At 46.0% G+C, this 243,793-nt stretch overlaps 5 protein-coding genes and 1 non-coding gene across 11 annotated transcripts; 1 reads left to right on the top strand and 5 right to left on the bottom strand.

Moving 5' to 3' along the window:
* Positions 1-205: 205 nt before the first annotated feature.
* CKLF (chemokine like factor) lies at positions 206-6,657 on the bottom strand. The gene is made up of 4 exons (XM_053271023.1): positions 6,264-6,657; positions 3,854-4,012; positions 2,204-2,299; positions 206-726 (listed from the first exon to the last, which is right to left on the bottom strand). The coding sequence occupies exons 1-4, from the start codon at positions 6,327-6,329 to the stop codon at positions 634-636; spliced, it is 414 nt and encodes a 137-aa protein (XP_053126998.1). The 5' UTR covers positions 6,330-6,657; the 3' UTR covers positions 206-633.
* A 1,443-nt stretch (positions 6,658-8,100) lies between these two features.
* TK2 (thymidine kinase 2) lies at positions 8,101-24,930 on the top strand. Its single transcript, XM_053271022.1, has 10 exons — positions 8,101-8,769; positions 11,552-11,589; positions 12,688-12,762; positions 13,825-13,878; positions 14,555-14,644; positions 16,504-16,577; positions 19,225-19,313; positions 19,950-20,029; positions 21,630-21,710; positions 22,941-24,930. Exons 1-10 carry the CDS (start codon positions 8,595-8,597, stop codon positions 23,037-23,039), a joined length of 855 nt encoding a protein of 284 aa, XP_053126997.1. The 5' UTR covers positions 8,101-8,594; the 3' UTR covers positions 23,040-24,930.
* A 1,257-nt stretch (positions 24,931-26,187) lies between these two features.
* Positions 26,188-31,895, bottom strand: LOC128334329 (uncharacterized). Its single transcript, XM_053271021.1, has 2 exons — positions 31,281-31,895; positions 26,188-27,970 (listed from the first exon to the last, which is right to left on the bottom strand). The coding sequence occupies exons 1-2, from the start codon at positions 31,614-31,616 to the stop codon at positions 26,561-26,563; spliced, it is 1,746 nt and encodes a 581-aa protein (XP_053126996.1). The 5' UTR covers positions 31,617-31,895; the 3' UTR covers positions 26,188-26,560.
* A 10,958-nt stretch (positions 31,896-42,853) lies between these two features.
* Positions 42,854-132,886, bottom strand: BEAN1 (brain expressed associated with NEDD4 1). Of its 6 annotated transcripts, XM_053270477.1 has the most exons (7): positions 132,751-132,808; positions 130,539-130,613; positions 110,944-111,014; positions 101,123-101,257; positions 68,500-68,709; positions 68,083-68,224; positions 42,854-44,279 (listed from the first exon to the last, which is right to left on the bottom strand). In XM_053270477.1, exons 3-7 carry the CDS (start codon positions 110,948-110,950, stop codon positions 43,889-43,891), a joined length of 885 nt encoding a protein of 294 aa, XP_053126452.1. In that variant the 5' UTR covers positions 110,951-111,014; positions 130,539-130,613; positions 132,751-132,808; the 3' UTR covers positions 42,854-43,888. The 6 variants fall into 6 exon arrangements, with proteins under 6 accessions (XP_053126452.1, XP_053126450.1, XP_053126454.1 ...); XM_053270475.1 differs by lacking the exon at positions 110,944-111,014 and having other exon boundaries at positions 132,751-132,886; XM_053270479.1 differs by lacking the exons at positions 130,539-130,613; positions 132,751-132,808 and adding an exon at positions 115,683-115,701.
* TRNAA-UGC (transfer RNA alanine (anticodon UGC)) lies at positions 112,112-112,183 on the bottom strand. The gene has a single exon. It is a non-coding gene; the product is annotated as a tRNA-Ala (tRNA).
* A 14,883-nt stretch (positions 132,887-147,769) lies between the features above and the next one.
* On the bottom strand, positions 147,770-196,581 carry CDH5 (cadherin 5). The gene is made up of 12 exons (XM_053271589.1): positions 196,468-196,581; positions 171,270-171,487; positions 166,872-167,160; positions 166,332-166,448; positions 165,450-165,617; positions 163,583-163,770; positions 161,787-162,040; positions 160,785-160,915; positions 157,942-158,069; positions 155,015-155,123; positions 153,427-153,672; positions 147,770-151,670 (listed from the first exon to the last, which is right to left on the bottom strand). Exons 2-12 carry the CDS (start codon positions 171,453-171,455, stop codon positions 151,162-151,164), a joined length of 2,325 nt encoding a protein of 774 aa, XP_053127564.1. The 5' UTR covers positions 171,456-171,487; positions 196,468-196,581; the 3' UTR covers positions 147,770-151,161.
* Positions 196,582-243,793: the final 47,212 nt, after the last annotated feature.

Below are 243,793 nucleotides of genomic sequence, written 5' to 3'. Positions count from 1 at the left end.
GGAAATAGCCTGTTGCTCTCTGAGCATCCAATCGGGTTTTGTTGCCTGATGTAGCTATATACATACACAGAATAAATTCCAGAATGTATAAATAAAACACAATATAAAACACACATAACTCTTCAGAGCTCTCCCACTGAACCTTTCAGTGCCACCTTTGTACTTTGCACCACTTGGGAAAGAAGGAAGTGCACTTAACACCACACACCTTTGAGTCAGTTTTATTCTAGGTAAAACATTTTAATTAGAACATTACAACCACATAAGGTGGTTAAGACAGCTAGACCTGCCAATAATTTAAAAAGTAACATTGGCCAGAACAGATATTTTCTAACAAACACAGGGCCATTTCTATTTAAATACATAATACTTATGTTGGTAAACAAGTGAATGTTTAGAAAAGCACAAAAGAAAATATTTAAGTTAGTCGTAGACTTTTTTTTTTTTTTAAAGGACACAATCTGGCCACATATTGAAATGCCTCCCATTTAAATTAATGGGACTCAAAAGCATTTGACTGGCAGCTGCACTAAGTTTTTAGAAAAATATACAAGGAAATTGTGCCACAAACAGCCCTGAGTCCAACAGCCTTTCCAAGCAGATTATAAATTAGATTTTGGTTAGCTGATCATTCTAAGTCCTTGGTGCTGGATTATTCCACGACACGTTCTTCAGGATTAAAGCAGCATCTATCACACAAAGGACAAACAACAACAGACAAAACACCTGCAAATGAAAAGAGACTGGTTCAATTCCACCACCACACAGCATGCTTTCTTTATGAATCAATACAATGATTTGTGCTTGATTTTCAGCAACTGCTGCAGCTAGAGAACTTGGTTCTGGCTTGTGAATGCTTCCATTTAAAATTGGTGATTAATGTTACATTAAATTGTTTCCCTTTCCTATTCCATAAAAAGTTTTCATCTTTCTCTCTGCAGTCATCTTCACTTTGATCTTAGGGAACTTCCAGCTGTGTTCTTTGTCACACCACCCTGTTCCTGCTTTTCTGCCAAGAGGAACTGCAGTGCTGCTTTCATACCATCAGGCTTGTGTCTGTTTTCATAGCACTATGTTCCAATCACATTAGTGGATGACCCAAAGTGTTAAAATGGTGTGTGACTGACCCTCCTCCAATTTCCCCTCTCATTTATATTGCATCTTCTGGCATACACAGAGGCAGAAGCAGCAGATATTCCTGTGGGTATCTACACACACACACACACACACACACACACACACACACACACACACACAGTTGGCACTATGTCAACCTATTGACCTGCAACTGCTTTCGTGTTTCCCCACCCAAATAATGTTAAGCTAGGCACTAATGTTAAGGTAAGTGGAAATACACTATTAAGCTAATAATACTGTATTAGTGTTAAGTTGAAACACCATTGCAAAACAATTTGGTTTTTTAAAAACTGGAACAATGGTGTAGGTGCACTCTGGCACTGAGTGCCAGGTGAGGCGATTTGGCTCAGCCCTGCTCACTATATACATCAAGAAATACCTACCCAGAAAGGAATGATAGCATTAACAACAGTCTACATGTGGAACTGTTATGCAGCTGTATTGGTGTTCTCAAAAATCAGATTTTTCTCCGTTAATAAATGTGGCAATATAAATGTGGGGAAAGAGGAGAAGAGAAATGGATGTTGACAACACTGTGTGAACTCCCTATTGAGAGAAAGCGAGGTACAATAATCCCAGACTAACACCCTGGCTAACATTTTGACTAACAAAGTGCTTGCATAATGAGCAAAGTTGCACATGGTTGCACAGGCTTTTGCGCAAAAGTCCCCATACAAAAAACAAGGCATGCTGCAGGTTGCACAACTGTTCTGCAAGTACAAGCATGCTTGTGATAGCGAAACACTAGTCTGGAATGCAAGCTCCAGACAGTGCAAGTAGCTAGTGCAACTGCTTTGCACTCGCACAATGTCCTTCTCCATCGCTGCATTAGTCAGGATGCCAGTTGTGGTCTGGAAGTACCCTTCATTCAGTCATATGACAGTAGCAATTTCCAAGGTCCCTCTCTGAGCTCAGCTGCAGCAGCAGAAACAAACACATTGTTTAGCTGAGTTTGCAATAAAGCAGCAGTGTTAAAGAAAAGACTCTCCAGAGAAGTCAAACTGCAGATCCAGTGTGTATCACTGCACTTCCATGGATTGCTATTGCGACAGATTTTCTTACTTACTCCTCCGACTAAGGTTTCAAGTATGGTCTTCATTATCGTTGCACATAGGCCCACAATGAGGAGGAAAAGTGCTGCCACCAGGGAGTTGAAAGCATCCTGAAAAACACAGCAAGTGATATACGTTAATCTTAGCTCTATGACCACCAAGGTACTAAAATATCTATATTTGGATCTCAGTTCTGCACCCTGTATAAAAGATGCTTACATAATTATGGAAGAGAATCCGAATGGCAGCTATACTTAAAGGATACACGTTTACTGGAAATAATCTTATTAAGGGCAGCAGTCAGACTTTTACTGCAAAACTCAGTTTTAATTCTCTTTTTTTACACCATATGAACAGATTAGTATCCAAATCCTTGGAGAGTGGTACCAAGTGACCTGACCACTGTAAAGGCCACTCTTCTAAACATCCTCTATTGAGCGGAGCTGTAAATTAAAGAAACAAAATAGAGATGGCAAGGCAGGCAGTTTTTGCCATTATCAACCTTACATTATATTCTCAGCAGCATCTTGATTTTTAGGTACTTAAATACAAGACTATGTTATTTTCAGAATTACCTATATAACATCTAGAATTAACTTAGTTCTGTTCCTCTGTTGACGGGCACAGGCTTAGCGACCACAGCATCCCGATCCTCCTTCCTTTTACTGAATGAAAATATGAACTAGTCATCTCCAGATGGAATTGAAATATACTAGGAGTAATCTTAGCATGGAGGGAATCACGTCAACTGTCAATTACTTAAGGGATGTGGAGGCAAATACAAACACAGCCTCTGGTTAATTCTGGTGGCCCACATATTGTGCAGCCTAATGTGGGTGGTGCCGATTCACTGCTGTTGAAGGCTCATAGGGAACCCAATGAGATCCTGCCATCGTTGTGCTGTTAGGTTCTGGAAACAGGTTATTAAACTGAAAATGTGGCTGGGAGAAGAGAGGACAGTAAAGGGCAGAACATTACATCATATATGACACTGTACACAAGTTACATCATCAGCGCCCCCTCCGCAAGATGAAGAATTATTAATTGATGAATACAAGATTCACAAACAATGCAATCCTAGATTTTGATTTCACACACGCTTGTTTAGTGACTGCAGCAGTGATTTCTTGCATTTGTGAAATGGCAATCGCAATTCAAACCCACAAAGGTTGCACGTCACATGACCTCAGATTACAATCATACTCAATAAAGGCAATTTATATTTAAATAAAATTGTTGCTATTGTTTAAAGTGTTTTATTATGTTGTTTTATTGTAGGTATTATTCTAAACCACCCAAAACAGCAGTGTGCTGAAAGGGCAGGATAAATAATAAATACATATTTGAAAGACAAGGGCCATTTCACACATTACATGGTAAGAGTGTGTTCAGCTGGAAGCCACTGCCATCCCTGGCAATACTTGTATTTGAGAAGCCATATTTGCAGCATTCATCCTTAACATTTTTAGGTGTAATAATGTATCAAGTGACTGAGTTGTGTGTGTGTCATCTATATCTGGAGACATAACTATGTATTAAAGACAAGTCTATTTACCCATTTTTAAATAATGTAGTTATGTACATCCCCTAGATACACTAAGTATAGGCCCAATGTCTGCCTTTGTGCCAACTATGTACTAATAAATTTGCAAATTAATACCTACAGCCAATGGCCAAAAGAAGAATGTCATCTTTTTATTCAAACTGAGCAGATAGAGTACAAAAAATAAAAAACTGATGACCAATTCCATGATCGCGAGAGTCAAAAATGCTTCATGAGATCTTCTAACTGCAAAACTGATTAGTGCACATAAAGCGAAGGCCTGCAAGAAAAATAGACAGAATATTTACATGGCATCACAATGGCATCATGGCTGCTATTTGCCAAGGGCAGGGTGGGGTGAGAAGCCCCCACAGGAGCAGATAAGAGGGTTTTTTTTACCAGTGCAAAGACCTGCAGTGGTAAGAGGCACCTTGCTTTCTCCAAAGTTGGGAACTATCACTTTTAGCTTGACTGAAAAGCACAGGGGACACAGAAAGCTTGCATACATTTATGCCAACGGAAGTTGCTTCAACAAAATAATTTCACCATACATAGTTTGCATCTCACACCCTGAGCTCAGCAGGGTTCCAGCTATTTAGACAGTCAAAAGAACTGTCACATCACAATCCATTTAGTGGAACAAAAGGCACTCAGTACTTTTGCTTCCCTCAAGGCCTTTCCACTCAAAGGGGTATTAAAAGGACCCGCCCTTCTTCAAAGTGGACATTTTTGTAATACACAGTAGAGAGCACTAGACTTTGGCTGTCCATCTAAGCTGCAGGTATCAATACAATTATACTCCCATGACCACAATTAATCTGGAATAACTAATATGGATTCTTTACTCACTAAAACTGATTAGAATCCTCATTCTTTTCATACCCATCCAAAAGTGGAAACCTGTCCTGTACACTCCACCCATGCTGACTGCTGTATGAGAGGGTTAAATCCACATTAAGTGATCTTCAGTCAGCATCATCAAAGGGAAGGACTAAATTCCTCATGCTTTCAGGTACTGAGGTGTTTGTGGGTGCTAGTGAATGGAAAATCCATTATGTTTTGAACCCAACTCAAGAATCAGGAGGTCTCTTAACCTGTAGTGCTAAGTACTACAAGCAGAACCCTGGTATCCATGGGGTAGTCCAGATAGGCTGTGGAAAATCTTTGCTGCACTCAATTTTTTGCTTCTTGGTAAGACAGAATAAAATTATGTATTTATTTATTTTTCTACATTTATATCCCGCTGTTCCTCCAAGGAGCCCAAAGCGGTGCACTACATACTTGAGTTTATCCTCACAACAACCCTGTGAGGTAGGTTAGGCTGAGAGAGAAGCGACAGGCCCAGAGTCACCCAGCAAGAATCATGGCTGAAAAGGGATTTGAACTCGGGTCTCCCCAGTCCTAGTCCAGCACTCTAACCACTACACCACGCTGGCTCAATTACTTAATTTCTCTCTCATTTTTACTGGAGACTTATGAAAATTACATTATGTAAATGGGGTACAGGGTCCATAGATAACCCTCAAAGATCTTGTGGAGAGTCCATCGGTATAAAAAGGCTAAGAATCCCTGCTGTACTGCATGGCACTATAGCCCCATTTACATGTAATGTCCAACATCCATACACATGTACAGCGTATACAGGTACAGATCTCTACACAGGTACAGCCATTCACAAGGTTATTACAGCAGTGCCCTTTCTGTCTGTATCACGCATTTGAGGGGCCAGTACCCAGGCTGACTTAAAAAAAATGAACCCAGGTACAGCCCTCCACACAAAAACATGTCCACGTGTACAGATCATCTGCACTAGCAGTGTCCAAGACGGGTCTGCAAGTCCCGTCACTCACACCCGGCAGGGTGCCGCCCATGAGCCCCCTTCAGATGTTAGGACCACCCGGGGAACTCATGGACACAGTGGGCAAAAGCAGGGAGGAAATCCCACTGACTTTAAAAAATGACTTTAAAAAATGAACCCAGGTACAGCCCTTCACACAAAAACATGTCCACGTGTACAGATTATCTGTACTAGTCGTGTCCAAGATGGGTCTGCAAGTCCCTTCACTCACACTCACACTTCACTCACACCCGGCAGTGTGCCGCTCATAGGCCCCCTTCAGATGTTAGGACCACCCCGGGAACTCACGGAGACAGTGGGCCAAAGCAGGTAGGAAATCCCACTGACTTTAAAAAACGACTTTAAAAAATGAACCCAGGTACAGCCCTTCACACAAAAACATGTCCACGTGTACAGATTATCTGTACTAGTCGTATCCAAGATGGGTCTGCAAGTCCCTTCACTCACACTCACACTCACACTTCACTCACACCCGGCAGTGTGCCGCTCATAGGCCCCCTTCAGATGTTAGGACCACCCGGGGAACTCACGGAGACAGTGGGCCAAAGCAGGGAGGAAACCCCACTGCTTGTCAACCCCCGCCAATCATCATGGCGATGGTGCCGTCCTTCTGAGGGGGGTGGCACCCACCCAGGGCTGTGGGGGGGGGGGGTCCCTCGCCCGCCCCACCTACCATGCGCCCCATCTTCAGGCCCCCGTTGGGGCTCCGGAGGTACCCGCGGTCCACCTCCAGCGGCATCGTCGTCTCCGCAGCAGCCGAGCAGGCAGCGAGAGGGAAGGAGGAGGGAGAGAGGCAGGCGGTGCCGGAAGGCGGGACGGACGCCCGTTGGCCCAGCGGCGGCTTCTCTCCGTCCCGCGAGCCCCAGGAGGCCGCCCTTGCCTCCTCCTCCTCCTCCTCGGCGCCTCAGTTTCCCCTTTCCCCTCCCAGGGGCTGTTGGGGTTCCCGGGGTACGACCCTGTGTCACTCGTGGGGCCCCAGGGACAGCCAGCCACTGGGCCGGGTTTGGTCCCGATACAGCTCAAAGGGTGTGCAGAGGGATGCCTGGAGGGCACACACAGACCGACAAACGGACACGCACTTCCATTTTCCCCTTCGAAAAGCCCGCCTTTCCCTCGTCCCGAGCGCCTTCCAAAGAGAAGAGAAACAAAACAAAACAAAAGTGACTATAAAAGCCCCGTCCACACGTTCTGCTCAGGCACGCACCCCTCGCTGCCCTGTTCCCACGTGCAGCTTCTGTGTAGTGGTTAGAGTGCTGGAAAAGGACCGGGGAGACCCGAGTTCAAACCCCCATTCAGCCATGAGACTTGCTGGGCGACTCTGGGCCAGTCACTTCTCTCTCTCAGCCTCGCCTACCTCACAGGGTTGTTGTGAAAGAGAAACTCAAGTATGCAGTGCCGCGCTCTGGGCTCCTTGGAGGAAGAGCGGGATAGAAATGTAATCATCATCATCAACTCCAGCACTGATCGGAGCACGCAGCGCCAAGGACAGAAATGGCCAAGAAGAAAGGGACCCCGTGGCAGGCTTTTCATATTTTGCACAGCTTCAACATGCATTTTTCACAATTCACAATTCAGTCTTTTCATGTTCACAATTAGCTTGGGTGTTTCGCGAGGCATAGAGTTAGTAACAGCCAAATTGTTTGTATACTGGCTAGTGGTCTAGAGAAACTGACGAGGTTATGAAGTGGGAGGGCTTTTGGAATGGGAGGAAAATAAACACCCAGTTTGTTGAATATTTGTAGATTAAACATGACGCTTCAATAGCAAACCCAGAACTGAAATGTTGGGGTTGACAGAAACTACCTTTGGCTTAATGCCAGGGCTATTTGGAAACACCATTTGTATTTCCACGCCATTTGGAAGTAATGTAATGTAATTTAAAACTTTATTTCGGTCGTAGACCAGCAATCATTTGGAAGTAAATCATAGGAACATAGGAAGCTGCCAGCTCAGCATAGTCTCTACACAGACTGGCAGCGGCTTCTCCAAGGCTGCAGGCAGGAATCTCTCTCAGCCCTACGGAGTGCTCAAACACGTAGTCTCCCATCCAAATGCAAACCAGGGTGTACCCTGCTTAGCAAAGGGGATAATTCAATGTTGAGGCAAGCAACAACACAGTATTCCTAGGGTATTATGCGAGGCAGAACTTAGCCCCTCATCATGTGGTTTCAGTGCTTGGATTGAAGCCCAACCAAGCTGGATTGGACAACTCAATCCTGTGCACGCTTACTCAGAAGTAACTGGGACCACTAGTTCAATGGCTCTTAGAAACAGGCGCGCACAGGATTGTAGCCAGAATAGTTCACAAGAAGGCATTTTCACGCCCGTGGCACTCGTTTGCTCGCATGGATGTTTTTACACTTTTACAACTGAATTTTTACATCCATTCATTCTTGTGCCGCTATCCCTCATGAAGGCGTTCAGGGCGGCTTGCAACAAAATCCTTTACAAAACCACACCGCCGCAAGAAACCACACGTGCCTCTAAAACAACAGCATCGCACAATAACATTCAGATCAACAAGATCGGCACGGATCAGAACGGACTTCGCAAAAGGGGTTTCATTCTGCAACTGCGAGACTAAAGAGGCTCGCGGGAGCTCGTACCTTTCGCTAGCTACCGTTACTCGGAAGTAAACGCTATGGCATCCAATGAGGCTTACTCCCAGGAAATTCTGCCTAGACTCTGCAACCCTGTCCGAGTTGCATCGCAGAGGGCAGGAAATCACCTTATTTGGAAGGTTGCACGGAGCGATCGGAAACAATTTTGAGAAACCACCCGGGGCTCCGGGTCGCCTGTACGGCTCCTGCGCCTTTAAGGCTCCCGCTGCAAAGCCGTCGCTCGCCGTGGTGTGGCAGGCGTCTGCTGCCCGGTTTGCATACAGGAAGGAAGCACCACGTGAACCAGCGGCAAGAGCGACCGAAGGCTCCGCGAGCTGTTGGAGCTTGCATGCTGCACCGTCCACTGTGCGGGTTCTTGCAGGAGCCGTAGCCGGATATGGGCGATGCGTCTGTGGCTGCCGCTTTGTCTCCGGCCCGTTTTGCGCGCCCGGTGCATCCCAGAGACTCAGCCTGCCTTCGCGTTCTGTAGCTGGAAAGCCAGGCCAGAAAAGCCTCGGCCTCTTCTGCAGAGAGATCAGCGCTGCTGCCACCGCATGACCGGTTTCCCCCAGGACGCCTGTACGTTTGGTACTCCTTTGGCCCCCTACATCATATCTTTTTAGACTTGAAGACTGCATTCCTGATATCGCATCCCTCCCCACCCAGCTGCAAATTGTAATGGCCCACCGGCTGTAACTCTTCTTCCTCGCATTTATTTACCATCTTAGGTGTGGTGTCCTTTTCACACGTGCGTGTTGATTGACACCAAGATCTTGGCTATTCACCTATTCTCTATGTGTGTGGCTTATATATATTCCCAAGTATGTTCTCCGTCATTTATGCCCAAGTATGTAGCCGTAGCTGGTGATCCAGCCATATGTCAACCCTAAGTGTGCCTAAAGTATCCTGAGATTTTCATGTCCTGGCTTTTGAGTTTCTGCTTTTATTTTACATAACTGCATGTGATGAGGTTTGTGAAAGAGTCATCAAATCAAATGAGGAAGTTTCTCTTTTTAAAACCCAGTTCATAGCTTCTAACTAAAACCTGCTATTTCCACTGAAATTACTATTTGGGGAACTCCAAATTTATTTTTTGCTAAAGGGGGTGTGTGTTTAATGCATGTTTAAAAAAGTATTCTGACACTCTTGCTTTATGAACAACTTTACAGGCACAGTTTGAAAATCAGGCCAGTCCAAGAAGATTAAGTAGCTACACCTCTTTAAAGTTCTTATGCCAGTTTTTGTTAAAAATCAGGTTGTCTTTTTTTTTTTTTTTGATGAACACTTTTCTATTCCTTAGTGGTAACTGCATCGAAAAGAGAGAACCTCTCAAGTTCTCTGGACAGGTCTCTGATTTATATGGCTTAATTTTAAGATCTTATAAAGAATGGCTTTATATTTACAGTTCTAAAAACTAACAATAAACACTCTTTTTTCAGAGGAAGGATATAAAAAACAAAACTGACCAGCTTCTCTCTGCTGCTTTGTCTTAAAGGCACGTGTGGTTCTTCTGCTGACACCTGACACCATTGTTGTCATGGGTACAACAATGTGTGGGATTGTGTCTTTATTCAGAGAGGACAACTCTTCTCCAACATCTGCATGGGCAGAAAATAAGGGCCAAAAAGAGAATCTGTGTAGATACAGAGGCCTGCACTAATGTGCTGTCCAATCAATGCACATTATTCATCACAGAGCCAAATTAAAAGACTGGTTCCTGCCTGCCTCCGATCAGCTAATAGTCTAAAACTGTGGTTCCCAACCTGGGGGCCTCCAGATGTTGCTGAACTACAACTCCCATCAACCCCAGCTGGCATCATCTGGAGACCCCCCTCCCAGGTTGGGAAAAACTGGTCTAAACATTCATGCCAGCATTGTCCTTAAGACTTGCACATGTGAGGTTTGCACAAAACTATAAATAAATAAACAAACTTGGGACAAATAAATAAACAAACTTGGGAATTGACTTTTGTAAGTGTATTGAGATTGCCCTGGTGAAGATTTGCTAGTCCTTTGCAGAACTGCATTTAGGAACATAGGAAGCTGCCTTCTACTGAGTCTCAGACCATTAGTCCATCTAGCTCAGTATGGTGCGGTCTACACTTACTGTAAGCGTCACTCCAGGGTTTCAGGCAGAATCTTTCCCAGCAGCACCTGGAGATGCCAGGCAGTGAACCTGGGACCTTCTGTGTGCAAGCAGATGCTCTTCCCCTGAGCTACGGCCCCATCCTCAAAGGGAGATATTTTACAGCAGTGCTCACGTGTAGTCTCCCCTCTAAATGCAATCCAGGGCAGATCTTGTTTAGCAAAAGGGGCAATTCATGCTTGCTGCGGCAAGACCAACTCTCCTCCCCAGTTCCATGGTGGGACGCAGTGTTCCCTCTAACGGATTCCCAGATGTTGTTGACTACAACTCCCAGAATCCCCAAGCAAAAGCCAACAACATCTGGGAATCCCTGTTAAGAGGGGACAGTGGTGGGACATCATGACTGCTACATGGGTATGAAATTGGTTTCCATTTCTAGTGTAGATCTGTGCAGGACAGTCCTTTTGTGGGCCTATACCACTTCAGAATACACGTGGAGAATTGCGAGTTTGAAAGAATCCTCACTTTAAAATCTTTCTGCTTGTGGAAATGTGACCCACAAAGAATGGGGTGCAGTACCAGTGGAGGGCAGTCCCATGGGCCTTTATGTTAGCCTCACATCCTGTTTGAGAACTTGTGGTCTGTCAGACTGTGAACTTTGATCCTTGGTGTTAGACCTGTTGACGTTTTGTAGTTGCAGCTGGTGGCATAACTGGTACAAGGGGGGTTCTTGGTCTTGTAGAAGTTGATCGCTTTGCAGCTCTGCGTCTCCCACATCCTGTCTCTGCCATAACCCGTTGGCCCACTTCCGACTCACGAGGAGGCTTGTGCTGTGCTGCAGCTGAACTTGCAGTGCCTAAACAGGTGCAGCTGGTGCTGGATTGTGGCTTGCAATACTGCACAGGTAGAACAACTCCTGCACCTGACCTGGCCTCCTTTTTGCCCTGCACAATAGGACCCCTATGATCAGGCCTTTGAACTATCAGCAAGGCTTTGTGAGTAACATCACTGAGATGTTTTGTGAACAAGTCATGCAATGTCCATTACTTATATGACGTGTTGTAAGGTTAGAAATAAAGTGAGCAAAGTAGAACAGGACGCTGTAATTCAATATCAGTGTATTATTTAAACATATTGCTTGCATAAATTAATTCCTTACATTTTAGCTTATTGCTAATATTTAAACTTAATGCTAACACATTAATTTCTGTTGAAGCAGAGAAGGCCAATAATGTGAGTGGTTTCCTAATTATTATTATTCCTTTTTTTAAAAAGGTAAACATGTGGTCAATGGAGGAGAGAAAAAGACAGTTGTAAGTATGAGACACCCCCCCCCCTCCCATCAGTGAAGGCAAGATTTGGAACATAGGAAGCTGCTGTATACTGAGTCAGACCACGGGTCTATCTAGCTCAGTATTGTCTTCACGGACTGGCAGTGGCTTCTCCAAGGTTGCAGGCAGGAATCTCTCTCAGCCCTATGTTGGAGAAGCCAGGGAGGGAACTTGGAACCTTCTGCTCTTCCCAGAGTGCAGCTCTATGCCCTGAGGGGAATACCTTACTGTGTACTCACATTTCTAGTCTCCCATTCATCTGCAACCAGGGTGGACCCTGCTTAGCTAAGGGGACAAGTCATGTTTGCTACCAAAGCCACCTAATGGCGCAGCGAGGAAATGACTTGATTAGCAAGCCAGAGGTTGCCGGTTCGAATCCCTGCTGGTATGTTTCCCAGACTATGGGAAACACCTATATTGGGCAGCAGCAATATAGGAAGATGCTGAAAGGTGTCGACTCCTGCCGACCACAGATCCCTGTGGTTGTCTTTGGTAGAATACAGGAGGGGTTTACCATTGTCATCTCCCGCACAGTATGAGATGATGCCTTTCAGCACCTTCCTATATGGCTGCTGCCCGATATAGGAGTTTCCCATAGTCTGGGAAACATACCAGCAGGGATTCCAACTGGCAACCTCTGGCTTGCTAATCAGGTCATTTCCCCGCTGCGCCATTATGTGGCTGTGGAAGTATCTGTAGCAACAGGCTATACCATGAGTATTATTGATCTTCTGGAAGAATCCCCCTCTTTCCATGACTTTGGAGAGAATTAGTTTGAAATGACTTGCCTTTGCCTCTGAGGAAGAGTCTATCGGCTCAAAACGTGCCAGGCATGCATTCTTTCTGTGGAGCATTTTTCATAAATATTTTTCATAAACATTTTAATAAATATTCATAAATATTTTTCATGAATGAATGAATGAATGTGGAGTTTTCCTCTCTCTTTTCCTTTATGGAGGAATACATTTCTCACCCCCCCCCCCCGCGAGTTCACTAAATGTCAGTATTGGGTTGTCTAAAAAGTCTTTAATCTGCTGACATTTGCTCCTTGCATTTACTACTGATTTTTTCTTTTACCAGATCTGCATTGAGGGCAACATTGCAAGTGGGAAAACAACGTGCCTGGATTATTTTGCCAAGAATACTAGCATTGAGGTGAATTGAGACTCTTTTATAGAATTGAGACTCCTTTATGTTCTCTTAGGTTCTTGAAGAGTTTTGCATTTACTTTTGATCTGTCTTGGTCTACGTCTCTCTGAGGAGGTGAATCTGTATCGAGGCTATACCACTTCATAGGGGGGCTGACATAATGGAATTCCTCCATACACAAACATTCTCCACACATGAAGAACTAGATGTTAAGAGAGCCTAGCCTTATCTCCAGGCAGAAAATTTGTATTTAAAGATGTTTTCTTTTGGTAAGGAGGAGCATACAATCATATGGGCCCCCATCTGCTGTCTGAAGTGGTACAGTCCAGACACAGGTTTACTATCTCAGTAAGAGCTAGGCTCAGTCAGGCTGCAGTCCTACTTGGCTGAGGATGGTTGAGTTTTACACATGCTTGGGAGTGAGTTGTAAGGTGTTCAATGGAACCCTCGCAGTGTTCTTTCTCCTAAATTCCTTTCCGTCCCTCATGATGGTGAATGGCCCCTGGCCAGCAGTTGGTTTTCGTATACAGCAGAGGTCCTCAAACATGGGTCTCCAAATGTTGTTGAATTACAGCTCTCATCATCCCCAGCCACAATGACCAAAGGGGTGATGGGTTTTCATCATCATCTGGAGACCCAAGATTGGGAACAGTGTTCTCTGTAAAAATGATTCCCCGAAGTTGACTCCCAGCATCTCCAGCTGCAGTGGCCTTCAGCTGGGACTTTGGGAGTTGCAGTCACAACATCTGGAAATCCCTCTTTATTGAGCAGGGGGAGAGCAATTAGCCCTATCCGTCCCCAGCACAGCATCCCTCCAGTGGCTGTTGCTGACGTTGATCTTATGTTTCTTTTTAGACTGTGAGTCTTTGGGGTCATGGTTCCATCTTTATTTGTTGTTTACTTCTCTTTGTAAACTGTTTTGGGAACTTTTGTTGAAAAGCGGTCTATACATATTCACCGTCCATTCAGATAATTGAGGCTTTGCTATATATTAGTCATTGAAAACTGTACTGAAGAAGAATTGTCTGTCTGAATGACACGCTTTTGACATTTTTATTTTCAACTCAGGTGTTGACTGAACCAGTGTCTAAATGGAGGAATGTTCGTGGTCATAACCCTCTGGTAAGTTAAGAAGACTGAAGCCCCCAACTCTTGTTCTGTTGGTACTCATGTTTAATTGCTTTTAGTTAGTTAGTTAGTTGAACTTTCTTGTTTACCAGTAGCAGAAGCTTGGCAAAACAGGTAGGTCTTACAAAGGGCCTTAAAAGCCACTAAGGAGGGGGCTGAACAAATCTGGGGGAGAAGAGTGTTCCACAGAAGAAGGGTGGCCCCATAGAAGGCCCTCCTACAGGTTCAGGCACCACACCAAGGCTGGGATACTAAGGAGGGCCAGCTGAAAAGACTTGACAGCTCAGGATACAGCCGGCTGAGAGAGGCGATCCCGGAGATATACAGGTGCTAATCCCATAAAGGTTTTGTAGGTGAGAACCAGTACGTTGAATTGGACCTGGAAGTGAACAGGCAGCCAGTGCAGCAAGCATAAAAGAGGTGTGACACTATTGAATCGATGGCCACCCATAAGGAGGCGGGCTGCTGCATTCGGGACTAGTTGAAGCTTCCGAATTATATGGATTGCGGTGGTGATTTACGAGATGAGTCTTTTCCTTTTCATCTCCCACTGCCTTAATGCTATGGCCCTAGCTTCTTGGTGTAGGGATGAAAATGTATAAAATGCAAGTATCCTAGCTTAATTATTGCTCTAATTAAACAAAGCCACCACTTCTTTGCTTTACTCTAGGGCTTGATGTACCAAGATTCAACACGGTGGGGGATAACATTACAGACTTACGTGCAGCTTACTATGTTGGACCAACATACGAGGCCAATGGTATGTTTTCTGAAGTTTTCTTGATTCCTTTTCATGCTGAAGTTCTCATCCCCGGCTGAAATGTAGCCGAAGTGGTTGTAATTGCATTTGCTCACATCCAGCTCTTACTGTACTTCCCTTTCCCTTGCCTCTCTTCTCCCGTGACTTCCTCCATTCCTGACATTCAAATGGTAAGCTCCTTGCACTTTGGAAATATGCCAGAACTGAGGTTCGCGCACATGTGGGACAAGCCCCGCTGCAGCAGGAAGCTGCATGTGGCAGCAGAGAGCAGGTACGCACCTGCTCTCCTTTTTATTTTTATTTTTAAATGTTCCCGCTCCCCTCCCCACGGCACCAAACTGGTTCGGCCCTCATCCGAACCTACTGCACTTGCCTTTTTTGCTTAGGTTACGCCATAAAGCACCATACATGGGAGTGGTGCTCCCAGCATAGCGTAGGAGAGCCAGCATAGCATAGTGGTTAGAGTGTTGGACCAGGACTGGGAAGACGTGAGTCCAGATCCCCATTCAACCATGAAACTCACTGGGTGACTCTGGGCCAGTCATGTATCTCTCAGCCTAACCTACCTCGCAGGGTTGTTGTGAGGATGAAAATAAAAATAACTATGTACACTGCTGTGAAGTCTGTAATGTTATCCCCTTCATGAGCTCCTCGGAGGAAGAGTGGGATATAAGTGTGAATAAAATAAAATATAAACACAAATAGTAGTTAAGTGTATAGGTGCTGTTGGATAAGGGTGGGATGGAGGACAAAGGTCCCTGGGCCACTGGGGTCAGGGGGCCCACCACAGCACCCCTCCTGGACAAAGGAAGGCCTTGGCAACTGGGAGCATGAGGCATGGCCCCTTTCCCTAGCCTTCTGGATCGACTAGGATGGGAAGGAGGGGAGAAGGGCTGTGTGGCCCCCCCCCCCAGGTGCTGGCCACGCCTCCTGGGCTGGCATGCATATGATGTCAACGTAGGGGTGTGGCCAGTGTGCACACCTGGGCAGCTGTGGGCGAAGGGGCCTCCAGCAACTGCCTGTCCCCAGGCCCCTGGCATGCTCCCTACACTCTTGGTGAAGTGTTTGCATGAGAAGTATAACTCTGCACCAAAAAGGTTTGAGACTGGGAATCTTTGAAACTGCTAAACTTCATTTCACATGGCATCCCTGAAGCTTACAGAAAGTTGTATGTGAAATGAACACACAAGTCGGAGATTGTGGGAGGGAGTTGTTCTGGTTGCTTGCTTTCTGCTTTTCATGCCATCTCTATGGCTGAGGTATTATTATAATTAATAATAATAATAATAATAATAAATACTGGGAACAGCCTATATTCTGCGACGATATCTATAACAACTGACAATAAAATTCTGGCATCCCAGGTCCTTGGGAAGGACTCGATGTCTGGATAAAACAAACCAGTCAATAACACCTGTCTGACTGTGTATACAAGAAATAATAATAAAAAAATATTTATATTATATATTGCTTTCCAGTAAAATAGTTCTCAAAGTACTTTCATTCAGCAGTAAAGATTCCAGTTAACTTCTTCTCCAGTCTTAAGACCAGGCCATGTAACACTGATTTTCAGACAGAACCTTCCTTTCCTTTTTTTTTATTTTTTGCAAATTAAATTTTTCTTGATTTTGACAATATTCTTATTAACATTCAGAACAAATAAACAAATGTGGACTTCCCGCTCACACCTCTTCGTGAATCATCAGCTATAAAATTTACCTTTGCTATAATAATAATTCAAAACATAGATTTAAACCCTACAAACACGATTTTAATCTACCCAACCTGCTATTACAGAACCTTCCCTTCCAGTGGATCTGGGGAACAAATGTTAAAGGGCTCTTAACTTTAACTTACAGATTTCTCCCATACGGATGATGGAGAGGTCAATTCACAGTGCAAAGCACATTTTCGTAGAAAACCTCTATCGAAGGTACAGTACCCAGTTTATTGTTGGCTTGGTTCACTTTTACATTTTGAAATTTTAGCACTGTGATCTCATTGTACATTTTACTCACATTATTTAGAGAGCCAGTATGTGGCACAGTGGCTGAGAGATTTGAGCTGTGAATCACGACTTCCCTGGTTTGCATCTTGCTTCTGCTGTGAACTCATTAAGTGGCCAAATGTCTTCTCAGCCTCCTCTCTGCAGCTGCAGCAGAGTGACAACAATACTTAGTTACCTTACTGTAGGGTTGTCACACTTGGGTCCCCAGATGAGGTTGGACTGCAGCTCCCATCCTCTGGGAACCCCCGTTTCAGAACCGCTGCCTTTCAAGCTGCTTTGGAAAGATTCCAGGAGAACCTCGTTATTCACGGAACCGCTATTTGCTGTTCCGCAAATCCATGGGTGTCTAATAGATACCAGTTTCCAGTATCTGCAGTTTAAATGGGTTTAAATGGGTTTAAATCCACGTATCCGCACTTCCTAGAGGGCTGGCAGTGACCATGGAGGTCACTTCCAGTTGCCATTTTGTCTTGAGGAGAGAGGAGGATACAGGAGGTGCCATTTTGTGGCTTACTTCTTGGAAATAAACTGATTTGTTTGTTTTTGTTTGGGAGGGACATGCCTTTGGGGGCATGCTGTCCATATCCTTTGGAGGACATGCCTGGGCACGTGGGGGACCCATGTAGCATACCACAATAAAGCAGTTTGGGGGCTTTCCTCGACTTTTCCCTCCACCCTGGAACCTAACTCCCCTTTCCCCATAGCCCTAATGCCTCGTTACTCGTGGTAGTAGGGGAGGAACGGAACCCCCGCAATTAATGAGGTTCTCCTGTATATCGAGATGATAAATGGTAAACTCTTTGCACACTCAGAGTACTATATGTATGCTAAGTATTATTTTCAGTCTGTTCTGTTTATATTGTTTCTGAAAAATGGCTGCCCTATATTAGCCAAGTTAATCCAGGATGTTGTGATTTGACTTCAATAATGTCAGGTAGGGAAAATACTTAAAATGTTGGTGTGGATAGCAAGTGCCCTTGAGTCTAGGTTTTAAGTCTTATGATACTTAAGCCCATCCCTAGTCTCAGGGCTTCCCACACAGTGGTACTCCAGATGTTGCTGAACTACAACTCCCATCATCCCCTGCTACAGTTTATTGTGGCTGGGGATGAGGGTCGTTGTAGCTCAGCAACATCTCGAGGACCGAAGGTTGGGAACCCCCCTACCTAATCTTATTTTCAAGGAGCAGATATAAAATTATTCTCATGTGGCATTAACATATTCTGAATAAAAATAAAATACCTCCTAGCAAGAACCAAGTGTTGCTCAGTTGTTGTTTGATATCCCCCACATTCATGCAAATAGCATGCAGATTTGTCTGTTAGTTTAACCCAAATGTGCCGACTAGCTGCTGCTGCTGGTCTCACAGTACATCTTCTCTGTTGCTTTCTGTGCTGAATACGATTCCCCCCCCCAACCTGCTCAAATATCTATATATTCTGTTCTCTAAGGCATGCCCATGGCTATTCCCATGTGTGGCAGTTCTTGCGAGAATTCGCGAGCAGCTGCCAGATAGCCACGGGTATGCCGCCGCCAATGGGAAGCCGACTGGGAGGGGGAGAACGGACTGGGGCTGAAGGGAGGGAGGAAGGGAGTAGTTGTGGGGGGGGGGGTTAGGTTACTGAAAGGTGCCCATTTGAGTGTGCACAAATGTATCTTAAGAAAGTTGATGTTGGTTTGATTCTGTATGGAAAGCAGATCTGATTATCTTTCTATTCAGTTCCTTGTTTAGATTTTAAGCCATTGGTTTGCTGTTCTTTTTTGTATGGGATGGAACTCAAGAGTACTGAAAATCTTGTGTAGTGGTGGAAACTGTACATTATTGTTGAGTTAATAGGCTTGGGGAAACTGCTGCTTTTATTTTGTGTTTAATGGTAGGGATGTGTTTATTTACATGATATTGACTGTCTAAAGATACATATATCAGGTAGTATATAAATATGAGCAATTAAATAAATTTGCATTCAGTGCCAAAAACTGCCAAGCAATTTGTGTCCTTGGTTGCATATCAACAAAATAATATTTGAGATAGAAAAGGTAGCAGACAGTGGCTAACATAGTCAGGATGTTGGCAAGTTTAAATTTGATGATCATGAACAAGTCTTAACTGGTCTATGACCATAATAAACTCTCTCTCAATCTCTCTCTCTGCATCTTATGAACAAGTTGAAATTGATCCAGGTGCCAGAGTAGAATTTTTCTTCTGGTGAATTTCCTGATGCAGATCACATGTAATTGGAGATCATACTGAAAACAAGATTATTTTACGAACACATCTAACAACTGCTACATAACTTTGTAGAAATTCATTGAAATCACTAGGAAGTTCTAATTATGCATTTAAGACTTATGCGGTGTTCAGCTTTTATAGAAATATTTTGGCGTCATTGGCTGTTAGATGAGAGAGAAGTCAAAACTGGTCTACACTGATAGTTTTCAAATGGACAGGTATAAAATGTGTGCATGGCTATAGGGTGATACTATATGCTGTAAAACAGGCAAAGTTCTGTTTAAAATACTTGTGTATATTTTAGTTAGTACCCTAAATATGTTTTCCCCCCATTTGTTGCAGTGGGAGAATGCCGGAAGTAGATTACGTAGTACTGACAGAATGGTTTGAGTGGATCATAAAAAACATGGATGTTTCAGTTGATCTGATAGGTAAAAGGCATATTTTAAATGTTCTTTTCCGTAGCCGTATCAGTAGCTCTTCTGTGAAGCCATAGAGTCACTGACAGTGTTTTTCTTTCCTTCAGGGACTAACTGCATGCGTATGTAGGCACGTTTAATAGAGTTGTTCTCATGCTCTCTCTGTGTGTGTAAATAAGCAGCTTGTGAGGTTTTAACCAATCCCTTCTCCACTCCCAAAATCCCTCTTCCATGCAGATTTTCCCTTTGTGGGGTTCAAAATGTATGCTTGTGTATGGCGTGGGTGGGTAGTGAGGGGAAGTTGTGTCTGGAGCAATTTAGAGCAGAAGAGCAGTGGGTAGAGAACATGGTTCCGTCTAAGGGTATGCACATGTGTGCATGCGCACACATGTTCTTTTAAAAAAGTCTGCTCAGTTAATTTTAGATCCCGCTCAGGTTGAATCAGGAAGGCCCCACCCACTCTGAATGCATGTGTGCGCACACGGAATCGGGCCCCCACTGTGCACATTTCCATAATGCATGCTTAGTCCCTAAAGGGGAAACTTTCTCTTGATAGGCACATTTTTCTAAATAGTGGCCTATAAATATACTTCCCCTTCAAGAACAGGATGGAAAACAAATCATGCTAAGTCTGTATTTTTATGACAGTTTATCTACAGACCTCTCCTGAGACGTGTTACGAGAGACTAAAAAAGAGATGCAGAGAGGAGGAGAAGATCATTCCTGTGGTAAGGAGAAACCCTTCTGGCTTACTGGGATGAATTCTCCTGATGGGCCTTAAAGGATGATGATATTAGAACTTGGTCAGCTCGCAAGAGAGAGGAGAAGATAGAAAGCTACGCTAGCAAGGAGTAGCATCCTGTGGCCGGATGCCAGGCTACATTCGCCGCAGGGGAAGGATTATAGCTGCTCAGTGGAAGAGCATCTGATTTGCATGCAGAAAGTCCCAAGTTCAACCCCCAAGTTGCTCTGGGAAATTCCCATCGAAAACGCTAAAGAGGAGAGGAGGGAGAGGAGAGCTAGTCTTGTGGTAGCAAACATGACTTGTCCCCTAAGCTAAGCAGGGTCTGCCCTGGATGCATATGAATGGGAGACTTGATGTGTGAGCACTGTAAGATATTCCCTTAGGGGATGGAGCCGCTCTGGGAAGAGCAGAAGGTTCCAAGTTCCCTCCCTGGCAGCATCTCCAAGGTAGGGCTGAGAGAGATTCCTGTCTGCAACCTTGGAGAAGCCGCTGCCAGTCTGTGTAGACAGTACTGAGCTAGATGGACCTATGGTCTGACTCAGTATATGGCAGTTTCCTATGTTCCTAAAGGATTGCTGCCAGTTAACATGGGCAATACTGAACTAGATGGGCCAATGGTCTGACTCGGAATAAGGCAATTTCCTGTGTAAGCCACTGTAACTGCCTCTTCACCTTTTTTATTTCATCTCTCTCTGCCTAAAGAGGTGGAATGTCCCCAGATGACCATCCTTGGTGAGAAAGCCTCCTCTGGAGCAAAAAAAAAATCTAATAGTAGGGGTGTCCACACGACCGAAAACTGGATAGGATAAGTGTCCTACCCAGATCTAGGAGCTGTGTGTGCTCCCTATTTTTCAATGTGGTGCGAGCAAACAACTAGTTAGGAGGAGGGTGGGGTGATTGTGTGTGAGAGAGGAGCTAGGTGGGACTATGCCATCCTACCCAGCATTTTAACAAGGCAGGAGGAAAAGCTGTCCTACCCAACTCCTTTCTCACACATGTTCACCGCCTGCCCCACCCCCAGCTACTTGGTCATACACGATCCAAAATCAGGAGCGCACAAGTCCCGAAGCTGGGTAGAATGCTTGTCCTATCCCGTTTTTTGATCATGTGAATAGCCCTATTGTGTCTCTCACCTGTAGAAAGCAACAGTTACTGGAGATTGGCCTCTGAGGACTTGGCGGGGGAGTCAAGAAATGAAAATCACAGTGATTGTATGAAATATGCAATACATGACTTCATCCTTGGAATGTTGCATGCCACTTGGCTCTCGCTTAGGTAGGGTCCAGTGTACGGTCATCTCTAATTGACACCAGCATCACAACATTCTGTAACGTGAGTTGTTAGCTAAAGGAAGTATTTATGCAACTTAAGTATCTCACATTTTTGAAGCTGCTATCCAGAAACAGCTAACCAAATCAGATGGCATACATTCCAAGTGTTCTGCATTGCACCCTGAGAGGACAGTTCAGTATGCGGTGAATTTTTGGAACGCATGTTGTTTATGCTAGATCGAAGTCCTAGAGTTTCGTGTCCACAAATCAAAAATCAAAATCAAATTATCTTCTTCCTCCTTTCTTGGCTAGGACTATCTGGAAGCTATTCATCAGCTCTATGAGGAGTGGCTCATTAAGCAAACACTGTCTCAAGTTCCTTCTCCGGTACTTGTAAGTACACATTTATGATTTATTTAACTCATTTTGGTAAGGGCACACAAATCCATACATTGTCATTGGCAAAATAAAGTTATGGATATTTGTAGAAATTTGCTCTTTGCTGTCTCCTTTTTGGGTTCCTTTCCAGTCCCCTTAAAACCCAGTTGCACTGCTTCTCAAGTTTCAGTGAATCTCTAGAAAGAAAGAGGAAGCTTCCATGATGTCACAGTAGGGAGGAGCTTTGGCTGAAGCAAGATGTCCATCTCTGCACTTGAGAAGTTGGCATTCCAAGAGATGGCAATAAAAGACAACCTTGGCAAACCACCATGTGACGAGAGAGCCCCAGAAGACCAAGTTTTTATGTTACAGCTGCAATCATAACTTGAATAAAGGTTGTCTGGATCTGTCTTGGTTGGGCGAGCCAGCTTCTGAGCTGTCTGTTTCTTCCCACCCCTTGCTGAAAAGGAAGGGGACGAGCCATAACTGAGTGGAGCTTGTGGGTTGCTTGTCGCATTTCTTCAGAAAACCTGATTTCTCCAGTTAGAGGGTCTCGGGTTGCCAGGCTGGGAAACAGTGCTGTCAGAATTGCTGCCAATTGGGATGGACCTTTTTCTGTTGGACTCAATTTAAAGCAGCCCCTTCAATCCCTGCATTCATTTGAAATAATATTGATAAAATTATAGCTGTGGTGTTTTGAGCTAGATAAGGCAGTCAGTACCATTTGGGGGGGACCAATGCTCACTGTGGTTTTTGACAAGGTCTACACTTCTCGAGGATGGGAAATAGGTGATAGCAATTCCAATACTTTTGAGTGTGTTATGCTTTTATTGTCCTGACCATCAAGCCTGTAATGGCCAAATTTGCAATTATGTTTCAAGAGCTTTTAAAAATTTTTGAGAACACACAAACTACTATACAATTTTATCACCGTCAGAGAAATAGAAATGAAAATTGGCAGGAATGTCCTCCAAAGATTACTCCATGAGATTACAACAATTTATTCATTGTTACCCTAACCCTTTCCTTTGTGCAAAAATGGCTTACACTAATTGTTTGGGGATAGAGCGAAAGGGGCGGTAACAGAGAAAAGCTGTAAGTGCAACAATGCTATCACTTATTTTCCATCTCTAGTGGGTGAGATGTTGCCGGAAATCACGATGAGCACCGTTTCCCAAGGTGGTGCTGATGGCCAGCATTTCTGGGCCTGGGACCTTGTTTTAACAATTGACTTCTTGTTTCAAGGTGCTTCAGGCTGACCATGACATGCAGCATATGACTGAAAAATACAAAGAACACCAGGACCGAATCTTAACCTCCTGCAATTTGCAACGCTGTCTGTAGAAACCTATTGTCTTTTTGGAAACCGGTTCTGAGGCTGCTGCAGTTCAGAGGGTGAATTGTGTGACGGAGTCTTGAGTGCCTTAGGGCTTCTCACCCTGCATGCCCCTCAGGTCCTTATCAGAAGAAACACCTCAAGTCCCCTGGAACTGTCCCGAGCATGGGCTTGTTTTCCGTTATCCCTACCCCATTCTGATTTCTACTTCAAACACGTATTCTCTCACTTTCCAAACTATATTGTGAAATTTGGGCATTTGAAAGAATAGGGAGATTCATACAGTGGTCACCTTCTGTGGTGGGGGCTGGAACCCTTTGTGGGGGGGAATGTGTGATGTGTGGGTTCACTTGTGTTGGTTTATGAATGACTGTTTTTCAGGCTGCAGTTCTTAACACAAACCTTTTTCATTTGCAGAATACCCTGATGTTAAAATCAGAAATGAGATGTAAATGAACCAAAACAAAGCCCACCTTTTATCCTTACCTTTTTGTAGTTACCTATTGGTGGTTTCTGGTATCCTAAAATAGTTATTAGTTTAGCTGTTTTGTAAACTGCTTCCTAAAAAGGCTGTTCTGGAAAGTACATATAGTATGTGCAAAGCTTATTCCCATTGACTTGAAAAACAAATTGGTTTTAAAAGGAGACTTCTGAAAACCAACCGCTGTAGTATCAACAGTGGTTTTGTAGTTAGTTTTTAAATTTGAAGAGTCTGCTTGCAAATGACACAAAGCAGGAAGAACAAGCAAGCTACTTCAGCTTTTGTGAAGAGTTAAGTTCAAGGACTGCCATACTGTGCAATACTTCATCTGCCTCTTAATGGAATGTGTGTGCAAAACACAAGAATTACACAAATGCAGTTGCACAAGAGATGGTTATTGGCGGGGGGGGGGGAGATGGAACATTGTGGTGTGTCAGTCAAAGATTTCTGCTTCAAATGAACTTTGACAGCATTTGCAATACAGACAGTTTCTTTGCAGAAGCCTGCTGAATTAGGAGTAGTGCCTCTGCAGTGTTCCATAAAGCAGCTACATGGAAATAGGTCTGAGTGCTTAGGGTGCAGTTTTTAACCCCACTATGAGATGATCTGTTTGGACAGATTCTTAGTGCCCAAGTTCAAAACATATGTTCAGTTTAAAACTGGCAGATTGGATCAGTGGGGAAAGGGCAGATACTGCCTGAAGCCCATTTGTAAGATGTAGCCCTGTGTACATCTGATGATTATCTTGGGGCATGGATGTTCTTAAAAAGCTCTGCTTTTTATTGGTCGGGGTCGGCTAGAACACAAAACCATGGTTTAATGTCTAAACACCAGACTGCCCGCCCACTAAACATGATTTGTTTGGAGCTGACAAGAGAATCACAAACCATTGTTTGCTGTTCTGTCTGGATCCATAGACAACTGACAAACCACAGTTAGCACCATTGCTCCATTTCAGTGTGGGTGATCTTTTTCCTCTGGTTAGTGCAAGACATGGTTTTATGTCGCACCTGGGCCCAACCATTGATGCACCAGCCCTGGCTGAAATAGCCTCCTGACACCAGTTGTGAATGTGGTGCAGTTTAAAATAATCCTACAGGTTTCTACTTTATGAGAGCAGAAACCTTTCCCCCCATTTTTAAAATTCTTTATTTAAAGCAGAGAATAATTCTGGTAGACATTGCTTATTTTTTTAATGCATTCTTGTAGAGGCTCATTAAGTAATTGTGTGAAACTTGTTTAGAGCATTTGTGGGAAGTAACTTTAATGAGACTATAGTTCATCAAAATGAAGAAAAAGGCTATAAACAGGTCAAAGACAACTTAACATTCCTTTTGTTACATTTCTGGTGCTGTTTAATGACACCTTGTGGTTCACTTTGAGTACTATCATCAGATTAAACTGTGGTTTAAAAACTACTCGTACTTAATTTATTCTCATTGGAATGGTGTGACTGTTCAGAGATAACACACACTTCTAGCTACATGGGCTAGTTTAAAAGTCACTTTAAAAAACCAACCAGTTTACAGAGCAGTTTAGTTCCATGATTCAACCCTAACCTGCCCTCAGGGGGGATAGGGTAATCCTCCAAAGAGATCTAGTTTAGCAGTATTGCCAAATGGCCCAGAAAAATTGGTCAATGCTCACTTTAAAAAAGATGCAAGTGTGCAACATCTGCAAGTGAGCAACATGATCATGCATCTTTCCTACAGGATTGAACATGTTCTCTACCTGCAGTTGCATAGAAACAGTGTGATGGGTCTAAGGATGTGTTTGATTCACTTCATTGAAAACCACTGAGCAGCATCCGGACTAGTTACTCAGGATTAAGCATCATTGAAATCAATGCAACAAGTTACTCATGACTAACTCAAGTCCTATTACTTTTAAGTAATTATGTGACTTCATGACCTTGAGATCATTTACACAATCAAAAACCTCTGCTCTACCTACGTTTGGGAGCTGTGTGTGTGTGCGTGCCCCTAATTTTCGGTTGTGTGGTAGCAAGGTAGGAGGAAAAACCAAGACTTTCCTTCTAGCTTGTTTCTACACAACCAGAAACTTGGAGCACACACAACTCCCAAACCAGGGTAGAGCACAGGTTTTGACTGTGTGAACGACCCAAGTTTGCCTGCTGCCCAGTAGTGGGAAGTACATTTCTATTAGCATCCAAGCTGTTTCCAGGCGACATGTAATCAGCTGTACCTGCAACAGCCAGCATCCACCTGCAGCTCTGTGCTGCTAGATCAGGGCAGATCGCCGGCTGAAATGCATGAAATATTCCATCTGTAGTATTTGATATTGCAATGATAAAGTTATGAGCGTGTACACATGTAAAGCAACTTCTTAACTTGAAGTATTTAAGGCACTTGAAGTGTACTTCCCAGCTGTTTCACTTTAATTGGATTACAGATTAAACATTTTTAGCAACTTTGGTACTGTATGTTGAGTCTTCACAAGCTTTCTCCTACTTCTGGATTTTTTTCTCTTTACACATTGAGTATATTAAACAGTGATTTAATGTGTGTGTGTGTGTGTGTGAGAAGATAAGTGACTTACAAAAAAAGGCACAAACTAAGCTAAAAATAAGCATACTCTCTCAATCCCATATAAGTTTTACAATTCAGAGCTTCATTTTGCTTTGTTTAAGTGAGGCCAAGAGAGGAGAAAAGACATTAAACAAATCAAAGCACTTTATTCACATCTCTTACTAGGCTAGATCCCCATTTACCCTGAAGCTGGCTTTGGTGCACTTGCATAGCACAAAGATCTACAACAGGAAGTTATACCTGTATTATCTCTTTTCTGTAGCCCCTTTGCTGACATGTCCTTTCTGGTATCCCACCCTGTGAGCAACCTCTGCACAGAGAGGACAGCCAGGAGAAAGAGAAGCTGGACAGATGGAAGGCACCCCAGTAATTGCACCCCAGTTTCCCTTTAACCAATGAGGCTATGGAGAAGTAGACGATGGGTAGAGCTGTTTAGCATTAGCCTCCTTTACCATGCACCATGCTCCTGAGAAACTCTTGGCATTTGGAAGGCACTTGCTTAGTCTTTGCTTATAATGACGTAACCCTCCGGGTTACTTTCATTCATTTTTACGGTGCAAGTGTCAAGGCTGACTTTGTCTGTGAACGAAGAATGGAGGAGAGATCCTTGGGGTTCCCTGCTGCATGGAATGTTTGCCAGGGTCCCACCACCATATTGAACATGAGCGGGGATAATGCAAGTTGAACTAGGTGTGTGTCCAACATTCCTCAAATGCTCTCCAGCTCCATGGGGACTAGCGAGAAGAGGACTGTAACCCAAATCAGTGGCAGGACACTCACAACAGAACAGATCCGAGCAGGGGTGGACACCTAAACCCTTTTTCTCTCCACAAAGACCTGCAAGTTTCACCCTAGAGGGAATGTACTCTGGGATGCCTCTTCTGTTCATGATCGATTCTGGCTGTGCCGTTTCCTCTACAGGATACATTAACTCCTCTACGCCATCTTCCTTGATCTTATTAGAAGCAGAACACATGCCAGGGGTTTCCTCACAAACCAAGAGGAGTTCATGGCTACGCTGCATGGCATCTCCTTTCCAGTCTTTGGGCTCGTCTCTTAGCTCTGTTCTATAAGCACTCGGGCAATTCATGGCCTCGTTGATTTTTGCCTCAATCAAAACTTGGGCCCTGCAGTCATAAGAGGCTCCGCTTTCCAAGGTGGCATTATTAAGTATGGATAAGGCTTGTGGGCCACTTGCATCGGGAGACAGAGGAGTGAGCAGTCGAGCATTTGTTGGTGGGCCCAATGCGGTCTCTGAGAGTCCCACAGTCCGAGTCCGATCTTCAGAGGCTTTGGGGGAGAGCTCAGTAAAGTGGAGAGGCTTTTGCCCAATGACAATGTCACTATATTTAGTCAAGAAATCCTCACTATCAGAGCTTTTGACGCAGGAGTTGGCTGAGGCACCACTGTGGCTTTGGTTTATGGTTTGATCACTAGTGAACTGGGAAGAAGCTAACTGGGGCTCCTCTGTAGTCAATTTGAGACCAAGTTCCCCATTTTCAGCTTCTTCAAAGGACAATCTACTGTCTGTGACAGCCTCCTGAGGATGACCAAAATATCCTTGTGTCTCATTGCTTTCCCCAACCATCATATATCCCTCTCTCTGGGAAGACGGATGCTTTCTCTCCGGATTCTCTTTAGGATACCAACGCTTTTGGGCTCTCTTCTGCAGGATATCCCCCCAGTCGCTCTCTCTTACATCCTTGGTGGTCTCAAGGAAGTCTTCACACTCGATCCTTGCAAGGAAGAGTTCAAATGCAGCTTGTTCTGCCTCCTCCTCCTCGAGCTTCCTGACCAACGAGAACTCTGTGGCGGTGGTCGCTACATAACCGATTCCTTTCAGCAGCCTTTCTGCCACGCCTTCTGGGAGGACCGACTGCACGTGGTAAACAAAGTGTCCTGTGAAAGTCTGAGTAGGAAGAAAAGGGACATTAGGCAAGGGGAGGGCGGACAACACCCACCACCGTGTAGGGATATGCAAACAGGTTCGACATCCCAGGCCACGCAGAGGCCCGGTATTGCATGCGTGGCGGCCTCTAAAATGGCTGCCACAAGGGAGAAAGGCCCAGAAAGGGCCAAAGAATGCCAGAACCGGGTGACTCTTGCTACGAGGAAGGCCAGTGGGGGGAAGGGGAACCTCAGTGGACCCCCCCAGACTTGGAGAAGCCCCATGGAGTGTACTAATTTCCTTTAATTGACTCACAAACCCCCCAAACTGGTGGGGGGTTGATAGGGGGGCAAAACCAAACTGGCCCAGTCCTGTTTGGGTCCGGTTCGGACTTGAACTGAATTGCGACAGCTGGTTTTGTGCACACCCCCACCATTGTGCCCCCTCAGGGAAGTCATGGGCCAGGTCAGGCCAGGCTCTAAAACTGGGTGGGGCTCCGAGTCATTTGTCCCATGACCCTCACCCCATAGCTCTTCGTGGTTGACATGGTGTGCAACCACCCTGGGAACCCAAAGGGAGCCCAGAGGAAAATGGCATGGCACTCCGATCTTCAGGGTGCTTTCCAGATTACACACTGTTCAGCAGTAAAATGCTTCGTTGGCAGGATCGTTTTGGAAACAAATAGCTTGTGCAACCCTCCTACAATGGGAAAATACAGCTTTTTTTTAATGCGACCCACATGCAACGTAGGACTAAAACGCAATGATAAACTCTGAAAGAAGGCATCGGAAATGTAAACGGCACCATGCTGACAGCACAGGGGCTGCGATGTCGAAACACAGGCAATACAGAAGCACACTTAGTGGACGGTAATGACAGTGTTGTAGCATGTAATCTGGAAAGTGCCCAGCCCTGGCTGGCAGGAAAGGGAGGGATGAGCTACTTCAGATAAGCCTGGGAGCTCACCTGGCCCACCCTGGTTTGCATTTTAATGGGAGGCTGCATTAACAGATTTTATCCTTGCATTTTAGTCCTACAACATTGCATGTGCGTCACACAGTTCTGTATTAACTGCTAAGTGAACTTTCCTGTCCATAAGCGATAAACAACAGAAACGGACATACAGAGCAAGGATGCACTGGAGCAGGGAGAGAGCAGCCTAGCAGAACTTTTTGCTAGGCAATTGTTGACCCCTTCCCCAGGAAGCCCACTGTGCCACCCCCATTTTTTTTTTATTTTTACAATTATATCCCCTCTTCCTCCAAGGAGCCCAGAGCAGTGAACATGGTTATGTTTATCCTCACAACAATCCTGTGAGGTAGGTTAGGCTGGGAGAGAAGTGACTGGCCCAGAGTCATCTCACCCAGTGAGCTTCACGGCTGAATGGGGATTTGAACTCAGGTCTCCCCAGGTCTAGTCCAACACTCTAATCACTACACCACACTAGGTCGAAAACAAGCCTGCTCAACTTGTGCTCCCTCAGCTGTTTTTTAACTCCCATAACCCCCAGTGGCTAATAACAAGGTATTATGGGACTTGTAAGCCATCATCATCATACATTTATATCCTGCTCTTCTTCCAAGGAGCCCAGAGTGGTGTACTACAGACTTAAGTTTCTCCTCACAACAACCCTGTGAAGTAGGTTAGGCTGAGCACATCTGCAGGAAGGCTGAATGTGAGCAGCCCTGGTCTAGAAGTATGTCCCCAAAGGTTGTGCAGCCCTTGGGGACTTATTTTCAGGTGACACAGAGGGCTTCCTGGAGAAGGCATCCAAAATGGTCACTTCCCCACTGCACTTAGCTAGGAAGTTCTGTTATTTATTTCAAACATTTATACCCTGCTCCTCTAATACACTACTGCTCGGAGCGGCTGTTAGGCTGCTCTCTCCCTGCACCAGCGCATCCTTGCCCTGTATGTCAACCACTGTGACGGTTTTAATTGTTAAAGGACCCTGCATTTTAAAATGTGATTTTCATTACTGGATCACATATGTTAAAAGAGAGCCCTAGAGATGGACTTGTTTGGCTTGGCCTTCCAAGGTTTTTATGGGTATTATGACAGGTTTCAAGAGCAAGACCTGCCTGCCAACCTGTCCCTCTTCCCCTTCCTGCCGACCTATTTGCCTCCCTCTCTTGGAGAAGCCGCTGCCAGTCTGTGAAGACAATACTGAGCTAGATAGACCAATGGTCTGATTCAGTATATGGCAGTTTCCTATGTTCCGATGTTCTCTTCCCTTATTTACTTACCTCACCTGACTTCCTCCTCTCCTCTGCCTACTAACTTGACAAGAGCCAGTGTTCTAAGCTCCTACCTGCCCAAAGGATCATGGTGGGGAGTTCGAACTACTTCTCTGAGTATTTACATAGAAGTGTTCAAAGTGGTCTGTGTAGAATGAATGAATACACACACACACACACACACACAGGTTCCCTGTTCCCAAAGGGCTCACAATAAAAAAAAACAAACGTAAGGCAGACACCAGCAATTGCCACAGGAGGGATGCTGGTTGGGGATGGATAGCGCCAGTTGCTCTTCCCCAGCGAAAAATGGAGAACCACCACTTCAAAAAGGAGATTCTTTGCTCATTTAGCAGGAGTAACTCAAAAGGAGTCTCAATTCTGGGCTCAAGAGGAGGTTTTGAGAGCAAGGTGTCCTACATTTCCTACCCGCCTGTCTCTCTCCCTCTACTTACCTGCCACCTATATAAATGTAAAGTTGTGCCGTCAAGTTGGTGTCCACTCCTGGTGACCACAGAGCCCTGTGGTTGTCTTTTGGTAGACTACAAGAGGGATTTACCATTGCCTGCTCCCGCGCAGTATGAGATGATGCCTTTCAGCATCTTCCTATATCGCAGCTGCCCCATATAAGTGTTTCCCATAGTCTGAGGAACACACCAGCAGGGATTCGAACTGACAGCCTCTTGCTCCCTAGGCAAGTTACTTCCCCGTATACCTGACCAGAAACATACCTGACCAGAACTTCCAAGCTCCTACCTGTCCATTATTACCTGCTCAAAACAACACGGGGGTGGGGTGGGGGGAGGAGAACAAGTGCAAGGAGCCCCAGTTCTGGGCCCAACGAGAGCTTCCAAGAGGCAAGCGCCCAGCATCTCTCTGGCGCACTTACCTGCCTGCTGTGTGAAAGGGCTGAACCTGCTTCCCGGGTCCAATCCCTGGAGACATCTACAGGTAGGGCCAAGAACAACTCCCTCTTGCCCGAAGCTCAGGAGTACAGCCGCTGCCAGCCAGAGCCGGCAACACTGCGCTAGGCAGTCCAAGGGTCCGACTCAGCAGGCGGCAGCTAAGCTTCCTTCTTTCCTTCCCGGACTCACCTTCAGCGACTTGATTTCTTTCCTCCAGGGAGAGAGGAAGAGGTTGACGCAGAGCAGCTCCAGGAACTCGAAGGCTCTGGCCAGCTTTCGGAAGACGCCCTTCCCCTCCTCCGGGCCCTTCGTCTGCAGGCACTGCTGGGCGATGCTGTAGACGTCCAACTTCCCGCAGCCCTCCCGGGAGGAGGAGGAGGAGGAGGAGGAGGGCTCGCCCGCCAGGAAGCGCCTCGCCCGGGCTTTGACAGCCGCCTCGTCGCAGACCAGAAGTTTCCCTTCCGCCCAGTTGCTGCGGTAGAAGGCCAGGTAGTCGCGCAGGGCCGCCCCGGGGGGCTGCCTCATCGCGCCCCTCCCCACGCCCCACTTTGCACGCGCAAAAGGGGGCCCAAGCGAGCCCTTTAAGGGCTTGCAGCAGCAGCACGCGGAACTGGCGGCCACTCGGCTCTGCCTTCGGCTGGGCGGCACCCCCCGCTTTCGCCTCTCATTGGCCTGCCGATGGTCCTGCCCGGAGTTTCAGTGGCCACCCGAGCCGTCACTCCAGGCCCCAGTTTCGGAGGGGTGGCCCCGCCTCTGGAACCAGGAAGTGGGGATCGGGCTCGGCAAAGCGAAAGTGGATGTTGTGGGTGAGCGAGCGGAGGCAGCTGCTGGATCCCGAGTCCGACCTTTCGCTGTTCTGGCTCAGTGTGGACTGTGCGCCGACTGGCAGCGGCTCTCCAAAGTTTTGGGCAGGAGCCGGAGTCTTTCCCAGTTCGACCTGGACATGCTAGGGTTTGAACTGAAACTTTCTACAGGCAAAATAGATGTTCTTTACACATCTAAAAGCCTAATATGCGCGCACACACACCAGCTTCCAGAAAAACATTTATGCAGTTCAAAAGAAGACACCCCCAACTGCCACAATTGGGGCTGGCAACCTAACCACCACACCACACTCCTCTTACTAACAGTATATATATGCCTGTACTTCAGATAAATATACTGTTTAAAATGAAACTAACTAAAAAACAAACAAACAACTTGAGAGGCAGGCTTCAGAAGTTCTGCTTCTTGCATGTCTAGTTATCCTAGAACAGACGCTGTACTTCTGGTCTTTAAGTAGATTCTTAGACTCTTGGGAAGTTTTTCCAAGAGCCGGTATCTGAGGTGAGTATTGGGTGCTCAGACAGAAAATACAGTTTACTGGACTCCCACTCAGAGTGGGTCCACATCAACCCTTTCTGAACAAGTGAACCTCAGCTGCAAAATGAAGTGCATCAGATCCATGTCACTGCTTCATGCATGCCCAGGGGCATATCTAGGGTGGGGCAGGCAGGGCACGTGCCCCAGGCGCCACTTGAAGGGGGCACCATTTCTTAAAATTATTTTTTTTTTTAAAAAAAAGCCTGCCAAAAACAAAATGGCCACCGCGCATGCTCAAATGGCCTCTGTGAGGCCCTAGGCCACACCAGGCCTCACAGAGGCCACTTGAGCATGCATGGTGGCCATTTTGTTTTCAGCTGCCATTTCTTTTAAAAAATAAATAATTTAAAAAATGGCCACTGCACATGCTCAAATGGTCCCTGTGAGGCCCTAGAGGCCAGCAGGGGGGAGGGAGGACCTTTGCAGACCCCCAGCCATGGCCTTTAGGAAGCCCCCCAAAGGGGCTACAGGTAATTTTAATAACAATAACAATAACAATAATAATAATAACAATAATAATAATAATAATAATAATAATATAAGTCACTGTACACATATTCAGATATGTGACTTGTATGTGACCTTCAGACTTGTATTTTTCAGCTGATATTATGGTAAAGTTATCTGAAAGATGGGTGTCAGATGTTTGGACAGGGGGCACAATTTCAATGCTTGCCCTAGGCACTATTTTCCCTAGATACGCCTCTGTGCATGCCGTAACAGCACGTTGCAAATGCAGTGATGCACAGCCAAGTAATGGGACTGTACTGTTATGGCATATCTCTTCTAGCATTTGGAAATCCAATTCATGTTTTTGTTGCAGTTATAACTAGTTTATGTATGAGGTGAATCTGGGCCAGGTTCCGCAAGAGATCCAGGGAGGAAAATGTGGGCTCTGTAGCCTGGCTTTGTGGGAGTCTGAATAAAGCTCCCTGCCACCCAAATTATTCTTAGTGCTTTCTTCAGACACCAGGGGAACGCTTGATATCCCACTCTTCTGTGGTTGTTTCTCGGCCCAGCCTCTGTACAATGACTTCTGAAGCAGAACTTCAGAAGTGGGAAGAATGGTCTTGTGGCAGCAAGCATAACTTGTCCCCTTGTTGCATATGAATGGGAGACTAGAATTGTGAGCACTGTCAGACATTCCCCTTGGGGATGGAGCAGGGGCGTATCTAGGGTAGGGCAGGCAGGGCACATGCCCCGGGCGCCACTTGAAGGGGGGCGCAAATTCTTAAATTTTTTTTTTTTAAAAAAATGGCCACCAAAAACAAAATGGCCACTGCACATGCTCAAATGGCCTCTGTGAGGCCCCAGGCCATGCCAGGCCTCACAGAGGCCATTTGAGCATGCGCGGTGGCCATTTTGTTTTCAGCAGCCATTAAAAAAACAAACAAACAATTATTTTAAAAAATGGCCACAGCACATGCTCAAATGGTCTCTGCGAGGCCCTAGAGGCCAGCAGTGGGAGGGGTAACCTTTGCAGATGCCCCCCCCATGGCCTATAGGTAGCGCCCCAAAGGGGCTACAGGTAAAAAAATAATAATTTAATATATTATAAGTCACTGTACATATATTAATTTGTGTTAGAGTCAGATACCTCATCCAAGATTTGGATTTTCTTTGCTAATGAATTCTTGAGCGAGTCTGCTTTAATCTTAATACTGCTTAATTCTGATATTTTGATAGTCAGTTGGATGTTCTGTCTGAATACTCGGGATTGGTGGTTGAAAGTTCTAATTAGAATACGGGTGGTTAGGAGGAAATGTTGACACGATTGAGAGTTGTTTTCTGGTTTGATGTACAAAACATATATGAGGTGTTATCTACTATATTCTTTTACTTTTCTTTTCCTGTATTCTGTGCTCTGTATTTTTTTTCCATATTAATTAGAAAAAAATCAAAAATAAAGGTCAGATTCCTGCGGGATAGAACTAGGCTCTTCAGATTAGATGCAGGAGAAGGCTCCTTTAATAGTTGCAGAACAGGAAGAATTCTTCCAGGTGCCGCTTCTCCTGCCATTCTGCACTCCCTTCTGTGCTTCCAACATTTCTTGGGTCAAACTAAACTGAGCATGACAATAATCACGTCATTGGCCTTTGCATCCCCCGCCCGCCCACAAATACTGTGTTTATCCGAATACAAGATGCCTCTGAATTTCAGATGAGCCCCTTAAAAAAAATAGATATTAAAATGGGTTATACCTATGTCTGAACATAGAGTAGTGTGTGTGATCACACACACGCACACACCCTATCAAGTCCTGAATGGCTTGGGCCCAGGGTATTGAAGAAAGTGCCTGCTTCTTCATGAACCCAGCCACTTATTTAGAACATCAGGGGAGGTCCGCTTGTGGTTACCACCAGCTTGTTTTGTGGCGATCCAAAACCGGGCCTTTCCTAGGGTTGCCCCAGGGTTCTGGAACGCTCTCCCAAAATGAAATCAGAACCTCCCCATCTCTGGCTGTTTTAAAGTGGCTCTTAAAAACAGACCTATTTTATAAGGCTTTTAGTTTATGATGTTTTAAAGTTTCATTGCTGGTTATTTTCATTTGTTTTATGTGATTTAAGGTTTTAATGTGTTTCAATTTGTAAAGCGTCCAGAGATTTTATTTGGGCAGTATAAAAATGTGATAAATAAACAAACCCTCCCTGGGTTTTTATGGGGTGGGGGCGGTGAAGGAAACACTCCATGGCTGGTGAAGCAAGGAAGCCTATATTTAGCTTGGCCCTCAGTGTAGTGCATCAGGCAACTATGGGAAAGGCATAAAGCTTAGAGTTCACTACCTGCCAAATCCTATTCCACATCAAGCTTACAAGCTGTATTTACCTTCATCATCTAATTACACAACAGTATAAGGGGCTACCATGAACAACCTATGATTACTTCAAGCTGGAATAAACAATACTACAGTTTTCTAGAGCAGAAATACTGTGTGATTGCTTTGCTCTAATGTAAACCATTATCAAATGAATCTTTTGAACATAAATGAAAATAGCCATCTTTATGAGAATTCGAAGGGAGTCTGATAATTTGGATGTGGCTTTCAGCAGTGACAAATTATTTACTATAATTATTTCCTTAAGACATAATTACACACTTGTCCTTCAGATGAGAGTTTAAACTGGGCCTTTTCCATACACATCTGGCAACTCTCTGCAAACTGAAGGCTGTTTTATAAACATTTCAGAGATAAATTATTAACGAAAACGGGTAAGATCCAAAGTCCCTGAGCAGACAGAAGCCAGTGGGAAAGATAGACAGTAGGTGTTCACCACATGAGAAGATGCTTTCACATCGGGAGACTGTTGGTGGTTGTCCAGTTGCAACAAATTTATCCAGGGTTGATGCTTGGATTCCTTTGTTGACTCTTTCCACACAGGCTTTTCTGCCAGCACTCCTGCTCAAGACCTTCTGTGCACCCCAAAGGATCCTGGGGGATGTTACAGAGGGCACCCTCAGTTCATGTAGGGTACAGTCAGACCTATTGTCAGTTAGTCCCCTGTGAACTGAGCAAAGAGGCACTTTTAAAAAGTCGCGATTTTCTATGGAGCATGGGGAGAAGCTTGCAGGAGAGAGAAGAGGAGAGACAACACCTGCTCCCAGGTAGACCCCAGGGTGTGAGACTGGGTGCCTGCCTGTTTGCTTGTCCTGCTGCCCCACTGTCTGTTATCTGCCCCCCAGGACTGGTTGCTGTGCTGAGGTGAGGCCTTGCAGGATTGGGGCCGGGGAGGAGGGTGACTTGGCAGTTTCCTGCATTCCAGCTGCCTAGAGCTCCCTGCTCAGGGCTATATAGGCTTCTGCCAGTGGTGGCGGGCCTGCCACCAGTGGGGTCACCACCGAAGGGGCGACACCAAAGAGGGTCGCCCCTTTGGGGGACGGCGAGGGCCAGGTCTCTTGGCCTAGGTATTTGTATGGGGGGGGGCATTTAATAGTGGAGCTTCTGTTTTAATTTGTCCTGGGTGAGACAATCTTAGAATGTGTCTGGGCTTAACTGGAGATGGGGAGACAGGGGGCATGTCTACTGACTGTGGGGTGGCCATTCCGGTCGTGGTGGGGAACAGAAGAAGGAACGTTGGCAGGTCAGGGGACTGTTACAGGGGAAGGGGACTTGGAAATCTAGTAGCTGTTTCCCCTTCCAGCTGTCCTGCCAGCTCTTTGACCTTGGGGAGCAGTGCCGATCATCCTTGGAACCTCACCTTGCTCCTCTGTAATGCCAGGTCAGTGCAGAACAAATCAGAAACCATCCATGATCTGATTCTGGATGAAGGTGCCGACCTGATATGTATTACAGAGACCTGGCTGGGGGAGTCTGGGGGCCCAGTGTGGTCCCAGATTCTTCCTCTAGGCTACTTTGTTGAGGAGCGGGTGAGGGACCGTGGGCAGGGAGGTGGAGTGGCTGTGGTCTATAAGAATAACCTTTCCCTTACCAGGATCCCTGTTAGATTGTCGGACCATATTGAATGTGTGTACTTTCGCCCCACTGCTCAACAGGGTCCCTAACTGAGCTGACAGACTTGGTCTCAGACTTGGTGTTGGAGTTCCCCAGGCTTGTGGTGCTGGGGGACTTCAATGTTCACTTTGGGACCAATTTGTCCGGGGCAGCTCAGGAGTTCATAGTGGCCATGACGATTATCGGCCTATCCCAAGTGGTCTCGGGGCCGACACACATTGCTGGTCACACGCTTGATTTGGTCTTTCACTCTGATCAGGTTGGTGTTCCGTGGGTGGGGAATCCTATGATTTCCCCATTGTCATGGACGGACCACCATCTGGTTATGGTTGGACTCACAGTCACTTCCCACCTTCACAGGGGTGAGGGACCTATTAGGATGATCCGCCCGCGAAGGTTATTGGATCCAATAGGATTTCAAGAAGCCTTGGAGAGATTTAGTGTTGGCTCTGCTAGTGATTCTGTTGATGCCCTGGTGGAGAATTGGAACAGCAAACTCACTGGGGCAGTAGACATGATTGCTCCTAAGCATCCTCTCTGACCTGCTTCAAAATTGGCCCCTTGGTATACGGAAGAACTATGGGGGCTGAAGCAGCGAGGTAGACGACTGGAGCGCAAATGGAGAAAGACTCGGCTTGAATCCGACAGATTGCAACATAGAGCTCATTTGAAGACCTATGCTCAGGCCATACGTGCGGCAAAGAAGCAATTCTTTTCTGCCCGTATTGCATCTGCAAGTTCACGTCCGGCGGAGTTGTTCAGGGTTGTGAGAGGGCTAGTGAGTGTCCCTCCTCCCTTGAATCAGAACCTGGAACCATTGATTACCCGCTGTGATGTGTTTAATGAATTCTTTGTGGAAAAAAATCTCTTGTATTCGGGCCAATTTAGACTCCGTCTCCACAATTACCTCAGTGTCTGATGTGGAGGTGTCCAGCGACTCCTCTTGTGTGATTAAGTTGGATCAGTTCCAGTTTGTGACTCCTGAGGATGTGGACAAGCTGACTGGAATGGTGAGGCCTACCACCTGTTCTCTTGACCCTTGTCGGACATGGCTTATATTTTCTGGCAGAGGGATTGTTGTAGAAGGCCTGGTAGAGATTATAAATGTGTCTCTGAGGGAAGGTAGGATGTCTCCTTGTCTTAAGGAGGCAATTATTAGACCGCTTCTGAAGAAGCCTACCCTGGATCCCTCAGACTTGAACAACTACTGGCCTGTCTCCAACCATCCGTGGCTGGGCAAGGTAATTGAGAGGGTGGTGGCCTCACAGCTCCAGACAGTCTTGGATGAAATTGATTATCTTGACCCATTTCAAACTGGCTTTCGGGCTGGCTATGGGGTGGAGACTGCTTTGGTCGGCCTGATGGATGATCTCCAATTGGCAATTGACAGAGGAAGTGTGACTCTGTTGGTCCTTCTGAACCTCTTGGCGGCTTTCGATACTATCGACTATAGTATCCTTCTGGAGTGTCTGAGGGGGTTGGGAGTTGGAGGCACTGCTTTGCAGTGGTTCGCTCCTACCTCTCGGTCAGGTTCCAGATGGTGCCCCTTGGAGACTGCTGTTCTTCAAAATCTGAACTTTTGTATGGTGTTCCCCAGGGCTCCATATTGTCTTCAATGTTGTTTAATATCTACATGAACCTGCTGGGAGAGATCATCAGGAGATTTGGTGCAGGGTGCTACCAGTATGCTGATGACACCCAAATCTATTTCTCCATGTCAGCATCATCGGGAGAGGGCATAACCTCCCTAAATGCCTGCCTGGAGGTGGTGATGGGCTGGATGAGGGATAACAAACTGAGACTGAATCCGGCTAAGACGGAGGTACTCATTGTCCGGGGCAGGAACTCGAGAGATTATTTTGATCTGCCTGTTCTGGATGGGGTCACACTTCTCCAGAAGGAACAGGTACGCAGTCTAGGGGTGCTTCTGGATCCGAGCCTCTATCTGGTGTCCCAGGTTGAGGCGATGGCCAGAAGTGCCTTCTGCCAGCTTCGGCTGATACGCCAGCTGCATCCGTTTCTTGAGGTGAATGACCTCAAAACAGTGGTACAGCTGCTGTTAACCTCCAGACTGGATTACTGTAATGCGCTCTATGTGGGGCTGCCCTTGTACGTAGTCCGGAAACTACAGCTGGTCCAGAATGTGGCAGCCAGACTGGTCTCTGGGTCATCTCGGAGAGACCATATAACTCCTGTATTGAAGGAGCTACACTGGCTGCCAATATGTTTTCGGGCAAAATACAAGGTGCTGGTTATAACCTATTAAGCCCTAAACAGTTTGGGCCCTGGGTATTTAAGTGAACGCCTTCTTCAGCATGAACTCCACCGCCCACTGAGATCTGCTGGAGAGGTCTGTCTGCAGCTGCCACTGGCTCGTCTGGTGGCCACTCAGGGACGGGCCTTCTCTGCTGCTGCCCCGAGGCTTTGGAATGCGCCCCCTAGTGAAATAAGAGCCTCCCCATCTCTGACAGCTTTAAAAAAGTCTTTAAAAACACATTTCTTCACTCAGGCTTTTAATTAATGTTGTTTTAATGGTTTTAATGCTGTTTTAATGTATTATTTCAAAATTTCAAAATTGTTGTAATGTGTGTGTTCTTCCCCGCCCCCATTTTTGTCTTAACAAATGTTTTACTTTGTTTTTATTCTGTCGTAAACCGCCCAGAGATGTAAGTTTTGGGCGGTATAAAAACGTTTTAATAAACAAACTGGCCCTATCCATCCTCAGCACATTCCCTCCAGTGACTGTTGCTGGTGTCTATCTAATGTTTCTTTTTTAAGACTGTGAGCCCTTTGGGGACAGAGAGCCCTAGATATAAAATATCTATGTAAACTGTTTTGGGAACTGTTTTTGAAAAGCGGTATATAAATATTCAATACAATATGTTGTATTGTATTGTGCACGGCTTTGCCATCACCAGCTAGCCTGTCTCTCTGTTCTTCAGCAAACGTTTATGCTTTGTCTCCACTTAGGGAGCTGACAACACTCAGAAGTTAGCTGCTGGAGTGAAGAGAATGAGGAAGAATGGTCGCTTGAATGCTTGCTGTCTGCCTCTGGCTGGCGTGTCACTATTTGCTGTAGCAGCCACCTGCCACTCAGGATCGTTGGTGGACCTTCCTTTGGCTGTCCCGGCTGGCTGGCTCTCTCATATGCACATTCTTCTTTCCAGGGCATGTGTATTCAAGAGAGAGCCAGTCAGCTGGCACAACCAAAGAGACCACTGCTGCCAGTCACTGCTGCACCCGGTCTTCCTAGCAGCATGCGTGCCACTCAGGATAATTTTGCATGCTGTGCAATAATTTTGCCACTCAGAATAATTTTGCCATGCAATCTTGCCACCCATACCATAGGTTGCTGACCCCGGGATTAGCAGTTTCCTACATCCAGCTCTCTAGATAGTGCCCCACAGTGTCTTTATTTCCTTCCTTCCTTATTTATTTATTATATTTGTCCGCTGCCCAGTCTCTGGGCAGTTTACAGCAACATAAAACACATTAAAACAGAAATGAAAACCTCAAAACGATTTAAAACCACAAGTCTAGTAAAAAAGCTTGGGTGAAAAAAAATGTGTCTTTAGAGACTTGTTAAAAGTTGTCAGAGATGGGGAGGCTCTTATTTCAGCAGGAGGCGCTTTCCAGAGTCTCAGGGCAGCAGCAGAGAAGGCCCGTCCCTGAGTAGCCACCAGACAAGCTGGTGGCAAATGCAGAGAAGCTCTCCGGATGATCTCAGTGGCCGATAAGGAAGAAGATCTTTTCTTAAATACCCTGGGCCTAAGCTGTTTAGGGCTTTATAGGTTATAACCAGCACCTTGTATTTTGCCTGGAAACTTATTGGTAGCCAGTTTAGTTCTTTTAATAGAGGAGGAATATGGTCTCTCTGAGATGACCCAGAGACCAACTTGGCTGCCACATTCTGGACCAACTGCAGTTTCCAGACTATGTACAAAGGCAGCCCCACATAGAGTGTGTTACAGCAGTCATGTCTGGAGGTTACCAGTATATGTACTACTGTTCTGAAGTCATTTATCTCAAGAAACGGATGCAGCTGGCGTTATCAGCTGAAGCTGATAGGAAACACCTCTGGCCACCACCACAACCTGAGACACCAGGGAGAGGTTTGGATCCAGAAGCACTCCTAGACTGCATACCTGCTCCTTCTGGGGAAGTGTGACCCCACCTAGAACCGGCAGATCAAAATTAACTCCTGAGTTCCGACCCTGCACAATAAGTATCTCCGTCTTATCTGGATTCCGTCTCAGCCCATCACTGCCTCCAGGCAGGCATTTAGGGAGGTTATGCCCTCTCCTGATGATGCTGACATGGAGAAATAGATTTGGGTGTCATCATCATACTGGTAGCACCCTGCACCAAATCTCCTGATGATCTCTCCCAGCAGTTTCATGTAGATATTAAACAACACTGAAGACAATATGGAGCCCTGGGGGATACCATATAAAAGTTCACGTTTTGAAGAACTACAGTCTCCAAGTGAGATCATCTGGAATCTGCCTGAGAGGTAGGAGTGAAACCACTGCAAAGCAGTTCCTCCTACTCCCAACTCCCTCAGACGCTCCAGAAGGATACTATGGTCAACAGTATCGAGAGCCGCCAAGAGATCCAAAAGGATAAACAGAGTCACACTCCCTCTGTCAATTCCTCGTTGGAGATCATCCATCAGTCACACCAAAGCAGTCTCCACCCCATAGCCCACCCCAAACCCAGTTTGAAATGGGTCTAGATCAGGCCTGCTCAACTTAGTGCCCCCCAGCTGTTTTTGGACTACAACTCCCATAATCCCCAGCCACAGTGGCCAATAGCCATGGATGATCTGTATCTGTTTTATTGTTGTGAGCTGCCCTGAGCAGTAGTGTACTGGGGGGCAGGCATAAATATTTTAAATAAATTATGCGAATTGTATGCCAACATCTGCAGGAGGGCCTAAGTTGAGCAGCCCTGATCAAGATCAGGGATTCTCAACGTTGGGTTCCCAGATGTCATTGGACTTCAATTCCCATAAGCCCCAAACAAAGGTCACTGGGGCTGGGGGTTATGGGAGCTGAAGTCCAATAACATCTGGGGACCCAACGATGCGAATCCCTGATCTAGATAATCAGTTTCCTCCAAGACTGCCTGGGGCTGGGAGACCACCACCCTCTCAATCACCTTGCCCAGCCATGGAAGGTTGGAGACAGCTTATAGTTGCTCAGCTCTGAGGGAGCCAATGGAGGCTTCTAATAATTGGTCTAATAATTGCGGTCTAATAACTGCTTCCTTAAGACAGGAAGGCATTGTTTAGCAGAAACAATGGCTGCCATCGAACTGTCCATGTAACAGTTGTGCTGCAGGGCTGCCATGCCCTTCCAAGGCAGCATCGGGGCTCACAAAATGGGCACATGCATAAGCAGCGATTCCGCAGATCTCCCCATTCAGAATCAGCAGAAGTGTTTGCACACCTGTCCATTTTGTACACTCCTGACACTGCCCTTGAAGGGTGCAGCCGCCGCACCATGCAGCCTGACAGAGGCATCATGCTGTGCTGAATGTCGCTCAAGGACAGGGAAATGCTTGGGTTTTTTTGTTTTTGTTTTGCTTTCTGGTTCTGCCATCAAACAAGTGCTTGATGGCAAGTGGCCAAAGGACTGGGCCCGGATGTGGGTTCAAATCCAAGCTTTGTTGGGAATTCACTGGATAACCTTGCCCTCTTTCCAAGCCTCAATTTCCCATCTTTAAAATGGAAATAATCCTGACACACCTTTCTGGCAAGAAAAATGACCCAAACCAGGGTGCAGCAAGGTTGGAGCGGGCCCTGAGACAAGAAGTGAAGATGGGCCCCTCACCTTCTTCAGAGAGATGTGTGGGGGAAAGCAAAGAGCAAGCTGTTACCCAGTCGGTGGGCCCCTAAGCTTTTACCCCCTCGGGACCCAGGGACATTTGTTCAATTGTAGATACATCCTTGACCCAAACAAATGTTTCTAATTGTCTTGAGCTGAGCTCTGAATCTAAAGATGAAGACATTTTTCCAAAGGTAGCAAACAATCCCCTCTTGATATTCAGTCATTGGGCAACACGTACAAACAGTCCTTACAAAAGATGGATGTGAGCCTTTAGCGTTCTCCTTTTCTCTAAGACATGCAAAGGACCATACCGAAACTGACAACTAGTCTTGACCATACAACACAGATCTACCCTAACGGTGGTTTACTTGGCTGTGCTTTTAAATGCTACGGAGAGGTCTAGCTACCCCTCGCTATCATTGTTTTATATTAGCTGCATTGATACAATCACAATGATTTGCTTAAAGAGTTAACTAGGATCGCTGAGCCCTGCAGAGCTGATTTTGAGAACCCAGAATTTCCAGGCAATCCTGGTATACAGCTGTGGCTAAACCACATTTAACCAGGATAGATAATAGGCTTGTCTGCACAGTTGTGTGAATCCAGGTTTAACGTGGACTACCAACACTGAAGTGATTGTGTGAATCCTTGCCAGAGGGGCTTATAGCCCGAGATTCCCACCTTGACAGAATCACATTAATGCTCACAGAAACACACTAATGTTGGTAACCACATTAAATCTAGATTCAAATGATTATGTGAACAAGGCCAATCAGAATCAGATCATGGCAATCTTTCCTGGTTAAAGGAGGTTTAACCACACATGTTTAACAAGGATTGCCTGGAAATTAAATTCTTGGTTCTCACAATCAGCTCGACAGGGCTCAGCGATCCTGGTAAACTCTTTAACCAGGATCACGGTGATTGTGTGAACGCAGTCATTAAGGGGAACAATTCAAGACACAAAGGTTCATGTGTAAATAAAATTTCAAATTGGTCTATAAAAGGCAAAAAAATTAAAAAAAACCTAACACCCCAAACCAACCCGTTTCAGCCCTGTGAAAAGTAGAAAAGAGACAAAAGTTTTGTTCAGTCCATGGGGTAGGTTATTAGCACCCCAAGTGCTCACTGCTTCTTAGATTGAGGGACTCCCTTCAGGAGCATCGGTGGGGAATCTCCATTTCTCTGCATATTATTCGGTTGAAAAGGGTTTGACAGTCATCTGTGTAATTTTTCAGTCCATCGAGATCAAGGGGGACTAGTGGAAGGGGAATGTTCTGTTCGGACACAACCGTCTCATATGGAGGGACAGCATCCATCGGGAAAGACGACGACAAGACAATGGAAGAGATCGGTTGCGGGAGGTCATGAAGTCCGACCAAGTACCCAGCAGCCCTTTCTGTAGTCCCAGAAGACACCTCTCCATCCCAGGGAATATCTATAGCAAAGTCATTTTGCTGATAAGGGTCTGTCAAGGAGTAAGGAGGAGGGTCATCGGTAGGAATGTAGATTTGTGCTGCGCCAGGTCCCACGCACTCGTCATAGCTGAAAGGAAACAAGACCTGCATTTAGCTTTTTGAAATCTTTTTCTGAGATAGAGAGAAGTATACAGAAACATAAGGAAGCTGCCTTATACCGAGTCAGATCATTCATCCAATCTAGCTCAGTCTTGTCTTCACAGACTGGCAGCGGCTTCTCCAAGGTTGCAGGCAAGAGTCTCTCTCAGCCCTATCTTGGAGATGCCAGGAAGGGAACTTGGAACTTTCTGAAACCTACTCAGAGTGGCTCCATCTCCTAAGGGGAATAATTTAAAGTACTCATGCATGTCATCTCCCATTCATATGCAACCAGGGTGGACCCTGCTTAGTAAAGGGGACAAGTCATGCTTTCTATCATAAGACCAGCTCTCCTCCCTAGCACAGTAACTAGCTACTTCTTGGGCAGCATTCCTGTAAGTCAGAGGTTCTCAAACATGGGTCCCCAGATGTTGCTGGACTACAACTCCCATCATGCCTAGTCATTCCTAGCCAGCATGGTGTAGTGGCTAGAGTGCTGGACTAGGACCGGGGAGACCCGAGTTCAAATCCCCATTCAGCCATGAGACTAGCTGGGTGACTCTGGGCCAATCACTTCTCTCTCAGCCTAACCTACTTCACAGGGTTGTTGTGAGGAGAAACTCAAGTATGTAGCACACCGCTCTGGGCTCCTTGGAGGAAGAGCGGGATATAAAATGTAAAAATAAATAAAATAATTAATAAATAAATAAAGGCTGGGGACCCAGATCTGAGATGCTCTGCTGGAAGCATTTGTGGTATAATGCATTATATATTGGGACTGCCTTGTCCACCAATCCCTGCAAACATTTGTATGTCTTGATGGCTATAGGCTACCTCCAGGCTCGGAGGCAGGAGGCCTCTGAATACCAGTTGCAGGGGAGTAACAGTGGGAGAAGGGGCATGCCTTCATCTCCTGCTTGTGGGCTTCCTGGAGGGATCCAGTGGGGCAATGTGGGAAACAGGATGCTGGACTAGATAGTCCATAAGCCAGGCCTTCACATGTGTGGAAGCATGACAGGACGAAAACCTGGGTAGAAGTGATTGTGTGGAAGCAAGGTAGGAGGAAAACCAGGGTAGCTCTTCCTCCTACCTTGCCTCCACATAACCACAAATCGATTTGTACCTGAATCTAGCTGATTCAGGTGATTTGGAGACAAAACAAATCACCCCTGTGGTCCATTGGTTAGATTCGGGCACAAATAAAATCACGCCTGATTCAATTTGAATCGATTCGAGATTCAGATCCCTCCTATTAGTTCCCCCAGATTCCCAGCTTTCATTAAAAAAACAGAGAGAGAGAGAAAAAAAGCTAAGCTCTAGCCCTTGTAGAAGTGGAGCTATGGAGCAAAATATGTGGTCACTATTTTTCAATTGTTTAGATTTTTTTGGTGTATAATAACTTTCCCTCAGTGAATCCCTATGAGGATTCATTACACACCTTCATTTCTTCTATTCATTTTGACTGTCTTTTCGACAGTACCAACTGTCAACTGCCATGTGCCAACTACACCCCACTCCCACCTGCAAGGCAGTGGGGTACTACTCTGTTTATGTTCTAGGATTTTTTCCCCCATAAATGCTTTTATTAGTATTATAGGTAGAAATGGAAAGGTTACATCTCTGAGATTCCAACAAAACCATACAAGTTTACATACAAGATCTTATCCATCAAAACCAAAACATAAGAAAAATACAATAGTATTAATTGTGTGCAAAAGATCCAAAACTAGGCATCAATAACTATCAATAAAGAATCTTGAACCCCTCAAGGGAAAAAAAAAATCTCCCCCAACCTGATTGGTCATCAGGCAATGTAAAGAGGAGCGAACCAACCTAATTTTGACATACAAAATAGAAATAATGTGAATAATTTGAGCACAGAACCAGACATCCCCAAAGCTCTGCGGTATGGGTTCCACCCCACAAACCCACAAGCTCAGAAATGTTATTAAGTATTAATAACTAGTTTCTATATTCTATAGGAGAAAGTATAAATTCCCTTGCTCCAATTTTGTCCTATATCTGATTTGAAACCTGTATAGACAGGAATAAGAAAACCTAAAATTTATTCAAAAACTTTTATTAGGTGAATTAATTGAATCTTGTAATGTATATGTTTAATAAAATATGTTTTATTCTGTATTATTCTCCGATACTAAGCAAAGAGGAGATTTCTAAAAAGTCTTGGATCTTCTGATCTTTTCTGTCCCAGCTGCATTAAATGAAAAATATAGTATACTAGCCGACCCCGCACAGAGCATCTGTGCGGCACTTTGGGGCCGGCTGTTCCCCCCTCCCTCTCCCTCCTGCCCTGGTCTCTCCTCTCTTCCCCTTCCCTCCAGCCCTGTGCTCTCCAGCCCTCCCCCTTCCCATTCCTCCCCCCCACAGAGCCTCACCTGGTGGCGGGCGACCAAAAAAGGCCCCACCGCCCATCTGCCTCCGCTGTTTCCCCCTCTATCCCTCTCTCCTGTCCGCCTGCTGCTGCCTCTTTTCTCTCTCCCCTCCACCTGCCCGCCACCGCTTTTCTCTCCCCCCTCTGCCTGCCTGCCGCCACTTTTCTCTCCCTGCCCGCCGCCATCCCCGTCCCTGCTTTTATCTCCCCCTCCTCCACTCGCCGCCGCCACTTTCTTCCCCCTCTCCTCCTCTCTCCTCACTCAGCCAGGCCTCTCGCCGGAACTCTCGAAGCGTGTCATGAGAGTTCCGCTGCCAAATCCTGGACATGCATGCAGGCTAAGAGAATTAATCATATAGATTATCTTATATATTAAGCTGATGGACAGAAAGAATCTATAATGATCAAAAAAATCTATGGATCAGCAAAACCAAAAATGAGACTAAATTCAGCTGAATATTTCAATATTCCTAAAAATTAAAATGAGTACCCCACTGCCTTGCAGGTGGTGGTGAGTGTAGTTGGCACATGGTAGTTGACAGTTGGTACTGTCCAGTGACAGTCAAAATGAACAGAAGAAATGAAGGTGTGCAATGAATCCTCATAGGGATTCATTATGAGGAAAAGTTACACCAAAGAATCCGAACACTTGAAAAATAATGACTGCACATTTTGACCCATAACTCCACTTGTACAAGGGCTAGAGCTTAGCTTTTGAAAAAAAATGAAAGCTGGGGATCCGTTTTATGGTTAGGATATGGCAACTTCAAATCCTCATTGTTTCCTATGGTGGAAATGTTCAAAATCAGTAAAAACTAATACAACCCATTAAAAATCAACCAAGTGTCCTGCTGCCATGAAATTTGGGTGGTAGGTGGCACCCATGGGGACCTACCCGCCATCCAAAATTGGTGCCCCTAGGACCTTGCTAAGTGTTAGGACCTTGTTAGGATCAAATTGGTCAGCATCTGAAGCAAATCAAAGCAAATACAAATAGAATCTGGAGTGGGTAGATTTTGATACAAAATAAATCAGGGGTGATTTGTTTGGGGTACAAATCAAATTTAAAAAATCAGTTTGTGCACATCCCTAATAATCACTTCTACTCAGGTTTTCCTCCTACTTTGCTTCCACACAACCGAAAACTGGGAGCACACACAGCTCCCAAACCCCGGGTAGAACACAGTTTTCACTTGTGCAAATGACCTGAATAAGTGATATTTAGCACAATCCTACACGTCTACTTTGAAAAACTCCCAACTGTCATCAACAGGGCTTACATCCAAATAAGCGTTTACAAGATTGCAGTCTTAGGGTCATAATCCTAGTACTGGAATCAAACACAAGCTGTTTTCATTCATTTCCACTCACAGCCTTGAGGCTAGTATGGAATTAATGTTATCCAGACGTACACATGTTTGGTCCATGTGGCCTTGTGGATAAGGATTTTGCTTCACTGGTTTCGAATATGCAATTAAGACTACAAAAATCTGTGAGCACTATTCAGAGATGTTTCAGAAACAAAGAAACATAAGCTACATTCCTGATGCTGGAAAAATAGCAGAAAACCCCTCGAGGAAGGTGGAGAAGAGGGGTACAATGCAGGTGGTGCAGATAGCTTTGCAATATGGGAATACATCATAAATGTTTCTCTCGAGCAGTGTAGTGTAGTTCCTTAAAGCTTCTGCACTTTCAGTTTCATTCTGATTATTAGTATCATGAAAACATCATAAATTGCAATATTCATTTTAATAATAAAATAATCATATTCTGATTCAAAAGAGCAAGAAGGCTGATATTCTTGTGATGCACATTAATCTATTCTCTTCCACATTTTCTCCTGTATTTTGATATAATAATAGTATTGTTAACACAGCAACATATAAATTAGGTGTCATTATTATTACTGTTATTAATGCAATAATATGCAAAACTTGGACATAATAATATAAATAAGGATTTCCACCCCCAGAAAGATCCAAAGATCATATCACAAGAATGAAAAAAAACAACGAACACCCAGCCCCAACACATGATGATACTGTATTTTCGCACCAAGAACCCACCCATGACAAGTGCCCACATCTGTTTGGAGCCTACAGTTTTGAGCAGCTCTTGTTAAAAAATAAATTAGATAGCCCACACTGGCTACTCCCTATGCTCTCGCTTGCCTTGCTGCCTCCTTTACCTTCTACATTCCCCATGCTTGCTGTTTTGGGGATGGCTGGAAGGGATGCCCTCTGTCCTTGGAGGAACGAGAGAGTTGACTGAACTTTCTAGCGCCATGGGAGGTGGATACTAAATGAAAGGCGTCCCTGTGCCCAATCCGGGAACAGGCATACCGCTCATTTAGTATCTAGCTCAAGCAGCAGGAAGGGGTACAGTGGATACAGTGTTCCCTCTAACAGGGATTCCCAGATGTGGACTACAACTCCCACAATCCCCAGCTGCAATGGTGTTTGCTTGGAGATTCTGGGAGTTGTAGTCCACAACATCTGGGAATCCCTGTTAGAGGGAACACTGGTTGGATAATACCGGTAAGTGGGGGGTGGGTAAGGCGTGGTGGCAGCGTGTGGCTGACTTCCTCTCCGCTACCCCCCCCAGTCAACAAAATACAGTTTGTTTATTTAGCAAATTTATTGACCGCCTGACTTCCTTAGACTTGAGGCGGTTTACATAAATTAAAACAACAACAAAGAAAAGAGAAGAAGGGGGCAGAATACTCCATAAGGAGGGGGCCACAACAGAAAAGGCCCTCCCACAAGCCCAGGCCCCATGTACTTCCCCTGGGCCCAGAACTCGGAGAAGGCCCACCTGAGATGACCTCACGGGGAGGGTCAAAGTTTTCTGGCACACAGGCAGAGGTCTTAGGAGAGGAGTGAGTCCTCTGTCATTTGCACTGGGAGATGTAGTAAGAAACCCTGGGAGCCCCCTCCTACTGCTCAGAAAAGATCTCTGCTGTGTGCTGCTTGCCTTCTCAAAAATGACAGTGGAAATGAAACTGTGGACAAGAGAACTGTGTGGTGCTGGGTGTCCTGCTCGCCAGAGGGCTGGAGACATTTGCCACAGGTGAACTGGAAAGTGGATTTGCAGATGCCTGGCAAACAGTACCCACCTATAGTTGCTTGACTGTGGTCCTCTAGGCATTTCTCTCATCCTCATGCTCAGTATTGCAACACAACTAACTTATTTTATATTGTACCTTTTTATTGCACCATGGAGGTAGGGAGATGAGGAGTTCAGGGTTACTCCGCATCTTGTTACCCTGCCATCACCATCTATCATCATCACCTGCACCATTCTGGATGTTTGTCTTTAGCATGGGTTTCTACAGTTCTGTTTTGTTGTTGAGGGTTTTTTTAATTGCATTTGTCACCTGCTCATCAGACACCAAGAAGAGGAGAACATGGAAATTTGTTTCTTTAAAATTTGTAAATGCTGGTTTTCAGAAGCTCTCTTTTATGATGGGAAAACTTAGATTTTGGGAAATGGGATGGATTTCATGCTGCAGGAGGACTCTGATAGAAATGTCTCATCTTGGTTATAGCAGACCAACAAAGAAGACCTGTTCAGACCTTATGTTGCACAAGTGTACAGATGTCTGTTTTTTGTATGAATAGGTTTTTTTGTGTGAATAAGTGTACTGAACCTGAGTACAGGCCCCTCATATACATGGTAGAGATAGGAAGTGTACTGTGTACCCCCTGCTAACTGAGCAAAGAGGCACCTTTTAAAAGAGGTGATTCTCTTTACTGAGCAGGGGGAGAGCAACTGGCCCTATCTATCCCCAGCACAGCATCCCTCCAGGGGCTGTTGCTGGTGTCTATCTTATGTTTCTTTTTAAAGATTGTGTGCCCTTGTAAGATTGTAAGATTTCTTTTTTAAGATTGTGAGACAGGGGACCATCTTATTTATTTATGTATATCTATGTAAACTGCGTTGGGAATTTTTGTTGAAAAGCAGTTTATAGATATTCATTGTATTTGTATTGTTATACCTGCATTCTGCATAATCTGTAAATAAGTGTACATGTGTATGGATCTGTACCTGTGTGCATTGCGTGAAAGGGGCTAGTGTTTTAGAGTTATCCGATGTCAAGTGAAAGTGCCTCTTGAGGCATTCAGTGCACTTCCAAGTACAGCGGTCCCTCTACTTACGAAATTAATCCGTTCCGAATGCACATTTGTAAGTCGAAAAATTCGTAAGTCGAAAAGCGGTTTCCCATAGGAATGCATTGGGAACGGATTAATGCGTTCCGGAGCATAGAAAAAAGACCCAGACCCCCAGTAAGGCTTGCAAACTGCACAGGAACATTTCTTTTCAAGAATAAACAGGCAGTAAACAGGCAGGCAAGTCAAGGAAACCGCATGTAAAATTCGTAAGTCGAGGAAACCCCATCTAAAATTTGTAAGTCGAGGAAACCCCATCTAAAAATTTGTAAGTCGAAAAAAACACATCTAAAACCGGATCTAAAACTGCCGTTTGTAACTCGAAAAATACTTATGTCGAGTAGTTTGTAAGTCGAGGGACCACTGTAATAGAACGAGTTGGTGAAGGGCAACCACCTTCATCTGGACACTTTTACTTGGTGTCTATCATTTTTTTAAATACCTTTCCCATCAAATCAATCTGACATGCTTGGAGAGATCTCAGATCCGTGAGAAAGCCATTAATCCACCGAAAGCAATGCACATGGATATTACTGCCATCTATTTAGGGCTGTCAAGTCAAATTGACCGCATGGCTTCCACCTGACCACCTGGAGAGCATGGCAGGATCATGGCCAAAAAATAAAAATTAAAAAAGGGAAAATAAAAGCCAAACAAGGACTGTAGCAGTTTTCTTAAACCTCGTGTGAGAAACGATTAGGGATGCATCTAGAGAGATAATCAAATTGAGTCCTAAATGAGATTTTTGCCGCTTGTACATCAAAGCAATTAAATTATTAACAACCCCAAGGCATAAATTAATTTCCCAATTAGAATTTTATATAAATAGTATTTCTGCCCTGTACATCCTTCAGGGGAAAAAAAAAAGTCTCTGTGTCTCTGATATATCCTGCCAAGCGCTGAACGACGAGGCCCCTAGATGCTAATGCTGTACCAGATTGTGACAGTGGCTTTGCTTAGTGCCTATACCGTAAAAATATGAGAAAGCTTTATTTCTGAAGAAGGACCCAATTGGTCATGAGATCATGTGGCCAAGCACAGACAGGCCTGCTTGAATAGGAAGTTAGGAAGCTGCCTTGTACAGTACCAGACCATCGGTCCATATAGCTCAGTACTGTCTACACCAGGCCTGCTCAACTTAGGCCCCCCAGCTGTTTTTGGACTACAACTCCCATAATTCTCAGCCACAGCAGCCAATAGCCAGGAATTATGGGAATTGTAGGCCAACATCTGCAGGAGGGCCGAAGTTGAGCAGGCCTGGTCTACACTGACTGGCAGTGGCTTTCCAGTGTTTCAGGAAGGAGCCTTTCTCAGTCCTACATGGAGATGCTGCCAGGGATTGAACTTGAGACCTTCTGAATGCAAAGCAGATGCTCTACCACCGAGTTACAGCCTTGTTCCCCACAATAACTGCAACTACCTTCTCTGTAGTTGTCCCAGGGCTGTGGAATGCACTTCCTGCTGAGATTAGAGCTGTGCCACATTATCTATATATTTAATTCTCTAAGACATATCTGCGGCTAATCCCATGCGTGGCAGCTCTCACGAGAGTTCGCGACCAAGGGGAGGGGGGGAGGAAACTGACATAAGGCCAATGGACAGGCTAGTGAATGGGCAGGTGGGTGGGTGGAGAGAGAAAGCAGCAGAAGCCAGGAGCGGAAGAAAGCGGCAGCGGGGGAGAGGGGAGAAAGTGGTGGCGGCTGGGGAAAAAAAAAGAGAAAATGGCGGCCCCGGGGGCTGTTGCAGGGGCGAAATCGGAGGTCGGCTGGAAAAAGTGGCTTGCCAGGTGGTCAGCCAGAGAGAAAAAACATTGGAGGGGGGAAGAGGGAGAGGAGGGGGGAGGGCTGAGAACGAGGGAGAATTAGAGGCACAGATAGATGCTCTGTACCTGGGCCAGCTAGTATGTTTTAAGTGTTAAAGTCTTGGTTTGTGGGCAGTATACAAATTTGCTATATAAATAAATAAGGAAGCTGCCTTATACTGAGTCAGACTATAGATCCACCTAGCTCTGCATTGCTGACACTGGCTGGCAACAGCTCTCCAGAGTTGAAAGAGGGGTCCTTGAAAATGCAGCACAAGGCCACAATGTCTCCTGCCTCACAACGGCTCCATAAAGAAGTTTCCTGGAAGGCTCACCCGCTGCAGTGGTAATGCAGTACTATAAGCTGTCTCTGTTGAACAATGTGTACTAGCATGCATGATTATGACATTACTTTGTCCCCCCACATTGTTAGCACACTGGGGTGTGTGGTGCGGTTCGATGCATCTCCTCGCTGTATTCCCATCATAGGTAGTGGGTATGTTGTGACTCCACTGAAGTCCTGTTCCCAAATGCAGCTCTTCCTCTTCTCCTTCTTGGAGAAAATGGCGACCGTTGGCGTTCACTTATATGGGAGAAAGGGATGCAATTCGGGCCACCACTGTAGTGGGGGGGGGGTTAAGCCTCCCTGCTGTGTGTAGCCCCAGAGGACTGGGGTGAATGGCAGGTTTCACCTCCACTCATCTGTGTCCCCTTTTCTCTGAGCAGGGTTGCATGCAGCACTGATTGGTTGGTCTTTGTGTCAACCACAATGCCACTTTCTCCCTAGAGCAGATTTTAAAGGTTTAAACAAAATGAATCGTTGGCACTTACCTGAAAGGTCATTCTCCTCAGAAGTATGAGTTGTATCCGCAAAGGATCCTGGGTTGTCTCGACCTCCTGTTCCTAGACAGGGCCAGTCGAGATCTTTGACTTATAACAGGAGGGAGGGGCAATCCTCTTGGTCAGGCTTTCTTAACCTTGGGCCCCCAGATGTTGGACTACAACTCCCATCATCCTCAGCCACAAAGGCCATGTCTGGGGATGATGGGAGTTGTAGTCCAACAACATCTGGGGGCCCAAGGTTAAGAAAGCCTGCTTTTGGTCTCCAGTTCATAGCCAGCCCTAAGGTGCTCCAAAAACAGTTATGTGAGAAAAGAAGAGGCAAGCAAGCAAGACACAACCATGAAATAGGCAAGAAGCATCATCATTAACATAACCTGGAATTAACTGAACACCCCGCAGGGTGAAGAGACCACCCCAGAAAGGAAACTTCCCCACAGGCATATAGGAGACAGACGGGGAGTCGGGGAACAGGAAAGAAGGATAAGCAGACCAACTGAACAAGCGGGCGGGGGTGGATACAACCCATACTTCTGAGGAGAATGACCTTTCAGGTAAGTGCCAACGATTCATTCTGCCTCAGAAGAGGGTTGTATCCACAAAGGATCCTGGGACCTACCATAGCCCCTATGGCACACTGGGCAGGAGCTATGAGGTCCGGACTGAAGAGGGGAACCACCTGCTGCAGCACTCGCCTACCCAAGTCTGCATCCGCAGAAGTCCAGTTGTGTATCTTATAATGCCGCACAAAGGTGGACAGAGAGGCCCATGTGGCGGCCTGACAGATATCAACCAATGGTGCCAAGGTAGAAAGAGCAGCTGATGAGGCAGCACTCCTTATGGAGTGGGCCGTAACACCCACAAGTGTGGATGTACCGGTGGTGGAGTAGGCTAAGAGGATACATTGACAGATCCACCATGACAAGATGGACATCGAAATCTTCTTACTTAAAGAACAGTCTCTGAAAGAAATGAAGGACTCAGAGACCCGAAATGACTTAGTGTGCTTTAGGTAAACATGCACCGCCCTACGAACATCCAGGGTATGCCACTCCCGTTCCCTAGGGGAGGAGGGACTAGGACAAAAGGAGGGCAGCATAAGCTCCTGAGCCCTATGAAACAAGGAATTGACCTTGGGAAGGTAAGTCGGGTCGGTACGTAATTTTTTAAATTTCTAAATTCTTAATTTTTTAAAAAAACATTTTATATCCCGCTCTTCCTCCAAGGAGCCCAGAGCGGTGTACTACATACTTAAGTTCCTCCTCACAACAACCTTGTGAAGTAGGTTAGGCTGAGAGAGAAGTGACTGGCCCAGAGTCACCCAGCAAGTATAATGGTTGAATGGGGATTTGAACTTGGGTCTCCCTGGTCCTAGTCCAGCACTCTAAACAAGACATAGTCTGGGTAGACCAGGCATAACTCCTTGCGCACCAACAAGACACCTAGATCCTAAACCTGCCTAGTGGAAGTAATGGCAACTAAAAACAAAACCTTGAAAGAAAGGAGTCGCAAGGGCACGGACTGCAGAGGCTCGAAGGGAGCCTTCATAAGGGCTTGAAGAACTAAGTTCAAATCCCAAGTAGGGAATCTGTGAACCGTGGGTGGCTTGAGGATAGCTGCCCCTTTGAGAAACCTCTTAACATGGGGATGTTGAGGTAAGGAAGGGGTCCCTTGCAACTGCAACACTGATGAGATCTCAAAAACTTGACGGTGGAGAGGATTAGGACGAAGCCCCTGATCCAGACCCTTCTGCAAGAACCCCAGGACTTGGGCCATGGAAGCAGAAAGTGGCTCGACTCCCGCAGAATTGCCCCAGTGTGTGAAGGCCTTCCAGGTGGATTGGTAGACCTTGACTGTGGAAGGATGCCGGGAAGCCAGGATGGGGTCCTGGACCAATCTGGGGTACCCACAAGCTGCTAGAGAGCCCGCTCAATCTCCAAGCGAAGAGATTGAGCCACCAGACCCTGGCTGAGAATATGACTGCAGCTCCCCAGAGGAAGAGGTGGCTTGCTGGATAACTCCACTAGGTCTGAAAACCAGGGCTGGTGCGGCCAGTGTGGCACCACCAGGATGGCTTCCGTCTGCAAGCGACGAATCAGCTGGATTGTCTGTGGAATGATGGCGAATGGCGGGAAGGCATAGGGCAGACTGGGAGGCCATGGTAAGGTCAGGGTATCCACCCCTTCTGCCCTGGGAGCCCGGTGTCTGGTCAGAAAGTGATCCAGCTTGGCGTTTCCTGGTGAGGCGAATAGGTCCATGACTGGCCGACCGAACCTTAGAATGATCTGTTGGAATACTTGGGGATCTAGTGATCACTCTGCAGGGTCAATCTGCGACTGACGTAGCCAGTCTGTGACTGTGTTTAAGGCCCCACTGATGTGATCGGCTTCCAGAGATAGTAGATGTTGTTCTGCCCAAGATAACTGGAGCGTGGCCTCCCGCATCAGGGACTGGGACCTTGTCCTGCTCTGCCGGTTGACATGGGCCTTGGCTGTTGCGCTGACTGTATGAACCAGCACACGCTGGTTTCAGACCACTGGAAGACACTCCATGAGTGAGAAACTGATCACATGCAACTCCAGCCAATTTATGGAGTTGGCACACTTGGTCTCGGACCATAGATCCTGTGCCATGAGGCACTAACAATGACTGCCCTAGCACTGAAGGCTGGAGTCCGTTGTCACCTGGATGGGAGGAATCTGTCCACTGGGAGGAATCTGACGCCCTTCTGTGTAGCTGGGGACATCCAACAACTTAGGGACTGAACCACTCAGGGTAGCAGGCTGACTCTCAGCCTGGAGCTGGTGAGCACTTGGTCCTGATACTTGAGCAGAAACCACTGGAGGGGGTGGGAGTGGAATCAACTCCAGGGCACTATGCCTATGGTGGAGACCATGAGTCCTTGTAGATGGCTCAGCGACAGGACATAGGACTTGGGGCGCGACATTAGGGAACGGCATCAGGAAGTCATCTTGCTCCTGCACTCTGGGGGCAGACACCGTTCCTTGGACAGTGACGATGGGTGACCCCAGGTGGAGAACCTTGGTTTGAGGAACAAGGTAGCTCTTGGGGTAGTTCACAATGAATCCATGTGCTTCCAACGTGGAATGGGTCAACTGGACATCCTCCTGGCCCCTGAGGAGGGAAGCGGACCTGATCAGCAGATTGTCTAGAAATGGGTAAAGGGGAATGCCTCTGGTCCTCAAGTGTGCCACGAGTGCCACCATGATTTTGGTAAACACTCGAGGTGCAGGCGAGAGACCAAAGGGAAGCACCCGGTACTGAAAGTGCTCATCCTAGTAGGCAAACCTCAGGAAACGCCTGTCCTGTGCATGGATAGAAATGTGGAGATATGCCTCCTTGAGGTCCAGTGAGGCTAGGAAGTCTCCCTCCTGAAGAGCCATTAGAATTGAGCGCAGGGTTTTCATACGAAATCCCCACCTCTTGAGGAACTTGTTGACAAACTTGAGGTCCAAGATGGCCCTCCACTCCCCATTCTTCTTGGGGACAAGGAAGAGGATGGAGTAAACTCCCTTCCCCTGCTCTCCCGGGGGAACAGGCTAATTGCCTGTATACAGACTAGGTGACAAATAGCCTCCAGCATTAGGAGATGTTTGGACTCCTTGCAGGACTGAGGAGAGGGTAGGAACCAATCCGGAGGCTCCACAGCGAACTCCAGAGAGTACCCGTGAGATACAGTCTGGAGTATCCAAGCATCCGAATATGTTCAGGACCAAGTTTTTGCAAAGGCCTGCAGCCTGCCACCCACTTGAGTGGGATGACGACCCTGGGGATAGTCATTGGGCAGAGTTGCGTTTGAAGATGGGCTTAGTTGGCTGACCAGACTGCTGAGGACTGCGTGAAGAGTTGTCTTGAAAGGACTGGGACCTGGGCCAGTAAGATCTATCCTGTCTGTTCTGGCAGGGATGAAAGGATGGTCTGTATCCCTTAGAATTAGAAGCTACAGGGGAAAAATTCTGACGGTCCAGACATTGAGATGTAGAAGGCATAGCCTTCTTTTTATCTTTTGTTTCAACTAAAATGGGGTCTAACACCTCCCCAAAAGCTTGCCCCCCTTGAACGCGGAATTGGCAAGGTTAGTCTGAGACTTTTGGTCATTTATTTGTTTGTTATTTCTCTTTGTAAACCGCCCTGAGCCATTTTTGGAAGGGCGGTATAGAAATTGAACCACCACCACCACCTTCCAGTGTTTAAGCCAGAACTGGCATCTAACGGTGACATCTGACGCCAGAGCCCGGGCTGAAAGCTGAGTGGCATCCAAGGACGAATCTGCCATAAAAGAAGCTGCTTTTCCCAGCTTGTTGAGTCCCTGCCTAAGACTGGTCAATTCAGGGGGCACTAAGGGAGTGAGCTCCTTAACCCAAAGGATAGAAGCCCGTGCAAAAAATAGAATTAGCAGCGGAAGCCCTGAGAGACAGAGCAGTCACCTCATGAGACCTGTGGAGGGCAGCGTCATATTTTTTGTCCTCCAAATTTTTTAGGACGTCAACTCCATCCTTGGGGAGCACAGCCCCTGTCACTAAGGTGGCCACCTCGGCATCTATGGGGGCACCTTGAGTTTCCCCATAAGGGTAGAATTATACAGGCACTGCACTGCAGGCGGAGGGCCTTTGCACTCAGTGGGCTTATCCCGCTTGTTTAGGAAAACATCAAAAAACAATTGGGGGCAGGGAACAGTCACCTCGGATGGCCTCAAGGAAGGAAGCACAGCCGGGTCCTCTTCAGTACCTTCGGGAATGGGCTGAACAACCCCTTCCAATCACAGAGTCTTCCTGACCTTGTGCAGGAGAACTGGAAAATCAGCCTGGGAAAAGAGCTGTTAGGGTGCCTGCTGAGAAGTGGCAGGCTCCTCATTGCCCCCAGAGAGCTTCCCCTTCTCCTGATTGGAGTTGGAAGCCTCAGAAGGCTCAACAGGTTCTGAATGAGGAGGGAGCAAGGGAGCTGTGGGACCCGGGGAGGCGGGCAAGCAGCAAGGAGACAGGGCAGGAGGCCCTCTGTCCTGATCGGGAGCTGTAGGTACTGCAGCTTGGGCTTCCAAACTGACGCACAAAGCGCTGTTAGCCACGCCCCAAATGGCAGCCGCAGAGTTTTGGGCAGGAAAAGGCTGAGCCGAAGGTGGGAGCAGCAAGGCCACAGGAGGCCAGAGTAATTTCTTGAATTCCTCCATGACTATGCGGCACAGCAAGGCCGCAAACCCCGGGGGGGGGGGAATGTCGTCCTCCTCCATATCCATTGAAGAGGACTGAGGGCGGGGCACGGTAGAAGCCGCGGCAGGACAGAAATGCTTGGTGGGAGGGGCATGGTAGGGATCCCCCAGACCATCGAGTGCCTCCAATGGCTCACCTGCTGAAAGACTCTCAGCCTCAGGTTTGCCCTGCAGTACTGAAGCAGCAATGCCCACACCTTCAGAAGGTATGCCTCCTCGAGAGGAGGATTTGGGTGCAGCCTGGCCACCCTTAGACTTGGCCTCTGCCGAGGTTTTATCTTGCTTCTTGAACTTGGGAGGATTTGGCTACCTTGTGCTGAGAGAGGGGTGTGGGAGTGGTTGCCGCGACCCACTCGGCCTGGCACTCTGAATGTGCCACTGAGTCCTCTGAGAGAGAGGGAGAGACCTCCTTCTCACCGCATAGAGGCTCCGCTGCCATGTGAAGGGCACACTAAGAGCTGTGGCAGAGGAACGATGCTGTCATTCTGTCTCCCTGCTACTCTCCCTAACTGATAACAGGCTGCAGGTGAGTCAGCAAAGGGCAGGAAAGGCGTAGAGGAGACAGTAGAAATATAAAGGAGAATAACAGATGCGAAGTAAATGGAGCACGGAGAAATAGCACCTGCTGGAGCGAAACAGGGCGAAGAACTGGAGACTGCTCCAAGTCAAAGCTCTTGATTGGCCCTGTCTAGGAGCAGGAGGTCGAGACAACCCAGAATCCTTTGCGGATACAACCCTCTTCTGAAGGAGAATGTAAAACAAGAAGATAAAAAAGCAAACACTGGACGCTGAACAGATAGCTATGCATGTACTTGAAAAACTTATTCCTTGCTAATTGAGCACCTTTTAAAAGTTGTGATTACCTTTATTGAGCAGGGGGAGAGCAACTGGTCCCTGCACAGCATCCTTCCAGTGGCTGTTGCTGGTGTCGCTCTTATGTTTCTTTTTTAGATTGTGAGCCCTTTGGGGACAAGGAGCCATTTCATTGACTTATTTATTTACATTTAGGTAAACCACTTTGGGAACTTTTTGTTAAAAAGCGTTATATAAAATATTCATCGTATTTCCAGTCTTTGCGGGAGGCGGTGGGGGTGGGGGTAGGACAACAATCCACATTCACTTTGAAACTAGGTACACACATCTTTTGAGGGGTGAAGGAAGGAGAAAGGAGAGCTTGCCGCATAGCAAAAAAGTCAGCACACTTCTGTTTCCATGTACTGCTGAACATGGATATTTACCCCATGCAACTGAATGGGAATCTTTGAGCTTGCTCCTGTCTGCATTACCCCGCCTTGGGCTCCATTTTTTCCTCTAAGCTCATTTTTTCTTTCCAGGTACAGTCAGTCACATCCTCTTTTGAAATACGTTTGCTATTCTGCTTTCCTCTTGTTGCATCTGTTTGTTGAATAAGTGGTGCTTGATCATCTTCACGGACATACCAAACATTAACAATCGATTTAAAAAGAATTACAGTGCCTAGTGATGTCAATGATGCTTGATAACAGAGGCGTAACTATAGGGGGGGCAGGGGGGGCACGTGCCCCGGGCGCCATCTTTTCTGGTCACGTGGGGGGGGTGCCGCCATGACAAAAAATTTTTTTCTATTTTTTTTTTTAAAATTGTTAATACAAATGTTTCCTGCTCAGTGCAGCAGCACTGCAGCAGTCAAGGGAGCGCGTTAGCGCCCCCTCCCCCACGAGTGGTCCCTTCCGCGCCACCCACGTCCCCCCCATTGCTTTGCTGGCGCCTGGCGGCCAGTCAGTGGCCTGGCTTGGCGGCGGTGGGGGGCGCTTGTGAGGAAAAACCTAAGTATAATGTAGTATATTGGGGGCGCGGGGGGGCGCCATTTCGGTGCTTGCCCCAGGTGCCGTTTTCCCTAGTTACGCCTCTGCTTGATAAATAAATAATAATCCACAGCAAAAGGTAAACGACTCCCTGCAAAAGGCCCAGAGGAGCACTGGACAGATCAGTTGCATTTGATTCTTGGACTGAAGTTGCAAAAATAATAAATAAATAAATAAATAAATAAATAAATAAATAAATAAAATGCAGTGGAAATGCAAGGAATTCTATGAACGATCTTTTCACCATCATTTCATCCTGTTCTGATTCAAATGCTCATCTTGGTTCAGTGGAGTGAAAAACCAATCACAATTGCTCAGAACAGGCAGCAAGCCCTACTCAGCCCCCCACCTGCCTGTCCTGAAATACGGCTCTAATTGAAAATCCATTTATTCAGAGCTGTAGTTAATAAGTGATCATGCTCACTAATAGATTAATCAGAGCTATTCATAAAGACATTCAGCCTTGCCTTTTGTGTTTCTTCTTACCTGTCCATAATGGAATCAATATGCAGCTCATACCAGCTTCCAGCAGTCCCTGAACAGTGAAGACCAATTTAAACGGCAGGTGATGGGAAGCTGTGTATTTAGTTGCCTCCTTCAGAACCTATTAAGACATATTTCTCACTCGTATCCCACCAACTTCTCAGACTGAATGCTTTCCTCCATGGGAATGCTTTTGAAAAAGATTCCCGCAGAGGAATACATGTGGGATATAATATATTTTACAATTAAAAATCCACATGGATTTATTTTAGGGGAGAAAAAGCAGGGCCTGGCAGAAATCTAATATTGTTCTTTCAGGAAACCTGGACAAGAATTTTCCATTCAAATGACATGGAAAATCTATGGGTACAAAGCAGAGGAAATTTTGATTGATTGATTAAGTGCTGTCAAGTCGGTGTCGACTCTTAGCGACCACATAGATAGATTCTCTCCAGGATTATCTGTCTTCAGCTTGGCCTTTAAGATCTCTCAGTGGTGCATTCTTTGCTGTCGTGATCGAGTCCATCCACCTTGCTGCTGGTGGTCATCCTCTTCTCTTTCCTTCAACTTTCCCCAGCATTATGGACTTCTCAAGGTCTTTGCATAATGTATCCAGAGTATGATAGTTTGTGCCTGGTCATTTGTGCCTCAAGTGAAAATTCTGGATTGATTTGTTCTATAATCCATTTGTTTGTTTCCCCTCTATATTCCTGAGAGATCAAGACTTTAACAAGCTCCAAGCAGATCTCCATAACAGCTGGGTCTACAAACCTAATAGGGATGTTGCTCCAGCAGATGCTTGGAGCAGACCGTTGGTAGTTATGGTTGCTGCCCAGGTAGAGTGAATTGGCCCCACCCCTTCCCTGGGGTAGGGCTTGTTCCTTAAATGGGTCTTACCCAATTTTCTAAGTACTGAGAGACCTGCAGGTCCTCAGGGGAGTCCTCCAAATCAGAGGAAGAAGACAGAGCTGTGTCCTCAGGTGATGATGGAGGTGTGGACTCTAGCAAAAAGATCCTTGTGAGCAGCTGATATGGAGGCATATTTGCATTTTTATGCTCACCAGGGCCCTACTGAAGTGGATGGATGCATCTGTTAAGGTGGACGGTGCCGCTCCATCTGGCACCGTTAGCTGCACCCATATCCTGTTCCAGGTGGAGGCCATCAGCTAAGCTGGGGCCTCCACTGAGGCAGGGATCCAGATACCAATGAGCGTTCTGGGAGGGGCGCACACCTTAGGTAGTGCCAAGTAAACCACAGCAGTGAAAGGGAGATACAACGAATACAACAAATATTTATATTTGCATTTCAACAAATGTTCCCAAAGCAGTTCACATAGATATACAAATAAATTAAATAAAATTGATCCCTGTCCGCAAATGGCTCATAATAAAAAAAACCCAAAAACATAAGATAGACACCAGCGACAGCCACTGGATGCTATGCTGGGGATGGATAGGGCCAGTTGCTGTTCCCCTGCTAAATAAAGAGAATCACCACTTTAAAAGGTTCCTCCTGCTCAGTTAGCAGGGGACTCAGTTGGCAGATAGGTTCCTGGGCAGCTCTAAACAACTGGACTGGGTGAAACAGGGGAAAATGGATGTTGCTCCAGCAGATGCTTGGAGCTGACCACTGGTTTAAATAGCTGCTGCTCAGGTAGAATGGATTGATCCGCCCACTTCCTTGTAAATGCTCTGTAATTTAAAGGGGCTTTGCTCAATTTTGTAAGCACTGGCTCCAATTATATAGAGGAACTGTCAGGTCCTCAAAAGACTCATCTAAGTCAGAGAATGAAAGCAGGGTCGTGTTCTAGGGTGTGATGGGAGGGCTGTCTCTGTTTCCCCTGGTTCCCCTGGTGCTGGGGATCCTGGTGTATCACGGTCACCTGGGGTCTGGGTCACATCTTCCCACATCTCATCGCTGAACTGCCTGCATAATCCCCCAATTGTGGGTAGGTCACAGGAGCACAAGAACTCAGGCAGTTGCCTTATACTGAGTCAGACCATTGGTCCATCTAGCTCAAATCCAATCCAACCTTTATCACAGTCCATGGCCAGCACACATCGCAATACATTACGCAATGAAGCAATCGATAAAGGTCTAGATTGATATTAGAATGTATTCATCTTGTAAACAAAATTATTCCTGTGGCAACTTTAAGCTCAGTATTGTTGACACTGACGGGCAGGGTCTCTCCAAGGTTTCAGGCACGAGCCTTTTTCAGCCCTCCCTGGAGAGGCCAGGGATTGAACCAGGGACCTTCTGCATGCAAGCAGATGTTCTTCCACTAAGCTATGGGCCTGTACAGCACTCATATGTAGTCACTCATCCAAATGCAACTCAAGGTGGGCCCTGCTTAGCAAAGAGACAATTCATGCTCACTACCACAAGACCAGCTCTCCTCCCCAGTCCTGGATCTGGGGTCATGACACTTCAATACATGTAACTGGAGCTGGATCGGAACCATGATGCATTTCTGATATCATGTCTGGAACAACAAAAATTCCCCTCTGTACACCAATGCAAGTATTGGTTTTTCCAGCAGACACCTGGCAAAATCAACTTGCATTTTTTCCACACGTGAAGGTACAAACTATTTTTCTTCTTCTTTTGCCAGCGTATATCTTGTAGGGAAAACTTCATATGTGAAGCAGTCCCTCCCTCTTTTCTGCTCCTGGGCTCATGGTTAAGTGCACTGGAAGCTGGCTGGCTGCCTGGGGAACAAGGTCCCACCAGCGGCTCCCACCTCATTGCAGATGCATGCACACACCCTAACCACACCCTGTGCCAATATCAGATGCAGGGGGCACGGCCACTCAGCCCCACTCCCGAGTCTACCCAAATCAGTGTTTTGTTCCAGCACTGGCTGGGAGTGCTGAGAGAAGCCCCCAGTCATGGGAACATAGGAAGCTGCCATATACTGAGTCAGACCATTGGTCTATCTAGCTCAGTATTGTCTTCACAGACTGGCAGCAGCTTCTCCAAGGTTGCAGGCAGGAGTCTCTCTCAGCCCTATCTTGGAGATGCTGCCAGGGAGGGAACTTGGAACCTTCTGCTCTTCCCAGTGCAGCTCCATCCCCTGAGGGGAGTATCTTACAGTGCTCACACATGTAATCTCCAATTCAAATGCAACCAGGGCAGACCTTGCTTAGCTAAGGGGACAAGTCATGCTTGCTACCACAAGACCAGCTCTCCTCTCCTTCAATAAATCAGTAACTTGATCTCCAGTCAAGTCAGCCAGCACTTGATTGAAAGCACCCATTGAAGAGCAACGTGCCTTGTGCTTTCAGCTGGCAGGCACTTCATCTGCCGGCTGGGTGCAGGAGGGTCAAAGAGGGCCCCTGGGGGAGGAACAAGAGGATGCCTTGATGGTCCCGCAGACCCTGGCAGCCTATGGCCTTGTCGCCCCTGCCCACCTTATTCCAAGGTCCTTATGCCCCTGTGGGAAAGACACCCCGGCCTCTGTCATTGACTGTATTTTTTGTCTTCAGAGTATTTATTTATTTATTTATTTTTGCATTTATATACCGCCTTTCGTTAAAAAGATAACCCCAAGGCGGTTTACAAAAGTTAAAAACATACAATAAAAAGACAATAAAAATATCATGTTAAAAATATAAAAACATAAAAACAGGCATAAAAACAATACAACAAATAAAAACACAAAGAAGCTGCAGTAGAAAACGATCATGTAAAAGCCTGGGTAAAAAGCCAAGTCTTTAAAAGCTTTCTAAAAGCCGTGATGGAGTCCGAGGAACGAATGGCCACTGGGAGAGCATTCCAGATTCTGGGGGCAGCAACAGAGAAGGCCCTGTCCCGAGTGCACGACAGCCGGGCCTCCCTCATTGTCGGCACCTGGAGCAGGGCCCCCTCAGATGTCCATGGAAAAAGGGAAGGGTAGGTACCAAATGCAATCTCAAAACACACAAAAATGAAGTTCCTGGTAGATGTTAAAGTAAAGTTGTGCCGTTGAGTCGGCATTGACTCCTGGCGTCCACAGAGTCCTGTGGTTGTCTTTGGTAGAATAAAGGAGGGGTTTGCCATTGCCTCCTCCCGCACAGTGTGAGAAATGCCTTTCAGCATCTTCCTATATCGCGGCTGCCCGATATAGGTGTTTCCCATAGTCCGGGAAACATACCAAAAGGGATTCGAACCGGCAATTTCTGGCTTGCTAGGCAAGTTACTTCTCTGCTGCACCATTAGGTGGCTGGTAGATGTTAAGGTATATTAGAATATAAATTGTAAGAGAATATATACAAAGGTAAAGAATCCGCATAGAATGCAAAGTAACCCAGTGGGTGATAACACAATAACCAGAATGCTGAAACATACAAATGGCTGAAGAATGTCAAATAACCCAATGAGTGATGACACTATTATCAGAATGCTAAAATAGACTTATGCAAGGTCTCAAATGATTCTTCAGTCAGAAATGTGTCTCGCAGTATTCAAATACTTCCAAATAGACTTCTGTCGTCTGTTCCAGGAGCAGAGCTCAGTAATGTCTTATGCTCCAATGGCTCTCTTCCTTCCTTCCTTCCTTCCTTCCTTCCTTCCTTCCTTCCTTCCTTCCTTCCTTCCTTATTAATTTATCATCATCATTATTTATTTATAATTATTATTTATTTATACACAGATAAATAATAAATAAATAAGATGGCTCCCTGCCTCCAAAGGGATCACAATCTAAAATAGATACCAGCAACAGTCATTGGAAGTACTGTGCAGGGGGTGGATACGGCCAGTTACTCTCCCCTGCTAAATAAAGAGATACACCACGTTAACTTTGCCAAGTCAGCAGGGGTCATTAGTCGGATAGGTCCCACCACAAGAACTAAGTAAGTCTCCAAGTTCCTTATTTTCAAAAGCAATGCTGCTCCCTGTGAGTTTCATTGTTCAGCCATTTGTTTTAGCATTCTGGTTATTGTGTTATCACCATATACTGAGTCAGACCATTGGTCTATCTAGCTCAGTATTGTCTACCCAGACTGGCAGTGGCTTCTTCAAGGTTGCACGCAGAAATCTCTTTCAGCCCTATCTTGGAGATTCCAGGGAGAGAACTTGGAACTTAGATGCTCTTCCAAGAGCGGCTCCATCCTCTGAGGGGAATATCTTACAGTGCTCACACATCGTCTCCCATTCATATGCAACCAGGGTAGACCCTAGCTAAGGGGACAAGTCATGCTTGCTACTACAAGACCAGCTCTCCTCCCCTAACTGGGTTACTCTACATTGCATGCTTATTCTTAACCTATGTATATATTATCTTACAACTGGAAAATACCTTAACATCTACCAGGCATTTCATTTTTCTGTGTTTTGAGATCTCCTTTCTTCAGCCCAAGTCTATTCAAACCAGCCACTGATAGATCTGTGTAATGGCAATGTTTGAGAACCCCCTATTTTCTAGCTGATAGTGACATAGAGGCACGTGGATTAAACACATGCGGTTGGCAAGATAACTCCAGCGCTCAGATAACATCGCACACTGACCTTCAGATGCTTTGATCTGGGGGAACAGAAAAAGGAGCAGAGATGCGGAGTAATGTCTGTGGGCACCTTTACCCTCAATTATTCTGGCCTTCTGCACTGCTCAATGAATCTCATCCCTCGGCCTTCTTAATCCTGTTCTTCTACCAGGGAGCCAAACAAAAGAGACCATCTATTATCCTGACACATGGTTGTAACTACTTGTGCTTGGCAAAAGAGCAACAAATGGAAATCTATACAGGCAGCATTTCACGGCCTTCTGCATTCCCTAGGGGGTCCGTTACAGGTGATTCAGGAGGAGTATTGGCTGCCTTCAAACTACTGTAGGAAATTCAGCTTCTCCACAAACAACCCACCGCAACAGAACAGTAATACTTTCTGCCCCAGCAAATATTTTTCCAGGATCTTTTTTTGCAGCTCAATCTCAGTACTATTATTTAACACAATGAAGGCCTTGGAAAAGATATTTAGATGCCATGATGTGTCTCTGCCTAAAAAGATTAGAATTGTTCAGACAATGGTTTTCCCCATGACACTCTATGGATGCGAAAGCTGGACTTTGAAGAAGCAAGATAGAAAAAGCATTGATGCTTTTGAACTTTGGTGATGGAGAAGACTTTTGAGGATACCATGGACAGCCAGGGGAAAAAAAAAAAAAGGATCATAGAACAAATCAATCCAGAATTTTCACTTGAGGCACAAATGACCAGGCACAAACTATCATACTCTGGATACAAAGACCCAGATCCCTTGAGAAGTCCATAATGCTGGGGAAAGTTGAAGGAAAGAGAAGAAGAAGATGACTAGCAGCAGCAGCAGGGTGGATGGACTCGATCACGACAGCAAAGAATGAAACACTGAGAGATCTTAAAGGCCAAGCTGAAGACAGATAATCCTGGAGAGAATCTATGTGGTCACTAAGAGTCAACATCGACTTGACTGCACTCAATCAATCAGTCAATCAATCAAGGCTGGTTAACACAACCATTAAAATCAAAATAGGAAGAGGTACCCTGATTTGCATGATCAAAACTCACATACTTCCCTCCAGCCCAGGTTGCTCTTGGTAGGGCTACCTGGCTTTTGTACCCAGCTTTTAACCAAGAGTAGAGTCCTCCTACCTTGATCCTTTTATCATGAGAACCTTCACACCTCTTCTACCCAGCCACGAGCATCCATCATGCCCTCTGCCGCACAGAAACCATAGAGAGCTGTGGCTACAGTGGCTGCTGTCAATGGATGCACTAGCCTGCAAAACCCTCTCTATGATTCTGAGGCAGAAGAACAGTTGGCAGGGCTGCACCCGCCTCCTGCTCCTTCATGGTCAATAGGAGGCTGCTGCTGCTGAAAACATACAGCTTTTCCAATCTGCTGGCAGTGCAAAGCATTCTGAGAAGGCACACACATCCTTGTAGGATTTGCCATGGAGGGGTGAGGTTTGTAGCCCCCGAGTTCAGCAATGGGCCCAGTGGCGGCACTGATTGTCTGTTTTCCTGGTTTTGCAGAAGTGAATGATGTCAGTGGAGCATCAGGCTGAAAGGTGCTTACCGTGGTGGGGAGTCAGGATGCAGGACATCAACCTGAGAGAGGGAATCCCTGTGAGAGCTGAAATCAAACGCAGGTGGGAACTCCTCAGTGCAACTGGTTCTTAGCTCCCCAATTGAGCCGCCATAGTAGAAGCCATCTAGAGCTGGGAAAAAGTCAGAAATAGAGAGCCTTTAACTGCTTAGCAGATCCTTATTAGCCTTCTAAGTCTGGTTCAGATACTTTGCTGTACAAGTGCACAAGATGTCTGTACACTCGTGCAGACATCTTTTGCTGAAAAGCGTTATATAAATTTTTGTCATAATTGCCGTAATTATGCTTAAACAAGCTTAAACAAGAAGGTCAGTGGACATCTGCTGTTCTCCACTGATGAACCCACTGAGGGTTCTGCATCAATGAGGACAGGAAGGAGGATCTTACTGTAGCTGGTATCCCTCCTCAGTTGGAGATGTCGGAAGCATCTGTACTTTCGCAGGCTGCCAATGATGATGGTCACGCAGGAGAGGAACAGCACGATTCCGATCACCACTCCGGCCACCAGCACAGCAGATCCCAGCATACTGGTATCGCTGCTGATTTCGGTGTAGTGGGAAAACTCGCTCACAGGGCTGGCTTGCTTCTGGTGGACTTCTACATAAAAGTGTGCAAGAGAGAAAAAGACAGTTTAAAAAAAAAACAACCTGCTATTAACACATGGCAGGCATACCACATCCAGAAATGGCTTGTGGTGATTGGATGGATGGCCACTGACACACTCTCAGGATTGGACCATATAGTAAAGCCAAACAAACAAATCTTGAGTGACACAAAGTCCTAAACTTCCAGTACCATTTGGAAAGGCACCGTTTGGGTGGTGAGAAGGACCATGTTGCATAAATGGGAGCCACTCTATCCTCACATCTTTATGGTTCAAGCCCTGACTGCCACTCAAAAGGCTGCTTTCAGCTGGAATCCAGAAATGCCAACTAAACTGCATTGAGACTATGACTGCCATCTTTGTTACTGAGACGCAAACGCCTGCATGCCTGATGGACAGTGACTTGGCGAGGGGTTTGTTTTTGTCATCTTTGGCATATATATATTTTAAAGAAAGTTTTACATTTGGCTGTACTGTGGACTCCCATTCTGGTTTGCTTGCTCTTTTTGCAAGATATATTTACACCATATGTCCTTGGCTGCACAGTATCTAGCATGTATGAAGTCAAGAAATGTTCAACTGTAGTAGTTGTTCTGACCAAGCTCCACTATCACTGCATCCCTCTCCTCCAAGTCTATCCTCAAGAGCCAGTTTTGGCTGTTCCGTGGCCACTCTAAGAACATAATTTTGCCCGTCCCTCCTCCGGCAAGTGGCCAACGTGATGGGAAGTGAAACGGTGGCAGTAGTGACCTCCCAGGGCTCCTGCACACTTGAAAGCACAACACCTACATTGGAGGAGAGCTGGACTTGTGGCAGCAAGCATGGATTGCCCCCTTTGCTCAACAGGGTCTGCCCTGGTCTGCATTTGAATGGGAGACTACCGTATTGACCCAAATTGAAGACAATTCTGAATGTAAGAGGCCCCCTTAAAACGTAGGGGTTAAATACAGGTTATACCTGCATTTACCCAAAAGGAACAGGACTCTGAATTTAAGACTACCTCCTGATTCCTAATTTAAAAAAAAACTTGGAAAAAACCTAGTATTGGATCTGAGATCTCGGCTCTAACTGAGGTCTTGCGAGAGCTGTTTTGAGTGCCAGGAGCTGTATAAAAACTGACTGGCCAGTGATGAGGGGCCAGACCTAGAGAAAGGCTCGGAGGAGCAGGAACCCTATGACTTAGGTTGGAGCCGGGGGCAGAAATGTCCAATGGAGGCCTTGTGAAGGCAACAAGCATCTGTGAGAGGACATAGCCCAGCCCTGGGCAATTTCTGAGTCTCTGCCAGTGACTGAAGGCTCCTTGGTGTGAGGAAATCACAAGCTCCAAGGAGGGGACATGACAATGCCCATGTTGTCATAGCCTCAATCTCCAGGATTCAGTTCCTGAGGTGGAAGAGGTGGGCAAATCTCCAGTACCAAAACCAACTGCTGAAGTGCAGACCCCAGTGATGAGGATGTATCAGGCAATGAGGAGCTCCAGGAACCAGACCTCAGACCCCCAGCAACTGTTCCTCCTGAGGCAGATTCACCTGAGGGCAGAGGCGTAACTAGGGAAAACGGCACCTGGGGCAAGCACCGAAATGGCGCCCCCCGCGCCCCCAATATACTACATTATACTTAGGTTTTTCCTCACAAGCGCCCCCCACCGCCGCCAAGCCAGGCCACTGACTGGCCGCCAGGCGCCAGCAAAGCAATGGGGGGGACGTGGGTGGCGCGGAAGGGACCACTCGTGGGGGAGGGGGCGCTAACGCGCTCCCTTGACTGCTGCAGTGCTGCTGCACTGAGCAGGAAACATTTGTATTAACAATTTTTTTTAAAAAAAAATAGAATTTTTTTTTTGGCATGGCGGCACCCCCCACGTGACCAGAAAAGATGGCGCCCGGGGCACGTGCCCCCCCGCCCCCCCTATAGTTACACCTCTGCCTGAGGGGTCAGACCCAGATGTGCTTCAGACCTGGATCTTCTAGCCCTTCAGTGCCCACTAGCACACACAAGGAACGCATTAGCAAGGGAAGGCCCAGGGGGCAGGGCTGCCCCTTTAAGAACACACAGACCTGCCTGAGAGGGCAGAGGGGTGGAACCTGAGGGAGGTACTCAGCGGGGCTAAGAGACATAAAAGGACTCCACAGCAGGGACTCTGTTGGACCACCTTGCTCCCGGAGGTGCTGCAGAGCAGGCTGGCCTCACCTTGCCTCCCTGCTTCTCAGCTGGGAGAATCCCTTTGACTTTTAAATCCTTGATTTAAGAAGTACAGGCTGCTCAACTGTGGTCATTTGTGGGGTTGGGGATTTTTAAAGTTACAGGGGGGGTTTTCTCTTTAATTTTAAAATCTCAGCTGGAAAACCTGTGAAAGACCAAAACTACTTTTGCAGCAACCCAATTTGTTTACCAGGAAGTTGCCTGTGAAAGGTTAAAAGTGCAGAAGCTAAACCTGCGATATTCAAGGGTTTACTGATAGGGGAAGATGGCCTTCTGAGATCTGTATAGAAATTAGGGCTATATCGCCCTAACTACATAAATTCTTCCCAATTACTGCACTGCCCTGTTTTCATGATTGTCTTTAATCATGACAAAAATATGATTGTCCTTTTTATCGTGATTGTCTTTTATTCATGATTGTCTTTTATCATGACATGATTGTCCTTTTCATGACTGTCTTTTATCTTTGCATTTTTATGATTTTTAGAGGCCGCTGTATATTGTTTTATTGTGTGACAAAATGTTGTTGTAAGGCACCATGAATTCACATGTGAAGAATGGCAGGATATAAAAATGTTAAATAAATGCATAAACAAACACACATACTGTGACTGACACCCCATTCAGATAGTACAGCAACTGCAAAGGTTTCCTTGGATGCACTCCAGAGGGATATGTGCAAGGGAATCTGGAGCATGTGCAGCTGCAAAATTTCTCCGTGACCTTGAGGAGCTCATCCAAGGCAAAGGCGTGCCTCATCCTTGAGAAAGCTAATTCTGCCTTTTATTTTCAGGCAGCTATCAGATAATGACTTGCTCTCCGTACGCTGACATCTGTATTAAAGAGTCAGAAGGAATAAGACTGAATCACCAACAGTCTGCAAATTGGGAATGTCAGAAGCAAAGAGGAAGTCCCTGCAGAAGAGCTCAGGAAATGAGTCTTTTTGGATTCCCAGGGCTTTAGGGTATTACGTGGATGTCACAGCAGCTTATGGAGGTGCTGGTTCAAATTAGCAGGGGGGAAATCTTCCCATCTTCGGGCCCAGGGCCTCCTTTATCAACATGATGAAGTGAAACAAATCATGCTGGAGGGAAAGGCACACATGCCAGGAATGCACGCTCCTCACCTGCTTTGTCTGGCAGGAATAAATAGTTCAATATCTCTTGAACTAATGCAGCTTTATAAACTGGGTTTCTGTCTCCAGACTTATGCAGCCAGGCCTTGCAAGAAAGCATGAGGTTCAGCTCAGAGTGCACAGTTCCCACAGATCTGTGCCTTATCAATTGAAATCAGCCTCACAGAGTCAGCCGTAGACCAATTGTGCCCCAGACTAGGAGACTTCACTAACCCCTCCATTTGTTCAGCGTTGGAATGTCTTATTTTTAATTGTCCTCCACACCTTCATGCTAAGCCACCTAATGGCGCAGCGGGAAATGAGTTGCCTAGCAAGCCAGAGGTTGCCGGTTCGAATCCCCGCTGCTCTGTTTCCCAGACTATGGGAAACACCTCTATTGGGCAGCAGCGATATAGGAAGATGCTGAAAGGCATCATCTCATACTCCGTGGGAGGAGGCAACGGTAAACCCCTCCTGTAAAGAAAAACCACAGGGCTCTGTGGTCGTCAGGAGTCGACACCGATTCAACCGCACACTTTACCTTTACCCTCATGCTAACCGAGTAAGGAGGCAATTCTTTTTCAGAGTATTGCCTCTCAGGGTTGAATATATATATATGTGTGTGTGTGTGTGTGTGTGTGTAATTGTTTTTTAAATTTAAAGCTTTTTAAAATTTAAATTGATTAAAAAACCAATTCATATAGAACCTAGGTCAAAGATATCATCATGAACATTAATCATAATTTCTAATTATATTCTATGGACATATTAACAGCAGTATACGGGGATGAGAGATAACAGACCTGAACAGTCCTATTCTGCAGGTGTGTACATGCAGCATGAGTGCGCGTGCACACACACACACACACACACACTCTCAAGCTCTTGCTTCCCACCCCCTTCCCCCCCTCCACAAGACAAAGAAGGTCAATGAATGGAGGATCTGGGGGGATGGAGCAGATCCGAGCAAGGAGGAGGAGCCTGGATATAAATGCATGGATGGGAAGGGGAATAGAAGTGAAACCCAAAGTGAACTGAACATATTCATGCAGTCCTGAGAAAAGGTTTTCCCGAGTGTATCCTCCATTGTTGAAGGGAAACACCTCATATGGCAGCATGCCATAAAAGAGACCCCATTTGCGGGAATATTTTAATGAAGATCCTACACTTGTGGGTAAGAAATGCATGTGTGTGAAAGGCAAAGTGCGAAAAGGAAATGCAGCGCCTAGTTGCCTGAATGAAACAGCATTAAATGAATGAAACGGCTTTGGAATATGCTCCCTGATGAAGTGAGAGCATCTCCTTCTCTGCTTGTTTTCAGGAAGCCCCCCGCAAGACTCTCCTGTTCTTGCAGGCGTTTAATTAGAATTGTAATAATTTTAATAACTGTCTTATACTATTGTTTTTATTGTGTCGCGTGTATTTTAATCTGTGACTTCTTTGGCCCCCTAGCTGTTGTTGAACAGGGAACATGGGATTCATTGTCAATCACCTAATAAAGCCTCCACATAACATGAAAACCTCCGCCTGATAAAACCTACAGCTCCTCCTATACCCAGCAGCAGCGGCCTTTGGCTGATGATTATGAGCATTGGAGTCAAAAACATCCTGCAACACTGTTCAAGAGCCCCTGAAATTCACTTTTAGTCCTATTCACTGGGGGGGCGGGGGAGGGAGGTGATGTGATGTCCTCCCATCTTTCTCAAAAGTTCCGGCTTCTGTCTAATTAAAATGCATTTTTGTCTGAAACAACTGTCACTTTATCAAGCATTCCGTTATCCCTGCGACACGGCTGCCAAGGAGAAATAAAACCTCCCCACACTGCAACAGTTACAGTGGGCGCAAGATAAAGTGGCAAAGGAATGATCCCACAATAATGGATGACCCCTGTCATAGTGATTGCTGGCTACATTAGTGACGGCCTCATTTCCTCTGATGAAGCTGGCACCAAATGGCATTTTACTACTCTGCTGCCTACAAGATGAATATCGTCTGCAAAGAATGAGCTCCTGGCAGTTCTTCCCACACTGCCTTCCTGCTAGGAGGGAGAGAGAGAGAGAGACAGAGAGAGATCTTATTCACTGCCTGCAAGCTGACCTCCTACCCGACACAAGAACAGCCCTGCTGGATCAGGCCCAAGGCCCCTCTAGTCCAGCATCCTATTTCAGACAGCGGCCCACCAGATGCCTCTGGGGAGCCCACAGGCAAGAGCTGAGGACATGCTCTCTCTCCTGCTGTTGCTCCCCTGCAACTGGGATTCAGAGGCGCCGTGCTTCTGAGCCTGGTGGTGGCCTGTAAGCATCAGAGTACGGTGCTGGATAGCAGCACCAGGGCAGAAATGGCTGGGCTTCTTTTTCTGCCAGCACATCATTCCTACCCTGCCCAGGGGATCTCAAACCTGGGTCCCCCCAAGTGGTTGGACTACAATTCTTATCATCCCCTGCCTTCAGCCACTGTGCCTACAAGATGGAAGCTGTAGTCCAACAACATCCGGGGACCTGAGTGGTTCCTTGTAAGAAGAAGCTACGGTGCTTTCTTCTGTCAAATTGCCTTGCCCTATTCAAACTCATCCTTGCTAACTGGGCAAAGAGGCACCGTCTCAAGCAGCAGCAGGGGTGGAGGAAACAACTGTCCCTGTCCCCCACAGCTTTTCTGCAGTGGCTTTGCTGCTGTCTCTCTAATGTTTCTTTTTAAATTGGGGCAGGGAACCAACTGCAGGCCCTCTTGTAGCACACAGTCATGGAAAGGCTTACAGACGTCAGGGGCTTTTGTGTTGTAATGTTAAGAATATGGAAAAGTGTGTGTGGGGTGGGTGGGTGGGGGTTGGGGAAATAATCAATAAACCAAATAGAAATAGAAGTATCCTAGGAGGCTGTTTTCATTGTTTTCCCCCACTGAAGCTGTTGCCGTGGGCAAGGCAATTTAGAATCCACCAAAAGCAAGTTTCTAAGAGTGAGCATGAAGAAGTCTATGCGTAATGGTCTTGGTTTTTCCTTGAATTAAACGTTGGTGGGTGAAGTCAGAGTGTTGGTCCATCTAGCTCAGTACTGTATACTCTGGCAGCGGCTCTCCAAGGTTTCAGGCAGGACTCTTTCCCAGCCCTACCGGAGATGCCAGGGAGGGAACTTGGAACCTTCTGGTTGCATCCATGAAGATGCTCTTCCATTGAGCTAGGGCCCCTTGCAGTGCTCACATGTAATCACCCATCCAAATGCAATCCAAGGTGGACTCTGCTTAGCAAGAGGGACAATTTACACTCATTACCACAAGACCAGCTACCCTCATGGGAAAAACTGAATAAAACAGGAAATGCACTACCAAGAGCTCTTTGGAATCAACAGAGACCGCCAAATATTTATGTGAGGGGCCCTGCACTTCGACCTCATACGTTGGCCCAGCTGTTCCGCGGCATTTCCACTTGCCACCAATGGAGCATGGCAGGGGCTGCTCACAGAGCACATAGCTCTCTTATCACTTCACTGGCTTTTAAAAAGGAAACTTTTCCTGCCCTGCTGCACAGCACTCACTGAGCTGGCAGGATTTGTTTCCAGCAAGCCCCTGTTTGTGCTAATTTTAGTGCCGTGATTAGAAATGATACGTCTATTAATTGGCTGCTCTCGAGTCAATGAACAGCATGGCTGCAGCTCAAGGAGTCGCCGACGCGGAGCGTTAGTGTGGGAACAAGTGAATGAAAGGGAGAATGAATGGTCCCCTTGCCTTTAGGATTACCACCTACATGAAAGTCTTTCTTGTCACTGGAGCATAATCCTGTAACTTGGACTCCAGAGCTTAAATCCATCCGTCAGTCCCAAGAAGCGAGGGCAGGGGAAGAGTTCCTGGCCAATACCTGGAATCATGGTGGACTCACCCAACTCCGACACACCAAGAAGCGGACAGCAGGTTAAAAGCTCCTGGTAATGGGCAGGAGGACCTTGGAGGAACCTGCAAGGGCTCCCAGAAAAGATACGTTATGCTCTCCTGCATGCTGGGTACTCAGCTACCTTGGGGGTGCTCCTGCTGATCAGCATCAGCACCCCCTGCTAACTGAGCAAAGAGGCACCTTGTTAAAGTGGTGATTTTCTTTATGAGCAGAGGGAGAGCAACTGGCCCTATCCGTTCCCCTGCACATCATCCTTCCAGTGGCTGTTGCTGGGGTCTCTCTTATGTTTCTTTTTTAAGATTGTGAGCCCTTTGGGGACAGGGAGCCATCTTATTCATTTATTCATATATCCATGTCAACCGCTTTGGGAACTTTGGTTAAAAAGCGGTATATAAATAGCTGTCCATCATTCATTCGTTGCCATCTATCCCTTTCACCTCTAATTTGCTTTTTGAGGAGACTGGGGACTGGTACAGTGGCAGCTCCACCCAAATGTCTTTCAACTCTTTGAGAGCCAGTGTAGTGGTGTGGCGAGAGTGCTGGAACAGGACTGAGGAGCCTCAAGTTCAAATCCCTCTTCAGCCATGAGACAAAATGGGTGACCCTGGGCCAGTCACTTCTCTCTCAGCCTAACCTACCTCACAGGGTTGTTGTGGGTAGAAGCATAACCATGTACACCACTTTGGGCTGCTTGAAGGAAGAACAAGATAGAAGTGTAAAAATAAACAAACTCCACCCTCTATATACTTCTGCTTCTCTACTTTTCTCTACTTTTTGCCCATGCAACAATCTCAATCCCACAGGCTGTCTTAGGATCATCAGCATTCTGCCCCCTTGGGGCTCCTGTGCCTTCTCTAGGCCCATTCACATGTTATGTTCAACACTCATACAATGAGCATACAGTGCACACAGGTGCAGATTTGTACAAAGGTACAGTCATTCACATGTTACATTCAACGCAGGTACAGCAGTACACTTCCTCTCTGTACCATGCACTTGCAGGGCCTGTATCCAGGTTCACTTTTAAAATGAACCCAGGTACAGTCATTCACACAAATACGTGTACAAGTGTACAGGCATCTGTACACTCATACAGCATAATGTCTGAATCGGGCTTCTGTCTTGTTTCTCTCTGTTCACCTCTCCATTCCAAGCAGCCTGTATCAGTTGCGTAGCTGTGTTGGCTTGCCCATGCCAGGAAGGCAAACACAATATTTTCCTTTCCAATGCTGACATGACAGTTCTTTAAATATTCCCACCACTGTTGAAATTGGGTTGTGTTTATGATGAGCAAATGTCATCCTGACTCACCATGGTGGCACAGAATTGCCGTTTTCTCTTAATGCCTCCGACTCTTTGATTCTAAAAATAAGCAAATGCTAAAAATAAGGAAGCCAGCCATCCTTAACAGCCTGCTCTACTTCTTTCCACATTTATATATAAATATATATAAATCTGGAAGGAGGGCTATTATCAACGTTGATTAATCATCTTCAAAGAAAGGTGCACCTATCTTTCCTGGTACACTTGTCATTGCAACCTACATGTTGAAACAAGATCTGCCTAATCAAGGGGGAAAAACAGCAAGAAGGCCTGATTCTGCTCACTGCAGACTTGGTAATTTTCTTTCTAGTGGATTAGAAGGAGACCAAAACCCTATTCATACATTATGTTCAGCACTCGTACAACTGGTGTACCGCATACACAAGTATGGATCTGCATGCAGGTATAGTTATTCACATGTTACACTGAATGCAGGTATAGCAGGACACTTCTGATCTGGATCCTGTATTTCAGAGGGACTGTCCTGTAAAAGGTTCACTTTTAAAGTAAAAGGTTCATTTTTAAAAGGAATGCAGGTACAGTCATTCATACAACAACATGTATTTGTGTACAGTACAGGTATCGGAACATACAACATAATAGGGTAGTACCACCTAATGGTGCAGTGGGGAAATGACTTGACTAACAAGCCAGAGGTTGCCGGTTTGAATCCCCGCTGCTATGTTTTCCCAGACTACGGGAAACACTTCTATTGGGCAGCAGTGATATAGGAAGATGCTGAAAAGCATCATCTCATACTGCGTGGGAGGAGGCAATGGTCAACCCCTCCTGTATTCTACCAAGGACAGCCACAGGGCTCTGTGGTCGCCAGGAGGCAACACTGATTCAATAGCACACTTCACCTTCACCTCACACACAATCATAAACTTTGTAGGAGACAGGTCCTACACACTTAGGGAGTTGGGCATGCTCCCATTTTGTGATTGTGTGTTAGATAAAAACAAGGTTGGAGGCAGGGAGCTTGATCATCTGTCAAGCCCCAGTTGAGTAGGACGTTACCATTACACCCTAGTGAGGTTCCATCCCCAGCTTCTGAGCGAGGTAGGTTGAACACAGTAGGATGTAACCCATCCTACCTAGCTGAGGCTTGACAGAGGATCAAGCTCCCCACCTCTGACCTTCTTTTTATCTAACACACAGTTGCAAAACAGGAGTGTGTCCATTCCCCGAAACTGAGTAAGACTTGTCTCCTATCCAGTTTCTGGTCGTGAGAACTGCCCTAGTGTCTGAATAGGGTTCAAGGCTGCAATCCTAAACATCTTTCCCTGGAAGAAAACCTGACTGAACAAAACGGGGCTCACAGATTGTGTTGCATGGCTTACAAACTTGCACATGCTACCTTTGAGCAGTCCTGGATCAGACTGGGCTGCATCTGTTAACACTACGCACTTTCTTCGCTGAACGAAAGAGCAAAGAAACGGCAGGAGATTATTTTGATTCATACAAGGTGTGCAGAACTTGTGACTATGGTCATGCAAATTGATTCAAATTCAAATTGATTCGACTCAAATCTGGGTGATTCAAATTCAAATTGTACCATCGCTTACAAGGGCAATTTGATTCGAATTAGAAACACATTTTTGAAATTCATTCAAATTTGATTCAAGAACCATTTGGCACCTTTAAAAAACCACTCAGCCCCCCTGATTGGTTAAAAAAGGCACCAAAACAGGGTTGAATTGATTCAAATTTGATTCAAATCCGAATTGAACTTTCAGACTAGATTCGATTTGATTTCAATTCAGAACGAATGTTCGGGATTCGATCTGAATTTGAAACTAATCAAAAAATTTGTTTCATGCACATCTCTATTTGTGACCCAACAAACCAAAGGTACTTTCCACTACCACATGTGGGTCATTTCTACGCCCTATTGCTGTGCTTCAGGGTTTTTGCTTTCACCTTTTTTTGGTTTTTGTTTGATGCTGCATGTATTGTGGAGTTTTCCCATCAGAGTTGAACAGATCTCTTGTTTTTGCTGCCTAAGTGCATTGCAAAAGCAGTAGTGCAGGGTTCTGCCAAGTGGGACACAACAAATGGCTCAGGAGCTGTGTTTGGCTTCGGCTGCAGTGCTGGCCTAGTTTCTGTCTAGGGGAAAAAAAAAAAGAGGACGGCATCTATAATATCACTATAAGACTTTGCTGGGTAATGCAGGGGCTGTGGCATTCAGTGGACGAGCATCTGCTTTTCATGCAGAAGGTCCCGGATTTGATGCCTGGCAGCATCTCTAGGAAGGATTGAGAAAGGGCTGTCTCAAACCCTGGTGACTGCTGCCAGTCAGAGTAGACCAGGGCTGCCCAACTTCAGCTCTCAAGCTGTTGTTGGACTAATAATAATAATAATAATACAACCAACTCTATTTGTTAGCGGCCCTATAACAAATTGTTCTCTGGACAGCTCACAATGCAGGATTAAAACCTACAAAAAACCTACACACACATTATATCATAACAGACAAAAAGTTGGGAGGGGAGAAGATACAAAATACAATACAAAGCAGTTTAAAAACTCATTTCAAAATCAGTTAAAAATCAAACCTGAAAATCAAAATCTAAAAGGCCCGAATGAACAAAAAGGTCTCTATCTGGCATCTAAAAGGACAACATGACAAAGCCAGACGAACCTCACTGGGGAGGCTATTCCATAAATGAGGTGCAACCACTGAAAAGGCCCTATCCTTAGTAGCCATCCGCCTCACCTCATTTGGCAGGGGCACTCTCACCAGCCTCAGGCACAGTGGTCAATAGGGATGATGGATGTTGTAACCCAACATCTGCAGGAGGGCTGAAGTTGTGCAGCACTGGAGTAGATTGAGCCAGGTGGATCAATGCCCTGACCCAATATAAGGCATCTTCAGATGCTCATAGAAGAAGAAGAAGAAGAAGAAGAAGAAGAAGAAGAAGAAGAAGAAGAAGAAGAAGGGCTTCAGTTTTGTAGTAGAGCACATGCCTGGCATGCAGAAGGTCCTTGGTTCAGTCATAGGAACATAGGAAGCTGCCATACGCTGAGTCAGACCATTGGTCTATCTAGCTCAGTATTGTCTACACAGACTGGCAACGGCTTCTCTAAGGGGTTGCAGGCAGGAGTCTCTCTCAGCCCTAACTTGGAACTGAGATGCTCTTCCCAGAGCGGCTCCATCCCCTGAGGGGAATATTTTACAGTGCTCACATGTGGTCTCCTATTCAAATGCAAACCAGGGCAGACCCTGCTTAGCTCAGGAGCCTAGTCATGCTTGCTACCACAAGACCAGCTCTCCTCTCACCTGAAACCCTGGAGAGTTGCTGCCAGTCAGTGTAGACAACATTGAGCAGGGTGGACCAATGGTCTGTCTCAGTATAAGGCAGCTTCCTAGGCAAGTAAGGCAAAGGTCCGGCTTCACCCAAACGTCAAAATCCAGTTTTCATCAGCAGGTCAGGAAGGCTTTTCCTTTTCTGATGAGCATAGCTGGTGCCAGGGGGCCATGGTGTATGTGTGTGGTGGTGGTGGGGGACCGGGGGCGGGGGCAAGGGCCCCTCAGACAAGTCACTCTCCTGCTCCGCTCAGCTCGATCTGCTGTCGAATCATAAACCAGAAATATCAATAAGACTGAAATCCTAAGCATCCTGACTTGGAGGTTAACTCCATTAAAATCAATAGGACTGACTTCAGAGAAAAACTGCTTAAGGAGAGATTGTTAATGAAAACTATATCACGATTTCAGAAACCGGACATGGGGGAACAGTGCTTCCTCACCCTCTTTTGTGACACAGAATCATAGGAAGGTGCCTTCCACCAAGCCAGCCCATCGGTCCCTCTCACTCAGTGTTTACACAGACTGGCAGCAGCTTCTCCAGAAGGGTTTCAGGCAGGAGTCTCTCCCAGCCTTTCCCGGGGATGGAACCGGGGACCTTCTGCATGCAAACAGATGCTCTGCCACTGAGCTGCAGCCCCGTCCCCGTGCTTAGGAAAGGGAACGGTTCATGCTTGCTACCACCAGGACAGCTCTTCTCCCCAACAGTTTTTCCTGGTTTGCTGCCATGGACTGACAAGGGTCTCTGGTGCCTTGAACTGCCTGGTAAGGAAACCACCTGGACGCTTTGCAGATCAGGATTGGGGCCCAGCTTCTTGACAATAGCACACAACTGATGGCAAGGGCAGCCGGTTTCTCTCCCCCCGCCCCCGGCTCCTTTTTTCTCTGGCACAGTTGGTGCTTCTGCATATTTTTTGGAGTTTATTTTTCCCAACTGAGCTGTTCCTGACCTTTTGAAGAAGCGCTGCCGTTGCTTCCATTAGCTAAGCGATTACTTGTGCTGAATATTACATGGGTTAAAGTGGGGAAGAAAGGGGAAAAGGCAGATAAGCCTGAAAAGTACATTTTATGATGGAGAACAAGGATGGTCTTTGGGTGTTTTCATTAAGAGTGTTTGTGTTATTTCCTGCACCTCTTATCTCCCATCTTTTGCTTATAGTACAGCTTTGACTGGTCAGCATTCAATACGCATTTCCGAGCACATCTAATATTGCTTTGCTAGTTTTAGCACAAGTTTTAGTTTTAGTGCTCAGCGGCGAAATGACTTGGCTAGCAAGCCAGAAGTTGTCGGTTCAACTCCCCACTGGTCTGTTTCCCAGACTATGGGAAACACCTCTATCGGGCAGCAGCGATATAGGAAGATGCTCTATCTCTCTATCTCACCCCCAGGAACCCCCCAGCCCAGTGCCGGACCGCAGTTCCGTGGTTCCGTGCACACCCCTAGATGGAACTGGCGCTTGCAAGTTCGAAGGTGGGGGGGATATCTTTAAGGAGGGGGGAGGGTGCTCTCACCCCTCCCGCTGCATTTCCCCCACTGGTGCTGCCTTTTAAAACGGTCCAAGGATATCACAAATGAAAAAACCGTGTGAAAAGAAGAAAAAAATACAGTGGGAAACAAATAAAACATCCTTGGTTCCACATGTTACCCTTTTTGTTTTTCAAACAGTCCGGCAGGGTGGCAGCCTCCGCTGCCTCCTTGGACCCGAAGTGCACATGCACCGGGCATTTCCGGCTGAAGGAAACACTGGGGAGGCAAGGAGGTATGCTGCCTCCCCGCTGGATCATTTTAAAAGACAGTGCCGGTGGGGGAAACGCAGCAGGAGGGGTAAGAGCACCCTCCCTCATCCTTAAAGATATCCCCACCACCACCTTTGAACCGCTGAACATTCGAACCGGCTGGGAGGCCTGTCAAAGGGCCCCTGAACTGGTTCATGCACATCCCTACTGGCAGTGGCTTCTCCAAGGCTGCAGGCAGGAGTCTCTCTCAGCCCTGTCTTGGAGATGTTTCCAGGGAGGGAACTTGGAACCTTCTGCATGCAAGTGCTCTTCCCAGAGTGGCCCCATCCCCCTAAGGGGAAGATCTTACAGTGCTCACCTGTAGTCTCCCATCCCAATCCAAAACAGGGTGAACCCTGCTTAGCAAAGGAAACAATTCATGCTTGCCACCACAAGACCAGCTCCCCTACTAGATTTTAAGGTGGCAGACAAGGTGACTACTCTGTTTTTTTTTTAATCTATGCACAATGCCCAGAATGTTTTAGGCTCTTGAGACAGATTTTCCGTGTAGGAGGGCATTCGGAAATGTTATTTTCCCACCTTCTGTCTCAAGTAGCACAGCCCATTCTACCATCTCAGAATTCTACTACCCCATTCCATTGCTCAGGCAGATCAAGATGAAGAATCAGCTGCACCCACCTTGTGAGAATTAAAGAGACAGAACCGGTTCAGATGATCACCGGCCTCTACACGTGAGAAGGATGGGTTTGTGCTGAGAGTGCCCCTGTCTTGATGTCACTGGAGGATATCCTGACATACAATGATATCATCCCTTAATCACATGAGGAGGTGTTCATCTGCATCACCCCTCAAACCGTGCTCCAAAACACTCGCGATTTGGATGAACACATGATTAAAGGATGCCCTGACAGAGCATCAGGATGTCCTTTTGTGATGTCAGGATGGGTGTGCTCTCAGCGTGACCCTGTCCTCATGTGTAAAGGCACATGGCAAGGAAAAAAATGTTTATGGGTCGTGACAGAGGAGAATGTCGTCAGTAAAAGGGACAGCCCTCTGAGTACTGCAGCCCTATGGGATGTTGTGTTCATGTTCATGATGATAAGGACTAGATGAGTACTAGCAACTTGCATGGAAAAAGGAAAGCCAAGATTCTCGGGATTCGAAGCCTGATGCCAGAATCTGTGCTGTGCACTCGATTCTGCACACAGTTCCCTGTGGCTGGAATTTTACTATCAATCAATGCCTAGGAGGAGAGCTGGTCTTGTGGTTGCAAGCATGAATTGTCTCCTTTGCTAAGCAGGGTCACCCTGGGTTGCATCTGAATGGGAGACTACAAGGCTCTCCACACGAGCAGCGCGGAGAGCCTTAAAGGGTTCTGTGGGGAGAGCAGGCTTGGTGACCGGGCAGCTAGCCTCTACATGTGAGCACTGTAAGATATTCCACTTAGGAAATGGGGCTGATCGGGAAGAACATCCACATGCTTGTGTGCAGAAGGTTCCAAGTACCCTCCCTGGCACCTCCAAAATAGAGCCGAGAGAGATTCCTGCCTGCAGCGTTGGAGAACCTGCTGCTAGCCTATGCAGACAATACTGAGCTAGATGGACAAACGGTCTGACTCGGTCATAAGGCACCTTCCGGTATTCCTATGACCAAAGAGGAGAATTTTGTGTATTTCCAGCTTCACAGGCATGCTCATGTGCAACAAGGATCAAGGCCACTTGAGAAGTCCAACCCCATATTTACAAAACTCATGACCTCTTTGACTTTTCCTCCATGTGTTCTTGTCAGGGTCATTGACTGTATTATTTATTTATGCTTGTTCTACTGAGCACCTGAGGATCATTCCGGAGCCTGCCTTCACATCTGCTGCACCTTAATTTGTTCTGTGCTCAAGTGCCAACCCAGCCTCAAGTTTTCAATCAAGTGCTTAATGAAAAGATAAGAGTGGTCAGACATGAAGATGGCCAGGAGAGATAAAATGGCCTGTTTTAATTAACGATGACTTGAGGGTTATCCCAGCCGACAGACGACTTGAGGGTTATCCCAGTCGATGAGGCTGCTGTTCAAATTCTCTTTACACAGACTGAGATAAGCAAAGAGGATTTGTGCTATCTTGGAAAGTTAATGTAGGTAGCTTATTGTAATCTATGAAGCAATCCGCTCAAATTCATATGAAGTGCTCGAAAGACAGCTACTTTTGCTTCTCTTCTCGGCAATTTGTCGTAGTGTAGTGGAGAGAGTATTAGAATTGCATGGAAGAGCTCTGGGTTAGGAATGTACAAGAACATAGGAAGCTGCTTTATACTGAGTCAGACTCTTGGTCCATCTAGTTCAGTATTGTCTACACTGACTGGCAGCAGCTCTCCAAGGGTCCAGCCAGGAGTCTCTCCCAATCCCATCTGGAGATGCTGCCAGGGTTTGGACCTTCTGCATGCAACAAGAAACATGGAAGATACATGTGAGCATTATAAGACAATCCTCTAAGGGCAGGGATGGGCAAACGTGGTCCTCCAGCTGTTGCTGAACTACAACTCCCATCATTCTGGGACTGGACATTTTGATCCTATCATGCTAGTGCTTCGTCAGCTGCATTGGTTCCTGGTCCATTTCTGGGCCCAATTCAAAGTGCTGGTTTTAATGCTTAAAGCCCTACATGGCTTGGGACCGGGTTACCTGAGAAAGTGCCTTGCCCCATATGTCCCTACCCGAACCGTAGGTTCTTCTTTGGAGGCCCTCCCCCGGGTGCCCCTGCCAAATGAGGTGAGGCAGGTGGCTACCAGGGAGAGGGCCTCTTTGGTGGGTTGCACCCCGTTTATGGAACAGCCACCCCAATGGGGTTCACCTGGCTTCAAAACTTGGTTCTTTTAGATGCTGGGTAAAGACCTTTTTGTTCACTCAGGTCTTTTAAATTTTGGTTTTTCGGCTTTGATCTGATTTTTTAAAACTAATTTTAAAATGGGTTTTGAAGCTGTTTTGTATAGTATTTTGTATACTCTCTTCACCTTTCCTTTTGTCTGTTATGATTTTATGTGTTATGTGTTTTTATTATATGTTTTAATCCTCTGTTGTGAACAACCCAGAGAACAATTTGTTATGGGGCGGCTAACAAAGAAAGTTTATTATTATGAAGTTACAATTATCCTCATCATCCCCAGTCACAATTTATTGTTGTGGTTCAGCAACAGCTGGAGGGCCAAGTTTGTCCACCCCTGCCCTAAGGAGATGGGACCATGGCTCAGGAAACATGCTGTCCCATGCTTCTTCTTGCATGCAGAAGGTCCCAGATTCACTCTCTGGCATCTCCAGGCAGGGCTGGGAGAGACTCCTGCCTGGAACCTCTGGAGAGCCACTGCCAGTCAGTGTAGACAATGCGGAGCTAGATGGACCAAGGGTCTATAGCAGGACTGCTCAACTTCGGCCCTCCTGCAGATGTTGGCCTACAACTCCCATAATCCCTGGCTATCGACTGCTGTGACTGGGGGTGATGGGAGTTGTAGTCCGAAAACAGCAGGGGGGCCTAAAGTTGAGCAGGCTTGCCATATGGAGAGCAGCAGCATTGTGGACACAGGGCACCAGCCACTGTTCTTAACTGGTCTCTTTACCCTTAGTTGACTAAAGATTGACCATTTGACTGGGGTGTCAGGCAGGCTAGTGTACCACCAGCCATTATAATTTTTATCAAACAAATTTATGCCTGAACATTCTGGGGAAGGGTTAAATGACACAAATTTGCCTAACTACATGGCCAATGCAGTGGTAAACCACTCCTGTATTCTACCAAGAAAACCACAGGGCTCTGTGGTCGCCAGGAGTCGAAATCGACTCAACAGCACAACCTTTTCTTTTCTTTCCTTTCCTTCTTTCTTTCTCTCTTTCTTTTTACACCGCTCTGGGCTCCTTGGAGGAGGAGGAAGAGCGGGATATTAAAAATGTAAAATAAAATAAATACTTGTATTTGAGCTGATATTATGGTAAAGTTATCTGAAAGATGGGTGTCAGATGTTTGGATGGGGGGGGGGGGGCGCGCAATTGCAGTGCTTGCCCTAGGCGCTATTTTCCCTAGTTACGCCCCTGCATGCAAAGAGGCTAGCTCTTTCCTCATGTCCCATTTTTCTTCTGAAAATTACCCCTGCCTACCACAGCTGCAATTTGCCACCAAACTTCACTGCCTCCTCAACTCCTCTGCATTTAAACTGATTTTAACACAGCAGCAATTAGAAAAGGTGCTTAATTTGAGCCATGTGAGTATCACAAACACGTGGGAAGGGAGGTGCCAAAAGAAATAAATTTATGGGTTGGGGGAAATGAACCCCAACCACTAATAAATTAATGGAAATGAACACAGACAGAAAATGGGAGAGAAATGAAATTAATTTGGCTAAAGTTGGGAGTAAAGAATGGCAGCAAGGAAATGAATAAAAGGAAATGAACAGAAATAAATTAAAACAGGACAGGGGGGCACTGGACGAATGGTGAAAGGGAGCTTCAGCACTGAGTAGCAGGCAACACCAATATGATCTGAGGGTCCACGATCTCATCAAAAACAGTAGCACAGAAAAAAGGCTTATAATTCCAGGGAAGCAGAAGATTTAGTACATTATCTGATCATTCCGATGTTCTATAAACTGCACAAAACACAGAGAAAATTTTTATTTAAGCAACTTTGATTGTTCCGGAAGAAACCTATTTGTCTACTGCTTTGTTATTTATTGAAAGATGATTAAAAAAATACATCAGAAGAGCTGTTCCCAAATTTGCTTCCTAGGCTGCAAGGAGAAGGGGATCACGTGGAAATTAAAAGGGTACTGATTATATACAAGATCAGTTGGTTTTAATGCAGGTTTGTCTGTGGGAAGTGTAACAGAGTAGAATCTGTTCTATTTGCTGTTTTATATTTTGGCCTTGGAGGCTAGCCAATAACATTTTAGCTAGTTGAAACAAATGCAGTAAGTACAGGCAATGGGCCAAAGGTAACAGGTTGTAGACATAACTTGAAAATCTCCTTGCACAACTGTAGTGATGATAAGTCAGCTGCGCATAGTGCGGTAGCACTGAAATCATAAGCGGGAATTCTCGATGTAATTAGTATAATGCAGAAGCTCAAGACTTATGGAAGTTATATTTATGACAGTTCACACTGTAATCAGGTCAAACAGGCACAGGGTAGCCAGATGGGCTTGTCTTATATTGTCTCAGGGCTGTGGCAGTGAAGCCTGATCTTATGCTAGCGAGCTCGAATTGTCCTCTTCGCTAAGTGGGATCTGCTCTGGTTTGCATTTGGATGGCTGACATGTGAGCACTGTAAGCTATCCTGCTTCAGGGATAGGGATGTGCACGGAATGTGGCACCCTTCGAGCCGATGGTGGGGAGGGGATCGCTTTAAGGATGGAGGAAGGTGCACTTACCTCCCCCACCCGCCGTGCTTCCCTCTCTGGCACGCTGTGTAGTGCAGCAGGGCGGCAGCCTACCTCCTTGCCACCCCAGCACTTCCACATCCCCCGACTGGAAGTGCTTGGTGTGCATGCGCACACACATGTGCCTGCCTGTGACTTGAGCATGCGTGCCAGGCACTTCTGGTCAGGGGGTCAACGGGGTGGCAAGGTGGTATATGCTGCTGCCCTGCCGGACTGTTTTCACACAGAGCACAGGAGGGGGAATCGCGGCTGGGGGCGGTGGGGGAGTGCGCCCTCCCCCATCCTTAAAGCTACCTTCTGCACCTTCAAACCGGCGGAGGCCCGTAAAAGGTTCAGAGGCCTGGTTTGGAGGCCTGTAAAAATGCGCATCCTCTATTAGGGGATGGGGCCAGAGTTCAGAAGAAGGGCATCTGCATGCTTGCATCGAGAAGGTCTCAGGTTCATGCACTGGCATTTCCAGGTGGGGCTGCAAAAGACTCTTGAATGAAAGAGAGCTGCTGCCAGTCAGTGTGGACAAGACTGAGCTAGATGAACCAATGGTCTGACTCAGTATAACACAGATTCCTACATGCTAACATGAGACACACACAGACACACAGGAGAAAAGATGCTGTGAGAGAGACAAGATTTTCAAGTGATTAGCCAAAATGGTGACTTCAGGCCTCTAGCAATAAACAAAACATACGAGCAGCATAGAAAATATTTCAGAACCACTGATGCAGCCAGCAGACAAAAATGCTCAGGAATTGTCTGGCAAAAATCTCTACTAGGCACAAACTCTCTACAGATGTTATTGGCATGATGACTATGCACGTTTTAAGAATTCTTTATGTAATTATGAAATGCGTTCGTGTTCTATGCTGCTGTTGCAGAAAAGTTGGGTTCTCTTGAAATTTGCATTGCTTCATTAATGATCTCACACAGGGAACTGTCCATGGTGCTAAGCACAGACAGAGGTAATTGTTCAATGGGGTTGTTCCATGTAGCCAAAACAGACCAATTATAGTGCAAATATCATTAATGCTCGTGCTGGAAAACACAACAATCATACCCCTTGAGAGAGTACCTATGTCGCAATGAGGTTAAAGGTATGATGAAGCTGATACCCACAATGATTTCAGGATGCTCATACTGGAAACAAAATAGACTCACTCCACCATGGACTCATGACCTTGTGTCCTCAGACGTTGTTGGACTACAACTCCCAACATCACCAGCCACAAGGCCCTTAGGCTACTGCGACTGCAGATGATGGGAGTGGTAGTCCAACAAAATCTGGGGACCCAAAGCTAGGAATCTCTGCACTCCATGTTCTAGCAGAGACATTTGTCTCCACCACACAATGCTGTATATTATGGTTAACTGGTGATCTAGATTAGGGATGTGCTGATATGCGATTCGGCTGTCAGGATTGCTGGCACTTCCCTTTAAATTCAAGGGCTTAAGCAGCCCCTTTAAAGCGGAGGAGAGCAGGTCCTGACTTCCTCCTCCTCCACTTGTTGCCATTGCTGCCATCCTGGTGCTCCCCCCCAGCTATGTCCATGTGCCGGTGGGACATCTCCCAGCTGCCCCTGCGTGGTACCACACACAGAGGCCATGTGCATGCCGGTGCTATGCAGGGGCAGCTGGGAGACACCCCATCAGCATGTGGGCATAGCTGTGGGAGCACCGGGATGGCGGCAAGCGGAGGAGGAGCAGATACGGACTTGCTCTCCTCCACTTCAAAGGGGTTGTGTAAGACCTCAAATTTAAAGGGAGGTGCCGGCGATTTGGACAGTCGGATAATGTTTTGGCACATCCCTGATCTAGGCACTTGTTGAGATAGAGGACCACTTTTCCATGTGCAAAAAAATAACAGGGTGTGATCCTACCACTTTCTCCTACGAGTAGTAGTAGTAAGCTTATTACAGTCCTTAGACCAACTTAACATTTAAAACAATACATTTATAATTTACAAAATATTCAAATTGCTAATACAAGCTCTACGAAGTTTGGATGCAACAAAACAAAACTTGGCCACACTGATAGAGGTAACAGATTTAAAATTTGACAGCAAAAAATCCAAGTAAAATCTTTCCCCTAAGATGTTTCTGTGGCCATGCAGTGTTGTTAACACAACTGCTCCTTTCTGCAAAATCTTGACAAAGGCCAGTGTGGCAAAGCTGGTACCCAGCCTCTGTCGCCTGAGAGGAGACCAGTAACCTGAGGAAACTGTCCATAGTTCACAGCCTGGGCACCTAGTTGGAATGAGATTATACCTGCTGTGACATTAGGAAAGAAAAGGTTGTGCCGTTGAGTTGGTGCCGACTCCTGGCAACTCCTGGAGATTAGAGCCATGTGGTTTTCTTGGTAGAATTCAGGAGGGGTTTACCATTGCCATCTCCTGTGCAGTATAAGGTGATGCCTTTCAGCACTTTCCTATATTGCTGTTGCCTGATATAGGAGCTTCCCATATTCTGCGAAACACACCAGCGGGGATTCAAACCAACAGCCTCCTGCTCTCTAGGCAGGTTACCTCCCCGCTGCACCACGAGGTGGTTGCTGTGACATTAGGTGTCTAAAATTGTAGAATGAATTTTCTCCTATGGAACAGAGGAACATAGGAAGTTGTCAGATCATGGGTCCATCTAACTCAAGGTTGTCTACACTGACTGGGAAGAGCTCTTCAAGGCTTCAGACAGGTGTCTTTCCCAGTCTTTCCTAGAGATGCCATAGACTGAACCTGGAACCTTCTGCATGCAAAGCGGATGCTCTACCACTGAGCTACAGCTCCATCAGATTGGATCAATGGATTGCAAGCTCATACAATGGATTGTCTAAGTTTTCTTCAGCTGTGCCACAGCCATGATGATGACAACAATGACAGAACTGCAAAGTACAAAGGAACATACGAAGCTGCCTTATACTGAATCAGACCATCAGTCCATCTCGCTCAGTCTTGTCTACACAGACTGGCAGCGGCTTCTCCAAGGTTGCAGGCAGGAGTCTCTCTCAGATCTATGGAGACCTTGCTTGGCAAAGAGGACAATTCATGCTCGCTACCGCAAGACAAGCTCTCCTCCCCTGGCCTCAGTGCAGCCAGCACAAGCCGTGCCTAGGCCTTTCTGTTGGCCTGCTGAAACAAAATGTACTTGATCGAGTGTGGCGGAACAGAAGTATGGAAGATAAACAAACATCTCATCTCTCCTAATTGTTTTTTTGAAAGTAGCATTGCATTGCCCCATCACCACCACCATCGTCGTCATCCATTTCTGTTACTGACTGCTCTCATTCTGATTCCCTCTAATGAACTCTCTTAGCAATGCCACATTCTTCCCTTTAAGCACAGTATCTGGGCAGTATCTGGGCTCCATCAGCAGCCAGAACAAAATGCCCTCCATCATTTCCTTTCCTCCTTTCATTAAACAAATAAACACAGGATATTAGGTTAGGAGTTAATGACTCAACAGACCGGAGATGGTCTGTAAAGAGTTTCCTATCTCCTTTGTCATTAGTCAATTGCAGTGATGTGCTGCCAATAGTCTTCTCTGGACAATTTCCCTTTTACCTGTGGGGAAACTCCAGGGTCTCCCAGCCGCATGGTGGTGGGGGGCAACTAGGAAAGCCTATTCACCCCTTGAGTTATTAAAATGGAACTGTTCGCAGAGCCAACCTCAAGGAGAGAGAAAAAGGTACATGGCAGCAGGCATGCCTCTAAATGTGCAGCCATTTGAAAATGCTTATCTGAAGCCAGAGGGGGCACTGTAGTTGCCTCTGTGCTGGTTGGGCTAGCTAGGAGTTTCTATTCCCCTTCCTGTTCTGTTTGTTCCTGTGTGTGAGTCAGCAAGTTCTATACTGATTTCTAACAGCCTCTTTTGTTTGTCTCGCAAGTAAAGTTATCTTAAACCTTTCTCTGGTGTTTGTTCTGAAACCACAGGCAGCTCACATTCTGCAACAAATGGAGTGTTGCATGAAGAAGTATTGCCTGGAGGAGGAGAGCTGGTCTTGTGGTAGCAAGCATGAGTGGTTCCCTTTGCTAAGCAGGGTCTGCCTTGGTTTGCATTTGACTGGGAGACATCTGTGAGCATTGTAAACCGTGTTCTCTCTAATTTTTTTAATCTGTGTGTGGAACGAGTTTTTTTTCCTGGGCGGCAGTATCAAGGCAGTGTGTGCACACATGCATTCAGAGTGAGAACCTTCCTGATTCAACCTGAGCAGGATCTAAAATAAACTGAGCAGACATCAGAAAATGTGTGAGTGTGTGCACATGCGCATGCCTTAGAGGGAACAGTGACTGTAAGATATCCCCCTTAGGGGATGGGGCTACTCTGCGAAGAGCACCTGCATGCAGAAGGTTCCAGGTTTCCTCCCTGGCATCTCCAAGACAGGGCTGAGAGAGATTCCTGCCTGCAACCTTGGAGAAGCTGCTGCCAGTCAGTGTAGACAATACTAAGCTAGATGGACCAAGGCTCAGTGTATGGCAGCTGCCTATGTTCCTATGTTTTGTTAGCTCTGAACGTACTGCCAATCAGGTCAGTGGGTAACTTCCCAATGTTGGAGAACTGGGACCTAGAGAGTTCTGTAGCTTGGCAGCACTGAGTTTCTAAGGTTGCCCATTCCTTTCCTGACTCTGTCTTTCCAGTGTTGCAATGCCTGAGGGCTTAGCAGAAATTTTACAGCTGCGGTGTCAACATCACTGCAGCGATTCAAGATGGGCAATGCCCACCTCCTGCAGTTCCTTCCATCATACAGAAGTTCAGCTCATCGCTTGTAAAATGGAAAGAGCAGTTAGCAATCTGACAAGGCTGATGTAAAGGCTAGCACTGTCAAGGCTGATGATGATGATGATGATGATGATGATGATGATGATGATGAAGTGCTGTCAAGTCGATGTCGACTCTTAGCGACCACATATATAAATTCTCTCCAGGATGATCTGTCTTCAACTTAGCCTTTAAGGTCCCTCAGTGGTGCATTCATTCCTGTTGTAATTGAGTCCATCCACCTTGCTGCTGGTCATCCTCTTCTTCTCTTGCCTTCAACTTTCCCCAGCATTATGGACTTCTCAAGGGAGCTGGGTCTTCACATAATGTGTCTGAAGTATGCTAGTTTGAGCCTGGTCATTTGTGCCTCGATTGAAAATTCTGGATTGATTTGTCCTATGATCCATTTGATTGTTTTCCTGGGTGTCCACGGTATCCTCAAAAGTCTTCTCCATCACCAAAGTTCAAAAGCGTCAGTGTTTTTTCTATCTTGCTGCTTCAAGGTCCAGCTTTCGCATCCATAGAGTGTCATGGGGAAACCATTGTCCGAATGATTCTAATCTTTGTAGGTGTAGAAATGTCATGGCATCTAGATATCCTTTCCAAGGACTTCATTGCAACCCTACCAAGTGCTAGTCTGCGGCGTATTTCTTGACTGCTGGATCATTTACTGTTGATGGTTGATCCTAAAAGGCAGAAGCTATCCACAACTTAAATGTCTTCATTATCAATCTGAGGCTGGTTGCTGTAACCATTGTCATTAGTGTAGTCTTCTTTACATTTAATTCTAGTTCCAAGACTGAAATACCCTGGGCAAATTATGGAAGGAAAAGCTGTGGTTCCTCATCTGCCTTCTGAAAGTTGTATAGTCTCAAGACGACCGTACCACATGTGTGTTCTGAATATACAGACTGGTTCTGATATGGGGCAGTGAAGCTGATAGGATGGGACTTGCTCAAGGCTTAAAGCAGGAGTGGGCAAACTTGGCCTTCCAGCTGTTTTTGCACTACAACTCAGTTACCACTGATTGCATCTGGGGATGCTGGCAGTCCAAAAACAGCTGGAGGGCCAAGTTTGCCCACCTCTGGCTTAGAGACACGTGATGCACCCTTCCCTTCCAGGAAATCCTCAAGTCCAGGACCTGCTAATATAACTGACGATAGTGCAGCATTCTGGTTTCAACCACAGCCTCATTAGCTGGCATTATATCTCCGTTCCAGTAAGTATGTTCACTCTTAAGCGGATGGAACAAACGTTACAACTAGGAAGAGTGGGGTGGGGGGCAATGCAATGGAGAAGCGATTGGCATGCAAGTGCTATTCTGGATGCGATAGACATCCCATAATGTCAGTAAATGCGCTCTCTAAAATTGCCAGCTGGTTGCTAATACAATTAATTGATCTTATTACAAAAGTGCCTTCCTAATTATGCAGGAAATAGTTTTCTTGCGAGTGGTGCTCAGAGGATTCAGCCAGCATCTGCCGCCTTGTTGCAGCCATGTACTACATGGTGGTGTCTCTATTCCTGTCAGTTGAATAGCAGATTGCCACTTGCTTCCTTCGTCCCATAGAACTCCATGGGAGCCATGGAGAACTGAGCTACCTCAACCTGCATAGCCCCACCCCTTCATTTGCATATCCTTGCTGGGCTCCACTGCTTGGTGCAATGCTAGGGAATGAAGGAATCCTGTCAACTGCCTTTTTGCATACATATTAGGGTTGCAACATTTAATTAATTAATCAAATTAATGGATACATCTCATTCTTTATTTACTACAAATGTGTATCTGATTAATGAAGCAGATTTAAAACTCTCTCTCTCTCTCTCACTCACTCACACACACACACACACAAACACACCACTGATTGAGTACAATGTGTTTGACTCTTTGTACTCAATGCCACTGATTATTCCTGCCAGACTCTCTTTTTTTTTTTTTGGTGAACAAAATGGACTGCCCTAGGGGCCTTCTAGCTGAATCCATGGTTCATCTAAGACTTATACATACTTCTTGTGGAGAGAGTGGGTTGGAGTCGATGATCTCCAAGATCCCTTCCAACTCTGACATTCCATGATTCGACAAGATCCAAGCAATACGCTTCCACTGGGCCACAGCAGTTAACCAAAATTCCCATAATGAATGAAAGGAGAAACCTTTGTTAGCTTTAGAAATAGCTATGGTGTTCAAACAGCACATTTGCCATGGGAGCTGAGTCAGAGATAATTAATCCACTGGAGGAAAACGGTAAATGTGAATGAACTCAGAGGGCACAATACTGAAGCTAGTTTCAAACTTATTTCTTACATCTTTATCCTGTTGTTCCTCCAAAAAACTCAGGATGGTATACATGATCTTTCCTCAATTTTATTTTCACAACAGCTCTGCAAGACTGATCATGCTGAAAGCTGCCCATTATGGCAGATCTGGCCACGGTTACCCACGCCTTAGTCACGTCGCGCCTGGATTACTGTAACGCGCTCTACGTGGGGCTGCCCTTGAAGAATATCCGGAAACTGCAGCTAGTGCAAAACGCGGCAGCTAGGGTTTTATCCGGAGCTGCCCGTTGGGAACATATCACCCCCATTTTGAAAGAGCTGCACTGGCTGCCGGTTCGTTTCCGGATCCAATTCAAGGTGCTGGTTTTGACCTTTAAAGCCCTAAACGGTTTGGGCCCGGGGTATCTGAGGGACCGCCTGCTCCCACGGGTTGCTGCCCGCTTGACAAGGACATCTGAGGGGGCCCTGCTCCAGGTGCCGACAATGAGGGAGGCCCGGCTGTCGTGCACTCGGGACAGGGCCTTCTCTGTTGCTGCCCCCAGACTCTGGAATGCTCTCCCAGTGGCCATTCGTTCCTCGGACTCCATCACGGCTTTTAGAAAGCTTTTAAAGACTTGGCTTTTTACCCAGGCTTTTACATGATCGTTTTCTACTGCAGCTTCTTTGTGTTTTTATTTGTTGTATTGTTTTTATGCCTGTTTTTATGTTTTTATATTTTTAACATGATATTTTTATTGTCTTTTTATTGTATGTTTTTAACTTTTGTAAACCGCCTTGGGGTTATCTTTTTAACGAAAGGCGGTATATAAATGCAAAAATAAATAAATAAATAAATAAATAAAATTATTATTATTATTATTATTACATTTATATTCTGCTCTTCCTCCAAGGAGCCCAGAGTGGTGTACTACATACTTGAGTTTCTCTTTCACAACAACCCTGTGAAGTAGGTTAGGCTGAGAGAGAAGTGACTGGTCCAGAGTCACCCAGCTAGTTTCATGGCTGAATGGGTATTTGAACTCCGGTCTCCCTGGTCCTAGTTCAGCACTCTAACCACTACACCATGCTGGCTGGTGGTTCTTATGTTCTTAAGTGTGGGACAGGTGCAGGGGAGAAGGACAGAAACCAACAATGATGGATGGAGATGGTGGAGACACTTCTCTGGGTGGGGTCTTTCCAAGTTTAGGAGTACCTTTGGTGGGGCAGAGAGAAAAATAGGCTGAGTAGGGATCTGAACCCAAGCCTTTCTTGTCCAAGTCCAACACTCTCTAGTTCATTTCTCCATATCCGCTCTCTCTCTCTGTTAGACTTCCTAACTAAAATATTGTGGGCATACTCACTCTGTGATGGGCTAGGAATCTTTCCTGCCACAGTCTCAGGACCCTCACAATACTTCGGTTCCCAGAATATTTGGGGGGAATCATACGAGTTAATATAGGAAGCTGCAGTTTACCAAGTCAGACCATTGGTCCATCTAGTTCAGTCCTGTCCACACGGACTGACAGCGGCTCTCCAAGGTTTCAGGCAGAAGTCTTTCTTAGCCCTACTTGGAGATGCCAGGGAACAAACCTGGGACCTAGATGTTCTTCCACTGAGCTATGGCCCGATCCCCAAAGGGGAATATTTTACAGTGCTCACAATTAGTCACCCATCCAAATACAAACCAGGACAGGCCCTGCTTAGCAAAGCAGACCCTTCATGCTTACCACTGCAAGGCCATAAATCCTCTCCAATAATCTTCAAATTGTTTTAGACATATTCTGCACACTTTCTACCCAATGGACAGGAAGGGAATTGGGATCCTGCACCCCAGGACATCCCATGATAGAGGAGAAGAAGAGGTCGCCCAGCAGCAAGGTGGATGGACTTGATTATGACAGCAATGAATGCACCACTGAGAGACCTTAAAGGCCAAGCTGAAGACAGATCATCCTGGGAGTTGCTAAGAGTTGACGGCACTTAATTAAAAAAACAAACAAAACCATGGCAAACTCACTTTTAAGACCATCAACTTGGCAACTGTGGAGATGTTTCTGTTAAAGCATCCCACACTGCACAGCAAGGATTTAGACTGCAACCTTCCTTTGTTGGGGGACTTGAAGGAAAAATAAATTGCAGATGTCCTTTCTTCCTTTCTAGTTATCCAGCCAATTAGTCAAAGAAAGAAGCAAGCAAAACAGAACCAAAACACACACACAAAAAAACACCCCCGCAAACCAAAACAAAAAGGCTCTACAACAGACCAGTAACACACACATCCAGAGATGAAAGGGTGTTTCTGATCAGCGGCTTGAACATCTGCAGGGCTACATCACAAGCAACCAATGTACAGGGAGGAGAGGTCCACAGCTACCTGCCAAAAAGCGACGCCAGAGTGGGCTGATGACTGGCAAGTTCTGTACACAGCTTCTCTTTTGAGCATAAGAGAGAGGTTTGACTGTGACAAGGCTCCTCTCCCTGATATGACAGCTCTCCACACCTACAGAGGTGTCTGAGGGCTGGTTTTCTTTTTTTAAAGCGAGGTAAGCGTTCAAACACGTCATTCCCGCATCTGCAATCTGAAGCGGTAAAGTTCAGATAGGACCAGTAGAGGCTCGGCAATGAGGCACTCATTTTCCCTCTCCACTTTCTAATGTGGCTTTACCCAGTTTCTTTCTTTCCTCTCTCTTGCATGTAACATTCTGGTCTGGTCCCATCTCTGAATTGCCAACAATCTCCTGCGCTCACGATGGGCTTCACACTGCTTGGATTAAGCCCGCTTCTTCCACTGCAGAATTCTCTGACAGACATTAGCAAAATATATATTGTACAGAGCTCACTCTATTCCTCCTCCGGCTGATCGTGATGAGCAGCCTGGTTAAAAGCAGCATGAGGAAACAACACACACTCACACACACCTCCATGCAGCCTTGGAAGCAAAAGCTGGATCTGATTAGGGGTGTGCACAAAATGGATTTTCCATTTTGTTTTGAGCTCGAAACAAAACACAGAGAGCTGAAACGTTTCGCCAAAACAGCTGTTGACCGGGTTGTTTTGATGGAACAAAACTTGAAACATTTTGAGTGTTTTGGCCATAGGGAACAATAGGGAAACTCAAAACTCCATTGTTCCCTAAGGGCAGTTCCTAGGAACACCAAAGTGAGTTGGGTGGTAGGGCATGAGGGTGCTTACCTACCACCCAAACCACAAACGAAATAGGCAAGTAGGCAATTTAAAACAAAATGTAACTTTTTCCTCGAACCTCCATAGGATCACAAGCCAGTGCCAGAGAATCAATCAGCAAGGGAAAAACAGGCCTCCAAAATGATGCTCAAAATATCGAAACATTTTGAATAGAAATCAGGTTGTTTTGTTCCAAGCTTGAAACAGGCCCTTTATTTAAAGCGGGTTTTGTTTCGAGCTTGAAATTGCCTTTTTCAGCATCAAAACATTATGCACATCCCTAGATCTGATGATATCTACGGCATGCAACCCTTAAGAAACAGTTATACAGAGAGTGGAATCTATAAAGCACACAAGATACTTTCCTAAAATCCAGAGCGGTGATAGTGGAAATTTGCCAGAGGCCAGTATGCATGTAGGAGATGTAGGTAATTGTTCAAACCATTACTGTTAAAGACAAGTTTGTTTCTAAAACAAGGTTTTCCATTCCTGAGATTCACACATTCAAGTATGCTCTGGGCATTTTTGCAAGACGCATTTCAGCCAGGGTTTGCATCTCCCATATCTGTGGAATGATAATGTCCACCAACCCACATGATTAAATGTTAACACATTCGTAGTCCTAGAAATGCAACATCCACCCAGTTTCCACAAGGAGAACTAAGATGCTATGATTCTCTGTGTTAACTGTTCCAGTCACTGCAGTTCATAATGCACATCATTATGGCTGTCCTCACTGACAAGGAAGAAAATGCCAGCCCACCAGATCTTTCAAATTAAATGACCACATTTCTGAGCCCTAACATTCAAATTACACATGACTGCTTTCCCATCTTCATGCTAATCATCAGAATTTTTTTTAAAAGCATACTGGAGACAAATGAGCACATGGAATCTCATCTCCAGGCCCACTAGCTTATATTCCAAATGAATGAGTGTGGCAAACGCAACTCTCCCCAGTTATCTTCTTTTTATATATTTCTCTTAGATGTATCTGTCGCTAATCCCATGTGTGGCAGCTCTTGTGAGAGTTCGCGAGCAGCTGCCCGGATAGCGGCGGGGAAGGAAATGGTGGTGGCAGCCGGCTGGCCAAGAAAATGGCGGTGAATGGTGGCAGGTGGCTGACTGGCCAAAGGAAATGGTGGCGAGGAGGGAAGACGATGTGGGCAGACGAGTGGGGGAAGAAGGTGGCAGGTGGTGGGGAGGTGGGGGGGAAAAGCGGCAGTGAACTAGAGGTGCAGATGCTCTGCGCATGGCCCAGCTAGTTATTCTAATTGGCTGACATTTCACAAAGTGGGACAGGGGAACTTCCCAGGCTGCCCTTCAGTGCTGTAGTAACAACTTAAAAGAACATCTGCATAGTTGCACAGCGCACTTCCATTGGAAACAACGAAAGCAGCATTGCACAACGGCGCAAATGCTGTTTTAAATCATTGCACAAAAGTGCCCTTGTGCAAGATCTCCGGGGCTGTCTTCCACATGCGCAGCAGCCCCGGTGCATCCCTAACATTGGCATTTCCCTTGGCATTTTTACCCCACCCTTCCCCACAGGTGGACTGCAAGCAAAACAGTGGAACTGCACTATAAACAGCACAGGGGGACTATACACCAGTAAGGCTTGAGACAAAAACATTCGAGAGATAAAAACGGCTATAAAAGCCCATACAAACTAGTTGGAAGTTTAATCATCACCATCACAAACTATAATTCACCTACCAAAATAAACACATGGTTAGGATGGTGGGTATGTAAATCTGTGGAAGGGCGATTATAATTTGTGACAGCTGCGTATACAAAATGGGCAGAATTGTGCCTTCCACACTCATTAGTGTGGAGTATAAGGAAGTCACCTTGCAGATGAGATTTAGAATTCCCATTTGTCTCTAATGTGCTTTTAGAAAAACGTTTGCATATGAATACCTTGTAAGACACTCCAACAAGCAGTGTACAAGTATGCTTAAGGGTGCATCCTCATGATCCCTTCATACTGATTAGCTGAATGACTTGAAATCACACTGTCATACTTACAGAGTGATTAAAGGTCGTTAAGCAAAGTTAATTAGCATTAAGAGTTCATGAGTACACACACAAGGATACCCTGCTTGTGAAAGTGCCCTCTCTTTCATATATCGTGGTCCTCCTGATCATTCTCTCTTCAAAGACAACTTTCCCCTTTCTCCACTGCTATCCCTTTCTTTTATGAAAGAACATCTGCAGCCTCTTTTGAAACCTTTGCTCCAAGGATCTCTCCTTTGAGTAACTCAAACTCCCATCTAATTTAACTTAATTGAAATTTGAATTTTAATTGGCTGCCAAGTTTGAGATTAATCAACATGGTGGCCGAATTTTAGCCTAGTAACTAGTGTAGCAATTTTAGTCATTTTAATTTTATTGTCCGTATTTAGAACTGATGCTTGGTAACATATATGATTTGAATGTTAATTCCTCCCCACCTTCTTCTGCTGGTCAATTGACCACAATAAAGAATTGAATATCCCTCCTTATGTAAACACATAATACACACTTGGGAGATTCATGTGGTACAGCCCTGCCTTGGAATGCAGGCGGGGAGGTTTCAGGGGTGGAGTTAGAATAGGGAGTTCAAACAACTATTGTGCCCTGTGTCCAGGAGCTGCTGAGCTCCCCACTCCCCCTGTCCGGGACACCCACTACTTCTGCTGCTGACCCCCCTAGCCACCGCCACCTCCTTTGACCACTCACTCAGTTCCGCCCATCCTCCTTCCACTGGCTTGGAGCCCGGAAGGAGGATGGAAGGAAGGTGGGCAGAGCCAGGAGAGCAGCCCAAGGTGGCTAGTGGTGGCTCCCCCAGCCTGGGGGAAGAATGAGTAGAGGTGTGTGTGTGAGCTACCACCAGGGTGGGGAGGGGCGCCTGTGTTCTTTGCCCCTGAGAGGGTCCCATCATTGATTGCGCCCCTATGTAAAAGACTTCCTACTCCTGGAAAACTAACATCATGCAGAGAGAGGCAGAAGCTTTCTAGGCTAGCTTTCCATGAGCAAGGAATTTTTGACATGGGAGAGAATTCAGTCTCACAATTCCCACCAAGCATTCTGAGGGAATACAGTCCAAGGAGGGTTTGCCCCAAATGATTCTCATCAATATTGCACTCAGGGCAGAGCAAACAGGAGAGCAGGCTGCAGAGCAGATATTGATCAGCACCACCTCGGCTGCCTAGTTGTGGGCCGGCTGTTATGACTCCCACTGATGAGTATGAGGAAGAATCACTCACTCGAACATGTTATCTTGATAGAGACATAGTCTTTTCCGCAGTCCTTCTTGTAGTGGCAACGCAGCCAATTCAACACACAGAGGCCATTGCCACACTGAAGTTCCTCTTTTTTACAAGGGAGAAGATTATTGTCATCTGGAAGAGGAAGAGAGAGAGAGAGAGAAATAATTTTGGTTGATCAAACACTGAAATGTGTGCATTATATTCCCCAGATTTCTGGAAGACTCTGCTTAGTTGAGAATCTTTTTTTAATGTGTGGCTGCAGTCTTTATATATTACCTGCAAGCAAAAATCAGATTTATCTGTTCTTTATCAGTCACTGGGGAGACAGGAGCTTAATCTGTATCTAATTCTGCCAAAATAAGTGTTGTTACTCCTACTGTCTATTCTCTCTTTTCCCACCACCCCATGACTTGTCCCCTTAGCTAAGCAGGGTCCATCCTGGTTGCATGTAAAAGGGAGACTAGAAGTGTGAGCACTGTAAGATATTCCCCTCAGGGGATGGAGTTGCTCTGGGAAGAGCATCTAGGTTCCAAGTTCCTTCCCTGGCAGCATCTCCAAGATAGGGCTGAGAGAGACTCCTGCCTGCGACCTTGGAGAAGCCGCTGCCAGTCTGTGTACACAATATTGAGCTAGATGGACCAATGGTCTGACTCAGTATATGGCGGCTGCCTATGTTCCTAAGAAAGGGCTGATTACCCAACTCAGTTAAGACGGGAGACTCTTCTGCCTCAACATCCTTGCTGGGCCAGCAGTAGGATGTTACTTCTTTCCCATACTCACCTGCTTTTTGCATTCTGATTACAAATCACTGTGGGATATGCTTCAAAGGGTTTTATGTGATTGGTGCACCTACTGTAAGTGTTCTATCCCCAAGAAATTATCCAAAGTCAGCTTTATGCTGAAAGTGATAAAACTCTAGTAATTGAGCAGCATGGGGGTGGGGAAAGAGTTGGTCCTGTGGCAGTGAGCATCCTTGCTAAGCAGAGTTCACCTTGGTTTGCATTTGGATGGGTGACAACACGTGAGTGCTGTCTACCATGAGAGATTCCGCTTAGGGGATGGGGCTGTAGCTCAGTGGAAGAGCATCTGCTTGCATGAAAAAGGTCCCAGGTTCAGTCCCTGGCAGCATCTCCAGGTAGGACTGGGAAGAGAGCTGGTCTTGTGGTAGCAAGCATGACTTGTCCCTTTAAGCTAAGCAGGATCTGCCCTGGCTGCATACGAAAGGGAGACTAGAAGTGTGAGCACTGTAAGATGCTCTGGGAAGAGCATCTAGGCTCCAAGTTCCTTCCCTGGCATCTCCAAGATAGGGCTGGGAGAGATTCCTACCTGCAACCTTGGAGAAGCCGCTGCCAGTCTGTATAGACACTACTGAGCTAGATGGATCTATGGTCTGACTCAGTATATGGCAGCTTCCTATGTTCCTATGTTCCTAGAGACTTCTTTGTGAAACCTTGGAACTGCTGCCAGTCAGTGTTAACAATACTGACCTAACAGTCTGACTTGCTACAAGGCAGATGTTCATGTTCCTCTCTCATATCATGACTACATGCCCATCTATGCTTCTTTTGAAGCTCTATATCTGCTGTTGATATCTGAAGATGCTGATATCTGCCCTCATTCACAACACTGCATCAAAGGTATTAGCGTTGCTAAAATACTGACACAAGTTGAAAAGCTGAAATGTGGAAAACAAACAGCCCAATGCACCCTGATTACTAGACAACAGAACAATTATTTATATACCACTTTTCAACAAAGGTTCCCAAATATATAAATAAATAAAATGGCTCCCTGTCCCCCCAAAAAGAAATATAAGATAGACACCAGCAACAGCCACTAGAAGGATGCTGTGCTGGGGATGGATAGGTCCGGTTGCTCTCCCCTTACCAAATAAAGAGAATCACCACTTTAAATAGTGAATTTTTAGCAATGCCTACCACACTAGAGATGGAAAATAGGTGATGGCATTGTTGCACCCTATAGCTTTCTCTGTATTATCACCCCTTCTTTATCCCTACCCCCAAACCCTCAATTAGTTGTTATCATCATCATCTATTTATTTATTTAATTATTATTAATAATAATGATAATAATAATAAATAAACCACTGAGGTAAAATTGCAGTCATTTTTGCATGGAGGAAACGGTTGAGGTCAGGGTTACGGTAACAACGAAGAAATTGTTGTCCTCTCTCCATGGAGTAATCTTTGGAGGACATTCTTGCCGATTTCCATTTCCATTTTGCCGAGATCAACAAAATTGCATAGTATTTTTTGTTTTTAAAACTTTAAAAAGCTTAAAAAACTTCATTGCAAATTTGGCCACTACAGGCCTGGTGATCAGGACAATAAAAGCATGACAATACACTGAAAACTGAAAGTATTGCATGCTCTCACCTCTCTTCCATCTCGAGCGGTGTCAAAAATCACAATCGGCCTTCATCCTCACAGCTGGTATCAATCACCCCAGCAGGCTCATGTACTATTTTAAGAAGCTAGTATCCCCTAACTAGCTCTCACAGCACTAGAGGCAGAGGAACTCAACAGCGCACCTGGTGTATGAAAAGCCAGCTGGAGAATGATGTGTGTTCACCTGCCGCCATTTCCCAGCTGACTTTTCACATGCTAGGGGCACTGTTTAGTTCCTCTGCTGGCAGCCCCATTGAATGCAATGGAGCCTGGCTTAATCGGGGTGTGTGCACCCCCTTTTGCCACCCCAGACACTCCTGAGTGCACCCCTTCTGTTACAATCCTTCAGCTCAGGAAACCCACAGAGCGCATGCGCGCACACACACTTAAATATTACAGTTGTGTAATCATGAAAATTCATTTCCTGGACTAGCCAGCCGAACAGCTGACACTTTAAGACCCAATGGCCTTCGCAGGACTTGATACATGACTGAAAAGAATGTGTGTGATGCAGGAAGAGGGTTGGGAGAGAGCCGGAAGAGACCAGAACAGGCTGAAACAGTGAAAACACAGAAAAACGGCGATTAGCTGGAAAGTTTGTTAGACGTGCAAAGGCCACATCTACATTCAATGTTGCTTATATGGTTATGCAAAATCTTAGGGTGCAGCTCCTTTCTCAAGCTCTTGTAGCCTGAAAGTATAAAACTGGGTGTGTGAATTTTGTACTGTCGTTGAGCAGTAGAAGAACAGGAAGTGCCCCGTCTCTTTGCTTCCAACCTCTTCAATTGCTTGATTTAATAAAGCATCTGACATTGAGTGGACTAAAGACGGAGTTTTCTTGAGACAAGCGATTTCCTGGCTGACATGCAGACTAAGTCACTCATAAGCAGTCTTACCAAAATTAAACAAGTTAGCTTGAACTTGCCCTATTAATTTCAACTAGCTTAACCCACACAGAGCATCCATGCACTAGTACTTGATTGCTCCCCTCACCTCAGAGATCTCTCCACCCTCACCTGAGCTGCACTCCTGCTCCTCCTCTTCCTCCATCCCGTTGCTTTCATCTCCCTCAACCCTCTTGGTCATGGCTGTAGCCTTATGGTGCCAATTGGTCAAGCTGCAGCCCCCTATCCCCAGAGACATCTCTACCCTCACTCACGCTCCGCTCCTGCCCACAGGAGCAGGAGCAGCAGCGGTTGACAGGGCCCTTCCTCACTGCTGCTACCGCCATGGCTGCTTGTTCCTCTCAGGCCGCTGACAGGCCCGGGCCCATCCCTTGACTGCCTGCCTGCGCCAATGGCCTCGGTAGCCCCTAAACAGCAGCAGTGGTTGACTCAACCCTTCCTTGCTGCTGCCTTCGCCTCCATGGTTGCTCGTTCCCCTCAGGCTGTTGACAGGCCCACTTCTCGCCCTTCCTTCTTTCTCTATCCTCTACTTGCTCTTCTCCCCTCTCTTTCTCCTCCTCCTCCTCTTCCCCCCACCCGCTTTCCTAAGTTAACAGATCTGGTTCATCTTGTTTCCTCATCTAATTCACACAGTGGCATCCTCCTTCTCCTGAAGGGTCTCTTTCCTCCCTCACGACCCCTCTCTTTGCAGACCCCTGCCCACTATCCATATATATATATATATATATATATATATATATATATAGAGAGAGAGAGAGAGAGAGAGAGAGAGAGAGAGAGAGAGAGATATTCCTCTCCTCTACAATCAAGAACATCTTCTGTTTAAAGAACTATCAGTAATAGTTGCATTCCAACTGACCTTAACCATCACTTTTTCCTCCTCCCTATCTGCATATGGAATCCCCACTGCCCAATCACCATGGTGCTTCTGCTCTCTCAGGCTCCTTATCCTTATCTGCATATGGAATCCCCACTGCCCAATCCGGTGCTTCTGCTCGTGAACTCTCGCGAGAGCTGCCATACACGGGATTAGCCATGAGTATGCCTTAGAGAATTAGGTAGGTAGGTAGGTAGATAGGAATACTCTGTGCTAATTTTCTGAAGCCTGTCATTCAGGCTGAGGAGAGGGGTATGCTGAGCTTCAGCATGTAGCCAGCCAATCAGGAGCAGAGGAGGAAGATCTCCTCCCTCCCATTGAGGACCCATCACTAAGAACTGGCTTAAAGCTGGCAAGCCTCAGATGGAGAAGCCAGAGAGCTCAGAGTACCCCCTGAGAGCCCTTTAAGTACCCCTAGGAGAGGTGTTCCCAAGTAATCCAGATGTTGGACCTCCTCCTTCCCCCACCTACAATTTATAGTCATCATTCAGGTCGTACAGACTCTTTGTATCTTGCTTATCTTCTGGCTGACCAGAATGATTTAATTTCTTATAATGTGGCTAGGTTTTCAGTCAGTAACAGTAGTCAGGTAGTCAGTAACATTTGCCAGGAGCTCATTATGAATTCAATTTAGCTGCTCTGTTTTGAGGGTTAACTTGCTTATATTATATTATAATTTTTATGGTTTACTCTGCCGGGCTTCTGTATGTATATGTTACTGTTGTACTGGTCTGCGACTGTAATAAAGGATGATTTGAGTCCCACGGGTTGCAAACTTTGGCCCTTTGGGAACTAGTGCTCCCTGCTGGGAACCCCTGCCCTAAGCGACTGACCCCCACTGTGTGGCAGCAAACTCCTCCTGTGAATGATGTATGGTGTATAGAAATCCATCCGTTTGCCTGTCCTGAACCTAACAATCCATTAAAGGTAAAGTGTGCCGTCGAGTCAATGTTGACTCCTGGCAACCACAGAGCCCTGTGGTTATCTTTGGCAGAATACAGGAGGGGTTTACCATTGCCATCTCCCATGCAGTATGAGAGGATGCCTTTCAGCATCTTCCTATATTGCTGCTCCCTGATATAGGTCTTTCCCATAGTCTGGGAAATATACCAGTGGGGATTCGAACCGGCAACCTCTGGCTTGATAGTCCAGTCATTTCCCCGCTGCGCTATTAGGTGGCCATCCCTTTGCCTGTCCGGAACCTGACAATCCATTAGATCATCCCAAATTCTAGTAATATGGGATAAAAAAATCTCATCTCTGTCCAGACCATTGCTTGGGTCGAGAGCTGCCTCTTCTCTAATATTTTTGCAGCATCCGAGAATAAAGTGGGATAATATGATAATTAAAGCCGGGGAAAAAAATATCTGGGGGTGACCAGAAGCCAACAAACAAAGACACAGCAGAACAGCAGCCCACTCTGCACCCAGCTCTGCAAGGGCGAGCCACCTAAATCAGGTTTTCGTTTGCTCTTTAATACGTTTAATTCGAGGCCTGTGTGTCAGCTTTCATAGTCAAAAGCCCATGCAGCTCGGCGTAATTGTTCGTGATTTGCAATTCTCCACGCAGCTGCTCCAGCCGAAAATGCCAGTCCCCCCCAATGCCTTTCTAAATATCACAAGCTTTGACAGCATGTTGGCTCTGTGTATCTGCCGCAGCCGTGGCCAGGCGGGCTCAGCTTTGTAGAGACCCGTAATGAAATAATTTTGTTTTTCTGCTTTTAGCACTCCGTGGATAATGGGCTCTGAGCCGCCAGATCATTAGAGGCAGGTAGCTGTGGGTTTGAGAAGGAGGACAGTTCCCAAAGGCTCTGGGACCTCCTTTCTGCTACCCAACAGGAATTTAAATATTTGTTTATACTAGTAGGGGAGGCCTGTTGTTGGCAGGGCAAAGTCATCCTGAACAGATTACACCTCTAGGAAAGTTCAAGGAATTAAATATATGTAATAGAACTTTTTTTTAATTAATGTGCTTGCAAAAAGGAAGCTAAAGGACAGTTTGAAATTTGTAGGATTTGAACTTCAAACTATTTTACTGAATAATTACCACATATGGGAAATTTGAAGCACAGTCAACTTGAATAAAAATCAATCAATCTTTATTACGGTCTTTGAACAGCATAATTAAATTTGAATCTGAGAAAGAGCTTCTCTTGGCATGATGTAATTCTGGAGTTATTGATCTGAGTACTGAGTGTTAAAAGCCTATTCAGAACAATAACAGTTCAAATCCAATGCTTATATTCAGAATACCAAAAACTATTTAAACCTTTCCCTAGTATTTTCCAGTGTAAAAAGTGTGGTGCAGTGGTTAGAGTGTTGGACTAGGGAGACCTGAGTTCAAATCCCCATTCAGCCATGAAACTCACTGGGTGACTGTGGACCAGTCACTTCTCTCTCAGCCTATCCTACCTCACAGGGTTGTTGTGAGGACAAACATAACCATGTACTTCCTCTGGGTTCCTTAGAGGAAGAGCGGGATGTAAATTCAACAAACAAACAAACAAACAAACAAACAAACAAACAAACAAACAAATTCAATTGGCAGGATTGTGTTTGAAATATTCGGTATCGGTAGGCAATCGGGAAGTATGGCTTTATTTCGCACAAGCACACCTACAAAAAACAAACTCTTCGAAATATATTATAGATATGTTTACAGGAATCTTTAACAGTCAAGACAACAGATATTGAGGCAGTTTACATGATCCTCAATAGGATTGGACAGAGTGTCGTACCCAAGTTTGGGAGCTGTGCAGGCTATCGATTTTTGATTGTATGAGAGGGAAAAGCAAGGTAGAAGTGGGAGGAAGTGAGCCTATGTGAGGCTTGTGCTGGGGAAGAGTGCTCCATCCAGCTATTGAACAAGGTAGAAGAAAAAGCCTCCCCAGCACAAGCAAGAAGCAGACTTGATGTGCTAGAAAGGCTATTGATTTAGGGCAGGGCTACACAGCTTTGGCCCTCCTTGGACTACAACTCCCATCATCTGGCCACTGGGGCTGGGAATGAGGTGAGCTGTAATCCAACCACAGGTGGAGAGCCAATGTCATGTGCAGCTCTGCTTTAGGGGCACTGATGCTGCTTGCGGACTAGGACCATGACAATGTTCCTGACTGCCTCCCACCTGCTTGTGAAAATACAGGCAGAGCAGGAGGGAAGTAAGCAGGGACACAGGTAGGAACATAGGAACCTGCCATATACTGAGTCAGACCATTGGTCTATCTAGCTCAGTATTGTCTACACAGACTGGCAGCGGCTTCTCCAAGGTTGCAGGCAGGAATCTCTCTCAGCCCTATCTTGGAGAAGCCAGGGAGGGAACTTGAAACCTTCTGCTCTTCCCAGAGCGGCTTCATCCCGAGTGGGAATATCTTGCAGTGCTCACACATCAAGTCTCCCATTCAGATGCAACCAGGGCAGACTCTGCTTAGCTATGGGGACAAGTCATGCTTGCTACCACAAGACCAGCTCTCCTCTCAATGTCAGCCCTCAAACAGCATCAAGTGTCCAACCTCAGCATTCACCAGATTATAAAACACATAAAGTCCCCGCTCCTCTCTGCTCACTCTGGCTCTAAAAACCTGCCCTTGAACATTCTGCTGCTTGGTGAAATGAAAGACAACATCCCTTATATGTCTGCGGATTTATTTCCAAGCAGAAGGTGAGGCCCTCTGCTTGCTGCTTCTTTGTGTTGCCGTACACGCTGTTGATATAAAACTTCATATTTAAGGTTTGCCTGCCCTGGATCTCTTCTGTGCAATAACTCCGTCAGCTTCCAAAGCTACCTGAAAATGTCTCCCCTCACCCCCGCTTCTCCTGTCGCTAAGCATCTGCCCATATCAGCGCTGTATAATGCACCCCGGTTTTGCATGTCATCTCATGGTACACAGAAGCTGCTTTTTGAAAATAAAATTGTACCAAAGCTGTCAATGCAGGGAGGATTCGAGTGGTGTTGTAATTGGCTGTGTTAGAGGTGGGCTTTGGGGACTGATATGATCTTTATGGGAACAATGGAAGCAAAGGAAGACTGCTCTGAATGCAAATGCAGTGGAGGCTTCTCAAGAAGGCAGGCAGAAAGTGGCCCAGAAATGTGTGTCCAGCGGCAATTTACAGTGGGAAGAACAGATCAGTTCTTGTGGGTGAACTGGTGGGAAGGAGAATTGGTCTTGTGGTAGCAAGCATGGATGCTCCCGTTTGCTAAGCAGGGTCTACTTTGGTCTGCATTTTGATGGGAGACTACATATGAGCACTGCAAGGCTCCCCTTAGGGGATGGGGCCATAGCTCAGGTATATCCCCTTAGGGATAAGGGGATCAGCTAATATAAGGAGAGCCAACCCGAGGGTCTGCAGCTGTTGTTGGACTACAGCTCCCATCATCTGTACAATTTTACATGAGCTGCCCTATTGTGTGCGAAAAGCCAGTTCATAAATAAATTAATTTGGTTTTCCTCTTAATTTCCATTCAAAGATGCCTCTGCTAGTTCCATGCAAGTCAACAGCATGTTGAAATTGACTGGCCCACAAAGTAGTTTCTGGTCTAGTCAATTTCAAACTTAAGCAAAACATTTTAGAAATATTCTTTAATGACTGAGAGACCTAAAAGGCCAAGGTGAAGACAGATCATCCTGGAGAGAATCTATCTACATTGTTGCTAAGTGTCGACACTGACTTGAAGGCACTTAATCAATCAATCAATCAAAACACTGAGAGGGAGCGAAAGCAATTGCACTGCTTATTTGTTTTTTGTTTTTAAAGAACTCAATGCATTTTTATCCAGTAAGGTAAAGGTAAAGGTTGTGCTGTCGCGTCGGTGTTGACTCCTGGTGCCCACAGAGCCCTGTGGTTGTCTTGGTAGAATACAGGAGGGGTTTACCATTGCCATCTCCCACACAGTATGAGATGATGCCTTTCAGCACCTTCCTATATCGCTGCTGCCTGATGCAGGAGTTTCCCATATTCTGGGAAACACATCAGCGGGGATTTGAACCAACAGCCTCCTGCTCTCTTGGCAGGTTACTTCCCCGCTGAGCCATTAGGTGACTCATCCAGTAAGGTACTCAACCTTTATCTCTGCATTTTAATTAAAAAATACATTGATCAGTTTATCAAAACAATGTAATAACAAGTAATATACATTACTGTAACATGGGTTGATTAAAAAATTAATAGTGCAATAACCTGCACCATTTACTCATGCTAATAGCAACACATTATATTACTACCGGTAGCAGCAAATCTATGCCTGATTTTTACTGCAGCAAAAGCAAACAAGATCACGTTTCCCATTATCCTGCTGCTATCGCTCTTTAATAAGCAGTCCAGTTTTGATGAACTGGCCAAAAGTTTAGCCCAGTTTTTTTAGACGGCATTAATAATAAAAGCCATCTGTGAGAACAATTCCACAGCTGCACAGAACATTGGTGGTGTGTTAATTGTTACCAGTGATGTCCCAGGCACAGTCCAATAGGTGATCATGAACTACCATATATACTCCAACAGCAGTTTTAACAGCAGGGGAGATATCAGAGGGAAGGGAAGAGAAGGGGAAGAAGTAAAAGAAAAAGGGAGAGAGGAGAAAGTCAAGGTTCCCATGGGATTAATGTGATTAAATAATATAGTCATATGTACTTACGGTTCATTTCAGCGGAGGACTACAGGATTAAGCCAAAGGCTACACGGAAAAGGTAGATTTTGAGGAGGGATCTGAAGGAAGAGGGAGACCCACCAATCATACATGTTTGTGTGTGAAATGCTGAGAACATTTCCCACCCCTGTGCTGTACTTCAACAGAATATGATGGCTCTGTACTCACAGCAAGCCCTGGAAAATGGTTCTCTTGTCCCTCCTTTTCTGCCTTTTCATGCAAACGGCAAATCATCCGACAGAAATCACCCTCCTCTCATTTAATAAGCCATAAAATTGTACAGGACTCGGAGCAGAGTCTCAGCCGGCAATATATTTCCCCACCGTGTCCTTAGCGGCTGTTTAAGAGCCCTCTGAGCAGAACCCCACACAGTTCAAGATGGAACCTGAACACATTCTCAATCTCTTTAGCAATCCAGACAGGCTACGAGCACAAGACGAGTTGTAAAAATGTTCTCGGTGCAGGACATGACACCCTGGAGGGCTACTGAGCTTTTTTGGCAAGCCACTTCTGGTGAAGGATTCAGCGATTCAAAGGCAAGCAGTGGTTGGCACACTTTGGACCAGTTCAGACATTACACTGGGAGTTCAGACATTACATTAGACTATATGGAGCTGCAGCACACCACGCCAGCCAACTAGCTCAGGAGCAGGCAACCCTGGCCTACTCCAGCTGTTGAACTACAACTCCCATCATCCACAGCCACAATATGGTTGCACCATAGTTCAACAGTTGGAAAGCCCAGGTTGTCTACCACTGAGTTAGCTCATTACTGTTGACATCATTCATTCGATTTCTATACTGCCCTTCCAAAAATGGCTCGGGGTGGTTTATACAGAGAAATAACAAATAAAGGACCAGTGTTCCCTCTAACAGGGATTCCAAGACATTGGTCACTACAACTCCCAGCATCCCCAGCTTCAATGGCTTTTGGCTGGGGATTATGGGAGTTGTAGTCAACAACATCTGGGAATCCCTGTTAGAGGGGAGACTGCTCAGGGTTGCTCAGCTTCTGTCCATCAGCTGGTTTTGGACTAAAAGTCCCATCATCCCCAGTCACAGTGGCCAACCAGAATGATGGGAAGGGCCAAAGTTGTGCAGCCTTGGTTTACAGGAACTGGCAGTGGCTCTCAGACAGGACTCCAGTCTTACCTGGAGATGCCACCAGGGATTGAACCTGGGACCTTCTGCATGCAAAGCAGATGCTCAACCACTGAGCTATGGCTCCTCCCCAACTTTCAGACATGGTGAAGTCCCCCTGGTGCCTAAGTCAGAAGATCACGAAGGGCTTACCTGAGGCTATCTGGCTGTTGTTGGGACAACATCTCTCCTCATTCCCAGCTGCCATTTAGGAATTGTAGCCCAACAGCAACTAACTGTATTGGACAATGGGAGTCCAACACAGTGGGAGAACCTCAAGTTGGCCAACCCTGTTCTAGCTCCTAGTATGCCACCTCCCATAGCGCATTAGGGCTGGCCAGCACCCAGTTCGGTTTGCCAAAGTCCATGGAAACACAGGCCCAAATGACATCTTTTACAGCAATGGAAGGAGTACTGTGCTGCTGCCCAGAAGTGGTTTCAAGGCATTACATAAGAAGCTGCCTTCTACTGAGTCAGACCCTTGGTTCATCTAGTTCAGTGCTGTCTATACTGACTGGCAGCAGCTCTCAAAAGTTTCTCTCCCAGCCTTACCTTGAGATGCTAGGGAATGCACCTAGGACCTTCCACATGCAAAACAGATACTCTTCCTCCAAGCTAACAGCCCTGTCCCCTAAGGGGGATATCTTACTGTGCCCACATGCAGTCTCCCATCCAAAAGACAAACCAAGGCACACCTGGCTTAGCAAAGGAGACAATTCGCACCCAGTACCACAAGACCAGCTCTCCTCCCCAAGGAGTCCCGCAGCAGCCCCATCACTACACCTCCAGGGCTACCTTTGCATTTGTGCAGTGGCCTCTGTGAACCCCTTCCACTGACAGAGTGCTGCTCATCACATCTGCCAACATTTATATGCCCCCTTTTCAGCAAAATGTTTGCAAAGTGTAGAATCCAAGGGAAAGAGTTGTGGTCTGCAAGGACAAGGCAGTGGACTGGAATCAGAAATATTAATGGTTTGATGAGACAGATATTATGTACGGAGAGGCAAGTGCAGACTGCCTTTCAGTGCTCTTGCTGCTGACTGTTTGTTAGCCCCACCTCTACTCCAGGACTGGAATACAAGTAACCAAAGCCCCATTCAAAAGCTGGTCTGGATCAAGGAATGGATTAACTAGAGGCAAGTGCAGTCTGCCTTCAGTGCTCTTGCTGCTGGCTGATTGCTAGCCCTGCCTCTGCTCCAGGACTGGAATACAAATAACTAAAGCCCCATTCAAAAGCTGGCCTGGCTCAAGGAATGGATTAACCAGAGGAAAGTGAAGTCTGCCTTCGGTGTTCTTGCTGCTGGCTGTTTGTTAGCCCCACCTCTACTCCAGGACTGGAATACAAGCAACTAAAGCCCCATTCAAAAGCTGGCCTGGATGAAGGAATGGATTAACCAGAGGCAAAAGCAGTCTGCCTTCAGTGCTTTTGTTGCTGGCTGTTTGTTAGCCCTGCCTCTACTCTAGGACTGGAATACAACTAAAGCCCCATTCAAAAGCTGGCCTGGCTCAAGGACTGGGTTAACCAAAAATACCACACAAAGCAGTTCACATAGCAAAGACATTTTTAAAAAGGTTTATGATGCCAAAAGGGCTCACAATGATAACAAAAAGGATAGAAGAGCAATACTAGCAGGGACTATTGAAAGTTCTGCTGTTGTGGCATGAATAAGGACAATTGCTCTCTCTCGACTGAATATAAGAGGACCGCCACTTCAAAGGTGTCTCTTTGTCTATTTAGCAGGGGCATTATGCAAACAAAGTAAGCATCATCATATTTATTATTTATAAAGTACCCAGAACAACTAGGCAACAGTACAGTTTTTCTGTAAGAAAATGGCTCGGCCTTAAAGCTTACAACAGTGAAATTGGCATGTCCCCCCCACCTTAAAAAAACCCCTTTAGTCTGCAGTTCCCATTATTCCATACCATTTATCTTGATGCTGCCGGTCAGCAGCAGGGCAAGGGACAATGGAGACTGCTGAAGCTCCACCCTCAGCTGCTATAAACTGTATTCGGAATTACAGCTCTGGCTTTAAATATTTGAGCAAACATGGCCCAGGTGCAATATGGCCCAGAGAGGAGAGCTGTTCTTGTGGTAGCAAGCATGACTTGTCCCCATAGCTAAGCAGGGTCTGCCCTGGTTGCATCTGAATGGGAGACTTGATGTGCGAGCACTGCAAGATATTCCCCTCAGGGGATGGAGCTGCTCTGGGAAGAGCAGAAAGTTTCAAGTTCCCTCCCTGGCAGCATCTGCAAGAGAGGGCTGAGAGAGATTCCTGCCTGCCACCTTGGAGAAGCTGCTGCCAGTCTGTGTAGACAATACGGAGCTAGACAGACCAATGGTCTGACTCAGTACATGGCAGCTTCCTATGTTCCTAATATTAGAACAAGAAGATCTACCTGACATTAAATTTAGTTAAAACATCAACACTAGCAAGAGGTTTTAAAATAAAAATATATATAACAATAACAATAATACCAAACCCACAACAAAATAGCAAATACAGATTGCAGCAAGTCCCAGGTTCAATCCCTGGCAGCATCTCCAAGTAGGGCTAGGAATGATCCCTGCCTGAAACCTTGGAGAGCTGCTGCCAGTCAGTGTGGACAATACTGAGCTAGATCGACCAAGGGTCTGACTCAGTATTATTATTATTATTATTTTTACATTTATATCCCACTCTTCCTCCAAGGAGCCCAGAACGGTGTACTACATACTTGAGTTTCTCTTTCACAACAACCCTGTGAAGTAGGTTAGGCTGAGAGAGAAGTGACTGGCCCAGAGTCACCCAGCTAGTTTCATGGCTGAATGGGGATTTGAACTCGGGTCTCCCCAGTCCTAGTCCAGCACTCTAACCACTACACCACGCTGGCAGCTTCCTATATACAGGGGCAGCCCAAGCTATTGTGGTGTCATTGAGGCGAGGCGCAAAATGCTGCCTAGCCCCACACATGGCGTGAGATCAGGCCCCTTTCAAAACCTACCCGTGTAAAAATTGAAAGTGGCACAGCGATGGGAGGACAGGTTGCCAGCAGACTCCTTTTGGGTCTTACAGGGGTCAGACGGATCCCAAAGCGCAGCTCCGGGGCAGCGGTGAGGGGGTATCATCCTGCCCGGATATAATTAGCATCACCTTGCCTCATGAAAGCTCCCCCCCATCCCCACCATATGCCAGTAAAAACAGCAAATCTATTATTAAAAGCCTGATTGCACAAAACAGTTTGAACTTGGTGCCTCATAAAAAACCATCATTTGAAAGGAATGAGTCCAGAGGGCAGCACCCCAGAATTAACCCTTCCCCCAATTGCAAGCAGTGTTCCCCATAAGAGGGCATGTTGTTGACTACGACTCCCAACATCCCCATCTGCAGCGGCCTTTGGCTGGGGATGCTGGGAGTTGTAGTCAACAACCTCTGGAATGCTGTGCTACAGGGAACACGGGTTGCAAACCAGCTTTTGAAAGGACCTGGAGCAGAGACTCCAAAGCAGCTCTTAATGAGCAGGCAGCTTCATATAAGAGCAGCTGACCCTTTGGGTATCCTGGCCCCAGACTCTCTAGGGCTTTATAGGGCCAAACCAGCACTCACCACATCCCCGGGTTCCTTCTGTACTTCTGCAGAATTGCAGCACACTCACAGCCCTGCCTATAATCTCAAGGCTTGCAGTGCTAGTCCCAAATGCATCTCTCAATCCCTGGAGGAAATCAGGCAAGGATATGGAAATAGAGGACGACACAGGCATGCCAGGGCATGCATCTCACTTTCCCTGCACAGGGAGTAGGAGTGCAGGTTGTACTTGTTAGCAGAGGTGACAGGATTTATACATTCCGTGAAAATGTATTCCCTGAGAATAAGAGAGGGAAATGAAGGCAGCAATCTCTAGCATGAGCTTTTGCTTACTAATGAAAGAAAACGGTTCCATATAAGCTTTCCCATAGTTTCCTCCAGCACACATACTGGCACATGCCTATGGTAGGCTGCAAAACCACTTGCCACATTCTTGCAGTGTTCAAGGTCCACTTCATTAGCACACATTATTTTTGTATTCATAAGACCAGCTCCAGATCCACTCTGCTAGCACACATTACTTTTGTATTCACCAGTTCTACTCTAGCATACATTGCTTTTGTATTCATAAGACCAGTTCCAGATCCACTCTGCTAGCATACATTACTTTTGTATTCATAAGACCAGCTTCAGATACATTCTGCTAGCACACATTACTTTTGTATTCACCAGTTCCAGTTCCACTCTAGCATACATTGCTTTTGTATTCATAAGACCAGTTCCAGATCCACTCTGCTAGCATACATTACTTTTGTATTCATAAGACCAGCTTCAGATACATTCTGCTAGCACGAATTACTTTTGTATTCACATGATCCAGCCTTATACTGGTCTATCTAGCTCAGTATTGTTTGCATTGACTGGCAATGCCTCTTCAAGGTTTTGGACAGGGGTCTTTCCCAGTCTTACCTGGGATACCAAACCAGGATCAAACCATGGGGAAGATACTAAAAGCTGCCTTATGAGTCAAACCATTGGTCCACCTAGTTCAATATTGTCTATACTGACTGGCAACGGCTCTCCAAGGTTTCAGGCAGGAGTCTCTCTCAGCACCGGAGACACCAGGGAGTGAACCTGGGACCTTCTGCATGCAAAGCAGATGCTTTCCCACTGAGCTATGGTGGCATCCCTAATAGACTTACAGCACTCACATGTAGCCTCCCAACCAAAAGCAAACCAAGCTGGATCCTGATTAGTGAGGGGACAATTCATGCTTGCTATCACAAGTCCAGCTCTTTGATATTTGGCTGCTCTTTTCTGCACTTCCCCCAGATCTGTATCTTTTTTTGAGATGGGGTGACCAGCTGACTAAACAGAATTCCAAATGGGGCTGTACCATAAATGTATATAAAGCCATGATGATACTGGTTGCTTTGGTTTCAGTCCTCTTTCCTAATAATCCCCAGCACAGAACAGCATGAGGACAAAGGGAGAAACGCAGAGGTTTCGAGGCCTGATTGCAGAGCCTGAGGAAGCCCATTCACACGTTATGTTCAACACTCGTACAATGCATGTATAGTGTATGCAGGTACATATCTGTACACAGGTACAGCCATTCACATGTTATGCTGAACGCAGGTACAGAAGTACACTTCCTATCTGTATCATGCCTTTGAAGGAGCCTATATCTGGGTTCACTTTTAAAGTGAACACACAGGCACAGTCATTCACACAAACACATTTATGAGTGTATAGGTATCTGTAAACTCATACAGCATCATGTCTGAATTGGGCTAGGCAGGTGGATGTGATCCTTGAGCAAACTGTCATAAAACAGGTGCGTGTGGAATGAGAGACTGCCAGTTCTCTAACCTGAGGCTGGAAGAGTCTCCAAGATGCTCAGAAACTAGGCCATCCTGGCTGTGATGCCATTGCCAGGAAGATTTTCCACACCCGGCATTTAGCCCATATCTCCTCTGGAAGGGAGTGGGCGTGTTCACATTTTGGCCAGATTGACCCTTTAGTCCCTGCAAGCTCTCAGGGAGCACTCCACACACAATTCAGGTTTTTCACAGCACGTTAGAATGTAGCCAGGAGTAAAAAAAATCCACGGTTTTTGCGTCTGTTTTGGGGGGCAGTTTCAAACTCACATTAAAGCCTCTCAGTAAACCCATGGTAAAGCCTGCTGTCTGAGAAAACTCCTGGTTTGTGATGGTTATCAATATTTATCAACACCATCCATTTATGGTTATCAATATTTATTTATTATCAACTATAAAAAATAAATAAACCTCAAAGCAATTTACACGGCAAAAAGAGGGTTCCCTGTCTGAAAGGGGCTCACAATCTAAAAGGAAACATAAGAGAGACACCAGCAACAGCCACTGGAGGAATGCTGTGCTGGAACTGATGCTCTCCTTCTGCTAAAGATCAGAGAATCACCACTTACTTGAAAAGGAGAGGAGAGCTGGTCTTGTGGTAGCAAGCATGACTTGTCCCCATAGCTAAGCAGGGTCTGCCCTGGTTGCATATGAATGGGAGACTTGAGATGTGTGAGCACTGCAAGATATTCCCCTCAGGGGATGGAGCTGCTCTGGGAAGAGCAGAAGGTTCCAAGTTCCCTCCCTGGCAGCATCTCCAAGATAGGGCTGAAGAGATTCCTGCCTGCAACCTTGGAGAAGCCGCTGCCAGTCTGTGCGGACAAAACTGAGCGAGATGGACCAATGATCTGACTCAGTGTATGGCAGCTGCTGATATTCCTATGTTTTTATGTTCTTCACACCCACCTAGTGCAAAGCTTTGCAAAGGATTAAGTCTTTCTTCAGAAAACCGCAAAAGGGCACATGTCTGAATAGTGCAGCCGTGGCCTGGAGAACTCTTAAGGCTCTGGAGAGCTGGGAGCAGAGCCTTAAAAAAGACTGGCTAGGCATTGTGAGGTTGTGGCTTGCCCCAGTTCCAGCACCTCCTTGATGAGTTGTGCAGGAGGAATTCTCTTCTCCTTGCAAACTGCTGCTACTGGCTCCTGCCTGGGTTGCCATGGGCTACAGGACTGCCAGCTGTGAACAGTGCCTTGAGGAAACGGGAGGAGTGCAGGGGCCGAGAAAGCATTTAAAGTCTGCAGAACTAAATCCTCCTTCCGGCAAGCCAAGATAATCTCTGCAGGCCAGACCCGGCAGCAGACTTCAGACCGGACAAAGCTTTCTGCCGCAAATCTTGCCTGGCCTTCTCTTTGGATTTGTGCAAGCTTTAATTTGTGCCAAGGGGTGAGGCCAGGAGTTTATCTCGTGTGCTGAGCCCAGGCTTCCAAGTGTGTGAAATAATACACAGCTTGTGGCCTTTGAGCATAAATTGAGTGCCTTTCCGCCAGGCTGAGGGCGCAGTCGCTCGGGGCCACGTGCTTACAGGGAGCAGGCGGAAGCACAGCAACAGAGCAGGGGTATAGGGAAGGGGGGGACCCTCAGAGACGGAGCGCCGATACTTTTTGGCTTCTCGGGTTGTTGGGGTGGGCTTGGCCATGGGGGATGTCATGGAGAGCACTTCTGAATTTGCAACTACATCGCTTTTCTTGTCCCAGTGGGGCCAGAACAATATTGATTCATCGGGTGAGTGTGTGTCACAAACGATTTCTGCCTTCAGCCGCGCACAAGCTAGACACAGCCTTGCTTTCCCCTCACCTCTAGGCCAGTTCGCATGACTGTTAAGCTCTGTGTCAGAAGTGAGCTACCCAGATTTGCATGTTTTGTGACTGTGAGAACTCACACATTTCCCTCCAGCCCAGGTTGCTCATGGCAGGGCGACCCAGCTTTTGGATCCAGCTCTTTATCCAGGGTGGAGGAGAGCAGAGCCTTCCTACCCAGATTGTTCGGTAGGTCAGTCCTACCAAACTGCTCCTACTTGGGCTACCAACATGCACTAGGCCAAGGTTGCTCAACTTTGGTCCTCCTGAAAGATGTTGGCCTACAATTCCAACAACAACAACAACTCGATTTTTATACTGCCCTTCCAAAAATGGCTCAGGGCGGTTTACACAGAGAAATAATAAATAAATAAGATGGATCCCTGTCCCCAAAGGGCTCACAATCTAAAAGAAACATAACAGAGACACCAGCAACAATCACTGGAGGTCCTGTGCTATTAGCCACCATGGCTGGGGATAATGGGAGTTGTCGTTCAAATGGAGCTGGGGCGGCTGCTAAGTTGAGCAGGCTTGCACTATGCCCACACTTACATGCCAGCCATAGACACCCAGAGTCTAGAAAGGCCGTCATCAAAGGACACACTAGCCTCCAAAGCAAACGCCAAGCTTCTGAAGCGAGAGCAAGATTTGGCAGGGCTGTGTCTGCCACCTGCTCTTTCGTAGCCAATGGGAGGGCAGCGGCTAGTGTAATGAAGCTGTTCCAGTTTTCTGGCAGGGCAGAGAATACTGCGAAGGCATCTGGGTCCTTGGAGGACCTTCCATGGGGAGTGCAATTTCAGCAGTGGACATGCCACCAGCTATGACCATTAGCCTGCTAGGTTTGCAGAACCCAGCAGAGATGTTGATTGTGTGCTGCTCACAGGGCGACCTCAGCTGGGCTCCTGCTCACCTCAAAGCAGTTATAAGAACACAAGAACAGCCCTGCTTGATCAGGCCCAAGGCCCATCTAGTCCAGCATCCTGTTTCGCACAGTAGCCCACCAGATGCTTCTGGAAGCCTACAGGAAGGAGTTGAGGCATCCTGCCTTTGAGGCTGGAGGTGGCCTATAGCCCTCCAACTAGCCATTGATAGACCTCTCCTCCATGAAGTTATCCAAACCCCTCTTAAAGCCATTGAGGTTGTTGGCTGTCACTACATCTTGTGGCAGAGAAGTCCACAAGTTGATTATGCTTTGTGTGAAAAAGTACTTCCGTTTATTGGTCCTAAATTTCATAAGGAAGGTGCTCTAGGCCCCTGATCATCTTGGTTGCCCTCTTCTACACCTTTTCCAGTTCTACAATGTCCTTTTTTAGATGGTCCACAGTACTCCAGGTGTGGCTGCACCATAGTTTTGTATAAGGGCATTATAATATTAGCAGTTTTATTTTCAGTCCCCTTCCTAATGATCCCTACCATGGAATTGGCCTTTTCCACAGCTGATGTACACTGAGTCATGTGAACAAACCTACTAGGTAGACTAGTGTGGCAAAATTTGGACCCCACCAAATATATTAAGTCCTGAAGCAGGACTGCAAACCTCAGATTGGAAAGTGTCCTTATCTCTGTGCAAGGACACCTGGCCAAATAAATGGTCAATGATGGACTCAAAGCCAAGAATGTGTATACAAACCTCAAGGAGCAAACCTCTTCTACTCCCTCCAAAGTCATAGCCTGTGCAAGGTCCAGTCAAGGTCATTTGGGGATGGCTGCCAATTGCCCTCTCTTAGACTTGCTCAAGGATTACTTGAGCACCTTGAAATGTGCACGCATCTAGCATCTCGGCACGAGCGGAATCAACTTCTTGCCAAGCCTGACTGCTTTCCCATCACTCTCATTAGAATCTGGGGCTGAGTCATACAACCCATTTTCGCTCTGACTGGCGATGTCTCTTTCAGATATTCCTTTTCCCAGAAATGCACTTCTCGTATAAGCATCTTTTAGTTTAAAAGAATGAGCTTTTGCATAGGTGCTTATAAAGGTTTGCCCTGAGCCTTAGGATAGATAAGTCATTGCTCCACCGTCAATGTGGTCTGGATCAGGTCCATGGAGTCATGTCAAGCAGGGTTTTGTATGAAGGATGGATATTCAACATGATTTCTAACTGGATGAGAATGTGATAACTGTGTGAGCAAAAATTGTTAGACAATTGGTTGATCACATCTTTGCCATAAATTGTCTAAAACTGGATCTTTTATCTGTTCCTGAAAGAAGTGGAAATAGGAACATAGGAAGCTGCCATATACTGAGTCAGACCATTGCTCCATCTAGTTCAGTATTGTCTACACAGACTGGCAGCGGCTTCTCCAAGGTTGCAGGCAGGAATCTCTCTCAGCCTTATTTTGCAGATGCCAGGGAGGGAACCTTCTACTCTTCCCAGAGTGGCTCCATCCCCTGGGGGGAAGATCTTACAGTGCTCACACATCAAGTCTCCCATTCAAATGCAACCAAGGCAGACCCTGCTTAGCAAAGGGGACAATTCATGCTTGCTGCCACAAGATCAGCTTTGGAGACTAGTGCGTCCTTTGATGATGGACACTCTGGACTCTGGGTGTCTATGGCCGGCATGTAGGTGTGGGCATAGTGCAGGCCTGCAGACTCAGGGTAACCCGCAGATATGTTAGTGTTAAAAAAAAATCTGTAGAAAAAAACCCAACAGGCAAAAAAAGAAAAGAAAACTGCCCCAATGTAACTCAATGGAGTGGAATGTTTACGGACCCTAAGAAAGGTTAACAGATAACCAGATGGGCGTAGCTAATGGAACTTGGTGGTGAGGAGGGAGGAAGGAAGACCCAAACCAAACGAGCAGGAGGTTTTTCAGCTTGAAGAATGCTTCCTGAGGACAGCACAGCTCCTTCTGTTTCTGAGGGGGAAAGGTGTCTAAAACTCTTTCATTTTCTAAACACAACCTTTGTGTTTCTGAAGGGGAAGGGTTTGATACATTTAAGCTCTTGGTTAATCCCCCCCCCCCATAACATAAAAAACAACTGTATGTGAACTCTCTTGAGGAATGGAGAGGGAGGTGACACACTGAATCTGTTAAACTAATGATTTTTGTATGGGTGCATGCATATAAACCATCACACAATAAAACTTACAACATTCACCTCCCCCCACCCCGGAGACATACCGCAACATTTTGCTATGGGTCCATGCTTGTAACAGCTTATTAGCAAAACTGCCATAGTAACCAAAAAATGATCCGTAGTTCAATCCTAGGCATGCAGAAGGTCCCTGGTTCAATTCTCAGCATCTCTTGTTAAAGCATCTCAGGTGACTAATGTGAGAAAGACCTCTGCCTGGACAGCTGCTGCCAATCAGAGAAGACAAAACTCAACTACCCCTGCTAAGTGAGCAAAGGGACAGCTTTTAAAAGTGGGGATTCTCTTTATTTCGCAGGGAGAGAGCAACTGGCCCTATCCATCCCCAGCATAGCACCCCTCCAGTGGCACACACGCACGTCAGGCACTTCCGGTTTGACGCTGACCTGGGTGGCAAGGAGGTACGCTATTGCTCCGTGCCAGCAATTTTGGCAAGAGTGCCGGTGGGGAAAACGCAGTGGTGGTGGTGGTAGTGGTAAGAGCACCCTCCCAGTCCCTTAAAGGTAACCCCCCCCCGCCGCCGCCGAACCGGTCTGAACACTGGACCTCCGAAGTTGTTCAGTCACATCCCCAGCTCCAACCCACCACATGGGGTGGCAGCGCCCAGAGCTGCAGTCTCTCAAAACCCATGTCGATTAGCACCTGCAAAGGGGCTGTTTGACTTTCCCACCTCCAAGTGACGCCCTGGAGGGTGTGTTGTGGATGGTCACTGAGTGGGGGAGACAAATGCATTTGAGAGTCCTCTGCACATGAACCGAGGAACTTTTTTCCTCTCATAATTTCCACGACAACTACAAGTATTCATAGACAGCTTTTCCACACCAGTTCTCAAGGCGGTATACAGAGGGAAATACATAAATAAGTTCCCCATCCTTTCCATAGACGCTTGAGCAGATTCTGCAGCTAAGCTCGGAATCGGAACTAGCCACAGGAGCAGGCACACTGGGATGCTGAAGAATATCCCCCAAGATGCTGAAGAATATGCCCCCCACCCCGTAGCCTTTCCCCTGGCAATCTGGATTGGCTGATGACTCCACTTAGAGAAACTCTACTCTGAAAGTAAGCAAAGGGCATGACATTTCCCCAATCAAGTCAGGTTGCTCCATGCGTGGAAATGTATTTCTATGCATGACTGCTCTTTGCAAATTGCAAAAGGATGCTGGGGGAGGCCCTCTGTCCATCATGCAGGGGAGCAGCATCGAACCTGACAGACACTGACAGCACCAATCACCAGAGGAATCAAACATGCTCTGTCGCTTTCTGCCTCCACTGCCAGAGTTGTTAAGATAGAAGGAGGGCATGCCTAGTTTTAACCCCACCCTGATGACTGGAGAGGGACAAATACAACACCTGCTCCTTCAGAATTAGCTCTTTAATTCTATTCTATTCTATTCTATTCTATTTATTTAATACCTTTGTATCCTGTACTTTCTCCCAGGAGCCCAACAGATGGTTATATTTATCCTCACAACAACCCTGTGATATAGATTAGGCTGAGAAATAAGTTCAGAATCACCCAGTGAATTTCATGGCTGAAAGGGGATTTGAACTCAGATCTCAGGTCCTAGTCCAACACTCTAACCGCTCTGCCACACTGGCCCCCTTTCTCTGTTCTGACCTAGCTGCCAGGAGTTTAAAGAAATCTGGTGCTAAGCCCTACTGAAGTTATATACAAAATCCACATTGAAATTTTTCTTTCTGGACAATTGAATATTCTGAAAGCATGCAATCTGGATACGTTTCAGTCAGAGAACAGCTCAAATGGACTGCCTGTAGGGAACCACAGTTGCCAAATGGAATATTAAATACAAAGAAACACACACACACACCAAACCCCTTTTTTGGCACCAGCATTTTACTGGTAAATGTCACATTGTATCAAAGCTAGTAATAATAATAACCACCAGCACAACAACACACCCCGCAGATGCACACGGCACTTCACAGGATTAAATATAACAGAAGCTCCCAGCTGGAAGCTCCCAGTCCAAAACTAAACAAAAAATATATGAGGGTACGGGGCTGTTGGGTGAGGAAAAAACCAATTACCCAAACCTGCAATCTGTTCTGTGCAGGGATCTGTAGCCCAGAAATATCACCCCATTAATTTCAATCAATGACACACCATCCCTCGGTTACCATGGCTTTCCCACTGAAATGAACTGGGACTCTGCATGCATGCCAGTGGTCTGTGTGAAGACGTTCTAAATGGATGGCCTTTTTGCCAGAAACACAGAAATGTGCCGTGCATCCATTCGGGCCCTTTAAACAAAATAGCCAAGTTTCTAAATTGTCCCCTGGTGAGAGAAGTCTTTGGTTAGGGGTTCTCAAACTTGGGTCCCCAGATGTTGTTGACTACAACTCCTATCATCCCCAGCAGTGTTCCCTCTAACAGGGATTCCCAGGTGTGGTTGACTACAACTCCCAGCATCCCCAGCTGCAATAGCCTTTGCTTGGGAGTTATGGGAGTCGTAGTCAACAACATCTGGGAATCCCTGTTAGAGGGAACACTGATCCCCAGCCTCAGTGGGGGGGGGCAACATCAGGGGAGTCAAGTTTGAGAACCCCCATCTTAGGCGATTAACCTAAGTTTTAGGGCTGAATCAATTAAGTCTGCATACATTTGCATGACACAATACAATGGGATGTATCCTAAGAAAGTTAGTTATAGATTCACCACTGAAATCAATGACACCAAGTTATGACTAATGTAGGTCCCATTAATTTCAATTGGAGATAATCCAAATTAGTCTTTGAAACAGGTCCACAATTTTGGCCCATCAGGACCAGTGTTCCCTCTAGGACTTGCGCATGCGCACACACTCTTACGTTTTTTGATGTCCGCTCAGTTAATTTTAGATCCCACTCAAGTTGGGAAGGCCCCACTCTGAATGCACATGCGCACACACTGCCTTGATACGGACGCCCAGAACAAAACCTGTTCTGCACACAGATGAAAAAAATTAGAGGGAACAGTGATCAGGACCATCTCAGGGAACGAATGCTCATGGTGATTTTTACCAGCGGCCACCAAATGGCACAGCTGGGAAATGACTTGCCTAGCAAGTCAAGAGGTTGCCGGTTCGAATCCCTGCTGGTATGTTTCTCAGACTATGGGAAGCACCTATATCGGGCAGCAGCAATATAGGAAGATGCTGAAAGGCATCATCTCATACCATGTGGGAGATGGCAATGGTCAACCCCTCCTGTATTCTACCAAGGAAAACCACAGGGCTCTGTGGTCACCAGAAGTTGACACTGACTCGACAGCACACTTTACTCTGCTAGAGATGGAAAATAGGCGATGGCATCATTGCCCTTACATCTTTCTCTGTGTTATCACCTCTTCTTTATTTCTACCCGCAAATGATTAGGGTAAAATTGCAGTCCTTTTTGCACAGAAGAAAGGGTTAGGGTCAGGGTTAAGGTAGGGTCAGGGTAACAATGAACAAGTGGTTGCACTCTCTCCATGGAGTAGTCCCTGGAGGACATTCCTGTCCATTTGCATTTCCCTCCCTCTGATAATACTGATCAAATTCTATAGTAGTTTTGGGTTGGGTTTTTTAAAGCTTTTATGACACCATTGCAAATTTGACCGCTGTAGGCCCAATGGTAAGGCCAATAAAAGCATGGTAACACACTGAAAGCATTGCAAGATATAGAACTGGTCAAAAATCACAATGAGCGTACGTCTCCCCGGGTGATACTGACCACCCTAGCTGGCCCCTGGACTAAATTGTCTTAGGATACAACTCAATAGATCTTTGGCTTCCTTTCTTAGGTTTTAGATAATGAGCACACAGTTAGGAACATCGGAAGGTGCCTTTCTACCAAGTCAGACCATTGGTCCAGCTAGCTCAGCATTGTCTACACAGACTGGCAGTGGCTTTTCCAAGGTTGCAAGTGGGAGTTAGGGATGTGTAGGAACCTGTTCGGAAGCACTTTTATAGGCCTCCGAACAGGTTCGAACACTGGCCGGTTCGAACACTCCTTCCCCTCTTTGGCTGGAAGTGGCCGGAAGTACTGGGCGTGTGTGCGTACGCCGGGTGCATGTGTGCACATGTTGCAATCGCGTGCGACCTGCCTGATGTGTGTGAGCCCAGTGTGCATACTCGTGCCCAGTACTTCTGGTCACTTCCGGCCGAAGAGGGGAAGGGGTGGCAGGGAGGTATGCTGCCACCCCAAGGGATTTTACAGAACTCCAGTGCTGGTGGGGGGAAAGTGGGGGGAGCAGTAAGTGCACCCTCTCCTGCCCTTAAATCCTACCCCCACTCAGTTCTGTGCACATCCCTAGCGGGAGTCTCTTCCAGCGTTATCTGGAGATGTCAGGGAGGGAACTTGGAACCATCTGCATGCAAGCAGGCAGGTGCTCTTCCCAGAGCGGCCCCATCTCCCTAAGCGGAATATCTTACAGAGCTCACACATGTCTCTCACTCAAATGCAAACCAGGGTGGACCCTGCTTAGCAAAGGGGACAATTCATGCTTGCTGCCACAAGACCAGCACTCCTCCCAGTTCCTAACAGGCATCTTCTACGGGTCAAAGGGTCAAGCCCTCCATCAGCATGCATTGTGCTAATGAGGCACAACTTCTCCAGCCAGAAGTGCCTCTTTTGTATTGTCTACACCGACTGGCAGCGGCTCTCCAAGGTTTCAGGCCGGAGTCTTTCCCAGCCCTACCTGGAGATGCTGCTAGGGACTGAACCTGGGACCCTCTGCATGCAAAGCAGATGCTCTTCCACTGAGCTGCAGTCCTCAGCCCTTTTGGAAGTGGAGGCAGGTTAGCAGGAAAATGGTGCAAGGGAAAATAATTCAACCCCACCCCCTTTCCCCACGTGCTGAGGTCCTGATCAATACTGGGCCATCTGTGAGTATTTGGTGGGGCGGGGGGAGAGAGAGCGGGAGACACGTTTCTAGTTGGAAGCATGCCTCTTTAGCATGTGTTCCAATGAATGTCTCATTTGACCCTTGGATTAATTCTTGGTCCTGCACATTGGCATTAGCCAAGGCAGCACCTCTGTACTTAAGGCAGAATAAATCTTTGATCTTAAGGTCCTCTCGCCTGGGCTGATATTATTGGGCTCCATCTGCCCAGGAACGAACCTCCCCTATTGGGTCAAGTCTACCCCAATACATCAACTGGAGTGATCCGGGGTGGCCCTTTCATGAGGCAAGGTGAGGCAGTCACCTCAGGTGGGAGACTGCTGGGGCGCCAGCAAGGCAGCAAGCTACCCTCTGCCACTGTCATCAGAGCAACTCCTTGGAACCGAGCAGATCCTTTGCCAGCTTTTCAAGTTGTGCTTCTCTCTCTCTCTCTCTCTCTCTCTCCCTCCGTTCTTCTTACGAAGCTTGCAAGAAGCACAAGGCGAGAAGAGGCAGCGGCCGGCCATAAGGGATGTGCATGGAACTGGCAGGGGGCGGCTCAAGGGTGGGTACCTTTAAGGGTGGGGGAGGGTGCTCTTACCCACCCACCCCCGCGCTGCATTTTCAAAGGATCCGGCGGGGCAGCAGCGCATCTCCCTGCCACCCCGTGGACTCGTTGGACTGGAAGTGACCGGAAGTACCCGGAGCGCATCATACTTGCTCAGACACATGTCAGGTACTTCTGGTCTGACGAGTCAACGGGGCGGCAGGGAGGTATCTGCTGCTGCCCCACTGGATGCTTTGAAAGTGCAGCACCAGTGGGGGGAACTTGGCAGGAGGGGTAAGAGCACCCTCCCCTGCCCTTAAAGATACCCCCCCCCCTTTGAGCCAGCTGAACCGCCGGTCTTCCGAACCGCCGGTCTTCCGAACCGCTGGTCTTCCGAACCCATAAAAGGCCCTCCGAACAGGTTTGTGCACATCCCTAAAGGCCACCTACCCTCCCATGCCACTTCCAAAGCTTGCAAGGGTCAATCGGGGCAGGGGGCAAGGCAGAATTTGAGCTACAACATCTCAGAGCACCCCTGGAGTGATCTCATTCTGCTTCTTTGTCTGCAAAGCCAGAATTTGCACCTGGAGCAGATAATTTAACTCAAGAACGGCTCCCTTCCATTCTTCCTGCTTCCATGTAGGAATATAGCAAGCTGCCAAATACCGAGTCAGACCATTGGTCTACCTAGCTCAGTATTGTCTTCACAGACTGGCAGCGGCTTCTCCAAGGTTGCAAGCAGGAATCTCTCTCAGCTCTATCTTGGAGATGCTGCCAGGGAGGGAACTTGGAACCTTCTGCTCTTCCCAGAACGGCTTCATCCCCAAAGTGGAATATCTCACAGTGCTCACACACGTCGTATCCCATTCAGATGCAAACTATGGCAGACCCTGCTTAGCAAAGGGGACAATTCATAATTGCTACCACAAGACCAGCTCTCCTCTCCCACATCCAGATTTATACTTCTTCCTGCCCTGCTGGTGTGTGAGCTGACTAGCAAATAGCCAAGGTGATCTTAAGTTCTCCATGCACATAATTAGTGACTATAATTAGTGATTTCCACTTTGTCAAAGCTACAGGAAGACTCTGAATAACCCGACAACATAGTTCAGGACCTCTCCTATAATATAAGCTCCAGAAAAGGCAAGCGATTGCTATCAATGGGTCTCAGCATGAGCAGCCGCGCTCGGTTCTACGGCAGGGGTGGCCAGCCTGAGGCTGTCCAGCTGCCGTTGGACTACAACTCCCATCACCCCTCCTAAAACTGCAGCAGTAGTTTCCTTCTCTCTGTGAGCTGCCTCGAAAAATATTGCACTGGAAGGGTGGGGTACAAATGTTTTAAATGAATATAGTTCTAAGTAGAACGGAAATAGCCTATTTTCTGCTTCTTTTAATATAGAGACCCTTACCCAGGGACCAGGCTTCCCGCGCAGCCGTTTCTGGGGGGCGCACAGTCTCTGCTGTGCCCGCCATCAGTGCCTTGGGCCGCCACCTCTGCCTTTCCCCCGGGCCACCCCCGTGCCACCCCCGCCTCCTCCCTCCCTGGCTGGGCCTCCTCCTCCATTTCCTCCGGCTACAGATCTCGTGAGATCTGCTGATGGAGACTGAGGAGGAGGAAGCCAGAAAACAGAGGAAGGATGACGGACAGCGGATCCACTCCCAGAGGCTGTCTTCAGCAGCCCTGAGAGACCGGAGGTGGGGGCCTGGGGGGAGGAGGAAGCACGAGAAGAGAACAGAGGGAGGATGGGCACTGGCGCCCCCCTCCATGGCTTCCCCCCCGCCCGGTAGCCCAGAGAGACCAGGGGTGGGGTGGAAAAAAGGTATTAATTATTTCTGAGGGCCTGGGGAAATAGAAATAAAATTAATTGTTTCCAGGTGTTTTGTGGTGTGTGTGTGTGTGTGTGTGTGTGTTTTGTGTGCATACTGCCTTGATAGTGCCACCCAGAACAAAACTCTTTCCACTTACTGGTTAAAAAGAAAGAAAGAGAGGGAATACTGCCAGGGCCTCCGTCCATGTGCTGTTATTCTGGTTTATATCCAACAGTCAGCAGATGAGTTACAAAGTGGCATTGCCTGTACTTCGGGTGGCTGCCATCTTGAACCAACATGGCGGATCAGCAAAAACAAGGACTCCCATTGGGGGCCCCAAGGTCCCCAATGGGAGTCCTCTGTGCTATGAATTTGGTTTACATATGACTGTAACTGTAACATTTATTAGAGGGGGACATATGGGCACACACCCACAGACATGGCGGGCTCACGAATCTTACATAGGATGCTGCCTTCTACCAAGTTAGACCATTGGTCCATCTAGCTCAGTATTGTCTGCACAGACTGGCAGCAGCTTCTCCAAGGTTGCAAGCAGGAGTCTCTCTCAGCCCTATCTTGGAGATGCTGCCAGGGAGGGAACTTGGAACCTTCTGCATGCAGGTGCTCTTTCCAGCACAGCCCCATCCCCTAAGGGGAATATCTTAAACACACACATGGGTGACAGTGATGGGTTTCATGTCACATCCAGTTTGAATCTTACTGATGCAAAAGTTTTGGGCAGCCTAATCAGTGGCTCTGTACATACATTTTCCGATCCAGACAGATATTTGCTTCCGCTCCCCTGACTGGAATACCTCATTATGAGAATTTTCAAAGGACTGTTCTTGTAGGATATCAGTATTGACCATTAAAGCAGCTAATATGTACACTCCCACCCACCAAACCCACCAAAACCAACACAAAATCATGTTGCCAGATTACTTACAGAAACTGGAATAATTGCTGCCTGTTCCGATGTAGACGGAGCTCCCCAAGATAAGAGGAAGGTGGAAGAAAAGAACTAAAGTGGAGGGACAGGGGAGAAGAGAAAACGGCTTTTTAATAACAGTTTGTTTTGGCTTGCACAACAGATGTCATTTAGTGGTACATGACGTGGATGAAGCACACCCACTCAATTTACTAGCCAGATTTTGAGAAGCCACTAGACAGCCTCTTCAGTGTGTAGAAATACAATCCACTCATCCATTGACATGAATTTCGGGAAAGCACGTCATTTCAAGAAGTAATACATACAACCTTACTTTCTCTTATATATCCTAAAAGTCACATTTGGACACACCTGAATGAGAGAAAACACAGGTTGCTTTCTTTTGTTGGAACCATTAGCTACTGAAACAGGCATTCACAAACTGTGAAAGAAAATGGGTCCTAATTTGATGAAGAATGTTGCCCAGTAAATTAATTTGCTTTCTTGCACCACAGGGTTCAATAGCTAATGTTGGCATTCCTTCTGAAATTGAAGTTCTGAAGAGTGATGTGCATGGAGTACCTGAGGTGGTTTGGTCCCTGAACTGGTTTGGTTCGAAATGGTTCACATTTGAACTGCTCGAACTGGCCCAGTCTGTGAACATTTCGAGTTCTGAACATGTGCTTTCAACCGAGTTAACAGTTTTTAAATTGTTAATTTCAGTACCAGATTGGTGCTGATAGCTGATTGATAGCTTTCATTGAGTGCTGCAAATGGGATCTTACTGAAATAATCAGCATTTGTTATTTTTAGGTGGAGCAAAATGCATACAAAATGCAAATATGAAGCTTGAAAGTGGAAGATAAGAAAACTGGTCACCATCTTGCAAAGCTAGTGAATGCACTGGACTTCCACGGACACAATTCAGCCCAAATTAAGCATGTTTGATCCCCTTTTTTCATATATTTCATATTGTTTTCACATTGCCTCTCATTCATTTCACGTGGTTTCAGCACATATCTACCTCTCCTAATGAGCTCCATGGGAAAGAAACATGCTCAAATCTGTCGGATCAGACCAAAGGTTTGTGTTTATTAAAAAAAGAAGCCTGGTGGACCACGTTGGGTAGTTTGGTTAGGCCGGAAAGGCGAAGGAAGGAAAGGGGAAAGCCTGCAAACCTAACCCACGCTTACTTAAGAGTAAGTCCCACTGAAGCTCCCTTGCAAGGAAACATGTTTTCAGACTGGTCTGGAAAGCGATTCGACTCAGGCCCGATTTTGGAAGCGATTTCCGTTCACAGAAAGCACGCCATACTGCTTCTGCTACACTTTGTGGAGTTATAAAACACCAGGCGGGGACTCGCGTATAAATATTTCCTTTCTTTCTTTCCCCGAAAGGATGCAAACGTGAGAAAGAGGAGAGCACAATCTGTTTTCTCACCACAAGCTGCACAGGCAGTCTCTGGTGCCAGAGATGGAGCAGAGAGAGAGAGAGAGAGAGAGAGACGCTCCGATGGGACCAGAGACATCCACGCGTGCGTTATGGTTGAAAGTTCCCATCCAAACCCCCACCGCCCTGACACAATGGGGCCGGAATGATGGGTTTCACTGCAGGGCTTGCAGCCGCCACATGTTTATCCTCACAGATGCGCCCTCTCCCTCCCTCCCTCCCTCTCCTGACTAGACAGCGAGATCTACACAAACCAACGAGAACCGGTACGAACTCCAGCTCCCCCGACATGCAGCGCCTCCAAACCTCCCCCCCCCATCGCTCCCTTGAAGCCACCCCAATCGGGGCGCTGCGCGGACTACAGCCACCCCTCGTCCCCGTCCCCAAGCTGGATTGCGGGCTAGCACTGGGAGAATGTAAACATGGCCGGGGCAGGGAGGGGGGGGTGTCTTTCCTAACCCCGATCCATCCAACCGGTGCAGCAGCAGCAGCAGCAGCAGCAACAATAGCCCAGATCCACTCAACCGGTGCAGCAGCCACAAAGGGCGTGCGCTTTTGTGCGGCGCACACCCCAGATACCGCTCTGGACTCGGAGTCAGGGGCTCTTGGCTACGCGGGGTGGGAAGGCGGGGTGTGGATCTGGTCCAAATGTGGGCGGGAGGCATTTAGTGAGGGACGCAAAGCCACGGTAGGGCGGGCGACTTGGGGGAGCAGCTGCCCTCCCGCTGCAGCCGGGACCCCGCCCGCTCGCCCAGCCCCAGGATCGAGCCAGCCTCCTTACCGGAGAACCCCCGGGCGGCCGTTCCCTCCATGCGCTCGGGAGACTGCTGGCAGGGAGCTCCCTCCCAAGCGGCACATTGGAGGAGAGGAGGAGCAGCAGCAGCCGCTCGCTTTCGCCGGAGTGCCGCCGCCGCCGCCAGCTGGGCCGGAGTAGCAGCAAGGGCGGGAGGAGGAGCAGGAGGAGGAGGAGGAGAGGAGGAGGAGCGCGGCTCTCCTGGGCGAGCCGGCGTGACCTCCGCCCGGCGGCGGTGGCTAGTTAGCGATGGTAGCTTCCCGGTGAAGGGCCAGCAGCCCGCAGCTCCCAAGGAAGCCCAGGCTGCCGCTGGGACGCGGCGGGTTCCTGGCTGGAGATGCTTCTCGGTCTCGCAGGAGACCGGCATCGTTCGTGCAGCCGGCCGGAGGTCCCCGCCAACGGGAGGCCACCGCTTTCCTAGGGGCTCTCGAACTTGGGCCGCCAAGATGCCGCTGCTCAGACGTGTTGAAGCGAGGTACCGAGGTGATTTGGGAGCCTGGGACCTAAAGGCCTTTCGAGCCCCCCCGCCCGCCCCCGCCCTCCATTAAGCACCGTCGGCCTTGGCACGCGCACACACCCCGGACACACGCAGCATTTTTTAACATGTGGGTTCTTGGAGGCACGAACAGCTAGGGATGTGCACAAATGGGCCCCCGAACAGGTTCGAACCCTGGGAGGTGCGGAGGTGTGGGTCGGACTTGAAGGACGTGGGAGGGTGCCCTTCCCCCAACCCCGCCAGTGCTCAGTTTTTGTAAAGTCCTTTGGGGCGGAAGCATCCCCCCCTGGCCTGTCCCTAAAGAGGGACAAAAACTGAGCAGAGGGAGGGGTAAGTGCACCCTCCCCCGCCCTTACCCCCGCCTGGTTCCTGCACATCCCTACAAACAGCGACTGCACTCACAAGAACATAGGGATATAAAACAGGTAGATGTGTGCGAATATGCATGAGCAGAAACATTTCCACACAGGACTGGACACATTCCCCTAATCCCACATATTTCCTTCCCTGCTCCTGGCTTTGTCTCGAAAGCAGAGGTCACGCTTGGCACCCGACGTGGGTCACAGTCACACTTGGCCACCTGGCTCAGTGCAGGCCAGATAGGAAGTGTACTTCTGTACCTGCGTTCAGCATAACATGTGAATGACTTCACCTGTTAACAGATCTGTACTTGGGTACACTGTACATTCATAAACAATGTGTGAATGGACTCTTACTGTGTAATGGACTCTTACAGTTTGTGCAAAAGTCAGCCCTTCTCTCTATCCCATTGAAAGTTGAAAGACCTACTCCAGCCCTTGAAAAGTATCCTTCTGCAGAGATGCCAGGAAAGTTCTATCTATCCTGTTTCAAGTGATGTTCATTTCCACACATAACCCATTGAGAATTCCACTGACATTTTAGAGCAGCAGGGAAGTAACTTGCCAAGGGAGCAAGAGGTTGCTGGTTCGAATCCCCGCTGGTATGTTTCCCAGAATATAGGAAACACCTACAGTGAGGGAAATAAGTATTTGATCCCCTGTTGATTTTGTCTGTTTGCCCTCTGACACAGAAATGACCAGGCTATAATTGGAATGGTAGGTTTATTGTAGCTGTGAGAGACAGAATAACAACAAACAAACCCTCAAAAGCCCAGTGCCCAAAAGTCAGCGATGGATTTGCATTGTAGTGAGGGAAATAAGTATTCGATCCCCTATCAACCAGCAAGATTTCAGGCTCCCATATCAATTTGCACTTTCAATAATAATTGTGTAGATGATTTGATTAGAAAATGGCTTCCCAGATTTAAACGCTTACTGTTTATCTAGTGTTCTTTGGATCACATTTCTAAGAAATCATAGGATGGAAATAGACCAGACATCAAAAACAATTTCAGCTGTCAGAGTGGCAATTTCCAAGCAATGCATTAATTAGTGAGAGATGAGTTCCCAGCATGACACTAAAGATCTGAGCGTGAGCATATAATATAAGCTAGTAACTAATAATATTGCTACCCCTGCTAACTGAGCAAAGAAGCATCTTTTAAAGTGGTGAATCTCTTATATTTAGCAAGGGGAGAGCAACTGTCCCTATCCAATCCCAGCACAGTATCTTTCCAGTGGCTGTTGCTGGTGTCTACCTTGTGCTACTTTTTAGATTTATGTATGTATGTATGTATGTATTTATTTATTACATTTAATACATTTATATACTACCCCAGACCAAAGTCTCGGAGCAGTTCACAATTATAAAACAACAATACAAATAAATAAAATATTAAAATCAATTAAAACTCCAAAAGCTGCTTTGCGATGTTTAAATTACAAAAGTTGAAAGCCCTGGTTAAAAAGATGAGTCTTCAAAGATCTTTTAAAAACCACTAGAGATGTGGAGAGTCTTATGTCAACAGGAAGCGCATTCCAAAGTCTCAGAGTGACAACTGAGAAGGCCCATCCCTGAGTGGCCACCAAACAATTTGAAGGTAGCCACAGACGGGCCTCCCCTGATGAACACAGTGGACGAAGAGGATCGTGCAGAAGAAGACGCTTTCTTAAATACTGTGGGATCCCCCCGTAATCCCTCTTTGGGGATGGGAGACGATCTTGTTCATATATTATTTATTTTTCTATGTCAACCACTTTGAGAACTTGGGTTGAAGAGTGGCATGTAAATAAGATTTATTAAATATTCTTAGTAGTAGTATTAAGAGAGATAATGTATTAAATTTATTCTGTTGTGATCATATTGGCTGAAGTTTTACAAGTTTGGAATATGCCAGCTATAAGTTGGATCTCCTTTAGTTAATAAATTGATAAATAATGCATTTATCAATTAACTGAGAATTAGTCAATATTATATTTAGTGTCATGTTTGGCTTGGCCCTCACCCGGAAGGAGATCTTGGGAAAGCTAAGTGAAAACGTCAACTCCGTGTGGAGTGATAGTGAAAATCCACATTAGGTGTGTGTGTGTGTGTGTGTGTGTGTGTGTGTGCGTGCTTGCGTGTGCATGTGTGTGTGTGTTTGAAGGGACACATTAAAAATAAAACTTGCTGTATCATAATGTCTTTGTATGAATCTGTGGTGGGCCACATTTGGAATAAAGCCTAAAGTTCTGGTTCCCCATCTAGAAAAGGATATCCTAGAACTCGAAAAGGTGAAACAAAGAGCAGTCAAAATCAGGCCTGGAGCACCTGCCCTTTGAGGAAAGGCAGAAGCTTTAGAGCTTTTTAGTTTCGGAAAGAAGACAACAAATACGACAAGAGATTTCAAAAATTATGAGTGGCATATAGAAAGGGGATATAAATTTCTCTTCCTCTGGGATAATATTGAACTTGAGCAATAAATGGAAGGGCAGAGGCTTCAGGAGAGACCAAAGAAAGTATTTATTCATCTTATAACTATTTCTGAAAGAGATGGGAACATTACGACCCTTACGGATGGATACCCGGAGTGCCCGTGGGAGTTAGCTAGGGCTGTGGGAGGCCCCACATTCCTTTGACTCACATCCTGTGTCAGTTGGAAGACTACTCTCCACATAAGAGGTGTAGGGCCGAGAGCATAGCGAACAGAGCATAGCGAACAGGACATAGGAGTTTTGCAGGAGTTTAGCGGGAAGTGTGCGGGGGAGCCTGGAACAAGCCCCGGTGATCACAAGGAGACGGGTGGAGAAGAGAAGGTAAGTACAAATCCCTTCCTCCTATTCTTGGGAAAGGCTGCTTGGACAGTAAATACCTGACCATTACAGCTGAAACCTATCCTCCTAATAAGCTATCTCTAAATACTGTAAACAGCCAACAAAAACAGTATGAAGATAGAAGGCCAGCAGGGGAGGGGGCACTTCCCAGTGTATTGCACAGAGTGCCACGTGTATGACTATTTGCTCCATGGGCAGAAGTCATGGGTGTGTGCTTGGTGCAAGGAGCTCCTGGCTCTCCAGGAACAAGTTCGTTCCCTCGAGACCAAGGTGGCAGATCTGGAGAAGCTCAGAGATACAGAGAGGCATGTGGACGAGACCTTCAGGGAAGTGATGGAGACATCCCACTCCAGGGCTGATAGCTCCTCTGCTGTCGGGGAGAATGAAGGTCTCGGGCAAGGAGGACATCAGTCTGAGGAAGAGGGAAATGCTCCTTTAGAAGGGACCCCTTCCATGGATGATGAGCCCATATCCTCTCGCACAGGGGATATTCCTCTGGGGGGTGGGGGCCTCCTTGTAGTAGGTGATTCGATCATTAGAGGTATAGAGAGATGGGTTTGTGACCCGTGTGTTGACCTCAGTGACTTGTCTGCCTGGTGCGAAGGTTGCGGACATCACGCAGTGTCTAGATAGGCTCCTAGGCAGTGCTGGGGAGGAGGCAGCTGTCATGGTGCATGTCGGCACCAATGATGTGGGGAAGTGTAGTCGGAAGGTCCTGGAAGCCAAATTTAGGCTGATAGGTAGTGTATTGAAGTCCAGGACCCACAAGGTAGCATTCTCAGAAATGCTACCTGTTCCACGCACAGGTACAGTGAGACAGGCAGAGCTGAGGGGTTTCAGTGCGTGTATGAGACGTTGGTGCGGGGAGGAAGGGTTTAGATTTGTTAGGCACTGGGATACATTTTGGGGCAAGCAAGACCTGTACAAAAGGGACGGGCTGCACTTGAACCAAGATGGAACCAGACTGCTGGCACTTAAAATCAAAAAGGTTGCAGAGCAGCTTTTAAAATGACACCTGGGGAACAGCTGATGGGAGCTGGGCAGTATCCCGTTTGGCAAAAGCCATCCTTTAAAGTGCGAGGGTGCAAAGGATTCAGTTGGGGTTTGAAATGTGTAAAGATTTTTTTAAAAAACCCTCACTGCAGGGCCTGGTTGTTCTGCCGCCTTGTGTGTGTGTGGGGGTGCTGCCACAGACGTAGGTGTGTGCGCGTCTCTGAAGCTTCCCCCCACCGGCCTCCCCATGTCTTTTCTGGGCCAGTTTGGCCCATTCTCAGGCCTTTCCAGCCCTCTCCCAGCGGCCATTTTGAAGGCCACCACACATGCACACAGGCTATTTGCGTGCATGCAAAAGGCTCAAAAATGGAACAAACCAGTCCAGAAAAGACTGGGGTAAGGCCGGCAGAGGAAGGGGGAAGCTTCAGAGACACATACACACCCACGGAAGCACCCCCCAAAGGTAGCAGAACGACCTGGGTCCAGTGGTGAGTTAGAATTTCAAAACCCAGATGGTTGAAATTCGAGCCGAGCTGGGGGTATGTTCAGGGGGCACAAAACTGGTCAGGTTCGAGTTCGGTCTGGGCAAGCCAGTTTTGTGCACGCTCCTACCGGAGGGATGCTGGGCTGGGGTTGGATGCTGGGGATGCTGTTTTGGGGGTTGAACTCCCCTTCAGGCTGGCTCAGTGGAATCCACACTGCTGGATGCCATCTTTGCCTGCCTCTTATTAACCTCAGCAGATTTTGAAATAAGAGTGTATCCACATCTCTGGGAGTTGGAGCCCCAGTTTAGAGGGAGCCTTTCCATAAAAATAATTCTGAAGGTGACCATTTCAAAGTGAGTTGGTTTTACCTCTAGTATGAAAGCGAGATTCCCAAACAGGTCTGGCAGGTAACCTCTCTTGGCATCCCCTTTGTATCTTCCTGGATTGTTCTCCATTACAAAGCAGGGCGAGAAATCTGTTTTAAAGCCTCCGCTGTTGAAAATGTCAAGAGGGCCCTTTTGAGAATGCAACACACATTTCTTCCCCAAAGTACGTTTTAAATAAAATTGACCTGAAAGGGAGACCAAGCGGGAAGGTGATCAACCTGCAGTTCTTCTTTAGAACATCTGTGTCTTTTGGAGCCAGCCAAGGTTATAGGTACACCTGAGAGTCACTTCCATGAATCACTCACAGGTAGACTGAGAAAATAGGTAACCTATTTGCAGGGAAATGGAAGAAAGGCTTGAGGGACCAGAATAACACAGAAAGGGGAACACAAAAGAGTTGCTTCTTCAGGGTCATGGTACCCAAAAACCTGGGAGAAGAAAGAACCAAGGTTTAGTGACAGATTTTTTAAAAAACCCCACACATTTTGAAAAAGCCCACATGTTTCTAAGTGCAGTGCAGAGGGCAGGGAGTGTATTGGCCGATATCTGCTTTAAGCCATTTGAAATGCCTTTGTGTACTTTCAGAAGCAAGTGATGCCAAACTCAAAAGGTTGGATGCATTAAGTCTGACCTTCAGAGGGGAAAAAGAGTCCAAGCACTACCCAAAATAGAGTTTAGGTCTTAGAAAAACAGTAGTCTGGAAAGAGAGGGCAATGGACTTGAGACAGCGCATACCCCATTGGTGATGGCAAGTGCAATTTATTAATTTATTTATCTGTTTATTTCTTACATTTCTTACCGCCACATCCCAAAAGGTCCCTGGGCAGTTCACAATCTAAAAACCATTAAAACATTGATACAATTAAAACAAGTTTGAAAAATACAAATAAAAACTCTAAAACTCGAAGCTTTAAAACTGTAGACTAAAAGCCTGGCTAAACAGGTATGTTTTCAGGTCCTTCTTAAACACATCCAGAGAAGGGGAACATAGGAAGCTGCCATATACTGAGTCAGACCATAGGTCCACCTTGCTCAGTATTGTCTACACAGACTGGCAGTGACTTCTCCAAGGTTGCAGGCAGGAATCTCTCTCAGCCCGATCTTGGAGATGCTGCCAGGGAGGGAACTTGGAACTTAGATGCACCGGTTAACCTGCCTAACTACCCCTCCCCTTAAACTGGGTTTGCGGAGCGAGTGCTCAGCAAACCCAGTTTTTAAAATCATGAGTAGCCACAGCGCAGCTACTCACGAGTAGACCCCCAGCCAGGAGGCTTAAAAGCAGGGCATACTGGAGCTTACAGGGGCCATGTGGCCCCTGATCCTCCCAACCCCCCCCCCGGCTCCATAACGGAGCCGGCAGTCGTGTGGGCGGCTGCTGCAGCCGCCCAGAGCAGACTGTCTGCGAGGAGAGCGGGTTTAGCCTTCTCTCCTCGCAAACCCCCTAGAGGTTCTTCTCACCGACCATGAGAATAGCCTCTCTCTCTATTCCCAATACCCCTAGTGGTCAATAGATAGAAAGTGTAAATAGTTGATGCTCCTGGAGCTGTATCTCCAACAGTATATAGGGTAGGGCTGCACAACTGCAGCCCTCCATCTGTTGATGGACTACAGTTCCCATCATCTTCAGCCAATAGTCAGGAATCATGGGAGTTGTAGTCCAACATCTGCAGGAGAGCCAAAGCTGTACAGCCCTGGAATAGAGCTTTTGCTCCCAGACAGTTGTACACTAACTATCTGTGCCATGCTTTGGAAGAGGCCTGTATCCAGGTTCACTTTTAAAATGAATGTAGATGGCAATGAAATGGTGGGGCTGGATGGGCGGGGAGTAGGGGATCTCGCCATAGAGCCTGGCCAGGTGTGCTCATGGCCGTACACTCTCTTCCCAGTGCCCTTAGTGGTCAATAGGATAGAAAGTGTAGAGTTGATATTCCTGGAGCTGTATCTCCAACACCCCTGATGAGGCTTCAGCTCAGAACTATAAATGTGTGTGCAGAACACACACAGAGGTCATTTACACAATCCAAAACAATGTTTTATCCATGTTTTGGAACTGGGTGTGCTCCCAATTTTCGGTTGGGTGGAAGCAAGGTAAGAAGGAAACCGGGGTCGTAGAAGTGATTGTGTGGAAGCTGCTTCCACACAATCACTTCTACCCAGGTTTCCCCTCTTACCTTGCTTCCACACAACCGAAAATTGGGAGTACACATTGCATGCCCCAATAATGCTGGATTTTTTCCATAATAAAAAGCCATCTCTCTTCCCTCCCAGCCCTAAACCTGGCGAGAACAGTTTTTGATTCTGTGAATGATGAGAGAGCGAGCGAGAGAGAGCGAGAGAGCGAGCTGCACTGAAGGTTTGCAACAGAAGAGGTACACTAGTTCAAAAAGGTTGGAAACTCCTCATCTAATCCATGAAAACAATTCCAAGGGGCACCCTATGTTGCCCAGAAGCTACGCTGGAATTGATTTTGGCATTCTTCCACTCACCCCTCCTTGTTTTCAGAATGCCATCTGAGTCTGAAAGTGGCCATTCCGCTGAGATGTCACCTTCTTTTTGAGGCACATCAGCAAACAGACCCCCCCCCCCCCGCAGACAGCACATTGGGAAACAGCTGAAGTAGCCCTTTCGCTGGCTTAGGGCACAAAGTGAATTGCTGCAGCTGTCAGTGCCAACTGGCCGTCGGGCACATCTGGTACGGGGAAGGCCAAGATAGAGAGACTGCTGATGAGAACTGGCATGTAGGCAGAAGCCGAAAGCAGAAACTGCAGGGTGTGTTGAGGAGAGGCACAGAGGGAAGAAGAAGAGGAGGAGAATAACAACCAGGTCTTCTTAACATGTCACCTGTCTGTATTTTGACACAAAGAGGCACCTTTCAGAGTGTTGATTCTCTTTATTAGGGGGATAAATTGGCAACTGGCCCTATCCATCCCCAACACAGCATCCCTCCAGTGGTTATTGTTGGTGTCTATCTTATGTTTCTTTTTTAGATTGTGAGCCCTTTGGGGACAGGGATTCGTCTCATCTAATCTCATCTCATCTATCTAAACCACTTTGAAAATGTCATTGAAAAGCAGTAAAGTAGTAGTAGTAGTAGTAGTATGTCTTCAGAGGGTCAAGATTTATTTCTAGATGGGATTCCTGAGAATCCTGAAACACTATTTAGAAATAAGGGCTTGAAATACTGTACTCATGTATGGTTCCTTGTCTACATAAATGAGCTTCCTAACTGAGGTGATAGAGCTGGTCATAGAGTTGGTGTTGGAGTCTCCTAGACTTTTGGTGCTGGGGGACTTCATTTTGGGGCTGGCTTGTCTGGTGAGACTCAGGAATTCATAGCGGCCATGACAACTATGGGCATATCCCAGTTAGTTTCTGAACCAACTCATGTTGCCCGCCATGCACTCGATTTGGTCTTTTGTTCGGATCAGGGGGGGTGTTCCATGGGTGGGGGAACACGGCAGCATGAAGCCATGTGCAAATAACTCCCAGGAGGAAGAGGAAGCAAGAAGCACCAGGGGCTAAGTGTGGCACCAGTCAGCAGTGGGAGGGAAAGCAGGCAAGAGGAAGAAATTACTTTAAGTAAAATTAGAAGTTCACTGGTTCTCCCCTGTCATGGCCACCACCTCTGTAGAGTCACAGTGAATTAAAGATCTACCTGTTCTACTTAACCCAGAGAAGAAGCCGACCCACTAGCTGAGGGGTAGGCAACGTGAGGCTCTCCATATGCTGCTGAACTACAACTCCCCTGTGAATGTCTCACTACATTGCTCAGCATTTATTTTGAGGTGAGATTCACATGATCTTTGGAAAAGATCCAGGATCTGAGGGTTTTAGCATTTCCTTCTTATTTCTCTTTACAGAGACGGGCAACTTCACAAACACTTTCAAGGAGGAATGAATGAATGCATGACCACCACCACCCCCCCACCCCGCTTACCCATACAGTATAAATACAGGTAGCTTTTATGGACCACTTTTTCAGTGCCTCACCAGATATTGCTATGCAAGAGGTTAAATCACCAACATAGCTAACATCTGTTGCAGCAGCAACCACAAGCTGCTGGTGAATGAACTGCAAAGGAGAAGAACACCAGGATGACTCTTCCCATGTGTGGCATGGATTTTCTCCTTAACTGATTCCCTTCTCAACTGACATTCAGTTTTGTCAAGAAGAAGGGGAAAAAAGGAGGAGGTAGAGGACTGAACAAATGAGGAATGTGGAGGACTGGGGTGTATGTATAGCTCTAAATCTGGGTGTTCTAGGTATTTAGCTAATTGCCAGCATCTGCGAAAAGGCACAGATGCTGCTGTTTGTAGAAAAGTCCTCGAGGTCATTCGCACAATCAAAACCTGTGCTGGGTGTGCTCTCAACTTTTGGTTGTGTGGAAGCAAGGTTAGAAGAAACCCTGGGTAGAAGTGATTGTGTGGAAGGAAGGTAGGAGGAAAAGCTACCCAGGTTTGCCTTCAACCTCGCTTCCACACAATCACTTCTACCCAGGGGATCCTCTAACCTTGCTCCCACACAACCAAAAATTGTGAGCACACACAGCTCCCAAACCAGACAGAGCGCAGGTTTTGATTGTGTGAATGACCTCAAGGTGTCTCTTTGGCACTGATTGCTGAGGAATCCACTAAGGAAGAGTCCATTCTGCTATCTTTGCTCCCACTTGGCAGTACATGCCCTGTCTGACCTGAACTGACCCTATGCCAAGCAAGAGTGGTAGCATCCTGAAATGGTAGGCTGGGTTGTAACCCTTCAGATTGCAGCTGGGGGGTGCCATTATTGAATACTTGCCCCTATTTTAAAAAAAGCAAACAAATGTCCCCATAACTAGCAAGCTATCTTATTCTAGTTTTCATTCTACCCATTATAGCCCAGTCTGCTCCCTGCCACATTAGTTTTCTGTGTACAGGAAGGTTTTTACATTAAGCCGCATTAAAAATATGATCCTTCCACTTTCTGCCTGAAGAGGCATAGTCAGTTCACCACTTCAGCCTGCTGCATTCACGGATCAGACTCAAGTGACCATGCAGGGACCATAAATGGCTATATGCAATACAGAACGACAGGGTAGCATATTCAAATTATGTAAAGAACAGTGGCACAGACCAGAGCTGTGGAGCTGCCTGATTTTAATCATGATATTGCTGGAGTTGAGTGCCACCTAGTGTTCATTTATGTGAGTAGCACGAAAAATGTGAATTTCACTGGGAACATTTCTGGCGTTAACAGTGGGTTTGCTACGAGGCTTTACTGCGAGGTTGAATTTGACCTTCAAAACCAATGCAAAAAGTGGATTTTTTTTACCCCAGACATAAATCAGGCTACACTCTAACACACAATGAAAAACTCATATCGTTTCTGGAGTACTCCCCAATAGCTAGCAGTGACTTCAGGGTAAATCTGGCCAATATGTGAACGCAACGCACACCCTCCATTCCAGAGGAGAAGCGAGCTAAAAGCCCTGTCGGGAAATGCTCCTGGAGCTTTTTCAGACAGCAACTTTGCTGAGGCTTTACCATGGGAGAGTGGGTGTGCGTTCACATATTGCCCCAAAGTCTATGCAATCTGGGTGGATGAAGGATTCTGGATGAAGGATTCTGGAGAACCAGCTGGATGAAGGATTCTGGAGAATCCAAAATCTTGCTGCTCAGGTTGTGTTCCTAATACAAATATAACCAGCTGGTGGATTCTGGATTCCCCCTCCACCCCATGGATTAACATGGCTATCTGTGATGTTTATAATTTCACCAAGTTTAGCATACACTGTAGTTTGAAAGTCAAAACTACATGTTATTCAGCAGAAATGTGATTAGATCGGGGCACATCCAGGTAATGTTGGAGCCTGGGCCTGAAGGGCTTTGGAGCCCCCACCCCTGCTTGAGGGCTTGGGTCAGGGGCAAGTTAAATCTTTTTTTAAAAACCTTTTTTTCCAGTTGCCACTGTGCAGCGGGCAAGGGGTGGCGGGCAGCATGGGTGTGCAGGCACTCGCGGGGAGACCAAGGCAGGAAAGGCAGAGGTGGTGGCAAGAGCTCCTTCCCAACCCTGCCTGCCCCCCCATGACAGATTGGGCCATTTACGGCCCATTTTTGGCCTCTGTACATGCATGACAAAACATGGAGGTGCCTGGGAACTATAGTCCCCATGGGAGAAGCTCTGGGAGGAACTACAGCTCCCAGGCGTACCTGCACTTGTTCCCAGCCTCCCCAGCGTGATTCCCTGCCCTCCCCATGGACCCTCCCAGCAGTCTCCCCACTTGCCCAGCCTTCCTCATGCTAGTGCTGGGTCAGATATTAAAGACACTCCCCCCCCCATCACTGTACAACCTGGGGCAATTGACCTGCGATTTGCTGTCTCTGCGTGGTGGTGGTGGTGGGGGAGGAATTGCACTATCAGGAGTTCTGATACTCCCAATAGCGCAGACCTAGAGGCTATTCACACAACTGAAGAAAATCGGGCAACAACAGTTACCATTTTGTCCCCCAATCCCCCAGTTTGGAAAGATCTTTTTGCAGCTCCTCACAATCCGTTGTGGATTTCACTGCCCTAAATAGTTTAGTGCCATCTGCAAATTTGGCCACTTCACTGCTTACCACAACTTCTAGATCATTTATGAACCTGTTAAAGAGCACTGGTCCCAGTACCGATCCCTGGGGGACTCCACTTCCTACTTCCCTCCATTGTGAAAACTGTCCATTTATTCCTATCCTCGGTTTCCTGTCCTTCAACCAGTTACCGATCCACACATTCCATGACTGTCCCCTTATTCCATTGTAAACCGCTTAGAGAGCTTCCAGTTATAGAGCGGTATATAAATGTAAGTGCTATTGCTATTGCTATTATACCAGGTCAGACCAGTGGTCTATCAAGCTCAGTATTGTCTACACTGACTGGCAATGGCTCTCCAGGGTTTCAAGCAGGGTCTTTCCCAGGACTAACATAGGAAGCTGCCATATACTGAGTCAGACCATTGGTCCATCTAGCTCAGTATTGTCTTCACAGACTGGCAGAGGCTTCTCCAAGTTTGCAGGCAGGAATCTCTCTCAGCCCTATCTTGGAGATGCCAAGGAGGCAACTTGGAACCTAGATGCTCTTCCCAGAGCAGCTCTGGCCCCCGAGGGGAAGATCTTCAGTGCTCATACATCAAGTCTCCCATTCATATGCGACCAGGATGGACCCTGCTTAGCTAAGGGGACAAGTCATGCTTGCTACCACAAGACCAGTTCTCCTCTCTACTGGAGATGCTGCCAGGGATTGAACCTGGGACCTTCTACTTGCAAAGCAGGCGCTCTGCCACTAAGCTACAGTCCTATCCCCTAAAGCGAATATCTTACAATGCTCACATATAGTTTCCCATCCAAATGCAAATCAAAGAGCAAGAGGAGAGCTGGTCTTGTGACCATGACTTGTCCCTTTAGCTAAGCAGGGTCCACCCTGGTTGCATTTGAATGGGAGACCACATGTGAACACTGTTAAGATCTTCCCCTCAGGGGATGGAGCCGCTCTGGTTCCAAGTTCCCTCTCTGGCTTCTCCAAGATAGGGCTGAGAGAGATTCCTGCCTGCAACCTTGGAGAAGCCGCTGCCAGTCTGGGTAGACAATACTGAGCTAGATAGACCAATGGTCTGACTCAGTATATGGCAGCTTCCTAAGTTCCTATGTAAGGCGAACCCTGCTTAACAATGGGGACAATTCCTGTTCTCTACTGCAAGACTGGCTTAATCCCATAAGTTTTTTGAACACTGGAGTTGGGTATACAAAAGCTAAGTATGATAACTGTTATATATTGATGTTCCAAAGAAGGTTTGGCAGTTGGTGGAGCAGGGCCAATGAGCAGAATCCCATTTTCCCTTCACACGTTCATATCCATGGATATTGTGTGAAGGGCCCCAGTACCGTGTACATGTGCTGTACCAGTCTGATGCGATCTTTCTCAGGTGTTCTGCATCCCCTGGAATATAGATTCTCATTTGCACTTTTAAAGGGGGGTGGGGGGGAAATAGGTCAGTTCACCTGCTGATGACTGTGAAAGGTGCCCAGGGGTGTAGCACAATTCAGCAGCTGTTCCCTGCTAATTTGTTTGACAAAGATACCAGCTGTTAGCAATTATTTCATAAAGCATCTCTATGTAAAGAACAATCTTTGCCAAATAAACGTTTCACTCCCTAGGCCATGGACATTAGTAGAGGGGAAAAATTTATTCTTGGTAGACACCTTTAAGAATGGAACAAAAAAAATCACCTGCGTGGGGGCAGGGAGAGATAGCAACATATCGTTAAAAATATTTTTAAATGCAATTCCCCGAGAAGCAAAAGTATTCGGTATGAAAGTTGTTTTAAAGAGAGTGAGCAGCAGGCAGCAGGAGCCTATGCATGTTTACTCAGAGGTAAAACCTTCTGCATTCAATGGGACTTACTCTTAAGTAAGTGTGCAGAGTATTACAGTCATGGATTGCTAAGCAGTAAAAGTGAAGGCAGCCATGAGGCTGCTGTTTGAAATGATTGACGTATTTTGTAAAGAATGCCCAAACCATTTCCCCCCAAAGGTATTCTAGTACACTAAAACCAGCTCAGAACGAAAACACACACACACACACACACACACACACACACACACACACACACACCCCTATCTATGGATTCATTAACTGTCTCTGCCACAGGTCAGCTTTGTGCTTCCTAATGTTAAACCCTGCTATAAAGCAATTTAAGCATTGGTCCTATCCAGATGTTTGACAAAAACTCCACTGAACATACTGACATCGTTCAAAGGGAGTCTGGAAGTCCCCTGCCCCCCGCTAACCCGGTGTGTTTCTGGCACGTCGGCCATCTTGCCGCCCACAGTCTTCATGCTTAGGTTGCCTGTCTGAAGAGTTGGGGCACCCCATGGAAATGGGCACATCCATGTTTAGGGCAATTGCCTCTTCAGACAGACACCCTAAGTGTTTGAAGTGGGGTTTGCACTCATTCAACGATAAAGCAGGAGTGTATAACAAAAGTCTCTTTTTTAGAGGAGTCAGCTTCAACATCCATTGGAGTCCCTCCTGCTGTACCTTCCCCTTGTGTTACTGTGTTATTGCTCCTGACGGCTGCCTCACCTCTCCTACTTAGTTCCACATACTTTGATGCACTAAGCATGACGAGCACGGGTAACAAGATGACTGATGGGCCAGAGATTCACTGGGACAGGACTTCTGGACCTGCTTGGAAAGATGCAGAGGCACAGCTAGGGGAGAGGGGGCCTGTGTTCACACCTCTCCCCGGAGGCCCCTCGGAGCGAAGGATATAAGCAAGAAAATTGGGAGGAGTGGAGCTGGGGACCCCTCAGACGCTCATGGGCCTGGGTTCTTTTAACCCATCTGCTCAATTATAGCGACACCCCTGGAATGATGCAAACGTGCTCAATGGAGTTTTTGATGAGTCCAGATAGGGTTATTTCGAAGCGTAAATGAGTATCTTTTGGATGAGCGGAAAAAAAAATGCAATTATATTTTTATGTTGGTTAAAACAACAACAAATAGTACATAAATAAACAATGAAAGTATCCTGTGGAAAAACCATTGATGTACATTAGAAATTAAGGCCGGCAGGATAGCTTCAATTTAAACAGATTACACAAACAGGGATCATAGGATATTAAAAAAACAAAAACTGGCTATCGTTTACAAAAAGCATTACAATTGCTCTAAATAATATTATAGTTAATCCCGCTGGTTAAACCGCAAACGTTAATTAATCACATAGGAATATCTTTATTAGTAGGTTTTTTTTTTTTTTTTTAAAGGAATACATTCTGTAGTAGAACCATATTGATAGGCACAGGTTGGATTTTGCAGGTTAGTGAATAAGATTACGGTTCTGCTGATGTGATGTTGCTGAAGCCAACAGGGCTACTCCAAAGTAAGTGGTTTATGGATGCTTGCCTAAAAAAGCTACCTCTGTGCCCACAGACTTTGTGTTCTGGTGAAGTGAATCAAGCGGCCCACCTGTGAAACCTGGAGTTGGTTCTGGCTATTTAATAGTGTACAAAATTAGGAAAAGAATCATGGACATCTGGGAAGGGCCTGCTATACTTTTGGAACAGTCAAAATTGGCAATGGATATGCTATTTCAATTCGGAAGGGCCAAATACCCCTCTGTTTACAGTACTTGGAAGAGAGAGAGAAAAAGAATAAAAGAATAAAGGCAGTTTCACAGTTCATGAGGCTTTTCTATGAAAAGTTCCCTGAAGCAATTGAATTTCTTTAACTATAGTTGGTTTTCTTTTTATCTTTTTTTCTTTTACAAATAAAAGTTTAGCCTGTATGCAAAAAAGAAATGAACATATTGCAACAAAGTGAAACGTACATAGGAAGCTGCCTTAGACTGAACCAGACCTTTTGTCCATCTAGCGTTAATATTGGTGGGCAGCGGCTTCTCCAAGGTCACAGGTAGGAGACTCTCTCAGCCCTACCTAGGAGATGCTGCCAGGGAGGGAACTTGGAACCTTGAACTTCTGCTTGTCCCAGAGTAGCTCCATCCCCTAAGGAGAATATCTTACAGTGTAGTCTCCCATTCAAATGCAAATTAGGGTGGACCCTGCTTAGCAAAGGGGAAGATTTATGCTTACTTTACCTTAAGTGGCACAGTGGGGAAATGCTTGACTAACAAGTAGAAGGTTTCTGGTTTGAATCCCCGCTGGTATGTTTTCCCAGACTATGGGAAACACCTCTATCGGGCAGCAACGCTAAGGAAGATGCTGAAAGACATCATCTCCTACTGTGCGAGAGGAAGCAATGGTAAACCCCTCCTGTATTCTACCAAAAGAAAAACACAGGGCTCTGTGGTCGCCAGGAGTTGAAACCTTTACCACAAGACCAGCTTTCCTCCCATCTTAAGGCCAGGAAATTCTCCTTCCTTCAAGTATTTAGTGGTGGAAGCTGATTTAATTGAAGGGACAGGGATTCTAGCAACTGAAGGAAAAAATCTTGGTTAGGCAAGAGTCATGGTTCTCCAAATAACATAGTATGTTTCCTCTAGCAAGCAAAATAAGTATTTCGGGGGGTTGTGTGTGTGTGTGTATGATGGTGGATTCAAACATGCAGATGTTGGGATTTAGTGAGGGTTAGGCCACTGGCTGTTGAATTTCAGAGGCGGGGAAGCTACCTGTCAACATGATGGGACCAGAGGCAGGTAGCATAGTCCAAAACGAAAGCTGTGTTGCTTTATAGGGCCTAGGGCAGGGTTTCTCAACGTGTGGGTCCCCAGATGTTATTGGACTTCAACTCCCATAATCCCCAGCCCCAGTGGCCTTTGGTTTGGAATTATGGGAGTTGAAGTCCAATTACATCTGGGGACCCACACATTGAGAAACTCTGGCCTAGGGGAAGGTGACTGGCCCTTGGGGGGGTGGGGGTCAGCAGCCTTGAAATCTAGAGTTCAATGTAAACAGCCTACGTCTGAAAAATGAAGGGTTGATGGCACAGGTTGGTTAAAGCCCTGAAGCCTGTCAGCTAGAAACCCCGGTGGAAGACCCCGCTCCCAGGATTTATGTCAGGTCATCACTTGATGTTGCCATTGGCATACATGTGAGCCTTAAGACATGGCACACTTTTTCAAAAGTCATAACAGGATCCTGTCGTGTAGGGGTTCTCAATGGCATTTGACCACTGTGGCTGGGGATGATGGGAGTTTTAGTCCAACAACTTCTGGGAACCCCTGCTTGAGAACCTCTGATTTAAATACTGAAATACAGGACGCCTGAGGTATAAACAAGGGCCAGGGAAACCCAGGCAAAGAGGGCAACTATGACAGCAAATTAAAGGTAAAGTTGTGCCATCGAGTCAGTGTGTCAACTCCTGGTAACCACAGAGCCCTGTGGTTGTCTTTGGTAGAATACCGAAGGGGTTTACCATTACCTTCTCCAGCACAGGATGAGATGATGCCTTTCAGCATCTTCTTATATTGTTGCTGCCCGGTATAGGTGTTTCCCAAAGTCTGGGAAACATAGTCTGGGAAACATACAAGCGGGGATTCAAATTGGCAACCTTTGGCTTGCTAGTCAATTTATTTCTGCCCCTTTCTGCTTCAGTAGCAAATGGCGGGGTGGTTGTGCATATATGGAAGGGGATATGAGTGTGTAAGGAGGTGGCCTGGGGTGGGTAGAATATTTTGTTTGGATATGAAAGGCCTGTACTTGGATTCAAAACTGACCTGCAATTGGTTAGCTGGCAAAATCCTGTCTCTCAGTAGCATTTCTCCATGTGTAAATTGGGAACCTGCCACAGGGATGCAGCAACACTGAATGGGAGGAGAGCTGGTTTTGTGGTAGCAAGCATGAACTGTCCCTTTTGCTAAGCAAGGTCTGCCCTGGTTTGCATTTGAATGGGAGACTACATGCGAGCACTGTAACATGTTCCCCTTAGGGGATGGGGCCACCCTGGGAAGAGCTTGCGTGCAGAAGTCTCAAATTCCCTCCCTGGCATCTCCAAGATAGGACTGAGAGAGACTCTTGTCTGTAACCTTGGAGAAGCCGCTGCCAGCCTGTGTAGACAATAATGAGCTAGATGGACTAATGATCTGACTCAGTATGAGGCAATTTCCTATGTTCCTATGAATTTGATAAGGGATTGTGGCTGACAATAAAACTCGCTGGGCTACTCACAGAGTAGAGAAACCCAAGCACCAAGCACATGAAAATCAAGGCTGCCGATTTAAATGGATTTCCATGCAAGGAGAAACATTTCCTCCCACAATGCCACGGGTTTTCATGCTTCATTTCTAAGATCCCGGCCACCCAAACCAGTTCTAAAAATGCATGAAGACCTGCTTGTTCTGCCTTCTGAATTGGCAGTCTTTCAGCATAAGGAAATTTGCTGTTGACCAAACTCAATACATGAGCTCTTCATGGGGATCCAATCCATAAAGCTCTGCTAGCATTTTGAACCTGGGACCCCAGTCATTCAGAAAATCATAATCGATATCCGAGTCTGAAGATCTTGATCCCAAAGAGCTTAGAGATTCGGCAATGGACTCGGTGCCTTCGTAACCATAGAGGTGGAGAGTGTCGTATGGCAGCAAATCCCCATCGTTGTCGGCTTCATCTTTTTTCATTTCAATCACAAGGGCCATTTCTCCAGTGCCAGAAAGACCATTTCCTGGTGGCTTTTGGACCTGGGAATACACACAGGGTCTGTCCTTCAGGGTGATCCGAGGTGATGTCATGGCGCTCTGGCGGACGGAGTTGAGGACTGACACATCGTAACTTGTGGTGTCCATTTCACCGCCGCCTTCTTCATCATAAGCCACCAGTTGCTCGTGAATCTCAGCCACATTCTTCTTGAGAATGTTCAGATCTTTCTCATGCCTCTTCTTCCAGGCTATTAGCAGCAAAACGACTGCAGGCAAAACAATTGCAAACAAATGTAGCCATATATCAATTACAAGCTGGGAAAGTGAAACAAATGTAGTGAAGTGAAACAAATGAGGTCAGCTGCCTGCACAGTCTGTCCAGGATGGCCCCACCCACACAATTACTTCCTGGTCCATGATTGGGAGTGCACATGGCTCCCGAATCTTAGCTGGGTGCTCTTCCACCCAACTTAGAATCATGAGAACCAGTCCTAAGTGAATGGCCAGGATCCAGACCTATGGTATGTGCCAGCTAAAGAATGTTTTCCGTCCTGTGAGGGGAGAGGAGTGATTTTTGAGAATCCCCGTTTTCCCCTGCGGTGATCTATGCCTCTTGAAAATATGTGTCTGAGGGCTCCCCAACCTTCAGGGACATATTTCTGGGAGGCACAGTCACCTGCTGAGGGAAGGGGAAATTGATGTAAACTGCCCTCCCCCCTTGTACAACGAACACTCTTTCACTCGCACAGCATTAGTAATCCAACAGCAAATGGTGACCCGAGTTGGAGAATCCCCTCGACTAGATGTGCATCGGTTATAGTGCCAACAAAGTCATCTTATATTCTTCCAGGACCAGAAAAAGATCCATGGAATGCATGGAACAGTCAGACAAGAATATGAGATGCACATTTTTCAAATCCTTCACTATGATTTAGATTGACCATTAGTGAATGCTGCTTTAATGTCACTGTATGTTTGCAATAGATATATACAATGGATAAATCATGGCACCCTTTTGCCTTAGATGGCAAGACGTATGGACCCGTAACAAAACATAATGGATATTGTATGTAAACCACCCGAGACATAGGTATTGGGTGGTATACAAATATATTTCAACAAACAAAGTGTTGCAGATCTGCATGTAATGTCTGCACTTATGCTTGAGCGTGGGGAAAGGTTTAGGTATCTTTCCTCCTCAGAAGCAGAAACTGTGCAAAGAGGCACCTTTCAAGTGGTGATTGATTCTCTTTATATTAAACAGGAGGAGAGCAACCCACTGTATTCAACCCCAGCAAGATCATCCCTCCAATAGTTGTCGTCTACCTAAAGTTTGACTGTGAGCCCTTTGGGGACAAGGGACCATCTTATTATTCTTTTTCTATGTAAACCGTTTTGCAAATTTCTTTGTGGAAAAGTAGTTATTGAAGTAGTAGTGATATTCTTCAAGCTGAGAAATGTCCTGCTCTTTTTGTTCAACCCCTCCTTCTTCCCTCCTTGCCACAGAGTTCCATTGGGTCCACCCACTGTCTTTTCTGTTAACTGCACTCTGAGGTCACAAATATTTCACCCCATAGACTTGCATCGGGACAGTTTGGGGATTTTATTTATTTATTTTTTGCCTCTTAGGTTTTTTTCATCAGATTTTTTCAACACTGACTTATCTGTTGGTCACCCTCAGACTTCTCACTCACTGACAGGTGCTCCAGTTATGCATCCATAAGGATCATAATGTTTCCAACTCCAGGAAATAGATATAAGATGGTGAAGATTCTGCTCATACATTTCCAGAAAGAATTAGGCCATATCAGTGAGTCTGTCTGTCTTCAAATTTCCTGAAAAGCTATTACCTGTACCCAGGTAATACCCTGCTCTTAAATAGGGGAAATAATTATTCATCTGGGGAAAAAACATATCTCTGTATGTCCCATACAGAATACCCCACCCCCATCTCTCTCCCTTGTCCACATTCTCCTCAACCAAATATGGAATGTATTAGTGGATAGAAATGTAAATAATTACCAATGATCATGACGGTGCAGACAAAGATGATGGCCAACAATGCTCCAATGCTGACCCCGGTCTGTTTTTCTGCCCTTTCACACAAAAACTCTCCCGCCTCGTTACACTTGCAGACCTCAATGGTCAGGGTGTTTGTACTGCTCTTCAGGGGTACGCCATTGTCAGAGATGACGATAAGCAGCTCATGGATATCGACTAGCTTCCGATCAAACTGCCCGTATTTGACGGTGACATTCGCTGTGTTATCTGGGGAAAGGCATGACGTCTTAGGGAGTGATAATTTCAAATGACAATTGCCTTAGAGCAGGATTCCCGAGCATTTTAAACAAATGTGTGCCTTCTGTTGCAAACTGTCAGCTCAAGTTCTCCCATAGAGATTTTTAGAGTGTGTGTATGCAGACACAGAGACACACACAGACACCAACACTGCACCCACGCACACACAGATGTCACAGACAGAGAGACAGGGTGCTACAGCACTGGCTCACATCCAGGCTAAGTTACTCATCCGTACTCCCATTGAAATTAATGGGACATGTTTACTCAGAGTACTCAGTGCTAATTTTGTGAAGCCTGTCAGTCAGGCAGGGAGGGGAGGAGCACACTGAGCTTCAGCACATGGCCAGCCCTGCCCCACCAGCAGGTGCATCACTGAGGACAGATCAGCTTCAAGCTGGCGATCCTCAGGTGGGGAACAAATCAGGCAGGTGCAGCATGGAGAGGAAGGAGGGCTCTGAGGAGGGCTGGTCTTGTGGTAGCAAGCATGACTTGTCCTCTTTGCTAAGCAGGGTGCACTGCATTTGAATGGGAGGTTACATGCATGAGCACTGCAAGATATTCCGCTTAGAGGATGGGGCCACTCTGGGAAGAGGCTCTCTGGGAAGAACATCTGCCTGCTTGCATGCAGAAGGTTCCAAGTTCCCTCCCTGGCATCTCCTAGATAGGGCTGAGAGAGACTCCTGCCTGCAACCTTGGAGAAGCCGCTGCCAGTCTGTATAGACAATACTGAGCTAGATGAACGAAAGATCTGACTCGGTATATGGCAGCTTTCTATTCATGTGAGTACGGAATTCTCTGCCACAAGAGGTGGTGACAGCCAACAACCTGGATGGCTTTAAGAGGGGTTTGGATAACTTCATGGAGGAGAAGTCTATCAATGGCTTCTAGTCGGAGGGCTATAGGCCACCTCCAGCCTCAAAGGCAGGATGCCTCTGAGTACCAGTTGCAGGGGAGCAACGGTAGGAGAGAGGACATGCCCTCAATGCTGGACTAGATGGGCCTTGGGTCTGATCCAGCAGGACTGTTTTTATGTACCCCCTGGGAGCCCTTCAAGTACCCCTAGGGGACCCTGCTGCCTTACAGGATTGCCAGCCATATGGCACAGGTTCAGCTCCTGGGGGGAGAAAAGCAAATATCTGGCTGCCTTGTTCTTGCGGTCCTTAAATATATTCTTTGTTTACTTTGTGCGTAAGAATTATTCAGACCGGGACCCTCTTTGTGACACAGAAAACCCAATTTGCATCATGGTTAGCAGACATTCCCACAATGCTTCCTGGTACTCTGCCTCACGAAATCTGCAGGCACATACCACGATTGTCGATCAGAGTGAAGTTGCTGTCTTCAGAAGCCAAGACATATTTGAATTTCACGTCTACTGGCAACTCGTCAGCGTCCGTAGCAGAAACCAGGGTGACCACCTAGAGGAGTTGAGAAGGGCTTTATTTCAGTAAATACCCAAACCAGAATCCACAACTAGCTTTGAGATCTGTCCAGGGGGCTTTGGGTACAAGTCTCTCATATGGCTCACTCATGCTACCTAGCAAGCTGCTTCTGAAAAACTGATGGGTTCAGAAGCAATAGGACTGCCGCTCTCGTCTCTGAATGCTTCACTTCTGCCGATTGCTTATTTACTGTTTTCAAATGGCGGCTGAAATCTTGTTTTTGCCAGGCCCTGGAAATACGATATTGCTCAGTCAGGGAAACCATTATTTGTCATACGCTATTGCTGCATTCATGCCGCTTTTTAAAAAATATTGTGTGTGATTGTTTGTGTTTCATTGTTCATTGTAAGAGGCGTAGTGCTTGTTCTTGCAAGGACAAGTGGTGGTGGTGGAGGGGGGCTTACTTTTGAAAATAAATAATGCATAGAGACTTCTCAAGCTGCTCTTCTAGTCAGAGGCGGCGCTTTCATAAGGCGAGGTGAGGCGATCGACTCAGGTGGCAGATTACTGGGGCAACAGCAGGATGCTCCCCACAGTTGCCTTAGAGCAGCTCTTTGGTACCCATCTGACCTTTGCAAGTTTTGAAAGGTGTGCCTCTCCTCACCAGTATTCCCTCTAAGAGGGATTCCCAGGCGTTATTGTCTGCAACTCTCAGCATCCCCAGCTGCAATAGCTTTTGCTTGGGGATTATGGGAGCTGTAGTCACTAACATCTGGAAATCCCTGTGTTTGCTCCTCACACTTCCTACAAAGCTTGCAAGAAGCACAAAGAGAGAAGAGGACTTCTGACTTGAAAAATCTTTATAGGGGAACTTGAGCTGGGTGTGTCTGTAGACATAGAGGCTATTCAAACGGTCTGCAAAAATTGGGCTAAGGGAGCCTAGCCCGATTTTTGCAGACTGTGTGAACCATCAGGCTTGGCTGTGAGCCTGGTGGTTCCTGAGCGGGTAACCCGCTCAAGTAACCCACCCCTTAAACCGGGTTTGTGGAGCAAGCACTCTGCAAACCTGTTTTTTTGGATTGTGAGTTGCCGTGGCTATTCATAAGTAGACCCCCGGCCGGGAAGCTTAAAAGCAGCCTCCTGGCTCGGGGGTCTCTCTGGTATGCCCTGTGCGTGGCCCCAATCCTCCCAGCCCCCACCGGCTCTGCTCTCCCTGCAAACCCCTACAAAGCGGGTCTCACTGATCATGAGACCCGCCTCACACACTCTAAAAATATCTATGGGAGAACTGCCGGCAACCTTCCCTCCTCCCAGGAATGTAGCTAGAGGGGAGGGGGCTTGTGTTCGCCGCTTTCCCCAGTGACTCCTTGCATGTAGCAGACATACCCCCTGCAGAGGGACCTGCTTGGCCCTAATGAATTCATTTCCCAGCAGAAAATGAAGCAGGCTGGGCGTTTTCTTGGTTAAGAACATAAGAACAGCCCTGCTGGATCTGGCCCAAGGCCCACAGGCAGGAGCTGAGGGCATGCCCTCTCTCCTGCCGTTACTCCCCTGAAACTGGTACTCAGAGGCATCCTGCCTCTGAGGCTGGAGGTGGCCTATAGCCCTCCGACTAGTAGCAGTTGATAGACCTCTCCTCCATGAAGTTATCCAACCCCCCCTTAAAGCCATCCAGGTTGTTGATTTCCTGGCAATCAATTTCATGGGATGACCCACTTTCTCCACCCCATGCATGATTTTATAGGCCTCTATCATGTCTCCCTGCAGTTGTCTTTTTTCTAAACTAAATAGCCCCAGGTGTTGTAGCCTTGCCTCATAAGAAAGGTGCTCTAGGCCCTTGATCATCTTGGTTGCCCTCCTCTGCAGCCTTTCCAGTTCTACAGTGTCCTTTTTAAGATGTGGTGACCAGAATTGTACGCAGTACTCCAAGTGTGGCCGCACCATAGTTTTGTATAAGGGCATTATAATGTTAGCATTTTATTTTCAATCCCCTTCCTAATGATCCTTAGCATAGAATTGGCCTTTTTCACAGCTACTGCACATTGAGTCGACACTTTCAACGAGCTGTCCACCACGACCCCAAGATCCCTCTCCTGGTCAGTCACTGACAGTTCGGATCCCTCTTGGTTCTCCAAGAGAGTGTGAGAGTGAAGAAAACACCCAGTCCGCTTTGTGGTCAACTGGGAAATGAAGGCAAGAGGGCCAGGCTGGCCCTTCCGTGTGCTGGCCATGCCCCCTGCATGTGATGTCACATGCAGGGGGTGTGGCCAGTGCCTGGAAGAGCCAGCTCAGCCCTCCTAAGTTCATTTCCCAGCTGGCTTCCTTGCTGGCCAGGTGTTCCCTTTGTTCTCTCCCTTGCTCTGCTTGAGGGAGAGAATGAAGGATATAGGGAGGGGTGGACCAGTTCTCAGGATCCGGGCAGCTCAGGTTCTTTGAACCCATCTGCCCAATTATATCTCCACCCCTGCCCCCTCCTCATGCCACTTGCAAAGTGTGCAGAATTTTGAGAGGGGGCTGGCCTCCATCGGGGGTGTGGGGCACGGCAGCATTTCGTATTGAAGCCACAGGCCATCCCTGATTTCAGCATATCTCCCTGAAGGAGAGGACTTCTGATTTGAAATGTATCGAGTTTCCCTGTTGTCTTCAATACATTCACTATTTCTGCACGTTTGTGGTTGGCCGCCACTCTTTGTTTGAGGCTACTGTTGGTCACAGGATACAGACTGTGAGGAGAAATACTGAAATTGTATGTGTGCACGTGTGTGTGTGTGTGTGTGGGGGGCCTCTGCAGGCAGAGGCTGCAAGGCTGTGTGGCTGCAGAGAAGTGGAAGCAGAAATTTTGTCTTGGGCTTACCTTCCCTGGTGCAGCATTCTCACAGACCTGAACAGGTTGCACAGGCAGATCAAGTGTTGGTGCGTTGTCATTTATATCGAGAACTTTGATGTAAACTTTGGCGTTACTTTCTAATCGGGGCACTATTTCTGAAACAACAAAAAGAAAACGATCTCAGATCGATCAGCCACGCAGCATGCTGAAAGCATGTAGAAGCAAGTGCTGTTTGGGTGCCCCAAGCGCGGCCAGTGAGTCTGAGCTGGAAATTCTCTCTAGGAGACTGTGGAAGATGGAAATGGGATCGTAGCTCACTGGCAGGGTACTTGCTTGCTTGGAGAAGGTCTCAGGCTCAGTTCCTGGGATCTCTAGGAGGCCTTTCAAACGGCAGGCTTATCGTGAGGCTTTATTGTGAGTTCTGGGCATAACGGATACTCTGATGCAAAAAGAGGATTTTTTAAATCCTGGACATAAACCGGGCTATGTTCCAATATGGAGGGGAAAACCCAAATCATGTGCGAAGTGCTCTCTGAAATATCGCATGGACTTTGGGGTAAATCTGGCCGATATGTGAACGCACACCCACCCTCCCAAAGTAAAGTCGCAGTAATGTTGCTGCCTGAAAAAGTTCGAGGGAGGGCTAGGAGAGACTCCTGCCTGAAATGCTGAAAAGCCGCAGCCAATTGGCGTAGACAATTCTGAGCTAGGTGGACCTACAGCAAACTGTCCTACAGCAATTTACCAGCGCCAGGGAACATTAAGCAGTAGGGTGGTGTTACATAGGAAGTTGCCTTATACCAGTGGCAGAGGCAGAGCTACAATTGGGCAGACATGTCCCAAGAACATGCCCTGCCCTGCCTTCGGGGCCACCTCGTTCCCCTCCCCCCCCAGCCAGTTGGCTCGTCACTCCTGCTGCCACCACATTTTGCTGCCTGCCGCTGTGCTTCTACCAGCCTTTTCCTCCCCAGGGCGCACTGCACTGCCCACCCATAGTGGTGCACTCCGCTCGTAGCAAGGTTGGAGTGGGCCCAGAGACGAGATTTTAAAATGCACCCCCCCCCACTGAAGCTCAGCTCATGACGTAAAGAAAGCTTAAATGAGGCTGAATCGTGGTAACAAAAAGCATAGTAAAATTTATATATATATATATATATCTCCTATGTGAGACAATAGAACATCACCCTAAATTATTTTTAAAAAGGTTTTGTAAATTGTGGACGATGCAAGTCATTTAATGGTACTAGAGAAAGAGATGCTGTTCTTAACACACTCATCAGTTTTAGAGGATGATGATGATGATGATGATGATGATGATGATGACGACAACATTTATATCCCGCTCTTCCTCCAAGGAGCCCAGAGCGGTGTACTACATACTTGAGTTTCTCCTCACAACAACCCTGTGAAGTAGGTGAGGCTGAGAGAGAAGTGACTGGCCCAGAGTCACCCAGCAAGACTCATGGCTGAATGGGGATTTGAACTCGGGTCTCCCCAGTCCTAGACCAGCACTCTAACCACTACACCACGCTGGCTCTCGGAATATAACTGAAGGAAGCCCGGGCGGGTGCGTGGCTGGAGGAGTCTGTCATGTGACTTGCCTCTGCTCCCCCCACAAGGCAGTGGGCCCCCAGACAACTGTCTCCTCTTGCCCTAATTATGCCCTTGCCTGCTACCCAGCTACTTGGGGTCCTCACCCTGAGGCAGCTAGGAAGGAGGGCACACATGCACCCTGCCTAATCAGAGCATGCACGGTTTGCATCCCCAGCTGCCGCAGGGTCAGAGGGAGCTGGAGCACAGTAGTGTGCCACCGCCACTGGGAGGAGGGAGGCCACTGCCACTGTCCCTGGGGTAGGGGGCATACCACTGCCACTGCGGGAGGGTTGTCTGTAAGAACATGGGATACCTATGCCTTCACTGTGCCACTGGTCATTGGTCTGTCTAGTGCAGTATTGTTTGCGTTGAGTGGTGGCAGCTTTCCAGGGTTTGACCATTACTCTCAAGCCTTCCTTGGAGATGCCCGGGATTGAACCTGGGACCTTCTGCATGCAAAGCAGACGTTCTGCCACTCAGCTACAGTCCTCCCCTGGTTTGTCCTTACTGGCAATGGACATGCTTGGCTCCTGGTGTATGAGCAATTGCCTGAACCTTTTCCCTGGTGTTTGATGGGCCTTGATTTGTTCCTCTTGATATCTGCACAGCTCTGTAAGGAGGCCCTCACTGGCTGCTATTCAGCAACCCCCAAGGAGCAGACAGATGATTATCAAGGGGCCCAGGTCACAGCAGTGTCAGGAAAACCATGTGTGTGATCCACAGCCGTGCTGCCACGAAACTGAAAGGCTCACAACAATGTATGTGGAGCCAATAATGTGGGCCCTTGTCCCAGGATTATTCTTACTCCTCTAGGACTTGTGTTTAGGAGGATCAGGTGGTAAGGAGCCTTGTGTGTGTGGCCCATCTGCTTGGTGGTTGGTTTTAAATATGGCAGCACTGCTGTATGATCCTTGCCCCCCATCCATGGCTCCCAAGGTGCTGCTGTCATGGTTGATGGATATTTGAGAACTGGTGTGGAGAAGGAAGATTTGGTTACCTCCACATACTACAGGCAATGGACTAAGATGGCTGGTGGCAAGAGCTGGGCAGCACTTATCTAACTTATAAATGACAGACGGATATAGAAAGCTGCCTTATACTGAGTCAGACCATTGGTCCATTAGCTCAGTATAGTCTACAGCGACTAGCAGCAGCTCTTCAAGGTTTCAGGCAGGAGTCTTTCCCAGCCCTACCTAGAGATGCTGGCAGGAATGGAACCTGGGACTTTCTGCACGCAGAGCTCTACCACTGAGCTACAGCTCCAAGTTAACACTTACGGTTTCCATCTAGTTCATTGGCCACCACAGTTATATTATGCCAGGAATGTTCTTCTCTGTCCAGTTGCTTCTTGGCAGTGATGAATCCTCTGTTGCTTATTCCAAAATCACTGGATCCTATGATAGTGTATCTGTGGGTGTAAAAAGAGTAGTGTGTTTATAAACAATTGGAGTTCTGTATGAATTAACCTCCAGGTTTAATATGTTCAAAATGATTCCCAATCAAGTTTTTTAAAGAGTGAAAACTGATCAGAGCACTCTTCTTCAGATCTGCAGTAAATTATTGTGTATTGTATCATGGTTATGATGTTAGGGCTAGGGGTGCAACCTCTTATCAGGTAATAAGATTAAACAATCGAAACATTTTGATAGGCTAAAAGACACCCAGATCCATTGTATTTTTTAGAAAGTTAAATTATTTTTAAAATAAAAATACGCAGGAACATAGGAAGCTGTCATATACTGCTAATGTCTCGCTACTTAATTTGTCATCTGCAACAGAGCATTTTGCTTCATGGGGAGTATTCTAGGGCTACAACCCATCTTTGCATGCTGCATTATATCCCAAACCATAGTTAGTAATCACACTTCTAGGTCCAGGGAGACTTCTAAAAATTAGAGATGTGCATGAAACAATTTTTTCCAATTCATTTCAAATTTGAATCAAATTCCAAAAAATTGTTTTGAATTTGAATCAGATTAGACTTCATTCCAAAAATTCAATTCAAATTCAAATAGAATTTGAATCAATTTGACCCTGTCCTGGCATCTTTTTAAACCAGCAGGGAGCCTGAATGGTTTTTAAAAAGAGCCAAACAGCTCTTGGATTGAATTCAAATCAAATTTTGAAAATTCACTACAAATTTGAATCTAATTGCCTTTTATGGAGTGATTAGATTTTAATTTGAATCATTTGAATCACCCAGATTTGAGTTGAATTGATTCAAATTGATTTGCACATCCCTATTAAAAATGTTCTGTAAATGTACAACTTCATATTACCTTATTTGCCGTTTTGCTCTGTCAGGATCAACTGCATGAACAGATCCGATTGGATTTTTATCTGTGCTTTCTTCTTGTACTTCAAACACATATGACAACTTGGAAAAGACAGGAGGTTCATCAACATCTTTAACGTTGATGGTCACGCTTGCAATACTTTTGGGCCCTTTCAGTTTTGTGTATACATGGTGAATGTCAGCATCAGTTGCTTCAATGTCAAACCTGTAGCTGGATATTTTTTCGAAGTCCAATTGCTGCATGAAAACAAACATCTCTAATGACATGGTGAAAACACATTAATATACTACTCAGTACTGTATATAATGAACATTTTTTTTGCACTCTTTAAACTTTGAATTGTAAGCCACTTTGTGAATGTTTTTATTTAAAAGGGGGGTAAAAATATAAAAATAAATAAAACAAATCTGTGGTTTGGTGAGAGCCATGTGCTGTGAAGTCTCAGAAAATGGAGAAATTAGCATTAGCTCTATCAACGGCTACTAGCCTTGGTAGCTATATACCATCAGGATCAGAGGTGGCATGCCCCTGAACACCAGGTGCTAGGAAACACCAAGGGAGGGGTGGTTTCTATCTTTTCCTCATTTGTGGGCTTCCCAGGTGCACCTAGTTGGCTACTCCCTGAAGCAGGATGCTGGTATGTCTGAACCCAGAAACTGCCATAACCACAGTTTTTTTGTCGATTTTCAAACCGCAATCATAGAGGCAGTGGTGCAGACCCATCTGGGATCGTGGCTGTTCCATTCCTTTGGTGCTTCTCATTGGCTGCCTCTCTGAGCAGCAGCCCCGCCTTTCCTGTCAACTCCACAGCTATGGAGTTGCCCGGAAACAGGAATGTTGCCATGTCGCACCCCAGGCTTGTCAGCTTGTCAAGCAGCACAGTCACACAGGGGCGTTCTCTCTTCCCACTCTGTCCCTTGTTTGCCCCCACCTGGCAAACAGGAGGGAAAGTGAACAGGATGACTGGACAGTCATTAACTACTTTGCTCCCCGAGAAAGAAGCAACAGTCGGAGTGCAGAGAAATGGCACCGAAACAGAAGGAGCACGCCGACCCCGGCTCAAGAGAGTGCCAGGCCACGGGGAAACCCCCTTACAACTCATGAGAAGGACCGTCAGAGCAGTGTTCCCTCTAACAGGGATTCCCAGAGGTTGTCAACTACAACTCCCAGAATCCCCAGCTGCAATGGCTTTTGCTTGGGGATTGTGGGAGTTGTAGTCAACAACATCTGGGAAACCCTGTTAGAGGGAACACAACATTGGAGGGGAGGGGAGAGAATTGCAGGTCAAAATCCCAATCATCCCCAACCATTGGCCACTGTGGCTAGGGATGATGGGAATTTTAGTCCAAAAACAGTTGGAAAGCCAGAGTTGTACAGCCTTGGTGTAGATAATATTGAGCTAGATGGGTCAGTGGTCTGACTGGCAGCATCTTATGTTGGGATTTACTACAGACCTTTTCTCAGTTCGATGTATGGGGCATGCTTGTCTCTGTTTGAATGTAGCTATGTATTGGCTTGGAGGTCTAGGTCTAGGTTTGTTTGTCCGCTCCTTCAACTGTTGTCTTGAATTTCAAACCGAGAGGTTCTCTCTCTCACTGCATAAGAGACAGCTTATTGTTTTCTTAGCTTATGTTTTAGCTAGTAATAACTATCACACTCTTGTTTCCCAGTTAAAGTAAGCTTCCTGTGTAATCACTTATACAAGACAAGTAATTACTCTGCAACACAGCGATCAGTTGTTACCCATGTAAACAAGTGAAGCATAGGCAATCAAATACCTTCTTGGCTTTAATTATTCCTTCATTTGTATTGGGATTCGGGATGATTTCAAAGGTGTCTTGGTAAGCTCCTCTCACAAAACTATATTTTGTCTGTCTGTTCTGTGGCTCATCGATGTCTCTGACCTTCAGCCTACCCACTTCACCTCTTTCTGGGATATTTTCAGATACCTCAAAAAGGAATGTGTCTGCAAACAAAGCAAAAAGCAAAATGGGAAACATGCATACAAATATAAATCAGGACCTCTGGTGCAACTCCTCTATGGTGTTCCGTTGGGACCCTTTCCCAAATTTCTAAGAGCAGTATTTCAAGTACTTTTTGGTGGTTGCACCCCATTTATGGAAAAACCTCCCCAATGAGGTTCACTTGGCTTCATTACTTTGTACTTTTAGATGCCAGGTAAAGACCTTTTTGTTCACCCAGGTCTTTAAAATTCTGATTTTGAACTAATTTTAAAATGAGTTTTTAAGCAGTTTTGTATTGTATTTTATATTTTCTTTTTGAACAGATACTCTGTGCGGGGTCGGCTAGTAATTAGAAAGCCAACCAGAATTCCATTCAGGACAGGAGAGCGTTCAGTAAGTACATATATGTTGTATATGGGTGAGGAAGGGGATGTGGAATGAGGAGGAGGGCTGAATACAGAATAAAGATTTGTGAGTTTCCAAACATTTGTGGAAAGATTTAATCTGTGATTCTATATAGAATATCACTTTACAGCAGGGGTGGGGAACCTTGGCTCTCCAGCTCTTTTTGAACTACAACTCCCACCATTGTGGCTGGGGATGATGGGAGTTGTAGTTCAACAACAACTGGAGGGCCAAGACTCCCCACCCCTGCTTTACAGGATATATGAAACATATAATCTTGATCATATATTCAGCAGCAACAACAACAACAGGCACTAAGAACAAATGCAATAAGAGCAAAAGTAGAAAAATCAAAAACGAACAGCAAGTGCCGCCTTTGTAAAGAAGTAGATGAAACCGTGGACCACCTAATCAGCTGTTGTAAAAAGATCACACAGATTGACTACAAACAAAGGCATGACAAGGTAGCAGGGATGATACACTGGAACATCTGCAAAAAATACAAGCTACCTGTAGCCAAAAATTGGTGGGAACATAAAATTGAAAAAGTTGTAGAAAATGAAGATGCAAAAATATTATGTGACTTTCCACTACAAACAGACAAATATCTGCCACACAATACAGCTGATATAACTGTAGTTGAGAAGAAAGAAAAACAAGTGAAAATAATCGACATAGCAATACCAGGGGATAGCAGAATACAAAAAAGAAAAAGAAAAAAAAGAAATAGAAAAAATAACAAAATACAAAGATCTACAAACTGAAATTGAAAGGCTGTGGCAGAAGAAGACCAAAATATTCTCAGTAGTAATTGGTGCCCTAGGTGCAATTCCAAAAGACCTTGAAGAGCACCTCAACACCACAGGGGCCACAGAAATCACCATCAGCCGACTACAAAAAACAACTTTACTGGGAACAGCCTATATTTTGTGACAATATCTATAATAATAACAACAATACTGATAATAAAATTCAGCCATCCCAGGTCCTTGGGAAGGACTTGATGTCTGGATAAAACAAACCAGTCAATAACACCTGTCTGACTGTGTAAAAAAGAAATAATAATAATAATAATAGCTCTTTCACCATGTACCATAAATGGTGTGAGTGGTTTTGAGAGAGAGCACTTTTTCACTCTCTTGTAATACTACCAGTTGGGGGTCATTGATTTCAGTGGCACCTATTTCCCAAACAATTATTTAGGGTTAGGAGTGGACGACTCCCTAACTTAATGCTTTGACTTTACAACACACAACAGCAGCTTTGCAAAACTTACTTTGTTCAAATGTTGGAGAGTTGTCATTGATATCATCCAATTTAATGTGTACTGTAGCAGTCCCCGATTCTTCTGACTTCAGACCTTTGCCATCTATGGCTTCCACGATGATATCGTAGGATGCTTTTTGTTCTCTGTCCAAATTAGGTGAAGCTGTGCTGATTATTCCTTAAAAATATATAAAAACAGTTCCGAAACATGCTGTGCCTACCATTTGCCACATCTACACATTTCCTCCAGATTAATCTATAGTTAACTTTAATTTTAGCTCATGGCTGCACAACTTCAGCCCTCCAGCTGTTTGGACTATAATTTCTATCATCTCCAGCCACAGTGGCTAATTTGTGTGCCCCCTGAGTTAGCTTCTCATGGCGGTATCCTCGTGACTAGTTAACTGTGACTGGCCAGCTCCACCTGCTTCTGTGGAACATGTCATGAGAACCTGGAATTTCCAGGCAATAAATTGTTAGCTCGCTGCACTTAACCAGCATTTAACTGGGATCATAGGAACATAGGAAACTGCCATATACTGAGTCAGACCATTGGTCTATCTAGCTCAGTATTGTCTTCACAGACTGGCAGCGGCTTCTCCAAGGTTGCAGGCAGGAATCCCTTTCAGCCCTATCTTGGAGAAGCCAGGGAGGGAACTTGCAACCTCCTGCTCTTCCCAGAGCGGCTCCATACCCTGAGGGGAATATCACAGTGCTCACACTTCTAGTCTCCCATTCATATGCAACCAGGGCAGACCCTGCTTAGCTATGGGAACAAGTCATACTTGCTACCACAAGACCAGCTCTCCTCTCCCTCTCTGATCACTAACAAGCTGGCAGAAGCTGAGCCCGATTGTTTCTTTTCCAATTTGCTTACTGATGTCATACCTACCTGAGTCATCTATTTTGAAGAATTCCTGTCCCCGGATAACTCTGTAGGAAACGTTAGCGTGGCCATGGAGGGTCGGATCATCTGCATCTACAGCTGTCACTTTCATGACTGAAGTTCCTAGAAGGGGCATTATCAAACAATGCAACATTATCATTTCGCTCTTCTGATAATGGAAAGCAGATGAGAGCTGTGAATCAAATCTGATTGCTTTTGCGTGTGGTCCACCTAATGGCGCAGCGGGGAAATTACTTGACTAGCGAGTCAGAGGTTGCCGGTTTGAATCTTCGCTAATATGTTTCCCAGACTATGGGAAACCCCTATATTGGGCAGCAGTGATATAGGAAGATGCTGAAGGGCATCATCTCATACTCTGTGTGAGGAGGCAGTGGTAAACCCCTCCTGTATTCTACCAAAGAAAACCACAGGGCTCTGTGGGCACCAGGAGTCGAAATCAACTTGATGGCACACTTTACTTTACATGTTTACTAAAATGGTTTGTTCTGTCCCAAACAAACAAATACAAAGAAGAAATGAGCTTACCTACTGGTGACATTTCAGAGACAGAGCCATTATACAATCTTTGAACAAAGATTGGGGCATTGTCATTGATGTCATAGACTGCGATGTGGAAGGTCGATGGGGGCTCCAATGGCTGCTTGGTGACGCGGTCGAAAATCAGAGCCTTCAGTGAATACTCTTGTTTCTTTTCTCGGTCCAGCCTTTCGTACACGGAAATATCTCCAGTGACGGCATCGACTTTGAAGATAGTGCCGGCACCGTCTCCCTCCAGAACGTATATAGCATTGTGATTCTGTATGTTTGACTTGATCTAAACAATTCAAAAGTCTGTAAATGACACTTGAAATAAGGAAGTGGAACAATATGGTGAGAATTAAAATGTGGACCTAGGAGGCAGGGTGGATGTGGGACCCCTTAGAGTTGGTCTTGTGGCAGCAAGCATGAATTGTCCCCTTTGCTAAGCAGGTCCCACCCTGGTTTACATTTGAATGGGAGAGTACATGTGCAAGCACTGTAGGGATGGTGCTGCTCTGGAAAGCGCATCTGCATCCTTGCATGCAGATGGTTCTAAGTTCCCTCCCTGGCAGCATCTCCAAGACAGGGCTGAGAGAGTATCCTGCCTGCAACCTTGGAGAAGCCGCTGCCAGACTGTGTAGACAATACTGAGCTACATAGACCAATGGTCTGACTCAGTATATGGCAGCTTCCGATGTTCCTAACTTTAAGTTGGCTATCTGGGGTCAACCTCCAGGTATCTCAACCTCCATTTCTCATATGAAAAGCTGGAAAGATAAAGTCCCCTTCATTCTTGAGCTTTATTACACCACCAGGCCTGCATAGCTAGTAATCCCTTAAGCCAAACACAACTCATCAACTATATATGATAACACACTAAGTCAGGGATGGGCAAACTTGGTCCTCCAGCTGTTGGTGAACTACAACTTCCATCATTCCCAGACACAATAAGCTGTGTCTGGGGATGATGGGAATTGTAGCTCAACAACAGCTGGAGACAGTGGTGGCTGGTGGGTGCTAGGGCTAGTGTGGGTAGAGGAGAGCCCGCTCACCAAGACAGGAGTTCCTCTGCACATGCTTTTCTCCGTGCTGGTGGGGGAAAAGCCCACTGGCAGGGAAGAAAGCAGGGAGGGATGCAGAAAAACAGAGCCCCAAAGGCAGAAAGCAAAAAGGGGGAGAAAACAGAAGCAGAAGGCAGGGGCCAAAAGGCAGAAAGCAGAAAAAGAAGTGCAGGGGGAAAGGAGGAAGAGGGGGCAGAAAAGAGAAGTCAAGGGGGAGAAAGCCAGGACTTGCCTCCTTCCACCCACCCACCCAACCAAACCAGCTACCAGAGAAACTCAAACTCACCACTACCGGCAGCCAGCAAACAAATCCTCCAAAGCATGCAGCTTCCTCCAGCCCCACCTCCTCCTTGCCTTTTGCTTCCCTCCTTGGTCTTATTGGCTGGAACAGCCTGCTAATCAAGCTGTTCCAGCCAGTCTGATTCCTAAGGGGCGCAGGCCTGGCATCGACCACTCCAGGAAATTTTTTAAAAAAAGGTTAAAAATACACTTCCTGGTGGATTCAGAGGCTGTATTTTCTACCAGGTTTTTTTAAGTTGCTGGAGTGATCGATGCCGGGCTGGCGCCCCCTAGGAATCAGGCTGGCTGGAACACCTTGATTAGCAGGCTGTTCCAGCCAATAAGACCAAGGAAGGAAGTGAAAGGCAAGGAGGAGGGGCTGGAGGAAGCTCCATGCTTTGGTGCAGGGATTCTCAACGTTGGATCTCAAGATGTTATTGGACTTCTGCTCCCCTAATCCCTAACCAAAGGCCACTGGGGCTGGGGAATATGGGAGTTGAAGTCCAATAACATCTGGGGACCCAACGTCGAGAATCCCTGCTTTGGTGGATGTGTTTGCTGGCTGGCTGCCTATACTGGTGAGTTTGAGCTTCTCTAGTAGGTAGGCGGTGGGGGAGGGGGGGCACAGCAAAGCACCTCCTGCCCTTATTGATGAGCCACCTCTGGCTGGAGAGTCACGTTTGTTCACCCCTGCACCAGGGGCTTGATTAAACCTCCTGGTATTGCAGCCTGCTCAAGCCTGCAAAAACCGTGCCAGACCCCTGCCTGGCATACAGAAGATCCCTGATTCAGTTCCTGGCATTTTCAAGTGCAGTTGGGTTGAGGTCCCTCTCGGGAACCCTACAGAGCTGCTGCCAGTCAATCACAACCTCAAAGAGACCAATGCCTAAATGACCTAAAAGGCAAGCTTTATTCAACAGGACAGTGCATTACAAAGCCCCTCAATTAACTGTGTGTCAGCCAGGCAAAACTTTTCAAATGTCTTTCTTCGTTTGAGTGAGTTTGACACTTTTCTTGACAATTGTGGCCATACATCTTCCTCCTCGGCGCAACAGTTGGGATCTGTCAGGCTGTCATGGCAGAGTGAAGGAGACCTTTCTGGATCAGTGCTGTTGATTGACAGGCAACAGGATCATGGACTGCTGTCAGCTCACATGAGCTAGTTCTATAGACCCTGAGATGTTTTCTCTCTTTCCTGGAATAGTCTCCCCAGAGAGGATGTTTTGCTTGATATTTTTGCTCTTTAGTTTCCAAGGAGGAATCGTATATTTGATTCCTTCTTGAAATATTTGTTAGAGGCATTTGCAGGACTGAGCTAAGCTGTACAGGAAAGTTCTCAGTGCTAAAATGCTACAACTGCATATTGGCAGACGTATGAGAGTTAAAAATGTAGATTTTTAAAAATTAAAATCTTTCATGATCCTGGATATTTTATTTGTAAATTTAAGTTCAAAATACTGAAGCTATATACATGCGCAGGCAAAACTGGGCTAAGGAAGCCTAGCCACATTTTGTCTGTGCGTGTGTACCCCTAGGGTCAGTTCCGATCCTGGCAGAGCATCAGCAGCAAACCCGCCTCCACAGCCCCCTCTAAAATGAGGTTAGGAGAGCGAACACTCTCCTAGCAAACACTCTCCTAACCCCATTTTTGTGATTATCTGCTTGCAGCCATGACTGGCAGACTGTGGGGGATCCCAGCCAGCTTTGGGGAGGGGAGGGGTTCCCCATAATGCAATGCACGTGCACATGGTGCATTATGGGAGGTCTAGGTGGCGGGAAGGTGTGGGGTGAAGCATCACAGCACCCCAACCCCCCGAGCTACTGGCAGCAGCTGAAAAGCCGCCTCTCGGCTCAGGGGTCTCCCCAGTATGCCCTGCGTGCTCGTGCAGGGCATACTGGGGCTTGCGGGGGCCACGCGGCTCCCACTCCCCCCACCCCCCGCCATCTCTGTCACAGAGCCGGCCATTGTGTGGGTGGCCAATCCGGCCTCCCAGGGCTCCCTGCCCGCCTTTGAGTGGGGAGAGCGGGCTTAGCCCGCTCTTCCTGCTCACTGGTTAAAACCGGGTCTCACTGATCATGAGACCCGGTCCTGTGATGGATACCAAGGAGCGAAACAGAGTCTGGGGGCAGCAACAGAGAAAGCCCTGTCCCATGTGCATGACAGCCGGGCCTCCCTCATTGTTGGCATCCGGAGCAGACACCCATCAGATGACCTTGTCAAGTGGGGAGCAACCCTTGGGAGCAGGTGGTCCCTCAAGTATCCAGGGTCCTCTGAGGAACACAGAGAGGCTATTCCCACGATCCCTGGAAAGTGGGCTAAGGTAGCTTAGCCCACTTTCCAGGGATTGTGGGAACTACCGGGCTTGCAGGCGAGTCTGGTGCTACCAAGGCAGCTAGCCTGCCTAATTGCCCTTCCCCTTAAATGAGGTTAATGGAGTGAGTGCTCCATCAACCTCATTTTTTTTGCTCGTGTGTCGCCGTGGCACGCGGTGAGTAGTGCCGCATCTACACGAGTAGACTCCAGGGCTCGGGGGTCTCTCCAGGATTCCCCGCACACTCACGTGGGGCATCCTGGAACTTCCAGGTGCCGCATGGCCCCCGATCCCCGCAGCCCCCGCTGGCTCCGTGACAGAGCCGGCAGTTGTGTGCGCAGCTGATCCGGCTGCCCAGGGCTGCTTTTTGATAGTCTGCGGGGAGAGTAGGCTAAGCCCGCTCTCCCCACAGACCCAGAAGAAGCTCTTCTCACTGATTGTGAGAAGAGCTTCAGGGTCTTCCTACATGTTATCACACCAGCTGTGGTGGCCATATGACCCCTGTGAGCAAATGGAAGGCTGCTTGGAGCCATTACTGTGGTTTTGCCAGGCTTCTGGCAGCATGAGGACTGGCCGTTACAGTTTTCAGGCTTGGCCACCGTCCACCTGCCCACCAATCATGTGTGTGTGGGGCTAGCAGAGCTCAACAGAGGCACTGCGCATGTGTCCCGCCACAGCACTAACCTGGGTTAGGCTCCTCCTTGGGCCGAAATAATTGTGTGTCAGGGTTCACACTGTTACCAAATCCTTACCGTCCCAATATATTGTGGCAGTGTAGCGTTGGACTCTTCAAAGACATGCAGTTTATTCCAAATCCACTCTCTTTTCCTGCGTGTGTGAATGTTGCTGGCTGCTGCAACTCTTTCTGTGTCTTTTCCATAAACAAAGGATGGAGCCAGTGCCAAGGAAAACAGAAGAAGGAAGCCGCAAGTTGCCATTTCTGTTAGCTCTGGCAGTCTTGGGGGAAGCCCTGTGAGAATAATACACATTTTGAGTATCGGGTAGAGATGTGCTAGGTATGTTCAGGGACAATGAATTAATAATGCATTGTCCCCTTGTGTACAACCCAGCTGCCTTTTCCTCTTCCTTTGCCCTTAGAAAAGAACTTGCTGCAGGCCTGTACTAGGAGACCACAGGAAGGGTTTTGTTATATTCTACATGAGTTGTGGCACTGCATATTGCTACCATTTGTGGCAGGCTGCCAGACCGATGGCCAAGCCCAGTCCTGTGGGACCAACCAATAGTACAAGTAGCTTTCTGTCTGAAACAACTTTGGCCACATTTATATGTAACATGGAACTTGGGGTCCAATGGACCCTGTGGTTTCACTCCCCACCAACCACTGCTCTCCTGTCTGCATTTGGATGAAAGGGAAAGCGTCCTCTCCGCAGTCAGTGAGACTGCAGAGAAGAGGGGGAACTGGCTGTGCGGGCCTCCTTCTTGCTTGAAGGACAGCTCACACATCCTATCACACAGGGATAGAGGGAGGAGCTTTTTCTCTCAACTTGAGTCTGGCTGAATGCAGCCTTCAGTGCTGCATTCAGACATAATGGAGGCCCCATGGAACCCCGGTTTTGAGCAGCAGAACTTACTACAAACTGAGGGTTCAAACTGGAATCTCTGTAGCAAAACATTGGGTTGCAGAAGGAATGGGACTGGAGTTGCATGTGTTTGGACGTAACGGTAGGGAAACCTCTGGCCCCTGCAACTCTGGTTCCCTTTTATGTGCGAATGTGGCCACTGCCTCAGTTTCAAGGTCACCTAGGTCCTATTGTGTTGTGACTTTTCTTTCTGGCTTGACTATTTGGATTCTCTGACCTTTGGTTCTGTTTCTGACCTTTGGCTTGCCATTTGGCTCCTGGAATCCTGGATTATTTATTTATTTAGTATATTTGTGCACCGTCCCAAATTCACTTCTCTGGGCAGTTTACAAGAAACAAGAAACCAATTAGAAGAGAAATAAAAACATTAAGATTATTTAAAATCACAATTCGAGTTAAAAAGCTTTGGTGAATAAATGCATTTTAAGAGTATTTTAAAAAGCTGTCATAGATGGGGGTGGGCTCTTATTCTGGCAGAGAGCACATTCCATAGCCTTGGGGTGGCAACAGAGAAGGCATCTGGTGGGCCACTATGTGAAACAGGATGCTGGACTAGATGGGCCTTGGGCCTGATCCACCAAGGCTATTCTTATGTTTTAAGGCTTGCCCCTGAGCAGCCACCAGATAAACTGGTGAGATGTACATCTCCGTATAATCTCAGTGGGTGGTGGGGCTCATAATGAGCAGTGAGGGTGAATCCATTGGCTGTGAAGGTGGGTGTGGGTGGCTGGGCTCTACCTGGGGCCAGCTCTGCAGAAAAAACCCACAGCCCAACTCTGCACAAATCCCCAAAGCAGAGGCTGGGAGTTTGTGACACCTGAGGATGTGAACAAGCTGCTTGGCGTGGTATGGCCTACCACCTGTTCTCTTGACCCTTGCCCAACATGGCTTATACTATCTGGCAGGGAGGTTGTTGTAGAAGGCTTAATGGAGATTATAAATGCTTGTCTGAGAAAGGGCAGGATGCCTCCTTGCCTCAAGGAGGCAGTTATTAGACTCCTTTTGAAGAATCCTGTGTTAGATTTAATTGTAAACTGCACTGAGCCATTTTTGAAGGGCGGTATAGAAATTGAATGAATGAATGAATGAATAGATCCCTTAGAGTTAAGCAACTGTAGGCCTGTCTCCAACCTTCCATGGTTAGGCAAGGTAATTGAGAGGGTGGTGGCCTCCCAACTCTAGGCAGTCTTGGATGAAACTGATTATCTAGACCCATTTCAGACTGGCTTTCGGGTGGGTTATGGGGTGGAGACTGCCCTGGTCTGCCTGATGTATGATCTGATGGATTGGGATTTGGCAGAGGAAGTGTGACTCTGTTGGTCCTTTTGGAACTCTTGGCAGCTTTTGATACTATCGACCATAGTATCCTTCTGGAGCATCTGAGGGGGTAGGGGTTGGGAGGTACTGCTTTGCAGTGGTTCCACTCCTACCTCTCGGGCAGATTCCAGTTAGTGTCCCTTGGGGACTGTCATTCTTCTAAATCTGAACTTAGGTATGTTGTCCCTCAGGGCTCCGTATTGTCTCCGATGTTGTTTAAAATCTACATACAACTGCTGGGAAAGATCATCAGGAGATTTGGTTCAGGTTGTTATCAGCACGCTGATGACATCCAAATCTATTTCTCCATGCCAACATCATCAGGAGAAGGCATAACCTCCCTAAATGACTGCCTGGAGGTGGTGATGGTCTGGATGAGGGATAACAAACTGAGACTGAATACAGATAAGAGGGAGGTTCTTATTGTGCGGGGTCAGAACTCAGGAGATGATTTTGATCTGCCTGTTCTGGATGGGGTCACACTTCCATAGAAGGAACATATACATCTGGAGATGCTTCTGGATACAAACCTCTCCCTGGTGTCCCAGGTTGAGGCAGTGGCCAGGAGTGCCTTCAATCAGCTTCGGTTTCAATCAGCGGTGCCCGTTTCTTGAGATAAAAGACCTCAGAACAGTGGTACCTCTACTGGTCACCTCCATACTTTACTACTGCAATGCACTCTATGTGGGGCTGTTTTTGTACATGTCTGGAAACTGCAGTTGGTCCAGAATGTGGCAGCTAGGTTGGTCTCTGGGTCATTCCGGAGAGACCATACCATTCCTGTCATGAAAAAGCTACACCGGCTGCTGATAGGTTTCTGGGCAAAATACAAGGTGCTGGTTATGTCCTATATAGCCCTAAACTGCATAGGCCCTAGGTATTTAAGAGAACATCTTTTTCTATATGAGCCCAACTGCCCATTGAGATCATCAGGAGAAGTTCATCTGCGGTTCACACCAGCTTGTTTGGTGGCTACTCAGGGACGGGCCTTTTCTGTTAGTGCTCCGAGCCTTTGGAATGCACTCTCTGCTGAAATAAGAGCCTCTCCATCTCTTAGCAACTTTTAAAAAAGCAGTCAAGACACATTTGTTCACCCAGGCTTTTAATTATATACTGTTTTAATAGTTTGATGTTTGTTTTAATAGTTTTAACATTGTTTTAAATTTTAAATTATTGTAATGTTTTAATCTTTTTATTTGTAATTTGTATTAGTTTGTTGTAAACCACCCAGAGACTTGAATAAGCCATTTTATTTATTTATTTATATCTATGTAAACTGCTTTGAGAGCTTTTGTTTAAAAGTATTGTATAAATACTCGTCGTATTCATATTTGTAAGATGTTCTTTTAAATACCCAGGCCTAAGGTGTTTAGGGCTTTATAAGTAATAACCAGCACTTTTTATTTTGCCTTGAAACATATTGGTGGCCAGTATAGTTATTTTAGTATGGGAGTAATGTGGTGTCTCTGGAATGACTCAGAGACCATCCTGGCTGCCACATTTTGCACCAATTGCAGTGTCTGGACTATGTACAAAAGCAGCCCCACATAGAGCACATTGCAGTTGTCAAGTCTGGAGGTTATCAGCACATGCACTATTGTCCTGAGGTCATTTATCTCAAGAAATGGACGCAGCTGGCATATCAGCTGAAGTTGATAGAAAGCACTTGTGAGGGACTCTGAGCCATTTTTGGAAGGGCGGTATAGAAATCGAATATCTATCTATCTATCTATCTATCTATCTATCTATCTATCTATTTCTCAAATTTTTAGACTGCCCCAAACTTTTGTCTCTGGGAAATTTGTTGCTTACAACAACATAAAACATTCACACGTAACACAAAGCCGCAGGTCTAATGGACCTGTGGTTCCACTCCTCCCCATGCTCTCCTGTCCGAATTCGGATGTAATGGAGATGTAGTCAGCGAGACAGCCGAGAGGAGGGGAAACTGCCTGTGCGATCTTCCTTCCTGACTGGACAGCCCTCACAGCCAATCACAGCTGGAGTTGAGGGAGGAGATTCCTCCCTCGGCTCTGGTTGAAGGGGAGCAGCCCGTGGTTCTGTATTCGGATGCAACACAGGCTGCATCCAACCTTGGATTGTGGTGACAAAACTCACTTCAATCAGATGGTTCAGACTGGAGTCAGAAAACTGAAACCTTGGGTACGTCACCACGAGGAACCACTTTTGCACCCATCTGCACATAACGCTTGGGGAACCTCTGGCCCATTCAACTCCAGTTCCACGTTACATGCGAATGCAGTCAATGCTGCCCAAAGCACAATGAAAAAATCATCCCCCATATACCAGAAAGAACACACCTTGGTCAGAGTTCATCACCCCATTCACATGTTATGTTCAACGTACAATGGGTGTACAGTGTATCAAGTACAGATCTGTACACAGGTACAGTGATTTTCCTGTTATGTTGAACACAGGTACAGCAGTGTTCTTCTTATATGTAGCATGCAAATAAGAGGTTTGAGGGGCTTGGACCCAGGTTGGCTTTTACCATGAATGCAGGGACAGTCATTCACACAAAAATATGTACGGGTGTATAGACATCTCTATACTCACCCATCATAATGTTGGAATGGGGCTCATCTGTTGCACTCATGTGTTTCAGTTTAATTCACAGACCCCTCCTTTTGTATTCCTAAACACACACATGATTTCACTTCCTCTGGCTGCCTTTTGTACAGACTTTGTGTCACCAGATAAAATAAGCTGGCCTCTTCATTCACTTCAGACGTACACTGTCAGCTTCTTCCTCTGCATGAACAGTTTGTTCTCTGAAGCTAATACTTCTACATTTTGGAGTGTTGTGTGTTTCAGATGTAGTGACCCAAGATCTCTTTAATATTCTAATTTTTGCATGATGGTCCTTTCTACTGAATGCTCCCTTACATTTGGAATCAGAGTGAAAACTGTCCTGGATCAGATCAAAGGTCCATCTAGTCCAGTACTTTCTTTCTAATGGCTGTCAACTAGATGACTGTGGAAAGCTCACAAATAAGGATGAAAGTAATGCACTTCACCTGCTTGTTAAGAACATAAGAATAGCTCTGCTAGATCAGGCCCAAGACCTTTTGTCCAGCATCCTGCTTCACACAGTGGCCCACCAGATGCCTCTGGCATCTGGAGCCCTGCTAACTGGGCAAAGAGGCACATTTTTGACATGGTGATTCTCTTTATTTAGCAGGGGGAGAATAACTGGCCCGCTCCACTCCCAGCTCAGCACCTCCAGTGACTGTTGCTGGTGTCTGTCTTACATGTCTTTTTTAGATTCCGAGCCCTTTAGGGGACAGGGATCTGTCTAATTAATTAATTAATTAATTAATTAAGTCTCTATGTTAACCTCTTTGGAAACTTTTTTTTTTGGAAAAGTGGTATATAAATATTTGTTGTTGTTGGCAAGAGCTGAGCACGTGCCCTCTCTCCTGCTGTTGCTCCCCTGCAACTGGTATTTAGAGGCATTTTGTTTCTTAGCCTGGAGGTGGCCTATAGCCCTCGGACTAGTAGCCATTGATAGACCTGATAAGCACATAGCATTTGTTCCTAGCGGTTAGCACTTGGATGTATACTGTCTCTGAGTAAGTCAGTTCTATCTTGGTGTCCTGGCTAATAGACACTGATGGACCATCTATCCACCATGAATTAGGAACTTAGGAAGCTTCCTTATACTGAGTCAGACCCTTGGTCCATTTAGCTTAGGATGTCTACACTGCCTGGCAGTGGCTCTCCAAGGCTCCGGGTAGGAATCTTTCTCAGCCTTATTTGGAGATGCTGCCAGGGATTGACGTTCTGGGGCAAAGACTGGGATGTTCTTTATGAAAAGCTGATGTTCTTCCACTGAGCTACAGCTCCATTGTTTCCTTAAAAAAAAAAAAATCTAAGCTAGTGGATCTAACAACACCTTGCGGATGTGACTTCCATATGAGAATTCCTTATTGAATGAAACTCCCTGGCAAGCTTCTGCATAGAATGAATAATGGAGTTAACTTTGTGGGGTCTGTATAAATCAAATATCTTGGAATGTCTTCCCAGCTTAGTGAAATCCTCTAAAATAAAATAACAGTATATTTTGCATTCCCATCCTAAACATTTCTCTCTCTGAAGTAAGTCCTATTGGTTTTGATGGCGTTTTCCCCAGTAAGCATGCTTAGCTCTGCCACCTGATGTTGATTTTCAGTTTCTGATTCCACTATAGGCCCCAAAATTTGAACTCCCATCCCTAGCACCCCCTATGTTAACTTGCTTATAGTATCTATAGTGGAGTATTATTCCACTTAAACTGGTCTACTTTTGTGGTGTCCCTAGACCACTCCTGCACGCTGACTCCATCTGTTTGTTTTTCCTGATACCAGTTACTTGAACCTATTCCTATCTCACCTGCCTCTTCTCTGCTTGCCACACTTCCATTCTGTTTATTAATTCAAAAATTTGTTCCCCACAAAAATGTGCAAAGCAGCTAACCACTGAACCATATATTAAAAACAGACAAAAGGAAGACAATCACACCACCACAGTAGCAGCACATATCAGCAAACAGAATCCATATTCCATAATAATCCAGAGTGACTGTTGATGTGATCAAGAATATTTATACAGTAGAACCTCAGCATTCGCGGGGGTTCCATTCTCCACTACTATTGCGGACACAGAAACTGCAGATACTGAATAATTGGGGCAAAAGAAATCCAGGGGATAGGTTCCTGGAAGCTGGGAAAATGTAAAAAAAAAAAAAAAAAGAAAGAAAGAAAGAAGAAAGGGGGGGGGGGGGGAAACACGGGGGAAAGTGGCCTACTGTGTTCCACAGCAGTTCAGCAATGCCCTCCAATAGTGAAAAATCAGCTGAAAATCGACCGAAAATCACGGGTATTTTTTGGCTTTTTGTGTGTGTTTAAAATGAGCCATAAAATGGCTCCCAGTCTCTGCTGAAGTCAAACTGGTGGCCAGAAATAAACTCCAAGGTCATTTCCGGCCACCCCCAACCTGTGGATACATGGGTGTAACCCTTTTTTTTGCCATTCCTCCCACATATATTGAGGTTGGATATCTATCAGCCGACTGCGGATATGCGAAACTGCGAGTGCTGGACCCGTGATTAACGATGTCCTCCTGTAAACTGCTTTTTAACAATAACAAAAAAAAGTTCTCAGAGTGATTTACATAACAAGAAAATGGTCTCCTACATCTCAAAAGGGCTCGCAATCTAAAAATAAACACAAAAGAGGAGACCCCAATAGTAGCTACTGGAGGGAGGCTGTGCTGGGCTTAGATAAGGACAGTTACTCTCCCCTTATATATAAGAGAGCTGCCATGTTTCAGTGTCAACCTAAAATCCTGACTATCCTCATAGGTCTCTGCTGCAACACCTTTATATGGCTGCCAAGATTCGTATTGCTGTGCAATACAAACAGCTGAAGAACCCACCAAAATCCGGTGGCTGACATCCTGACTAAAGTACTCAAGCCCTATTGAAATTAAGCAGTCTTTTAAAGTGACTTCCAAATAGAGTTAACGAGTTACTTAGTCTAGATGTCAGCCAGTGAATGCAGAAAATATGGGAGTTCATCATTATGAAAAAGTGAACTCAATGATGTCATTCACACGGTCAAAAACTGTGCCCCCTCCCAATTTTTGGTTGTGTGGAAGCAAGGTAGGAGGAAAAGCTTCCCAGGTATTCCTCTAATGTTGCTTCTATAGAACTGAAGATTGGGAGCACACACAGCTCCAAACCCGGGTAGAATCCAGTTTTTGACTGTGTGAATGACCTCACTACCTGCCATCAAGTAAACATCATCTGGCCCCCAGTGCTGATCAAGAAACATCTCTAGCTGAACAAAACCTCAGAGGTGGTTATTGTCTATCCTTCATGCAAAAGAAAAGAATGTCTGTTATAGCAACTTTAGGAATGCACCCATTAGGCAATGCTATCTGTGCAAGGTCTGCTTAAGCCAGTTAAAATAAGAAATATATATGAAATTATTCTTAAAAATGGTGATACCTGTGCTGTTGCTTCTGCTAGAGAGAATTACTTCCAAAACTGTCCTCAGTGTTTTTGGTCTGTCAAGCAATAGCGGAAGTAGTCACTCGAGGCCAATCTGTAAAATGCTGAACTCCGCATTTTGGAAAATCTCATAACATGTAGAAAAATGTCAAGCTATCTTGGGTTTATGTTCTGCTCCTGAGAAACTGAAGCTAGGCAGCTCTTCTCCCCCAAAGAAAACACAGCCTGAGATTTCAAATGGCACACTGCATTCATGTTGGAATAAATCATTGAGGCTATTCACACATGCCTGGAGAGCTGGGCTAAGGAAGGCCAGCCCGATTTTGCACGTGCGTGTAAGCTGCCAGGATCGTGTGCAATCCTGGTGGCACCACGGCAGCAAACCCGCTTGTGGAGCCCCCCTTGAAAACTGGGAATCGTCTGGGCTTGTGGGGAGCATGCCCAGCAACGCTGGATTGATAGTCTGTGGGGAAGGTAGGTTTAACCTGCCTTCCCTACAGCCCACCTTCAAGCCCTTCTCACGGCATGTGAGAAAGGGCTCACTGGCACAATAACTATTAGAAAGTATTGCCAGTTTGGGGAGCCTCATCAACTTTGGAATCACCCACTTTGGTGAGGAGGGGGGCACCACCGACCTGTACAACATGGCTGAGCTTGTTTAGAAGAATGTGATCCAGTTGTCACTTGATACAGACAACCAGCCTGCCAAATGGTTAGGGCAATAGGAAGCTGCCTTACACTGAGTCAGACTGTGGGTCCCTCAGACTCAGTCTCATGTGCACACTGACTGGCAGTGGCTCTCCAGGGTTTCTTTCCCAGTCTTCTCTGCACTTGCCAGGGATTGAACCTGGGACTTTATGCATGCAAAGCAGATGCTTTGCCTCTGAGCTATGTCCCCCCCACCCAACCCCAAATCCATACACATAAGCCCAATTTGGATCTATCAGGAAACCGGAGGTCCCCTCACCTCCGGTTTCCATAGCCGTACCTCTGAATGTGAGCAATCAGAGTTAAGGGAGTAAATGGACCTACAATTCCCCTCCCCAGACTCCAACCTGAACGGGAGAGCGGCGGGAGGGGCACGTGCGTTACGTCCGAAGGCAGCCATAGTAACTCTGTGATGCAGGTATACATTCAGTTATAGCTACTGGGGACACACACACACACACACACACACACACACACACACACACACACACACACACACTCACACAATATCTCCAAAGGTTGTTATTTTATTGGAGCTTGAAGGTCAAATTCTGTAGTGCTGACAGAACAGGATAAACTGTTTTGTTAGAAAATGTTTCAATAAGTCTTTGTTCCAATGTCTTTTGTTTCAACCATTCTTTGTTGGCTTAAGCTTCAGCTTGACATGCACTGTGAGCATTCCATCATCTTGTTCTTTGCTCATTTCATTCCTAGACGCACAGCTCATATGGTAATGGGGTGAATTAATCTACCTATGGAATACTGTTGACTGACTTTTTGAAGGAAATATATTAATTTGTCTGCCATCAAGCTCTTTAGGAGCATAACTTGGGGCATATGACAGGCATACTGTATCAGTGATGATCTCTGCAGAGTACAGATCACATGTATTTTGGGGAAGGGCTGTAGCTCAGCAGAACGCTTGCTTTGCAGGCAGAAAGCCCAGGTCCAATCCCTGGCTGGGAAAGAGTCTCATGTGGAACCCCAGAGAACCACTGCTAGTTATTGTAGATAGTACTGAGCCAGGTGGAGCAGTGATCGGACTCAGTATAAGGCAGCTCGTATATTGAAAGCTCACTGGCAGAGCATCAGCTTTCTGTGATGTTTTTGGTTAACCCATTCCATGATCCAGGCCAGCTTTTGAATGGGGCTTTAGTTACTTGTATTCTAATCCTAAAATTATTTTTTAAATTAAATAATAATTAAATTAAATAATAATCCAAAAATTATTTTATTTTTGGGAAGGGCTAACAGCCAGAAGCAAGAGTGAAGAAAAGTGGTTTGCACTTGCCTCTCAGTCATAGGCGGAACTGGGGTGGGGGCAGCCAGGGCACGTGCCCTAGGTGCCACTGAGGAGGGGGCACCATGCCAGTTCCTGCCACCCCACCCCATTGCCCACCTGCCCAGCCCCAGGGCCCCTTAGCCACTTTCCTTGCTTGCCTTGCCCTCCAGCTCCGGCCTAGGATCTGAGCGGCCTGCAAACTGCAGAGCTCTTCTCTCCCCACGTCTCAGCTGATCGGTGGGTGGGCGGGGCTTCCAGAGAGGCCTCCCTGAAGCCTGAACTCAGCAGGCCCCAAGCAAGCCAGGAAAGAGGCAGGCAGAGTTCCCTGCAGCAGCAGACCCGCTGCCCAGACCATCCAGCACAGCTTTTGCCAGGTAGACTGTGAATTCCTTTTTGTGGCTAACCCCCCCGCCCACCCAGGTATATAGGGATCTGCTTGCCATAGGGCTTTGATATGGGGCGGGAGACTGAGAAGTCTCTGAATATTCTATTTAAAACAGATTGAAAAATTTGCTGGCTTTGAAAACAAAAACTATTGAAAAAGGCCTATAAGTGGCTTGTTTCATGGCAGAAAATTACAAAAACTTCTGGAACAAATATTCATTCATTCATTTATAAATGCACTTATGTTCAAGTTGTTTTGCAAATCAGAAGGTCTGAGTGAGAACTGTGAAGCATGTGTTGTGCTTTTATTTTATTTTATTTTATTTTATTTTATTTTATTTTTCTTGTGTGTGAACTGCTCTCCAATAACTTGCAGGGACTTCAGGGTAAATCTGGCCAACATGTGAATGCAGCACCACCATTCCAGAGGAGATGTGTGTTAAAGGGCTTTAAAAGCCTCGTGTGAAAAATCTCCTGGAATCAAACTTTACTGAATTTGTTCAGAATTCTGAGAAAACAAACATAGGCTCACCCTGCACGGTTGAAAGTCTCCTTTGCTAATCTGCAGCAAGGGGGCCATTTTAACAATTAGCGTTGTTAGTGTGTTCTAGGCATTAAAAGTAGCACAAATATATACTCAATGTATATCACAAATATATACTCAATGTATATCCCTATATACTGTGAAGTGTGCGTGTGTGTATTCAGTGAAATGTATTTCCAGGCAGCATACTTATTTTGAAATATCAGACTTAAATCCTTGGGGGCCTGGGGTGTGTGGAGGCCCTGGACTTTGAGGGGCTGGTGGCCCATTTTAAAATCTCATCTTGGCCCATTCCAACCTTGCTATGGCCCTGGCGGAATAGATACTACACATGGGTTTCTGCACAACACCTGCACAGAAGAAACTTCCATGTAGAAAATGTGTCTTTTGTAAATTGACCCTGAATTTTCCATCCATGACTGGGATATCTGAGAGTTAGAAGTCAATAATAAGAGAACAGCAAACTGCTTGTGACAGGAAGGGACAGATTACAATGATTTCTTAGTCTGGCAGGGGCTGGTTTTGGCCCTGGCAGAACGTGGCTGTCTGCTCCTGTTGCAAATTCCTCTGTCTAGTGTGGCAAACTAATGGAGCCTCCTCCCTCCTGGTGTCAAAGTAAGCACTAGTGTGGGGAATGCACGTATATCCCATCATGAGCCAACAGTCATCACAAGACAAACGATGGCAGGAATCATTCACTGGTTTATAGACTCCTCCCCCCGCCCGGCACCGTCTTCTTCCCCTATTTTGCTAGTGGCTATTTGGGCAGGTGATCCTCTAGGACAAAGTCATGTTTTTTTAAAAAAGAATGAGATGAGACAGAGAAAATGACACTTGGAATCCTCACATAACTCCTGACTGTTGTTCTAAGTCTTTTACAGAGATGGCTCATGTTTTCAGGTCTTGATCAACAACCATGTCTAGATGGTACAGTGTTCCTTTTAACGGGGATTTCCAGATACTGTTGACTACAGGTCCCATCATTCCTGTTTGGACAGGGGCGCAATTTCAGTGCTTGCCCTTGGCACTGTTTTCCCTAGATACGCCTCTGCGCTCAGTACATAGTGAGGCTATTCACACATGCGTGCAAAACTGGGCACAGGGAGGCCAGCCTGGTTTTGCAGACATGTGTGAACCACTGGGATTGGCAAACTTGCCTAAGTAGCCACCCTGTTAAATGAGCTTAAGGGAGTGAGTGCTCCTTTTACCTCAAATTTTTGGTTGTGTTGTGAGGATCCTGGGGAGGTGAGGGGGATTCCCATGATGCACCGCACACTTGTGTGGTGTATTATTGGAGCTCCGGAAGGTGGGGCAACACATAGTGGCGCGTCCTGGGACCCCGACCCCCTGGAGCTGCCAGGAGCGCATCTGATCATCTGGGCTGGCGATCCACCCACCCAGGGAAGGGAGGCCAATTGTCTGCAGGGAGGATAAGTGAAACCTGCTCTCCCTGCAGACCTCCCCAGAGCCCTGCTCACTGATTCAATTCAGTTTATTATGATCAAAGATCAGCACACAGTTCAAATCCAGATACAAGGGTCCCCCAAAGTGAACATCAATACCACTGATTGTGAGAAGAGCTCCAGTATCTATTGCACTAGAGCGTCCATATTCCTGATTCCACTCCACTGCCTTGTCTTTGCATAGTACAACTCTTTCCCTTAGATTCTACACTTTGTGTGGAGAAGGTCCCAGATTCAATCCCTGGCAGGATCTTGAGACAAGGCTGGGAAGCTCTCCTGCCTGAAACCTTAGAAAAACAGTGGGGCGCTTCTCATGATCAGCAAAAATCGGGTTAGCAGAGGCTAGCCCAATTTTTGGTGACCGTAAGAACCATCGGGCTTGCAGCCGAGCCCGGTGGTTCTTGAGCGGCAAACCTGCTTGAGAACCCCAGGTAAAAAGCAGGTTTGCGGAGTGAGCACTCCAGCAAACCTGCTTTTTACCATCGTGAGTAGCCATGGTGTGGCTTCGCGCCGCACCTACTCATGAGTAGACCCCTGGCCGGGAGGTGAAAAGCCGCCTTCCGGCTCAGGGGTCTCCCCAGTATGCCCTGCGCACTTGCGCAGGGCATACTGGGGCTTCCAGGGGCTGCGTGGCCCCCGAGCTCCCCAGCCCCTGCCGGATCCGTCACGGAGCTGGCAATCATGTGGACGGCCGATCCGGCTGCCCAGGGCTCATTCCCCATCCCCGCTTGTGTGCACCGTGCACTCGGAAAAACTGGGTCTCACTGATCATGAGACCCGGTCCAGTCACTTGTTTGTGGACAGTGGATACTTTTGCTGTCAACAAGCCAGGCATAGGAAGCCTGTTTTTCACATATATTCGGTGCAGACAAGACCCAGAAAAGAAAGCTATCAGTTTGTAACAGCAAAATTATGTGGACTAGCATCTTGGATAAAATCAGTATTCTCATGCCTGCCAGTAGTATTTCTATTCCCTGCAGTTCCTTGTAGTTTTATTCTTTAAGACAAGTCCACTTCTAAAACCCAGATAATCAACAGGACCTGTGTTGAATAGAATTTCTTGGCCTGGATTATATTGTTGGGAGGTCAAACTCACACAAGACCAATGTAACATTGACAGATGGAAACAGACTGGTGATTATGGCCAAGGCCAAAGACTTGCAAGCCCCAGGCTGCTCTTGAGATCATATTTATTTTGCTTCTCCACCCACTTTCAGATCATCTTTGGCACTTAACAGTGCATGTAGAGGTCAGAAAGTAAAGTCTGCTGGAGACGTTGCTTAGACGCTGCATTGCAGAATGGATACTGTGAAGCAAATAAGGAACTGGTTAGCCTTTAGTGCCTGAATGGCTGTACTTGGGTTCAAAAAGGCCCTTCAAGAGGAAATGGTTTGGGAATTGTTGGACGTGACCCTAAAGCATGCTTAGAACTGTGCTATTAGATTTCCGTGGCATGAACTGTCTGGGGAAGGAGAGGAGAACGGCCAGATGGCTGGCTTCCTGCAGGTGGCAGGAGAATGGGAAGCCCCAATGACTCCTACGGATGTAATGAGACCTAGTGACCATCTCTTTCTTTCTGCTGCAGGATGGAGACAATGGATTCGTGCAGCTCGGGCAGATATCAACACTGATCTCTATCACAGTTTCCTATAATTCTGAGACAAGTTACCTTGTGCAGGCATGAAAGAGATGAAGAAGGGAGGAGGAGATGTGTCACCAGAAGGGTCCTGCTGGACCAGATGGAAGGTCCATCTAGTTCATTTTCCTGTTTCCCACAGAGGCAAAGCAGTTGCCAAGCCTAGATTTATTTATTTCCGAGCTGAGTTTTATCTGTTGTGTTTTGTAATTTTTCTTTTGTACATTTCTGCAAAAATTGAAAGTCTCTCTCTCTCTCTCTCTCTCTCTCTCTCTCTCTCTCTCTCTCTCTCTCTCTCTCGACATGTAGGCAAATATCTCTGTCTTGCTGATGCTTCCCAGCAACTGGGGCGGTTCTGAGATGGCTATTTTGGCTGCCTTGTCATGATTTTAATGAAGGGCTGGTGCTGTCTTAAAAACAAAAGGCAAGATACTCCTGACTTGAGATCACCTGAAGGTGGTAGTCTGGTAATACTGTTTGGTTAGAAAGGTTAAATTCTTGATGACCGACCTTCTGGACCAATTTAATGGTGCTGCAAAAACCAAGGTGGAAAAATAAGGGCTTTCTCCCCCTCTTGGGAGTAGAAACACTTGAGGGAAGTGATCTCTCCAATCTTTAAATACCTTGTGCTGCAAGTGTCTTCAAGATCTATAAAAGCTTTAAAAAATAATCAGAAGGCTGAATGCTGAAAAGAAGCTCGATCTGCTAGCAATGTTTCATAGGCTGGCCATGTCAGGTTAGATCATTTCTTGAAATAACGGTAGAATCACAAATAAACACCCATCCTAAGGCTCTGCTTCTGTCATTGAACTTTGTACAATATTTACATTTCCCCCCTCCTAATCCATTGGCTTTGATTAGGTTGCTTAAGCCAGGGGTTTCCACCTTTGGTCCCCAGGTGTTGTTGGACAACAACACCCATAATGCCTAGCCACAGTGGCCTTGGGCTTAAGGCTTGATGGGAGTTGTCGTCCAATGACATTTGGCGACCCAAGATTGGGAGCTCCTGGCTTAAGTCAAGAAAATAAAAAACCTCAGTTCTTCAAAGCTGGGGTAGGACTCGATTGCCACATAAGCCAGGTGGCCAACAAGATTTGTCTCCTTGCCCATCCACTTCATCACTGTCTTAGTTGCTCAGCCAAAGCCTAAGATCTTCCATGTTCAAAAACCAAAATACTCTAATTTGGATCTTTTTACTGAACTCTGGAGCTCACTCCTAACATGTGGAAAGAGGCACCCACCTATTCAAAGCCTTCCAAAAGCACATACATTGTGGACAGCGAATGTTTGTAATTTCAGGCCAGTGATCTAATTTGTTTAACCTTTTACCTTCAGAACTGTTGTCCAGTAACTATACCTCTGCAACTGCTTGCTTGAATTTTTTGTTTTATGAAAACATAAACAATTAATTTAAAACCAAAAATGTCAAAACATATTCTTGGCAGAATGGATCACCAACAGTCTTCGGGCCTGGCAAATTTGCATCTATCCCTTGCAAAAACGTATCCTTCCACCCACTGTTTTGGAGAGATTGTATATACAGTATGATCCGACAAAGTTTTCACATTTGCAAATCTACATCTTGGGGTGTGAGGGGAGAGATGGTCCTGCTTATTCTGCAGAATAAGGAGAATGTAGTAAGAAAGAACTGTGTCTCCCTCACCCCCTGAATTTTATATGCACTCTCCTGTTGGTGAGACTTATGGTCGGAACCTTTACTAGGATTGATTTCTAGTTTTTCTTATACCAAAGTATGGTTCTTTGATTTTGCAAGATTTACTGAGCCACTAAAAAGAATGAAGTGCTGAACTCTTATTAACCTGAAAGTTGGACACCAATTAGCTGTTACCCATTCTCAATTTCATCCTTTTCCCGTTAAGCACATCTCCAAATTGCTGACACAACTGCCGAGTGACAGCTACTGATGGAGAACTGAAACATCTTACCAAACAGCTTTCTGAACTGTATGAAGAAACTGAATATATATATGTGTTCAAGTGTCCAGGCCCAAAGGATGGAAAGCATTTTAAATACCCAAGCAGTATTTTCCTTCTGCAAGAAGTGCTAGCACATTTGATACCCATCTTGGAAAATTTTCTTTTCTTTTTTTGACGTTTGGTATTTCATCCTGCTCAAATAATGCCCCCCACCACGATGCACGTAGTTCTGGAGAAAAGCCAAATAAGAAGTCCCTTACTGGATCAGGCCCAAGACCTGTCTCCTCCAGCATCTATTTCCTACCGTGGCCCACCAGATGCCTCTGGGAAGCCTACAAGCACAAGATGAAGGCATGCTCCCTATCCTCTTGTTGCTCTCCTGAAACTGGTATTCGGGGCACACTGCCTTTGAGTCTGGAGGATAGGGATGGGACTTGGGAAGGACCTGTCAAAATGTGATTCAGCTGTCTGAATCGTGGGCACATCCCTTTAAAATCGAGGGCTTACGCAGCCCCTTAAAGTGGAGGAGAGCAAGTCCATACCTGCTCCTCCTCCACCTGCTGCCAACGCCATCATCCCAGTGCTCTCCCCAGCTCTGCCCAGGCACTGGTGGGGCACGCACGCACACGGCCTCTGGCACATGCGAGAGGCGACACCCCGCCAGACTTGTAAAAGGTCTTTCAAGATGCACCTATTCACCCAGGCTTTTAATCAAACATTGTTTTAACAGTTTTGCCATTGTTTTAAAATGTTGTTTTAGACATTTGAATTGTTGTAATGTTTTAACTTCTACTGTGTCTCATTTATTTTGTTTTAACTATAGTTTTAAGTCTCCTTGTTGTCTTTTATTTTAACGAATGTTTTAGCTTTTTTGATTGCTTGTTGTAAAACACCCAGAGATGTGGGTTTGGGGCGGAATAGAAGTGTGTGTTAAACAAACAAACAAACAAACAAACAAACAAACAAACAAACAAACAAACAAAATAGCTATGGGGAGCACTGGGATGACAGCAATGGCAGTGAGCCCAGGAGGAGCAGGTGCTCTCTTCCACTTTAAAGGGGTTGTGTAAGCCCTCAACCTTAAAGAGATATGCCTGTAATTTGGACATCCGAATTGTGTTTTGGCACATTCCTAGATGGGACTGCAGCTCAGTGGGAAAGAATCTGCTTTGCATGCAGGAGGTCCTAGGTTAAATCCCTGGCAGCATCTCCAGGTAGGGCTGGGAAAGACTCTTGCCTTAAACCTTGGGAAACTGCTGCCAGTCAGTGTAGACAGTACTGAGCTAGACGGTCTGACTTGATAGAGTCCCCTGCTAACTGAGCAAAGAGGCACCTTTTACAAGTGGTGATTCTTTTTATTTAGCAGGGGGAGAGCAACTGGCCCTATCCATTCCCAACACAGCATCCCTCCAGTGACTGTTGCTGGTGTCTATCTTCTGTTTCTTTTTTTGATTGTGAGCCCTTTGGGGACAGGGAACCATTCTGTTTGTTTGTTTATATCTATGTAAACTGCTTTGGGAACTTCTGTTGAAAAGCGTTAGATAAATATTCATCGTATTGGTATTCATCATATATATAAGACAGCTTAGGATGCTGGCATCAAGACTAGTCGCCGCTGATAAAATTGTCCTCCAGATGGGTCTACTGAGAAATGAAGGAGTCAAACTGAGGTTCCCAAGAGGCTCTTTTGTCACAGTGAAGACTGTATGTGTACTCCAGGTACTCCATGCCAGTGGGAATCCCAGTCACACAGGTTCCTTCAAAGGTGGTATATATGGGGCTCCCAGGTAGTATCCCATCCAGGTACTGACCTAGGCTTGCTTAACTTCAGCAAGGTGGCTGCATCTTGTGCTTTAAGGACATGTCTTGGGTTAAAGAGAAGGAAGATTGGACAGCCATTCTTGTACTGTGCATTGTGCTGTTAAGATTCATGTACTTTGCTTTTGCTGGTAGAAGAGCCAGGCATCTGCAAACCTTCCCAATTTGCTTCCCCCTCCACCCCTGCAGGTCAGGTGCTTAATTTTTGAGAGCGCACTATCTAGAACAATCATGTTTAAAAGGTGCGAATGCCCCATAACACCTTCCCTCCCTTGGAAGGACATCAGAATGTAAGGAAGTTGTGTGATTTCTGTTTCATTACAGGGAGAAGAAAGAGAGGGATTTTCCTTTTAAATAGTATCTAATGTTCGTCCAATTCAGCTTGGTAAAGGCTATAAATCAGAAATGCCTCCAAAGGTTAAAAGACTACACAAATCCCTTTACATGCTTCCTGTTTTCAATTACTCCATTTTGCTTCAACAAAAGCAGGATATGAGGCAAGTCAATCGGTCTGGCAAAACGTTTTTATAACCATTAACTATTTAAGTGAGAGTTTCTTTGCTTTTCAGTTTTTTTTTCTAGCATTAGGACTGTCAGAAGAAAACAAAACCCTGTTTGGATTCAGCAATATATCAGAGCATCAAAAAAAGAATCCAAATGGTATATATGAATATTTTAATATAATAGTAATAAAACTGTATGGTTTTGAAAACACTGTCCAACTATGCAAGATATGATAAAACTGGATTAATAAAATATATATCTCAATAAAACTAACACACATGCTCATTGAGATACTCTCTGTGTCAAACTCAAAAGTCCAATAGTTCATTTCAAAATTGACGATGAAATGGGAGAAGTAAGAATGAATGTTCCCAGTATCATGTTTGAATTGGAAGATGAACCATCGTGTCGTGATTTTGCCAGCATCTGGTCAATCTTGTGCTGTTTCCGGGGTGTAATTGAGTGAAGGGGTTCAAAGAACCCACCCCCCAGCTCCACCCCTCTCCAATTCCCTATTTTCTTCATTATCTCCCTCGCTCTGAGGGGCTGCTGGAGAGAGGGGCGAACACGGGCCACCTCTCCCCTAGTTACACCCCAGTTGTTGCCAGACATGTTTCGACTATATCAAGTCTTCTTCAGTGGCAATTGTCTATGGTTAGTCTCCTCCCAACCTAAGGAATGGACTGCTTTTGGCTTCTCCCTTCAGCTTTCCTCTAGCATTCGGACTGTCAGGGCTTGACCTGAAGGTTTGAAGTATTACTTGCCCCCTTGGAGCCATTTTCCCCATCTTCTGTGGGAAAATTGCAATTACTGGAAGAGCCAGTCCAAGATATTGAGGTATCTGAGGTGAGGCACCAATTGCTGCCTTGCCCTATAGTCCTGGTAGGGGTGGGGGCAAACTCCTTTCAAAACGGACTCTTATAAACTTTGAAAATGGTGCCAGGGTGGATGGATACAGTCTCATCTTCGCTACTTGTGCTTCTCACAAGCTTTGCAAGGAGTGTGAGAAGAGTTGCTCCTTCAGATCAGTCCCAAAGAACTGCTCCAGTAATCTGCCACCTGTGGCCACCGTCTAACCTTGCCTCATGAAAGGGCCACCCCTGATTACCTGACTTGTTTTCTTTTACTGAAATTCAGCCATGGAGAGCTGCTAATTAGTTCAGAGCTCTCTCTGTCTCTCTCTCTCTCTCTCGTGCTTGGAGGGAGTGGAGCCATTAAAGTTTTGGGTTTACTTCAGGTTCATTGGTATTTTTAATTATCCAGTTTGGGCACTGACTTTAAAAAGCGATTTGGTAACTGGTTCAGATGCTTTGAATGGGTTTCAATACATTTTGGGGGCAGAATCATATCAAACATTTTTTTTCCTTGCAAGACTACTCTCTGAAATGAAGGCAATGGGAACTATTCAACTGGAGAAAAATATTTATACAATATTTAATCAATCAATTCATTTGTTACAGTCTCCAACCAGCCAACAAAGGTATATACTATCTATACAATATTGAGATCATTCACACAACCAAAAACTGTGTCCTACCCAGGTCTGGGAGCTGTGTGTGCTCCCAATGCTTGGTTGTACGGGTGCAAACAACTAGGTAGGAGGAGGGAGAAATGATTGTGCGGAAGCAAGGTAGGAGGAAAAACTGGGCAGAAATGATTGTGTGGAAGCAGGATTACCTTGCTTCCAGACAACTGAAAACTGGGAGCACACACAGCTCCCAAACCCGGGTAGAACACAGTTTTTGATTGTGTGCTGAGGTGCACTTAGGTAATTTTGGAGCCTGGACCTAAAGGCCTTTGGAGACCCCCCCCCCTTGCAAATTAAGCACTATCATGCTCCACCGGGCAGCCACACCACCCGGGATAGACTAAAGAGGATTTGGGGGGACCCAGGGGTTGTGGAGGCCCTGGAATTTGGCCCTGAAGTCCATTGGGCCTGAAGTCCATTGGTAAGAATGCCTCTGATTGTGTAAATGACCTCAATGTCTTGGTTTGTATTCAGTTTGACTTCCTGGCTCAAAGTGTTTCATCCAATGTCCCAGGAATCTTACATAAGTTATTGCAGAAATATCACTGTGTTAGGAATAGGGACTGGACTGAGTCAACATGCCTTAGAACCCTTCGCGAGTTTGGCGGAGATGAAATTTGAATTGTGGACTTCCCAGTTTACTCCCAACTACAACACTGTATGCAGCTTGCAGCCAGAGGTGCACCTAGGTAATTTTGGAGCCTGGACACAAAGGCCTTCAGAGCCACCCCCTGCTGCAAGTTAAGCATAATCTCCTACACACACACACACACACACACACACACACACACACACACACCGTGACACATGCAGTATTTTTTTAACACATGGGTTCTTGAGGGCACAAAGAGCAACTGAACTCAAGAATGTAAGACTACAGAACAGGTATATTTATGAAAATATGCATTAGCAGAAACATTTCAACACACATCTTAATATGTACCCATCCCACATATTTCTTTCCCCACTCCCCCCTGCCCTGTCTCTAAAGCAGAGGCCACCCTTGTCCGCCCAGTGCAGGTCGTAATCACACTCAGCCACCTGGTGCAGTTGGGTGACCATACCACCCAGGACAGACTAAAGGGGATTTTGGCCCCCCCCCCAGGGAGTGTGGAGGCTGTGGACCTTGGCCCGGAAGTCCAGGGGTAAGAGCACCTCTGCTTTAAGCATGTGGGTCTGATCCAGAGCAAAAGACAGGCTATAAATCAAGTTTCTCTAAAATAATTCCCGAATAAAAGAAAACACAACCCAACTCTTTCCTAGGGGTTGTTCTATTGTGTCCTACATCACCATCTAAATATACCATCGTAAGGGTGCTGAGAAGAGGGGAAGCTTGAGGAACAGCTCTTCATGTAATTTTTTTTGCAGGGAGAGGAAAGACATTTTTGGGGGAAATATGTTTTGAGGATTGAAGATATAGGTTACTAGTCTGGTGGGGGGGAGTCCATTAAAATGGGGGGCATGCACCTCAAATGCTTAGAGGAGGATCTGTACCCCCAACCATAAACAGTATTCAAGTAAGTGAATTGTAATTTGGAAGAAATCTATAAAGATATTGGGGTTGGTTGCATACATATTGCTTTCATTAGCTGTCAGTGGAGCTATCACTCTGTGATTTTATTTCTGACCAGCATCACTCAACGTGCATTAAAAAAAAAGTGCTACAGTTCATATTTCATTACAAATCTAGATATTGTTTCTGGAGCTTTCCCAGACAGAAAGCTTCACCATGGGTTTACTGTGAGTCTTTACTGTGTGTTTGAAGTGGCCCCCAAAACTGATGCAAAAAAAAGAAGTGGATTTTTTAAACCCTGGATATAAATTGGGCTACACTCTAATGCACAGTGAAAAACCCATGTGAAGTGCTCCCTGACAGCTCAAATTTACTTTGGGGTAAATTTGGCCAATGTGTGAATGCACACCTCCATTCCGGAGGAGATGCGAACTAAAAGCCGGGTATGAAAAACTTCCTGGCAATTACAAACTGAGGTAAAATGGTGAGAGTACATAATACCTCTTCAGAAGTATAGCACTTCATTGTGATACTGGCTTCAGGTTGCTTACTAATGTTGGAGCACTCTTTCATTATTTCAATATTTCGTTCATCATGATGCCAAACTCAGGGAGGGACTGTGAACTGATTATACGCTCACCCTTCCCAAACTGGGGAACATAATTCTAAAAAGGGGTGCAGACTGAAAAGGAAAGTTTGAGGAGCAACTCCTCTCCCCCCCCCAGAAAGAGAGTAAAGACATTTTTGGGGGGAGACATATGTTCGGCTGGGGGGAAAGAGACACTTTTTTGGGGGAGATGTGGGTTACTAGTTTGGTGTGGGGGGTAGTTCAGTAAAATGAGGGGGGGCTCAAATGCCATGGGGAGATCTGCACCCCTGATTCTGAGGGTAACTTGAAGCATTGGTTCACTTCTTAAAAGAAAGAATGGTGTGTCTAGAAGCTTGATAGCCAACCTGTTAGATGAGGGATTTGCTACAGGAAATAGAATTCTGACAACATACAAGTGCTGCAAAGCATCCCCTCATTAACAAGGGTTTCTGGGGAATCTGGAAAAAGTGAACTGGAAGATCCAGATCCAGTTAATTAAGCTGGACTGGAGACCTCAAATTCTGAGACAGGTACCTTCCAAGTAGAAAAGGGCTAGAGGGTGCAATCTTCACATTGGACTGGCCTTACTCCCAAACATGAACTGTGAGCCCCTCTGAGGAAATGTCTGTGTGGAGGCAGCACTGCTCCACAGTCGCTCTTCTGTGCCCATGGAAGTCAGAGGTATGCAAGCAGCATCCTATACAGTCCAAGCCTTCCCTAGTCAACCCAATGGACGAGAAAGCTCCATGAAAGCCCATCTGGTACACTGGTTAAATGTTGACTTTAGACCAGGGAGACGAAGTCCAAATCCCTGTTCAGTCAGCAAGCTGACTGGTTTCCTTGGGCTGAGTCATTCTCCCTCAGTCTCACCTCTGCCACAGGTTGCCAGGGATGCTATCGCAGTTTCCTGAACTGAGTAAGAGGTGGGCTAGAAGACCTCGAAGGCCCCTTCCAACTCTTTGAAGCTCTTCTCACAATCTGTGAGTGGGCTTAGCCCGCTCTCCCTGCAGGCGATCAAATGTGTAGCCCTGGGCAACTCGATAGGCCGCCCACACAACTGCTTGCTCCGTCAAGGAGCCAGTGGGGGCTGCAAGGAATGCAGTGGGGCCGCAGGGCCCCTGGAAGTTCCAGGATGCCCCACATGAGCCTGTGGGGCATTCTGGAGAGACCCCCAAGGCCGGTAGGCTGGCTGCAGCCTCCTGGTTGGGGGTCTACTCATGTGTCACTGCAAGCCGTGGTGGCACATGAGCAAAAAAATGATGTTAATGGAGCACTCGTTCCATTAACCTCATTTAAGGGGAGGGGGAATTAGGAGGGCTAGCTGCCTTGGAACCAGTGGGCTCACCTGCAAGCCAGGTGGTTCCGACGATCAGTAGAAAGTGGGCTAGGTTCCCTTAGCCCGCTTTCTACTGATCATGGGAATAGCTTCTTCGTATTATTTGAGCCTATGGCTCTAGAGCCTGGTTCAGATGAAATACGGAAAGGTGGGTCCAGTGGAACCCACGGTTCCATGGCGGCCCCGTCCCCTGTGTTCAGACCAGTTTTGCTGACTTGCAGTCAGCGAGACTGCAGAGAGTGGGGAAGCTAGCTGTGTGGGCTTCCTTCTTTCCTGAAGGACAGCCTGCATAGCCAATAGGAGCCAGAGCAAGGGAGGAGCTTCCTCCCTCAACTCTGGTTTGAAGCAAGGCTAACTCTACTATGTCCAGCTAACAGCAATCTCCAGACGCACTTTGGTTGCTGCCAAAACACAGTTTACAGCGGTGTAACTTAATGAAAACTGAAGGTAACACATGGAGTTAAGGGAGGGAAACCATGGGTCCATTTTTTCTTTTAACTCCAGTGACATGGGTTTGGATGTTCAGCTAGTGAAATAGGAGGTGAATGGACCTCCGGTTTTGTATTTCATCTGAACCTGGCCTAGGTTGAGGTAAAAAGAGGGTGAGGACTGTGTACACTTCTTATGGATCAAATATGCAATAAATGTAAGGTAAAAAGGTGTGCCGTTGAGTCGGTGTCGACTCCTGGCGGCCACAGAGCCATGTGGTTGTCTTTGGTAGAATAGAGGAGGGGTTTACCTTTGTCACCTCCCTCACAGTATGAGATGAAGCCTTTCAGCATCTCTCCTATATCGCTGCTGCCCGGTAGAGGTGTTTCCCATAGTCTGTTTAGGTTGCAATTGGCTAAAGAGTTTGCACTCCCAGTATTTGTCAACAATGTTAAAATCCCAATGGGTAGAAGACAGTCTAGGATGGCTACGGTCTTTGATGCCGGACATTGGTCAGAAAGAAGCAAGCTTTAACAGCACATGCTTTGTCAACAGTGAAGTGTGTGACACCTGTTGCTTTCTGTGGCACAACAGAAAACTCTGCACAAAGCCTCTTCAAGCACATATAAGAGAACGGATCTTGATTTTCCTTGCATTTTGAAATTTTGTTGGCAGTGAATTGGAATTGTTGCTTATAATAGGAACAAAGGCTGATTTAATTTGCACCCCCCAGATCATCTTTGACTTGGCAACCCTGGAGAATTGTAGGTAGGATGGCCAAGGCAACTCCAAGTACTCCTTACCACTAAATGCAAATTGAGCACAACTGTAGCATCAACTAATTTGGCTTAGGAACATAGGAAGCTGCCATACACCCGAGTCAAACCACTGGTCCATCTAGCTCAGTATTGTCTACCCAGACTGGCAGTGGCTTCTCCAAAGTTACAGACAGGAATCTCTCTCAGCCCTATCTGGAGATGCTGCCAGATAGGGCTGAGAGAGGAACTTAGAACCTTCTGCTCTTCCCAGAGCAGTTCCATCCCCTTAGGGGAATACCTTAAAGTGCTCACCAGTAGTCTCCCATTCAAATGCAAACCAGGGCAGAACCTGCTTAGCAAATGGGGACAATTCATGCTCGCTACCACAAGACCAGCGCTCCTCCTTGCCACTAATGCAACTGAGAACAACTGTAACATCAACCAAGTTGGCTTGTAGCATCCTGGACTGGAGGGTGCCTCAAAAAGAGATTTGCTGCACCAAACCTCAACAACTATGCAGAAGAATACTGGACTACTGAATCAAGAACCCCAAGGACAACCTCTTTCCCCCCAAATCCTCTCTGTCTTACCTGAGCTGGCCTTTCTCCCAAATCCAGGAGGATCTGTTGACTGTATCCACCAAATACACTCCAAACACGGATCGGATAGAGTAGAATGAATATGTGGAACTAAATGGAATGGGATATTTCTCTACATTAAGCAATACAGGGAGTGTTCAGCTTTTTCCTGTTCCCCAGCTGGATGGCTGCCTTTCCTGTCCTGCATCCCTGCATCCTGTTATTGTTCCAAGCCTTACTCATGCCAGTGAAAAGGGAGTGGAGGAAACCAGATAAAACTTTGACTCATTACTGGTTTGACTTTGCTTTCGGACAGGGTGTAACGAATGGGAAGCAGCACAGGACGGGCCACAGGAGAGAGTAACCGTTAGAACTGCTGCCATTAGCTAGGGCCAGTGCAACACAAAGGCAGTAACATCGGGTTTTTATTAGAAAACTGAAATAGAGGCCTGGATTTTTATCCAGATGCCTGCCAGGTCAATCCTAAGGGCTAGTGTAAATGCCACCACCTATAAAGGGATCTCAGCCACCTAATGGCACAACGGGGAAATGACATGATTAGCAAGCCAGAGGTTGCCGGTTCGAATCCTCGCTGGTATGTTTCCCAGACTCTGGGAAAACAGGGCTCTGTGGTTGTCAAGAGTCGACACGGACTCGACCGCACACTTTATAAAGGGATAGTTGTCAAAACACATTTGTAAGGTGTTGCTGCATGTGTAATGTCTGAAACTGAAGAGCCAGTATAATGTAGTGATTTGTGATTGAGGAACTTCCTGGTTCAAACCGCAGTTTCCTCTGCTGCAATCTCAGCCAAAGATTATGAAGTCCTTCACACAATCAAAAATGGTGATCTACCCAGGTTTGAGAGCTGTGTGTGCTCCCAATTTTTGGTTGTGTGGAAGCAAGCTAGGAGGAAAACCAGGATAGAAGTGATTGTGTGGAAGCAAGGTAGGAGGAAAAGCTACCCAGGTTTTCTTCCTACCTTGTTACCACACAATCACTTCTACCCACGTTTTCCTCCTACCTTGCTTCCACACAATGAAGCTATTCTCATGAGCGAGCAAAACTGGGCTGGACTCCCATAGCCTGGTTTTGCTCACTCATGAGAACCACCGGACTTGTGGGTGAGCTCGGTGACTCCATGGCAGCAAGCCCACCTCCATGGCTTGGGCCCTGGGTATTTACGAGAATGTCTTCTTCATTATGAGCCCCACCGCCCATTGAGGTCAACTGGAGAGGTCCATCTCTAGTTGTCTCCAGCTCAGCTGGTGGCAACATGGGGGCAGGCCTTCTCGGTTGCTGCCCTGAGATAGTGGAATGAGCTCCCTACTGAAATACGATCCTCCCAATCTCTGGCAATTTTAAAAAAGCATTTGAAACCTCTTCACCCAAGCTTTTTCAGTTTTTTTTTAAATTTTTAGGTTTTAATTGTTCTGACTTTTAAATTGTTTAAATTGTTTTAAGTTTGACGTATGTCTTAACTTGTCTTATGTTATTGTTAACCATCCAGAGACTAAAGTTTGGGGTGGTGTAAAAATTTGATAAATGAATAAATAAATATCCTCCCCCTTAAATGAAATTAATGGAGCGAGTGCTTTGCTAACCCCATTTTAATGACTGTATGTCAGCCGTGGCTGCTTGCAGCCATGGCGGGCACACTTGCGGAGGGCAGGAGAGGGGAAGGGGGATCCCAGGAATGCACTGCTCACTCACATGGTGCAATACGGGGGCTCCGGGGGGGGATTGCATGGCAGCACTTCCCTTCTCCTGACCCCCCGGAGCTGCTGGGTGAGCCACGACTGGGTGAGGGAGCGCTGGAGCCAAGCTACCTCTCATCTGGGAGGGTGTTCCACCTCCCTGAGGAGGAGAGTGTGATCGTCAAGCCTGCTCTCCCCACTGAACCCCTTTCCACTCTGCACACTTATCATATGTAGAGCCTTACTCACTTCTACCCAGCTTTTCCTCCTAGCTTGCTTCCACACATTGAGGCTATTCACACGTGCGTGCACAACTGGGCAGAGGAAGCCCAGCCTGGTTTCTCACGTGTGTGTGTATCACTGAGATCGGGCTCCATCCCAGCAGCACTGTGGCCACAAACCTGCCTATGGAGCCTCCCTCTAAAATGAGGTTTTCATCAACTGGGTGTGAATAAAGAAGCTATATCTTACCTCAAAAGCTCAAAGAAGATGCCCCATATTGGTTGTTTCATACACCTTAATGTTTTTATACTCAGTTAGATTCATATATATCCTATGTTGCTTGTTCAAATGTTTGAAACATATGGCAGTCTTTACTTACTAACTTGGTCTGTAAGAGCTGGGCGGGGTCATCCCCCTCAGGTTCTAGAGGCTTCTGCTTTTTCAGCTAACTAATTTAGTCCTGCCTTGGAGCACGTAAGGAGGATAAGTGTTCCCTCAACCTTGTTTTTTTGGTCGTCTTTCAGCCGTGGCTACAAGAAAATGATCTCCCAGGAGTAAGCCAAGAAGCACCAAGCCGGGAGGGCCGAGATCTCCTTGACTCCAGTAACGAGAAGAAGCCTTCACAGTAAGTGAACCAATGCTCCATTCTCAGTTGCAGTAGTCAAGGACATCTCGATGGGACATACCAAAGCTTGTACGTCACTCTCGGGGAGAGGAGGGGGGACCCCCATCGTGCACTGCACACTTGTGTGATGCATTATTGGAGCTCCGAGGGATGTGGCGATGCATCCCAGCACCCCGACCTTTGGAGCAGCAGCCAGTGCTCATCTGGGTATGCGGTCTGTCCGCCCAAGGAAGGGAAACTGCTCATCTGTGGGGAGATAAGTTCTTCAGGGCTTCCTCCCCACAAAGCCTATTGCCCTTTCTCACTGGTCGTGACAAAGGGCTCGATTGCTTCTACCCAGGTTGTCCTCCTACCTTGCATCCACACAACTGAAAACTGGGAGCACTCACAGCTCCCGAACCCAGGCAGAACAGAATTTTTTGACTGTGTGAATGACCTCTGCCTTTTCCAGCCCTAATTGAACATTCCAAGATTACCAGGGATGAGGCCACAGTTCAGTGGGAAAGATTGTGCTTTGCCTGGTCCCAGGTTCAAACCCTGGAATCACCAGGTAGAGCTGAGAGAGACCCCTGTCTGAAATCCTGGAGAGTCAATGCCAGTAACTTAAGACATCCATGAGCTGGGTAAATCAACAGTCTCGCTCAGCTTCCTATATGCCATTGTATCACATACCTGTCAACATGTCCCTATTTTCCCATTCAGGAATATGTGAGCACTGTAAGATATTCTCCTCAGGGGATCGGACTGCTCTGGGAAGAGCACCTGTGGTGGTGCTCTTACCCATGGACTTCAGGGCCAAAGTCCAGGGCCTCCACATCCCCTGGGGGCCCCCAAATCCTCTTTAGTCTGTCCTGTGTTGTGTGGTTGCTTCTGGCCCACATTGTGCCAGGTGGCCAAGTGTGATTATGAATTGTGCCGGGTGCTTTAGAGACAGTGTGGAGTGGGGAAAGAAATGTGTGGGATGGGAATATGTTAACTTGTGTGTTGAAATGTTCTGCTAATGCATATTTGCATAAATTAAAATATACTATATTCTTAAATTTCTGTGAGTTCAGTTGCTGTTTGTGCCCACAAGAACCCACGTGTGAAAAATACTGTATGTGTCACGGTGTGTGTGTGTGTGTGTGTGTGTGTGTAGGGGAATAATGCTTAACTTGATGGTGTGGGGGAAGGGGCTCCAGCAAAGGGGGCCTCCAAAGGTCTTTAGGTCCAGGCTCCAAAATTACCTAGGTGCACCTCTGAGCACCTGCAGGCTTGCATGCAGAAGGTTCCAAGTTCCCTACCAGGCTTCTCCAAGATAGGGCTGAGAGAGATTCCTGCCTGCAACCTTGGAGAAGCCGCTGCCAGTCTGTGTAGACAAGACTGAGCTAGATGGACCAAGGGTCTGACTCAGGAACATAGGAACATAGGAACATAGGAACATAGGAAACTGCCATATACTGAGTCAGACCATTGGTCTATTTAGCTCAGTATTGTCTTCACAGACTGGAAGCAGCTTCTCCAAGGTTGCAGGCAGGAATCTCTCTCAGCCCCATCTTGGAGAAGCCAGAGAGGGAACTTGAAATCTTCTGCTCTTCCCAGAGCGGCTTCATCCCCTGAGGGGAATATCTTGCAGTGCTCACACATCGTCTCCCATTCATATGCAACCAGGGCAGACCCTGCTTAGCTATGGGGACAAGTCATGCTTGCTACCACAAGACCAGCTCTCCTCTCCAAAGTGAGGAGACTCAGCGAGGCGGTTCCCACGATCAGTGGGAGCCACTTGGGGAGGGTTAGCGGGCAGAGCTGGAAGCTTACAAAACTCTAGCTTACAAAACATGTAAGCGGCGACACATGAGCTTACAAAACATGTAAGCTAGAACAAAACTGAGCAAAGGTTTTGGTGTAATACACCATACCTGCTATGAGGATGGTGTATTACACCAAAACGTTTGCTTAGTTTTGTTTTAGCTTACATGTTTTTGTGGGCAAATCTGTAAGTTGTTTTAATATCTTTCTTTATCTTTTATGCATTAAAGGGGTCGTTTGAAGCAGTGCAATGTGTATTTCACCACTGGTATATCATCTTATCTTGAGACAGACATTTATGGTCCAAAAGCTTGTAAAGATTTATTTAGGAATTTACATACCTGGATAGAAAGCCTGTGCCCCTGAGCTTTATGTCTTCATAGTGCGAGAGCAGCACAAGGAAGGAGGAACGTAAAATGCAACAAGGAGGTACAAAGAGCAGGGGGAGACCTAAGAATATCAGTCTACCAATCAGAAGTCAGAGCAGAGAGAAAGAGGGAGAGGGAGAGAGAGAGAGAGAGAGAGAGAAAGAGAAAGAGGGGAAACAAGATTGGGGAAACAAAGAGGAAGATCCTTGTTGACTCTCTCTATCCCCAATGTCTTAATAATCAAAAAGATAGAAGGTGTTAAGAGTTGATGCCCCCAGAGCTGTATCTCCAATAGTCAGCCTCAAGTACAAGGTGGGGGTGCAAAACAAATGACTAAGTCAGCATTTAGGAACATAGGAACATAGGAAGCTGCCATATACTGAAGCTCTTCTCATGATCAGTAAGAAGAGCTTCTGTTGGGCTTGTGGAGGGAGCTGGCTTAGCCCGCCCTCCCTGCAGACAAGCAGCGGCTTGTAGCTGGGTGGCTGGATCAGCCGCCTACATGGCTGCCGGCTCCATCACAGAGCCGGCAGGGGCTGCAGGGATCGGGGGCCACGTGGCCGCCGGAATTCCAGAATGCTCGACATGAGTGCACGGGTCATCCTGGAGAGACTCCCGAGCCTGAGAGGCTGCTTGCAGCCTCCTGGTCAAGGGTCTACTTGTGTGTTCCCATGCACCGCGGTGAGAAATGAGCAAAAATATGATGTTCAGAGTGCTCGCTCCATTAACCTCATTTAAGGGGAGGGAGAATTAGGTGGGCTAGCCACCTTGGGAGCACCGGGCTCGCCTGCGAGCCCGCTGGTTCCCACAATCCCTGGAAAGTGGGCTAAGCTTCCTTAGCCTGATTTCCAGGGATTGTGGAAATAGCCTCACTGAGTCAGACCATTGGTCCATCTCATTCAGTATTGTCTACACAGACTGGCACTGGCTTCTCCAAGGTTGCAGGCAGGACTTTCTCTCAGCCCTATCTTGGAGAAGCCAGGGAGGGAACTTGGAACTTAGATGCTCTTCCCAGAGCAGCTCCATCCCCTAAGGGGAATATCTTACAGTGTTCACACTTCTAGTCTTCCATTCATAAGCAACCAGGGTGGACCCTGCTTAGCAAAGGGGACAAGTCATGCTTGCTATGTAAGTCAAGTTGCACAGTCAGAATCTCACCATAGGTGAAGGACCCAATGTAACCACTATGATGCTATTCCTAACTTTTCCTCTGGCCACCATGCTATACCAGTTGCTCTTTTAAAAAGTATGTTAGAAAAGTATTTTTCTTGATGCAAGAGGAATTCTGAGATGCATGAGGTAAACAAGAGGGAGACAGACACGAACTTAGAGGTTTCACAGCTCCATTAATATTAAATGCAGCCTAACGAGCTGCATTCCTTATAGGCGACTAACTGATAATGATCCCAAGTTAAATATTCGTTCACCCGTATTTTTGATTGCAATGTAACGTGTTTAATGGGACTGGTTTTCTTTCTTTCCATGTTTGAGAAGACTGAGCCCTACTTACAGCTTTTCACATTTTTATGACACACAGCAGCAAAGACGAATAGCGCTTTTAAAATTTCGATGCATCTATTATTCAGGAAGGTTAAGCAACTAATGAGGGAACATTTTTCAAAGCCTTCTTGGCAGAGACTGTTTACAATTAAGCTTCTTCATAACATCTACACAGCTCCTATTCCACTGGAGAGGGAGAGATGAGGAAAGCGGGAAGGATGTTGGGTGTCTTAAAAGGAACTGCGGATATTTCCTGGAGAATTCAGCTCAGCAAGGGTTGAGTTTCTGTGGAAGACATCTCAATCTGGTCAACCCCAGCCACATTTTCATTTTGCCTGATATCAGCTTCAATATACTTATTGTTCATTGAATACAATTATTGTTCATTGTTACTCTCTGTGCAGTTGACGGAGAGTAACAAGCAATGACTGATTGAGGCTGTTCCCACGATTAGTGGGAGCTGCCTGGGGGTGGGAGCTTAGTGGGAGCTTAGCCTGCTTTCCCCGCAGATGAGCAGACAGTCTGCTCTGGGTGGCCACACCGGCTGCCCACACGACTGCCTGCTCCATCACGGAGCAGGCGGGGGCTGAGGAGTTCGGGGGCTGAGCGGCCCCCGGAAGCTCCAGCATGCCCTGTGTGAGCGTGCAGAGCATGCTGGAGAGACCCCCAAGCCAGGAGGCTGCTTTTCAGCCTCCCGGTTGGGGGTCTCCTCGTGAATAGCCATGGCGTGGAGCCGTGCCGCAACAACTCACAAGCAGAAAACCTGGGTTTGCAGAGCGTTCGCTCCGCAAACCCAGTTTAACTGCCGGGCTACTTAAGAACCACCAGGCTCGCAGCCGAGCCCGGTGGTTCTCACGATGGGAGGAAATTGGGCTAGCCTCTGCTAGCCCGATTTCCTCCCATCGTGTGAACAGCCTCCTTAAATAATATGAGATGGAATACTATGCATAAGAACATAAGAACAGCCCTGCTGGATCAACCCAAGGTCCATCTAGTCCAGCAGCCTGTTTCACACAGTGGCCCACCAAATACCGCTGAAAGCCCACAGGCAGGAGTTGAGGGCATACCCTCTCTCCTGCTGCTGTTGCTCCTCCGCAACTGGTATTCAGGGGCATCCTGCCTCTGAGGCTGGAGGTGGCCTATAGCCCTCCGACTAGTAGCCATTGATAGACCTCTCCACCATGAAGTTATCCAAACCCTTCTTAAAGCCATCCAGGTTGTTGGCTGCCACCACATTTTGTGGCAGAGAACTTCTCAAGTTGATTATGCGTTGTGTGAAAACGTACCTAAGTTTCCTAGGTCCTAAATTTCTTGGCAATCAATTTCATGGGATGACCCCTGGCTCTAGTGTTATGTGAGAAGGAGAAGAATTTCTCTCCATTCACTTTCTTCACACCATGCATGATTTTATAGACCTCTATCATGTCTCCCTGCAGTCGTCTTTTTTTCTAAACTAAATAGCCCCAGGTGTTGTAGCCTTGCCTCATAAAGAAGGTGCTCTAGGCCCCTGACCATCTAGGTTGCCCTTTTCTGCACCTTTTCCAGTTCTACAATGTCCTTTTAAAGATATGGTGACCAGAATTGTACGCAGTACTCCAGGTGTGGCCGAACCACAGTTTTGTATAAGGGCATTATAATGCATGCATGAACCAAAAGAGTGGATACTGACTGCTAGATCCTCTCTAGAATCTAGATAGGCAGCCTCCAGCCTTTCTAGAAACTAGATCGGCAGCTGCCATCCTTTCTAGAATCTAGATCGGCAGCCACCATCCTTTCTAGAATCCAGATTGGCGGTGGCCAAACTTTCTAGAATCTAGATCAGCGGCAGCCATCCTCTCTAGAATCTAGATTGGCAGCAGTCATCTTTTCTAGAATCTAGATTGGCTGCAGCCATCCTTTCTAGAATAGATTGGCAGCAGCCATCTCATCAGATACAATTGCTGATATATGAAGCTGGTTCTGCTACACTTGAAGCTACATATAAAGCCAGGCAGGAATTGAGTGGGACACTCAGATCGGGTTAGGATAACCCTGGATGTGGGACTCCCCAACTGGGGATGAGGGGGATGGGAAGACCCTATGATGAGAAAAGAAAGATGGGGAAGGGAAATGACACAGCACCAAAAAAGACAGAAGGGGGAAATCCCACAGGTGCAGAATGATTTATTTATATTCTTTATTTATATTCTTATATTCTTAATTTATATTCTTATATTCTTTATTTGTATTCTTATATTTATTTATATTTTTATATTTATTTATATTCTTGCCCATTGTGTTTCGAGGATCAGTGCTCTTCTTCAGAGTCAACTCTGACAACAATTTTTGAAGTATTATATAAACATTTTTATAAGTCTCTCTTTTTGCCTATAACCCTAAATCAAAATTTCACTATATAAAAATGTATCAAATTACTGTATTTCCCTGAATCCAAGACTAGCCCACCCACAGTTCTTTAATGTTAGAAATCAAGGGGTTGTCTTAAATTCGGAGTCCTCTTGCTTTCAGGAAAAAACAATATAACTTGTATTTAACCTGTATTTTTAAGGGGTTGTTTTAAATCCAGAGTATTCTTTGAATCAGGTAAATATGGTATGTTATGTTAGAACTAGGTTATAAATAATCTTAGCACAATATAATATCATTATATGTTTCTTAAAACAATTGTACAAAGTATTAAATAAATAAATTTCTTATCCACAAAACTCGTTCTAATTGCAATACTCACCAAATTATCAAAAATTAACCATATACAATAGTAACACAAGCAGATTCTATAACCCATAACCTGGGCACCCCCATGCTGCTGACCCCCATACCAGGGGAACCAGAATCAAGCCATCATCCTCTATCTTGGACGAGTCCCTCAAAAACCAGCCCAAGTAGAGATCCCCCAGTACTGCTGGAGACAGCACTTAGACTTATCAGGCAAGCCCCTTGTAACAACAGAGCCTTCCTCAAGGAAGGGGTGGGACGAATCCGCTGCACATAAGCAGCAGCCATCACACCAGCAATCAGCACTAAGCTGCCACTGGAGCAACATCTCTTTTATGATGTTATGCCCAGCTATCTTGTGGTCCTGCTTGGAGCTACCCAAGGTCCTGACCAGTATTCCCTGTAACAGGGATTTCCAGATGTTGTTGACACTGGTCACACCCTCTTTCCCTTGGAGTTGTCCAAGGTCAATGTCCCTCTTAGATCCCTGCCTCAGTGAAGACCCCCAGCTAAGCCTGGAGTAGGAGAAAGAGTAGGAAGACCCCAGCTATCATATCTATAGGATAGGCATGGTCCCTCCCCAACCTCATTACAGGAGTGCCCAGGTCATTTTTTTTTAAGCCGGTGAAGAGCAGCCAGGCTCATTCTCTACAGCAAAGACCCACCATTTTGCTAATCTTTTGTGTTTTTTTAGTTTCCTTTTAAAAAGTCTACTTTCCTTAATGAAACGTAACCTTATGAGATCACCCAGCAGTGTGTCTGTGTCTGTGTGTATGTGTCTGTGTGTCACCTTATCAACTGTGCAATGCCTGGGCCAATTTGGACCAAATTTGGTACAGTTTTAGGGACACATAGAGACACCTCAACGGCATAGTTTGTGATGATGTCATCCACCCCAGTTCAAGATGATGGATGTGTGAACATTTGAGGTGGAAGTGGGAACCGATTTGAACCAAATTTAGTACAGTTGTAGTGACACTTAGGGACACCTCAATGACGTTGTTTGCGATACTGTCATCCACCCCAGTTCAAGATGGTGAATGCATGAACGTTTGAGGCAGAAGTGGGCCAACTTGTGAAGATGGTAACTATCAATTAAGGTTATTGTGAATGGAATGTAGGCAGATTAGTTCTCACCAGAACTTCTTGTTTAGATCTGTTGGTGCTTCCTACAGTCGTCTCCTTCTGCATGGAGCTAGTTAGGCCTTTTAAAAATGGGATGAATGGCAGTAAGCTGTCATCTTCAATATTATGTGCTACTAGTATTTTTTAGCCCGTTATAATAACGGGCGCTAGCCTTCCCTTCCCTCCCCCCTTCCCCCCCCTTGCCTCTTTCCTCTCCCTTGCCCCTTCTAATTTCCCCCCCCCCGTCCAGTTTCCCTCTGGGCTCCGGGCCCGCCGCCACCATTCTCCCTCCCGCCCCCGCCTGCCTCCATGCCCGCCTGCCTCCATGCCGCGGCAAGGACCCCGGGGCCGGGCGCCGCCGTCTTTGGAGTTTTTGGCCAGCGCGGGCCCTTCGCTTTTGGCCTCTGTGCCACCGCCGGTCTCCCCGGCCGGGCCAGGGCTGCCCGCTACCGCCGGCCTCCACTCCGGCCCCCCGCCGGCCCAGTCTCTGTCTCTTCTGGCCGTGGCGGCGGCTCTGCCGCTGCCTCGGCCAATTTTCTCCGCCGCACCTTCCTGGCTTCTTCTGGGCGGCCGCTTGGCCACCCAACATGGCCGCCGGGTGCCGGCGGTTGTGTCTCCCTGCCCTGTGTCTCCCTTCCCTCCCTGCTTCGCGCATGCCCAGAGCGACCATCGGAGGCACGGACACACGCTTGGTGTCCGTCCACGGACGGACACCAAGCCTTTTATTATAGAGGATTATGTGCAGATAGAGAGAATACAGCCCTATTGTACTGGGAAGGGACTTGCAGGGCTATATAATGTGAAGACTGAAATGGGGCTGTGTGGCATACTTTGACAAATCTGTGCAGAAAAACCCTTGATCTCAGTAAAAACATTGTCATTATCCCCAGGGACTTGAATCTGAATCGTGGCAAGCTGTCAGTCACTTCCAGTTACTCTTTCTGTCACTGATTGTGGATTTCATCCTGGAACAGGTCTGACTTCAGCTTCCTGTAATGAGCTTTGTTACACAAAGGAATCTAACACTTAATGATTTTGCCAGCATTGATGTCATCATTTTTAAAAAATGGTACATAAGTAGCTGCCTCGTACTGAATCGGTTCATCTTGGTCAGTGTAGAATCCAGAGGAGAGAATTGTGATATGCAAGGACAAGGCAGTGGAGTGGAATCAGGAATATTAATAGTTTAATGAATTAATATATACAGAGAGGCAAGTGCAGACTGCTTTTTAGTGCCCCCGCTGCTGGTTAGCCCTACCTCTACTCCAAGACTGGAATACAAGTAACTAAAGGTACAAGTAACTAAAGGAAAGGAAAGATCGTGCTGTTGAGTCAGTGGCAACTCCTGGCAACCACAGAGTCATGTGGTTTTTGTAGTAGAATACAGGAGGGGTTCACTGTTGCCTCCTCCAGTATGAGAGGATGCCTTTCAGTACCTTCCTATATCACTGTTGCCCGATAGAGGTGTTTCCCAAAATCTGGGAAACATACCAGTGGGGATTCGCACGGACAATCTCTTGCTCTCTAGGCAAGTCACTTCCCCGCCCTGTTACTAGTTTTAGTAACTAGAGCCCCATTCAAAAGCTAGCCTGGATCAAGGAATGGATTAACCCCAAACACAGTAGTCAGTATTACCTACTCTGACTGGAAGCAGCTCTTCAGGTTTCCAGTGGGGAGTGTTTCCTAGCCCACTCTTTGGAGATGCCAGGGATTGAACTTGGGATGTTCTGCATGCTAGATAGAGATTAAGTCAGCATCTCTAACTAAATACTCTACTATTGAGCTACCGCCCTGTCCCGATGCTTAAGAACTACACTTCTACCACACTTGCAGAAGTTAAGTAATGATTGCTAAGGAGATGAATAATGTCATGATGGCCCCAGCCTTGAGCAGTAGCCCAGAGACTTACCCTGAAGAGAGATTAGCAGTCTGGCTGGAGAATGGAAGATGCCAACCTGCTGCCATCAGCACAGCTTTCAGGCCCAGTCTGACCCTTATAACCTTGGCAAGGAGCAACTCCTCTCACATGGCTTGCAAAGCTTGCCAGAAACACAAGGAGAGGAGAGGGGGCTTTTGACAACCTGCTCCCATTCTGTGCCACTTTCAAAGCTGGCCAAAGTTGGCCTTGAAAGGAAGCTGGGCCCCACCATGGTATTGGGGAAAAGCAACATTTGGTGCTTCCCCTCAGGCCCCACAATACCTTAGGAACATAAGAAGCTGCCCTATACTGAGTCAGACCATTGGTCCATCTAGCTCAGTATTGTCTTCACAGACTGGCAGCAACTTCTCCAAGGCTGCAGGCAGGAATCTCTCTCAGCCCTATCTCGGAGAAGCCAGGGAGGGAACTCTGCATTTTCTTCAGGCAAGCATACAGGTGCTCTTCCCAGAGCAGCCCCATATCCTACAGTGCTCAGATGTAGAGGTCAAAAACTGTGTTCTAACTGTTTGGGAGCTGTGTGTGCTCTCAATGTTTGGTTGTGTTGAAGCAAGGTAAGAGAAAACCTGGGTAGAAGTGACTGTGTGGAAGCACAGTAGGAGGGAAACCTTGCTTCCACACAATCACTTCTACCCGGGTTTTCCTCTTACCTTGCTTCAACACGAGCAAACATTGGGACCACACACAGCTCCCAGCAGAACATAATTTTTGATTATGTGAATGACCTCCTCGTCTTCCATTCAAATGCAAACCAGGTGGACCCTGCTCAGCAAATGGGATAATTCATGCTTGCTTCCACAAGCACAGCTCTCTTCCCTCCACTTTGGGCTACCCATGACTGTGCTAGTTGAACATTTGTCTTGCTGGATCAAATCATATTCTTATCTGTGAAGTACTTCTGCTCAGCCTCCTATTGCAATAAATGCCTGCCAGCTCCATTAATGTCTTCCCAGTATAACTAGCAATTACCTCTTAATGGGGTCCATTATTGGCCAGGCAAAATCATTTTGCATAGACTGTGCTTATAGGAAAGTTCAAGAAATTAAATTTAGGTAACAGAAATTTTTATTAGTGTAAAGCTTTTTTATTAGTTTTATTCCCCTGCAATAGGGAAGTAAAAGAAGAGTTTGACATTTGTAGGATTTCAACTGCAAACATTATTCATTTTATTGAATAATTACCATGTGTGGTAAATGTGAATCAAGAAATTTAAATCTGAGAAATATCTTCTGCTTCTCTTCAGCATGGTGTTGCATTTCAATTATTGATCTGACTTTTGAGTGTTAAAAATCTGTTGAGAACCGTAACAGTTCAAACATGATGATTATATGCAGAATTTCTTCTAAAAATACAATTTACAAAAAACTTTCCCCCAGCATATTCTGGTGTAAAAAATAGTGCATTCAGCAAGTGGTAGGATTGTTCATGCAAAATTTGGTATCTATAGATAACTGGGAAGTATGATATTCAGAATTTCTTCTAATAATAATTTTTAAAAAAACATTTAAACCACTCAGCGAGCATATTCTGGTGCAAAAAAGTAGTGCATTTAGCTAATTTCAGTGGTAGGACTGAGTATGCAACATTTGGTATCCATAGGTCATTGAGAAGTATGACTTTAATTCACACAAACACATTCTTCAATACATTTAATAGATTCTTTGTGCCTGCAAAGCAAAAGCAACTGTTCCATATGTAAGTCACACAGCAGGTAGGATTTCATTGGTGATATTTGCTCCCACGGAAGAGACTTTAACACAACTTTTGAAAGCACCAGAGACAAAAGAAACCCCCTTCCCCCCACACACTTTGCTTGGAAATGCAGTTACACCAAATGCTAGAATCTCTCTGGGTTTCTATCTAGAGGATTTCCTTTGTATACAAATCTCTAGGCCGGCTATAAATGGACGGAAACGCATTGTATGGCCAGTCTTTCCCAAACAAGCTGCTGGTTGCAGTTGCATTAGACCTCTGACCTCCTTTCTCAAAGTATATTCTCTCTTTTAAAAAATAAAAATAAAAATACATGCGCGCGCACACACACTCTTCCCATGTTAGAAAAAAGTTAGAGAAAAATAAGCAAAAAGGGAAGCAGCTGAAGGAGTGCTTGAATATTAATAGCAACAAAAAGCAGATTCCCCTACATTTGCTGAGATGAGCTCTAGGAATTTAACCAGCATTTCCTTTCACAGACATACTGGCTGCATTCACATGTAACATGGAACTGTGGGCCCAATGGAGGTTCTGCGCCTCCCCCTCCTCGTTCTCCCATCCTAATTCAGACATCCTGGAGGGCAGTTTCTCTGCAGTCAGCGAAACTGCAGAAAGGAGGGAGAGCTGGCTGGGCAAGCTTCCTTCTTGTCTGAAGGACAGCCTGCACAGCCAATCACACTGAGGTTCAGGGCGACTCTCTCAACTCCAATTCCAAGGGAAGCAGTTTGCAGTTCCAAATTCAGAAGTACTGCAAGCTGCCTGGAATCTCGGGTTGTGGCAATGAAACTCACTACAACCCAAAGGTTCAGATTGGAGTTCCAAATCTTAATCCTTGGTTACTTCGCTGCATGTAACCTGGGTTGCCGTTAGGACGTAGGCACATTCAACTGAGGTTCCACAGATGCAGTCACTATTTATATTGCATAAACATACATGGGAGTCACCTAATGGTGCAGCAGGGAAATGACTTTCCTAGTGAGCAAGAGGTTGCTGGTTTGAATCCCCGCTGGTATGTTTCCCAGAATATGTGTTTGCCAGATGTTTCCCAGAATATGGAAAACACCTATATTGGGCAGCAGTGATATAGGAAGGTGATGAAAGGCATCATCTCACATTGTGTGGGAGGAGGCAATGGTAAACCCCTCCTGTATTCTACCAAAGAAAACCACATGGCTCTGTGGTCGCCAGAAGTTGACATCGAGGGCACAACTTTACCTTTAATCATACATGGGAAATGGGCATATCTCTAAAACAAATTTATCTGTTGAATACCACTTTACTTTTCATGGTTTCCCCAAAAGGCTTCTGGAATTGCAGTTTTGGTGAAATATCCAAAGGAGGTTAGAAAGCCTCTTCCAGAGACCAATAGTTTCCAGGACACCACAGGGGAGTGGAAATTAGGCTTGTGCATTTTGATTCGGGTACAAAACGTTTTGTGCCCCAAAATGGCAATTTCGGAGGTTTTGTAACCAAAACAAAATCAAGAATTAAAAAACAGAGATTTTTGTTTCCAAATCGAAATGACTGTGTTTTGGACAGAATGCTTTGTTCTTCAGAAAAGCGTTGCAGTTGAAATTGACTTCTCTGACTCTCTCCACTCCAGCTGAGGCACTGAGTGATTAACAGAAGATAAGATATGCAAAAAGCTGTTGAGCTAGTTAAGTATGTGTTGTATTCAGTGTGATTGAAATGCAACTGACCTTGCAAAGGGATTTGGAAGACAGCATTTTGAGACAGAAGTACCTAAATATCTTTAGGAGCTCAATGCAATTCCAAAGCTTTTGCTAAAAGCCATGGCATAAATTGTGTGGAGAAGCTTTTCGAGAAGCTGGTTAGGAAAGTTCTGAAATTACATAGGTTTTTCTTTCCAAAGGTTTAGAAAGAATCTCTTGACTTGTTCAGGGGTCTTTTGAAGAGCTATTTTGTTTTTCTTCTGATTTTTATGAGTTATAGTGGTGTCTAAGTTTTGTTGCCCAAGTTGAGCAGTCTAATGTAATTTAGGCCACAATGTAAATTGGTGGGACATGATGTCTAAGCCAGTGGTTCAAACTTTTGCCATTGCAGGGACAGGTCATCCACATGGGACTACAGGAGACAAAAGGAGGTGGGTGGGGAATACCCCTGTCAATCTATTGACATCCCCAGGAATCTTAGTTGATTCTCTCTTTCTTGTAAACATGATCCATGGTTTTGCACTTTCTTAAATGCAGTGATGATAATTCTCAACAATTCTGAACAGTAGGCTGATTTGTTTGGGCTACGGCTCACTCCACTTTAGTTAAATGAACATTTGAAGCTGTTCCATAGTGCCATTGGTCTATCTTGCTATCTCAAATGACCTGTGGTTACTGTTCCATGTGGAGGGAGTGTTTTTATTGAAAGATTGCTGAATCCACAAATGGGTTGTGCTGCTGTGCTAGTGCCAAAGGGACAGGCTCCCACCTGCTGCAGAATTCTCAAATAACTGTGCCAAAAAATTAAGTGTTGTTCATCATTCTCTTCACTCAACTTGTTTTTATGGGGCTTCAGAGACAAAACAGTGGGTTGGGTGGCAGTGCTCCAAGGGTGGTGCACCCAGATTACAAATAGGGCAAAGGCTGATTTCTTAGGAATTTTTGAGGTTTACGCATCTTTAAGATTTTTTCCCATAGGGAATAATGGAGATTTCAGCAGCCCCGTAACTCCACCTGGGGGCCACTCGGATGGCTCAAAATGAGTGGTGGTGTAGTGCACAGAGGGTGCCAACCACCCCCCTGGATTGCTTACCCATTGGGGTACTGGGCTTTGTTGTTTCTGAGGTGTTCAGTTTAGATTCTCTGGTAGCAAATGAGATTTTTAATGAAAAACCATGAATCCACTCTCATATGCTACTAGAGAATCTACTCTCAGAACACCTCTAGAACAACAAAACCCTGTACTTCATGGGTTGGCAACCCATGTGGGTGGTTGGCACCCTATGTGCACTATAATGCCACTTGCTCTGGGCCACCCCAGTGCCCCTCAAGTGGAGTTATGGGACTGCAGAAACTTCCATTATACCCTACGAGGAAAATCTGCAAGACGTGTAACTTCATTAATTCTTTAAAAATCAGCCTTTAAAAATAAGTCCAAATTCCTCTGAAAAAATGTGGTAGCTTCCTTGTACCAACTGGGCACTACCACCAACCACACTCCACTCTGGGCCACCCCTCCCCTCCGCGTGAAGCTATACTTTTCCTGAAATCTCCATCATACCCTATGGGGAAAATCTGAAAGACACACAAACTTCAAAAATCCACCAAAAATCAGCAGTTTGCCCAATTCCTTTGAAATTTTTGTGGTAGCTTCCACTCATTGGGCACTATAACCCCCACCCACTCTTTTGACCATGTGACCCATTTTTAAATCTGAATTAATTTGGATTCAGATTAATTTGGATACAAAACAAAACTGGGGTGATTCGGAAGGCTTGATTTCGGACAAAATACAAAATGGGGTTGATTTGGAATTGGTACAAACTGAAACAGAAAAAATACAAAATGCGCAACCCTAGTGGAAATAGTAATATTTAATTAACTGAAATCTGCAAAATACTTCTGCCTTTAGTGACTATGCCACACCAGCTTACAGATCATTTTCTAGATGTGTGTTTTTCTGGTGTTTCCCTTTGAACAGGGGAAGAATCATGAGACACTTGGTGTTAATTACATTAGCCTATAATCTTTTCCATGAAGTTCAAACTAGAATGCTTGGAAAGAGAGAGAGAGAGCTAGTATTGAATTCCCATTGGTGGCTTGTGCTGATTGAGTTAGTTTTGATTATAAAGATAGATTGGTGCACTTTTCCCGACCCTTCCTAACTGCTGACTCAAAACTGCCTTTCTTGATAGCTTTAGCCGCCTTCGCACCTTGATTCGTACACAATGTGCAAGCCAGCCTTATGTCCAGCGTTTCAGAAATGTAACTCCACCTTTTGGGAGTGAATCAAGACTTAAGAGAATGAATAAAAACACATTGTATCGATCACTGCGTAGGCTCTCATGGGAAGGTGGAAGTTCAGAACACCATAAGAATGTGAGCTGAAAACCAGTCTTTAAATACTGTTATATAACTTTCAGTAAACAACATTGTAGGTAATTTAGTGGACAGATGTTTACAGCCAGAGGCTATTGTGTGTCTTGGTAGACCACTATGGACATGACATTCAATTCTAGAAGAAAAACTTTGCTAAGGAAAGACTGATGAGTTGTTTGGCAAATATGACTTATCTTAAAGGATACCTTTTTAAATGCATAACAAAAAAATATTTAGAGGGAAAGAATGGAAGTGTCTCTGCAGCCTGCCACTGATTTTTTAAATATATTTATATCCCGCTCTTCCTCCAAGGAACCCAGAGTAGCACATATGGTTATTTTTATCCTCACAGCAACCCTGTGAGGTAGGTTGGGCTAAGAGATAAGTAACTAGCCCAGAGTCATCCAGTGAGTTTCATGGCTGAATGTGGATTTGAACTCAGGTCTCCCTCATCCTAGTCCAATGCTCTAACCCCTACACTACATTGGCCCCCGCCCAAGTGAAAATCATAACTATTATATTTGGATGCACGATTTGTTAATCACTTGCACTGGATTGGAATTGGATCAGATCTGATAATGTTGGCTATGCACAGCTCTAATAACTATGCAGATATTTATCTGTTCCAGTAATTATTATGGTGCATGCATGGGCATGTCACTTTATAGAGTAACAAGAAGACAGGTCTCTGCCTGGAGGAGCTTACAATATAAAATCTTAAACCGGGAAGGCAATGGTGGGGAAGAAGGCAGGGTAAATGCCATGCCTACTTGAACCTAGTTTCAGTAAGGGATGTCTGTATGTAATTGTTAATAAGCCTGCCCAATTTCATCAGCTGACTCTGCCTGACATCATGATGTCACAAAATTAAATGTGGCTGGGGTTAATTAGGCTGGCATTATATCATCCTGGCCAAGGGCATCCCCCCCTCCCAATTTCTGGCAGGAGTCTCTTACATAGAGTAGAGGGACAGACTTTTGTGTGAGGTATATGACTTCAGTGCAATCGAATTAGCAAATACTTCCTGTACATTTATTAGCATTATTCCTAGCTTGCCTTTCTGTTGCTATTAACTCCTCTAAAATTAGCTTGAGCTCAAGAGGCAGTTGTGTGTTGCATCAAATACCATCCAGACAAAATCCTAATAATGAATTCCCATCAGATTATAAACATGGCTGATTGGAAGCCTATCAGTGTATTGTAGCCTTGCCAATTGTGAGTTATGGCCATGATCTTTATGTCAGGATGGCCATAAATACTCATAATCATTCCCAATCCTGTTGGGTATTGTACATTATGCATTTAGTACTAAAAAATATGGGGATATAAATTACAACACAGTGAAGAAGAGGGAACATTGGCAATACTTCCAAAGTGGCTTGTACTGGAGGAGAAGTTGTATACCCGAATGATGCCGGGGCGGGGGGGGGGAGAGAAATGTTGCCTTTTATAGGAACATAGGAAGCTGCCATATACTGAGTCAGACCATCAGTCCATCTTGCTCAGTATTGTCTACACAGACTGGCAGTGGCTTCTCCAAGGTTGCAGGCAGGAATCTTTCTCAGCCATACCTTGGAGATGCTGCCATGAAGGGAACTTGGAACCTTCTACTCTTCCCAGAGTGGCTCCATCTCCTAAGGGGAATCTCTTCCAGTGCTCACACTTCTAGTCTCCCTTTATATGCAACCAGGGTGGACCCTGCTTAGCTAAGGGGCAAGTCGTGCTTGCTATTGCTACCACAAGACCAGCTCTCTTCCCTACATAATCAACTCTATGATTTTGTAGAATCATAGAGTTGGAGATGCACTTGTAAGGCATCTAGCCTGACCACTTGTTTCATACAGGATATCCAGTGCTAGAGCACTCCCAACAGAGATCTATCCAGCCTCTTCTTGAGGACTTCCTGCAAGGGAGAGCCCCCGTTCTCCTTAGGTATAGAGCTGAGGAAACTTTTGTGAAACCCAAGTAGAATAGTTAGAACCACACTGCAATGTCTTACCATGGGTGACAGGACAGTTGCGTCCTGGTCAGTTGCATCCTGGTCAATTGCATCCCAGTCATTGGCATCTCTGGACGTTTGTGTCCGGGGTTTTTTTGTGTTTTTTTTGCGCCCTGGACATTTGTGTCCCTAATCCACAGTATAACTAATATTTCTATATTAGATTCCATAAAAACAATTTTATTAATTAAAAAGGAGATTGTGACATGCATCAAAATTAATTTTTAAGTCCTCAAAAAGTATGCTTGTTGTGGGCAACCCCTCGTAAGAAACTTATTTTGTCCTCAGGATTGTAACAGGCAAGTAATGATTTGAAGGCACTTATAGATATTCTTATTTCTTGGTTGAACAATAATCCCTCTTTGGTAGTCAATTTTTTTTCTTTTTGGCTATAGCTTCCTCTTTCTTCAACACATCAGTTAATTTCTAAACAGACGCAATTGACCAGGACGCAAATGCCCTAGTACCCTTACCATGATACCCTTGCATAACTGAACCCAGTATTTCCTAATGCAATAAAAGGGCATGAATTAAACAATGCTGTGTTACTTGAGACACAATAATGTACAAAGTGGGAACCAATGTACAAATGGGACTGGATTTGGCTGGGTTCGGACGTAATGCTAAGGAAACTGTGAGTCCCTACTCTGGTCCCCTGTTATGTGTGAATACAGCCAATAGGTGAAGCCCTAGTGTCCTTGGCACAATTAATAGGCTCATCAGAATTGGATGCCTAACGAACTGTAATGTGTAAACCATCCTGCAGAGGAAAGCTGTATGGCTGAGCTTGGGCATCCTTTCCTATAGAAAGGTCCTCAAGCCCCTGAGTTAGAGTAATTGGTTCCATAGGTATGAACCCACAATAAAATGTTGCACTACGTCCCTAGCACATGTTACTGAGCATGGTGGGGGGAAAAATGAAGCTTAGCAACAAAGACAGGATTGTCTGCACTAACATTGGTATAACAATAGAAGGAGAGCTGGTCTTGTGGTAGCAAGTATGACTTGTCCCATTTGCAAAGAAAGGTCTGCTCTGGTTGCATATTAATGAGAGTCTACATGCATGGGCACTGAAAGAGATTCCCCTCAGGGGATGGAGCCGCTCTGGGAAGAGCATCTAAGTTCCAAGTTCCCTCCCTGGCTTCTCCAAGATAGGGCGGAGAGAGGTTCCTGCCTGAAACCTTGGAGAAGCCGCTGCCAGTCTGTGTACTGAGCTAGATGGACACAGGGTTTGCATATGGCAGTTTCCTATGTAATGGTCTTATTTCATGTATATGCCCCACTCCCCTGTTTTCTTCATGTGTAATTTGTGAGGATAAAAATAAACATGTACACCACTCTGAGCTCCTTGGAGGAAGAGCGGGATATAAATGACAATAACAACAATTTTCCCCTGGTGTGTGTGTGTGTGTGTGTGTGTGTGTGTGTGTGAGTGGTGCTCAGTCCCAGCTCCTTTTCACCCAACCCTAAAGCTTCAAGAGTGAATGCTAAGAAGCAGGGCTCTTCAGTCTCGTGTAATTCTTACAGAGTGGGCTGAGGCCCCTTTGTTCGCTTAAGCCTTATTGTGGTTATCTGAACCTCCACAGTGTTCCCATAAAACTGGGGAGTTGTGAGGGTATTCCCTCAACACGTGCCAACCAGCACCTGGGAGAGCAGTACTTCACAACAAGAGATTAGCTGTGTCAAAGCCTTTCCTCTTCAGAAGCAGAACTAGGTTACAGGACCACAACATTCAGCATTTTCTTCTGTGGAGACTATTAGACACCTTTCCCTCGCAGAAGCAGAAGGGGTTGTTCAAGCTTGGCAACTTCCTGCTCTTTTTTTCTGAAGTCCTCCTTCCCTGCCACTCACCACTGAGTTCCATCAGCTCTACCATGAGCTTATTAACTGTCTGAGCTCATGAACATTCCAACCCATGGATTAACATGGGGACAGTTTGGTGAGGGTTTGTTTTTGCGGGGGGGGGAAGGTCCCTTAGGCTTGTTCTTTCAGGTTTTTGTGAAACTGATGTATCTGCAGGGCACCCCAAGTCTGCCAGTACCTCCCATTTCCCCACAGGTGCTCCTGTTCTCCATACATAAGGACTTGGGAACAGAATATTTTCCAGTGCTTTTAATAGAATGGACAGAATAATTCTCCAAAATTGTATCTTCAGTTCCCTATGTCTATGTGGTTTGGGCAATACTGAGCCCATCTCACATGTGCTTTTATACTGTTTATATTATAGGGACATTCGCATTGCTTGGACTGAACCATGTATAAAAAACATGCCAGGTTGATCAGAAGAGTATTATACTTCCTTTCTTCTGGCAGACCAGTATACAGCCATTACAGCTGGGTTAGCAAGATTCTGTGCCACAGCATGCAAACTGAGACAGGAGCAGATGATTAATTGTAATTAAGACTTCTGTATGTATCTGTTTTGAAACTCTGTTACCCAGTCCTGTTTTTGATTTGATTTTACTTTAATTTTATTTTCCATCTTATTTTTTGATTGCTGGTCACTGACTGTAACAATAAATTCATTCATTATCTTCAGTTCTAATTAATGCATTGATGATTATTCTTTTCCAAGTCTTTATCCAGCTGTTTTTTTGGGGGGGGGGAATTGATTGTTGAGCTGCTCCAACCGTATGACATTGCACGACATCATTGCTGAACCCGTGGCACATCTTTTAAGGCACCAACCTTAGGTTCCCATTTTCCAGCTTTGTGGAGCTTGAGCCAAAATGAGAAAGCCGTAACGTTGTCTTAAACCAGCAGGCTTTCTGAAAATCTAATATAGATTGTTGCACGGCTCTTACCAAAAGAAGATGGAATATACTCCCACTCCTCTAAAAGGCCTAGTTATGTGAGTTCAAAGCATTCTATGAAGATGACACCAAGATGCCTGGTCTAGTTTTTATGCCGACTCAAACATTTTTCTGTGTCTTCAAAGGACAGATGTAGAGAAGCCTCTTCCCGTCATTTTATCATCTCTTGCAATCTGGCCATTGTTCTTGACACCAGAGAAATAAATTCCGAGATGCAGCTGCCAAAAAGTATGAGCAGAAGTATGAGCCAAAATCTGCTCATACTCTAAAGCATTATATGAACTCTAAATATTTATGTAATGAATCCTCAGATTAAAACTATAAATCAGCTTCTGTGACTATCAACAAAGATGGCCCTTCATATTCATCACAGGACACAAGCTGATCATTTACAGATTGTCAGAAAAGGCCAGCTATCCAAAGGATTTGACTAAGCTTGTCCCATCATTTGCAGATGTTGTCTTCTGAATGTTGCCTTCTGACAGCTTTTAATGTGGCAATTCTCTTTATTTAGCAGGGGGAGAGTAATTGGCACTCTCCACCCCCAGCACAGCATCTTCCAGTGGCTGTTGCTGGTATCTATCTTACATTTCTTTTTAGATTGTGAGCCCTTTGGGGACAGGGTTCCATCTTATTTATTTATTATTTTTCCATGTAAACTGCTTTGGAACCTTTTGTTGAAAAGTGGCATGTAAATATTTGTCGTCATTGTAGTATCTGGAAACTATGGGCCAGGACGCTTCAAATGCATGCACAGAGAGGAAGCTTACTACTGTGCATGTGTGGAATATAAACTGTAATGAATCTATGTGCATACTGTTGGAGCTAGGACCCTGGCAGCATCAATTCTCAGCTGCAATGTCTCATAATGTCCACTGGGGGGTATTTTAATTTTTTTTATTTTAAAAAAATATTTCTATACTGCCCAAAACATGCGTCTCTGGGTGGTTTACAATTAAAATAATTTAAAATGTTAAATCAATTAACAATTAACAATCATTTAAAACCTTAAAAACATTTAAAACAAAATATTAAAAATATTAAAACTATAAATCTAATTAAAGCCCTGGTTAGGGTTTAGGGTCATGGATAAACATGCTAGACTCCTCCCTCTCTATTATTCCAGTGTTAGTCTCCATTTTGTCTCTCCAGAGATGGCTGTGTATTTTAGTCTCTCTCTTCAGCCATGAGCAATGGCTGAAATTAAGCTGCAAGCTTTTCCACATTTGTTTGTAACCTTTTCTTTAAACAAATCCTTGTAGTTCTTCTATACTAAAGAACTGTCTCAAGACTGTCTCTTGCTTTGCTGCTTTCTCACCAAACTGGTTTTGCTTTGCTGTTTGGGGACTGAACTGCCATTCTTTCCCTACACATACACTGTGCAGAGATTGTGTGTGCATTCAACATAATGGCCGTGTTCGGACATACATGGAACCCAGAGGTCCCTTCACCTCTGGTTTCCCAAGCCATACATCTGAATTCAGGGGAATGGAGTTTGCAGGGGAAAGGAACCTGTGGTATCCCTCCCAAAACTCCACCCTGAACCTTTGTTCAGAGTGGAGTTTCGCCACAGCAAACTCAATTTCTGCAGTGCCAGCATTACATTTGAACACTGGCACCACAGTTTGGGCCTGATGGAACCAGAGTTGAGGGAGGAAGCACTTCCCTCTCTATGGCCTGATTGGCTGTCTGGACTGTCCTTCAGTCAAGAAGCCTGCCTAGCCAGCAACCCCACCTCTCTTCAGTCCCACTGACTGCAAAGAGGCAGCTCTTCCCAAAGTCCAATTGTGGATGGGAGAGCTGGGGAGGGGGTGCAGAACCGCAGGTCCATTGGGCCTGTGCTTCTGTGTTACATTATGTGTTACGTAAGAACCAGGCCAATATCTGAATAAGCATGTTGGCTGCCTGAAAACAGATTCTTAAGTACACTGCATTTTATATTTAAAGCTTATATTGTTAATGTTCCATATTTTGGTTACCTGTAAAAGACATCGACTAGGTTGTTCTCTTATCAGACTAACAGATCTTTAATTTTTTTTGCTAGATTTATTTATTTAGCATATTTGCCTACTGCCCAAACTCACATCTCTTGCTTTAAATGCTTTAGAATTCTAGAAATGAATTAAAGACTTCCCCCCTCTGTTGTGTCATGGGGTGTCAATCACACAATAGCACCCTGCTCTGTCTGTAAGAGCACCATCTGCTGACTGAAGCATATATTGCAACCATTCCAGCTCTCCGAATTTTTGTATCTTATTAACTGACATTTGTGGCTATTAACGTGAACAAGTAACCGTCTATGACTGTGTCTGTGTGGGTGCATATATGTGTGTGCATGTGTGCTCTGTTTTGCAAAGCTGTGTTTGTGTGCAGTGTGTCTTGGTGTGTTCTGCACACAAGCATGAATTGCAGTGACCTGAAGGAGCCCTGCTGCATCATGAGTTCCAAGTGTCAGGACAAATTTCTCATCTGCACTATTTACCTGAAGAGTGCATGGCACCAGTTCACTGGTATGGGAAAAATATATTCTTGGACACCATTGGAGTGGATTTTCCTGCTCCTTGCTTTTGTTGACCTCAGCCATCAAGATTTGCTCCTACCTGCACAGTCTTGCTGTTATTTATTTATTTGATTTACAACAATATTTAATTGTTGTAAATCACCCAGAGACATAAGTTTTGGGTGGAATAAAATATGTTAAATATAAACAAACAAACAAACAAACAAACAAACAAACAAACAAACAATTGGAATAGCCCCTTCCTAGGTTTTGTTCCTTGGGCACATATTAGTTTCACAAGACATTGGGAACTGGTTTCTATATACCTGTTTTAAAGTCCAGCACATTTAGTGATGAAAGTAGCGATTAAAGTAGAAGTGGAACCGTTTAAAGACATTTGACTCCTGGATATTTGGGATTCTCCTTGGATTATCCGAATTTGAATACAACAGATATTTATATACTACTTTTCAGCAAAAGTCCCCAAAGTGGTTTACAGAGATAGATAGATAGATAGCTAGATAGATAGATAGCTAGATAGATAGATATAAAATGGCTCCCTGTCCTCAAAGAGCTCACAATCTAAAAAAGAAACATAAGACAGACACCAGTAACAGCCATTGGAGGGATGCTGTGCTGGGGATGGATAGGGCCAGTTGTTCTCCCGCTGCTCAATAAAGAGAATCACCCCTTGAAAGGTACCTCTTTGCTCTTTTAGCAGGGGCAAATCTCTTTTAACGGGGCATTATCTATTATCATCAACGAATTTGACAACAAGGTTCAGTGACTATCCCTTTCAGGACTCTGGACAGCACCAGGGAGCAGACACCTTGTTCCAAGGAGATCTTGGCATCAGCTGAGCTCTCCCATCTGTAGTCCCTGGGCTGGCTTTCCCCCACCCTCCACAGAGTGGAAGGAGATAGGCTACCCCTCTGGCACACCTTTGCTGTTTCCCACTGGGAATATGGCCTGTTGTGGCAAGTGGGCTCTAGGAATCCTTGGGGGATCCTGGCTCGAACTGAGGGTGGCTCTGGCTCATAGGAATCCTGGTGGCTGCCATCCAGCTGGGGATCAGGGCCCAAACTCAGCACCTCCAGTATCTGCCCTACGGACTCAGTTGGCCCCTCTCCCTCCGCAGTTTTAGTTATTTATTTTTAAAAAATGTATCGTCCACTTTTCCTCTCACAGAAGACCCAAAGGGGCCAAAAAAGCAATTAAGTAATGAAAAAACATCAGTTCCATGACACCAGGGCCAAATGTATCAAAAACACAAAATGCATACAGAGACACTTAGACCTCCCAGGAGGGTTTGGAGAATTCAGTTTGTATTGGTGATTGATTCATTGTTTATATCTGACAAAGTTCCAATCAGGGTATTTCAAAAGAGTCACAGAGGGCAGGACAAGTTAACGAGGTGGATATCTATGTGTGGACCTGTCACTCACTCCAAGGATGAAGTCATCAGCGAGAAATTGTCATGGCCTGGATCTGAAGCTCTACCCCAATGGGGAAGGAGGCGGTTAGTTCATGGGATGATGTGCCAGGGTGGGAAGTTCCTATAACCCAGACCCATAGTGATCCTGTGCTGTCAGAACTCGCCACAGCAGAGGACAAGCTAGCCCTCGTAGAGGTCCTCGGTGCCACCAGAACCAGCCCTCAGAATTATTTTTACAGCTTTTAGGTTTTGTTCCAGAGCCAATAGACGGTGGCAGCAGATTAGTTTGTGAAAGATTAGGGAGTTGTGAGATTAGGGGATTAGGGGAGTTGTGAGCTGAGATGAAGATTGTGAGGTGGGTGGGTTTGGAGCCTGGAGGATGGAGCCCACCTGGTTTGGCTTAACATCAGACCAAACCCCACCTGGCCATTTGGAGGACTGGTTTGCGAATATATATTTAATTTTAACCCCCCCCATTTTTTACTTACCTTCTCCGGGGGGGGGGGGGTCTTCTCTGAGGCTGCGGGGGCATCTCTGGAGGTTCCTCTCTCCCACCAGCCTCCTTTATGGCTCTGTTATGGGGTTCCCTCTCCCCCCGCCGGCCTCATTATGGTCATGACCCAGGCAACATAGGGGCCCATTTCTGGGGGGAAAGCCCAGAAAAGGGTCAAAGACCACCTGAACCCGGCAATTTAAGCCATAACAGAGGCCAGCAGGGGGAGGGGGAACCTCCAGGGACCCCTCCCCCCATGGCCTTGGAGAAGTTCCCTGGAGGGGGTAAGTGTGTATGTGTGTGTGTGTGTGTGTGTATATATATTCACAAACTCCCTTGAGCCAAACCGAACCGGAGGGTGGTGGTTTGAGAGGGTCAAAACAGAACTGTCCTAGTCCAGTTCAACTCCTGTTTGGACTCGAACCAAACCGGTTCAGCTGGTTTCATGTACACCCCAAGTTCCTTGGCATCTCCAAGATAGGGCTGAGAGAGACTCCTGCCTGTAAACTTGGAGGCTGCCAGTCTGTGCACACAATACTGAGCTAGATGGGCCAATGAACTGACTCATTGAAGACAGCCTTCTATGTCCCTATGCTGGTGGTGGGTTCCATTAGCTACAACTATTAGCCTTCAGGTGCCACTGTATACATCCTGCAATTCCAGTCTCAGATGATCTTCCATGGAAAGCTTGATACAGGCTTAGTCTTATAAAAGAGGGAAGTGGTATGCACACTCAAAGAGAGAAAGGTTAGAGCACTGTGAAATGCGTATCGTTTTTAATTTTCCATTGCTGGTCTTCAGGTTCAGGAAAGCATGGTAATGTTAGCCTTTTGCAAGAGGGATGTCATGTTTTCTCTTAGATCTAGGCTAACCTTGGAGTATATGTGGATTTGATTTAATACCTTTACCTGGATAGCTACTTAAACACAATCTCCTCAGTAAATCCCATCAAACAGTTTCTACAGTGTTCTGCTTAATTATTTCAAAGAATGAAAGTGACCTTTCCTCTGTATTGGCTGGTTTTCCTCCATTGTAGGGAGAGGCAGCATGCTACAGGATTTGCACACATGGGAAATTGTGTTAAATCTGGCATTAAAATAAGCCCTGAATCAATCCGTGCATCCACAGCAAAACATGGACTGTATTTATTATGTAGGGCCATTTTCTGTAAGGTGTTTTTCCCTCTACATGCAAGCTGTGGGATCACCCATCAATATGCATTCAGAGGAATATGTGGACAATGCTAGATATCTAGTTGGCGGCAATTCCCATGATTGTGGTAGCTGGAAAAATAGTGCCTCAAAATATGAAGGATATCCGTGTTGGATTGGACTCCACCGTTTGGTTGGCTGCCCACAGAAGCCAACCAGATGCTTTTAGGAAACTCACAAGTAGGACTCAAAGGTGATAAGGCTGGAGGTGAGAGGGCATGAAGGCAATAGCAGTTACAATGGTAACAATAGCTCAGGCCTGCTCAACTTTGCCCACCCCCTGCTGTTCTGGGACTACAACTCCCATAATCCCCAGCCACAGGGCCAATAGCCAGGGATTATGGTAGTTGTAGGCCAATATCTATAGGAGGGCCAAAGTTGAGCAGCCCTGCAATAGCTTGACAGGGTGCCTCAATGAGAAGACCAATAGTGGCAGGTGAGTGTCCATCTGTAACATCCATAATGGCTTTGCCTACTACTACTGAGCTTTCCCTGCAGTGTGCGGGCACAGGAAAGAGATAAAAGGCTGGTTCCTAGGCCAAATGGCATGATAGGTGAGAAGCCTCTTTGCAAGTGTGGGGGGAGGGGAGCCTGCCCCCAGACAAGTGGCTTGCCTGCCCCAGCACCCCCTTCTTTCAGAACTCAGAACTTTCAGAACTTTCAGATGTGTGATACAGTTTGCCCACCCATAAATGCACTTTGCCCGTTCTGTGCTCCCCCCATTTTTTTTAACCTGAGGCCATCTCTGCATCTTTCGTATCCCTCTCCCTTTGTTCAACTTTCCCTCTGTTCCAAAAGGGCTCACAATCTAAAAGAATCTCAAGGTTGAAACCAGCAATAGCTGCTGTTGCTATGCTGTGCTGGGGGTGTGTGTGTGTGTGAATTGGATCAGTTGCTGCAAAATATAAGAGAACCACCACTTTAAAAGGTGCCTCTTTGTCCAGTTCACAGGGGTCACAATCCCTTATCATGGTGTGAAAGAGACACAGGCCATTACAGTGGATCAAGCTTTACGTTCTGGTGCCCCTAATGCTAAAGCAGATCCATGTGTTTGAATTGCTTGCCTTGCATTTTTAATGCTTCCTAAATGTGCTACACGTCAGTCAAATAATCATGATCTACTCTTGCCCTGGAGGAGGAACAGACTCTGGAGATGGGGAATGAGTTAAAACTGTTGCATGGCTGCAAAATGTGCGTGTGTGAACTGTGTGCATCCTTTTAAGGGAACGAAGCGATTTATTTGCATTAGTCTTTGTTCCTCTCCCAGTAGACCGGGACATACAGCTGGAGAAGGATTCCATTTTTATACTTCGGTCTGTTACATTTGGCAGGTGGAGACCGCACTGCAGTCAGGTCTTGGGTAATGGAATCTATTGGTATCGACGTTTGTATTGAATTCCTAGATTTTCTAAGGCTTCTGATCTTGCTTGGATCAGCCTCTGACTGCACGGTTGAACATGATTTACAGCGACCATATTCCAGCTGCTTTAAGTACAGTTTATGGAATCCATACAAAAAATGGCACTTTTCTAAATTCCATGAAAAACAATGGCATCTTTTTCCTCTGAGGAAGCGTAACAGATGCTTTATAATGGAACTACACAGAATTTTATTTTTTTAATCACTGGGATTTAATGGTGAAATATATTTTCCCCTCATTAACTTTCATTTCAAGAAAACTCGGGCATTTCACTCCAACAGTGAGAGACTTTGAAACACAGATTCGGCCTTTTCCATCAGGAAGTTGTGGCCTGTCGTGGTAGATGTTTGGTGCCATTAAGCTGACAAAGTGGAAGATGGGGGCACCCTGCCCCAGGGGCTGCACCAATCCTGACTTTCCTGGATGGAGCTCATAGACCATGAGCCAGACCCACAAATTTTGACCAATGGTACCATTTCAGAGGACAAATGCTCCTAGTGATTTTTGAAAGTGTTCATTGCATACCTAGGCCCACAGGACACATATAATTTGGAAGGATTAAGGCCACTTTATTGATTAAATTTACAAATAACCTGCAACGAGGAACATACTAAACAGAGTGCAGGTACCACACATGTAGAAGCCAACTAATGGCGCAGTGGGGAAATGACTTGACTAGCAAGCCAAAATGTTGCTGGTTCGAATCTGCACTGGTATGTTTCCCAGACTATGGCCCTATTGCTGGTATGTTTCCCAGAATGTTTCCCTTGCTATGGGAAACACCTATATTGGGCAGCAGTGACATAGGAAGATGCTGAAAGGCATCATCTCATACTGTGTAGGAAGAGGCAATGGTAAACCCCTCCTGTATTCTATCAAAGGCAACCACAGGGCTCTGTGGTTGCCAAGAGTTGACACACTGACTTGATGGCAAACTTTACCTTTACCTTTATCACCCATGTGGGACTGCCCACAACAGGGTGAAGGATTGGGTGTTGATTCAACCCGACCTCAGGTCCAGACTTCATCACAACTGCTAGATTTTATCCCCGTTGATGGGAGGCCAGCCTGCTCCACTGGACCCAGGCCGCAAAACACAAAGTGGTGGGCCCCGCCAGACTCCGGGTAGAGGCAGATCCCAGCCTAAGGGCCACAAAACCTGGAAGGGCTACTCCTCAGCTTCCCACTTGGCTTAATCAGTCCTCCAGTCAAACACCAATATGAGACAACTGACCCCCACCCATACTATCCTGCAAAGTGATCAAAAGAACCCAGACAATGAAACCCTACTAGGAGAATCAGTAAGATGTAGGTGAAAACAGGCCACTCCCAAAGCCAATCAGGTGTGACTCAAAAATTTCCTACTTGATCCCAAAATGGTGACCAGATAACTCTCACTGAAATGGGATGGGCGGGCAGGTACCTTGCCCCAGAGCAACTAATGAAGGGAGCTGGCCGCTTATGCAACTGCTCCCCCGCTCCCATTGGCTAGCCACCATCACATGCTGGGGGAACAAAATGGTGCCCCCCACCTGTTGATGGGGCCGGGCACACAACTCTGTCTCCCACTTAATCACGAAGTGTGGCAGTGGGGAGCAGTTCTTTCCTAGAGATGGAAAATAGGCACTCACTCACTCACTCACTCACTCACTCACTCACTCACTCACTCACTCAATTTTCATATATTTTCAATAGCACTTACAGCTGTCTTTGTGTTATCACCCCTTCTGTATTCCTACCCCCAAACAATTAAGGTAAAATTATCCTCCCTCTGCTAAAAGAGCAAAGAGGCACCTTTTAAAAGTGGTGATTCTCTTTATTGAGCAGGTGGAGAGCAATTGGCCCTATCCATCCCCAGCACAGCATCCCTCCAGTGGCTATTGCTGGTGTCTCCCTTATGTTTCTTTTTTAGATTGTGAGCCCTTTGGGGGGGGGGGGAAGGAGCCATTTTATTTTTTTATGTATATGTATGTAAACTGCTTTGGGGACTTTTGTTGTAAAGTGGTATATAAATATAAATATAAATAAAGTGGTGTATATATATATATATATATATATATATATATATATATATATATATATATAATATTCACTGTATTCATCATTTTTGCACAGAGGTTAGAGGTCTGGGTTATGGTGACAATGAGCAAATAGTTGATGATATTGAGCAAAATTACTCACTTCTTGGAGTAATTTTCGGAGGACATTACTGTCAGTTTTCATTTTCATTCCTCTGACAACACTGATCACATTTTATAGTAGTTCTTGTGTTTGTAATAAATCAAAAAGCTTTTAAAACACCATTACAAATTTGGCTGCTGCAGACCCAATGGTCAGGACAATAAAAACACGATAACACACTGAAAGCTGGAAGTCTTGTAATGCTATCATCTATTTTCCTTTTCTAGGAGTGTAGGTGTAAAAATCACACTGAACGTTCGTTCCCCAAGATGCTACTGACTGCCCCAAATGGCTTATATACCAGGATGTCCCCCTCCCTCGCCCATCATCTTAACCTCACAACAACCCACTGAGTTAGATTTGGCTGAGATAGGAACTGGCCTAAGGTAAGATTTGTGTCTGAGCAAGATATGAGTAATGTGAATTTCCCTAGTCCAAGTTTTACTCTCCATGGCATCATGGTTCTTCTCTTTAAATGAAAATAGGTGTAGCTCTGCAGCGGATAAAAGCTTTTGTCTCATGTGAGGGGAAACAAATGCTGAATCACTCCTGCTTGTGCTGCCTGCTAGGCGACTCCTAAAACTATCCTGAATTATCAGTAGGTTCAGAATGCTGCCACCACCATCCCTCTTATCGACAGACCTTGAACCACCCTGGGCTTGGAGTGGAAAACTCTCTTTATTTTGTTATTGGATGAGTACAAAAATCTCCCACGTGCAAGCCTACACGTGGTGAGAAATCTGACAGTTGCTGAACATTTGAGGATGTGTTTGCACCAGAGAACCACCCCCTTCAGCCCTCCCTTTTTCCTGAGTTAAAACCAACTAGGAGAGGCTTATAAAAAGAAAAGAACTAAAAAGTTTTATTCCATTATTACAGACTACTTCCATCTGAGGCTTTCTCAGCTTTTAAATACAGTTAAAAATACTTGGAAGGTTACAAAAATAGGTTATATTAATGCACGTTTAAATGTTTATAGAATCTTTTGCAATGTCCTAGGTAGGCTAGTGTTTCTTATTTTAATTAGGTTACAGGTAAACAATAAGAGACAAGTAGCAGAAATATGCAAAAGCACACACACCAAAGAAATAGAAATTCTAATGCAAACTCTTACTGATCAACTTTTTCCTGCCCTAAACTTCTGAAGCCACTAGCCTTGGCTTTCTTTTTCCTTGAATTCACCAAACTCTGGTTGAGAATCAAGCCCCTGCAGTTCTATTTTCCAAGAGCTGCAGTCATCCTTCTGCAGCCAACCTCTATGGCTACATGTCCTCCTCAACTCCTCCCAGCTAGCTTCTTTATCCCCCTTAGGGAATGGAGCTGCTCTGCGAAGAGAATCTAGGTTCCAAGTTCCCTCCCTGGCGGTATCTCCAAGATAGGGCTGAGAGAGAGTCCTGCCTGCAACCTTGGAGAAGTCACTGCCAGTCTGTGTGTAGACAATCAGGCTGGGCTCTCTTAGCCTGGTTTTCAGTGCGCATGTGAATAGCTTCTACATCTATCTAGTAATCCTGTGTTTTGTTTGGATGTTTGTCACAGTGAGGATCCTGTAGAGAGTGTGAAGGGTGGAGCCAGAAAGAGAAGGGATGGAAAGGAGAAAGAGAACAATGGAGTTGCTTTGGAATAAAGTCCGATTTAAACCAGCTTCAGATTTCTCTGTGTTTGCAAGGGAAGCAGTTATAGGAAGTCTGAAAAATACCTGCTCATCCTATTGAGAGTGCTGCTAACATCCTTAATAAGCGGGCCTAAAAAAAGAAGAAGTTTGCAGCTGTAGTAAATGATGCATACAGCCTTGATGGTAAACAAGAAGCATAGAGATCTAGAGCACTAATATATTCAGCAGTTTGCCTTTATTTAAAGTGACTGGCAAAAAGCCAAGGTAATTTAGACAAGGGGGGTGCTGCGAAGTTCCTAAGCTATGGGAAGGATTTTAGCTGCATGACTCCCATTGACTTCAAGAGCTCAGTGAAAACAGATCCGCAACGGCAGCCATGAGTGAATTAATAATACTTACTCCCTTCACTTACTTAACACTGCTAGAGACAGTTGGAAGTACAAAAGGTTGGCTTGATCTAGTCTTTGGAGTCTTGCGAGACACACAGCGGAGCGCTCAAAGAGAACGCCGAGTTGGCAGTGCAGTGTTTTCCTAAAAGGGTGTGATAAACTCGGCTGAATAAACAGCAACAGAATCCTCTTAAAGTAAGAGAGATCATCATTCTATGGCATGACGGATCAAAGGGCTGTGTAGCGCTGGACTAGAAGCAACCTGGTAGCTGGAATATGGGCACTGAAATAAGAACATAAGAACACAAGAACAGCCCTGCTGGATCAGGCTCAAGGTCCATCTAGTCCAGTGATCTGTTTCCCACAGTGGCCCACCAGGTGCTGCTGGGAAGGCCACAGGCAGGAGCTGAGGGCATGCCCTCTCTCTTGCTATTGCTCCTCTGCAACTGGTATTTGGAGGTATCTTGCCTCTGAGGCTGGAGGTGGCCTATAGCACTCCAACTAGATGCCATTGATAGACCTCTCCTCCATGAAGTTATCCAAACCCCTCTTAAAGCCATCCAGGTTGTTGTCTGTCACCACATCTTGTGGCAGAGAACTCCACAAGTTGATTATGCATTGTGTGAAAAAGTACTTCTGTTTGTTGGTCCTAACTTTCTTGGCAATCAGTTTCATGGGATGACCCCTGGTTCTAGTCTTATGTGAGAGGGATAAGAATCTCTCTCTATCCACTTTCTCCATACCATGCATGATTTTATAGTCTTCTCTCATGTCTCCCCGCAGTTGTCTTTTTTCTAAACTAAAAAGCTCCAAGTGTTGTAGCCTTGCCTCATAAGGAAGGTGCTCTAGGCCCCTGATCATATTGGTTGCCCTCTTCTGCACCTTTCCCAGTTCTACAATGTCCTTTTTTAGATGTGGTGACCAGAGTTGTACGCAATACTCCAGGTGTGGCCGCACCATAGTTTTGTATAAGGGCATTATAATACAAGCAGTTTTATTTTCAATCCCCTTCCTATCCCTAGCATGGAATTGGCCTTTTGCACAGCTGCCGCACATTGAGTCGACACTTTCAATGAGCTGTCCACCACGACCCCAAGATCCCTCTCCTGGTCAGTCACTGACAGCTCAGATCCCATCAGCGTATATGTGAACTTGGGGGTGTTTTTTGCCCCAGTATGCTCCAATATGCACCACAAATTGCAAGTCCTTGGATGGGAGGATCTGCTTTGCATGCAGAAGGTCCTAAATTCAATATCTGGCATTTCCAAGTGATGCTGGGAAATAATCTGAAACTCTGGAGAGCTGCTGCCAATCAGAATAGACAATACTAAACTAGATGGACCAAGGGTCTGACTCGGTATAAGGCAGCTTCCTGTGTAACCTATGATTTGGTCTGGAGTTTGTAGGAGGGTTCGATGGTAACAGAACCAGTTGGAAGTCAGGATTTGCAACTGGATAAGGAGTCCAGCTGAGGTGAGAAACACAAGAATGAAATCAGGATTCAGTGAGGATACTGCCTGGCAGAGTAGCTCATTAGTAAGGGCAGGAAGGGCTGCATCCCCCTCCCAGCAAACAAACAACAACAAACTAACCAAGAAACTCAAACTTGCAGGCATGCAGCAAATCCTCCAAACCACGGAGCTTCCTCCCGCCCATCTTCTGTTTCTGTAATTTCCTTTGTTGATGTTATTGGCTGGAACAGTTGCTACTCACACTGTTCCAGCCAGTGTGATTCCTAGGGGACACCTCCTGGCATCAACTACTCCACTTTATATTATATCTGTTTTATTAATGTTGTGAGGAGAGTCCCCCCTATTTGCACTTAGGGGAAGAGAGCTGGTCTTGTGGTAGTAAGCATGAATTGTCCCCTTTGCTAAGCAGGGTTAACCCTGCTTTGAATTTGAGTGGGAGACTACTTGTGAGCCCTATAAAATATTCCCCTAAGGGGTTGGGGCGGTCCTGGGAAGAGCACCTGCATGCTTGCATTCAGGGTTCCAAGTTCTTTCCCTGGCATCTCCAAGACAGCTCTGGGAGAGTCTGCTGCCTGCAACCTTGGAGAAGCTGCTGCCAGTCTGTGTAGACAATACTGATTTAGGTTGACCAATGGTCTGACTCAGTATAATATTCCTATGATCCACCCTGAGCAGCAGTGTACTGAAGGGGTTGTGCATAAATATTTTAAATAACAAATCAATCAATGAATCAATGCATCACTTTGTGTTTTCAATTTGGCACATAGAAGGCATACCTGTCAGAGTTATCAGCTGAACTTGGAGCTCATATTGGAGCTCTGAACTGGAAGAGGCCTTTTAGATTGGGCTGGTTCAGATGACATATGGAACTGTGGGTCCAGTGGAACCATGGTTCCATGCCCCCCTTCTCTCCACTCTCTGGTCTGAGTTCAGACCTACTGAAGTCAGTGAGACTTAAGAAATGGAGCTGGCTATGAGGGCTTCCTTATGCCCTGAAGGACAGCCTGTGCAGCCAGGGAGGTGGGAGGATCTGGGAGGAGCTTCTCCCCTCACCTTTGGTTTCAGTCAAAGCAAACTCCAATCCCTGGATTGGACGTAATGGATGTGCTGCTGAAATGCAGTTATTGGTGGCATAATGCAATATAAACTGAATTGCAGTTTAAAAAAATTGCAGTTAGGGGAGGGAAACTGTGGGTCCATTTTTTTTTTTGGAACTCCAATTCTCAGTTCAGCCATTCAGGTTTGGGAACTGGAGGCAAAGGGACCTCTAGTTGCCCCTTATGTCTGAACCAGCCCATTGTTTATAAGCTATTTATCTGGCCACAGCTTCCTGGGATTTATATGGCAGGCTGTGTGGTGACCTAGCCTCACCAGACCCAAGAGAGTTAATAGGAAGTGAACCCCTGCTTTGACTGACAGGCTGGTGACCCCCAGGTCTTGACCAATCAGTCTACCAGGTGGGTGGAGCTACTGCTGGGGGTTCTGAGATGAAGAAGGAGGAAGTGGAAGGAGAGTGTGGAGAGGCAGGGAATCCAGCTTGGAGTTTACTCTCGTAGTATGGCTCTGCAAATCCTTGAAAGACAGGATTGCAGGAGGCCTGGTTCTCATCAGGAGTTTTGGTGAGTTTTCAAGGGAGAGAAAGCTAGAGCTTTTTGGCTTCAGGAATCTAGCATAGGGAAAAGTTTAGTCAGACTTTGCATTAGAGATTTATTTTGCTTTCTGTGTGTGCTTTGCATAGTCCTAAATATCTGTTCTTTGTAACTGAGCAATTAAGTTCCATTATGTACCATCTAAGAAAGATCTGGGTTCATTGAAGTATTCTTGTGAAAAATCACTAAGTGATATTTAAGTGCATTTTAAAAGCTAGAGACTCAGATGAACCAGTCTGTAGGCCTGAATAAAATGTTTTTGTTCTTTTCTTTCTACAAGCCTCTCAGAGTTGGTTATTAACTCAGAAGGTGGTGGTGGTGGAGAGCCCACTAGTGCACAGCATCTCTGAGAGTTCAGCTCAGGTACCTTGTTTTTGAACCACATGTAGGCATACACGTGGAAAGTTTTTATATTTTCCCAATAGCAAGAGAAAGGTAGAAGTCTAGGCTGTGGGACTGCAGCCTAGGCTGTCGAGTCTCCTATAAAAGGGTGTCTGGTGGCAGCATTTCAATCTACCGAAAGTCTAAAGTAAAATGTTTTAAAAGGGAAGCCCACTCAAGCAGCTCAGAAGGTGTGACTCAGCATTTCCCCCTTCTAAGCTGGCTCTCAGTCAAAGGCATAATACCTTACAGGCTGTATGTGCTACATTAAGAGGAAAAACAAACAAGTACACGTACCTGGAAAAAGACAGTTCCTTGACAGGGTACAGCACATTTTAAACATATTGTAACACTCAAGGAAGGGGGAAAACACACACCTCAGATTGGCAACCGGAACTAACTCAGCAGTTTAGCACATTGTTAATTGCACTTCAACAATTAGCTAATGACTTTTTTCATAGCTCTCAGAACAGCACACTCAATAGAAACTCTTGTTTGCAGCTATTAAGGGGGTAAAAAACCTTTGTATGTGTGTGGGCAGAGGGTGGGGGGAATGCTTGGCAAATTCCCCACTGATTCTAGCCTGAATCCAGAGATCTGGATTTCTTTTGGACTTGATATAAGATAGGGCTGCACAACTTGTGACCCATGAAGCTGAATGATGCCCACCAGCAGGGCTGTCCTTAGGGCACGGCAAGCAGGGCAGCCACCACAGGCCCCACTCTTTTAACCCCCATTAGAATTTAATGGAAGGGCCCCCCACACTGGCTGATTTGCCTTGGGCCCCACAGCCCGCCAGGGCTCTCTAAGGACAGCCCTGTCCACCAGCCTGTCAGGACCCACCTGGAGGAGACCTTCTCAGCAGAGGTCGATGAGCATACCCCTGTTGAGACCCCCAGCTCTGCTGAAAGCCCCCTAGAGCCCATGGACCCTGGGCAACTGGAGCTTGTTTGCCCTTCTTGCAGTTTGTTTATTTTTTTACATTTATATCTCACTCTTCCTTCAAGGAGCCCATAGCGGTGTTCATGGCAATGTTTATCCTCACAGCAACCCTGTGAGGTAGGTTAGGCTGAAAGAGAAGTGAATGGAACAGAGTCGCCCAATGGGGATTTGAACCTGTGTCTCCTCGGTCCTAGACCAGCACCACCTTATAACTCTACTCTGGCTTTCTATGTTGCTCCCTCAGGGGTGCCTTGGAGCTCTAGGGACCTACTTCTACCACCAGCAAAGCTTTCCTGAAAATCACTCCCTTGTTCTGGGACCCAGGAGTAGAGGTGATGCTGTATTAGAACTTCAAATCTAGAAGAGAAGTCACTCGAGTATTCTGGGCTTCCCTCCCAATGGACCTACTCAGGAGATGGGAGAGGCCACCTACTGCAGTTTGTTTATTTTTAATGTTTGTATCACACTCTTCTTCCAAGGAGTCTAGAGCAGTGTACATGGCTATGTCTTTCCTCACAACAACCCTGTGAGGTAGGTTAGGCTGAAAGAGAAGTGAATTTTGAATCGAAGCCAGTCTGAGCTCCACGCATATAGGAGTTCCATATACATGCTATGGAATATATTGGAGTTTAAAAGGGAAGCAGAAGTTACTATTTAAACATCAATGCTCTGTACTCTTGTTTGAGAGAAAGTCCCATTGTGGGGCTTACCGCCATGTAAGCATGTGCAGGATTGCATCTTTGGATAAACTTTTATCTCTTGTGACTGGACATGGTGGACAATTGCTGATGACTATATAACTGAATATATGGGTGGGAAAAGACAGTGAAAAAATGCAGGGGTAGGAAATCACAATACCGGTGGACCTCATTATCCCTGGTCCCGGCACCTGCGGTTTCTCGTATCAGCAATTGGGCCTTGTGCACCCAGCCTCGTTATTTGTGGATACAAAAGGGTTTGTATCTACCTATCCGCGGTTCCTTGGTGGTCAGTAATGACCGTTATTTCTGGCCACCATTTTGCTGTTTGGAGCCATTTTGCGGCTGTCTCCTCAGGTTTTTTGGGGGGTGACTTTTCATGGAAAATTGGCACAATTGGGGTTTTGGGGGGACATCGTTGGACAGATGGTGACTTGCAGAGTATGGCACAGTACGTTATTGCTCCCATTCCTGCCTTTTAATTTTTATCCCCCCCCACTTTGCCCCCCAGGAGCCTTACCCCCCAGTTGCCATTGACGTAAGGTCTCATTATCCACAGTTTCGTTATCCACGGAAACTGGCAGGAACAGAACCCCTGCGGATAACGAGGGCCACCTGTATGCAAAAACGGCTCACTGGCCAGCTGATTGCTGATGCATGTTCAACATGTGCATTCTTTCTGAGTCATGGACACTGTTGTAATAACAAATGAAAACAACAGGAGCTTGTGCAGATCCTCTCAATGGGTATCATGTATGGGAGATGGTGAGTCAAGATTGCGCTTGCCTCACCATGCCTGACCTCCTGACAGTGCCATCTCCAAGTCTGAGGGGCTCTCAGCAAGTGAGCTCTACAGGCTCTAGTTTACTTGGTACGTGCAGTTGGGGGGCAGGGCTGGTAGTTTCCCCCAGGGACTCTGCATAGGTGGCCACAACAACAGCTCTTATAAATGCCTCTTCATCTGCTGGTCTTGTGGTAGTGAGCATGCATGTTTGCAAAGCAGGGTCCACCTTGGTTTGCATTTGGATGGGATGCATTTGAGCACTGTAAGATATTCTGTGAAGGGGACGGGGCCACAGCTCAGTGGAAGAGCATCTGCATGCAGAAGGTCCCAGGTTCAGACCCTGGTGTCTCTGGGTAGGGCTGGGAGAATCTCCTGCCTGTAGCTCTGGAGAGCCGCTGGCAGTCAGTGTAGACAATATTGAGCTAGAGGGACCAATGGTCTGACTCTGTATAAGGCAGCTTCCTATGTTCCGGGATGAGAGTTTTTTCTGAGGCCTCCTGGATGATTCAGGGGCTTCTGGAAGAAGCCCATTCATGAATGGGGTGGGAAGGCAGGAGTAGACATCTTTATGAACAAAAATGATCTCAAAGAGAAATCTGAAAAACAAGTGTTTTCATGCATATCCCACATATCTTTCACAGTTTATTCTGCATTTGTATGTGAAGCTTCTCATTATTTTAATGTGCATCTTTTCTAGTCATTCAAATTAGGCAAAGAGTATGACCGTTATACCCCCAAATTATACAGCACAGTGTAAATGTTGGTTTTCCATCTGCACATTTAAATGCATCCTATCATCATCAATAACCCAAACAAACAATCTTCAGAAATTTTTGCTGAGGACTTTTAGCCCACAGCCTGTGGCTAGCTAAACTTTACCATGAAAAAGTAGTTCCCCAGAGATATTAAAAAAAAATCACTTCCTGAACAATGTTTTTCTGTTCACTTGATGGTCTGCCTTATACTCTGAGTTCACCATTTTAGGGTGAGGATAGTGAAGCTGTTCACTTTACTGGTCAGTCATCTAAGTGAGGTGATTTATGTATCACTGAAACCTTGGCATCTTCAAAAAGACAGCACTCTTGCCTTATGCTTATGTCAGGTACAGGGACATCTAAAATGGAACTGTTCAGAATGAGGACAGAATATAGATCCAAGCAAAAGATGGTGTAGATGCCACTTACTTGAGGAAAGCAGGATGTCCTCAGAGAATTATGAAGAGAAGTTCATCCAACTGAAAAGATGTCTCCAAGGTCACTATGAAACTGTAGCTGGTTTGGTAAAATGCAAGACATGCAATTTCGGTTGCCTGAGGGTACCTTCACTCCTAGGCTTTCTTTTCAAAGATGCAGAAGAGCAAGACAAAAATTAGAATGTGTACTGTGTTTGTTCGGGTCACTTCCCATGTCTCCTTTTCCCGTCTGTTATTTTTGAGAGAGTTTCTCATAAGTCTGGAGAGCATGGTCTTGAGTATAAAAATACAGAAGTTCAGACTGTCTTGAATTGGTACAACTAATGCAGAGAAAAGAATGTTAATAAACAAACCCACAAAACATTGATGCACTGAATATATGTGGTTTGGGAATATTTCAGTAGCAAACTTATCAGTTGGTTGCATGAATAGTGCTTGGTCTAAATGTTGGAGGAGAGATAAGCAGATTTATCTTGATAAGAGTGTTATCCCACCTTTTTGCACTTGGCCTCAGGGCAGCTTAACATAAGAAGATTAAAATAATACTGGGGGGAAAACAAGAAGACCCTATAAAAGCATCTGATAGAACAATAAAACCAACCAGCAAAAATAAAACTTCAGTAAGAAGCAGAAAGATAATTAAGGGTCTTGGACATTGTAAAAAGCTATTCAATAAATAAGATAACCATTGAAATATAAATATATTAAAGAATGTGTGCCAGGTGCACATGGCTAGGGAGGGAGTTGTACAGTTTGAGTGCCACTCAGGGAAGGAGCACCTGTGTTACATGCCACAGATCCCAAGTTCACTCCCTGGCATCTCCAGGTAGGGCTGCAGGAATGTGCACACCAGCTCGAAATCAAGCCAGTTTGCACTCAAACGGTCTTGTGGAAGCAAGCATGACTTGTCTCCTTAGCTAAGCAGGGTCTGCCCTGGTTACATATGAATGGGAGACCACATGTGAGCACTGTACTGCAGATGGAGCCACTCTGGGAAGAGCAGAAGCTTCCAAGTTCCCTCCCTGGCAGCATCTCCAAGATAGGGCTGAGAGAGACTCCTGCCTGCAACCTTGGAGAAGTCGCTGCCAGTCTGTGAAGACAATACTGAGGTAGAAAGACCAATGGTCTGATTCAGTATATGGCAGCTTTCTATGTTCCTATGACCTCGCACTGTGGCCACGCAAATGGCCCATGCATGTGCACAGAGGCCAAAAACATGGCCACTGCATGTGCAGAGGCCAAACTGGGCTGCTCTGGGCCCAGGAGACTCAAGGGGAGGCCAGTGGGGGCAGGGGTAGCTGCTGCAGCCCCCCCTGGGCTGCCACAGCATCCCCCTAATGAATATAGCACTGATGGAAGCCCCTTGCCACCCTTGAACCAGGCCCGAAGCTACTCAAATTTGAGCTGAGCCAGACCCCAGTTTGGTTTCAAACCAAACAGGAAAAACCAGTTTTGTGCACATCCTTATAGGGTTGGGAAAGGTTTCTCCTTCCTGCAACCTTGGAGAGCTGCTGCTAGTCAGTGTAGACAATACTGAACTAGATGGACCAATGATCTGACTTGGTGTAAGGCAGCTTCCTATGTAATATCTCAATTAGTAGTCCTATGTAAACTGCCTTGAAAATAAGTCCATGGAAGTCAGCCTGCATGAATTTGGTGAGACTTACTTCTGATGCATGCAGAAATGAGTAAATCTTATTGAACTCAATGGAATTTGCTTTACGGTAAACATAGGATTGTATTGCATATTTTCTCTGCCTGAGAGTAGGTGTCACAGCAGAAGAGACCTCTGTCTTCCCACCCTCCAACCCTGCTGACTGAGAAAAGAGGTGCCTTTTAAAGTGGTGTCTTTCTTATATTTGGCAAGGGAAGAGCAACCTTCTCTATCCATTCCCAGCACAACATCCCTCCAGTGGATGCTGCTGGTATCTACCTTATTTCCTTTTGGTGTCGTTCTCACAATCACTGCAATGCCAGTTAGGAATGTGCATGGAACTAGCATGGGGAAGTGTGCACGCACGCTGGGTACTTCTGATTATTTCTGGTCGGACAGGGTGGCAGGGAGGTACACCACCTCTCCACTGGACCAGTTTACAATGGAGAGCCGGTGGGGGAAAAGTGGCGGGAGGGTCAGTGCACCCTCCCCCACCCTTTAAGTCATCTCCTCCCATCTTTGAACGGGTGGAACTATCGGTTGTTCAGACTGGTTTGGAGGCCCTAAAGGGCCTCTGAACCGGTTCCATGCACATCCCTAATGTCAGTTTTCTGGGAATTTGGGGATTACGGCAGCGTGTGTGCGCTTCCGTTTTGCAATCATCTGAAGCCAGGATATTTCATCTGTTGGGTTGGCAATGCACCAACCCAACATGAAGCTGAGATAGTCAAGCTGAGATTTCCAACCTGACATTGGTGAAAAATCCCAGATTCATATGATTGTGAAATGGGAGTGTGTACACTGAGGGAATCTGTGGATTCCCCCAAAACTCACATCACAGCAGTTGTGGGAAGTCGTTCATGGATTATAAGCCCGTTTGTTAGTAGGTATAATTTTATTTCTTTATCTATGTAAATTGCTCTGCGAACTTTTCCCCCCTGGAAAACGATATATAAATATTTGTTTCAGTGACCACTACTAGTAGTAGCGGTTGTAGTGCTAGTAGTAGTAGTGGTAGACCACTACTACTACTAGTGGTGGTGGTAGTAGTAGTAGTAGTGATAGTGATAATAAAGATAATATAAAATTTTATTTACACACAGTCTACCAGAAGTTATTGATTGGATTTAGTACTATAATTATTGGGCCCTTTCCAAGGGTGTAGGATAACCAAAGAAAAATTAAAGATATTGTATTATTATTATTATTATTATTATTATTATTATTATTATTATTATTATTTATCTTGCATAATTGGTGGAGATGTTTGTTATGCAGCTGAGAGAAGAAAAGGAAAGTCTAAGCAACCAGTCTGAGAGAAGTTTGGACTCTCTGGTGCCTTATGGGTATGTCCTAATTTTAGCAGGAAAGTCTGATGCTGTATTTGAGGCCAAAACATAAAAGTACCACATCTGGAGGATGCTACCTTGCAATAGAAACAGCACTGTTCTAGGAAGAATCCCCTTTGGGAGTCAAATTTCAGAGTGAGGGCTACTGGCTTGTCTTCAACCTCCATCTCCGTGAGCTATTTGAAAAACAAAACAAAATGCCAGTCCAGGGAAAGATGTGTCTAATTTTGACTTTTTGCTTCAGGCAAGAAGATACCCAAGGCCATACCCAGGCAATAAAGGAAAGGGAACTGTACTGAATATTGCCATAAAAAGGATTTTAATGACATTTGCTGGTGTTCTCTGTCTTGAGGGCTATGCCTCTGATTAAAGCTGACATTTGCTAAATGTTTAAATGTGAGTTTACTCTTTCTCTCTCAGGCAAGCCATACACCTGAATGTGGGGGGGGGGGAGAGTACCTTTGGGTGATTTAACTAGAACAGATTCAATGAGGATTGGGGTTCATTTTGTGCAATGTACAGCTATAAAAATGCTGATGAGTGGTTGTAGATCGTAAAAGTGTGTGAGAGAATGGAGTAGTTCCTGTTGTTTAGGTCTACATGGGTTTCACTTCAGCAGCTGTTTGGATTGCTATATTCATCTGCAGACTGTGAAACTCTGAAGGTTATATGAGGACATGACCCAGCATGTGTGAGATGCATGGTTTCCCTCCAAGTGTTACAGCATTTGCTGTGGCCACCTTTGGACATAACATGAAATTGGAGGTAAACATGGCAGAGGTCTGAGTTTGGGGTCATCTGAATGTGTGAAATCATGGTTTTGTCACCCAAATGCGGCTCCACTTTTGACTCCAAACCTGAAATTGAACCTTCATTTTGCAATGAGCTTTGCTGCCAAAATGGCAGGTTCCAAAGCGCCATTGGCTGCTTTCACACATAACATGGAGCTGCAAGTCCAATGAACCTGCGGTTCCGCTCTCCTATCCACATCCAGATGTCACAGAGAGAAGGCTCTCTGCAGTCAGGCAGACTGCAGAGAGAAGGGGGAACTGGCTGTGCGGGCTTCCTTCTTGCATGAAGGACAGCCTGCACAGCCAATTACAGCTGGAGAGAGGGAGGAGTTCCTCCATCAACTCTGGTTTCAGACAGCTGAGTCTGCTGTTCATAATTCACATGTCACGCAGGTGGCTGTTAACCTCAGGTTGGAGTGGCAAAATTTACTACAACCCTAGGGTTCATTGGAGTTTGGAGAGCACAACCTCAGGTCACTCTCCATTTGGAATCGGAGTTTCACTGGGATGTCCTACATTTGGACATACAGGTTTAGAAACTTCTGATCCCTTCAACTCCGGTTTCGCATTATGTGCAAATGGGCTCAGTGTTTCATCTGAATTCTGATGCTGCTGTAACCTGGGTTTTGTGCTGTAGCTCCTCCCGAAACCATAAAGAGGACGGTTCAGAGCAGCCCAGAAATGGGTCAGTTCTATGCCCACTGTGTTTCTCACTGGCCATCTCTCGGAGCTGGTGTCCTGATCCTATTTTTTAATGACTTCTACTTGTCGGGGTAAAAAATCCCTGCACATTGATAAACAGCAGATCAGTGAGAAGATGGTTTCATACTTCATCCTGACATACTAATTTAAGCACCGATCTTTAAGGCGGAAAAAAAGATTGGACAGCATTTCAAACACATGCTCCCCCAGATGAAGCTTGAAATGGTACATGCCAGGAAAAGCTTTACCACAAACCTTCAGAAGGTATCAGCTGGTCCAGAAAACCACTATAGATTCATGACAAGAAAAACTATACAAAAGACTTGGGTATTCTTGGGTTCAGCAGAGGGCAGTATGACATTATATTATCTGCCTCTGTAGGATTTGTTCCATTGCAGTGATTCTTCCAAAGATCCTTCTTGTTGTGTCTTTATTTGGCTGGTGGTGATCATGGGAAAGTACAGAAGTGAAAGCTGTTGAATACATGAAGGTATGGGACCAATGGTCAATGTAGCCCAGCACTAGTTATTAGGGATGTGCAAATTGATTCAAATACGAATCAATTCAACTTGAATCTGGGCATTTTGAATGATTTGAATTCAAATAGAATCACCCCTTAAAAGGGCAATTCACTTCAAATTCAAATTGAATTTTCAAAATTTGATTTGAAATCAATCTGAGAGCCATTGGACACTTTTTTAAAAACCACTCAGGCCCCCTGATTGGTTAAAAAAAGGCACCAAAACAGGGTCTAATAACTTCAAATTCAATTTGAATTTGAATCAAATTTTTGAACCAGATTCAAATTTGATTCGAATTTGAAATGAATTTTTGGAATTTGAAACGAATCCAAAAATTCATTTCGTGCACATCTCTGTTAGTTACTTGGTCAGTGGCTTTCCAAGGTCTTGGGAAGAGGTGTCCTTCCCAGCCTCACTGCTTCATACTCTCCAGCATTTTCCAGGTTTGAATAGCAACATTCTTTTATGTACTTATGAGACCCCACCCTCATACTCAGGGGCATCATTGGGGGTGGCCCATGGGGCACAGATCTGAGCCCCAAATCTTATCAACCACCTCCCTCCTTGACCTCTTCCAGAAAGGAAGTACAGCAGTGAAGGCAACTGGCCTCACCCTGTTCTCTCCTGCTTCCACCTTCATAGGTGCTGTATAATAATATGAGAAATTTTAAGAAAATAATTATTCTTGGGGGGATATGATTAAGTTTAATTATCAAAGGGGGTGGGGGTTGTGAATCCAGGCCCCAGACCTTTTAAGCATCTAGCAACACCCCTGCTCATACTGGATAGTTCCCACCATTACACACCCTTCTGAAGGCCTTTTTTTCTCTTTTAGCTCCTGCACTGGTTTCTGAAGGAGGTAAATTGCCATTAAGCATGTCCTGTTTTTTTTTTAAAAAAACCTTAATAAGGTCATTTAATATGTGTTGAACCACAGCATGTTGAGTAGGAAGGGACCTTGGAGCTCTTCTAGTCTAGTCCCCTCTCAGTGCAGGTAACCTGCTACAGTTTCCCTGACAGATGGCTTTCCAGCTTTTGGACACACCCCTGCATGAGGCAGATAGTTCCACTGGTGTTTGACTCTTACAGTTTGTTTGTTTGTTTAATACATTTACATACCGCCCCATACCAAAATCTTGTCTGGATTCAGTCTCAGTTGTTATCCCTCATCCAGCCCATTACTGCCTCCAGGCTGGCATTCAGGGAGGATATGCTTTCTCCTGATGAAGTTGACATGGAGAAATAGATTTAGGTGTCATCAGCATACTGATAGAACCCAGCACCAAATCCCCGGATGATCTCTCCCAGCGGTTTCATGTAGATGTTAAAAAGCATTGGAGACAATATGGAGCCCTGAGGGACCCTGTATAAAAGCTCAAGTTTTGAAGAGCAACAGTCTCCAAGTGACA

Source organism: Hemicordylus capensis, chromosome 9 (genome assembly GCF_027244095.1).
Source record: "Hemicordylus capensis ecotype Gifberg chromosome 9, rHemCap1.1.pri, whole genome shotgun sequence".
Lineage (NCBI taxonomy): Eukaryota > Metazoa > Chordata > Lepidosauria > Squamata > Cordylidae > Hemicordylus > Hemicordylus capensis.
The sequence above is the reverse complement of the archived record's forward strand: the minus strand, read 5'-3'. Positions and strand labels throughout refer to the sequence as shown.

What these genes read in the sequence shown, in the direction of transcription:
- TK2 (XM_053271022.1), top strand. Translation starts at nt 8,595, where the DNA reads ATGCGTCTGTGGCTGCCGCTTTGTCTCCGGCCCGTTTTGCGCGCCCGG. An exon ending in GAGGAGAGAAAAAGACAGTT is followed by an intron (nt 11,590 to 12,687) that starts GTAAGTATGAGA and finishes TTCTTTTACCAG; the next exon opens with ATCTGCATTGAGGGCAACAT. An exon ending in CCAAGAATACTAGCATTGAG is followed by an intron (nt 12,763 to 13,824) that starts GTGAATTGAGAC and finishes TTTTCAACTCAG; the next exon opens with GTGTTGACTGAACCAGTGTC.
- CDH5 (XM_053271589.1), bottom strand. Translation starts at nt 171,455, where the DNA reads ATGGCAACTTGCGGCTTCCTTCTTCTGTTTTCCTTGGCACTGGCTCCA. An exon ending in CTTCAAAATAGATGACTCAG is followed by an intron (nt 165,618 to 166,331) that starts GTAGGTATGACA and finishes TATATTTTTAAG; the next exon opens with GAATAATCAGCACAGCTTCA. An exon ending in AGAATGCTGCACCAGGGAAG is followed by an intron (nt 155,124 to 157,941) that starts GTAAGCCCAAGA and finishes CAACTCCTCTAG; the next exon opens with GTGGTCACCCTGGTTTCTGC.
- BEAN1 (XM_053270475.1), bottom strand. Translation starts at nt 132,781, where the DNA reads ATGGAGGGAACGGCCGCCCGGGGGTTCTCCG. An exon ending in CAGCAATTATTCCAGTTTCT is followed by an intron (nt 101,258 to 130,538) that starts GTAAGTAATCTG and finishes TTCCTCTTCCAG; the next exon opens with ATGACAATAATCTTCTCCCT. An exon ending in CATCCTGACTCCCCACCACG is followed by an intron (nt 44,280 to 68,082) that starts GTAAGCACCTTT and finishes GTTTCCTTTCAG; the next exon opens with CTATGACGAGTGCGTGGGAC.
- LOC128334329 (XM_053271021.1), bottom strand. Translation starts at nt 31,616, where the DNA reads ATGAGGCAGCCCCCCGGGGCGGCCCTGCGCGACTACCTGGCCTTCTAC. An exon ending in AAGAAATCAAGTCGCTGAAG is followed by an intron (nt 27,971 to 31,280) that starts GTGAGTCCGGGA and finishes CTTCCTACTCAG; the next exon opens with ACTTTCACAGGACACTTTGT.
- CKLF (XM_053271023.1), bottom strand. Translation starts at nt 6,329, where the DNA reads ATGCCGCTGGAGGTGGACCGCGGGTACCTCCGGAGCCCCAACGGGGGC. An exon ending in GCCTGAAGATGGGGCGCATG is followed by an intron (nt 4,013 to 6,263) that starts GTAGGTGGGGCG and finishes TTTTTCTTGCAG; the next exon opens with GCCTTCGCTTTATGTGCACT. An exon ending in TTGAAACCTTAGTCGGAGGA is followed by an intron (nt 727 to 2,203) that starts GTAAGTAAGAAA and finishes TTTCATTTGCAG; the next exon opens with GTGTTTTGTCTGTTGTTGTT.